The sequence below is a fragment of the Semicossyphus pulcher genome, unplaced genomic scaffold (assembly GCF_022749685.1).
Source record: "Semicossyphus pulcher isolate SPU_LCO1_2020_fin unplaced genomic scaffold, fSemPul1.0.p SCAF_18, whole genome shotgun sequence".
Lineage (NCBI taxonomy): Eukaryota > Metazoa > Chordata > Actinopteri > Labriformes > Labridae > Semicossyphus > Semicossyphus pulcher.
This window is the reverse complement of record NW_027211691.1, coordinates 20,714,610-20,945,089: the sequence shown is the minus strand read 5'-3', so window position 1 is coordinate 20,945,089 and position 230,480 is coordinate 20,714,610. Positions and strand designations below refer to the sequence as shown.

Genomic DNA, 230,480 nt, shown 5'->3' with positions numbered 1-230,480 from the left:
GGTCAGCAGCATCTCTTATAAAGTTAACTGAAAATTTAAATAAATAAATAAATAACTTCCTGAAGTTTTATAAAGTAAATAAAATAAAGTTGAATAAAATTTGCAAATAAAAAAACTTTTTCTCCTCTCCGCCGTGTGTGTGAGCACTCTGCATGCACAGCTTTCACTGCTGATTGGCTGTTACCCGTGCCATGGCTCTGCGTGTAGCCAATCAGTGCTGTGGGTGGGACAATGCTGGAGACAGAGTAGTGACTGCAGACAGAGAGGCGCGGCTGCATCAGAGCCAAAATAACCCAGTTTTAAATTGATCTCTTATCGGCTGTCGGATACAATTTTTTTTAAAAAGGCCGATGCCGATATGCGTCAAAATGCCGATAATCGGTCTATCCCTAATATGTATCTCAATTAAAAATTTAAGAGACCACTCCAAATGTTCCTTAAATCAGCATCTCTCTCTTCATGTCATGGTCAGCCCATTCAAAACCTCCTGAATGTGATCAAGAGGAAGATGGATGATCACAAGCCTTGGAACAAAGAGTGACCTCACGTCACCCAACAGCGCTGTGACAGACTGGAGGAGAGCATGCAGAGATGCATGAAGGCTGTAATTAAAAACCTGGTTATTCCACCAAATATTGATGTGTGAACTCTTCCTCAGTTAAAATATTTGTATTCTGTTGTTTAAACATGAACATGAACTTGTTTTCTTTGCATTATCGGAGGCCTGAAAAACAAAAAAGTGTCTTTCATCGTCATTTTCTGCCAATTAAAGACCTACATGAGAATATTTGATTTGAAAGTAGGCGAAATGTTGTAAACAGTAAAACAAAAGCTCATTTTACACAAACGCAAACCTATAAATAAACATATTTTTGCAGTGGTCTTCTTTTTTCTAACAGAGCTGTTTATGCTTCATGTGCACCACCACTGGTAGGTTACCGACGTCTCTCTAGATGGCACTGCTACCCCACATTCTGGACATAAAGGAGCAACAGGAAGTGTGTTTTTACCTTTCCTCAAAATAGACGTGCTGAAAATGTGGCTGGAATTTTTGGCAAACTTTTTTTTTTCCATTATCGTCTCAATTACATGTCATTTTTACTTTTTAATCTCTGATTACACCATCCTTTTATGTACAAATGAAAGATTTTTTAAAAAAGCCATCTGAAATGATGTGAAAGGTTCCCAGATGGTTGACCTCATCTCTCCTCTCATTGGAGCTGAAAGTTGTTAAAGAGATTTGCTGTATTTGTATATTAAGTGTCATAAGAAGACATGAAATATGTGCATGTTTAAATAAAACATCTGGGGAGCAAACTCTCAGCTGGCTCCGGCCCAGAGGAAGTGGATGGTTTCAACATTACGAACATGACTTTCAGTTAGTTTCACTGTTTGCACACCATTGATCGGCTTCCAACATCTGATCGATGAACAGGAGAGCGTTCAATAAAAGGAAACTCCCAGTTGCTGTTGTGTGTAATCTGGTTGACAACTGTATCTGTGTTGCTGGAGGTTGTGGCTTCCATGTTACAGTGTGTTATTGTGTACCCCCACCAGCAAAATGGAATAATTACACGTGTGGGAGTACAAGTCCTCTTTGTATGCGAGTTAAAGGGAAAGGAAACTTTCAGGCAATACTGTGTGTAAAGTTTATCCAGATGTCTGCACAACTTTATCCTCTTGGAACAATGAGCCTGAAAGATTGGAAGATATCTTCAACTAATGCAGTCTAATAAAACAGTCCTCCAGTGAATCACACATTCATGAAGGTGGTGCTGATCATGGTGCCCAACTTGAAATGGATCATCCTCTGGAGACGACGATCTGCCCGTTAGATTCTGATACTTACTGCCTACATACATTCGTACATATAGATGAATGGATGGTGAAACATACAGAATGTGTGAGTAGAAATGTTGGCGTAAGGACACATACGGATTCTCTCTCTGGGGAACATGAATTTTCTCTACATATTAACTGTTTTCACACGGAGACAGATTAGGTTAGGTTGCTTTATTTGTAGCTGTATGTAGATTTGTTTTACAGTGAGTGAGTCGGCCATCTTTTATACAGACAGACTTGTTAAACATGATACACAAAGTGACGACAGAGCTCGAGATTATGGCGTATCCAAAATGGATGAGGTTCATCCTCTGCATGAACGTGTTCCACATCTTTTAATAATTACATATTTCTTATAAAGCTGCAGAAATCATGACCTGATGTGAGTGTAGATAAAACAGACTTAAAAAGAAGAAGGAAAAAAAGAGAAAAATAATCTCCAATCTCTCTAGAGGATCTTGACACAAGTTTCACGATTCAGTAGTTAGTTTTAAAGATCACTCGGATTGACCAATGGGAAATTTTCGCTTCATATGTGGTCGTAAATATAGACAAAATATTATTTGCAGATATTTTCAAACCCAAATGTAACATCATTATTACCAAATCAAATTTAAAACCAGATCAAATGGACATCTGTGAATATCAACAGTTTCCTGGAGGAATTAAACTAGCAAACTAGCTAACAAGCCTCTGCTAGCATGGCAAAAAATACAGTTAAATATTTACAAATAGACTGTAACTTATATTGTTTTTCTTCTGGGTTAAATGGGTGTTACGTGCCGTAGTTTTGTGTTGTGTTTTCTGTGTGTGTGTCTCCTGTGCTCCTCAGGTGCTGATCACCCCTTGCTGCAGCAGGTGATCAGGCTCACCTGTTACCACTTCAGCAATCAGGCAGGAGTATAAAGAGCAGCAGAGAGGAGACAGCCAGAGCCAGTGGGCCATTCGGCGTCTTCGTGTTCAGGTTTACTCCTTCAGTGGAAAGAGGGCGTTTCTTCGAGGCCTTAGTGTTTATTGTTATTAGCAGTTTTTGGTTTATAGTGTTTTGTCTTATAGAACAGCTTCTCTTTTGTTTCGAAGAAGCTCGCTTTGTGTTTCCTTTTTGCTTTAGTTTGTTAATAAATTCCTTCAACTTTGCCTATACTTTGTTCTTCCCTTCTTTGCCCTGGGTTTTAATTAATTGTTACTCCCCTCATCCCCTAGCCCATTCAGGGGAACGTAACAATGGGTTTTAAATAAAATATCTTGGGTTGGAAATGTAACAGGCAAGAAGGCACCGTTGTTCATGGCATGTAGCGCTGCCTGCTACTCCTTCCTGGAGAGAGATACACGCAGGTTTGTTTCTTTTTAACGTGTTTTAAACGTGGTAGTTTGTGTTAATTTTCCTTCAAAACTCATAAAAATGTGATTAACAATCTGTTTTTTTGTTGAATTGAGCGTGAATTTGTGATTAGGATGAACAACAGTTTTTGGAGGGAAACAAGTGTTAGCTTAAGAAGCTAACGTTAACTCGCAAACGCAAAAGAGAAATTGGTCAAACTCTGGTCAAAACAAAGATAAAATGACAATATTTTCAGATAAACAGCAAGTTAGCTAAAGTGGTTTAACCTCACTTTAGTCTGTAATATGACTATGAGCATTACATAAGACACATTAGAGGACGTACAAAGCCGTGGAAATACAGCATGCACACATAAAGTCATTATGTGAGATATCCTTCCTAACAGCCCACATGGGAAGTTTCACAATCCGCTCTCCTCCTCCGCAGAGCCGCACGGATACAAAATGACTTGTCAGCTCATCCTCCATTAATTATCATCAAGGAGTTACCTCTGTGTACACTTGACATCACATTTTGGATCCCGGCGTCCTGAGACCAAATTAATTTCAATCAACCTTGACACGCCGCTGCTGCAGACCGGGGATGACAGAGTCGGCTGTCAGGAAGAAAACGGCAGCGGAGTGTAAATATTTTCATCAGGTTGAAAATTAACTAAAAGAATAATAAGGATAATGACTAAATAAAGAGGTCTGACATTTCCCTGAGATTCACCCCGCGAGGTTGATCACAGATGTTCCCACATGAGCCGTTTATCACCTGGAGGATCTGCTCAGCGTAAGCTGCCACCTCCACCATGTGGAGCACATCACGGCCTTGTAAAACCCTGACACTCTAATCCCACATGTGATTAGACTAAGAGGAGAAGAGCTGCTCTGTTTAAACAGAGAGGAAAAATGTTGCAAACATGTCATAAAGTTTAAGACGAAGAAGTTGCTCTCCTCTGAAAGTTGGCGGAGATTTACGGGCAAAGCAACAGATGGTAAAATCAGGGTGGCTGGCTTGAGAGAGGCTTACCAAAGCATTCTGACAGAAAGGCCAAAAGGATTCTCATGCTTCTATAAACGACTGAAGTCTTTCCTGAAAACAAAGCATGTGCGTATGTGTTTGTGTGTGTGTGTAGGGCGACTAAGCCAAGCCAGATGTTGGTGTCTTTTGGAATCGGTGGCGTTCACCTCACTGTCTCCGTTGCCTGAACTCTGCCTCTGCCCTAGTGTCAACCCAGGAGCTGCCGGGTCATCCGTTAGTGTTTGGTTTCACTCTGACACCGCTCGGCTAACACATGAAAGCCCGCTCACCTCAGGGGAGAGGCCGCATGCCTGGTTGACAGCAGAAGAAGTTGCAAAGACACATTTTTTTCTCGCCATGTGTTGTGTTATTTATCAGCTGTCCGGCCAGCATGCATGGCTTTGTAGGTTTGTAGGTCAAAGGCCCTTTAAGGCGTCTAAATTTAAAGCTCTAATTCATAAGAATTTTGTAATTAACAATGGATCCAAAGACTATTTGCCATATGAAACAGTTTCACAGAGAATTCTTTGTACCCGACCCTGCAGTTTAAATGTGTTTAAGCTCATTGTTGTGGTTTTTACGGCCCGCAATGTTCCTTTGATTCACTCTTATCGTGTCAATTTCAACCCACTCTAGGCTACCTGCCCAGCATTTAACAGCAGAGTAATAAAGTTAGACACTAGCGTTTGAAGCTAGAGCTGAATTTAACTGCTTAAGAGTCAGATATTTTCTTCTGGAGGGTGCGGAGACAAGCAGAGTTAAGACAAGAATGAATGTTGGACTTGCATTAGACAGACAAAGTCGACAGAAATACAACTTTATGTCAATGTTGCTCCGTATCTGCAGGAGGTGTAAAAGGCAAATGTTTAACAGCACATTTGAGAGGCGACATTGTTAGCAGAGCCGTCTTAGGGGGAGTGTGAGGCCCTGTGCAAACCTAAAGTGCATGGCCCTGCTCATTAACATGCATGCCTGCTAGCTTCGCACACCTGACAAATTTATCCAGCGATCCTCTCAGTGACTTATTAAATTCTTCCTTATTAAATTATTTTCTTTTCTCAGCACCCGAATAGTGTTTACAAAATCTGTCGCGCTCTCGTGCGTCAGACATTGTTTCCCCTTCTCCTTCGTGCTTGCAGTGAGAAGCGAGATGGAGCGCGCACCACGTAACGACGCAATATCGGAAATGAAAAAAACAGGAATAATTTGTTAGGTTAGATTTTATTATAGAATATTATATTATATTATTAGTAAAAAATAAAAAAAATTCAGGATGTGAAGCCAGGGTTGCCAGGTCCAGCGGTTTTTCCTTGGAATTGCCTCGGGCCCCGTGCAAGCTCCTTTAGAAGCGTGAGGGCCTGTGTGGTTGCACACTTCGCACAAAAATGAAAACTTCCAGGTTACAGACTTTGACATCCTGCACATTTACAACAACAAATTGGATGTGCTTGTTTTTGCTTTTTGATCCACAAACAGACTGAAAACATTTTGGCTAAAGCTTCGGCTTGTTTCCTTCCTGTCTGTCGTCCTGCTGCTCATGCTTTTTGTGAACCCAAAGCCAGACAAGATTATGGATACTGGATAATTCTGCAAAACCCTGGAGCTGCTTATCATAACTTAAAGGAGATGAGGGCCAAATCTACAAAAAAAAAACATCCATCCATCCATCATCTTCCGCTTATCCGGGACCAGGTTGCGGTGGCAGCAGACTAAGCAAGGTGACCAAGGCGTTCCTCTCCCCAGCAACGTTTTCCAGTTCCTCCTGGGGGATTCCAAGGCGTTCCCAGGCCAGACAGGATATATAATCCCCCAGACTGGGTTATATAATCCCAAATCTACAAAAAAGACAAGACTAAATTGTTATAAATTGGAGTTTTCCTGGGCGTACAAATGTTCACTTTATAACTGAATATACTTTACGTTTAGATGTAAGACATATAGATCTTTTCGCCTGTAAATAAACACATTTACACTCATATAATGTTGCATCTGCTTTAACTATATAAATACAGAACTACAACACTTAATGTTGCCAACTACGTGAGCTAAAGATACTCTGTTTAGCCCACTTTGTTAGTCAAAGTCAGTCATACTCATTAGCTTCTCTGACCTCTGCGCTCCATGCCTGCAACCTATGCGTACAATATGTTCTGTTGCAAGTCAGTTACACACACACACACACACACACACACACTCCTCTAAACTTATTGTGGTATATGCAGAGTCATTTGTATGGATGCATTCAGTGAGATAGTTAATCTGTAAGCGCCTGCCGGAGAAAGCAATTAACCTCACGGACCACCGGGGAGTTCGTGTGAGCGAAGGAGCGTCTCTCCGCCGTTTAAATATACACCAGAGGGACTCACTCGCTCACATTCACCCAATATATTATTCATCATCAGCACTTTAAACGGCCTCTTCATGAAGACAGCAGGACAGGACTGACTCCCTTTTACATACACAGATGCACACACAGGTATTTATTTCCATACCCAGACTGGCTGATCCCCGTGGCTCTGGAGTTTCGGATCGCCCTTGACGCAGAAATGATTAAGGTCATGCTACAGAACAAGAAAATTAAAAGCTGCATTCCTGGTGATCAGGGAATATCAGACACAGGAGGGAACTATGCAGAGTCCTTGCCAAGTCTGGGAAAGGGAGATACAGCGTGTCCAGCTTGATTATTTTCACTGCCAGTTAAGATTTCGGCCAAAAATATCCTATAGAAAGAAAGTTTTCTTACAGAAGCAATTTTCTTTAACAGACTTTTCTTCATCATTAACATAGAAAATCTCAGGACTGCAGAGCTTGGTGGTTAACTTTATTTTTGTTCGTCAGACGGACACAACTTTCCACAAGCTGTTCAATATGAATCCCACTTTGTGTTTGTGGCCACTGACCTGCCAGCCCATTCCCTCATGCATCAGTAATCTCTCTAATGAGGAGAAAAACACCGGCACAGATGGACGAGGGAGGGGAGGAGATTGCGACAGATGAGCGGATGCGCGAGAAAGGGAGTAGAGGAGATGGAGAGTTCATGGTGAGAAAATGAGACTTGAACAACCAGGTTCTATGAACCCAAAGAGTCAAATGCAGCAGTTTTGGCAAGAAACTTCTGAGTATGCTGGATTTTTTGTCTCACTAACTTCTCTCAGAAGAGAAAGAAGAGGACAATCTCAAAATTTAAAAGTAATTTGAAACAATTAACCAAATTTTTAGCCATGCTACCTGCTTGGCTCTATTAGCCCTGTTCACACAACTGCCATTATCTTCTGACATCACGCTCAAGGTATGAAGTTCAAATGCTGTTATCAAAAGGGTATTGTACCCTGTGTTTCAGTTTGCAAATCATAAATGTAGTGAATCTAAAAAAAAGAGATTATTTAACTTTGATGAACAACTGAGAATACTATGGATGGTGACATTTCTGAGTCATATTTCAAGTTAAAACAACACATTTATTAACCTATAAGATCCCGTAAGACATCAGCTAACGTTAGCATTCAACAACTTCCTGGCTAACGTTGCAGTTTGATAGTGTTCATCAATACATTAAGAAAGGCATTCCTTGCTTACTGTAATGTTAACTAGGAAGTGGTTGAATGCTGATGTTAGCTGTTGTCTAATGGTGGCTAATGTAAGCTGCTGTATATCGGTGGCTAATGTTAGCTGTTGTATGATAGTGGCTAATGTTAGCTGTTGTCTAATGGTGGCTGATGTTAGCTGTTGTCTAATGGTGGCTAATGTTAGCTGTTGTATAACAGTAGCTAATGATAGCTGTTTTCTAACAGTGGCTGATGTTAGCTGTTGTATAACAGTAGCTAATGTTAGCTGTTTTCTAACAGTGGCTGATGTTAGCTGTTGTCTAACAGTAGCTAATGTTAGCTGTTTTCTAACGGTGGCTGATGTTAGCTGTTGTCTAACGGTGGCTGATGTAAGCTGTTGTCTAACGGTGGCTAATGTAAGCTGTTGTCTAACGGTGGCTAATGTAAGATGTTGTATAACGGTGGCTAATGTAAGCTGTTGTCTAACGGTGGCTAATGTAAGATGTTGTATAACGGTGGCTAATGTTAGCTGTTGTCTAACAGTGGCTGATGTTAGCTGTTGTATAACAGTCGCTAATGTTAGCTGTTGTATGGTAGTGGCTAATGTTAGCTGTTGTCTAACGGTGGCTAATGTTAGCTGTTGTCAATGGGTAGCCATCTTAACAGATATCTAAAGAATAGCCGTACAGTTTTGGACAGAAAAGCATGGCTCCATGAGGATGAATCACAATGACCTGTTGATTTCCTGACACTTTCTACACTGCAACCTTGAGGTTGACTTGTCTGGACAACTTTGGACGGATAACTTTTGGACTTTGAAATTGGGTACACAGGGTTCCCCTAAAGCTGAATCATAACCTCCATCCCTTGACTGTTCATCAAGTGCCATCTTAAGGTTAAAAAAAAATACATTTTCTCTTATTACTTACTTATTCTTACTTATACCCCTATAACAGCAGCATGTTAGCATTGTTAATGTGTGCATGATAGCACACCGATGTAAGCCTTTCACCTCAACGAGCTGTTAGCATGGCTGTAGACTCTAGTCTGATTTGAGAGCCAACTATCCATTTTAAAATTATTTATGACCGTAAACTTCATGATCGTAGTGGCTCATTTGTTAAACCTATAGCTTACAGGCTCCTGTGAGTTGACTGGGTTTTGAACATTGAACGCAACTACAAATGTGGAACATTTCAAAATATTTAGATTTTTTAAGAGGAATGGAGGCACGGGGTAGAGTTACACGTCTCTTTCATCTCCAAAGGGACATTTTAAAAGCAAACGTCATCTTGAATCTCACCAGCTGAATGATGTAGCCCCACACTTTTAACTTGAAAACAGGCACCAAAGAGACCATTCAGTTTCCTGTCACTTGATGTCATCCAATAGTTCATGCCCGTGGTTAAAAGTTTTTGGCATAAAAGGAAACAGACGGATTTAAACTGTCTTTTAAATATGGCCAGACCAATAAAAATGACTTAGCAAATGTTGTAGAAAACCAAACTTTAATATAACTTTGATCTTTTAAGTTTCAGTGGTAGAGTGTAACTTGTCTTAGACAAAAACATCTAGACTGAAGTCATTTTGCATGCACAATGAATTTAATTTCCATATTTAGACTATTTAACGTGATTTATTACCAGAAGAAACCCACAACCTGCATTAAAAAAAATCAAACTTTCTTCACAGTCCATAAATCCGCTGTCGAGTACCACTGTAAGACAAAAAGTGGAGGACTGCAGCATCAAACCTGACCACATGGTCTAAACATTTCCCTGTAGACAAGAGGCCTTGGCTCTTACAGTAACATCCGCTTCTGATTAAAGCGAGCCTGTCTCCGGCTTTGTCCTTTTTAAGTCAACATCGGAGCAGACTGGGGCCAGGTTTGGGTTAGGAGGGTGTTCACCTCGACCACATATCACTGCGACTGATGTGTCTGTTAACATTACGCCATGTTGCTTTTTTTTCAGCTCGCAAAAACAGATGATGAAGACACATTTAGAGAATTAAGTTGAATACTTTCTAGGAGTAATATTAGACATATTGGTTTGTTTGTTTTAACAGTTGTTCTTTTGGAATCATCGGACATTTCTGTTGGGTTGAAGAAACTTCCTGGCAGGCCAGTGATTGTTTGAGTGACCTCCAAACAGAAAAAACCTCAGAAAGCAAATAAACTCACAACAGATGCCAGTGGTGGTGGATGATGGCTTTCTGTTTTGCCACATACACTGGCATCCAAGTCTTGCAGTCAATCTAACTACATGGCACCTTTTGTGTTCATCTTTTCAACATATTATCTGAATTCTGAAATTCTTCGGTTAATTAATTTATGTTGACTTAGGTATCCAATTTCTGCCAAACTTCAATAAATTGGATTTTTGTGTATACATGAAGGATTAATGTGTAGTATTTGTTAACCTGCAGATACCATAAGATACACAGTGAAGCTTTTAGCATCTTAGAAGTTGGTGGGAACCCAAAACAGAGCTTAATCAACAGACCAAATGCGACTCCAAACTAAGGCTAACTTTTCTCATTGTTGGTTTGGTGGGTAAATAGGTAGCATTTTGCCAACAAGTTCGCTAAACCATCTTTGATAATTTGTGACAAGTGTGCTCAGAGCTTGTTGTCCCCCCCAAGAGACAAAACAATTCAATTATTGTAGGGTTAAATGTTTAAATGATCGGTAAGAACTGCCAAGGCTTTTCACTGAAATTGGTTAAAACTGCATTAAATGAAAAACACACGGCCACCGCACCTAAATTGCCTATTTGCAACCTGAACAAACAAAGCAACATTAGCATTCAAGTGTGTTTTTTGAGTGTCTTTTCATTACAGGTAAGTCAAGTTTATTACTGATAACTGATCTTGACTTCTGCAGATTGCTTGACTCTTTCGATGATGTCTTTTTTTTCTTAGTTGGATTTGACTAGTCTTGCCGGAGAGTAAGGCTAGTACTTTCTAATTTGTGCTGTTGATCTTAGTGATAAATGTGTGTTGATTGTGGTTTGTGGACTTGTGTGTTGTTAGTGAACTGTGGGTGGTTAGAAAAAAACTCTGGTAGCCTAAATGTGGCTAAACTTCATCTTTTAGTGACTGAGCCCACTCAAGAAGAACTTAGCAAGCTCTCAACAATAACTGCTAAACCTAGCTTAAACAGCTAACTTTCTTTGTCTGCCATTGGTACTTGCAAGTAGCATAAATGACATTATCAAAGAAAAAGCTGCCAGATGTTGGAAGTTGGGTTTTAGAGAGAGAAATTTGCCAGCTGTACAACCAAAACAAAACTAAGTGAAGCTAGCTAAAGGCTTAGATGCTAACTTAAAGGAGCATTGCTGAGCTAAGGGGAACTTAGAACTCTACGTGGCTTTGTCGAGTCACACAATTCCTTTCACATTACATGCTGTGGTTTGTCTTTTAAGCTCCTTTAATCAATATTTTCTGTATTAACAGTGGTTTAAAGTTTTCAACACACTCACACACAAACCCCTGAGCTCAGTTTTTTTCCCCCGTTTCCTGCTCTGGTTCTCTGTCCCAATTTCTCTCTCTGATGTCTCTGAAACTCTTCAAATGCTGTGGGTCTTTTTTGATCTACAGCGTCAGACATCTGGAGCACTGCTCCGCTGAAACACCTGTTTTCAATTCAGGCAACCGACAGAAACATTCACAACCAGGCTATTTTTTTTCTCTCCCTCTCATTGACTCACTTTGTTATGTTTAATCCAGAGAGCGGCTCTTCTATAGGTAATAGATGGAAGAATAATTTCAACTTGATTAAGACCAATTGAGAGGAAAATACAGTGAAAGATTTTCTAGGTATTTTGTCTGTGATTTTGGCACCTTTGCTGCTGCTTTCAAATCGGTTCAGTATGTTTGAGATTAAATAGGATGAGTAACGTCTGAATGTTCAACTTTTACCCTTTTGCTTAACGGGAAATAATAGCTGTTCACTTGATTGTCATGAAAGGTAGGTCCACCGATGTCAAGAAATTAATGTAACATGAGAGGTCAAATGATGTGGCTGGACGGGAATGCTTTACCTGCACATTAGGCCGAATTAAATACATATACTGTACAAAATTGTAAAGCTGTTTATATGGTAATATTCTCTGATTGTTGTAGATTCACAATGTAAATATTTGGTCTTATTTTCTGCCCTTAAAGTTGACGTTTTTTGGAAGGAAACCAACAAAGCAACAGCTTTTACAAACTACAGTGTAAACTTTCTTATGGCAAAATAAATGTACATTTTATTTGGTGTTGAACAATAATGCATGCATTGAAGTTCCACTAGACATGTGCTGGGAGTCCAGCCACAGGAAAAACAAAAAATCACTAAACATAATGAAGTGAAAATAAAGCTGAAGAATTTCAATGGCGGCTTCGCTGCCAAGTCCCTGAAACACTTAATTGTGCCTAATTGTTTAGAGGACAGAGCCCACACAGAGGCAATTAGGCCTGATATGCATGAGCAACTCTTCGCAGGGAGACCGAGTTAAAGAAAAGCAATGTTTGATGTTTGCACATCGCAGAATACTACGTTAAACTACACGTGTGCAAATAAACAGATAATAGAGGCTATGACTGCATGTATTTAAATATCTACTGGGTGCTTTATACTTTGAAATATTGACATATTTTCCTCATGTCTCACAGATGTATGCATTATATAGCGGAAATATAAAAGTTTATAAAAGCAAATAAATATAATCATGAAATACTAACTCCTGCTTATTGAAAGTTTACTACAAGACATTTGTGTATAGCATCTTCAGAGCATGACAGAAATAGTTTGACATTTTGGAAAATGTGATTTACTTTAAGGTGTTGGAGTGTAGCTCGGCACAAAGACTGCCTGGCTCTGTCCACAGGTTATAAAACCCGCCCAACAAGCATCTCATTTTATGTACCACTTTGTTTAATCTCGGTGGGTGGGTTTATTTCTTGCCTCTGAGAGGTTGGCGAGGCAACCAGCTCCAGTGGACTACAGGAAGTCTAGCCCAAGAAATATCCTGGAAAAGAACCCCCCAATAAAATTGTAAAAGTTCTTAAACTGCAGATGTTTGTACGGCTTAAACAAACAAGACGTAATGTGTGGATTAGGGAGATTAAAAAATGGCTGGTAGGTGATTTTGTTACCTTTAAACAGAGCCAGGCAAACTGTTTCCCCCTGCTTCCAGTCTTTATGCTAAGCTAAGCTAACCTCCGATTGAAAGTTATTAATTCTGCCAGAAAAGTGTATCACGCAAAATATCAAACTATTTTTTAAAATGCCTTATCATATAATACAAAAAGGTTTACATACAGTACGGTATTAAACATATTTAACATATACGACTGCTACTTGTATGCAAAAGTAGGCATGCCGATGTTTGTGTATACATTTATATAAGCACCACTGCACATGTACACACACACACTCATACATAATGTACAGACTCACACACACACACACACACACACACACACACACACACACACACATTCCATTTAGAATTGGTCACTGCTCAACCAGCCGAAGTACTTCAAGCAAAAGCAGTACTTACAGTATATATCATACTAAAAGAAATTTCACAATAAAAGTCTAACAATAATATGACAAAATAAATGTAACAGATGAATAACATTGTTGTTCATCGACCAGTATCCTTCCTTCATTTGGTACATTTCTTGAATCTGCTCTGCAATTCAATATTGTGCAAAACTGTATTTTTTTCACAAAGTGTATTAATGACGTTGTCGCCGTCCCGTCTCGGATCACACGGCAACCCAGAGGATTGAAATGTTAGTGCCGCCCTCGTGTGTTATCTGGTTAACTCGTCCGCGGATGCAGTCCAGAGTCACAAAGACAGCTGTACCGTTCTGGACTTGAAATGAGGCCCTCAGCCCGATACTGGCCCACTGGCTTCCTTCAGGCATATGTCCAGACACCTGCTGAGCCACAGGACCTGCCTGCCCGCCCTGACCCCCCGCCTGCTGCAAAGTAAGTTTCACTATATTGCAAGAGTGGATCAGCTTCAGGTTAAGGGCAATGTTCACCGTCCCTTTCTCGTGGAATATAAAGTTCTTCCGGCTGTTTGGTTCTCCTGTGCGGGCCAAATGAACCTGCGGCGTGTCCGAGCTGATCTGCTGGAAAAACAGCGGTTTATTCCTGACTGCTCCAGAGGGCAGACCAGTCCTGGACACAGTAGCAGTGAGAGCTGACGAAACTGCTGAAGGAATCCAGATAAGGCTCAGCATACTGATCCCAGTGTTGTCCCCAAAGTAGCGGATGTTGCACTGGGACGGAGATTGGATCTCAAAGCTAAGCGTGTCCTCGCTGTTCACACTCACAGCACCTGAAAGAGTGATGGAGGTGTCCCTGTAGTGGACGCCTGTCTTAAAGGCTTGCATCGCCTCCTGGCCTGTGCCGTTGTGGTTAGTGTACGCAATCAGGGAGAAACCCTCTCGAATGCAGGTTTGGCCCATAGAGTACAACGCCTGTTGGAAGACAAACTTTACAACCCCGCTTTCTGTGAAGCGTACACCGCGGTTGTCATGGGTCAGAATGATCATGTACGGGTCGGACACCGAGGTCATGCGGAAAGTTGGACGGTAGCTCGTCTGGTAGTGCGCCAACAGGGACATCTGAGCAGTCATGGCTACGGCACCGGTGTCATGCGACAACCAAAGCAGGCTGAAAGAGGGAGTGGTGATATCGTAGATGTGAAGATCCTTGCTCTGGTTGCAGTGTTGATTAGGACTCTTCAGCAGCAGCGTGAAGGTGTGGTTCGGCTCCACCTCGACTCCACTGCTGACGCTGACGCCCTGGAAGTACTTCCCATCCGGCTGTTCGATGCGGACACCACTGAGGTCCTGCCCCTCCTCCTCCTGACTACCATTGAGCCTCATCCCCACCTGAAGGAAGTTCCTGCAGCTGTGCTTTAACGCAAAGTTATGATCCAACCACACCAGACCGTGCTGCAGGAACCTCACCTGCCCCGCCTCGTTGGACAACAGCTCAGTGGTCTCTTTGCCTCGGATGTTTAGTTGAAGCCCAGGATAGATGTGGGTGCCAGGAGTCCGGGCTGAGGGAACTGCCACATTGGCGACCCAGGATTGGGAGAGCCGACTCTCTGAGGGCTGGCCGCAGACAGCGTCGCTGATAGGAGTGCAGGAAACAGCGACAGGCTCTCCGTCACAATCAGAACAAGCCTGACACTCCTGCAGCTCCTGGTTGTAGAAGTAGTCGTGACCACACAGACCCATCACTGCTGCTCTCTCGGAAACTCCCAGACATCTGAACCCCCCTGTGTGGAAAAGAAGAAACCAAGGAGTAAAAACAGGGTAGACATAATGATAGTTTTGTCTTCCTGTGTTTCTGCAATAAGTTGAACTCACCTGGAGTATTAAGGCACTTCACCTGCTCTCCACAAATGTTTGGTAATTCAAGGCATTCGTCTCTGTCCTGCAATTCAAACAAATGTATATTATTTTCATGAAGCATCACATTTTGGTTTGCAATGGGTTGGTTTCTTGCCTGTCTGGTTCTTGCCTAACAGATGATAAATATATAGGACATATATCCATCATATGCAAACAGATGAAAATTTAAAATACAGACATATAAAACAATAGGAATAATTTGAAAGACAATACCTGGCACATCCTGTCTGCAGTCGGAGAACACTGTGAGATCAGAAAGAAGCCTGGTGGACACATGGCGCACTTCTCACACTGAGGCGGGTCCTTTTGAAAATCACAGTACTCCTCCTGCCCACAGGGTGAAGGGCATCCCAGCAGGGGTTGAGGAAAATGGGCCTCTCCGACTACATCCATCGCCTTTTCGTTCATGTCCATTTTGTGCACGGTGTGAGACTTCTGCAGGTGGCTGCGGGCCTGGCTCTGCAGACCCGCCATGTGGCTCTCGAAGTAGCTCTGCAGCTCGCCCTGCAGGCCCTGGAAGGAGACCTGTTTGACGGTGTCTGAGAGGAGGCCGTACTGCGCCTTCACCACATCCATCTGCTCGTACATGCGGCGCTGCTGCTCCAGGATCTCCCTCTGCTGGGACAGAAGCGCCTCCTGTTGGTCCGCGAGCTTCTGCTGCAGGTCTCGAATGACCACTTGCTGGGCTCGCATGGCCTCCACCAGCTTCTCCTGACCCTTGGCCAACTGGAGGTGCAAGATGAGGGCGTCTTCTGAGGGAACTTCATTCTCCCCTAAGAGGTAAATAGTGCAGAATTACAAACGGGATCAGACAGCCAATGCTTACTTTTTACTTAAAGCTTCTGTGAGTTTTTCGCTGGTTATGAAACAGAATGAAATTAATTCTGAAGACTCTATATGACCTACAAAAGCAAACCAGACCATCAGCGCAAACATTTATTATTTCTATATAGTTATTTTTTATGCCTGAAACCGCTGAGGGGGGGTCGGTGTCAGACGAAGCGATTAACTGCTTTTTTTTACATTTTCCAGGGCAAAAAAATTAAAGTGAGCGATACATCTGAGTGTTAAAGAAAACAGGATGAGTTGAGCACTTAAGCATGTACAGGACAAAATCTGCGACGAGATAACTTGCTGCTGTATCGCCCCAATTTCCCAGTTTGGGATCAATAAAGTCCATCCATCTATCTAGATAAGAGGTAAGTCTTTGTCCACAGGGGGCGCCAAAATCAACACAAACCGAAAGTTCCTCACAGGAGCTTTAAGTTTTTCTATACCAATACCAATCTAAGAAATGCCTCTAATACTGCTTTAAATGTGGTATTAGGTATTAGCAAGGACACCAGTCAATGCACTGATGCGTTACCATAATCATAACCATAACTTTCTTCTATGAAACAATGGCCTACACAGCAAAAATATGGCCGCCAATACCAAATCTTTTTGTAGAGCTGCAAAGAAGAACAGCAAACGACAACATGCGGCTGCTAGCTTAGAGCGTAACGTTAGCAAAATGTCAGCAATCAGTGTTTTCCAACCACACATTTTAAGGTTGTGTTTTTATCTGAATTCAAAGTTAAGATTATTAACTTTAACTGATAACCAAAAAACCCGAACTCTATCAAAGAAAAACAGGGTTTTTTTTGCGCTAACAAGCTGCAGCTAAAGTTAGCTGTGCTTGTGTTTAGGTTACGATTCGTTGGGTGAGCTGAATCAGACCAAACAAACATGATAGCAGTGATATCAGATCTGTACAGGTTTAGTCTTATTGCTGCTGTTCGACGATAACACATGATTTTTTATCTGACTAGTACCAGAGAGGTATTCAGCATACACCAATGTCAATATCTGAATTGCTATAGGGATGGAAAAAATCTGCACGTCTCTTTTAATACCAGCATCGGATGAAGCGATTAAATGAGATGAAAGCTGGTTCAGAAGCCTGAAATTCAGCAACAATGTGTGAACACTCAGTGAACCCTTCCAACCGGTCTAGCCATGGCAATGAACGTTTCCTATATGGACCAACATCAAAGCATTTTCTGCACAATTGAATCCGAGACATTTTTCCAGTTCAGCTGCTCTGGTTGCTCTGCAGATATCATTTTGGGCTGAAGGTCAACAAAGTCTTATTTTGCTTTTTTAGACCATAATCGCCTTTGAGGTCATGACTGATGGCAAAAGATGGTTTAAGTCAATGATTAAAGAGTATTATTCTATTGGTCAGACATGCTGCTTTAAGAGAATAAAGTCATTCATTAACTTCCTTTGAAGATTACTCAACTGGAACGTCTACAGTGGTTTGACTGGTGCAGGAAGGACATTTCGCAGAAGTTAATCATGTTCATGTAATCATCCTAACACAATTTTTTACAACATGATGATGATAGCAGACCTGGCTTGATGTCACATGTGAGCTGGACACCCAAAGGCGCGCTGCCAAGTTCCGGCGGCGGATATCCCAGCTCCGGAAAATCTCCCAGAAACTGCGCGGCTCTGTCGGACAGATGGAGAGGAGGCTGGCTGGCGGAGGATGAGGAGACGCTCTCCTCTGAACCAGTCAGACATCCTTCTCCCACACAGGACTTTAGTCGAGCTTTTGGCCGTATCCTGAGCGGCAGTCTGCACTCGATCCCTCTACACTCTCGGGTGTCATTTGTGGGCTGAAATTGTTTCACAAGAGCGGCGCATTCCCCATCCGTGCACCCTGCAGGGTAAACTTCAGACGCTCGTATCCGTGTGCCGCTGCTGCTGTCACCGTGCCGCCCGCGCAGAGGCTGCACAGCCGGATAGGTCTCTGCTCTTGGAAAGCTCTGGTACGCATGATGCTGGCTGGCGACAATGTGCGCAGCTCTTCCCTGTGTGTTCGGGTTAAACTGCCGCGGAGGTCTGGAGGATCTGCTCCCCGGACAGTGCGCTCCGGTGCACGGTCTTGGATCGCCGGTTTCCGCGCCGAAGCAGTGCGTCCCCCGGCAGATCTCTGCGACAGCTTGCAGTGATACCAGAGACAGGAGAAGCAACAGAGCTGGTGATACCAAAACCATTTTGCGTCAGTTGGGCTATCTCTCTCCCTGCAAAAGAAGAAAAATGCGCGTTAATCTTCTGATTCCCAAAAGATAAATCCGGAAAAATCTCAGAAAATGTCCAAAACTGGAAAAACCAACAAGTCCATCACTGATCTTCTCCTCTCTGTCACAACTCAAACTTTATAACACTTGACACAGAGGCTCCTGATCTGCATTTACCGTCAGCTCCAGGCTTTGGTGAGACTGGCTTTCCAGACTGTCAGTATAAGGAATAAAAACATCAGACACATGCATTACTGCTGGCTCTCCCCATGCCTGAGCCACTCTGAGGGCTCCTGCACTACAATGTCAGTATGTGGCATTCCTAAGACTTAATTAGCATCAGGTTTCCCCGGCCACACATTAACCCTTCACCTACCCTGCTCTGCATACACAGGAATCCCCCAGTTAGGAGAAAGAAGGCAGAAAGAAACATTTTGTAGATAAAAACAAAGAAATACTTGCATTTATTTTCATGTTCAAAGAGAAAACAATGGGGCCATTTGTGTTAAAGTCCCTCCATCTTTCTCCTCATGAATGTCACTTGTCAATTTCCTCTCTGTTGACTTTCCTCTGACCTTATGGCCATCCAAGTCGCAAGAAATGTGCCACTGCTTTTTGTTTAACACATCCTGACTGTTGAGACAGCTGCAGTGTCCTCCACCTTATACCGGCCCTGTCAACACCGAGCGCCCCTCTTTATAGACAGAGCCAACAGAGGTCAGACTTTTGTTGAAGGGACCTGTGGCACAAGGCAGGAATGTGAGACCCACAGCTGGTTTTTGGACGCTCTCCTGCTCTCTCATTTTAGTGATTCAGAAAAGACCACATGTCTGGTGGGAGGTGATGTGTGGTCAGATGTTTGTATACTTTAATCTTCTGTTTGTTTGGTGGGCTGGTATGGAAGGCAAATTTGGATTGGAAAAAGATTCTAAGTAGACACAATTACATTTTTAAAAGATGAAATATTATAACTATAAAATAGAATCATGTAATTTAAACTCAGTAACTCCATATTTTAACTTTTAATTTAAAAAGTTAAAATATCTGCCTGAAAAAATCTGCCTGTTGTTTTTTACTAAAGCTTTGACTAACTCTCGTGCAATTTTGACTTATTATTTTTTATTAAATTTACCAATTATCTTATATTTAGGACAACTTTTCCTCAGTTTGTGCTGATTTTTACTCATAACATCGTAATTTTTGATTGAATCTCTTTTTGCTTGTTCTCTTACGTTTTTTGACTTACTCTTAAAATTTTTTAGATAATTATATCATATTTTTACTTATTTTATCATCATTTGTCTTAAAATTGTTAATTAATGTCTGAAAATTTTGCCTTACTTAAAAAGTATGACTTTAGATTTCAGCTGAGGCCTGTAGTTTCTCACAATGTTTAATTAATCTCTTAAGTTTCTTACTTACTCTCACTACATGTAATTATTATCTCATATTTAGACTCATTTGTGCTCAGTATCGCATAATCTTCATTTAATATCTTATATCTATATGTATCTATATTAAGGATCGACCGATTATCGACCGGGCCGATTATCGGCGCCGATATTCGGCATTTTGACGCATATCAGCATCGGCCTTTTTTTGTTTTTTTTTGTTTTTTTCTTGACGGCCGATAAGAGTGCAGAGTGCTCACACACACGGCAGAGAGGAGAAAAAGTTCATTTCTTTCCAAATTTTATTTAACTTTGTTTTATTTACTTAATAAAACTTCAGGAAGTTATTATTATTATTTTTTTAAATTTTCAGTTAACTTTATAAGAGATGCTGCTGACCCTGGGAACTCCCTGTGCTTTTTGTTTGTTTGTTTAATAAACATATGCTTAAAGGCATTTAAACAAAGTTAAGTGTTGGAGTTTGTATTATTCAAAATTTTGACGCCAATATTTTAACTTTTACTGCAAATGAATATCGGTTCCAAATATCGGTTATCGGCCTCCTTGACTACTAATAATCAGTATCGGCCCTGAAAAAATCATATCGGTCTATCTCTAATCTATATATATATATATATATATATGTCATGTAATACTTTTATTGTATTTTTTTTAATAACTTTAAATTATTCATTAAATAACATTACAACATTATCATTTACTCTCCCTAACTTTTGGCTCATAAATGTAACTGATTATCTTGTAATTTTAGTTTATTTGTATTTTAATCATCTAAATCTTTTTTTTTAAACATGGCAGAATTGGGCCTCCATATAAAAGCAACTTTGACTCATATTAAGAGGAAAAAAAACACAATTGCTGTTTTGTTTCTTTCTGTTGGCAAACAAATCCAGCCCAGCAAACCTAAATGAGTTGCATACATACACAAAGATCCCGCTAACTGTTGGTTGTTCTCTTGTCTAAACACTCAGAGTGGATCGGGGCTCCACAAAGAATAAAAGGCACTCGGGTTGGTAGCTTGAACCGCTCTCCACCACCCACTGAGTTCAGACGTGTTTGGCATGTACAGTACAGCAGAGTACAAACAGAGGGCACCACAACACTCCTGTACGCGTCGCTCCTCACATCATCATGGTGACAAATTGTCCTCGGCTGTACTGCGTTTGACAAATGCTTTATGGTTTTGCAAGGTGCCCACTGGTTTTGTCATTATCACCTCATTTTCATTTATTGAGGAGAAGCCCGGGAAAGGTATTCAGAGGTGTGCTGGAGCGCTCAGATTTAACATGACGGAGACTAATGGCTTTAAGGCATGCCCTCACACCTTACCATCTGGGGTCCTGGAGTACTTTAAATCCAAAACACAGCTCTTTGTCAAGTCAGACTCTGTTTTGCAACCTGTAACTGATTCAAATCGCAGCTAATACTTTGAAAGGAAGTGCTTGGTTATTCGTGGAATCACGTTGGGTCTCTGGTACCTGGTATCCACAAAAAAGCAAATAAGATCCTCCCTCTCTCTGCTGCCTTTCTCCTCAGCCATTAATCAGTGTCGCTATTTGAGAAATGTTCTCCAAGGCACCGTCGGGCTCGTGTTTAGGAGACGCTTGGAGCAAATGGGAACGCTGCCTTTGGGTGTCCATCTGTTTGTCAACCCCTCAGAGAGGGAGGAAATGAGCAGCGGTTGGGACACATGCCTGTACCCCGACTGTTTGTTTAATACATCACCACTCACGAAAGAATCTTGGACGCATTCAAGGTTATTTGGTTTTCCCCCGTGGTGCTCGGCTTCTCCGTTTGATGACAGGATTTTGCCACAAAGAGGGTGGTCTGGCTTCCCCTATGGAGCTGAGGCTGCTCTTGTGGGAGAAAATAGGAGACAGAAGGGCTAATTATAGCAAAATATTGCACAAAGGAAGTAATACTTTCCTTTTTAAAACAGATTAAGGAGCTGAAAATGAATTTTCGCAATAGGGGAAAGTTAATATACGCAGAAAAATGGAGTCTCTGCAGGCTGTAAAAAATAGATGTGAAATCTTGTTTTTCGGCCTCCCAGGTTGACTCAAGGAGAAATGCAAATAAATAGAGCTATCTGTGTCTGCACGGTCAGATAAGAGCCAGAGGCTATTCATAGCCTGACAGCTCGGCTCTCCTTGGTTCCCCCCTGAAGATAACTGACCTTGTTGCACCACACCAGGGTCTTGAGATATTCTTCCTGATTTTGAGCGAAGAGAAGAGAGTAAGTGAAAGCAGATTCTGTTTGTCTCAGCACGAGATGTGAGGTACAAATACTTTGTTACTGTACTTCATGTTTCCTGTTTTAATCATTTAACCAAAATATTTTTTATACAGGGCAAAATCACACCAGCCATGTGCACGGTATCTGTTTTCTACCCTCTAAATCTGTTCTCTTTACTCCTTTTAAAAGAGGCATTTGAGGGGTATTAGCATTTTTTATTTTGGTTCAAGTAATAATCTTGAAGATTTTCATTTAAATAAATGTCTGTTAAGTCTCTATCTATCGCCGAATGAGGTAACACAATGGTGATTGAGCCGATGGCCCACTGATGAAAGCTTTTGCATTTGCAGTGTTACAGACTGGCTGTCTGTGGCGACAGACAGAATAAAATCACAAGTGGAGCCCAGTTAGTGACGCGTTTTCCATCAGCCAGCAGTGGTTGGTCTGCCAGAGAGGGTAGGCGGAGATAAGCTTCTGTTCTCTGCAAGTGTTGCGAGTAAACAGTAATCTACTATGGCTGAACAAACAAAGAAAAGATGGATGACTACAGATACAACTTCAACAAGAAGTGAAAATCCAAAGAAAAAGAAACAAACTCGACGCTCAGATGAAGCAAACAGTCTGAAAAGGAAAGCGACTGAGTTACAACCGGAGCCAACCGTGGACGTCACACATGCAGCACTGTCTGGATATCTGGGAAGTGTGCTCCTGCGATTACCGTTTATCACCATAGGTGTCGCCAAAGAGAACGAAACTGAGATCTTCGAGATTACAACTTTAGAGGTGTATCAAGACTTAAGAAACTAGAGGGAAACTCGACCACGGTGAAGAGTCGTTTAATGAAAGCGTAATGACATGGATGTAATTGAACCAATCAACCTTCTCCTACTGATTTGACCAATATCCAATATTTTCAGTGGATCTATTTTTTTTGTTGAAGATTTTTCTCCCATTATACAGTGAGGTTCAGTTAGCTTTGCACAGAAACAGTTGCTAAAAGTTGTTTTTAGTTGTATACTGAGCGCATGTCAGAGTCTTTTTTACACTTACATCTGTACTCCTTCTTGAGGAAAGAATTAATGTACTTTTGCCACCTCTTTCTTAATCGCCTACAGGAGATGTATTTTAACTTAATCTTACATTTCTACAGTTTTAATGCAACTGTATTTTCAGATGTTTTTAGATGACTGGAGCTCAGCTGGAGTCTGGTACACTTCACCTAAGCTGTGACGTGCCACATTAGCTCTCCCGCCTAAAGGCCTGCTGTAAATCAGTTTCAGCGAGGTGAATTATTAACTGAGCGCGTCTTTTTCTTCCTGCTGATTCAGCCGTTCTCTCCACCCAACCGAGACTTTGCTTTTTCCTTCTTTCTTCCAAAAACTTCATCAACTGCTCAAACGGTTGTCAGTCAGTCCCCTAAATTAAAGTCACACCTAACTTGACTGTCGTTTTCTCCTCGTGTCGGTCCAACGTTTAAGCCCCTTTGAAGCAGTACAGTGCAGATAAGGTGGCTGTTAAAGGGGACGGCCCTGCGCTGCCTCGACAGGACTATTGTGAAAGTGTCGAGGTCTTTGCAGGAATGCAGTGACAGGTCTGGACCTGAACTTCCGCATTTAGCAGGAAGAAGTCAAGAGTCAGAGAGTCAGATGCAATCCGCATCAACACACCCAAATGTGCCTGCATGTGACTGTTTTCTGTTGCTGAGCTTAGTTAAAGAGTAATATTCTGAGGAGGAGCTGGTGTCCATGAAGCGGTTGTATCGAAACTAACCGGTGAAAAAAGGATTTAAACATTTGACAAGGTGAGTTACGTGTCTGTTAAGGTGGATGGTGAACACACCGAGGCTGACTTTGACCATATGAAGCTTTGGTGTTTTCAGTTGATGTGCTGTTAAATTATAGTTCCCTTATATAAACAGGATGAACTTTACATGTATTTTTCCTGATACTGAAAATCTTGAACATTTTGTCAAATTTAGTGATGTGTTTTTATAACGGTACAAAAAAGACAAAACAGCCATTGTCACCTAGATAGTTTTATACGCAAAGGTAAGGGGGGGTAAGCAGTCATTGGGGATACTTCAATATCATGAAAAGGGTGTTAGCTCAATTGTGTTCTTGTTTCCTTTTACTGGGTGGACCGGGCTCTAGTTTCAGGCCGCTGTATGACTCAATAGCCACATAAAACTGATAACATTGTCCTCTGATTTTAAAGCTACAACACTACTCTCAGTTTGTCCTCAAAGTAAGGAGCAGTTTTCACCTTTTTATACGAGATAAAATCACAGAGAAATTGACTATACAAGAGTCCATTAGGAACAGTTGAGAAGGGGTGTTTTCTTTTCTTGGCTGCTGTCGAGGCAGAAAACTTAATGCAAAGTATGTTTAGACGGACCGTCCAGTGAGTCATCTGCAGCGGGGATTCGGTGCATGAAAAGAAAAGGTTGAGGGAGTTTTTCCCTTCATGCAAATATAACCTGTTAATGGAAATGTGACTGTCCATGTTTGACTTCTAAAAAAGCACAAACTTTCTGGTATTGTTTAACGTCAGTCATGAGTCCCTTTTTATGCCTCGCAGTCATATATTTCTGCTGCCGAGGCCTTAATTCGCCTACTTTACACTTGGGTACATCCAGTTCTGTAAACACATCTGCCTCAGAGTAAAAGAAGTAAAGATATTTGATCTGAGTAAGAGAGGGAGTTTCTGTACATCATGGTAAACATGCTGTGCTTCGATTCGACTACTTACAGTCTGGTTTTAATTTTTCCCCCTGAAACTGAAGCATGTGCAGACTGAAACATGTATTAGAGATTTTTCAGGGGGGAACTGTTCTGAAGGAATGCAGAAGCTGCTTGCATGCTATATTTTTGTCTTTTTTGTTCTTTGGATACCAGAAGCACTGTGGTGTGTTTTCTCAATGCATTGTGCGGGTTTGGAAAGGCGCCATAATTCATGCCCGAGTGTTTCCAGTAATATTTTATTATTGCTGACAAATCACATATTTTCAGAGCGGTTTCCGGAAAGAAAATAGAATCGGTGCAAAGAGGCAGAGACATGATGATTGTGTTCCTTCGTGCAGCAGCATCGTCCAAAGTTATGTAAATATGAAACATAAGTGCATCTTTGTTGTAGAGTAAATGCAGTTATTGAAGAGAAATTAAATTATCTCATCACCAGCTCTATCTCACCTCACAGAGGACAATATAGTTGAAATCAGTTTATCCTCCTTGTAGAAAACTGAGCTCACTTTGTGCATCACCATGTTTCTTTCGAATGCCGTTAAGTCAGGCCAAACTGTCTCTTCCAGCTTTCTCCAGTACTTCTGATCAAACTCTTGTTTTTCTTATTTATGAATCTTTGTTTTGGGAATAGCTGGACATGTGGGGAAATCTTTCTGAGGGTTTAATGAGAATATTGACACCACTCGCATGTCTGTCCATTAAATACGAACCAAAAGGTTAGCTTGTTAGCTTAGCAACTAGAAACAGGATAGAAGAAGAAGATATGCTTCGTTAATCCCCAAGGGGAAATTAAATTTTTTCACTCTGTTACTAGAAACATGCTACTTGATAGGAGGGAAATACAGACATGCACAAACAGGACCCTGTGGACACACATTAATGGAGAGTTGTGTGAAGGGACTGCACATAGACGAGCGCCTCGAGCAGTTCAGGATTCAGTGCCTTGCTTAAGGGTTAGAAAATTAGCTGGCACCTCTCCAGACAGCTACCTGTACGAATTTCCATACTTGGTCCGTGGCAAGACTTGAACCGGCAAATCAGTACTTCTGAAGCTCCCTAATTAACAAATTATACCCTATAATTTTATTCTGCTCAAGAACTGAAGGTGGATTTTGTTGCTTTAAACAGATGAGCTGTTTCTCCCTGTTTTCAGTCTGTATGCTAGGCCAAGCTAATCAACTGCTAGCTGTAGCTTCATAGCTGGTAAATCTTCTAATCTAACTCTTGACAAGAAAGCAAATAAGTGTAACTATTCCTTTAAATAAAAATAAATAAATAAAGGCTAACCATAGGCTGGTGATATGTTCATCTGCAAAGAGAAAAGACGGCAAAGACAGCCCTGGAAGCGGTGTCTATGAGGCAGGAGTTAGCTAGGCTATCTTTAGGCTAATGTCGACCATTGAGGTTAGCAAGCTAACTGCCTGTTTTAAAAATAATGTTAGCGAAAGCTGAAAAAGAGACAGTATGATTTTGTAATCAGTGAAAATTATTAATTTTATTATCAGTAAGTTAAAGCAGTTGTTGTTGGTGATACTTGAGGATTGAAGATTGTGTTTAAGCTAGCTAGATGACCTTGAAGGGTGCATTAGGTTTAAAATGTTAGCAAAGCAACACAGTAGGCTACATTAAATTAGCAGCAGAACTATACTTTATGTCGGACGACTGCGTTCCACTGTCAATTATAGACATTACAGTTTAGACGGAAAGAAATAAACAAGTTTCACATCGCGTTATCTCCCATGTATGTCTACTGTAGTCTCTGCTAGCTGTCTTACTGGAAGTGACTGTTGTTAGCGTGATGTTTCGGCCTATACTAACAATAATTCTTATATGGTAGTAATGAAACCAGCACAAGTTTAACACTTTTTTTGTGTTCTTTGTTTTTCATTATACAAAGTCACACCCACAAATAACGTGAAAACAATACTTCCATTTGTTCAATGTTGATGGAGCAACTTCATTTCATCGTTTGACTCCAATCATGTGTTTATCTGTGGAGGAAGTGACTTTAAATTTAGCTTTCTCTTCTGCAAAAGTTTGTTTTTAAGGCCTGGCCAGTTCCCTCACTCTCTGTGACTTGTTGTTTTTGCCCCATTCAGTTAATTAAGTAACACTACATTTTTTCTTGTGTGCCTATAAAAATAAACATCAACCTTTTACAGTGTTTTTTCATTCTGCTTGGTTTGTTAGCGTGCAAAGAGCTGACGTACAGACTGAAATCAGACTGCGGTTTCAGTGAGATGTGTTTTTATAATGTGGTTGTCATAGCAAAATATAAAATGTGACACCACAGGAAGAAGAGAGTCATTAAAATAATTAAGCAGTCGCAATAGTGGAGATATTTTTCAATAACGAGAGCATGTGCTGTTTTTGAGACTGCAATCTATTAACCATCTGTTTTGTTGAGATGTCACATAAGCAAACTATAAACTATCCATGCAAATGATGTTTTCATGTCATTGAAATGTGAATATAGTGTGAGTGAAGAGCGAACAGTAAAGGGTTCAATTTGCAGGTGGCTGTTCGTGTCACCATTTCCGACACCATTTCAACATTGCAAGTTGCAGGGAGTTTACCCGTTACCACTTCCTCCAAGGGGCAAACCATTCGTGCAAAAGGGCGGGGGGTGGGGGGGCCTGCATGCTTCAACTGCTAGAAAGACACATACGTAAACGTCACATGGAAATTATTGCCTGACGCTTTTAGAAAATGTAGTCATTGTTGGAAAAACTTTGCGCAATACCTTCTCAATCAGAGAGGTTTTGCACGTCTTTATGTGTAATTGGAACAAAAGCATCAATGGAATCACAGCTTCTAACACCATGTGTTAGATGTTGGAACAATATTGATCTTTTTTCACATTGAAATTAGAAACACCATGTCACAGTGCTGCATGAACTTTTGCCTGGAACACCATCAGTCACACTTGTCTCCTCCACAGTGTAACAGAGGGCTTTTTTTTGTCTCCTGTGTCCTAGTTTGGTTTTGATTAAATCCAAATGCAAATGTTTTCTTTTGTCTTACTGGATCTAAAAGTTTACTGAACAGACTCCAAACTGTGGTGAATGAAAGCAGAGAGTTACACTGTGTTGGAGATAGTATTTTCATATCTAACGTAGCGCCACAGCTGGAAAGAAAAAAAAGGGAAGTTCAAAGATTTAGTTATGCAAGCAACTCTCCGAGGGCAAGAAAACCAATGAGATGAAGGGGCGGAGCTTTAAGACAGTTTTGGTACACTAAAAGGGAGGCCTATAAAAAACAATGGGTATAAAAGTATGTAGCCACAGTCATAGCCTTATTATTGTTACCATAACTTTAACCACAACAACTTTTTACATTACCTCAGCTATTTCTGATTTCATATATACCCATCTCAAGTCCTACAGAAAAAACGTAACCTTCTATATAACAGCTCGGACTTCTAGTGTTGTTGACCACAGCGCTTCAGTGTACACGGAGGGTTACAGCATTATTAAAGCCACACCAAAGAATCTGGTTGAGGCTAACTATTCTTAGAATTTCAAGATAGCCTAGCTAGCTAGCCCTGCTACTTGGCAAAGTCATTAATGCTAATGCCCAGCATGGACACCATTTATGTGATCCACGTTTTGTTTCAAACTTTATATAAAACATTAAATTATTAATTATAATACAGCAACAAAAACTGGGTTTACCCTTGCTGAAATGGTGAGTCTTAATCTCTATAAAATGTTGACTGGTTTTGACATAACAAGACTCTATAGCCATGCTAGCGGCTCTGTGAGGCACAGTCGTACTTTGAGCTAAATGCTAACATCAGTAGTCACAACAACAATGCTAACATGCTGTTTAGCAGATAGTGTTTACCATGGTCATCTCAGTTTGGCCTGTTAGCATGCTAACATTTGGTAATTGGTAAAAAATGCTACATAAGGTTAATCCTTATTGTTTCAGGTATTTTGTCACAAACCAAATAATTGGACAAATTGGCGCTAAAAGGAAGTCATCAGGATACATCATGGCAGCAAAGTAAAAAATTAAAAAGTATTTTGTAGTTTAAAAATAATATAATATTCACAATAGCCCTTTAGCTGCTAGTGTAGCCTATATACCAGACTTTGCAGTCTCTTGTAGGTCTCGTACCTGTCAGTGTACAAGACTTTCAAGCCAGGGATTGTGGGTTGCCGTCTCTTGAGAGTTCAAGTTCTTTCTGGGGTGAAACTTTTTCTGTAGCAGTCACTGGTATATTGCCGGGGTGCCAGTCAGAGGGTCAGACTGACAAGAATTTAAAAATGTCATTTACCACCAGCCACCCTACAAAGGAGTTGGCAGAACCCCCAACCCCTTTCCCAAATAGAAGTACACAGCAAAATCAACAGCAAGCCAATAAGACGCACAAACACAAAGCAAAAAGCTAGAAGTAGGCCAGTGACACACATTAACAGCCACACAACCACAGGCAGAAGGTGTAACTTTTTCTATTCGCTAATGAGGTCTCTTACATGGTTATGGGGCAAGGCTAACTCAGACTAAGAATATTCTAATCTTACTTTCCACCCGCAGTAGAGCAGCCGAGATCATTAACATGCAGTGTAGCCTCACAGTAGCTGACACTAGTACTGTGGCTGTGTGAACTCCCGCTGACACCTCCTTGCTCTTGGTCAAGTTCCACTGTAAGAAAACATGGACTCTGTTTTGACTGCGCACTCTAGCCCATCATAACATTTACTCGGAGAAATGGGGATTCAAATGATACATATGTGAGCGACAGCATTTGGACATAATTACAGATGGTCTTTCACTGCTATTTTTATACTTTTAAATATTAACCGTTCCATGATGTTAATGTTTCACTCGACGCATCTTTGTCTCGTCTTGCCACAGATAAGGGTTGAAACAAACTTTGAACACGGTCATTACGTAATAGAAGTGCACGATTTCAACACATAATGGTGTGTATTGACAAAGAACTGGTTGCAGAAGTGAGTTGCAGGTCATGGCTTAAAGAAAATGGAAAAAGAAATGGTGTTAGACTTTGTTTGATCAGCGGCAGTGCAGCGCACTAAAACAGGATGTTAGCCGATGCATTCAAAAACAGGTCAGAATATTATCAGATTAGTTATTAGATTGAAACACCTGCAGATGTGACAAAGACTAGTCTACAAAAAAAGTAGATTTGACTTCAGAGAATGCAAACATGAAATAATATTGCACTCTCCAGTTCAACAAGTGCAACAAGGCACAACAAGTTCTGGCGAGAAATGAATGCCTGGAAGTTATGCATACATACTTGTCCTCCTTCAGCCTGAGTTGTTTTGCAAGATTTCATGTGGCCTTGGGGCACGCATTACAGCTGCACGCTGCACTACAGAGTCGAGTAGCAGTGCTGTGTGTTCACCACAAGCTGTGTAACATGCATGTGTATTTAACATGTGCTTTACCGTGATGCATTCACCTCTTCATTCCACACATTCCCACACTGTCATTCATCATGAAGACCATGTCAAATCAATGAAAATTCTTTGTGTCTTTGCAGCACTAATCAATACTAGTCATTGATACAATCAGTTTTACTCACATGGTGAAGCAGTCTACAGTATGGTCTTTGTGTATTTCTCTGTGTCTGACATTTCCGTTGTGGCTTCAACAGATGGACGACATAGACGCCATGTTCAGCGACCTGCTGGGGGAGATGGACCTCCTCACTCAGGTGAGCTCGATCACAACAACGAGAAGAAGAAATATATAATTGATCATATAGTTTATTCTATCACTTCTTCTTCTATCACTTTTGCTTATTATACTTTTTTTGTATGTTATTGTTCTATGTTAAATTTATTACAACTTATTGTTTTGAAGGGAGTATTGCATCTGATTTGTTTGCTACAAAGTCATAAATGAATACCTTACATTAGCTTTAATACTATAATATACAAGCTAATGAAGCTATTTTGCTAAGGATTGAATACATTGTGTTATTCTTGTTAATACTGCCATCATTTTTCAAGCTACTGTATATTTTGTATTACAGCACATTTTGCAGACAGATCTTTTAAAATTTAGTTGCAGGAATAAAAAGAAAAATGCAAACAAAATCAGAAAGAAAGAAAATGTATATTTAAAAAAGGCAAATATAAAGTTAGAAATTGCCAAAAATTTCACTTTCATCAATATATTACATAATTAAATTAAAGTGGTAATCTTAAAGATCTCAGTTTCGTTCTCTCTAGCGGCACCTATGGTGATAAACGGTAATTGTGGGAGCACACTTCCCAGATATCCAGACAGTGTTGCATGTGTGACGTCCACGGTCGGCTCCGGTTGTAACTCTTGATTCTCCTCGCTGACGGTCGCTTTCCTTTTTAGACTGTTTGCCTTCATCTTAGCGTCGAATTTGTTTCTTTTTCTTTGGATTTTCACTTATTTTTGAAGTTGTATCTGTAGACATCGATATTTTCTTTGTTTGTTCAGCCATAGTAGATTACTGTTTACTTGTAACACTTGCGGAGACCGGAAAAGCAGCCGCTTAGCTCCGCCTACCCTCTCTGGCAGACCAACCACTGCTGGCTGATGGAAAACGTGTCGCTAACTGGGCGCCGCTTGTGAAAGCTCCATGTCGCACCAGATACAGATAGTGACTTAACAGACATTTATTTAAATGAAAATCTTTTAGATTATTACTTTTATATATAACTATATTAATTACTTTGCTGACGATATATGCTTTTTGAAAATTCCAGTGTAAAGAACTGTAAAAATATACCTTTTTTAAATGCCATTTTATAGTGTATACATTTCTCTTTGTTTTTGCAGTAACATATCATTTTCTGATTAAAAAACATGATACACATCTATGCAATAGCTCCTGAACACAACCACACATTTTCTCCAGACTGTCCATGGTTTAATCCTCTTACTTTATACCTTAAATAGACTTCTCTTCTTTAGAGACAGATGACAAACTCTCTAAAGCCCACCATCGATCAACCAGACACTCCAGACTGCTCAGCACAACAGACGCAGTGGGGGGAATCACTCTCTGTGGTCATCTAACCACCATAAATTACACTCGCTTCTGGAGGGGAGGTCAAATGGCAAACTCATAAGGCAGCTAGAGATTACACTTTTTTTTCTGAGTGAAAATCCCTGCTGATCACTTTGATGTTGTTTTCAAACCCCCAAGGCATTTTAAATCACTGACATATCGCCTGAGGGGCTTAACATTACACATAGAAGCTGTTAGGTAAAAACAGATTTAAGATTGGACGTGTTAACATTATACTTTCTTACATAATGTTCACGCACTCTCAAGATATTGCATTGATGCTCATATAAACACACTGCATTATTTATTCTTCCCTGCAGAGTCTCGATCAGGAAACAACCCCTCCTGAACCCTTCCCCATCACCAACCAAGAAGTCAACTACTCCATCGGCTTCACAGACCTGAATGGTGACTTAACATTTTCTCTATCATGTGTGCAGAAATATTTAAACGAGCTGGGTGTTGCCTTACTACAACACTGCAGTTGTGCAAGGGCAGGACATGAGGCATGTTTCATCTAGAATATTATCAAGATTACCTGCAGAGTCGCTGATGCAGGAAGGTTGAAAAACAGCATTCAGTTGCTCTGCTGGCTCCTGTTCAAGAGGTGATTTCAGATGAAGATTGAGGGCGCTGTATGTGCTAATTACTCCGGCTGTAATGAGCTGTAAAACAAGCAGGCTAATGTTAAAGCAAGGTTACAGCATCTGTTGTTATTAGCACTCTAAGTGTCCCCTTCCCTGTTGTCTTTTTATACGTTGTGTCATTAAGTACCTCAGGCTTGTCAAATTGGGTTAATGATATACATAGCGTATGTAGCTAGCTCTCTGCTCTGATTTGAGCTGAACCTCAGCATGCTGGTAGGATCACAATGACAAAACTAACATGCTAATATTAAATAGGTACTCCTCACCATCTTAGTTTAGCTAGTTGGCATGCTAACTTGATGTAAATGAACAACCATTTTCTAGTAATTTCTACAACCAAGCTAGCTCTCAGCTCTGCTTTGCGCTAAACATCAGCATGATGGTAGGTAATGTTAAATAGATACTCCTAGTTGGCATGCAAACTAGATGTAACTGAATGACCATTTTCTAGCAAGACAAAGTCTAACACCACGCTAGTAGCTCTTAGCTTTTAGTGAAACATTAGCATACTGATACTCACACACTAAAAATTCTCAGCTCTGCTTTGAGCTAAGCCTCAGCATGCTGGTAGGTTCACAATGACAAAGCTAACATGCTCATGTTCAGTAGGTAGCCTACTCTTCACCATCTTAGTTTAGAATGTTGGCATGCTAACTAGTTGTAACCGAATGACCATTTTCTAGCAAGACTTAAAGTCTAAGACCATGCTATTAGCTCTTAGCAAGGTTTGAGGCTAACATCAGCATGTTAATATGTTTTACAATGACATTGCCAACATGCTACTATTTAGCTGGTAGTGTTCACCATCTTAATTAAGCATGTTAGAAGACTTACGTTTGATAATTAGCACTAAACACAAAGTACAGCTGAGGCTGATGGGGGTGTACTTTGTTTTGGAGTATTGGGCAAATAAATATTTTCATTTGTTTATGTGTTAAAAATGAAGGAATCACTGAAGTTGTTATGATTCATTTGGGGTTAAATCACATTTCACTTGTACTATAAACTGTCAACACCAGGGTAGCGGTAGAGAAAGAGTACCACAGTCAGGACAATTTATCTTATAAGATAAACCATTTTAAAGGGTTTATAAGTTGCAAATAATGGCTCAATAATGGTTATTTAACTGTATACCAATGCTAATGCTAGTGCTAATGCCCAGCCTTACTGACACCACAGCAGGTATTTCTGCAAGAACGTTAATGAGAAATACAGTTAAATAAATAATTTAATTTGGTTATTTCATAATGTAATAAGAACATAAAGACAGGAACTTGTTAAAAATTAAATTGATTAATTTTTAGAGGGAAAGAACAAGCTGTTTTAAAATAGGAAGAAAAGAATGCTCTACGTGACAATGTGGAAAAATGCTGAGAGGTCAACATTTTGAAGGATGACACCTGAAATTGTTAACAGTTTGTAAATACTGGCTTTTATCTACATGCTGTAGCCTGGTCAGTTATTCACAGATATACTTTCTTCTAACACCAGCGTCCCTCCATGAACTGGAAGACAATGACTTGGATGCTCTCATGGCTGACCTGGTGGCCGACATCAGCGCGACGGAAGAGAAACTTGCAGCTCAGATACAAGATCTGAAGGTGCCATCACCGCCCCCATCAGACCTGCCGGCACCACCTAAGGGCCTGAGCACCCAACCTGTCTACTCTCTCGCTTCCCCGACATCACCCGCGAGCAGCACCAGCAGCAATGTTAGCACCCCCGCCTCCTCCTCCGCCTCCCCTTTACCACCTCCTCAGTCTGCAAAGCCTACAATGGTGAGTCAGCCAGTATGTAAGATAAGAGAAGCATTCATGCAAGAACCTTTTAACCTCTCTACTGGGAACTGGTCCAAAATTTAAGAAGTGAAAGTTTTAATTAAGGCTTTCCAAGAAAGAGAGTTGATTTTGGTTGGAGCAGTTTCAAGGAAAATGCTTGATAACACTGAAGAAGTTTACGGGCAGTTTTCAGCTCTTAATATACAATATGCAAAAGCAGGAACATGAGGCAAAAAGAGGCAATAATGTCACAATCTCCATTTCATTGCTGGTTTGTCTCGGTTTACCACGAGACAGAGCTTTCAGAGCCATGCGTGACAAGAGAGTATTACAACAAAAACATCACCAGTTCCCAGCATATGAATTTCTGTTGAGTCCTTTTTGTCTTTCTGGAACTGGGAAGAGTCGTATTGCTCTTACGACAGTTGGAAGTGAGATCATGGCGAAGTAGTTGCCGGATGGAGGCATCTGTTACAGTTACAGAGAAGCAGCCGAGTGTCTGTCTGGAACAGATCAAACACATACAGCCATGAGGCAGGAAAAGAGCAACAGGATCAATACCAAAGGTTGGAGTAGGGGAGGCGAGATGTGGCAGCGGTGGGGGGGCAAAGCCAGACGGGAGCTTATTGCTTTAGCAGGACTTGTTACCTCATCCCTCTGAGGTAAAAACACCAGCTGTGCTGAGGCAGAGAATGTGTCATTGTTAGAGGTGTACAAGTTCTTTAAAGCTGCACCATAGCATTTACAAGCCAAAGAAAAGGTTATCTTATCCAGGCTAATTGAGACTACACTCTCAGAAACAGACATGGACTCACCACAGAAAGCTATTTTCTTCTTCTTCTTTACATTTGGCCTTAAACAATAGTTCAGTATTTGGGGAAACATGCAATGTAGCTATTTTGTTGAGAGTTAGATGAGAAGACTGATACCACTCTTATGTATATACAGTAAGTATGCAGATTAGCATGGCTTAGCATAAAGATTGGAGACACACAGGAAACAGCTAACTTAGCTCTGTCCAAAAGGAACACATCTACTAGCACCTCTTATAAATAGTTTTTAGCCTGCTTCCTGATATGTACAAAAATGACAGGTTGTTTTTTTTTTGAGCAGTGATGTTCCAGACTATTTCTGGTAGCTGAGGCGTCCTGCTGTCTAAGCTAGTCAGCCGCTTAGCAATGCCTCAGTGATGACAAGACTCCATAAGCCTTGGCCAAAAAATTGTCTGGTAGATAACTACCAATTGTTTTTTCCTTGTTACGTTATGAATTAGTGAGTGATAGGCATTTAGGCTGTTTTTTTGTTACCTTTGAACAGAGCCAGGCTAGTTGTTTTCCCTGTTCAGCCTTTCAGCTTAGCTAGGCTAACCCGTTGCTAGCTGTAGAGTCATGTTTAAAGTACAGACCTGAGAATGCTACTGAAATTCTCATGTAGTGCTAGGTAATACACTAACAAATATATTGCCTGAAAAGTTATGATACTATTGTGCAGTGGACTTACATCAAAGAGCAATTTATGGTTAACATTCTCTTAACAGGGGCTGCACAGTGGTTAGCGCTGGTGCCTCCCGGTTTGGACGAAGTGGACCTTTCTTTGTGGAGCGTGCATGCATGGGTTCACTCCGGGTACTCCAGCTTCCTCCCACAGTCCAAATACATGCTTGTTAGACTAATTGGTGACTCTAAATTGCCCATAGGTGTGAGTGTGAGCGTGAAAGGTTGTCTGTCTCTATGTGTCGCTCCAGCGCCCCAGAACAGGATCAGCTGCATAGATAATGGATGGATGGATTCTCCTAACAAAGTATTTAGTTGTTGCTTAAACAAAATGTCAATATGAAAGCATATGTTGGTCCTATACTAGGTCATAACTAATGTCAGATGAACATCTGTTTGTGGTTATATTTCAAATGTCTCACAGCACATTATTATCTGTCCTATTTAGGAGGAAATCGAGGCGCAGATGAAAGCAGACAAAATCAAGCTGGCTCTCGAGAAGCTCAAGGAAGCTAAAGTGAAAAAGGTAAGACGGCCAAACATTTAAGTGTACTCCTCTGATCTTACATCCTCTGGCAACGGTAAACTTTAAAGACATTGTGAATTACAACTGTATGGACATCACGGTAAAAGACGTAATGTTGAAACATAGTATGGCTCCTTCTTTTCTTTTGGAAGAGCCATCAATCACAGTAATGGATGGCTACTTTCATCCTGCCAGCATCCTGCAGGACGGTATGGTTTCCTCTCTGGGCGATGTGTGGACACTATCTCATCTTCAAAGCAGTCAAGGAAAGCACTGACATGTGGTCTTGCATGCAAAGATTCACATCAGGATTTGCAATTGTTCCACAAAACCACACTAGATTATGCCAATTACAAAACGTACATGGGTGTGACTGCACTAATAGGCTGATTCCTGGTTAAGATAGTGGTTTGAAATCATTTAAAATGTGTAGGGTAGCAGTGAAAAACAGAGGAAACAAAGACCACTGGCCACTTTCACAGGAACATCTGTCTCTTGGTTGTTAGAGGCAGGAAAGCAAGGTGTAATCTCCGTGGTTTCAGCCGATCCATCTGTGGTCAGAGGCCCTCAGGTTTCAGATAAACCCACTGGTTCCGGATCATGCGTTCGACATGGATCATGTATTTTGTAGAAGTGCTGCAAGAGGAAACATAATTTGATATCCAGTGACATTTCATTCAACCACACACCGAACCCATATTGTTTTCAAGGGACGGCGGAGACATGTGATCTAACACTTTAAATCCCCTCGATAACATCTCTGAAACCCACATTTTTATGACACAAGGCGAGCGTCTGGCTGACCTCGGCTCTGTGAATCTCCTCAGCGAACCCAAAGTTGGATTTGTTTCAGATGAGAGGAAGTGTGAAGCCATATGAGCCTGCGAGGAAAGCACTGCTCTGCTCCGGAGCAAAATTAATCTCAGCCATCTTGGGAGAAACGGAGGTGCTAAGACTGCAAAAAGAGTCAAATACAACAAGGAAGGAGTTATTAAAAAGCCAAAGATGTTCAACAGAACGGAGAGGCAGAGTCGCTGATGCTTCAACTTTTCTAACTAGCATCAGGAAACAGAAACAACCATTAACTTTGGAAAGCCTGTAATTAAACTGGCAAATAAACAAGCTGCATGTGCTGCGAGGCTGGATTTGATGTCTCACTTCAGAGACACCTGCTGCTGTCAGCAACATGTTCTGACTACAATCTGCCGGGCAGATGACACAGGAAGCCACATGTTAGAACCACAAACACTACAATAAATATTTTGACGTTACAGACATACCATATGTATTACATTGAAGGTTTATGTCCACTAAATATGAAGCTACAGCCCGGAGACTGTTAGCGTCTAACGTGGGAAATAGCTAGTCTGACTTTGAAGCTCACTAAATTACATGTTATATCAGATTTGTAGTTTTAAGGTGGTTATGTTTTAGTCTTTATTTTGCAAAGCTAGGCTAACTGGCTCCTAGCTTGAATCTTATTTACTGTACAGACATGAGGATGGTATCCATCTAACTAATATTTGTCTCATTGGTTGAAATCAGATTTTTTTTTGGTCTTCTATTAGTAGAATAAATCCAGAGAAGTAAAACAAAGTTGAATTTTTCTCGCAGTTGGTGGTGAAGGTGCTGCTGAACGACGGCAGCTCAAAGACCCTGATGGTGGACGAGAGGCAGAATGTCAGGGAGGTTCTGGACAACCTGTTTGAGAAGACTCACTGTGACTGCAACGTGGACTGGAGCCTGTGTGAGACCAACTTTGAACTGCAACTTGGTGAGTTGCTGCAATATAGCAATTTATATGTTGTAGCCAAGCATGTTTGCCTTCATCAGAGCGTTTCTTTGGATTTTCACTTATTTTTGAAGTTGTATCTGCAGTCATCGATCTTTTCTTTGTTTGTTCAGCCATAGTAGATTACTGTTTACTCGCTACGCCCACCCTCTCTGGCAGACCAACCACTGCTGGGTGATGGAAAACGCATCACTAACTGGGCGCCGCTTCCTTTCAATCAAAACATCTAAACACAACAACAGAAAAGACAGAGCCACATAAAGTTGTGCGTCATCTGCATAGCTATGAATAGTAATGCAATTCCCCCTGATGACACCACCATGGAGATTATAAACAACTGAACCCTTAATGTCCGTACACACCCTGATTGCTTAACTGTGTGTGTTGTCACTTGTTGAGATAGCATCGTACTTGTTCAGTCTGAGGTAATTTCATGAGTAATTTGCTCTTTCAACACCTTGTGACAGGATAAGTATTTACAGGGGAATATTAAATATGATTAAGGGCATTTGCAGCAGGAGTTTGGAATATTTGGAATAATTGGAAAGGTACTGGAAACAGCAACAACACTTCAGTGCAGACAGACCACCAGCTATAGGTGCGAGCTAGGCTGCAAATACATCAACACAAACAGAGAAACACAGCAGTGGTAATGAACACTGCCACTTTAATAACATAAGCCTTTAGTAATAAAAAGTGTCCACTAAACACACACACACACACACGCACACACACTGTCCAGGGTGGGATATTTCATTCAGGTCCAGATGATGGACGGTGTTTTTATTGGCACGATGGCGGCCACACTGCAGCGAGCTCACAATGAAACACTGATCATACTCCTATCAATCTCTCTCTATCCCTCTCTCTCTCTCTGTCTCACCCACACACACACACGCTCACACATACAGTGTAGACAGGTGGGTTTAATTTACTGTATCGGACACTGTCAGTCATCCTCCCTGTCATGTGAAATAGAAGCCTTATGATCTCAATCCTCCGTCTGAGCCGCCCGTGCTATATTTACTTCAGCTGCAGGACTTCTCCATTCGCTGCTCGTTACCACCTGTTTTCTCTCTTTTTTAACAACTTCATCAGATTGTTATCGAGATCAGTCATATTTCTACAGAACCGATCTCATGCACACGGAGTCATTTCACTCCCCTGACACTGTTTCGATGAGGTGCTGGTGGTAAAGTCATTAACCTCTGCAGGCAAGTCAATATTATTTTGCTTGAAAAATTATATTCAAGTAATTTTATATGCAGCAAAGAAGCCGCTAAACTCTAAATTAAAGGATAAGCCTGGAATTATTCCAGGTTTTTCTTATTTTCAACAAACTTAAATGGCCAACCTAAGAATGTAAATCTCATAAAGATAATGTTTTTTATTATAAAGTAATTTCCTTCAACAGCTGCGCACTGTAGTTTACAAGAACCATAACTCAAACAGGAGTAAGTAGTGCATTTTGATGGGGACTATTTTCAGCAGCGGGATAATACACATTAGACTTAGCAGCAGAGAGAACTCACAATTATCTACAGAGCCCAGCGTCACTGTAATTAAGGAACATGTCGGTCTGTGCAATGATGTGTTATTTATAGTTTTTGCACAACAATAGAGCTCTGCCTCTCTAAAGGAATAACAGGTTACACAGATACACTGAAACAATATAGGGTTTACATGAAGGTAATTGTAATAACAAGTACTTCATAGGTAATGAGGCCCTTATAATTATTATAGGATGCTTATAAAGTGTTAATAACAGTTTATTGTTAGATTATATGACATTTATAAGCACTTATAAAATGTTTAAGAACAGTTTTTAGCCTAAAAATGTTAATAAAAGCCTCATGAGTTTCTTATAGTTGTTAATAATAGTATTACACAGTAATTTATTGAGATTAAGTCACTTTTTTCAGATTCATATGTAACTTATTATGCATTCATTAGCCCTTAAATATCACAATTTTCAAAAGGCATCTATGCCTTAAATTCTTGTAACAAAATCCTAAGAATTAAGTGTTATAAAATATAGAGGATTATCACTCTCATCCTTTAATTATATCCTGCAAATACCGTACTTTGTGAGAGAAAACATTCAGCGTTACTTTTGTGGATAATAGAGGTGGGAATCGCAGGGTTACTCACGATACGATACGATATGATACGGGGCCCATGGCAACAATAAATCACGAGTCAGCGATTCTACATTAATTGACATATTGTAAGACAGTCATGTAATGATACATAACTTCTTCTTGGGCCGATTCATTTCCGTTGACAACCACAAGGAGTCATGAAGTAGTGATGCGGTGTTCTGTTCTGTTTAGAGCACCATATATTTGTAAATTAAAATATTGATATTAAGTGCCAGCCTATCGATTATTGTATTGCACGAGTCAGGACGACGATATATTGCTGTATGTATATTTTGTCCCACCCTTAGTGGATAAGTAGCAATGCTAAGAAATGCAACAAACTTAATCCAGTAACTCAAAGACACAACAGTTATACGTAGAGGCCTGACTTTGTGATAGGTACCTTTTATGCTAACTGTAGATAGACTTTGCAAGAGGAATCCTCTGGAGTTAAAATATGCTGCTTGCTTAAAACAAATGAGGAAATGAGTGTTTCCTTGGTCAACAGTTTATTTTTAACCAAATGATTGCCCGCATTTAAAATAGCTGTCAGACACGACTATTTAAAGAAGGTAATCTTCTGATGTTCAGGTCATGTGACTCAGGAGTTGACAAGTTCTGGTGTCATCAATGACTAAGTGGACAATGTGACACTTTAACAATGGAAACTGTTGGAGTGGGTTTATTTTTAAATGCCAGTAAAACCCCCTCAAACCAGCTACTTTACGTTTTTTTCTCGACCTTAAGTCTTTATCAACAAAAAGTCGAGGCCTTGAAAATGCCCACAGAGCTTTAACAGCAACACCGTGTTCAAACAAACCCTCACTGTTTAATGCACCCATGTGCTCACCATGCGCACCGCTGAAACGCACCATGTGGTTAATGCACTTCAAAGGGGTTCTTACTCCTAATAGCTCGCTCCAGCAGCAAAGTCACACCATCCGTTTAATGACGGTAAGAGTCAAACTATTGACTGGAACCCCGGCTGCAATTTATTTAATGCCTACCTCTGAATCGCCTGCTGTCCTGTAATAGGGGAGCAGGGCTAAACTACAGTCTGATGCCTGGTGAATGATGGAGATCTGTTGCTCTGGGGCGGGGAAGAGGAGGAGGTGGAGAAGTGGCCTGAATGTGTTTTAGAGGTAAATGGGGAAGCTGTATTTTTTTGAGCCCTTCCTCAATTTTATCCGAAATAGACAACCGTACGGCTAGACACATGTTTGTGACAGATGAAACTACTGCACATGTGCAAAGCATTTGTTCTGACGTGGTATGTAAAGAGTAAAGACTGGTGTAGGTTCTGGTTTAAATTATAATGTTGATTTTGAATCTAAAGCCAGCGTATTGTCGTTAGTGCGTTTGGTAGGACAGTAAGTATATTTATTAAACTTCAATAGTGGTTTCTGTTGTTAATGATCAGATTAAATGGGAAAAAAAATCACATGACTAAGGCCAAAGTTTGGAAATGTTGTGATCATCAAAACTATAGTGGCATGGAGCAAGTGTGCAGGCTTGTTTTCCATTGATGCTGCTGTTTTGATTGCCCAGCACCAACATGATGTGTGATAACTGCCCTCCTTCAAGGTAAAAGTTTAACACAATTTCTTAAGACTGTCCTCCCCAGGAAAAGGAAACCATTGGATGTTTTTTACAGCTTGAAATGTGCTGTGTTATCATTGTTTGAACAAGTAACTGCTTGTCATCGCTCAGAAGCAAAAGCAGAACTAAAGTGTGACGTGGACCGGAGACTTGAGTTCCCTACAATGAACCAAACTGTGTTAGTTGTCTAAACTTGCAGGGATTTTGGCACAACTTCACCTACTTTAATGGTACATGGAGAAAGCAGAAAAAGACACCTGGACTCACAAAAACACACCTAGATAGTCGTTATGTTCACCGGGATTGCCTCACTTCTCAACATGAGAAAACAATGCCATTGTTGGCGTTGTTTTAGTCAGTCCACCGCTCTGGTTCAGACGGACATACTTCAAAAACTATTAGACGTAATGTCTTAAAATCGGGTTCAGACGTTAATAGTCCTGAGACGATAACGCCCTATACCTTTGGTGATCACATGATTTGTAATCTGGGGCCACCAATACCTACAAGATACTCCTAAAACAAATGGCCAAATATGCTAGCAATAGCATCTTAAGTTAAGTAGCTTAAATGACCATGTATAACAAACTGAGCCATCCTGCTGATACATGCTAGCATAACAGCTCAGTATCTTTTGGTGTCTGAAGGGGACGGTACACCCTAATCGATGTTGACACAACCTACATGTTATTGTAAAGTTTTAGTATCTACTTAATAATAATAAAGATTGTATTAACATTTATTCATTACTTAAACAGAGTTTAGGAAGGGCTTTGATCGAGTAAAAACAGGATATTCAGAGGGCAATTTAACAACATAAACCCGACAAATAAGGCTCACCATAAGGTAGATAAAATGACACAAAAAGATGAAGGAAAGCTACTTAAAAAAAAGATGCTATAACCACATAATATTAAGCTAATTTTGGCTTAAAGTAGATGCTCTGAATACTAACAGTGTGCCTACGTCTTGGTTTGCTCTTCCTTTAACAGAACGGACGTTTGAAGACCACGAGAACCTCGTGGAGCCTCTGTTAGCGTGGATGAGGGACAGCGAGAACAAAGTCCACTTTCAGGAGCGGAGAGAAAAGAACGAGGTGTTCAAAAACCCACAGGTTGGTCCCCGTATTGCACACGCACCTGTAAATCTCTATATATCTTAAATCAGAGGTGATGTGCGTGTGACGCCTCAGAAGTCCAACACTGGCCGGTTCATTATTCTTGGCTTTAGTTTGTGTGATCCAGCTCCACAGCTGAGCGACATCTGGCTGTTTTCACTGTTGAATTGTTGTGTGACTTATGGGATGTCTTTCCTCCATGCAGGATGACCTCTTACATTTATGTCCTCACTGTAATATATCAGACAAAACAGCTTCAGGCGAAAGACATCAAGATCTTGGCATGTTTGTTGATATAATGGGAGCCCTTTATAATCTCACAGTGTTTAATGGATTCGGTCTGTTGGCAGAGACAAACAGCCAGGTTGGAAAAACCGGTGACATATTCTCCTTTTTAAAGTTTTCCGTCATGTCTTCCAAATCCCCCGACAAACAACAGATCTGTTTTACACAGTACGTCCACATCAATTTACAGTTTTTACTTTGACAAGCGCTACCAATATAAAACTCCCCTTCAGGCTTTCACTCAACACAGTGACAACAAAGCACGGGACGCTGATATGAAAGCAAACTAGCCCAGACATAAAGGGACGAAGAGTAAAGTTTGAGGCTATTTGAAAACTGATTATGAATAATGTATTCCTTCTTGTAGCAAGCCAATGTTTTATCCTAAAATTCAGTTTGTTGAAATTGGACATGAAAAAAAAGGACAAATTTATTCTTTATCGTTGCTTCTGAGGCTGCGAGACTTTTAATATACATAAACTATGAGTCAGCAGCTATGCAGCCGCTCTGGGACTTCCTGTACTTATCAGACATAGCGCCACTTTGAGAAAAATGCCAGAGTGAGCATGATGACATGTTCAAAACAAATGTGACGTTAGGTATGACTAATCTTTACCATGTTAACAGTATTAGTTTGGTAGTTAGCATGCTAACATTTGCTACTTAGCGCTAATGGTGATGTCATAAGTTCTGCTGTTTTTGTTAGAGCACTTTGCCTCTGGGAGAAGCCACTGTCAGTCAAAGCTGGTGTTCTCTGTAATCGATAGAAGCAATAATACTGAAATTGGCGGCATAACTGTGGAGAAAGTTGTACAAACAGTTTGTGGTTTCCCCCATTCTATATTCCTACAACACCCAGGGTGCATTGCACCCCTCCCTCTGAAAGGACGGGCCAGTGAGAGACGCTGGAGTGAAATACTTCCGTTTTCGCTGCAGGCAACGGCTCAGAGCGGTATAGAAGACGAGAATAGGCGGGTGTCCTAGATTGAGGAAATGTAGCAAGCTCCCTGGCCTCCGCCAGATGACACGTTTTGCGTATTCTGGAGTAGGTTTTTACAGGGCCCATTGGAGAACCATTTTATTCTAGTTCTGTGTTAATTGTTCTGCACCAAAATCACCAAAACAAATATCTTGTAGTTACCATAGTAGAACGATAGGACAGAGGTTGAACATTGGTGAACTGGCCCTTTAAGGTCAATTTCAAAGTCAAAGGATTGATCCCCTGGGAACCATTAATGTCAAGCTAACATTAGCATCCCCGGAGCTACAATGCTAGCATGACTAAAAACACCAAGATGTCTGCAGTCTGTTGTACTGTTTTCATTAATGCAACTTCCTTTTTCTTGCAGAACTTCTATCTATGGAAGAAGGATAAAAAAGCTCTCAGTGAAATAAAAGACAAAGACAAGGAGTTACTAGTACAGGTAAATAAAGTCATATTCACACAGCCCATAAGTGAAGTTCACCCAGTGGGAGCTCGTCTCAGTGACCCCCCCTCTCTTTCATCCCCGCCTCACCTCTGCAGGAGAACTTCTGCGGGACTTCTACCATCGTGCCTGATCTCGAGGCCGTGCTGCACCTCAAAGAAGACGGCAAGAAGTCCTGGAAGCAGCGGCTCTTCCAGCTGAGAGCCTCAGGAATTTATTACGTGCCCAAAGGGAAGACAAAGGTCAGAGGTCAAAAGGGGGGACTATAAACACACATCCAACAGTTAATACTCAAGTCTGGGACACAATCAGTGTCTAATCAAGCATTTATAAAGATAGTTTTGCAATATCAACAGAGACATTACGAACTACAAAGTCCTAGCTTTTAGTCTTGGTGCTTTATGAAACTCATTCTTGTTTCATGCAACGCTAAAGCGCTCCTTTTCTGCTGGATATCTACAGTATATTCACTTAATGTATATTTTAGATCTCTTGGAAGCTCCTACTTCCTTACATACAATTCATACAGGACATTATTGCCCTACAATTAAACTGGCAAAAGAAGCAACAAAACACAACCTCAAAAAGACACTACCGATCATCTTGTAATATATTCCCTTTTTTTCTTTACAGTCATCCCGTGACCTCGTCTGCTTCGTCCAGTTTGACAATGTAAATGTCTACTATGGCAAAGACTTCAAGAGCAAATACAAAGCCCCTACTGACTTCTGCTTTGTTCTGAAGGTAAGCTATCCTTAGACGCGTTAGCCTTAAAGCTGCACACCCTTTTACTTCGAAATAGACCAACAGAGTAGCTGCAACTTCCCCAAACATTCACACCAACACTTACAAAGCACATATCACACAATATCATGCACAATAAGAGAGATATCAGGGCACATTGTGTGGGGGTTTCTGAGTATACGGTTAGCTCAACAGCTGCTCGTTGTTCTGGAAATGTGAAATGCAATAAATAGTTTAATTTAAAGAAGTGAGAGAAGACTGTTTTATCAAATTTAGCTGAAAGTGGTGAGAAATAAAGGACTTAATAAGCAGTTCCTCATATTTATTTTACTGTAAAAGCATTTATTGAAAGAGAACTTTCAAACTGAGAATATTAACATTGATAGGAAGTTCCTACAGAACTCATTTAAGATCAAGAAATGCTGACGGGTGCGGAAAAAGGCGAGGATTTTATGGGTTGGTGGTCACTCTCAAAGGGATGTGAAAGTCTGCGTTGTGTCTTTCTTTTCCCCTATCTGGTCTGGGAAATTCAAGAATCAGCACATACCTTTAGACTAGCTGTGAAAGATGAAAACAAAAAGAGCTTATAGCGGCAGAGAAAGTGAATTACCCACCTGGGAAAGTCCTCAAGGTTTACGCTGAAGGAAAGACTATGGCGGCCCGAGGGGGAGAAAAATGCAAGCTTTTACATGGTCTCTGTTGTGTGCTTTGTTCTTCTTAAATGCTGATTCAATTGTGGGAGATAGTATAAAGAATATATGATAATAACAGGAACTGTTTTTAGCTGCCTCGGTGTTCCATCAGGGCGTGTTTGACACATTAGCGCTGTGGTGTTTGCAGGCGGCCAAAAACTGCAGCTATTTAAGGACGAGAGCGAATCTGTTTAGCTTCATTTGTAGCTGTTTCATATTCAGAGGAGCTGCCTGAGGTGATCGCTAATAACATCCTCATTATGTACAACTGATGTCATGATATTATGTGGAAATAAACTTCTCTTCAGGGGGAACTATTTACTGTGTTTAGGCAATGCTTTCACGCAGCAAACAGTTTTCAAACCAGCACAACAGACGCTTATTGGCACACAGACCAGTATCAGAAATATTTCTAAATTACACTCATTACAGGACATACTCAACTGTACACACGAGTCTCCTGCTTCCTAATATACTTGTTCCTGTTCAGAAATGCTTACTGGACAACTCCAAACAACAGGAATTGAGAATAGAACATCGTTATAACTCGTGTTGCTCATTAACGCTTTGATTCTGGACTCACTGCGCCCCCTTGTGGTGGCTTGTGACACCTTTAAAGGTGAACTGATTTACCTCATCAAAGTCTGTTACTGGTTGTTATTGAATGCACTTCGGCAAAGAGGTTGTGTAAAAAGATCTGTAGGGACGTTACTTGGGTCAGAAGAATACATATTTAAAAATTTAAAAAAAGAAAGGGTTTGTGCCATAAATTAGTGAGGTTGCCACGGTGAAGTTACTCACTTTCACAGGCTTTCTCGCTCAGCTTCCCCTCAGAGTTGGTAGAGGGAGATGAGATAAGATGAGATAGATTTACTTTATTAATCCCGAAGGAAATTATAGTGCCAGATTGCTCCAAAAATACAGTACAAAATTAAACTATTACAAAAAACAACTCAAATATAAGTGAAAAAATAAAGTGCATGGCGCCTGAAAGAAAAATAATATTACAATAATTATCTACGAAAGAAGACAGGAAGTAATGGTGGCAGTTAAAATGACAGTAGTATTGACAGTTATTATGTAGTAAGAACTTCTGTTGCACAAGATTAGTGAGTCAGTTAGTAGAACTCAAAGCCCTCGCACTTAACAGGCAGGGCCTGACTTAGGGAGCGTCAGTAAATTATCCTTAAATGGACCTAAAACTTATGTTTTTATTTTACCTCCATGACTTGGCTCAAAAAAATGAGGATTAAAAAATACAACTTAATTGGGTACATGTTGACCACTATTTTTAAATGCTTAAGTGTTTTTCATTTATTTTCTATACATTTTTCTATAAAGAATAAGGGCTTGTTTTGCTAATAGCTTCAAGGTCATGTGACCTAATGGCTTAAAGTTAATAAGAGAAATTAATACTAAAGTGGACAAATAGGACACACCTCTTTATGTTAGATTTTTTTGCTTTTTCTATTTTATATAAATTTCTAATGAAAACAAAAAAATGTCTCTTAAAAAATATAAATATAAAATATTAGCAGCAATAAAATCCAATATAATGAGGTGTTTCCTATTCATCAAAGTGAGTATTTACATAAATAGCAAAACAAATATATATGACCTAATTTTTTTTCTCTTTTTTGGGGGGGAAATTCAGTGAAAGTTACTCTGCAATTCATGTCATCGACTGCATTCGTAAACAGGAAGCTGTTAAAGAAAACATGTTAAAGTTGTTCAACATAAGCCTGTGGACAGGGATCTTAAAGAACTACTTTATGAGGGGGGAAAGACCTTAAGTATTATTTTACTAACCTGCTCTGTTCACACTGTGGATTTGTCTCTTCAGCATCCTCAGATCCAAAAAGAGTCTCAGTACATCAAGTACATGTGCTGTGATGATGCTCGGACCATGCACCTTTGGGTCACAGGAATACGGATCGCAAAGGTAAATTTAATCTGCCCTGCATTTCATAACAACAAAACCATTTGAAATAAAACTCACGCTCTGTTGTGTGTTTCTCGCACTTGCAGTACGGTGCAACGCTGTATGAAAACTTTAAAACAGCAGAGAAGAAGGCAGCCGTCAGCGCCGTGTGGACGAACCGCAGCACTCCATCCAGCTCCAATTCATCAACGCCCTCACCCACCATCAGAGGTAGCACGACACCTGTGACTTTTTCCTCGACATTAAACAGTCCAAGTGTGATTATATTGGCACAAATCTTTTCTCGTTCAGTATGTTCACTCAGCTTTCTCTTTCTCTACTAGCTAAATCACCAAGCCAGGCCAACGGTCACGCTCCCAAGCCCCAACCTGGACCTGTTTCTCAGGTACAAAACTCACTTATTGTTAAAGTTACTCAAAAGGTTCATACTGCAATTTCATAAAGTTGAGGGACTAACGAGCAACAGATTAACAAAAGAATGGGCAAAATAAAGGAAGAGGCTTGATCCTACATTTCCCACAATGCCACAAATAGCATCATTTCAGTATAGGCAAGTATGTAGAAAAGAAATGTCAATATATCTGTATAATCATGTGATATTCTGTCGTCTCAGGACTTTGGAAATGTCCCGCCTCCTCCTTCTCCACCTCTGCCCCCACCAATGGCCGAGATCCTCCCGCCACCACCTCCAGACCCCGTCCTCCCTCCTCCACCTCCGCCTTTGGCTGCCAAAGGTTCCCTGAAAAAACCCAAACTTCCCCAGCGTCACCTGCCGACCAACTTCCCTCCACCTCCGTCCGCAATGGACGACCTCCCTCCTCCCCCGCTGCTCCCGCCTAACGAAGACTCCTCAGAGGCCCCGCCGGACTTCCTCCCGCCTCCTCCTCCTGCCGCAGGCTTTGGTTCACTGCCACCTCCTCCACTGCCTTTTAACTCCCTACCACCACCTCCTCCTGCAGCTTGTTTCGGAGGTATGAACCAGGCTCTGCCTCCTCCACCTCCTGATCCAGGGTTTTTACCTCCGCCTCCACCCCAGCCAGTGTTCACAGGAGCCGGAGCACCTCCACCACCTCCTCCTCCTCCGCCGCCTCCGCCTGCTGCTGCTGCCCTTAGAGCACCTGTGCGGCCGGCCGGCTCGGTGAGGAAGATACCTCCTGCTCCGCCAAAGAGGACTACACCAACGCAAGGAGGCGGAGGAGGCGGAGGGGGTGGGGACCTCATGTCAGAACTCATGATGGCCATGAACAAGAAGCGAGGTGGTACTTAACCTGAGCGAGGAATTTGTGGATCTATATATTTCAAACTGCGCCCGCACAAACTAACTCCATCAGCTGTGACTTGATCTCAGAGAAAAGTCTCCAACATGAAGTCAGTGGAGATCAATTCAGACGTCATCTCCTGATCCATCATTTTGTAACTGCTTTTCCCCAAGACAAAACTGCACGAATCAAGTGAAAGGTGTTTATTTGAAAAAGAGTTAAAGTAAAAATGTACAGTGTTTAACACATGAGACTGTTATAATTTGCCCTAAGAATAAGGATTTATCTGTTTATGCATCAAAACTTTTGTGAATAAGACTTTTAATACATTTTCTTTCATCTAAAAAGTGGGCTGCATCTTTTATACCGGTGCAGCCAATATACCAGTTTAAAATGCAGAGAGAGGTATTTTACTGTGTTACGGTATGTTACTCAGACGATGGTGCAATAAGCTAGCTAAAGTTTAAAGGTCGTTAAGTGGTGACGTCACACCTCCGCATTAAACTCTTTCCGGGTCCAAGCCGCTACAACGTCTCGTATTTACAATACGACGCAGGCGAGGAAAACACAAAACAGTGCGATAACTTGATTGTTGATTGATCATTGCAGCCGCCACCCTCACAACAATCGACATTACCGTAGGCTGCCAGCTACCGCTGATTGCTACAGCACCGGTAGCTAGCAGGATTGCAAACTCGACATGGCGAAAACAGATGGTAGGCTGTAATTTGTGTGTGTTTTAAATGTGTTGTAAATGGAAATAACCTTTTCCCCTCTGGGATACCCCCGAAAACAGACCCCCAAAAATGCGCCTTACATTCCGGATTTTATTCTTTTTTATGACATGAAAACTAAAATGTTGTCGTCGTTCTTCAAAGAGAAAGTTTAACAGGATTGTACATATTGTGAAATGTCTGCTTGGAGGGCTGTAAATACTAAAACACTCAACAGTTACTCACAGTTTAAGAAAGGTATTGTCGATTTCAAATTGTCTCTGAAATAAAAATTCTTAAATAAATCTGTGAAATTCTTTGTGGCATACATAATGCATGAACTGAAAGTATCTTCTTACTTGACTGAGTTACTGGGTTTTCGTCCTGTCACAACCTGCTGTTTAAAAACACGACACGTCTGTCTGAAATCAACAGTCTCCCTAGAAAACATCTCATAGTCAGTGAAAAAATCACTGAACCTACTTTCAATTTCTTTGCTTTGATGTTGGCATAAGACAATATGAACCATAGACTGTATAAAAAGATGGACGACATGACACCTCCCTTAAAGTGAAGCCAAACCCTCTCTAGCGCACCCTGCTGACTGGCTGCAGTCTAGGTCATAAAGCCCGCCTCCTCCATGTTAACAGATGGGACATGAGTCAAACTATAAAATCTAAATACACAGCAGATACATTTTTCTCAAACATTATAGTTAGTTCTTATCATGCTGATTTACGTCCATTTTTTTGACAAGTTTATTTTTCAATTAGTTATTTGATGCTGTAAAAATGATGATTGACAGCTCTCTGGACCAATACGGCTCCTGCAGCCGATCTGTTCCGGATTAGCAGAGTAGAGGACGAACGGAGAGAGGAGACGTAACTTAAACAATCACTACAGTCATTGAAGTTTCCATACCTGTGAACGTTAACCTCAGACCAACACAAGAAGCTGTTCTGCTGTAAAATATGCCGCCGTGCAGGATCCTTGCTGATTTTTTCCGGTAAGTTAAGTGTGTGTTCTGATTAGTGAAAGCGGCTACGGCGGCTGCAAATGCCGTCACCATCGCAAGATGGCAGCGCCTGTCATGGAAGGTATTTTGGCTTCAATTTTGTTCAATGAGAGCAGATGGAGACGCAGCGTCCATTTATATATACAGTCATTGGTACGAACCTTCATCTTTAGATAAGCCGCAGGAAAGCTTCCACAGCAGCTTAGTTTTGTTCTTCTCTTGCACTAAGAACTGTATCTGTTTTCATTTGTGTGCTGTATCCACACAGAATATTTTTTCCACCCATGACCTTGACTTTTTCTGACCAAATATGTTCCACCATCATGAGAAAATATAACACAAAAGCTCAAATAGGAAATATTTCTTATAAACCATTTTAATGTTTTTGTACATTCAGGTGTCACTCAAGAAGAACAGCTGACCTTTAACCTCTTCGCCCACTGTGGAGGTCTTGCTGCATAGCCCGCCTCCTCTGCAGTCTCTTGTGTAACAAAGGGAGAGGACAGGACGTGGTGCAGCAACTCCACCTGGTGGGAGACAAGTAAATTACAGCAGGTTAATGTCTGAGATTGTTGGTCTTAAAATGAACTCGTTTAATATCAGTAATGTGAATTCTACACACCTCTGAAAAATCATTCTCCTCAGCTTTCCTTATAGCAGACTCTGCCATCCAGTTCCTCAGCACATATCTGGGATTCACGTCTGTAAACAAGACCAAGATCATCACATCACATTAGGGATGAACGATATTATCGCCACGTTATCGGTATCGGCCGATATTGGCTTAAAAATGAACCATCGAATATCGGCCAACACGCCGATATCCGCCGATATAATTAACCGATAGAATACTGGGCTGCTGCATATTTGATTAAATGCCCGACCTCGGCGCAATGTCCCCGGCGCGAAGAAGACCTGCGCGGCGCAGCGTGATGACGTCACGTGTGTCTACCTGCAGCATGAGAGAGTTAGAAGCCAAAATGTCCGTGGTGTGGAAGTTTTTCAAAGTGTCCGAAATAGAAAGCAAAGCTGCTATTTGCAATGACTGCTCAGCTTCGGTGATGTGAGGAGGAGCCAAGGCAAAGTCTTTCAACACTACGAACTTGATTAACCATCTCAAGACCCGTCACCCCGACCGTTGTGACAAATGTGATAAGAGTATCACCATTATACTGTACGCTAATTCCAATACAGAAGAGAGTTGATGATCTCTGCAATTAGGTGTGCGGGAAAAAAATATCGGTAATCGGCTAAATGAGTTGTAAAATATCTGCATATCGGATATCGGCAAAAAATCCAATACCGTGCATCCCGACATCACATCACATATTTCATGATTGAATCAACGCTCTAATAAAGACTTAGCGGCTTACTTCTCATCCTGCGCTGATGATCTGCATCACTGTCATTTTGTTGTCTGAACAAAAGGAATAAAGATTTAGATTCAAGTTCAACTTTAATTTTAGTCCAAAAACTACAAAGAAATAAAAGAGAATAGAAAGTGTCTTCAAGCATCATTTAAGACAAACTAGTGTTACCATGCTGACTTTAAAAAGGTCTGGCATTTTGTCTTACCTGCTGAGGCGCAGCAGGTACAAGCTGAGCCAATCAGAGAAGAGCTTGTGGGAGGACAAATCTGCAAGAGCCCACATCTGTTACAGAACAAAAAAAGAGTCAAATCATTAAAACGATGCCTTAAATCAAACTCAAACTTTGGCATATTTAAGAACACAATGCCACACAACCAGATGAGTCATGCAGTGCAAACACACCACAGCAATAAACGTATAGAAAAGATGTTTAAGGTGTCACCAACTTCATAACACAATACAGAAATAGATGTGTGACATATCACCACACCAGCTCCACCTGTGTGAAGTTCCTGTCATGAAGCTGCTGCGCTGAAGCTTCGCTGAGCTGCCTGAACGTCATCGTGAAGTCTGACTGAGCGTCCTCCATCATCTGAAGAGAATAACACAAATTAGATTGGGAGTAAACACTGCTAGTAAAAAGGTGAAATTGATACATAATACTGGAATTAACTATTTATCACTGTAAGCATGTGACACATTGTGATTGACTTGCCTTCAGGAGGAAAGCAGTGAGGTAGTCATCATCCTCTTCTTCACCTAGAAGCCCCAGTTTAGCTTTAAAGAGCTGATGTATCCTGAAATAAATGCACGAAGAAGGCCACAAAATTATATATTTTTTCTAGAGTATTACAACTTGGATACAGCATGAGGAAAAACATGGAACTCACCTCATCTGGTAAATATCAGCATATCCTTTTAAAATAATGTTAGCCCTGGAAAAATAAGAAAAGAAGGAATTATGCAAATCTAAAAGTCAACACAACACATATAACGTTGAGTACCTCTAACTCTCTGAGCTGCCTTATCACTAATCTGAATAATATCTTCAACTGGTCTAAATTTCTTTCTAAAAATATATTTAATGCTACATTTCAGCACATGAGACATGAGCTTTTTTTCTATATATTTCATTATATTAAAAACAAACACGTGTCCAAAGACTTATTTTAATATAAACCTTTATCTTTAGAAACTTCTAGAAGAATAATCAAGTGTTTGGTATCTATGATCGCACAAAAAAGAGGTGCACATAAAAGTGTACAAACATTTTATATAGAAGCCATTTAATTCGATCTTAAAATTTTAAGTTGTCTTTCAAATATTTGTCCAAAGTACCTTTGTACCAGATTTCATGACTTCAGACTAATCAGAACAAATATTGTGGGATTGTTCCTCTTCATACTTAAAGTTATAATCTCGACGATTTCAGTTTCGATCTCTTTGGCGGCACCTTTGCCGATGAACAGTAACTGCGGGAGGACACTTCCCACTCTAGCCAGACGTCCACGGTTGGCTCCCTTTGTTATGGGTTGTAACTCTTGATTTTCCTCGCTGACGGTCGCTTTCCTTTTTAGACTGTTTGCTTCATCTGAGCGTCCAATTTGTTTCTTTTTCTTTGGATTTTCACTTCTTGTTGAAGTTGTATCTGTAGTCATCCATCTTTTCTTTGTTTGTTCAGCCATAGTAGATTACTGTTTACTCGCAGTACTTGCAGAGACCGGAAAAGCAGCCGCTTAGCTCCGCCTACCCTCTCTGGCAGACCAACCACTGCTGGCTGATGGAAAACGCGTCACTAACTGGGCGCCGCTTGTGATTTTTTCCACTAAAGTCGCACCAGACACCCAGTCTGTAATACTGCAAATGCAAAGGCTTTCATCAGTGGGCCATAGGCTCAATCACCATTGTGTTACCTCATTCGGCGATAGATAGTGACTTAACAGACATTTATTTAAATGAAAATCTTTGAGATTATGACTTGAGTTTTTATGGTGCTCTTACTCTTTCTGCTGTTTTTCAGAAAGCACAGCACTCAGAGTCATCAGGAGCTTCTCCAGGTTGAACAGTCCCACGTTGGCCTGAGCTCCTATTCTGTATCTGCCCTCATCGTCAGACGTGTTGGGGACAAAATCTGCAACATTACAGCTTGTTTATGAAGAGCAGGACATACAGGAAGTTATTGTAATGAAACTCAGTCACACATCATTGTACACACTGGGGTCATACGCCTCCATGAAGCCAAATGGTCCGTAGTCGATGGTGATGGAGAGGAGGCTGAAGTTATCAGTGTTGCAAACACCTGTTGTGATAACACAATGCAGTTGTCAGTAGATTGACTGTATGATAAAGTGTTCTAGTAGAAGATGTTCTCACCATGAGCAAATCCAACCGACATCCACTGAGCAATGAGGTGAGCCGTGTCATTTACAACTGTGGAATAAAACACCTGCAACATAGAGAATATAAAGCGTGACACAAATATTTTAAGTACTTTACTTATCAGCTAACAGTGTGCCATAACTCTTACTCTAACTAACTTACCAAATATTTATCAGGGTCCTCTGAACTGATTGAAGAAAAATGTTCATTTATCACAAAGTTCAACAGCTTTCTAAAAACAACACAACAATAGAATCATGTTAAAAGCTGTGTTATATTAACATAATTGCAATTGGACGTCATAGAATGACAAGAGGCATAAAAGCAGCGACTCACCTCAGGAGGTCTACCTCTCCACTTTGGGCTAAAATCTCTAAAGAGCCGATGCGAAACCAAGACGGGGCTAACCGGAGAACAACAGCTCCTGGTGAACATTAAAACACCCTTATAAAACATATTAGGAAAATGATTGTTATTGTCTGTGAATTGTTTTTGCATGACAACTGTACCTCTCTCTGTCTTCACATTGCCGTTGTAGAATTGATCCCTGATCACCGGCTGGTCGCTTACAATCAGACTAAAACAAAGAAAAACATTAGTAGATCATGAACAGAAAACCTTTTTAAAAAATAATCAATGTTCAGGAAACGACATCACAAACGACGGCATGGATTTCAAATTCTAACGCACCTGTCTTTAGGTAGTTTATCTTGGTTTATTAATCTCGATTCCAAATAATGTTGTACACCAGAGGTACAAAGGTTATTACAAATACTCGCCTTCAACAGGATTTTTACAGGTCATGGGACATAGTCAGTTTAAGACATAAACACTTAATATTTCGTTTTTACCTCAACTTCCATTTACAATTTTTTGATGTAAGCTGTAGGCCTAACTCAAAGTCATATTGGACAGTTATCCATTGCTCTCACCTGGCAGCCCTGCTGGTTGGAACACCGAGCGAATGCATGGCTTCACTGCACAGGAACTCTCTCACAGAAGAGCGGATCACAGCTCGACCATCTCCAGACCTGCATTCATATATCAAACTCATCACCATTCAATGTTGGCATACATAGCAAAGGGAAGCAAGTAAAAAATGTGGAAGAATATGCCAGCAGAAACACCAACATACCTCGAATACGGCGTTTTCCCAGAGCCTTTCAGCTGCAGTTCCCATGCATCTCCTTTCCTAGGGGTCATTTTATAAGGATAGGTTAAAGCTTTAACTTTTGACGCACAAACAATGTACAGCACTTTCAATATACAATATAAGGAACCTAGTCATAAAACAAACTCACCTGTTTGTATACTGACCGAGGGAATGTGCGCGGCCATCGCCCAGCTGACCTGCCCAGTACCCAAACTGTTAGAGAAGATATTCATCAGTACCTTTTCTGTCACCAACTGTAATCAGGTCTAGACACGGTGTTACACTTGTTTTCATACACTTGTTTTGCCCCAGATAAAAACAGAAAACCATAAATGTAAAATTCACCTGGTGACCTCCATATCTGTGTGCAAGAGGATCAGATCCCAGCAGCAGTCGCCCCCCACTGGCATAATGCAGGAACTCCTCAGCCTGAGTAACAGCCATGTCTAAATCTAAGATCCCTTCAATGACATCCTGTTAAGACAAGTTGAAATATAAATATATTCCTCAGTTATTAATTAAACATTATACGACGGTGATGCTCATATTAACACACCACCTTGGAGACTGCTGCCAGTCGTAAAGGGCCTTTCAGTGGGGTTGGAATGGATCTGGAGAATATGCAGTTCTTTACGGTGCGAACAAAGTTGCCATCAACCTCGTCAATTGGGAATGCTTCTGGAATAAAGACAGACATTTAGGTATGCATCTTCCCTGTATTAACCTCTTTTTAAATAAACTAATCTACAATGACAAACAAATCAGTTTTACCTATGAGCTTCTCGCAGGACACACTGAATTGGTCCAGGTCCTGTATGAGGTTTGAAACAGTCCTGTTCCACCTGGATTTGATGGTGTCTGATGAGGTTTTGTCATGACTGTGGCAGTCACGGTCAGTACTTTGGCAGAACTCCAGGACATGTACAGGTGTGAAGCTGGCTGCTAAAACTACAGCAAAGACTAACACTGTATGGATATTGCACATTTTCATAGACAGTGAGCAGACCCCTTAAATATAGCTGCTCTGTAAGCAATCATATGATTTATATCTTCAAATTGAGCATACAGAGTAACTAATTATTATCACCGTGACTAGCGCAGTAGAACATTATTTTTTAAATTTTGAATGTAACATTTTTATGCAAGTGTAGTCTTGTAGGCAGAAGTTCAAAAACTAAGGCTCAAGAAAGTACAAGCACCTAAAATTTGTATTTGTACAAATGTACCTGACTAGTTAGTTAACAGACTACCAGTGGCAAACAGCCAACATTTTAACGAATTATCAAAAGCTACAATTTAATTACATTTTAGTAAGTTTTTCCAAGTTATACCTCAATAAACACACGTAAAGCACACTTTAAAAATTATGCTGTAAACCGAAACATAAAACTGTCTTAACTAGGTTTTTTAGGGTGGGTTTATTCCTCAAAGAATCCCATTCAGCCTCAGTAGCGTTAACTGTTTTGATAAACATGTGTAACTCTTAGCTAACGTTCCAGTTAGCTAGCCAACAGGCTGTTAGCTACCCAGCTAGCAGACTCGTCCGAAATACGCCGGTATATTTTCTAAACACCTCTGCAAGCACATATTTACTCTAAAGACAAAACGACTGTAGTGTACATCTGACACTGCACTCTCGAATAAGCAATTCTCCTCATGGTCCTCTATGCTCTCTACCCTCTAAGGTTAACTTTTTCATGCATTCACTTCCTGTCGGAATAATCTGAAAAACCAGTTTCCGACTGGGAAAGTTCACGTGAAGGCTCTTTCAAGCCGACAATTCGAATATTTTTTTGGCACCCGACTTGGCTTGACAGACTGGGTTGACAGATATTTTATGCAAAAAATGTTTGGCTCATTTGTTAGATTTCATGGGGTATTATCCACTTTATTTATATAGCACGATTTTAACAAACACAAGGTATTATGTTGTAATCGTTACTTTGAGACAGCGTAGAGTAACCTAGTTTACTTCTGGATGATAAAACACAACATATTACCTTTGTATCGTACATTTACTTTCCATATGACAACGTTAAAGCACATGAACACATCGAATTCGGAAGAACAACTTCCCAATCAGCGAACTCCGAGCATCCAAGGAGCACTTGAACGCAATTTAAATTCCTCGTTATGAGACGTCATCAACTGACGCCTGGTTACTGTTTTCCGGTTCCGTTTCCAATATATAACCTGTCCCAATGCATGCTGCTGGGGAACATGGCGGGTCCGTGGTGGAGACAGTGCAGGAGGTGGACTAAAAACTGTACGAGCACGAGTTTATTTGAAACACTTTGGCAATGTAATGCCAGGTCTATGTCCGTCTCCGCGTCCTCTCTGGGCCGGACAACCTTGAGCTCCGGGCCCGGGAACGAGGTGAGTCTTGCGGCGGTTTTGCAGCAGGACACCGGCAGGGGAGTCCTGTCAAATCCAGGAAGGTCATACACACCCGAGAGCTGTCAGCAGCCCCTTCTGTAGGGTTGTCGTTTCCTGCTAAGGGGAAATATTTCTTAACATTTCCTGGCAATGTAACTGCCGTGTCTATTTTGCAAGAGTTTCTCGCATTTTGTAAGAATTTCTCAAATGAATGGCGACTTGTTGCAGGGGGTGTTGGCTTGTTTAGAGTTATCAGTCATAAAGGTCAAGACCTGCTCCTGACCTTACAGGGGCAATTACACTAAGCTCAGTGCTTTACTCGGCAGGCTGTCCACCTAAGTCTAACCAATGTCCCCATTCATTTAGATATATTTACACCTACTACATTCATTCATTCATTCATTCATTTACTATTACTTAGCTCGCGGCTGTTACTCTGGATTTCCATAACCAAAAAGTTAAACTCACAAATTCTACAATTGTTTTTTTTAAACTTCAACATTTCATCATCACATGACGACTGTAGCCTTAATGTAAAAATAATGAGGTCCCTTAAACACCCTCACCACCCTATAATAGTTTAATGTAGTAACCAAAATCAGGATATATTTGTATTAGTTATATATAACTAGATAACTGTGCAGTTATTCTGTCTGTACATTATTTTGACCAACATGATGTTCTATATGTTGTTGGAGGTCATTTTCAAAGTTTTTAATTATGGAGAGACATGGCCTTAAAGTAGTCTAAATTCTTTCTTTTTTTTCTTACTTTTTAGGGGCGACCATTAAATCTACCAACACAAACAAACCTGAAATCTTTAAACTTTACCTCAGCTATCATCAGGTGAGTCTTCTGTACTGTTCACTAATCATCCGTATTTAAATTATGTATTAATTTGCTTCTTATTTTCATGAGTAACTGTTTAGTGTATTGAAAATGACATAAAATTGAAATATACTTATCCCAGATATTGTCTTTAGGTGCTTCTTTTGTCCAACCAACAGAACACAACCCCAAAGCTCTTCATTTACCAGCATGCATCACTACTTTTGCTAATATTTTCCAACCCTTTTTGCCAATTTTGATACCGATATATGCGGCATGTTTTTTTCCGCCTCATTGCGGAGAACATCAAGTCTCTGTAGTGGAATTGATATCATGCCTTCTGTTATTGTTGTGGCTCACTGGCAGATTCTTGAGATGGGTCATTACATTTGTAGTGTTGAATGAATGAGATTTGGCCCCTTTTGTGTGATTGATGCTGAGCACAACCTTGCTGTCCGTTTCGGAAACTTCAAAAAACTGCCATACCGCAGACATCTTGCACCCTTCTTCACGCTTGATGTCAATCTTTTTTAGAGAATTATCGAGCATTTAGGCATAATTATAGCGTTGTTTTATTGGCGGAAAATATCGGCAGACATATCTGGAGATACCGATAACGTTCCAATAATATCGTGCATCCCTACTTATAATTAAGAAGCTCAAACAAACATTTTATTTTCACATGTCAGCTTGAATGACTACTTTACTACGCAAATAACTGTAGCTCTACTTTGCACTGTTATTCTTGTACCACCAGACACCTTTTTAGCACACCTTTAATATAGCAGTTTTGTTTAAATGCCAAGCCATGCAATTTTGACATAATAACATTACATTTATGTAGTATTATTTTTCGATGGACCCCAGGAGGACTAACTGTAAATAACTAAACAAGAAATAATATTAACCTTTTGAATATGTTTTGACCTGACTCTGGTTTTAGCAAAACAATGGGTGCCATTTTTTTTTTACATTTAACTTGTAATTTAATTGTATTTCACAGCTTCTGTTTTTCTTTCTGTACAGACACAAATCACGGCTGCTGGATCCCAAACTACAATCCTGCTGCTGCAGACAAATACACAGTGATGCAAAGCTGAAAGACCCTTTCACATTAGCACAGAAGGATTTAAAAAGTTTATACGATGACATCAGAAAGGTAAAAATACAACGCAGAGAGTGTGTACTTGCTATGTTTAAATGCATAAGAAATATTTGTTATTTCAGTCAATACTGGAAAAGCGATCGATCCAGACGGCATAGAGTCTATTGGGAGCCTTTTTCTTATTGCTTGGATTTGACCTTGAAGCTGCAGGGATCAGTCAGTAACATACAGCGGGGGAGCAATCAAAAACAATATAAGTTAAACTGAACAGAGAAATATTACTGTCACATGTTGTCTGGTAGATGTTTCTCGATGATGACTGAAATAAAAGATGCACATTGTATAACTCTTCCTCACAGGAGCTGTTTGTATCCAAAGACGAGCTGAAGTATCTATGCGACTACTACTTCGATGGCAAAGGCAAAGCAATCCGACCAATGATAGTCGTCCTGATGGCTCGGGCGCTCAACATCCACAGCAACAGAGCCGGGTAAATCACGATCACTCCGGAGCGACCTTCATATTCCAACAAAATATTGTTTGCTGGTACTGCTCACACGACGTGACCTTTGATAGGGATGAAAGTGCACCACACCCTGTGATAACTCTTAAATAGTTTTATGAAGCATTACACCGGCTCACTTCCTGTTCACTGTGGTTCATCCCTGTCCTCTGTAGAGATTTGCTCCCGGGGCAGAGGGCCATAGCTATGATCTCAGAAATGATCCACACTGCCAGCCTGGTGCACGATGACGTCATCGACGGGTCGGATAAGCGACGAGGGAAGAGAACCATCAATGAAATGTGGGGTGAAAGGAAGGTGAGGGAAACAGAAGTTGTCCTTTTCTCCTAACCTGTATTAAGGATATACATTTAACTTGTTTCTCTCCTTCAGGCTATCTTAGTCGGAGATTTCATCCTCTCGGCTGCCTCCATGGCCTTGGCTCGTATTGGTAACATCACAGTGGTAAAGGTGTTGTCCCAGGTGATAGAGGACCTGGTGCGAGGTACAGTACTCAAGTTGTTTGTCATTTTGCCATGCCCATAATAAGTCGCAAAATTCACACTTTTTGCTCACCCCACGAGTTACTAGCTTCAGATTTTCATTTATTTCCTTTATCTGTTGATTGTGCTTCCAGGTGAGTTCATGCAGCTCGGTTCCAAAGAGAACGAGAACGAGAGATTCAAACACTACCTCGAGAAAACGTTCAAGAAGACGGCGAGTCTTATTGCAAACAGTTGTAAAGCAGTATGTACGTTCTGTCTCCACACAAATATCGCAGAGTTGGAGGAAAGCCTCGGTTTTCACAGCCAATGTTTTTTTGTTGACTGTTTCCTCTCTTTCATTGAAGGTTTCCATTCTAGTAAACTCTGATCCTGAAGTCCACGAAATAGCGTACCAGTACGGGAAGAACGTTGGCATCGCGTTTCAGGTAACTGGTGACACTTTTGACCTTAAGTTACACTCACAGCTGTTCTGAAATGCAGGGATTTGTCAGTTAACTTTAAATGTGTGTATTCTTCTGTCCGGCAGCTGGTGGACGATGTCTTAGACTTCACATCAGGAGCCAATCAGCTGGGGAAGCCCTCGGCAGCAGATCTCAAACTGGGCTTGGCCACTGGGCCGGTCCTGTTTGCTTGTCAACAGGTGAGAACAAAACACAAACTGGGGCGCTGGTTAAAGGGCCAGTTTGCCTATTTTCAGCCTCAGTCCTATCGTGCTATTATGGGGAGCTAATGCCATTATGGTAGGAAAAAAAATGCAGTTTCGCTCTGTGACATTGGAGGACGCTGTCCGTTTCTGCGTTGGGCCCTGGAAAACCTCCGCCAGACTACGTAAAACTTGTCATCTGACGGAGGCCAGGGAGCTCGCTAAACTACACTTCCTCAATCTAGGACGCCGCCTCCGATGTCATGTATTGTTCAAAATCGTCAGGTTTGAAATGTAGACTGCAGACCTGAAGATGTTTTAGACGATCCACCGGTATATTCTCGTCGTTTTTCAGATTCTGTACCGCTCTGAGCCGTTGCCTGCAGTGAAACGGTAGTATTTCACTCCAGCGTCTCTCGCTGGATCGTTCCTTTCAGAGGGAGGGGCGCAATGCACGCTGGGTGTTGTAGGAATGTAGAATGGGCGAAACCATGAGCTCTTTGTACAACTTTCTCCGCAACTATGGCGCCAATTTCAAATATCATTGCTTCTATTGATTACAGAGGACACCAGCTTTGACTGACAGTGGCTTTTTCCAGGGGCGATTTGCTCCTTTAAGCTCAGTTGGTAGAGCAGGTGACCCATTTACAGAAGCTACAGTCCTTGACGCACTGATCACAGGTTCGACTCCCAAATTGTGATCATTTGGTGCATGTCATCCCCCACTCTCTCCTCCACAAACAACAACATGCACACTGCATTACTGTTTCTTTCTGTGTCCTGTCGGTCTTAACCTCAGTGTCTTTGTTTTTAGTTCCCTGAGCTCCATTCGATGATCATGAGACGCTTCAGCTCTAAAGGAGATGTAGATCGAGCCTGGCAGTACGTCCTTCAGGTACGAGAATATACACATTGTAAACTAGATTAAAAAGAAACAAAGGGACATTGTTAATATCCTTTCATTAGTTGTTCCTGTTTATCAATGAATTTTATCTCATCGGTGAAAAGAAACAAGAAGGAAAACAGGGTTTATTAAGATTAGATTCTGTTTCTTTTGTTTCCTTCTTTGGTAATAACGTGCATAAGGTTAGACTACATTTTTTTTGTTGTAAGACAAAATCTCCTTAAACAGTCTGACAACTAAATTCTTCTTCTTCCGTTTTAGAGCGACGGCGTGCAGCAGACCAACTACCTGGCCCAGCGCTACTGCCAAGAAGCCATCCGGCAGATCAGCATGCTGAGGCCGTCGGCAGAGAGGGACGCCCTCATCAGGCTCACTGAGATGGTGCTCACCAGAGACAAGTGAACCTCCGTCGCCGAGCTTCACGTCAGGCAGCTACCTACCTGTGGGGGGGGGGAAAGCAACTCACTCTGAACTCACCCCCTCCCCTCCTCTCTCCCCCACGTCAGTGCAGGCCAGGCTCGGACACAAACAGAGAGAGCAGTGATAGGCGGTTGGTTCGGGTGGACTCCTGTAGCTGGTTTTAGTGCCAAGCAATCCGATTAATTAAAATCAAGGGATCAAAACAGCACGCAGGGTTCTTTCTGAACAGGTATCTGCTCTCTCAACCACTCCAAAACATACACAAGAGGCTGAGTTGCTCAGTAATGATATTATATATGAACACATGCGGTTTTTAATGCAAATCCACTGGATGCAGACTTGAATATCTGACTGGTATCAACAGTTATTTGCTAAAGGAAATATATAAATGTATTACATTAACGGTTAAGGTTGAAAACTGCACCCCAACTCTTCGGTGCATACAGCACTGTACCTGCAACAGCCTCCGAAGACTCTAAACCAGCCGACTGTGACTGAAACGTTTGTTACCGCTGGTGCTGAGCTGCGGAGATGTCGCAAAAATAATCAGATGCAGTAAAGGTGGAAAGAGTCATAGGGGTGTTTGTTTGGATCCGTGTCATCCGTCCACACCTCCGAGGCCAAACAGTCACCTGTCTTTATGACTCGTGGAGTGAGGTTGCTTCTGTAATGCAAAGTGTCCTGTAACAACCACGGCCTTAACATCTGCAAAGACTGTGTGCTCAATAAATCTATTGTTTTTTTTATTTAACCCAAGTGTTTGCACCTCTTTGAATTCTCTCCAAGTGACCACACATGCTTTCATGTTGTACATAGAATTGTTTATTATAAAAAGACTGTACATTAATCTTTCAATCAACATATTATATGTACAAATGAAGGGCAGACAGGGATAGATTTCAGTATTTCTACCCGTGAAATAGAGCTGGAACACGTCTTTTTTGAAATTGGAAATATGGGCAAAATATCAAGGCATTAGCTGCAGAGTCCTGAAATGGAAGTAAAAATTAGGTCATGTTAGATGTAGGGCCAACAGAAAAATACAATGCTATACAGATGATTCCCAGACCTGAGTGAGACCTAGTGCTGATTTAACTCGAGTTAAAATATGTACACCTGTGCAGCCCAGAGGATTTCACGATCAGAGCGTTCGACATTGTGATCGTCACTGACGCTCGCTGAAGACTGAGGAGGTATTAGAGTTGTTTGTTGGTCTGCATTACATCTGAATTGTAACAACGTGGCAGTGTCAGGCACGACAACTTCCAGGCTTGATCGATGCACACCACCAGCTGTTTACCGGCGCCCGATACTGCCAATAGATCCTACAGGTTTAACGTGGATTAGAATAAAGTTAATAACAGTGATGTGACATGTTTTCAAACGCTGGATAATAAGCTAAAATGGAATGTGTTCTCGTGCTTCAAACAGATCGTAAAGTGGTAATCTCGAAGATCTCAGTTTCGTTCTCTTTGGCGGCACCTAAGCTGTAATGTCCAGACAGTGTTGCATGTGTGACGTCCACGGGTGGCTCCGGTTGGCTGACGGTTTCCCCTTTTGACTGTTCTTTTTCTTTGGATTTTCACTTATTTTCAAAGTTGTATCTGTAGTCATCCATCTTTTCTTGAGCCCTTTATACACTGCAGTTCCGCCTCAGCGCTGTAACGAAGCTCTGGCGTCATGCAGCCTTTGCCATTTTACATCGGACCAAACAACGCCGACGTAAAGCCGCCCCAGTGCGCGTGTTGTTACATAGTGTTCTGGTGTTGAGGAAGCAAAACGTGCGTGAGGTGTAAACAAACAGCGCATGCTTCAAATACACACACGGCGCTTTTCTGCCATGCCGGCTCGGCAGGTTACACAGACGCTGTTTTTCCTCTGTTACTACCTCCGATGCCGGCTCAGAGGCGGAACGACTTCGCCCCACCACTCTGCCTCCGTGCGTTTTACATAGAAGACAGAGGCGTAATGATCCTGCCTCGAACTGACAGTGTAAAAGGGGCTTCTGTTTGTTCAGCTATAGTGGATTACCGTTTACCGGAAAAGCAGCCGCTTAGCTCCGCCTACTCTCTCTGGCAGACCAACCACTGCTGGCTGATGGAAAACGCGTCACTAACTGGGCGCCGCTTGTGATTTTTTCCGCTGAAGTCGCCACAGACACCCAGTCTGTAATACTGCAAATACAAAGGCTTTCATCAGTGGGCCATAGGCTCAATCACCATTGTGTTACCTCATTCAACAGACATTTATTGAAATGAAAATCTTCGAGATTATCACTTTAACAAAGTAAACTCCATTTCATTTTCAAAGATGCAAAACAAATGCATTCAGAGGGTGAGATCATGGGAAAGCTGGAAATTCACTTCAGAGTCTAAAAAGTTCAGTGATTTCAACAGAGTAACAAAAATTAAAAAATAATACATTTACAACATAATGGAAGCATAATGGCAATAAACTTAAGATTACATTATCTCTTAATAAATTGCATGCTTTTGACGCCAAGATTTTCAGGAGTAATTATTCGTCTTTGAAATACAATTTACAGACTTAAATTTCACCGACCGGCCACCTGCGTTTCTCTTTTAGAACGCCCGATGGAGTCGAGGAGGGCACCACTAATAAACTATCATAATCGACATTCACTGAATTCACATTACATAAACCCGAGAGGCTGCAGCTCACGTTATTTACAACTGACGGTACAAACACTTCGACTGAAGGTGCTCACATGATGTTGTATTTGTTCCATCAAACCTAAAATCTTCGTCCAGGCGAGATGAAGTCCTTCAGCTGTTTGACCGTCGTCTTTGAGTTCGACCGCCGTGAGCACGTGCAGACGATTCCTTAGAAACTTTATTTTTTTTTTTTACATATTCCATAAATGTCCCCCACCCGCCCATATAACACCAAAATAAACTAAATAGATATTACTTTTCATTTTATTTGCAATCAGTAAGGGAGAGAACATTCTGTCATATCAAAAGGGGGATCATACAGTTATGTCTATGCGTCTCAGATGAGTGGAGATTGCTGCGGTCAGTCTGTCACTGGATTATGATACGACTGAATAAATAGACCGTACTGTTACTGCCAGGTCGCTTCAGTCGGCGTAGTGCATGATGGACTCCACGTAGTTGCCCGGGAAGAGGCCGGTGGTGCCGTTGCAGACGCCCTCGAACCAGCCGTCGTCGTTCTTCTTGATGACGTAAATGATGGCGCCCTCCATGAAGCTCAGCTCGTCGTCCTTGTCTTTGCTGTAGTCGTAGATGGCCACCACTGAAAACAGGGAGGGAGAGGTTAGATTTAAAGATGAGAAGCGAACGATATGTAGCTTTTTTTTTTGCTTTTATTTGTTGCTATAAAGTAAAAGTAGGTTCCACAGTGTAATAACTAAAGGATAAAGACAATGTCTGCGTTTCGTTTGGTTCCTGTAAAGCCTCACTTCTGTCTGCAACTGGGAAAAGGAAGGCTCAAATTATGGCTCAACATCAACAAGAATGACAAGGCGTCACAGAAGTTACCGATGGAGCATAGCATCATGCCGGAAAGGGGCGGGGATTAGCCTGTCGACCCGGTTTCAGATCTAATCTGTTCTTTGCAGAGGTAGGTGTAAGGCTTTGGGTGAAACAGAAGGCGATCTGTAGTGTAGTAAAATAGTACAGTTGACCTAACCCAAGATCAAGTCATGTCAGAGTGTGCAGAGACAAGACCAAGGCTTTGATGGATGTGGACGACTCAAGACCAATGACTGTATAAAAAGATGGACGATGCGTCTCCATCTGCTCTCATTGTATTAAATTGATGCCAAAACAGCCCCTGTGACAGGCGCTGCCATCTTGCGATGGTGACGTCATTTGGAGCCAGAGTTGCGCAGTAGAGATTGGAGGCCGCTGTAGGCACTTCCGCTAACCAAAACACACACTTAACTTACTGAAAAAAACCCAGCAAGGATCCCGCACGTCAGAGTGTTTAACAGCAGAACAGCTTCTTGTGTTGGTCTGAGGTTAATGTTCACAGATATGTAAACTTCAATGACTGATTGTTTTAGCTACGTCTCCTCTCGCCGTTCCTTCTCTATTCTGCTAATCTGGAACAGATCGGCTGCAGGAGCCGGATTTGTCAACAGAGCTGTCAATCATCCTTTTGACAGCAACAAATAACTAATTAAAACTAAACTTGTCAGAAAAATGAACACTTGGACGTAAATCAGCATGATAAGAACTAACTATAATGACAGAAACCATGTTTGAGAAACATTTATTTGGCGTATATATAGTTTGACTCATGTCCCATCTGTTAACATGGAGGAGGCGGGCGTTATGACCTACACAGCAGCCAGTCAGCAGGGGGCGATAGAGAGGGTTTGGCTTCACTTTAAGGGAGCTGTCATGTCGTCCATCTTTTTATACAGTCTGTGGTATAGACCAAAACCAAAGATCCATGTTTTCATTCCTCTCACATCTCTTTGATCACCATATTTAGTGGGCTATAGATTACCTCTTTACAAGTGCACAATGAAATAAGAAAGGAGCCAAGGAATTGCTTCCATTTGAGCAGGATTCTGTCTCAATGCTGGTTTTAAAAAGAAGACTGAACACACAGTCGTGCCAACAATAACACCACCTGGAAACCGCTTTAAACGCATCCCAAATCTGCTGAGCTTTGAGCAAACCTTTCTCCACGTAGTTCTTGGGCGCCCACTGCGGGTCTCCGTCAGCGTAGGGGTCGTTGTACTGCACAACGGCAGCGTCCTCCTCCTCGTAATCAACCGGAGGGGGCGGCGGTGGGGGAGGAGAGTCGTCGAACATTGGCAAGTCATCCGGAGGCGGCGGGGGAGGAGGAGTGGGAGTATCTGCAACTGTTGAGCAGACACATGAAGTTATTTTAAGATAATTCTTGTCGGGTTTAAAAGGTCAACGTGAGCCTGGTGCTGGAGAGGACGGCGGCTGATTCATGCAGAAGTATGATAGGACATGCAGAAGGGTGTGTATGGAACGTATCTGAATAGTAAGCGGGCTGCATTACTGTTAGAATTTGTCATGCATCACTTAATAGGATGATATACTGAACGTTTAAGCCTCTTAGGTGGTTTGTGCTCCTGCTGTGACTCTGAAACTACTCAGACATGCACATATAGAGAAAAGGGAACTGCACAGGATCTGTGAACACTTCAACGGCCCTCCTGTTACATGCTGAATCATGCTAATTAAATCGGTTTGTACAACACAGACTATAGTAAAGGGAGGGAGACTGATTGCTTTAATTAACATATTTTTTCAACACTATAATTACCGTAAAGTATGTTTTAAATGTCCACCACAAACAACTTAAGTTCTTTCTGTCAGGAAATAAACTTCTTTTATTGTAAAGTTTGACCGTAGTGCAGCTTCAAGAACAGCAGGGGGCAGCAAAGAGTCCAGTCCCACCTTCAGCAGGGCGGTTTTGCAGAGACATTTGGCACCTACATATCATCTCACAACTCAGCTTATCAGTGGCTGAGCTTCTGATAAAATCACCTGTGTGAGAACTTATCATGGCTCATAACTAACACGAAAGAAAGAAACAGTAAAAGCTTCTTTATCTCGTCCAATACTCTGTTGATTAATCTTTTGATTAATCAATTAGTTTATGGTCCTAAAAATGTCAGAAAATAGGGGAAAATGTTGTTTCCCAAAGCCATAGATGCCTCATGTATTGCTGTTTAAAAACACTGGACACAATGTGTGTTGTTTGTCCCAGAGATATTCAGTTTACTGCAAGAGAAGAGAAAAGACACCTGGAAATCGTCCCATTAAGAAGATTTGATTGGTTTTAAAGTGATAATCTCAAAGATTTTCATTTAAGTCACTGTCTGTCATCGAATGAGGTAACACAATGGTGATTGAGCCTATGGCCCACTGATGAAAGCCTTTACATTTGCAGTATTACAGACTGGGTGTATCATGTGGCGCCCAGTTAGTGACGTGTTTTCCATCAGCCAGCAGTGGTTGGTCTGCCAGAGAGGGTAGGCGGAGCTAAGCGGCTGCTTTTCCCAGTCTCTGCAAGTGTTGCAAGTAAACAGTAATCTACTATGGCTGAATGAACAAAGAAAAGATGGATGACTACAGATACAGCTTCAACAATAAGTGAAAATCGGGCACCGGTTTAGCTCAGTGGTTAAATCGGCAGCCATATACAGAGGCTACAGTCCTCGATGCGGTGGCCCCAGGTTCAACTCCTGCCCTCGGCCCTTTGCTCAATAAAGGCATGAAAGGCCAAAAAAATTATCTTAAAAAAAAAATATATATATATAAGTGAAAATCCAAAGAAAAAGAAACAAACTCGACGCTCAGATGAAGCAAACAGTCTGAAAAGAAAAGCGACCGTCAGCGAGGAAAATCAAGAGTTACAACTGGAGCCAACCGTGGACGTCACACAGGCAACACTGTCTGGATATCTGGGAAGTGTGCTCCTGCAATTACCGTTTATCACCACAGTTGGCGCCCAAGAGAACAAAACTGAGATTACCACTTTAAAAAGAAAGTAATTAGCAGCTCTGTTTAAAGGCTTAAGGCTTATTTATCTCTTCCAATACTCAGTTTATGAATCCTTTGATCAATCAGTTAGCTGATTGATTGAAAATGTTGTTTCTCAAAGCCATTGATGAAATTTGAATGTGTATTGTTTTGTCCAAAAGACATTCAGGTTACTGATATTCACCATAATTAGTTTTTTTTCTACTCAACCCAAAATAATCCATGATCAAAGTAGTTAGGGATCAATTCTTTGCGGCTCTTCTTTGCATCGTAACCTTATTTCTTCAAAGAATCAGTCACAAAACTCTGTTGAAAGTAGTTTGAAAGCTTAAGGACTAAATGTGCCTCTAAACAGCACATAAAGCTACTTAAAAAGTTACATAAACTGTGACTACTGAGACACATTATGGGATGGTTCAGCCAGTGTTGCAAGAGCTTGGTATAAAATGTTCTCAACAGACAGGGGAGAACAGGATGAACAAGCACAATGCATGCTGGGTGTTCTGGAAATAGGGAATAGTACGTCTTAGCCTCTTCACTTACTGCTCTCCTGCATCCTGGCCACAAAGCCAGTCAGAGGTATCTGTGGAGTCAGCTGGGGCATGGGGGGAGGAGGAGGAGCGATAGACACTGAAAGCCGGCAGAGAGGAGACAAGAAAGGGAAGAGAGGAGGAAGAGAGTGACAGGGAAACAAACAAAAAAAACAGAAAGCCCATCAGTCACCAAGAATGAACAGAAGACATCTCAAGCAAACACCACACTGACAGAGAGTGCACACTGCAAGAACTGTGAGCGTCTACACGTCTTTGAGAGCAGGACAGAGAGAAACGCTGAGTCAAATCAATTCATCTGTTGACTATAAATAAACTATAGAAATCTCCGATTGCATTTTTAAGCAAATATGATCAATAATCAACAGATTAATTCATCCGACTGTGTGCAGCAGCAGGGTCTCCACAGATCCGACACAAAGCTGAAAAGTTGAGTGACGTCCGTGAGTGTGATGAGATTTCACATCGAATCAGGGGATCACCGAGGCCAAAGGGATAAACGGGCGGATTATGTCTGATTTCTGTCAATCGGACGGTTCCCACTCTCTGCTCTGATAGAAGCGAGGACTTCTGGCGGCCACAGGGGGGCACTGTTTGCCCTAAATGTCAACCCCAACAAGCCCGAGGGACTCCCTTCAGTCCTGTTTCAGTTTGCACAGAGCACTTTGAATTCCAACTTCACCCTGATGATTTGAGCACTTTTACTGATCATGTTACGGCTGTATGTTTGTCCCTTTCTCCCTTCTGTTGTGTCTCCCCAGCTCTTCCTCTGTGACTGCTCAGCAGGCTGCACCTGGTCTTAAACGCTTTAAAAACCCCAGTCATGACATCTGAAGAGAGAGGCTTCTGGAGTGCTGTGGTTCTGCCTCTCAGCCGGGATTTTGTGTTGTTTTGGTTGATTTGCAGTTGATGTTCTGGTTGTTTGATTGTCCTTAAATTAATCCCATGTATTTGAGTGTTTTAAGGTGTTTCACATGGTTATTTTTGCTCAGATTGTGGATAGTTGTAGCCCCACAGGGCCACCTCAGTGTGGGGCGCAACAATCACTATGGGAAAACTTGTTTAGCGTCATGTTTAAGTAACCGCACATAATAATCGTCTTATGCAGACGAGGCGCGGAGTAATGGAACCACATTTACACCTGGTATCAATATGCATCTGTGTGTCGACGATGTTTTTGCCAGGCGTTAAATGCACCCCAGACACATCGTGATCGGAATGTGATGTTCCACATCTGGAGGCGGTCTTGCTCACAATGTGATCTGATCTCGGCCAGGTGTAAATGCGATCCACATTGTGAGCACATTCTTGGTGTGAGAATATCCTCTAAGTGAGTTTAAAGATGAACAAAGTCTGGTTCTATCTGCTAGCTCAAGCAGAAGCTTCCCGTGAAAATGTCACCCGTGCATGGCATTGCTAATGTTGGCTTGGATGTGTCATGTTTGTGGACAAGTCAAGTAGCCCAGCCCAACCCATTTGCATAATGAGATCCAAACACTTGGATAACAGCTGTGTGCCAATCCAGGGGCTGCAGCCGTCGAAAGAGGCGGTCTACGGAGACTGAGTCATTCGTGGCCTGCGCAGACCGTTAAAGCCGAACTAAAATGAGATGGTCTGGTCTATGGTGGATTTCCAGTTTGCGTCACCAAACGCTGCTCCTGTTGCCTAGCAACAGGTAGCAAGCAGACTAACTAGCGAGCATAACTAACATTACCTATTATTATTTTAATGATAATTTGTTTTAAGCGCCCTTTAGTTTTTTTAAAACATGTGCAATGCTAGCTATTCATTGAAGTTGAAACCAAAAACTTTTACATTTAACTTTATTCTTCGGCTGCAGTTAATATCTTGGGCCTCGAAGGATGCACCTGATGGACCCTTCGAGGCCCGGGAAAAGGAGGACGCAGTTGTCGGCCGCATCTGAAGGAGCCTTCGAAATGGGACAGCCTTCAATGCGCCGCTGTGACACAATCTGCTTTCAAAGGCTGCAGCCCCTGGATCGGATGGATTGACACAGATAACGTTTGTTTATATTAGCTGTAAATGAAATGGTAACTGGATTGGATGTCCCGACTATTTATGCAGGTAGTTATCACGTGTAAAAGCAGGTGGAAATGGGAAGTAGATTTTAGTCTTTTAAAGCCCGTAGAGACGTTGCTTATTTAACTAGAAGTTTTATTTTTAAGGCTCATTTAACTATTTGATATAATTTTTTTTCCAACATTGTGTTGATATTTATCTCCTTTCAAATCCTGATGATTTTATGACTATCTGTTCTGTTTCTGCCTTTGTGAAGCAATTTGTAACTTGGAGTTTCATTATAATAGGATATTAAATTGATTCATTAGACAGTGATACACAGTATTTGCTGAAGTCTGTAACAATATAATTTAGTTATTATTATTCAAATACTTTGAGACAAAACCAAACGGTCATGTAACAAAATCGGATCATAACAGAATTTCTAAATGAAGTTGTTTGATGAAGATGAGGATATGGATCAATGTTTTTGACTCTGCATCGATAATATCGGATTGTTTGTCCCTGAATAGAAACACTGATTAAGATCATGGATCGTTAAACCCCTAATCACACACCTGATGAACAGTGAAATACATTTTGTTTTTAGCTTCTGACCACCTTTTAAGTGAAGTCCAAAACTTTGACCATGCACTGCTAGCAGATATCGATTGTCCGTATTGTTTCGGCTGTATAACACACGAATGAGACATTCTGCATCGATACTAAAGACGTCCTATAGTTCAATAAAAAGCCTCAACCTGCACTTTCAGACTCAGGGAAAGTCAATAACTCTGACAAGAAGCCAAACTTGACCTTCAGGAAGGAGTGACTCACTCATGGCTACAAAGGTTAGCTGGCTTTAGTTTGTGACAGTGCAGGAAAAAAGTGAAGTTTTGTGCCCTCAGTGACAATTCAGGATCATTAAAAACGGGCTGCGACTGGAGACAGAAGGGCCTTACTTGAGTTCTGGCCGTAGCCAGGAGTGCCTCCATTAATATGAGGCTGCTGTTGCTGCTGTTGTTGTTGCTGCTGCTGCTGCTGCTGCTGCTGCTGTTGTTGCTGTTGCTGCTGCTGCTGCTGCTGTAGTTGTTGCTGCTGCTGCAAGGAGAACTGGGAAGTGACCGAAGGCGCCCGGCGGTAGGTGCCCGTGGCCGAAATCATAGAGACAGAGGAGTTGGAGGGGTTGTGCCGCGAAATCTGCCGCGAGATGGTTCCAAACTGGGACATTGGAGCGGGGCCCAGCCCAGGCCCAGGGGCCACCACTAGAAGCACCGAAAGACAGGGGAGGAAGAGAGGAAGGATAGGCAGAACCAGATAGGGAAGGGGGGGTTAGGAAAGGGAAAGAAGGGGGAAAAAAATGAATCATCAAGATTGTAAAAGATGATGAGAGCTTTTAAATACAGATTAGCGCCCCACACCTTATGAAGAGACAATTAATAACAAATCAGAGGAAGCAGGTGAGCTAGGGAAGCAATGTGGATTGTTAATGGATGATTTCATGAGGGTAAAATGAAACACAAGTGTCCCAAAAGGTTGTCTGAATAAATCCTGCACCTAAGGGTTCTTTAGAAACGTAGCAAAGACAAACTGAAGGAAAGGATTTAGAGAGCAAAGAGAGGACAGCAGCAACAGAACAGACTGATCCTTCTTGTTTCAACAGAACTGGCAGTGAAATATCTTCTTCACACATCTTTCGAAGATTGGATTAGAGGTGTCTTTTTGAGCAATCTCACGGAGATATCTTTGAATGACAGCATCAAACGACATCAAATACGCTTAATTCCCAAGGTTGTAAATGCAACATGTGTGTGTGAAAGACAAAAACGGGAGGTAGAGAAGGGTTAAAAAGAGTATTTCCTGTTCCAATTTCTCGATAACACCCTGTCTCTGAGGAGAGGCCCTGCTCTCAGATAGGGATGGGTGGAACCAGAGGAAGTTGAGCTTCAGAGGAACACAGGAGCAAACAAACTTCTCTGTATTTTCACCGGCAGAAGTAATTATAGCTGAAAGTGTGCATTGATGTTCACAGGATGAAATGTGCATGGTTAAAGGGTTGATAATTGCAGTCAATCAGATATACAAACATACACACATAGTACTTGATGGGAATCATACAGCTGGGTGCTTCTAAGCCTCAATCAAAGCCTGTATCAATCAGAGAGTCAGAGTCAATACCCCCTGTTAATTAAAGCTACATGAGGCCAAATTGAATGTGTGCAGCACTGAAATGGCTGTTCAAATGTGTTGGGACTTCAGCTGTGAGTTTTAGATGTCCCACTGAGTGTTGGCTCACTACCAGCGACATTAACTGGGACCTGGAGAATTCATAAAACCACAAGCTCTTAATTTCATAGTCAGAACTAGATTCAGAGTAAAGATTTGCCTCATTAAAACTTTTATTTAGCCTTTTTATTCTAGTTAGACTTTAGTTATGTTTAAACTTGTTAGGACACACACGTAGCGCACCCCATCAGAAGAAATCAACCACGATAACAGGAAGTTCTGATGCCCTATTAGCTGTAACATTATACTTCCAATATCACAGTTTTAAGAGGGCAAAATAAAAAGAAATTAAACTGAAGTGAAAATGCTTTGAATCACGTCTATTTTTGCATATAAACCTAAATATAACAAGGCTGTATTTACAAAGTTAGTAGCAGGCCTATTAAGTTAGAAAGAGAGGGAAATATTCGAACAGGCTAACGCTAACGCTAATGCTAACCTAACCTATGTTATTTGGTCATTTAGCTCATTTAATTTCACTAGCATGTACTGTATATTTGTCTAATGGGATATAAAAAGTTTATATTGCTTTAACAAAGTGTTTTGATAATAACAGGTCACATACGTCGACAATATTCTATCAATTATTTTACTCCTAAATCTGAACACGTCATGTATTAGACTTAGACTTAGACTCAACTTTATTGATCCCTTTGGGATGACTCCCTCTGGGAAATTCAGTCTCCAGCAGCTTATACAGTACAATACAATAGGAAAGAATCAGCACACAGAGGGTAAAAAATAAAGATCAAAATATATATATCTATCGATATATATATATATATATAAAAAAAGTACAAAATTAGATAACACACTGGAGAGGCAGCCGTCTCCCACAGCGCTCAACTACTACTCTGAGCTAGCAAGCTAACGATAGCTTTGTCACTGTTAAGTTAGCTAAGCAGTACTTTTTAATGTTGTATGTTCATTTAATGAGTATGATTTCTACCTATAGTACAAAATATTAAAGAAAATAGGGATAATCAAACCTTTTGTGGTCTAAGGAGCCTTAAATATAAACTCTTTAGATAACTAAAACGAAGAAAGCAGCTGCATCCATTACTGAAGTTTTAGGAAAGCTCTGTCAGATTCAGAACTTACTAACGCTAACCTTACCTATGTTATTTTGTCATTTAGCTCATTTAATTTCACTAGCATGTGCTGTATATTTGTGTCATATGATATAAAAAGTTTATATTGCTTTAACAAAGTTTTTTGATAATAACAGGTCACATATGTCGACAATATTCTATTAATTATTTTACTCCTAAATCTGAACATGTCATGTATTAGCAAGCTAACGGTAGCTTTGTCACTGTTAAGTTAGCTAAGCAGTACTTGGATACAGACGTTACTACATGTAAATAATTTGTAGTAACTAATTTTTAATGGTGAAAAAATGAAAATAACTGTATTAAAATAGTGGTTCATTTCCACTTAGCAAACACTAAGCTAACACGAACTACTACTACAACTTGGCTAAGCTAAACATAAGCTAAATTGGATCCTCTGTGTCACAGTCCCAGTTATGATTTAAGCTAGATTTAAGGAACATTTTGCCTCATGCTGCTTTAACCACAATAACCTTTCTGGTAAAAAGTAACTCCATCAACTTACCTGTGTACAAGAAGTCTCACTGTCCTAGAGTTTAATTAATGTTCCATTCATGTATAAAAAATTCTCCCCATATTCTGTAGGGCTTTACTTTTATTCATGATAGCACATGAGATTGGATATGTTTCTGGTTACGCAGCCGCTAGAGGCTGAATTTAAATCAACAAATTTGGAGATTCTGCAGGCAGTTATTAACTTCAGCCAGGCCTCAGGAGATATGAGACTTCTTTTATATCCTGTCATAATAAATCAGTGAAGATAGAAGAACCACCACCACCACCACCACCACATCTGGAGATTGAGAGTAATGTTACTGAACTAAATAGAAAGCCAGACACCGTCTCTGTCCCAAGCAGAGTCAAATATACAGTCTGTTCACACTGCAAGCAAGACGATAAGTAATTTACTGCAGAGCTGAACAACCAGGAAATCTGGCTGATGTGTCGAAGGTTAAAAATAAAAAATTCCTCCATTCGTATAATGTTGTATGTTCATTTAATGAGTATGATTTCTACCTATAGTGCAAAATATTAAAGAAAATATGGATAATCAAGCCTTTTGTGGTCTAAGGAGCCTTAAATATAAACTCTATAGATAACTAAAACGAAGGAAGCAGCTGCATCCATTACTGAAGTTTTAGGAAAGCTCTGTCAGATTCAGAACTTACGATGAGTTTTTTAATCAAGCTTTTTTTACACAGCAATTTAGAGCAATTTATAAAACAAAATGTATTTATAATGTGACAAAATTTGCATGATTAAACAGAAATAAGACTCCTACTTGCAGTGTGCACAAACAGACAGACACCCATCCAACACACACACAACACCCTGGTTTAATGAATCTCCACCATTAGAAAATCACGGCCGATTTTCCTGATTATCCAGCGTCCCAGCAGGAGCGGCCTCAGAAGTCGAGGAGTCTCACCTATGGGTGGCGGTGGTGGTGCTGGGGGTGCAAACCCAGCCATGGGAGGAGGTGGTGGTGGTGCTGGGGGGGCAAACCCAGCCATGGGAGGAGGTGGTGGTGGTGCTGGCGGGGCAAACCCGGCCATGGGAGGAGGTGGTGGAGGAGGGGGTGGGGGAGGCGGAGGGGCTCCCGGGGGAGCAGACATGGGCGGGACTGAAAGGAGTATTTACATTAGTGACCGAGTCCGTCTCCTGCACCTCTTCCCTGTTACATAACATCACATCTCTTTACTCAAGAACCCTTCAGGCCCGGAGGAGCACTTCGACTTTGTCAAGGCGGTGCACGGCTCCGCACACACTTGGACACACTTCTTTGTGGTACGAATTGAGTGTTTCCATGGCGACCGGCTCGCACGGAGAGAGCTGTGGTTAGTTCTGTGCTGCCTCGCTTGATCCTGGCGCTGAGGTAAAAAAGCTGCTACATGAACCTAAAATATCTCATTCAGCTCGAATCGTTTGCAAAAGTTAAAACCCAGAATTATGTAAGGCTTGTGTACGGCGTGATGCAGCGCTATGTGCAGCATGTGTGTGGTGTTATGTGGGCCTTACTGTGGCACTATAAAGCAGCGGGCCTTTGCACAGCTTGGCCTATTTACACAGTTGGATAGAGAATCAGCTGTGCTTAGAACACAATGGGCCGCCATAATCCCTGTCTGGTAAACATAGGCTTTGTGTAGCGAAGTCTCACTATGTGCAAAAAGCATGTTACATTTACATCTTGCATATAATGCCTGTTTTTGTGATACACGTGTGTATTATATTGTTGCTTTGCAGCTTTCTTTTAGGTCACTTTATGCACATAGACACAGATGTGCACTTTGGACTTAAAGGCAAGTAGCACTGTAGTGCGTCTTAGTTTGTACAGTAGTGTTATGCAGCAGTTAATCTAGATAATGTTTGCATTGCCTGTAAATGTTTGAAGAGTGAAAGCTTATGTCATACAGGTCAAACAGACCAAACTTCTGCGTGTAAAATCAGATTTTTCAGAATATTAAAAGCAGAGATTTGAGCTTTTTTTGATATTCAAGTGTTCACATCAGGACGATAACATCTTTAACCAGTGTTTGAAGCATGGGAAAGGGAAAAAAACTCTCCAAAACCATCCCTAATGAAATTCTTAGGTGGGTCAGCAGCTCTTTGAGGAAGGTTATTATTGCCGGCTTAACAAAACGCCTGAAGCCGGCTGAAAACAATCCTTCCCTTATTTATTATGAGCAAGAAGAAACGGGCCTGTGGTAACCGTCGCTGCATGATGTGCAAGCTACAAAAGCTCACCTGGTCCAGAGTTGGGGATGGAGGGTGTAGGCACGGCGATGGGAATGCCAATACCGCTGCTGCCGCTGTTCTCCCTGCTGCTGCTCCCCCCGCTGCTTCCACTGAGGGAGGAGAGAAAGAGGACAACGTTTTATTCAGGGCAACCTGCTCAGAGTGCACAGCAGGTAATACTGCAGATACACTGACTCTGCAGCTAATGTTCTATTTAGAATAATAAGACTGCAAAACCTCATATGGCCTTTGAGAGTTACTCAATGTTACTGTTCATATTCTCTCATGCTGATTCTTCCGACTATTGTCTGGTGGAGCTGCAGAGAGACACACCCAGGTGAGCAAGACATGAGTCACTCCGTCAGGCTCGGTGTAACGGATTGAGACAGAGTTGAATGGGATAGTTGTGATTTAGTTTTATGCAAACCACCTTAAAGTATCTTCCTTTGTAGCCTCTGCTTGCACCAAAACAGAGATTAGTTGATATTAGAATGGGGCTGAAGCTCGTGATTCACATGCTGTTAATGTAGTCGGTCAATGTTAACACTGCTGATACGATTAGTAGATTGGTCAATCAACAGAAAAAAGGCTGAAATGAACATGTTCATATACAACTCCTGAAAAAATTAAGAGACCACTCTAAATGTTCCTTCAGTCAGCATCTCTCGTTACATGTCATGGTCAGCATGAAAACCTCCTGAATGTGATCAAGAGGAAGATGCCACCAAACAGCAATGTGAAAGACTTCCAAGATGCATGACAGCTGTAACTAAACACCAGGTTATTCCACCAAATACTGATTTTGATTTAAAATGTTAGTATAATGTTTAAAAATGAACATGAACTTGTTTTCTTTGCATTATTCGAGGTCTGAAAAACATCTTTTTTGCATCTTGCATCTGGTTTTCTTAACTAGTCATCATCTCCTGCAAATAAAAGCTGTAAATGAGAATATTTGATTAAAGTAGTGAGAAATGTAACAATAAAATAAAAGTTAATTTTAAACAAACACAAACCTATAAATTGAAGAATCAGAGAAAAACTTTTTTTGCAGTGGTCTCTTAATGTTTTCCACAGCTGTATGTTAATCAATTTAATTTGTAATGCTGTTAAACATATATAACTCTAAGCAAATGTTAAACCTATTCCAAGATGCAAAGTTCATACATTTCAAATGTTACATATCTGAAAATCAAATGTTTGTACACCGTTTTAATTAAAAAAACAAAAAAACAACCATTAAACTTTGTATTTTTATTCCTTGAATGTGTTTTTCCAACATGAGATAGAGAGATTTTTGATTGGTCAATTCATCAGTAAAATGTTTTATCAAGAGTCAAATATTTACTAATCAATAAAATATTGAATATCTTTGGGATTATTGCAAAAACTAGTAACATTTATGCTCTCAAAACAACCTAAAATAAAAGCTGAACTAAAAAGGAAATCAAGTGTTAGCTAAATCTCTGATCAACATAAACACCAAGTTAACGAGATGAATGTTTAAAAACATAACTGTCATCACGTGATACAGTTATTTATATATATTATTTGACAGTTCTAGTTAAGTGACATAATAAACTATAATAAATACTTTAAACTTGGCCATTATTTCTACTCATAACTATTACATGATATTGCACTTCTGAGAACGAACCCACCCCTCTCATTCTATCACCACAGCCGAGCCCGGCCTCTGAGCATGTAGGACATGTGAATGCAGTATGTATGTCAGCTCTGCAGTGGCCTGTATAAGCGCTGTTTCACCCTGTGTTCGACCCCGGGGCTTGTCGCTCACTCAATGCCCTGACCGACTAAATCCCCCTCCTCCCTTTCACTCTCGCTCTCTCAGCCCCCTCTCGCCCCACCTCTCCCCTCTCTGCCTCTTTCATCCAACTGATCCTTCTCCCACCTCTCACCCTTAACCATCCCTCGACCTCTTCCTCTCATCCCCTCATCGCCCGGGAAGTGATTCGACTCCCCTCACCCCTCACCCACAGCCTCCTCTGATTCCTTCCATCCCTCTGAACCTCTGCTCGCTCCCACCTCCCCCCACATCTCTTTATCCCCTCTCCCCCCCTCTCTGATCCATGTCAGTCGAGCCCTGGGGCATCCAGCAGGGGTTACCCCTCTGACGGATGTTGGTGGCGGTGGGAGCTGAGTGTCTGTGGGGATAAAGACTAAACAATATCATGTCATCTTTCTTTTGAAGTGAACGCTTTCTTCACTCCCCCATTTGCATCTTCTGGATTGATCCATCCTAATCCCTCTATAACTTACCCCTTCCTCCTCTAACCCACTTATCTCTTTCTCTTTTGTTTCCGAACGCTCACTGTGAAATAAAAGCTCCATCTCCCCACCTCGCTCTTTCAGCCTCTACTCGACACAGCGAGGTGTTTTTAAATCAACTGTGTGTGAAGCACAAAGCTAAGAAAAGTTCCAGCTCACTTGCTCACAGCTGACAAAAATCCCCTGAGCTGATAAAAAAAAAAAAGAAGAGGACTCTGTTCTCAGTGAAAGGAGCGAACACTAAAAACAATATGTAAAAAGTATTTGCTCAGGCACTGTGACACGATTCTGCGGGAAAAATAGACTAACAAAGTCGCCGTGAGCGAATCCAAGATGAGAAAGATTGAGCCTCTTGCTTACAAAGACTGGAAACTGTTATTGAGGTTTGAGATGTGCATAAATAACCTGAAGGGCGCGAACAGCAGGGGGTGAATAAAAGGAGCTGCTGTAATCTGGCATAATAATCTACTGCAGCCTGGTTTCAGCTCAGGGCTCCGCTTTGAGTCAATCTTAGAGACGCTCGACTAAAACTACATTATCAGACCTCCCCATATTATTACTAAACAGATTTCCCTGCACTCATCGTGTCACTACTTCATGACTCCTCGCTGTGGCGCTTATGGGTAACGTTATCGGAAATTAATTAATTAAAAGGTGACTGACAGGCAGGTAAACAGGAAGCTACTTTACATCTTACTGCTGCTAAATAGCTACTTACTCGAATATAAAACCCAATATTTATCGGGTAAATACAGTATATATTTAATATCTACAGCTCTGCTTCACTGCTGCATATTTAAAACCCTCATTTAAGTCTTAAAGGTCAAAAACATGCAGCAGTCTGATGTGCAAAGTTCCTCAAAATAATAGAGGAAATAAAACTAAGTATAAATAGTTATTTCCTGTTGATTTCTCGCTGAACAACACAGGACTATAAAAAGATGCAGCTGTGATTAAAATATGTTTTCACTTTCAGACGGGACATAATGATTAAAAAAAGAATGTTTCACGTAAACAGTCTAATTTTTAAACAGCTTATGTTACGTTTATTTGTGTGGTGCTTGGTTCAGACTAAGCTTGAGAGCATGAATTGTTCCTACATGGTTTCGGACGTTAGTGTTGCATTTATTCTTTGTGTTTGGAGAGCTTTGTGAGGGAGACTGTATACGATGGATGTTAGAATATTATGGGAGAAAGACGGGGAACAACAAAGTCCTTGGTGGGATAAAAACTGTGGTGATGTTGTTGATGATTTAAATGAATAAGGAATAAAGGAGTGAAGAGAAGACAGTGAAGGCGGGAGGTTTCTGGGTGTTGTAAATGCACGTCAAATAATCTAATATGACAGAAGGTGAAGTTACACACAGTAAACTACTTATTTTCTAAATAATTTATTGGATTGTGATGCATGATTCATCCCACGGGTCGCTACCTTAAATGCATGCTGTTAAGTTTGGATTGGAACCTGGTAAGTAAATGTGATTATAAGGGTGCTAAACATTTAGTTTCCTTCAAATTTCACTGTGATACCTGTGGAGTAGCTTAGCATCATTTACTGTTAGAAAAACTCATAATTTTTCATCAGTGCAGGAACCTCATACAGCCTCTGCCTGAAACGACTCAGTCAGCTCTGTCCCTTTAAGAAACCCCGCCCCTACAAGCCCGCCTTCTTCTGATTTGAAACTTCAGCCACGTTTAGTCTGGACATCCAACATTGTAACATTATATATATGTCTTAAAATGAGAAGCAGCATAACACCCCCTCTTTAAAGCAATTCCTGCCTGTGACGTGTAATCTCTCCATCATAAAGACATAAGGTAATAAAGGGGACCAAACAGCAGCAGCTGATATTGAATTTGACTTTAGTTGAGGTTGGCAGAGACGGACGAGCTGAATAAGCACGGCCGGCTTCAGGCCTGTGTAATCAGATAGTGATGCCACAGCATTATTAGCTGTAGCAGGGAGGGTACAGCTCCACTGCGAGGACAGCAGCAGTCTGTAAAAGGGACATCAGGGCGGCTTCAGACCACAGATCAGTGACATTTGTTGTCTTGTTTCTCTGCAGCCTGTTAGCATGAAGAGCTCATTAGAAGAAGACCTGGAGTTTGGTTTTAACTGATAAAGTTAAAGAAGCACAACATACATGAGACGTCAGGCGAGGGTCGGGAAAATAAAATGATGTGATATTTATGAGCATCACAGTCAGCATAACGGGCTTTTTAGCTAATGAGGCGACTTCACACAACTCGTAACTCAAATTTGATGAAAGCGCCGCCCCCCTCCCCGAGTTCTCTGGGTAACAAACCTTGAGAGCCACGTTCAAGGGTTCACATGGACTTGTTTTTTTTTTATATCAAAGGCTTTTAAAGATATTAATATCAGAGCGATTCTGGCCGTGGTAAGAAACACTCGGAGCCTTGTCAGACAAACGCTGGATTTAGCGCGGCGCAGAGGAGGAGGAGTGTGAAAGTGCTTTAAGCTGCTGAACTAAATGAACAGATTAGAAGTATCTGACACGGAGGGGACTGTGGTGTTTTTTAAGAGATGCTTTTCTCACATTACTGAAACACTGAGAGCACATTTAGTGCTCACTTTAGAGCTGTAGCTGCAACATTTATTCCTCTCATACCGAGCCAGAAAAAGGACTTCTCTCGCTCTGCATGAAAAGCTTCGCACAGTTGATTAACATTTTGAAAGGCAGATTTTATGCATGAAGTTTGTTGAGTAAGTTTTTATCTCAAGCTTAATTATATCAGCAGGGGGCCACGGTGTCTGCCTGGCATCAGATATTATAAGGCCAATACTGACTCCATATTATCTGCTATAGTCTATAATCTACTGTAATCTATTTAGTCGATGTAACTTTGCTTATAAGCTACATTTTTTCTCAAACCTGAAGCCCTCATCTGTGTTTGTTGTCCTGCTACTAGCTTGGTCGTACACTGTTGAGTCATTCTGTTTCTGTGTATTCATTCAGTATGTTGTAGCGATGCTGCTTTGTAGTTCATGGAGATGTACCACTTCCTCTGTCCTCTCTGTCCTTGCTACACCTGCTGCATGTCTGTTTTTGAAAAAGAAATAGATCCTTTGTTTCTCTTCCAGCAGGTTTTTTTTAATATGTTAACTTTTTTGGAGAGTTTTGGGTTATATAAATAAACCTAAATTTGACTTTAAGTAGTGTGTCAGTGTGTTGGTCCGTTGCGTGTCAACATATGAGAGCAAATAAAGAAATGTGAACACTTACTGTGTCTCTTTGGACACAAGAAGTAATGTCTCTGTCGCTTTAAAACGGTCTCACAAGCAATTATATCCATTTCAGATTCATTAAATTACTTAAATGCAGATTTTTTAAAATGTATTAATTATTTCTTCGTCTATTAAAAGTTTGAAAATGACATCAGGTTACATGAAAGTCCAGAAAGGTGATGTTTACAACCGTGTGTTTGTTCATTAGTCTGAAGTAACAGTTAAAGTGATAATGTCAAAGAAATAAATGTCTGTTAAGTCACTATCCATCGCTGAATGAGGTAACAGAATGGTGATTGAGCCTATGGCCCACTGATGAAAGCCTTTGCATTTGCAGTATTACAGACTGGGTGTCTCAAGCAGCGCCCAGTTAGTGACGCGTTTTCTATCAGCCAGCTGTGATTGGTCTGCCAGAGAGGGTAGGCGGAGCTAAGCGGCTGCTTTTCCGCTCTCTGCAAGTGTTGCGAGTAAACAGTAATCCACTATGGCTGAACAAACAAAGAAAAGATGGATGACTACAGATACAACTTCAAAAAGAAGTGAAAATCCGACGAAATAGAAACAAACTCGACGCTCAGATGAAGCAAACAGTCTGAAAAGGAAAGCGACCGTCAGCGAGGAAAATCAAGAGTTACAACCGGAGCCGACCGTGGACGTCACACATGCAGCACTGTCTGGATATCTGGGAAGTGTGCTCCTGCAATTACCGTTTATCACCACAGGTGCCGCTAGAGAGATCGGAGATGTTGGAGATTACAGCTTTAAAGAACCCAAAGATATTCAGTTCATTGTGATATAAACCACAGAATATTAGTATATCCTCACATTTGCTGAGCTGAAACCAGTGAATATTTCGCATTTAAGCCTGATACATACAAAACAATCAATCATAACCTTTATCTCTGCACTGATTTATGTGTGGCAGTAACACAGTGCGTCCCCTCTTCATCATCTACCTGTGTGTGCGTTGCCTCTGGTTGAGCGACGCCGTGCGTCCCGGGCTGTTCTGCTGGCCGTGCTGGCTGCCCAGGCGGGCGGGGCTGGTCATGTAGTCGTTGGGCACCGTGGGCGGCTTCACCGGCTCCAGGGTCTTGTAGGACGTGTTGCGTCTGCAGCGTCCGAGGATGGAAAACACAGTCAGCTTTAATAGTAGGATTTATAATTCTTGGTGTTCACTAGAGGGATGTTAAGTCTCTCCTGGCTGGATGTGAGTTCATATCAGTTTACTCTCTGCATTAATATCTGATTAGCACGGCCGACTGCTGCTGTGCATCAGACAACATCGGGTTCATCAGGGTGTGAGACCTGTCAGATTAAAGTTCACAGACTTTTTCGACTCAGTCCCTTTCCTTTGGCTTCACTTAAATCAGTTTTGTCATTCCAAATGTTTATATGAGCCAAAACCACGAATCACAGCCATCACGGCCACACTTAAATAAAATTATAAGTCCTGGAGCATCTCGTTAGCTCGGTGGGTGGTGTCGGTTCACTGTGTTACTTTTCATCTCACATTTATTCATCTAAAAACAGCACAAATACTACAAGAGCATCCAATAAATAAAGAAAACAACATATTTTTTAGCTGCATGTTCTTGAATTCCCTCCATAAGCGTTCTGTTTTTTTCATTCAGCGTTTCATAATTAAAGGATTAGTCGTCTATTCTTGGTGAAGAAGTGGAAATCTTACCCGAGCGTGCCGCGCCCTGACATGGGAGGGCTCGGCGGTTTCTGCGTCGGCGGATTGGTCCTCGATAGTGTTCCTCCTCTGATCGCCTGATTGTTTCCATGTTGCTGTGGTTAGAAGAGAGACGCTTGTTTAACACAGAGAAATTGTGGGTGATTACTAGTTGTATGACAAAAAATTAATAGTTATAGGCTGCCCAGATGAAAACAAGTCAACAGCAGTGATGGATATGATTCAGTCGGGTTGTGTAATGCCGACACAACTTGTGTTTAACTCTGGGTGTTTGCTGCTGATTGCAGGTTGGAAACCCGGCTTCTTGCAAAACTTTAAAAACATGCAACTACTAATGAACTACAGCAATTTAGCAACATCCTGATTTGTAATGTTGCAAATTACAAACAATAATTTGCTCACACTTTGTCTGGGAAGCCTATAAACATTTGAAATGAGCTACACAACATTTAAGGACAACTATAAGACGTAAAGAAAAAGACATAAGTTGGTAAATGGACAAGGGGGACGTTATAGAGCTTGTGTGTTCTGGTCTAAGAGGACTACAGTACAAGTTGGTTAATGGGAATAACATGGGAATGACAAAGATAACCACATGTATAAGGGTCTGCTGTTAAAGGGAGTTATCAATAATACAATGTGGTACAACGGGTCATGTGACAAACCACACTTACCTTGGCTTTTAGCCACTTATGGAGGCAAAGGAAGGAAAGACAGAGAGGAGAGAGACAGAAAGAGGGCATGTCAAAACGGCCATGTCTCAACACATCAGAGGAGTCAAAGTACAAGCGAGCGGGGAGAAAGATGACTCCTCGTCGTATTTACACTGAGTAAACATTTTGTAAGACCTGGGCAGGTCAGCAGTTACTACCAGAGGAAAACACCGTGACTGTTGCTCCCCTTAGAGTTACAGCACCACACCCAGTACAACAGTCAGGCTGCAGGAAATCACAGGGATCTGATGGCAGAGCTATTGTGAACAAGTGAAACAAGTTTGAGCTTAAAGGAGCAATTCTGGAAAAAGCCACTGTGAGTCAACGTTGGTGTTCTCTGTAATCAATAGGAGCAATAATATTTGAAATTGGCGCCATAGCTGCGGAGAAAGTTGTACAAACAGCTTGTGGTTTCGCCCATTCTACATTCCTACAACAACCAGAGTGCATTGCGGCCCTCCCTCTGAAAGGAACGGCCCAGCGAGAGACGCTGGAGTGAAATACTAACGTTTTTGCTGCAGGCAACAGTTCAGAGCAGTACAGAATCTGAAATACGACGAGAATATACCGGAAGATCGTCTAAAAAATCTGCACTTGTGTGTGACAATTTTGAACGAGACATGACATCGGAGGGGGGCGTCCTAGATTGAAGAAGTGTAGTTTAGCGGAGGGCTATTGGAGAAGCGGATCGTGTCCTCCTAAGGCACAGAGCGAGACTGCATTTTTTTCCTACCATAATGGCATTAGCTCCCCATGGTAACATGATAGGACTGAGGTTGAAAATCGGTGAACTGGCCCTTTAAGACGTTGTGTACAGTACGTAGTGGCATACGAAGGTCCGTATTTAACACGACACACAAGAAGTCCTCTCTCTTTCTGTATGTGCGTTTCTCAAGCATACGTGGAGACGCTACATATGCCTACAGCAGCTGCACAGCGCAAGTGGAGGATTTTATAGTAATCAGCTAACCGTGGATGAAGATCTTGATGAAGAAACATGATAGAATTAGTCGCCGATATATTTGGGCGGCCGCCCAGGTGTAGCCTATACGTGGGAAACAGTGGGGGAAGTAAATCTCCCTGAGTGCGCACTTAAAACAAAACGTGTGTGTTCATCCCAGTAATGACGGAATCCATGTCGTTGGCAGAACATGACAACGGTGGCGGTATTGAAACCGGCGCACCGCCCACCCCTTATTTGGACGCATCATATTGTAAGATTATTATATGACTGGAAACAATAAAAACATTGTACTCGTGTGTGCAGATGTCAAACAGAATATAGAGGCAACATAGCAGCTGGGTTTATCTGCGTTTGACAACTGCAGAGTCAAGTGGCTCATCTATAATGCAGCTTCCCCAGTGGCCTCTGCAGAGAGCATTGTAGCATCAAAGCACCACAAGAGCAGGAGAGAAAAAAAACTAAGGGCGAATTCAAGGCAAAGGTCAGAATGAAAACAGTAAAACACCTTCAATCCAGCTCTTTAACATTCAAATTTCATTCTCCCCGGGTTATCGCAGCTAGGCGGGACTCTATTTACAATGTAGGTCAGGATAGAAAATGCCAAGGCCTGCCACTGCTTTCCCTTATCTTTCTGGGAAATGCAGCAACTCTGTTTGGCTGCACAAACCAGACAGTCGGTGTGAAAAAAGCTTTAGTCACGTCCAAGTTGAATCGTGGACAGACAGGTTCAGATTAAGGTCATTATCAAGTCCAGAAGGCTTAATGTGTCGAGCCGGGGTGGAAATGTAGAGCGATGCAGCCTGTCAGAGCTGGGCGAGGCTGTCGGGTCAATGTCCAGAATATGAGACAAACTACTTCATGGTTAGAGAGCGCAGTAAAGATACATCATCAATCAACAGTAGCAACTAGCTCTTTTTATATATAACTTTTTGATATTAGCCCAACAGCTGACCGTTAATGACCTATCAGAGATGTCTTACGTCCGTCCTGCTGCTGCTGCTTTACATCAAAAGATCGGAACTGCACAATCATTGCTTTTGTAATTATGCAGTTCTAATAAAAGCGATGATTGCAAATAGGCATGTGCAGTTAGTGCTAGAAATCATCTATGAATAGCGACAGCATCATTTTTAACAGTGGTTTGTTGTAAATTTAGCAGGAAGTAATGCGACGAGGAGAAGCAGCTTAATTGAGTGGGAGAGGCTGCACACCTACAACGCCTAAGCGATGTAACAAACTCAGTTACAGTGATATCTGCTACTATGTGAAACGTTTCTTGCACTTTGTGCAGAATAATATCCGGCTGCTGTTTCAATAATTTTTGATGCTTTCTTTATTAAAGCAGCTTCAGTTAGTTTGTCTGCACTGTAAACAGATAAACTAGTCGGTAGGGGTGGGAATCGCGTAACGATACGACACGTTATCCACGATAATTCGCGACTCTGCGATAATTGATATATTGCAAGACAATCATATAATGATAAATCACGATATCTAATTAACTATTTTATGTTCACGTTACCCTCATGCATGTCATAAGCGCCACCGCATGGAGTCATGAAGTAGTGACGCAGTGAGTCAACCTCACAGGGAAATCGGTTTAGAGCGCCGAATAGTTGTCAATTAAATTAAAGATATTTGGCGCCAGCCTATCGATAATTGTATCGCACGAGTCAGGACGACAATATATTGTTGTATCAATATTTTTTTCCCACCCCTACTAGTTTGCACTTTGCTGTATTGTGTCACTAAATCAACCAGAGTATGAAAATCCTGACATCTGTGCATGCATAAACAGAACAGAGAGATACAGTTAGAACCCCGAGCTACCCCTTTAAGCTAATCTTCTCACCTGAAAGCTGACACGACACTAAATATCCAAGGATTGCAATCTAACTTCACCTGACATCGTTGTCTCTGCGTTCCCGAAAGCCCCACTGACTAGATTACACATCAGCTGACTGGACGAGTAAATTTAATCTTTCATATTAAAGCTAAAAAGCATCGTGTCACTGTCGGAGCACCTCGAGATGCAGGAACCGCCCGATCTGTCAGATTTCACATATTATTAATATGATGCTGCTGCGTTCAGAGGAGACTCTCTTCAGATGACTTTCACCTTCTCTTTTCTCTCACTTCCTCTCTTTTCCTTACAGCCTCTTTGGATCCGAGAACAGCGTCTATTAAATAATGCACGCGAGCGCTGCGTGATGTCTCTGTTGTGTGTTACAGCTCAGGCTTTGGTGTTAAAAACCGATTCAACATTTAGGCCAGTGCAAACACTCAGGCAGCTGCAGCGCGGTTCCCAGTTCACCGGAGGCAACACACATGATTTAAACTCCCATTAAAGTATCGATCCTGGTCGGTAAGTAAACCACGGCTATAGATATTCTATACAAGCCCGGCATCTGACAGCAGCCGTCACAGGGCTCTGTATGAATTAATATGGAGTATTGATGGGCTGTATTGATTGGCTCTTTGGGCTGTGACATGCATAGATGAGAGGAGGTGAGTGATGTAGGAGTGCTGCCAGAGCGTGTGTGTGCGTGTTCCTCATCACATTCAATAACTAAAATGCAGCATTGGTGAAGACATTCAAAAGAGTAAATCCAGTAAGATTAGGCCCAGACTGATACATGATGTTCTTAAAATAGACGCATCAAACACTCTTTAAGTAGCCGCGAAGCACGACGGTTCAATTTGACACAATTGTGCAATGACGTAGTGCTTACTTCGTTTCCAGCAACTATTTATTCTTACACTGTAGAGTCAGAAATGTGGATGATTATCAAAAAGCTCACTGTGATTTTGTCTAATTTTTGGCCCGAGGTTATATTAAATGCATTCATCATTTTAAAGCTAAAGAAAATGATTAAATTCTCCCTCGTTTCTGAAAACAGTAGATAACACAATCTCACCTCGAAGAGCACTTGGTAATTATTCTGCAGCTTTTTATCATATCGCAAGATCTTCATCAGCAAATGGAGTTGGCCCTGATGATACCTCTTTCTTTCTTTAATAATGAAAGTTAAAAAAAACATTTACAAATCCACCATATTGTGACAAAAGGGTAAACTCCATCTGCCAGTGAAGAACATACACGATAAAGAAAACTCCCAGATCATTATTATGCTACATGGAAATACAGGTGAGATTGTTTTGTCAACAATAGAATGAAAAAATATAATCAACCACTTTAAGATGTGTCATTAAATTAACCTCCTGAGACCCGAGCTTTTGTTTGCTATGCATTTTTAATTTCTCCTACCTTTTGGGGATTAATAGGACCTAATAAGTATAAAACCTAAGAATTGTCTTTGTGTTACATTGAAAAAGTCCTCATGTGAGTACCTTGTGTATAACGGTGTTGTAGCTTGTTGCTGTTGATAAAATAAGTCAAATGTGTCTGCCATATCAAGCTACAGCTGTTAATACGCATTAAATAAACAAGTTTCAATCATAAAATCTGAAGAGGTTTTGTACCTGGTTGAGTTTTCTGTAGAGACCGACTGTAACACATTTTGGGATCACGGCCATCTTGAATGTACACTGATGCTTTTGTGACCACAGGGTGGTGGACAAAGTGTCCATGAATGAGACCAACGGGTCTAAGTTTCGCAGAATTAAATATTATAGTGCTGTGAAGCTAAAATGTAATGTCCCCGTATGAGGACGCAGGGTCTCAGGAGGTTAAAATATAATTTTAACTGTTTCCTGTCAGTGTATGTTTTTTTACAAAGCACAACAGTTTTTAGCACTTAATACCGATAAGAAGAGGGAACCGCAGGGTCACTTACAATAGGATATGTGATACGTGGCCTGCGATAACGATAATGTCACAATACAGCGATTATGAAGTAGTAGCGCCAAATATTTGTACATTTTTCGCCAGCATATAGCACGAGTCAGGACGGCGATAAATTGCCGTAGAGGCAGGACTCGGTTAGCTTAGCTTCGCATAAAGACTTCACACAGTGGTGAATGGCTCTGTCGAAAGTTTCTGTATCTGTCTCACGCGTCCTAATTTACATGTTAGGTTTTTTTAGTTACCCCAGCACACAAACTGAGACCTGCTGTAAATATAAAGTAGCAAACGTTCTGCTTTTATGTGCAAGTATATGCTATTAACAGGCCTTTCTCTGTTGTCACGTCACAGCGCTAAGCTTCTGGTCCGCACAAATAGTAACAGCAAATGTACGAGACGCAATGGGTTGATAATGGGTTGTGTGAAGGCAGATTTAGGACACAGCCAGGCTAGCTATTTCCCCCTACTTCTACTTTTCATGCTAAGCTACCCTAGCAGCCTCCTGCCTCTAGCTTCATATTTAGCATACAGACATGACAGTTGAATTTGTCTCTTTTAAGCTGAGAAATACACCCAGATAAAATGCTTCTCTCCCCATTAGCCATCACACCCTTCCAGCATGACGGAAGCGTCCGACCTAATTCGCTACGCAGTAAATTGCGACTGACACAGTGGCTTTTATCCTGCCTTATCAATGCCTGTAATGCGACGGGACGATAATGTCGGGCCTCTAATCCAATCTGTGTGAAAGCTGCGATTGATTGGCTGATTGATGGGGCAGAGGACTGTCAGGAGGGAGGATGGAGATCGCAAAAACGCCTGGGGCCATCAGGAAATGATGTCATTACCACCACTTTCAGGACGACCCAGTGACCCCTAAAGCCAGCCCTGATGGCAGAGAGGCGGGATCAGAGATTCTACTTGAGTTTATCACATCAAAATCAGCTCTGCTGTCTTTCAGATCGAACTGATGTGGATATAAACTACAAATCTAATTGTAACGACATCATCTTTCACAAAGGTTTAGAGAGTAACTAGAGTACGAGATTACGAGGGAGGTCCGAGCCTAAGTGCCTTTAAAAAGGTCCCACAAATTTGCCATTTTAACAGCACTCCAAGAATAGAGCTGTTTTCTGAAAGCTGCATGATGTAATCTCTTTTTCAGTTCCTCTCCACCCCCAACCCGTTCCCACCAACCCACACTGAAACATATTCCTGTAGGGTCAGAAGGGGTGCTTTCTGAAGATGAAAGAGAAAGCACAAGAGATGGAGCGAGAGCCAGAAAACGAGTCAAAGCGGGAGCGAGAAAGAGAAGGAGAGAGATAGGAGTACCTCTGGCAAGAAGGAGAGGAGGGGGGAGGGAAGAAATTAGATATAGTAGAAGAAGAAGAGAAGCAGAGATAAACTAATGGAGAGAGAATTGAGAAATCTGATGGAGAGCAGATCTAAAGCAAAGACATATAAGTGAACCTTTTCTCACCTTTACGCCATGGCCAACATCGTCCAGTACATTGTAGTCAATGGGCTTCCTGATGTACCTCACCGGTCGCTCCATATTAGCTGGCGCTATGATCTTATGGGTCCTCGCCGTGTTCTTGTTGGTTGTCAGGATCCCGATCTCCCGCCTGGCCACCTTCTCTTTATGGATGTCCACCGTCTGTAAACGACACAGAGAGGAGGATGCGATCGATGGAAACACATAGACACACCGTCCAACATGGTCCTCTGGGACTGAATGGACTCGTCATAGAGCAGATTAAGGAGGTTTAATGAAATCATGAGGCTGCGCTTTTCATCACCATGGTTGTAATCTTTTTAGAACATCCAACGCACACTCATACGATCGATAATGACCACAGCATGAGGATCTTCTTTGTACTGAACCTTTCATTCAGCAAATTACTGAAGAATAACTACGTGGAAAAATTCATAAAGCAGTGAATCAGAAGTAACATTCGTCTGATGATCCAACAATACGTTAAATCATATTCTCACTAATTTCTATTGGCAGTTAAAATGTACTCTTTCAACTGGCTTTTGCTAAATGCTAGAGCCAAATTGTTGTGCATTATTAATGCTCCCAGAGACCGAGAGTGTGTTCCTACTGAAATTGCACCAATGTTCGATTAATAACCCAGAAGTACTTTAAAGATTGCTTTAGGAGACCTGGCACACGGCTGGCTCTAAATGACAAAATTAATGTTTTGTAAAACAGAACGTTGATGTCATTGTACCGGTGTTGATAACATGCAGGGTGCAAGTTGGCGGATATTAAGAACACTGTGTTGTGTCCTGAAGAAGAAGAAGAAGACTTTATTAATCCCTGAGGGCAAATTAAATTTTCACTCTGTTAGTAGCAAACACGCTACACACACTTCCCAAGCACTAATGGAGAGATCTCAGATGTGCCATGAGCAGGTGGGACATTCGGTGCCTTGCTCAAGTACACCTCAACAATGCCCAGGAAAGGAACTGGCACTTCTGCAGCTACCGGTCCCAATTCCACGGTTGGTCTGTACCGGGACTTGAACCGGCCACCTTCTGGTTCCCAAGCCCTGCAGAAGGAGCTACCGTCTACCTCCAATGAATGAGGCGATGGAGCTTCAGTTTCTGGATTTGGAACCTACTTTTGACCCCTGGTACTTCGGAAAGTTCCTACAATATACAATATATGTAACCTAATGCAAACCTAAAGCTTCAATCAATAGACTCTAGGGAAAGAGAGCTTGCCTAGCCTTAGCAAATCATCTCCCGACCAATACCGAGCTATAAGGAGAAACACTGATTGATACTTGTGATTTATAAACCACGTTTATGTTTTCCCACTGTATTAATCGTTGAGAATTCCAATCAGAATTTCCAAAGGCCAAGGTGACATCTTTGAATCGCTTGTTTTGTCGGAAAAATAATCCAAGACCCACAGATGCTCAACTCTCTCAAACCTGAAATTTTTGCTTGGTCAACAATAATTGATTATTGAAATACCTGAAAATTAACTTTCCGCCTTTAGAGGGGAGTACTGACTATCTTGTTCCAGTCGAGGGAAATCTCTATCCACCTATGGGTCCGCTACTGCTGAAGGTTTCTGCCTGTTGAAAGAAAGTTCTTCCTTGTTGCTGCTGCCAAGTGCTTTTTCTAGTAGATGTAGTTGGGTTTCTGTGAATGCTATTAAAAACATGACGGTCTACAGCTTCTACATATGTGAAGTGTAGAGAGAGATAACTCTCGTTGTGTTCAGATGCGTTATGAATTCATTGATGCTCCAACACCCCTGTAACATCTTCTGCAGATCTCAACACAATTTCCATTCCCTGCTTTGCATTCAAACACCCAACGAGTCGAGGGGAGTCCCGGAGCAGCTGGCCTTCCTCTAAGAGATGAAAGGCTGTAATGTCTGCTGAGGGCAGACCAGTAAAGCCATGGTCTCTCACAGGGGGGGAAGGAGTCAGCGACCAGCCCCAACAGAGGATTCCATTCATGCCAAAGGGATCTGGAGCTGGACTGAGCTCTGTCTCTTTATGCTGCCGTTCCACTGTATGGCCGACTTAGAGTTTAAGTATCACTCATCCCAGAGTTGAAAGGATCAGCAACACTGGTGGACTCGTATGTAGTCCAGTAGCGTGCATTCAGTGCCGACATCTCTGGACAATTTCTATCTGATCTTAAACTTTGAGCTGACAAGCTGAAGCATCGTATAAAAAAGCAGATCTTACTTCTTCTAGGAAACGCAAGAGCACAAGAAAGTGGATTGTTCCAAATTACAGGAAAAGAAGAATCAATATTGTGTAAGAGGCAAAGTTGCTCATACCAAAGAGACTTCTCACAGAAAGGGGAAACTTTCATTGTGTTCCAATGCCTGTTGTGCCTGTTTGAATAAAGAGGGACGACAAAGCGCTGACTGCAGTCATGTTTTTAACCCGAACCGGGCCGCTCAGAACATGAGAGGCTCTTTAAATAAATCAAGAACTGCCGTGACAAAGTCTTGCACAAATATTCCATTTTGGCGATACTTATAATACCAGTGTGAAGGGACCCAACTACGATTGGATTTGAGCTAACAGCTTAGCCACAGATCAGAGATAATGCCCAAATCTCAAAGTGTCATAAATCATGACTGTCTGGAAACAAGTGGGCCAAAATCTAATCAGTCTTTTTGGCTTCTATTTGCAGGAGAACGATGGGGTTCAGCGACTGGACATCATGGACCAAAATGGAAGAAGGAGAAGGGAAAAGCTCGGCCATTCTTGGTATGGATTTACTTCCAAAACTTTAACCTCAATTTATCTCGCTATGAACCAAAAAAATTATGTCTACAGGAGACTTTTAAGGTCATGGGGCACAGGGAACAAGCCGAAACTCAAAAAGAGGAAAGACCCATAACAAACCACTAAAATAAACTCTGAAACAAGACAACTGTTGTTGAAGTATCTATGCTAAATTTGGAAAGCATCTGGGCACGGCTGATTATACTCTCCCTTATCGGGGAGCAAAGTGCGGACAAACTTCATCGCAGCTGGCAGAGGAGGGAAGTGAGAAGGCAACGTGGTGTGAGGTCATGTCCTTCCTGTATGCCGAGGAAATGGCCCTGCTGTAACAGCGTGAGCCACAAGCGTTTCTAAAGGCGTTATTACAAAACCACAACTTTGCACCCTGTCAAGAACTCTTCTCTTATCTGCTGACTGATGCCCAAAGAATGGTAAAAGGATTGGACAAAATGCAAACGTCAAAGTAGGCTTGAGCCCTTTCAACTGACCCATTGGGGAGCTTCAATCTAAGCAGTAGCTACATAACAGCCCAGTTCTTCCGTGACTTCCTGATTGGCTCTAAAGGCTCGATCCCATTGGCCCATCTGTTGGGCGGAAAGAGAAAGAACTCTGAATACATCTTGCCAAACTGAAAGGTGGATGATTCAAGTGTGTTTTCAACCACTGTCACCCATCTGTTTGAGGCCTGCGGGTGTTTTCCCAGAACGCTGAGCAGTTTTTGGCGCTGGCGTTTGTTTGGTTTTTCCATCAGCTACAGGCCGTTAAGGATTTAAGGGCCCCCACTTTTCTTTTTTGAACTACCCATCGGCTCCATCATCTCCAGGCTCCTCACTTCCTTCCAACCCAATTTTTCTTTTGCATCCTTTTAGTCTGGTCTTTTTTTCCGATTCCCAACAGTTCTTCCAACACCCAGAGAAGAGTCTCCCACCTATGTGACTAGTTGGAGGATCTGGGTCATACATCAAAACTGCTGCCAACAACATCATCGTCATCCACACATACAAGCCAGTCGAGATCATTTTGGCCTGGAAAAGTTCTTCCCATTTTAGGATACAAATGATTCAGTGCAATGGGTTCCCAACATGACTCTCTTGTTGTGTTGTTAGTAGCAACAAGTGCCTAAATAGCTCCGAGTTATTATTCATTTCTTCTTTAATCCAGATTGTTGCCATTCTGGTTGCAGCTGCTCTTAAGAAGCTCACAGCTCCATAGAGGAAACTGGGTGAGCTATCGGAAAGGTTTTGACCTCAACGACCAGGAATCTAATGTGTCATTCAAGGAAACATTTACCACCCTGGACACGCTTGGATTGCTTTTTGGATACCAAAGAGATGCTGGCAAAGATCGAGTGTTGGTCAACACAAACCCCCAGGAAGACAGCCTGTGTTTGATCTCATGTTTAGCCTGAATTTCATCTAGACAACAATGGTGATTCCACCCAACTATTGGGGGGCATGTTCCTCTGATAACAGCCCCTATTTATTACATAGTTTGTTGCTGTTTGCCAAACGTTTTGGCCAAGTATCCGGTGATTTGTCCACTCTGACTGACTGGAGGAAGCATTTCAGAAGGAAGAATCTGGAGTTTTCTTTCACAGCAGTTGTGTTAATGAATAATGACTCTGACTCCATTGTGTATTGTTCTCTGTATGTTTGGTATGTTAGATTTAAAGCTTAGGCTTTATATAAGGCGTTTGCTATTGATTTAAGAGTACAGGTGCCTCATAATTTTTGTATCAAGCATCTTTTAAATGATGTAATGACACTAGATTCTTCCCACAGTGAGATTCTTTGACCTAACCTCTCTTCCTCACACTGATTTAAACTGCTCAGACTAAAAGGAGAGTCAGGGAGGGTTGGAGTATTTGGTCACACATTGACAGTATGATCCACACAAAATTGGCAAAAAGGGGGCATAAATCTCTCGGCCCACTGGCACAACCAATCAAAAGACCGGGCCTGGAATTTCGAAGCCTTTTGCAAGCGTAACTTGACAACATCCCGCCAGATAAACACTCAATTTTTTTGAGGATGAGGTAAGAGGAGCCCGGAGAGGAAGAAAAAAGACAACACAGTCTTTGATATAGAATTGAGACAGCCAGTTTCACTTCAGCACATGTTGGAGAGAAAAAAAAAAGATAACAGCCTTCTCAGCGCTTTAGCAGACTGGCCACGGGAAGATATCCTCAATAAAACGCCAGCTATGCACAAACGCAGGGATAAAAACAAAAAATGCTGCACAGCGTGTACTGTAGGCATAATGTGGAGCTTACACACGACATGAGAAAGAGACGGCAACTACGCAAACACACCCAACATACCAAAGTGTCTGTGTGCATGTGTGGTCGGACCAGACAAATGTGCCAATGGGTAATGATAGCGTTCAAGTCTAAGGGCGGATACCATATATACAGGATGAGGGAAAAGTGGAGGGATGTATGGATACACAGATTTCTTTATTTTTAATGTATGTGTTGATTTATATACAGCATATTGAAAATCAGTCTTTTCATTTTCATGTTTTCTTAAAGCTCCCCTCTAGTGAAAGTCAATTGTGTAACCTTGTAAACATCTCCATGTGGTGTTCTTCATGTGCTACAAGACATATCAGGGACAACATCAGCAGTCATCTCCATGGCTGGGCCTGTCTGCTTTTAAACTGCAGTGTACCAAGGACAGGCTGAACAACACGTTTTCAGATTGGCAGGGTTTATGATGTCACAAACCTAAGGAGCCGTTAATGGACGGGGCGACGCTGTGCATATCATTATGTGTAACCTATGGCAACCACTTCGCCAACTGTAACCGTCATCGTCATTTTTGCAAACTCACTACTGCCGCTAAACGATGGCAGAGACGTGTTTTGTTTTCACGACAGAGGGGGCGGTTGGAAATTTGGATAGTGGGCGGGGCCTATGCAGAATCAGGAATTTTTAATGAGGGAGAAGGAGGAGACGCCTTTAAAACAAGGTAATTAAACATATTTTGCAGAAAAAACTGACACCATTTCTTATTTCAAATCAGAGCATTTTATGTGTCTTAAAACATGACTGGAGCTGCTCTTTAAAAAAGGGAACAGAACGAGGCACAAGAGAAAATGTCGAACATTTTGACTTAATAAAAAGAGAATAAAAATTTTTTTCAGCAAACTGGCAGTAAGGCATCTTCTTCCTGCTCGTCTGTGATATCACACACACACACACAACACTGAGAAGTATTCAGTTAACAGGGTTTGCTGTCCAAGAACATTGGGACACATTTTTACTGGCGTGTAATATCATAAACCCGAGCTACACATGATTATGAAATAAGACGTGGCACAGGGTCTTATTAAAGGCCACTGCTGGCTGAGAGCTACGATAAGCTTGTCTTTACAGCCGTCCAGGAATTGGAAATCCTTGTTCTGCGGGATTACGAGGAGATAATAACTAAGAAGCGCACGTCTGTTAAACGCATCCGAAACCCTCAATTTCAGGCTTACTGTACGAGATGATTTATCAGGACGGCCGGAGCAGCGAGCAGGTGACGACAGCGTGATGAGGACGCGAACATCGCCACGTCTGAATGTTTTCTCTTCCCTGGAATAGGATGACTGAGTGCTCTTTCTGCTCGCATCATTACACACGTTCACCCCTGAGAGTGGATTTAAACAATTTGTGATGCTCAGTTTGTTCCACCAGTTATTCTATGATTAAGTGCTGCAAGTGCTGAAGTGTGCTTTTCTTCGCTGCGCCCACTTACTCTCAACCTGCCTGCTTTCCTTCTACTACAGTTATTTCCTGAAATAACTTGCTCAGTGTAAAAACCTCAAACGTGTTGCTTTTGTGGAATCTGGAAACAGACTTATATGGAGCGTAGTAATGGGATCATTTAGCTGTGTCATTGAGGCATCTTGTGGTTTGGTTGCGTCATGGTGCATTGACTATTGACAGGGAAATGTTTTACAATTCAAGAATCAAATGAAACCTTAGATTTGTCAATGAGCTGTGACTACAGACTGATTCTTTGATACTATCTCAGATTGCTTTTTATGAATAGTGTTTAACCTTCACCTTCATGGTACCAATGACGATGTGTTTTTCACTCTAAGGTTCAAAAACTACAATTAAGACAAAAATGTGCCTGGTATAATTCAAAGTCTCGAATACTTTTGCTCTGATAAATTACTTCCTGGTTCGTATTTTGTCATTAAAACAAAGGAAATGGTAGTGGACCCGAGGTCACGGGATGTTGGCGTGGTACGCTGGTCCGTCTAAATCAAAATCTAGGTTGTCTCACCTGGTACGGACTGCCGTGAAGGTTGTGGGGAGGACTGAAAACCCCTCCCTGCAGTCAATATATGAGCAGCCTGTTCTCAGGCGAGCCCAGAGAGTTCTGTCTGACCCGTCTCACATGCTTCGCTTAGAATAAGAACTTTTACCATCTGGCAGACGATACAGAGTCCCCAAATGCAAACTAAACCGTTTGTGCCCACGTCGATCAAAATTCTAAATGCTTCCGGAGGTTACATGGATTGTGGATTGTGCAATAGCATCATGGTGTTTTTTTATTTCTTTATTTTCCCCTCTGACTTCATGCTTTCCTTTATATGGATCTGTGCAATATGGGTTACGTGCAATACATGGTCTGTCACTGGCATGTACTCTTGTTTACATGTGGATTGTGTTGGTTTCTATTGTCTTTAATTTACTGGTCCTGCTGTACTGGGAGCAAAGTGTGTGCAGCATTGGAGTCCAAGACAAATTTCCTTAAGGGGACAATAAAGAATATCGTATATTTCCCAAATTAACAACACTGTCATTCATTTTTTTGTACATCAAATTGTATTTTTTTTCCACTTAGCAGAGCTAGCTAAGCTAACCAGCCGCATCTTTATATTTAAACAAAAGAAAGACAAGAAAACGGCTCGGGGCGCCGGTTTCGCTCAGTGTGTCCCATCTACAGAGGCTCGGATCTCAACGGAGCAGCCCCGCGTTCGACTCCAACACACGGCCCTTTGCTGCACGCCATCCCCACTCTCTCTTTCCACGTTGCTGACTCTGTCCACAAGCCAATAAAGACAAAGGCCAAAGTATGTGTCAAGTAATGGAGTGTGTTTGGCTGGTGTACCAATTGTCTAATCAAATACATGTTTTTGTGGTGAACCAAGCTCATTGCTTCCTCTAATGCTTATGCTATAGACACGGCTGCAGCTTCATATTTAACAGACATATACGATAGAGGCATCGATCACAGCTATCCATCTGCAAGAAAGTGAATGAGCATATTACACAAAACTATGACTTCAAAATGTGCTCATTTTCTAAGATGGCTTTGGTTGGAGTTGTACCGATAGCATTACTAGCACTGGTGTTGGCCTCTGTTACAGGCTATATTGCCTGATTGGGTATTAGTTAGTACGCCAGGTGATGCAATCACCCAATCATCATCTGGTTTCAGGTAAACTATCACTGAAGATTATAAAGAAGTACAGTGCGCTGATGTAATTTTAGTCAAAGCTAAGAACATTTCAGCAGCGAGAGTGGATTTCTGCCAGTAATATGTTGATTTTTGTCACACATGTATCAGAGGCATCAAGTCTAACGTAGCTTTCGTATCAGTACTGAAACCACCTCTCTGCTGTCATGTTTGCAATTGTATCGAAAAGTTTCAAGCTGCACCCAGCCAGACATCATATGTCCAGTAAAACGATACAGTATTTGAGATAATAGAATAGAAGTCTTTGTTGTCAATCCTCATCTTGTGACCCATTTAGGACTTAACCCTGAGAGACCACAGCTCCAGGGCACCTCGTCCAGAGTTTGTGTTGGTAAACTTCCTGTCACATGCCTGCCTCTCCAAACACTAGCCTGCTGTAGCTCCCCTCATCTGCAGGAGCAGCGCTATCCAACACTCCCCACCACACCTCTGCACGGAGCCAAAACTGCTGTTGAAGCAGAGTGAACGCCTCTTTCTCAGCTCCGTTTCTCAGCGTGATTACAGCCAGAACATCTGAAGCTCGTCATCTGTGGAGTCGGATGGTTTGTCCAAAAGCCCTTCGGTGGGGCTGCTTTTCTGAGCAGTTAGTGCAAAACAGAGAAATGCCGGAGCGTCGGTCTGCACTCAGAGCCAAAATGGGAGGTCAGTTGCCCCACGGGGAGTTCTCCGTTTGGCAGCTTCTTGTTAAACATCCCTCGAAAAGCCGGATTCCTCTGGTGGATCTAACAACCCATGTGTGGTGTGATGGAGCCAGAAGCGGAGGTTGAGAGGGCTGGAAGTGTGAAACCTTGGAGGGATTGTTTCTCCCCACAGAGAGCAAAGAAATCCTCTATTAAAAAGAGTCAGCACAGCATGCCAAGGTTGACGCTTTGTTGCTAACACAGCACATATGGAAACACCTCGGCTGACATCAGCCAGTCTAACTTTTTGGGCCGAGGCCAAGCGGCTTTCTGACTGAGCTGCGAGGTTCACATACAAGCTGAGGGCGAGACGATATGATGCCCAGACAACAAAGGAGATAACAAACACCGAGCGTTGAACCCCAGCTGCAGAGCGTGGCTTCTGTAAGAGGAACTAAGTATTTTCTAATCAGGCTTGTTTACATGGAGCTGTCAAATAATTGCCTCACACCGGGAGGAGCTGCTGAACAGAGGTGTAGTGATTAGATTTAATTGCGGAGGGCTGTGGAGTGGGAAAAGACTCCACTGGAAATGATGACGCTCTGCGGAGAGAAGAGAAGGAAGAGGAAGTAGCCACAGAGAGCAGAGAGGAGATGATGATTCACAGAACATCAGTCACCAGTCTTTTCCCATCATCACTTAGTCACATTTAACCTCGGTGAATGTTGGACACACTAATGGGCGCACGCCACAAAACTTCACACTCAAGGCGCTGTGACTCGTGCGGAGACACACAGCTTCCAGGCGGTCCTAAAGGGTATCAGTCCTGAATTGATTCAGTGATTGATCAAACAGAGATCGACAGATGGATTAAGAGGCAGGCACTCGGCGGTCACGGCATCTGGCGCACGAGGCCTCGACGCAGCCACCATGAGTTCAACTCAGACCCTCGGCCCTGTGCTGCATATCATCCAAACTCTCTCTTCCTCTATCCACTGTCCGGTCCATAAAGGCAACAGCAAAAAAAAAAAGAGGAAGACTCCAAAACTTTCAGTCGGTCTGTTAATAATAGAAAGTTGGCTATTCAGCTTTGATTTAAAGACATTTAAAGACAGAACAATTTATGGTTCAATAAAAAAATACTGTTTGGTTGCAGCTGTAAAGGGTAGAGTGTGAGATTGTGGCCGCTCTGTACCAATAACAGGACCATAATACTGATACTGTTGGTGACCAACTGGAGTGACAACATATTTCTTTAAGTAAATGATTCTTGGAGTGTTCAGGTCTACAAAGCTAATTATCCAGCAGGAGATTAAAACCGTTTCTCATTACAATATTTACCATTTTCAATCTGCCTCCTACTGACTCCCATCAGCTGCACAGAGAGGAGGACGGTGCCTTAAAGGTAACACCAGTATCACAAGATGTTTCAGCTCCAAAAAACAGCCAAAGGAGAAAAATACAAAATAGACTCAATATCATATTTTTTGGATAATCACTTTTTTATCCTCACTGCAAGTTCTCAGAGCTGAAGCTGTCATCTTTAAATTCCTTATTATCTCTGGATAAGTAGTCGGGGGCTTCGGTCTGTGATATTACCTGATAGAGGACGCAGTGAAGCCTTAGGGCTCGATCAGACAGGATGCGTTTTAGCAGCTGGGTGCGGCTTTTTTGTCATTGTTTTCAATGAGAGGCTTTTTGCGCGCTGCTTTTGTTTTGCAGAGCGCCTCGCTTTTTTCCGCTCTGTGCGCCTCGCGTTTTTGAGGAAACGCTCCGAGCGCCTCGAGCTGAAAAAACTTCAACTCAAAGCAGAAAAGCGCCCGACGTCATGGGCGTTTTTTCTCATTGTCCAATCGGATGAAAGGAGAGGCGAGCCTTCTGTCAGTTTACAATGTAACGGTTAGGTTAATGACAGCTAATGATTCCGTGGTTGCCTTAACAACAGGGGGGGGGGGGGGGGGAAGCCGACCCCAGCTGCTAAAACGCGCTCTGTCTGATCGGGCCCTGACTCTGGAGAGGCTTTGACCGATGAATATTACACATTTTTGTTAAACAATTATAATTAATCTAGATTAAAATCGTGAACCAACTGATGTCTGAACACTACATATGACACAGAAGTATTTCAAGTACAGTCAGATATTTCTCATGGGTATTTATTTTCAGTTAGGGCTGCAAAATATGCGGTAAAAAATAATTATAATAATTTGTCAGATATTATAATTTCAATATGATTTAAAATTTGGGGGAATTTTGCCTCACAATTTTTCTTTTCACCTAAAAAATGAACAAAATCTTGACAATGTGACATTTTGCTGTGTAACGAACTAAAGACGCTCTTTTCTTACATCTTAAAACCGTGAATTTGCCGACCAGGACCGCATCACTCTGTTTCATCACACATTGTAACTTTATAATCGGGATGCAGCTTCTGCGATCTCCATATTCCACTGATTTTTATACTATTTGGATGAATTATGCAGCACTGATGAACGTTTAGATAATCACCACAGCTGTTTAATCATGCAGAAATGGCAAACGCTCTCTGGTTTCAGCCTCACAAATCTTGCAATTTCATAAATGTTTTAGATGTTTTATAGAATATAAATATGTTTGGATAAAACAAGACAACTGAAATGTAATATTGTGTCCTCACAGCTTGGTATTGACTTTTTAATTAGTTTTTTACACGTCATAAAACCTCTACTTTGAGTGCAAGTCGGAGAATACTGGATTTCCAATAAATCCATCGACACTCTTTGAATTCCAACTTGACACTTTACAATATCAGAGCCCTGTCTTTAACCTTTAAATAATCCCTGCAGAGAGGCGATGGACCACACAGACACTCTGCCACACACACACACACGTTGCTATAATCCAGTGAAAACAGAAAGAGGCATGTCGAGTGTAAATATCCAACAGTGAGGGGGAAAAGGGAATACAGCAACACGGCGCTGCTTGGATCGAGCCGGGCAAGTGGGAGAGACCACCAGGAGGGAGAGCAAAACACACAGGCAAGCAAGTCGGATCAGCAGGAAACACAAGAGGCACACACACACACACACACACACACACAAGGGGAGACATATACGGCTTCATTTCCTGTTTGGATCAGTGCCATTCTTCCTCGACGGGAGGTCAGAAAGCCAGCGCTGCAGCTCACAGACACAACCCTTCAGTCTTTGCATGTGTGCGTTCTTATCTCGACACACACGCATACACAAGTAAAGCAGCAGAGTGTAACAGTATGCTGCACATCCGAGGAATGAGGACTGGAATGAAAAATAAGCGCGGATCATTAAGACAAACGGAGGGATGCCTCGAGTGATTAGATAAGAAGAATAATACAGCATCTCAGTGAGCCTCACAGCTGTGGGAACAAACTGGGTGTGTACACTACAGTACTGTGTGTGTGTGTGTGTGTGTGTCAGCTGCTCTCTGCATCCAGACTGTTTTAATGCTGCTTCATCACTGTGGTCACTGGGTTCAGTCGGCGCACTAGCCAGCTCCAAATGTAAGTGGAAGCCATTTACATCATTACAAACACAGCTGCAGTCGCAAAGAAGTGAGGTATAAATGTACGATTTTCTGTGGTCACATTCCATCAGCTGTTTTATCACCACATCGTCAACCAGGGATGTAAGAAAATATTTATTTAAATATGTTTTTTAACCATCTCATCTGTCATTGGGTGAGAGGCGGGGCAAACCAGGACGGATCGCCAGTCAATCACAGGGCTGACACCATTCAAAACTCACACCTCGGGGCAATTTTTGAGTCGCCAATGAAGCTAGCGAGCATGTCTTTGGACTGTGGGAGGAAGCCGGAGTACTCGGAGAGAACCCACGCATGCACGGGGAGAACTCCACACAGAAAGGCCCACTTTGTCCGAACCGGGATTCGAACTAGGAACCTTCTAGCTGTGAGGCTACTTCGGGATCTCTTGCATGGGTGAAAAAAATTGTTCATCAAAAAGGTTAAATTGTCCTTCAAAAACAATTCAAGACATGCTGCACACTGTAGGATTTATGTATTTATTTCACATGGCAAAATAGCCAGGGCTTTGATGAAGACCTAAGTTGATTACAATGCATAGGCTGCTTTAAATTTAAAACTAGCTTAAGTTGCAACGCTTAGCATTTTTTCCCCCAACGACTGACCCCTTCACAGATGCAATAGGCAGACTCCCTAGTTTGGTATGTTCTTTATACTGTGACACTTTCTATAACTTTAGTATATGTAACCGTATTGTAATACATGGCAATATATGAAATAGTAACCGCTGTGTCGTGATTTTCTATGTTGTTTAACTTTTAGAGATGTATCGTATCTCCAGATTTCTGCAGAGTCCTATTTTAAACTGCCCCTTTAGACTTTAAGTTTCCACTTTGTTTACAAACACAAAGTTGTCAAAGTCTAATTCACAATTTCATACATTAAATACAGCTTTGTTCAAAAACAAAATGTTTCCAGAAGTTAAAAAAAGATCATTTTTTCTGGTATTTAAATGATGCTGATTGTCTTGCAAAATCTCCCACTTAAGGTTTTGCTGACCAGAGTTTCCCACAATTGTTGCCCGAGCCTGACTCATCGCTTCCTCCCCGACCGACACGCTGTCAGAGACAGATGTGGAAAAACTGGACATTTGTTCTCACTAATAATGTCCAAAAGAACAACTTCGACAAAAAGAAAGAGATGAGGGGATTTTCTCAGAGCGGCGGCACTAATGAAATGTTTAGACAACATGCAAACAACACATCAAAAAGCTCTTTATTTATAGCTCAGCGTGTGTGTGGGTGTTAGCGAGTGTGAATGTTTTTCACGCTTGAATTATCAGCAATGATTCTATCTTTGGGTTGTGTGTAAGTACTTATAAAGATGTGCGCATGAAGGATGTAGCAGTTTATAACAGCACAATATACCGCAAAAAAACTTAAACGAATCTACAATTACACCCTGCAGGTGCATCAATAAGTGATCCCTGTAACGTGTATTTTACTAACGCTGAGGTAAAAGTAACTTCAGATCTGTGTGTGTATGTCCTGATTATGGTTTATTTTCCTCCCTCGCAGACACACAAACACTAATCTCCCTCTCTATTCGGGGTGTCACACAGAGGTTCCCAATGTGAGGCACTTTCTTCCGCCCGGACAGACAAAGCGCTCCCTGTTCGCAGCCTCTTAGCAGCCACTTCACACGCAGCACAAGGTGGAAGCCCCGCGAGCTGCTCTGTTCTCCCATCAGCCCTTCCGCCTCGGCGCAGCAGAGAGAGCCTGGTTTGTGAATGGAAACCACAGCAGGGGAGGTGACACAAACAATTACCTGTCAACACAAACATTTGTGCACGCTAATCCAATGAGCACATGCAATATATTAGATAAGATGAGCTGTGTTATTGCAAATAACAGCACAATATGCTTGGGATTAGGTCTGCACAATATACTGTTTAACAATCGCAACTGCGAGTCGATCTGATATCACATCAGTGCAGCTCATCATCAAAGCACACGGAGAACTGAACGCTGTGCAGCAGAGTCTGAGTGTCACCTGCCTGTGAACTGTAAACAAGCACGCAACGCTGCCGCCGTCACAGGTCGTGTCGGTCGGACGATCGAGGCAGACGCTCCGTTGCGCGAGGTGGCTTATAAATGTGTGTATTCCTGTCATCAGCCGCACCATGACCTGGTGGCTACTTAACGCTGTGGCCACATAAAGGGACCGTTTACGGGGCAGACCGTTTCACCTGCAGCACACACACGCGGCGTGAGGTTGTGTGTCTATTTGTATGTATTTTAAGAAACGTGTCGCTCCACCTGAACTCTCTCTACTTTTTCATGGGGGTGATGAAAGCAGGAAGGGGGGGATTTTGTTATGATAGAAGAAAATAGACTTAAAACTCACAAATAGTAAAATGTCTGATTTTTAAATGTATATACGGACATGAAAGCACACTGCGTTCATCTGGTATACTTTCCTGTATTCCCTGTAATCGTGCAGCCCTCCTTGGAATCTCACTCAAAAAGGATGCATCGGTTCCAGTCAGAGATGCCACCACTAAGCAGACACACCCTGACCAGAGACCAGAGCGAGCTTCCTGTAACTGTAGGCAGACCAGAGGAAACTTCTCTGACGCCAGGCAGCGTCTCACCGCACGCTAACTGACAAGTTATTAAGACAGAGCCACTAGCTTCAAGCACTGATGGCTTCAGGCAGGTTAACAGTTGATTTCATACAGCCTGTGAACTCTGAAGTGTGTTTTTTATTGAGGATAAATGAGCCTCTCGTTTTAGTGGTAACCACCTGCGAAAACTTCTTTCCACTGTTATAACAACATACAGGCTTTCCTCTCCATTACACATCCATCAGACTGCACCACCGACCTCAGGGGCTCATGTCATTTCCACGAGGAGCGAGAGCACCGCGATAATGATCCACCTCTGAACGGGACGGTGGAGAGCGATGAAACACACCCACAGCCTGCAGAGCTCACAGCGCGCCCTCTTTGTTATTAAAACAGAGACACGCTTCGTTACACCGAGACCTCTCCTCTTTCTAATCCATTAAAAAAACAACAAGAAGGAGATGAAGACGGTTTCCGTGCGAGGAACATTAGACATTCTGGGATTTCTAGCTTTCCAGTTATCAAGGCAAAGCTGCTAAATCATTCATATTTCTCAGGGACAAGTAGGGAAAGATGAAAGAGTGATTCTTGATTATCAGCTGGAAGCGAATTAGTTTGAATGTTTGCTCCACTTCTGCGTTTCTTGCGACAAGAATTAGAAACTAAAAAAGAAGGGGGAGGGGGGAGACATTTCTTTACTTAGCATTAGCTGACCTCGCATGACACAATCTTGTGTATCATCAACACAAAGTACACAAGCGTTAGCATGAATATAGCACAGGAAGGAAGGAAGGAAGGAATCCCCCCGTGCACAAGAGGCAGTTATGAGAACTTGCAAAAGTATGCTGCACCTGGAGTTTAGATCTAAAGTAATATATCTGACTGTCTTTCGTATGCTTTCCCAACATGGCCCACATGGTTGTCATGGCGACCGAGGCAGGCAGCGGCGTCAGTGTGACCTTGGTGTTGGCTGAACGCTGTTTGTCAGGATATTGACTCAAAACCTGAAGGAGTGTAAATACGCCGTTTTAAGTCTCTTTTGCCTTTCTTCGCCTGTCACCATCCGTCCTCCATTTCCGTCTGACTCCCCTCTGATTTGCCGGACCTGTCTCTCTCTCTCTCTCTCTGTCTGTCAGTCTCTCTCTCTTTCAAGCCCTGGAGTCTCACAAGTCCTCCTTTCCTCCATTAGACTGAGAATCTGACCTTCAGTGCATCCTGGAAGAATTTCTGGCACTCTGAGCGCATCTCCGTCTGAGGACAAACACAGATAGCAGAGCTGGGAAAGAGAAGGAACTACTTCTTCCTCTCCACATTGATCCCTCCTGTTTTCAACTAGAAACGACCAACGTCTCATTTCCATTCTTCCCGGTTTGGTGAATGCCTCCTACCTCTTCTCAATGGGGTTCCACATGGCTTGTTTGATTCGTCTGAGCTCTTAATGCCTTCATTGGATGAGCGGCTGGATTTACCTGCACATGGCAGAAGCCTCATGGTATAAAAAGGGAAAAAAGCTTTGATGGAGTCTATACAGCAACAGTTGGCGGCCAAGCAGATAAATAAAACAGTAACAACTAGAATATACTGCAGTTTCTTTAAAAATAAATGTTAAAGTGGTAATCTTGAAGATCTCAGTTTCGTTCTCTTTAGCGGCACCTATGGCGATAAACGGTAATTGCGTGCACGGTTGGCTCCGGTTGTAACTCTTGATTTTCCTCGCTGACGGTCGCTTTCCTTTTCAGACTGTTTGCCTTCATCTGAGCGTCGAATTTGTTTTTTTTTCTTTGGATTTTCACTTATTTTTGAAGTTGTATCTGTAGTCATCCATCTTTTCTTTGTTTGTTCAGACATAGTAGATTACTGTTTACTCGCAACACTTGCAGAGGCCGGAAAAGCAGCCGCCTAGATTCGCCTTCCCTCTCTGGCAGACCAACCACTGCTGGGTGTTGTGATTTTTTCTGTAAAAGTCGCCACAGACACCCAGTCTGTAATACTGCAAATGCAAAGGCTTTCATCAGCGGGCCATAGGCTCAATCAGCATTGTGTTACCTCATTCAGCGATAGAGACTTACAGGCATTTTTTAACATGAAAATCTTCGAGATTATCACTTTAAGGATACAAAGAGTTGGCGGTAATATCCGTTTTTGGTTCACTAAATATATGACAATCAAAATATATGACATTAAATTGAATATTGGCATTAAACAGCCCTGCTTTTTGTCTTGATACTTCACCCTTAAGTGCCTGATGTAACCAGATACTGGAGGGATGGAGTGTACGGCAAAATCTCTGACTTTGACGCTGACGTTGACACTAAAATCAAAGTAAAATGTCTTCGAAAAGTCAACCTTGTTTGTACTTGCACGGTATATACGTGACAAAATTTAAGATATTACTAACGGCTTCAAGACAAACGCACAAGTAGGTATCGTCGTGATTGCAGGCATTAAGAGAGAGACTGATTGTGGTAAATACTTTCCTGTGTTTGTGAACCTCTAAAAAACGACAAGGGCACAAAGAAGGACAAACAGAGCACCAGTCATTAAGCTGAACACACAGCCAGTCAGACACTCCAATAAGACCGAAAGCAAAAAGAGGGAACCATGGTTTCCACAGAAAGCCTCGTACTGTGTTCGAAAATAACCAAGTCAGTGTGAAAGTAAGAAGAGAAGTGGGAAATGTGGGGAATCATTCTTCACAGCTGTGGGTGTGTGTGTGCGTTTCTGACCTGGGAGATGTGGTTGATGGAGGACTCCATGCGCCGCAGCTGCGAGGCCTGGATGTCCAGCAGCTGGAGTACATTGTTGGCTAAGGCATTGATCTGGTAGGCCACGCTGGCCAGGGACTGGGTGGTGTAGGCTTTGGTCTCCTCCAGAGCTTTCCTCTTGTCCTGGGCCTGCGCATGAAAAAGGGATTACAGAGAGTAAGAGGAAAAAAAAAGATGGAAGAGGAACCCAGTTAGTGTTAATATTGCATAACATTTAGAGTATCCAGGTCAGGTTTGTGGTGGATACGGGCCAATAGAGTAGCCAAAACAACCTTCCCCCCCTAACTCTCATTCCCAGGATACCACACTCTCTCAGGAGGGATTTGAGATGATGTAATATATCCTGTGGCAGCCATATTGGAAGCTCTAAGCAGTGTTAATTTTTAGCAGCTATTTTAGATTTAGTCTTAATCTTAAGACGCTTATTAGTCATTATTACCCTTACAGGTTCAATCTGCTGTAAAGTCCTTTCATCCGTCCTTACATGAATTGTTTCCTGACAACGTTCTGCACAGGTAATATATCCTCAGCTGAGGTTATAGGTGTATATGTTAACTTCTGGAACGTTACACATGTAAAGCCACAGAACGAGGTTGTGCAGTTACAGTAGCACATGCTACACATTCTCTCTTGCCTTATGTACAGCAGCAGTGTTGGTATTTACTGTTCAAACTTTTTATATATTCCTCATCGATTCTTATTTAAAAACAGTCAGACAGCCGGTGATCGCTCCATTTTGTGTGGAAGAAGCGCCAAATGACGCATAAAACGCCCTTTTTCTCTGAGCACATTTTAGTTCCGTCTCGTCAATGAAAACAAAACATTTGTTTTATTATCAAAGATCTATTTTTAGCTCGTCAACGTCTCGTCTTCTTCATGGGAAAAAAAAGGTCATTTACAAAAATATTTTGCGTCATATTTTTCGTTAACAAAATTAACACTGGCTCTGAAAACCAGATGTGACGGTTTATTACTGAACAAACTTGGCATATTAATGAAAACATCCACAAATATGCTTTAACATTTCTGCTTATTGTAGCATTTAACTGTATTTGCTTGGTCACAAATAGTAAACACTAACAGCTCTTTACACTAGCGACAAAACAGAAGCTATGTATCTATTTAGCAATATTTCAGCAAGAATACGTGCGTTTAGAACATATTGAGCACATAAACAGACAGAGAGGATGTAGATTATAGTACAGACATGGCTGGACAAGTTTATAAAAATGTTCTGAAGCTAGGTCACTGCTAGAATCTGCTGTCCTGGTTGTTAAAAGTGCAGCTAATGTGCTAGCTATGACGCAAGCTAACGTAGCTACAAACTTTAAAGAGGGCACATTTTTAAGCCTGATAAAAACAGTTTGATACTCAAAACATGAGCTTTGGTGGAGTACTTCTCTGATGTGTTTAGCAGAAGCTAACATTAACATCAAAGGCACCAAGTAGTTTCTTCAACTAGTTAGCTTGCTGGCTAGTTAGCTGCCAAAACAAGAAGTTAAGTTTGGTTTTACTAGGCAGCTAACTACACAGCAAGTTACTTTCTAAAGCAACTACAAGGAGCTTCTATTGATAAATTTGAGCTTTTACAAGGGCTACCCACAGGCAATATAGCTAATTAGCTTTAGCGTAAAAAAACATCTAGTGGTTGGTTTAATTAAGCAAGCTTGCCGGCTAGTTTTTAAGCTAACAAGGCCAAACACAAGCTTCACCTTTTAATGTAGGGCTACAAAATAATGCTAAGGCTTTTCAATAGACTTAAATGGGAACACACACACACACACACACACACACACACACACACACACACAACAAGCAACTAGGAGCTAACTCAACATAAGTAAAATGTAGGACATGTTTTAAGGCCAACACACTGTGAGTAACAAATATGCTTCCACCCTACGACTTTGAAATAACGACACGCTGTCAGTTACAAACGTTATAAAAAAGTGGCTAAACCAGACAAACTGTAGTAATGACATGTCACACATCAAACAGGCTGAGGCAAAGAGCCGAGCCCCAAACTGAGCAGTCATGTTTGATCTCTGTGGGCTCTTCCCAACACTGCTCACTCATAAAGTCCAAAGAGCACGGCCCGGAGGGACGACACAGGGCTTTAAAAACAGGGGAGGAGGTGATTATTGGTAGCAGTGGTTCGGGGGAAAACAGAAAAAAGGGAAGAGGACGGACCAAGAGAAAACAATCATGTCACCGCGTGTAACATTACTGATTCCCCATGTAACTGCGCGTAACTAATCCAGCAGCAATCCGTACGGCTACAAGCTCCTGACCTGGAGAGCTGCCGTGCTGCCGAGCCTCCGCGCGGGTGAGGAGGTGACAGCGTTAGTCGGGGTTTCTTTTAGGGAGAATCAGAGCAGCAGATGTGTGGTGAGATAACAGCCTCAGGAAGGAGGAGAGATTCCTCCAGAGGGCTCAGAGCAAAAGGCCATCTGTTGAAAGCACATAAGTCATTCATGTGCACACACAGACACCGACTACTGACACTGCAATATGCAATGTAGTGGATGAAGGAGCAGCTGCGGGAAAATACACAAACAAGGAATAACAAACAAACAAACACTTTTATCCATGTCGGCAATTTCTAAATTGCAAGAGGATGCAGATCTTGCTGTATAGGGACGAGATTTTAAACAGATTACTGAGCAGAATATGCTTGCCTGTCCAGAACTGCTGGCCTACATATAACACTTTAAGTCAGAGATTGCGTGTGTGAGAATTTCTCAGCGTTAGAATTCAATTTCTGCTGCTTAATCTAAGAAAATATTTTGTGCAGACACTGCATATAAATAAACTGCAAAAATGTACTATAATATAAAGAAAGCACCTAATAAAAACGACCTTCCCACCTATTTTACAAAGTTATGTTTACTAATGACTTCCTCGTCTTCTCATAATCTCTTCTATCATCTTTTATTGTTTTTATTCTTTCATTTATCTCTTTGTATTGCTTTGCTTTAATTGCCTTCTCAAGATCTGCCTGTTTTATCACTTTTATTTGCATTTATTCTTGTTGACCTTTTGTGTTGAGTTTGTTAGACTACTTCTGTTTGGCCTGACTATTGACTGATTATTCTGTTAACTTTCTGAGTTCCTGCTTTTGTTTTATATGTCAAAGCACTTTGTAAACATGTGTTTTTAAAGGTTATTATTATTATTATTAGGGATGCACGATATGAATGTTTTTGAGGCGATAACCGATAATCAGTTGCCCCTGATGGCCGATACCGATAAGATTAGCTATTATTTTCTTTTTTCCCCCACGTTTTTGTGTTTTAAAACGATAATAATGTGTAGTTTATGCACACTAGATGACACAAGATGAAGTGAGCAAAGCTGGATATATATTCATATTCTAATTTATTATTATATTATAGGTTAATCTCAAATTTTCATTTGCAATGCAATGCAATTTCAAAGATGTGGGTATTAATCATCATGCGTGGAGGTTTTCCTCAAGTTGTTGCATTCTGGGAAATGTAGTATGCAAGGATTTTGATGCATGACTCATACTAGGGACTATGTCTGAGTAATTTGGCATCTGCTACTTCATTTTAAACTATTCAGGTTTTTTTTTATCTATTTCTTAGAAGCCCCGGAACTAACCAAAGGAGCACAGTAAACTGTTGGTATACCCCTTTAACTTGGTTGCGTCAACAACTTGCAGCTGCAGTGATTATAAAATTAGCACCATTGATGGTGAAGCATTGCAAACCACAGTGAATACTAGCAGCATGTTTACTTTCAAATTGCAGGTGTGATAATAACAAACTGCACAATGAACTTCTAGCTGCGAGGTTACAGACAAACATTAATACTTCCGTGCACAAATACTTAAAGGAGTAACCTGGACTGTCAGTCAAAGCTGGTGTAATCCATAGAAGCAATAATATTTTAAATTGGCACCATAGCTGTGGAGAAAGTTGTACAAACAGCTTGTGGTTTCACCTATTCTACATTCCTACAACACCCAGCATGCATTGCGTCCCTCCCCACCATAATGGCATTAGCTCCCCATAATATCATGATAGGACTGAGGTTGAAAATGAGCGAACTGGCCCTTTAACTGTAAAGAGATAAAATTGTACGTCCTGCATGAAGCCCATACTTCCAACCAAACAACATGTGATGTTGACTGAGCCTTGTTTTTCAATGGCTGCAATTGATAACGTTTGAAAATGTGTCAAATGCTCTTTCATACTTGTTGAGTTCATCATACATGCTACATAAATTGTTCAGTGACTTCACACTGATATGACCTGAAGAAACAATGACTACAAGAACAAACGTCTTGTTTCAAACAGCTACAAGATCAAACAGAGCAAGTTGTCTATATCAGTATCACATCTGAAGCTGTAAAGGTAGGCCTTATAATTAGTGTACTTAAGACTATTAACAGTCGTCCCCTCTGCTGCAGTTTCAGTTTTATTCTGTGACACAGTGACAGAGGCTATTCTTTCCCTCCCTGGTTAACATGAGGTTAAATCTTCAGCTTGTTATCATACAACTTTAATTCTTTCAATCCAGAGCTCAGCTTCACGATCAGTTAACCAGATTGTTTGTTTCTTAAACAAAAATAAAGTGATTGAGAGTAAACAAGTCAATGTAAAATGCTGAATACCTTTAGCCATTTTTCTTTATACTTCTTGATGGCATAAGCTGCTGTAGCTGTGATGTGAGGTCAGTGGTGGGCGTTGGGAGGACAGATGTGACACTTGATTGCATCGCCACTGGCAGCAGCTCACTCAGCACCGTCTGCTCTCGCTAAAGCCCCCTCATCCTTTCACTTTTTCACGCATCAGAGGCTGCCCGTTCGCAAATCCTCAAACTAACCAGATTTGTTGTTAAATTACCCAAGAATCATTCCTCCCTATGACATCAGCAAAGAAAACAGCAGGGACAAAAAAGCAGGACAGTGGCAAGGAAAGGAGCGAAGTGAGTGCCCGCTCGGTATAAAAGGTAAATAACAGCAGTGGGGAGCTGAGTGTACAAAACACCAGCAGGAGAAGCAGAGAATGAGGTGAGCTCCCAGAGAGCTTTAGCGCTCCTGGGGCACTTTATCTCATATTTCTGAGCTGAGTAATGCCTGAAAGAGACTGCAGAGGATCCCGGCAGTAGTAGACAGGCTGTCAGCACCTCAGCTGGGCTTAAAAAGGGAGTACAGAGGAATGCAGAGCCCGTGTAAGCACAATGAAATTATAGCTGGGAGCTGCAGCAAGCTAAATAATCAAACAACCACTTGAATATAGCAAAAATAAAAGGCTGGAGGAAAGATCGTCATATAAAAGCTAAAAATTCTCTAAGACTGTAAATGCTGAATGTAAGCATGTATATGTAGGAGGGAGGAAGAAGGGAGTGGCAGCCATGAGAATGGATGCATCTCCTGGGAAGTTTCTGAAGCTCCCAACGGGTTGAAATACTTTCATTTCATCCGTCACCCATCCAGTCTAGCAAGATAACGGCTGATAAAGTAAAATGTGTTTACACAGGGTGAGGGGTTGGTTCAGTGCCAGGTGCAAGTGGCAACTCTGAATTATGAGAGTTCAATTCAACACAGAAGAGCCAAAAAGTGCAGTTCCTTGAATGACCACTTGAGGCTGGCTCCGACAGTGAGTCAACCTCCATAGAGCCCCATATTGAAATGATCAACAGGAATAAACCTGTTTAAAGCACGGTACAGAAAGTGTTTTGGTCCACTGTAAAACAGTCTATCTTAATAAAACTCAACTCTTAAAGAAATTTAATGTTACAGGTCCCAATGGATTAGCATTAACTCAAAAATGATTATTGTGGTATTTACTCATCTTGTTTTGTTTAATATGTAGAGCAAGCGTTTTCTTTTTAAATTTAAATTAGTTAATGCAGCATTTTAATAATAATAAAGAAAAGGTATTTTAAGTAATTAAATATTTAAACAGATTTTTGTTATAGATTGCTCTGATGTAATGAGGTGTCATATTTGCATTTTACAGAAAAATATTAATATAAAATATTAGCATCAATTAAATGCAATGTAATGATGTGCGTCTTATTTGTCCAGGTGAGTTTTAAAGATAAACTACTTAACTAAGTTCATCTTACTTAATTGATAAGTTCAATATACTCACTCACTTTAAGTTCAGTACACTGAATGGAATGGGTACTGTTTACTTAACTTTACTGATCCCCAAAGGGAAAATAATAAGTTACCTTAACAATAAATAAAAGAGTTAGGTTTCGTCAAATGGTTTGAGTTGAACTAACTTGTACCAACAGACCGTCCGAGAAGTCTGTGCTCCAGGTGGAGTGGGTAAAAATAAAGTACCATTTCATGTTATTTACATGTTTTTGTACCGGGCCATGTCAGGATTGTTGTTGGATTTTCTCCACATAAAGAGGTGGGCTATTAGTGATGAAAAGTCCTATTGGTTACCCGGTTTGTGTTGGTCTCCTGCCGCTGGAATTCTCACCTTTTTGTCCAAGATTTGTCAGAGGGAAGCAGAACACTTCCTCATCTCCTTTAGTCTAATAAATCAGGTAGCACCACAAAAACAATGTCATCCTGTGGGAAACAGTCATTATCTATCTACTTAGCCAGCTAACGAGTTAGCCACGGGTACAGACTGTATAGCTTTGAAAACTTACAGCCCCTCCCTCCTTTCCAGCTTCACCATCTCGTCCAAATATTGGAACTTCTGGTACCAAAAAACCAACATGGTGACGGCCATAATGACAAACTGCAGCTCACAAACCAGCTGGTGACTTCATCGTGGCTGCGTCCACATTTTGTACAGTGTATGTTCAGGGGCCCGCTGGCTAAGCGGAGACAGTGGGAAGGAAAAAGTCCAGACTTCCTCTCTGAGGATGAGAAATTGTTCACCCTCCACCCAGAAGCCTGGGCAGGAAATGGACAAAATGAATATCCCTTTCTGACTAAGAGAAGATCAGGAGAAGTGAGTACCTAAATCAAAACTCCTGAGTAGATGGCACCGAATGTTTGGAACATGACAAACATCCACCGTCTTTACACAGGGTTTAAAATAAATATTCATCATCTATCTACACGTGTTTGTATTGCACTGAGTGTTCAAACATGTTGGTACATTTGACAACAAAACAGTGTTTCCACTGTGCAATCTGATCCTGGATTTGCACAGCTGACAACCGCATTTATCTGCTCCCACTTGTCCGGAGGGGAAATGCTAGAGGAACAAAAAAAACCCTTCAGGAATGTTTGGAATCCTGCAACATGTCAAACATCTTCAAACTTTCAAGTGTTGTCTGAGAGCTCAGGGAGCGACGGGGACGCACGGGCGAAAACAAAACAAACACTGCAGAGGATTTATTTTTTGTTCTAGGAAACAGACACAATCTTGATACAATCCCAACTCTTCTGACGCTGGAGCTGATCGTCCCCTCTGTGTCTCTAGGGAAAGCAGTGCGCAAAGAGTGTAAATAAATCTGGAAGGTCGTAGAGCTCACATGGCACTGTGCTGCGTGTGATGTATCGACCGCTGATCACTGCAGAGTGGACAGGGTGAGATAAGTGAGACGGCTGAGAGCCATCGCTCTGTGGGTTGTTGTAACGATGTGGCGGTCTGACATCCAGCAGCGGATTCAGAGAGAAGATGGAGTCAGTGAATGTGAGACTACAAGAAAGACACGTTTGAGTGTTATTTCCATTAGAAAATGATATATGACAGAGCAGGTGGACGGTACAACCCAGTATTGACTCTGCTAGCTGAGACGGAGTGGTTTAAATTAAGACTGATGAAAAAAGAACCTGTCATTTCCTACAACTGCTATTTGAGGATGTGCAGTAAATTTGAGGCGACATGACCACATGAAACTAATCCAGTATTTTTCAGCCTGAGTCTTATTCCCTTTTTTGTTTCCATTATGTAACGTTAACATTTTACTCTCTACCTCCATCAGAAGAAGAAGAAGAAGAAGAAGAAGAAGAAGAAGAAGAAGAGGTAACACCTAACTTGCCTGAATTACATCAAACACAATATATTGAATCATTCAGCGTGTGTCCGCTTCCTCCATTGAGTGTCAAGCTAACTAGTAGACTTCAGACTTTAGCCCCCTGTTTGAAGTTTGGATTCCAACATATGACATTACAAACAAAAATTAAATGTTTTACCGCGCTCAAATAGCGCCCTGAACTTTGAAGAAAAAGCAACTGCCCAGGGGCGCTGGTTTAGCTTAGTAGGTAGAGCAGGAGCCCCATGTACTGAGGCTACAGTCATCATCGTTTGGTGCATGTCATCCCCACTGTCTCCTCCCCGTATTCCGTGTCTATCTTCAGCTATCCTATCTAATAAAGGCAAAAAGCCAAAAAAAAGCAACAGCCCAAATGTAGTTTGGGTATTTCAAGGTGGGTACACTCTGATTGCTTTATGTTACACTCAAAGACAAGTGTTTGAATATCTGTTGATTGAGGTTTGTGCCTGTAAGATGGCACAAACCTCAATCAACAGATTTCCCAAATTGCTACAATGCAGTAGGTGGCTAGAAATTGTTACATAGAACAACTACAAGGGCCCTCTAGAGAGTTTGGCCTGTTTGGCGCCTTTATTGAGAGAGAGGACAGTGAATGGCGTCAGAAACAAGGGAAGAGAGAGTGGGGATGACACGCAGCAAAGGGAGTCAAACCCAGGGCCGCTGCATCGAAGACTGTAGCCTCTGTACATGGGACGCGCAATTTAACCGGCCCCCCATCTCTGCCAAATTCTAATTAGTCCAATCCCGATCCACTTCAACATGCAATGGGTTCCTTCCTGTTCCACGCTAAACCCTTTTTTCACGAAAATCGGTAGGGTAGTTTTTACGTATAGTCCTGCTAACAAACTTACACTGGAAACACCACCTCCTTGGCGGATACATAGGCAGATGTTAGCCTGTCACAGATGTCTTTTTAGGCTATATCTAGGTGACTAAGTATATTAGAGGGATCTTTATCTTAAATACTGATATCACTACATCCAACATTCAGCATCAGCTGGTTCCTCCTGACCAAGACTGAAGATGTGCTAAAATACAAGAACAACATCATCTAACATAACATGTCTTTTAACTTAACTGATTCTGGCACTGATGCTGGTAAACTGTGTTTTAAGCAGAATGAGTAATTAATAGAGATCAATGGATTTAATGGTTTAGAATGCACCTATTGATCTTTCCCTGGATACACTGTCCACAATCTCATCAACAAACTATTGATCTTATGAGGGATTGAACAGATTTGAATATGGAACTGTGAGAAACATAGAACCACCAGAGCCACCTGAGGAGACGGAAGAGGTAGTGGAAAGAGTTAACAAAAATCCAACCCTTCCTTCGGTGGTAAAAAAACACTGAGCAGTACGGTAGGTGAATTCATAATTCCTCTTCCTCCACGGGGCAGATGGAGGCTGACAGAGAGGCCATAAGGTCCACCTGACCTTGAAGAACTGCCAACGCACAATTAAAAATTCCTTCAGTACGTCAGGGAAGAGTCACAAAGGGGAAGCGTGCACACGGAGGAAACTCATTAACCTTTCCTGAGCGACTCGTTAATTGGTTCGCCCAGGCAGAGAGTCACTTTAATATACCTGAAACGCAATTACCTGATCAAGGAGTAAACACAAACTTTAAACACTCCTGTCTGCAGGGTCAGACCGACACAAGAGGCGGATTATTCATACTAAACAATGCATAAAAATAGCAGCTAAATCCAAATACTAGCAGACAATGAGTCAGTACACTCTAAACTCTCTGAAACTCCTACATACTTTCTAACCAGACTGTAACGGCTCACTCCAACAGTCTGGACCAAACCAACTCCGAGTCAGCTGAGGGGGAGGAGCGGCAGGTGGTCAAAGGGATGAATGGGCCGAGCTGGTAGGCTGAGAGCTGCCAGGCCTCCCTCCGTGCTGCGAGGAAAACCAGGCCACTCCGCAGAGAGAGGGAAAGTAGGCGAAAGAAGGACAGGAAACGAGGACTCGGAGTAACCCGGAGAGACAGAACTGTGTTAGGAAAATGTAATATGTGCCACCTGCTCTCGACCAGGAGAGGAACTCGCATGAATCCTCCTGGACAGGTACGGCAAGGTTATATGAGCAGGACACAACAAGGACATCACTTCTCTCCTCTGATACATGATGTCGCCTGCATTGATTACAAAATAAAAGCCCGCATGTCCAGCCTGCTCATTTAGAAGAACTAAAAGCACAAGCGGGCATCACGTCGGCTCGGCGGTCACGAGCTCGGAGATTACAACACTGGATCAGATCTGACCGTGTGACCTCCTTATTTGCCACACAACATCCTACTTCCCTTTCCTCGTTCCTTCGTACTGTATGCTGTTATTAGAGCATTCTGCGGGAACTCTGGGGATACCAAAGCAAAAAGGAGTTGTTGATAATATTTGCATGCTAAACTCTGAGAGCTCAGACCTCGCTCAAGGCCAACAGTCAAGTCTTCTATGACATGAGAATCTGCGAGTGCAACTGCTATAAATGTCTGACTGTAATTCCAAAACTATTATGTGAATAGTTTTTATAATTGTGTTTTGCTGAAACTGTGCATTTATTTATATGTGTAATTGCTTTTAAACTGGACACACTGCACATGAATATTTCACATACAACATCATGAACGTTCTCAAACTAAAGGTCATAAAAACTGAATGTTTATAAGGAAGACATGTTTGCTTGTTCCTGTAGGATTCACTATTATATACACACTAGTGTTGAAGGTTGTCAAAATGTTTGATACCATGTATTTAAAACAATACAATCTGCTGCAAGCAAGAAAGAGACAAAGAGTTGGTCGAGTGACACAGCCAGGATGAGCACAGTTAATGACAACAATAAATAAGACACATTTCTGATTGTTTCACGGCGGTTACGCTCTTTAACAACACACTAATTCGCTCACACCTCTGTACGATCCTGCAGGAAGCTACAGGACTTTGATTGTCTGCAGCTGAAGTTGCGCTTCACCCTGCTGACCGCGCGTCTGTCTGCTCCGCCCTGCATCACCTGCAGCTCACACGCTCACACACACAGCTCGGCAAATACCGACGTTTTGTAAAGTCCTTTTGGCGTTTGCAGACAGACAGAGAGCGGAGCAGAGAGACAGCGCTGTCATCTGGTCTCACGGCTATATTTTAATATGGCTCTTAACAATAGCCTATCAAATAATATTAATAATAAACATTTTAAACATTATAAATCCTGCTCTTTAAGCCTTTCTTTACTGCAAACAGGATGTCAAATGAGCTGGTTTAATGTTCAGTAACTTTTTCTGTACCAGCACTGTGTGCAGAAAAACGTTAGCCACAAGAAGATTACACAATTTAGTTTGTACGTAACTGTTCTTGTTTTGTTGCCATGGTAACAAAATATCGTATCGAAGTTTAACATTCTGGTATCTTGACAACCCTGGTGTCATAGGTAGGGCATTTTTAATTTTACATTTTATAAACTGAACAATGTATTGATTCATCTGGGAAATAACAGGCAGATTAATAGATAGTGACAATAATTGTTGCAGCTCGACTTTAAGGTAACTTTCATACAACAAAGAAATGCAAATTTAAACTGTTAATAAATGATAAAAGATATCGGCCGATCTTTTCAGTGCTACACATAACAAATGTAGCCTGAGCTCAACTACCGCAGCCTGCATTGTGGTCGTACAGTATCAAACAAAGCAGCATGGAGAGAGGCCTGGCAGCTCTCAACCTTTCAGTCACTGTGTGCTGCCAACATGGCCAGGTGGCCCACTTTGCATACAGTGACTGTGTCCTTGTCACAAAGGTTAAACACACTGCTGCTCACTCATATCCATAAAGAAAAAACATGCAAGGAAAATTTATCTCAAGGTTGCAGCAAGGCTTGTTGTTAAAAGATAAAACCCGGCGTTTTCCAGAATGATCTTTTAGCAAGTGTCTTAATGTGTTTTCTGGCTCTGGTTGTGCAGCCACTTCCTGAGACAAAGAGAAGGCATTTCCAGGGAGCGAGTCCTCGGAGTCAGCAGGGCAAACAGGAAACATAACTCTGACCTGTCAGTGTGTCATATGCGCTACACACACACACACACACACACACACACACACACACACACACACACACACACACACACACACACACACACACACACACACACACACACACACACACACACACACACACACACACACACACACACACACACACACACACACACACACACACACACACACAGGCTGCTGGAAACGCTCCCTGGGACGAACAAAAGTCAGCATCAAGTTGAGAAAGTGGGGCAGTGATGTGTCCTTGTTTAAACGCAGCTTCACCATCTGCTTCAGCCTGCTGAGCTGCAAACAGTCCTCAGCGAACGACAGCAAAGCCTCCATGACAGAAACACGGAGAGGGAGAGAGGGAGAGGGAGAGAGATGTGAGGGAGGAGTGGTGAAAGGACGAGCTGATTCAAGCTGAGGCATGTTGATGTGTGCACGCTTTAGCTCGGAGTGTGTGTGTGTGTGTGTGTATCTCCAGCAGACAGAGAGGGCTTATGAAAAGTGCGCTGTTAGTCTGACACTCGCTTCACACAGAGCGAGCAACGTGTGCTGAAAAGCTTAAAATCCTGATTTTTTTTTTTTTTTTTTTTTTAAACGTCAGCACTTTAACGAAGGTGTTTGCTAAAATATGAGGACAGAATTTAAATGAGCCAGACGCGTGAACTTTTCTAAGGGTTTATTTAAAGAAAGAAGATAAAGAAAATGTGAAAATAGAGGAAAAGAGGAAAAAGCTGTGATTTCTTATCACTGTTTTTAATCGTTAACTTTTAAGCTTTAATGCAGGTTTCCTCTTTTGTACGATAACTTTAAATCAAATGGAAATATAGGGATGTCGATTTCTCTATGTATAGTTTAAAGTCGAGCTGAAACGGCATTTCGAGAGTATCTAGCTTCCGTATCGTGACGTATTTCCGAGTGAAGCAGGACGTGCAGGCGGGACATATCAATAGAGGGATTTGATTTGATCGTTGAGAAGTGGGCGTAGACAGACGTTCTCCACAGCGCAGTAGCTAGCTAACTGACCGAGCGTTCTTGGTGCTCTGCGGCTAAATGTTGCAGATTGATTGGTTGAAATTGTTTGGTGCTAACTTACGTAAGCACACGTGAAATTTAGTTTTACCGGAAGAAAAAATGATCGGATTTTGATATTAGAATACGAAGAAATTGATTTTCTGTATTTTTTTTTGGCTATATTGTCAAATAGATGCACAATATTACCGGGGATGTGATCTAAAAGGATTAAAATTACATTTTTCATTGTATTTCTTTGTATTTTGTCAACATATTGCAATTGAATTTTGAATAACACCTGCCATCACTGAGCTTCAGATTCTATTGGTGTGTAAAATGTAAACAAATATGGGAGTGGCTTCCATCTAATCAAACGTTCACCTGAAGAAAATACAAGCAGTGTTGAAACTTTGTGATCATTAAACACGTTTTTATTTTTTAAATTGATGTTTAAACTAACGTGAGAACAAATTTATAACATCAAAAACTCGGTTTACTGGTTTGTCAACATCGTCCATGCTCACAGCAGCTGGATGATTTTTTTCATATTCTACATCTCATTAATATTTTGTTGTGATGTCATCTTTGGAGACTTCTTTATTTAACAATAGCAGACTTCTAGCCTTTTTAGGTTTCGATTTTCAGGTTTGAAGATGATAAACTGACTTCTTTGTAAAACATCTGAATACCTGATGCTAGTATCGTATTTCTTAAGGGGAGCAAAATCTACTTGATACACTTTTTTTGTCATTATTTATGTCACTTTTTATGTATTTACTTCATTGAGTTCAAATGCACTTAGTGTGGGACGCTTTGGACAATATGTATGTGTTGTGTTTTGTGCTGACATGGACCTACGTGTCTGAAATAAAGATATGGGCATGAAAATGGTATCTATATTTGCCTTTAAAATTCAGCAGAGTGTTGTTATAAAACTTGAGCTGAACAATTGATCAAAATATTATTGATTTCAATTGTAATATCTGTCAAAATAATCACATTTTGCAACTGCAAACTAACTGATCTGTGATACCTTCAGGCTTTCCTCTTTGCAGTTCTCTTTAGTTAAATGTTGTTGACAAGGAAACATGGTACAGGTTGTTTTCCTTAATGCATGTGTACAAAGACGGCTCTTTCGTTACTAAAATCAGGAAGTTTCAGAATAAAAAAGTAAGTTAACAAGTCAAAACTCAAAATCAGACCAGAGTGTTTTTGCAGCTCTTTGCTAAAAACAAATTATGGTTGGTATAAGATTCAACAACCAGCCCTATAAAAGAGTAAATCTTTTAAATTTATCAATTAATAATTAATTAGTGCAACTAACAGTACTAAACATGGGCAACTATTGGCAACTTCATGTCAGCATTAGCCTTCAAAATAAGAGCATTATTTTGAAATTAAAATCTTGTATCACGGTATTGATCAGAACCCAGCCTTACTGTGAGTAACATGAACATGCTCTTCTATTCTTTAATCTTATTTGAAAGAGAACGTCTGCACATCTTCCAGAAAAACCTCAAATCTGACCAGACAGATAACGCCAACTCAGTACTGGAAAAGACGCACTTATGTCATTATGTAGGGTTAACAGTGAGCAACAGATCAGGGATATCTTCACAAGGGAAGTGCTCACATTAAAGGACACGAAATTTCAGCATAATGAGGGCTACTGGCCCCTGTCTAAATAAAAAGATGTGTTCCCATTTCCCCCTTTTATAAGTTAAGATACATAGTTTCTTCTTTCATATATAAAAAACAAAACAAGGAACTTCCCACACTCAGGTCCACAGTGTGTTATCTCACTGTAACTGAACTAAAGGCGTATATGGGGCAAAGATGACAACCTTCCTGTCCTGTTGTTTTCGCTACAAGTGGCACGAAGCTTCAGAGCCGAGCCTCGCGAAGCCAAATCATCCGAGGACGAGGAAGAAAACAAAATTACAGGGAGTCCTCGGGGAGTACAGCTGGAACGGACACACCCTCTGTCTGTAGCTGATATGCTGGGTAGTCTTTCCTGCTGAGAATATTTTCTCACCACCGCTGCTGCTGTTTGTCTGTCACTCAATTTCTTCTAAAAGGAAGCTCTTTCTTTTTTAAGATGTGGCTTACCGCATTTATCATTGCACTAAAATTAAAAAGACAAAGCTATCTGTGGTCATTGTGACACCATATTAAAAGGAGACAACTGAAACATATCTACTCCGAAACACTGCTTAATAAAGTAGCTTTCATAACATTCAACACAAAAAATAGCTACTTTATGAAGAGGAAAGGGCACTAGTGAGGTCTGTGGAGATTAAACCAAGCCCTTTTCCCATGAATAAGTTCAGGGAGAGAAAAATCAATACCTCCAACCTTTATTGACCAACTAACAATCGCTTTACATTCCTTTCAGTGTCTCAGCTGCACGCCTGCAGATGAATTACCTTAAATAATCCTGACTCCCCCTTAAGCCTTAACGTAGCCAAAACAAGCTGCCTTCTGCACATTTCCATGCATATATTAGGCTTTAATGTTGCATAATAAATGTATAAAGGCTAAGAAAATTGTGCAGCAACAATAAAAGCCATGCATTGACATTATAGCACTTGCACTGAGTGCTTACAAGCCCGTAATGTATACCTCCTATAATGTAATATTGCTGTAGTATCCCAATGGGGACTTAAACTGTTTTTGCGGTATTAAATGGTGCGTTTAATGACCTTATAGAATGTAATGGACAGCCATGTTACTTTAATATTAATGTTATGGTTTTAGCGTGACGTTTATTTCCCCACTCATATAGCTATGTGTTTAAAGCAGTGTCAGCATCCATTAAAGCGAACAAACTGCAGTAACTTTGCTGTGTAAATTATATCAAATCATTTCTGGCTGCTAAAACTTGTTCAGGAAGCTGCTGTAAAACACACAGGCCTGCTTATCAGCAGTGAGAGTGGGAAGCAGTTTTGACCCAGTGTAATAAAAAGAAAAAAGTAGACACACCCTCAGTGTAAACGGAATAAATGTTCATAAATAGTATAATAAGATACCTAACGCAAATGTCCCATAGTAAGTAAAAGCATCAAAGTGGTAATACAAAGCTTTTGGGAGGAAAGGTTTATTTCATAACCGACCCAAGCAGTTTCTTTATCCACATTTCCTGTCCCAACAACCATTCAAATCCCGAGCTTTTGGCGACAAAAGGAGCTTGAATGTAGCGCGGAAGCTAACTCACTTACCTGGACATAATTGTTCTCGCAGTAGTCTGCTACTCTGGTGAGGTTTTGGTAACTCTCCACGAGCGCTCTTTTGCCGGCCGGAATCTCTTCCTCTAACAACATTTGTAGCTCTGCCATCTTACATCTCACCCCGCAGAGCCTCCCTTCCCTCTCTGCCTTCCCTTTGATTGAAACAGCCACCAGCCTAGCTCTGCCTCGAAAAAAAAAAATCCTCTGCCTGCTATTGTGGGATTCCTGCCCTCGCTTTGGCGTAACCTCCAACCAAAGATCGTTTGTACTGGGGAGGAGTGGTCACTCATAGCTAAAAGGGAGGGCCTGTGTTTGCTCCGTAAGTAAAGTTGTCAGTTATCTCAAGAAGTTGGTATAATCGCTAACCCAGTAAAACATTGCCATAGTAACATGACTTGATTACGTTATGTTAGCAAACCCATACCGAATCAAGGTTTATATTCTTGTAATAATTATTATTTTCTAGCTTTTGTTATACATTGTTATAATTCATTAAAATGAATAGTATTTAACAATTAAATACTTAATTAAATAAGTATTAATAAATAAATAAATGTATGAACTCAAATTAATAAATTAAGTTTAGAATAGTTGTAGTAACTATCCACATTTGAATGTTCTTTGTGAAGAATAACTATGGCAATTCATTTTTATTTTGGGGGGATTTTCACTATAATTCCATCGATAAGTTACACTATGTCATAATGTCAGGCCTCTTTAGATGGGTTTCATAAACTTTTTGTAATAACTTATCTAATATCAAAACTCCTAGCAAATGGGAGACCATTGGACCAAATATTAGGCTATAAGTTAATGTGTAAGTTAATAGAGATATAGAACCACTGACCTACAATTTGCAAAATATTTTTAGTAATAGTTGTAGTTTTAGTTAGCATTCATATCTATTTACACCATTGTCTTTACAATGGTTAAACAATGCCTACATATGGAAGTTTTCTTTTTGTATCAGATCAGTTATGCCGAACATGTGCAATGTATCTCATGCAGAGTAAATATGACTCGTAAATGAAGACAGAGTGAGAGCTCTTTCTTTTCTTCCCGTTGTGCCTATCACCATTCCAACAGAAGAAAAAAATCCTGACTGGATCCTGACAAGAGCATGATGGTACCTGTAGTTTTTACTCTGGACTGTATCTATAGGGGTTTCATGTTGTGAATCCGCTTCGAAATCGACATATTATAATATTTATTTTTATATTTTACCTTTTGACTTTTTTTTGTTCACTCACTTCGTATTTTAATTTCTCTAGCAAAACCGCTTTTGTGTGTTGAAACTACATTTCCACTAAAGCGTTTTAGCGGACGCGGAGGATTGTGGAACTTGTAGGAAATTTAAGTATCCGCTAGAAAACTACAATTCCCATAGTACAGTTCTGCCTAGCTTATCATATTGTTCATGGCGTCTGGTCGAGGGCTAAAGACAGGTCGCTTTCTGACTAGCAGATAAGCCGTTGTCTTTAACGGTAAGTAACGTCGTTTTTGACCTCTTCCGTCGCGAATAGCTTATATATAACACAAATATCGGTTAATGTAGACATGTGTCGCATATTAGATAGTGTGTCCTAGATACAAAACCGACTCAACCTCCTCCTACTGGTGGTCATAACATACTGTAGATACAGTAACTTGGCGTGTGTCATATTGCATTGTTGTGTTTGTTTACTGTTCGTCTGCAGGTTTTGTGTGGACTGTCTCAGTTTGACACAATGGAGGTGCAGAGTGTGTCGGTGGATGAAGAGAGGCGTTTGATCCAGCTGAGGTTTGATGCCGCCGTCAAAGTGATCAAGAGTTTACCCCCGGATGGTGAGTGGAGACACCGGTGCAGCCTGTCATTCAGGCCGGTTTAACAGATTCACTACAGGGTTCACAGTTTACCCCCGGATGGTGAGTGGAGACACCGGTGCAGCCTGTCATTCAGGCCGGTTTAACAGATTCACTACAGGGTTCACACAGAACTGTGTCAGACAGGTGCAGCGGAACAGCTTGGTCAGCCCTGGATCTTGTGCGATTTAAAAGGCTTAATCCACTTTACCTGCAGTGTACACAGACCTGCCTGTCTGTTAGCAGTCTCCAACTTAATACACAATTCCACAACTGTTATTTACGAAAGTTTGTCTTGTCTCAGAGCCTTCACAGATACGTAAAGCTGAAAAAAAAGTTGTTTTGCACATTTATTGTACAAAAGTTATTTTTAAAAATGTATTTATTCCTTGCAGGTCCCTTTCAGCCTTCTAATGACATGATGCTCAAGTTCTACAGTTACTACAAACAAGCCACTGTGGGAGTGTGCAACATACCACGACCTGGATTCTGGGATGCAGTCGGCAAAGCAAAATGGTAACAATAAGATTAAATTTACAGCCACTCAATATGTTTTTACTTAAGCCCAAGTGCATACAAAATCTGGCAAAGAAGTGTCCTTTCTAAATTAAATTAAATGAAGAATAATGTTCCCTTAAGGGTGAGCTGACTAGCTCATGTCATTCAAGCAAATCATGAGATTTATTCCTGCTTTAAACCATGACTGTACACATTGCACAACATGTTGCTTTTTGCCTACTTTGACCTTATTGTGCAAAACCAGACAGAGTAAAACTCTCCCCTGCGTTTTACTGATAGGACGTACTGCTGCTCTGTCTGTTGGGTCTTACGTTGTGTTAGTTGATCTCTGGACTCTACTTGGAATGTAACCTCTTACCCACTAAGCTGGACAGCTTCTTCAACAGTCCCACACAAAGAAAACAATCCAGCAATTATGAAAGAAGTAGTTTAGGAAGCACTCTAGTTTCCTAAACTAGCTGACCCACAGCTTCCAAAGATTACGTTGACCTTAAATAAAATGGTTTGTTGACACAGTTGAAAATTGGCATGTATGTGGTCAAAAGCCATCTTCAAACATAGACTTTGATTTTTGATATGGTGTTATAAAAGTGCTGTTTTTGTTTGATGCTGTTATTCAGGGATGCATGGAACTCTCTTGGAGAAATGTCAAAAGAGGAAGCAATGAAGGCCTACGTTGATGAAATGAAGCTGGTATGTTTTTTTCTAACAAGGTTACTCATAAAGAAGATAAACAGGTTTATTAGATTCTGATAGAAGCATTGAGGACAAACATTAATGTAATTTAGCTTAACATCACTATTGTTAATGCGTAGATCCTGGAGGGAATGCCCATGACAGATGAGGTGGAGGAGCTCCTGCGTGTCCTCGGCCCGTTCTATGAGCTCATCGAGGAGAAGAAAAAGATCTCGCAGATATCAGACCTGAGCGCAGGTGGGTTTTATTCACCGCATGTAACTCTTCCGACTTTGATTTTGATGTCATAGCTTAACCTTTTTTATGATTTGCCTCCTGTCTGACGCTCAGCCCGTTTGACAATGTTTGCTAGGCAACTGGAAGGCAAGTACATCACTGTGTAAATATTTGGTTCTTGTGATTGTAGTTTAGTTTTGTCTAGTGTTGTAGCTTAGATGCTTTTAGTGCTTATTAGCAGTCATATCACAAATGCTGATAAAGCTTAGCACATATAAGGTTTGTTTTGCTATCAGAAAATTAATTATGATAGCGACAAACTTTAACTAGAAAAAAGCTGACAATGAGTCTTTGTCTCACTCTCATGTAAACAGGTTCCTTGTGATATAGTTATCAGGTAGAGAAAGTGTTATTTACCTTTCCTCTCACACAAGCAATGTCTTTGTGGGTTTTTTGAAATGAAGTCTTTCTTGTTTGCAGGGTTTGGTACGATGATGAATTCAATGCCATCAAAGAGCGTCACAAAGAGCATCATCAGAACCATGGAAATGAACGGCACCCTGCAGACCCGTCCTGCCAGGCTCAAGTCAAAGGAAGTTAGGGAAAGGTCAGAGGATGAGGCACAAGAGGAGGAGGAGGAGGATGATGAAGAAGAAGAAGATGAAGAAGAAGAAGAAGAAGTAATAAGGGAAGTCAGAAAAGGTAAGGAAAAGTAAGGCATTAAAATATTGAAAAAGTCAAAGTAAAAGACGTTTAGTTGACATGATTTTCTTTGCTATGATTTTATTTTAGCAGCAGCGTTGCAGCCAAAGAAGAAGGGAGCACCCAGGAGACACAAAGCGCCTCTGACGAATGGTAAGGTGGCTAACGGGGGAACCCATCTGACCAACGGGAATCACTCCAGGACCACCCTGAACACTGAGGATTCCCAGGAGGGTGAACTTGTACTCAACGGTCACCACGCAGGTAAGAAATGCTGTTTGTCATGTTATTTTACAGCCCAAAGCAAAAGCGGGTGCTAGTGTTTGTAATCAGATAATCTGCTAAGCTGCATTCCAAGAGCTGTGGCAACTCGGCAGACACCGAATCTTCACACTTAAGCTGCTTCTGGAGGAGTTTTTCACAGACTTTATATATGGGGCTGTTAGAACAAAGCCCCCAAATTAAAGGGCCAGTTCAACCTTAGTTTTATTGTGGTATCATAGGGAGCGAATGCCATTATGGTAGAAAAAAATGTGTCTTTGGAGGACGCTATCCGCTTCTCCAATGGGCCCTGGAAAACCTCCACCAGACTACGTAAAACGCTCCAGCGTCTCTCGCTGGCCCGTTCCTTTCAGAGGCAATGCACGCTGGGTGTTGTAGGAATATAGAATGGGCGAAACCACAAGCTGTTTGTACAACTTTCTCCACAGCTATGGCGCCAATTTCAAATTTTATTGCTTCTATCGATTACAGAGAACACCAGCTTTGACTCACAGTGGATTTTTCCAGGGTGAATTGCTCCTTTAATTTGTTTATTGCAGTGCAGTTTCCTCCTCATTACAATGCATCGCTGTACTTTTTGTTCTGATCCCAGATCCCAGTGTAGATGTGTCCAGCCCCGGTCACCTGGCCAGTGACTCCGACAGCGAGGTCTACTGTGACTCTGTGGACCAGTTCGGCCAAGAAGAGGCAAGACACAACATAAAACCGCTTGTTTACTTGACTTGATTGTAGCCCTTTGTTCTCTATTGATTTCATATTAACGTGCATCTTCTGCAGAACTCGGAGCATAACCGCTCTTTGGACGAGCTCGATGAAGACGAGAACCACGTCCTGCCTTCTCTAGAGGAGCCAGAGGGGACGCAGGATCTCCAGGAAGAGGATGTTCACGGTCCCCCGCAGGTCATCAGGTGTGGAGGAGAAGATGGAGACGACGGTGGAACAGTTTCACAGAGACAGAGGCTGAACGCAGGCATGCTAGACAGCTCTTTGGTCAGAAGAGGAAGGGGTAAGGTTGTCCTCACAGGGCGTTTGGACTCCAAGGTCTTTGTGATCTGGATTTATAGCTTAGTAAAGAACGGATCTATTTTATTAAACATGTTCTTTGATTTGCAAATGTGTCATATTTATAAACAGAATTCGATGTTTTTAGGCTCCAGGTCTCCAGGCCTCGGCTCTGGCTCTCTGGTGCCCATGTACAGTGGTGACGACGGGGACGGGGGCCGTAGGGGAGGAGCGGGGACACCTGTGGGGAGCCTGAATGAGCAGATAGTCGTGGCGTTGGCTCGACTGCAGGAGGACATGCAGAGCGTTCTGGAGAGGCTGCACACCCTGGAGGCTCTGACTGCCAGCCAGGTCAGACCAGTTTAATATACATAATGAAAATGTGAAGGTCATAACAGCCTACAGACTAAAAGTTAACACAATGGTTAGACAGTGTGTATATGAGGCTCTGTAAGTAGAGAAGATAAGAGGTTTGTACTTTGGCACTGTAAACATCACTGTGAGGACAGGTCGTAGCTAATACTCAGGGTGATGGGTTTTTTTTATCCTCTAACAAAAGTTTATTTACTTTTCTGTTTTTAATATCTGACTCTCTGCAGGCTCGATCAATGTCTCTGTCCCCAACTTACGCACCTCCCCCAGTGAATAAGAAGAGACAGGTAAACTGCTGAAATATGTTTACTTTTCTTTTAACACTTAAATAAAATATCTACCTTTTTTCATGCACCCAAATCGTGGTTTAGCTTAATTCAAAAAGCTTAAAGTGGCAGCAAGCAACATGAACACTCCAATGTGAAAATATTGCCTCTCTGTGTTACTCCGCTACACCAAACATGCACGTGCAGTTTGCAACTGGTGTGCGGTGCGTCTCTCTGCAGCACCGAGGCACGGAGAGAGAGAGAGAGATGCTGTTTATTCCAAAAAGTACACTTTATTCAAATACTACTGAAGTTATCTTTACAGTTATGATTCTTGGTGTGGACCACCTTTTTACCTCTAGGTGTTGGAGCTTAGTGCTACCATTAGCTGTTACTGTAAGAGCTACCTTTACCATGTTCAAGAAGGAACATGGCAACCTCTGCATGGCTTCGCCTTTCAGCCCCTTACACTCGTCTGATCCCTCTTTTTATTTGGGGCTCTCTATTCCCCCTTTACCACCCAAATAAGTGTGTTGACGCAGGTTTTTCAGACCGAGGAAGACCCGCTAATAAATGCCGATTGTCTCTTTTCTCATGGCTGGTGGAGTGTACTCCCTTTTCTGCTGCGTCACTGTCTGACGTCACAAACACGCCTGAAACAGGGTTAGTAAACAGTAAAGATGTTATGGTGGTTAGGTCTTTTTTGTATCTATGACTCATTCAGTCTGTGTATCAAACTAGGCGGTGACAAATATGGAACGATGTTCGAGCGCTGCTCAGACAAAGAATTTAATTTGTAGCTGAGATGACAAGAAGTCACCGAAGTTACTGACGGAACATAGCATCGCGCCAGAAAGGGGGCGGAGATTAACGTGTTGACACAGGTTTTGTGTTCCCATCATTGCCGATCGGAGAAGAGGTGATAATTACCCGGGTCTACTGCAGAGTCATTTGACCCGGGTCTGAATGCCGATGTAGCCTTTCCCACTTAGCCAAAAAGCCGTGTGTTGGCGGAGTTTTTGACCTGTGGGAAAGGGGCTTTTGTAGCTTTTTTCTCCTCCAAGGTCCTCCTTCTTTTTGCTTCTTTAGCAGTATATGCCGTTGTCGGCAAAGGAGATACAGGAAATTTACCGCAAGTTGCCATAGCTCCTGACTGGCACAACTTCTGCGTGTGCGCTGCTGACATGAGTCACGTAGAAACTGGATGACGCCAGTTTGTACAGAGTCGCTGTGATTGGCTAGTTAGGTGGGAAGCTAGCCCTGATTGGTTGTTTAATTCAAACCGGACGATTTTTTAAACAAACTAAATTCAAAATGTGTTATTTTAACTAAATTCTTATGAAATAATGTTCCTTCTGTAGCTTTAATCACTGTAGGAAGGAACTGCACTGATTTAAATAGACATGACAACTGTAATGAGCCAGTTTCATTTTAGAAAATCCTGATTGTATGAATGTCTTTACTTTCCCAATTTCCTAGAAACCATCCTGGTGGCCTTTCGACATTTCTCCAACCAGTTTGGCCTTTGCTATCGTTTGGCCATTTGTGGTTCAGTGGCTTATTCGCCTATACCTGCAGAGGAGGAGAAGGTACATTTTTACAAACTTAGAGAACTATTTGAAAATGCAATATCCACTTTAATTACTTGTGTTTCTAATTCTTCCACAGACGAATCAACTGAACCTGCTCATGGGCGAAGATAATAAAGAAGAGTCCTCTAAATGTCTTTGGTTGGGTTGCTAATGGCTGTAACTCCCCCCTGCTTCGACCCACAGCCCAGTAATTTGCTTTTGCACTATGAAGAAGGCGTCTAGAGTAATGAGCGAGAGGAGGATATCTCTCGAGTGTGTTGTACTGTGGATGTGGAATCAAATAGAAACATGAATGTAAAAGGCACACAGCCTGTGATTACACCACTGTACTGGAAATCTTTTTCTCTGTAGGAAACGGTTTGTGTAGGAGGAGGAATTTGCAGTTGGGATGTTGTCAGCGAGTTTAGAAAACGACTACAGTAGCTTCTCAATTATTCCCATAACTAAGGCTTTGTTGCACAGAAAAGGGCCCCGTAACGTGCTGTTTTTGAGCTTAATGTGGTTATACATGTTCACAATTCACTGTCATTAGTTGCCCAGGTGATGCTGCTATAATAAAACGTTGTAATAACTGTAGTTTAGAAGGGAGGATTGAATGTAATATATTGATGTGGTGCGATTCTTTTAAATTCAGAGAATAAGTTAATATTTATTGCTTTTAGCAACAGTTTGATGAAGGCGTAGCTGGCCAGATTACAGCTGTTCAAATGAGGTTTATGTTTAAAGTGACCGCTAAATGTTGTGTATAGGTTAGATCAGGTTCTCATCACCTGTCCTTCTGCATATCTGTCTGTGCTTTATGTCGAAGTGGTCCAAGTCTCCACTTTTTATTTTCCAGATAGAAGAAGTGCCTCAACATCATAAGGTACATTCATACTGTAGTGGCATTATGATTTTGTACATTCAAATACTGTAGCATTAACTGTTCCAGTGCTGGACCAAATTAACATTAATCATACTATGTAGTGAGCCATGAGGTGGTGAGTCTCCATCTGATTCTCCACTCAGCTATGTGATCAATAATGCATAACTCCCATCATTGTCTGTGTTGTTTACGCTGTTGTTTTTCTATATTGCATAATTTTAATGTGTGATGTAATAAGTTTGTAAGAATATTGTTTTTTTGTGTGAGTAATCATGACTTGTTTGCAAAGCAGTGATATCTATACAAATTGTAACTATAGATGTACAGTTCAGATTAAAATGCAGTATTTTAATTGCATTCCCATTAATTATTAATATAGAATACTATATCATATTTACAAAGGTTTGCATCTGCGATAGCACTAATCATGCCAGAGCCATTATGTTTTAATAAAAATAATAAGTTTAACTTTCTACTGAAATGTACTAAGGCTTTCTCACCCTCTCTGCCTGTGGTAGAGTGGTGTTTGCATGTGATTATCTAAGCCTCAAATAAAATTTTCATAAAGCATACTACTTTGTCCAGATTTTTACACTACAATACATTGTTTGACATCTTGGGAAATGTAGAGTTACCAGTAAGTCTCTCTTCGTTGGTAGAACAGCCATGAGAGGTTGAGGTTTTCAAACAAGTTGTTCAACATTTTTGGAAATATGTCTACAGAGAGGTGTAGTGAAGGTGCTTGGTTTCAGTTGTGCCTGGATAACTTGTTTGTCAATTAAAAAAAAAATATTTTGTAAGTCACAAGGAGGTCAAAGTAAAAAAAAAAATGCTGTGCAGTATAAGACTGAAAATATGTCATAAGAGATTACAAATCAAAAGTCATGCAAGAGATTCAAGTTTTAACACCCACTGAAGCTTTGCAAAAACGCCTGTATGCTAGCTCTCACGGAAACTACTAATTCTCATTTCCAATATTCACAGCTCTCAAAATTCCTCTACTATTGGTGATTTTCATCTCTTGTACTGTTTCCAGAATGAGGTGAAATATTCACTCGCTATTAGCGCCTTTTTTGGTAGTTAGGAGGATCAATAACATCAATTTCATGTCTGTAGCCTACAGTTAATATGTGCTACAGCTAACGAACTGTTAGTTAGCTTAACGCAGCTCTAAGAGAAACAGAGAAACAGCTAGCCACGTAGCTTAGAAATAGTCTTGCATATAACCCCTGAAAAAACACACATTGTTTTAAATTGGTTGATGTTTGCAAGGATTTTAAAATACAACAAGGCCCATAGAGCTATGCTAGCGGTTTCCAGTCTGTTTGCTCTGCTAGCTAGCTAACTGGCTGCTGGTTGTTGCTTCTAAAATACATACATTTAAGGTAATAATCTTCTTTCCTGCAGGATTATTAACAAGTTATATTCTATTATATAACCTTTGACAAGAAATTAATTATTCCCTTCAACCTTAAACTTTTCCTTAAACATGTACAATGATTTCAAAAACATAATGCAAGGAGCGTTTCCTAGACTCAAATTGATCGAGGTTCTCTTTGGGACACGTAGCCAAAAAACTCTATTTAAACAATTAAAATGCCTTAATTGTATTGGCATGGTCATGTTAAACCTAAAAACAAACTCTGATGCATTTCAGCAATATGCCTTTGTTTTAAGGTTTAACATGGCCATGACAATACAATAAATGTACAATGATTTGTTTCATCTCTATTTTATCAATGTGGAGTTTATTAATTTACCGGAAAAGGGGAAACTGTACATCAGGTTACAAACAGATTTTATTTGTATTTTTTCTTAGAGTGAACAAGATAAAACATCACAAGTAACGGACACGTCATGAAAATGTATCTAAAAAACTAGTAGTGTGGAAAAAGAAGAAAATTACAAATACAAATGACATAAAAGCAGCAAAAAACAGACCTGCTAGAATAGAGTACCTTCTAATGTCTTAAAATAATGACGCTAAACGTTATTAACAGGATTTACATATAAAATACAGTCATGAATATATTAGCATGTTTTTTCTTTAGCAGTATTGTACCCCTTCAGGGAGCCCGCCCACCCAGTCAACTAACAGCAGGGGAACATTTCAATGATGGACAGTGCAGCTAAGAATGGAGTGTGGTCATGGAAAGTTAAGCAGTAAGTGCCCCATTAACATGAACTTACATACACAGTTATAACACCATAACAACACTGAAATCAAACCTAATAGGGACATAACTTTATAGTATGATAATAGGTTTAAAAAAATTACTACAGTAACCCAGCAGTCACAAGATTCAGCTTTTATCTGGCTCTTATGACCAATGATTGCACAAAGGTAAAACACTTAAAAATGTTACAACTTTTATCAGAGAAATAATAAGAACCCACATCATTACTGCGCATTCATTTCTATAATAGATCTCACATTTGTAAAATGACTCATCCATCAACACACTCAACATTCTCACTTCACAAATACTTAAACTGTGGTGCCTGCTGCTTTAATAAAACTCATCTGTTAGTGTTTGAAACTCTAAAGGCTGAAGCCCGACACGGCGATGTGCTGAGCGTTGTTTCTGGCATCAAAGTACGACGTGTCGGTCTCGTCCTCCGGCTGAGGTATGAAAGGCATCGTCAGGTTCTGCAGGTTGTCCCAGTCCAAGCTCTCAAACAGTGGGTGACACTTTAGCTCTGAGGGTTTTTCAGACAAAATGTTCAGAATGCACTTCCTTTTAATTTTCACAAGACACTCAGATTTACCTAAATAGATGTTTAAAGTAAGGCAAATACTAGTATTTTATAGGATAATAGCTGCTCAAGAAAGAAAGCCCCCTCACCCTTAAGTCCAGCTCGTTTTGTCATGTCCATGGTCAGGAGGATTTCAATCGCATTTCTTGCATTTACAGACAGTTCCTCCTCTTCCCCAGGCCAGGGAATATCTAAAGAAGTAGACAGTGAGGTGGTAAAAGACTAAATCTGTTAACCTTTTGATAACAATCTTTAATACAAGCTTTGTGTTAATTCAGAGATATTTAAGGGGCACGATTGAAAGCTCCTGTAAAGTAAAGCTAAACCCACCTCTGTTGAGAATATTCTGGAAGACCAGCTGAGGTGTCTCGTCGTTGAAAGGTGGCACACCTGTGAGGAACTCGAAAAGACACACACCTAGTGCCCACCAATCCACCATGTAGTCTGGACAGGGGCGAAGGAAAAAGAGTCACATTTGATACAGCTGCTGGAATCGTACACAGTTTTCCCTGTTATTCCTGTTAGAGTGTGCACTAAGTATACTGCGGTGGCAAAAGCAGGGACTGAGTTAGGGATTCAACTTATACACAGCCCATTCTTCCATTCACACATGGAAAACTCGAGAACTGAAACTACTTTTTATGAGTTTCATTTTAAGAAATGGCTTGAAATGTCATTATCAATCGTGCTGTGAAAATCAAATCAAATACCGCACATTAAACCTGATGTTTGTTTCGAGCTTTGTACTTTCAGAGAAGCGATTTTGCCTCTAAATAACTGTTTAATTTAAAATTGCAATTTTCAAAACAATCAGTTAAGAAAACTACTTGACAGCTGATGAATACAATTTGCCACACATATTCACATTGATGTCACAGACTGACTGTTAATGAATCAAACAGCAGTGATCATGCTAATGAATAGCATTGTGCAACTGACAGGAAATATTGTCCTCAGCTTGTCAACATTTGAATGGATGTCAGATCAATATGTTATTATAAGATGACATTTTGCATGTCAGTTGCTAAATGTCAAAAGTAAAGCCAGGATTGCCCAAAATGAGATTTTGTCCAGTTAAAAGCACATCAGCCTTAACAAGTCTAATTTCCCAACTTTTAACAACAGTGTTAGTTTAAAGTAATAATCTCGAAGATTTCCATTTAAATAAATGTCTGTTAAGTCTCTATCTATCGCCGAATGAGGTAACGCAATGGTGATTGAGCCTATGGCCGACTGATGAAAGCCTTTGCATTTGCAGTTTTACAGACTGGGTGTCTGTGGCGACTTTCATGAAACAAATCACGAGCAGCGCCCAGTTAGTGACTAGCAGTGGTTGGTCTGCCAGAGAGGGTAGGCGGAGCTAAGTGGCTGCTTTTATGATCTCTGCAAGTGCTGCGAGTAAACAGTAATCTACTATGGCTGAACAAACAAAGAAAAGATGGATGACTACAGATACAACTTCAAAAATAAGTGAAAATCCAAAGAAAAAGAAACAAACTCGACGCTCAGATGAAGCAAACAGTCTGAAAAGGAAAGCGACTGTCAGCGAGGAAAATCAAGAGTTACAACCGGAGCCAACCGTGGACGTCACACATGAGACACTGCATGCCCTCTTTGGTGCCGCCGAAGAGACTGAAACTAAGAACTTCGAGATGAGCACTTTAATGTTAAGACTTAATACATGATCCCATTTTTTCAGCTGTTGTAATCACACATTTTTAAAATGCTCCCCCATTCCCTCTGATCAGGCCCACAGTTTATTCACCAATCCAAGGGGCAGAACCAGAACCAGCAGGGAAAGGAAAATGGGGAAAGGATCAGCTCATGTCCTCTAGCGTATTAGCAAGCTGGGTGAACATGCAAGCTTGCTTGCCAAAACAGCAATGTCAATATAAACTTACCACAATGACAACTTCCTGAAACTCAAAGAGAATGCCTGTCACAAGGACTACAAAGTCTACCAATGTCAAGTTCAATACGGTAAAAATAAATAGGAGACATTAATGTTTTGTATTTCTAATTTTTTCTGTCTTACCGTGAGGTTTCCCTAAAAGAAGCTCTGGAGCCAAATAGTCAGGAGTTCCTAAGATGGGTGCACCCTCAACAGGCAGCGCACCCCTTCTGACACTCTTAGGAGTCCTGAAAGGGGTGTGAGAGGTCGACATCGGCTGTGGAGTCTGATTGGAGGAGGAAACAAAGGAAATGTAAAAATATCACATGACGAACATCAAAAAGGTTATTTATTGAAGGGCAATTTTCAATAATAAGTTGTATGTAAATTGCTGTCGGTTTTACAGCGTAAGCTATGCCCTAAAAGATTATATGGTATGTTGAATTAAACAAATCTACAACCAGGTTCTCTTTTTTAAGAGGCTGTATATGGGCACAGTTATAACAAATTCACAATGACAAAGCTAACATGCTGTTTAGTCGGTATAATGTTAATCATTTTAGTTTAGTGTTAGCATGCTATTTTTTGCTAGTTAGCACAAACATAAAGTACAGCTGAGGCTAATAGGAATGTCATTCTTTTTGCAGGTATAAGGTTGAAACTCAAGTGTCAGACATACAAATTTTAACCCATTGTTGGCCTTCAGTAAAAAAGTCAAGATATTAACAAAGTGATTACAATTCATCATCAGCAGATCATTAATGTTTCTACCAAACTTCATTCCAATCCATCCCAAAAATAAAAAGTTATGCGTCCTTCTATTCTCACCTGATAGAGAGAGCTGTTGGACCTGGATCTTTTCTGCACAGGTGTTGCTGTACCAGATGCAGAATAATAAGAAGCTGTTGTGGACACATCCATCGCATCAAAAGACCCGATGCTGAGTCGGGACATGTTGGAGCGGTTAATGGAGCTACAGTAGCTCCGGAAAGCTACAACATTTTGTGGCCTGAGGAACGAGGGGGACCGCGCAACGCCGCAGGGCAGATCAGGGAGCCGGTTGAGAAAGGAACACTGAGATTCACCTCTACGGCCAAGAGTACCAAGTTTGGGTGTTTCAGTAGTGACAGCAGATGCAGTTTGTGGGAGTGACTCAGTGATGGATGAGTCTTTATTTTCATCATGCTCCTCAAATGATGCCAAATCCCTGTTTTTGGAACCCCTGCCTTGCTTGTGAGATGCATGGCTGTCAATAGTAAGAGACGTTTCATGCATGGACCCCTCAGAGTCGAGGCTCAGGCTCCTGCAGACGTCGCTATCCCCAGCAAGTGGTGAAGTGAAACTTGAGTGTGACAAGTCTTTGGCCAAGTCTTCAAACACTTCCTCTGGCGGCTCTTCCAGTTCACAAAACAGACTCTTGGCCACAGCAATGGGACTGGAGCGCTTTGGGACCCGGTCTTCAGCTGAGTCGACGCCCTCGGCGGAAGCCATGAAGTCACCTATTTGTATGGTGGAAAACGTCCCGGTCAGGCCAGTGTGAAACCTCGCAGTCTCCTCTGGAATCTCAAAGCATCGTTTATAGCGGGAGTTACTCTTCTTGGCTTGGAACTGCAATTGCTCGGGGCTTCTCTCAACTTCGGAAAATGTTCTCTTTACAGATGAGGCTGGCGGACAAAGCTCATCCTGAACTGTGGCGTGGGGCTTCTTTTCTGAAAGATGTCCTGGATTTGACTCATTGCCGTTGGCCTTAGCAGAGGAGCCAAATGTGCCCGGTTGTGGGGACACACTCTCCTGTTCTGACCCCTTGGACTCAGAATGCCCTCTGCCCTTATGTTCATTTTCTTTCTGAAGAGGAAAGATAAAAGGCAATGCCAATAAACACCAATATCTCTGTTAGGTTTATCCCTATATTTACACCAGCTGTTATAAAGAAGCTAAATGTCTGCGATGAAGAACTATGTTAAACTAGATTAAAAAGCATTACTTTGTATCAACATTTATAAAATACGAACAAAATACTTGGTCAGGACTGCTCTAATAAAAACAACATTTGTGACAAAATACATCCAGTTTAAGGTTTACAATCACTGACCTCCTCACACTCCCACAGTGGACTGATGCCACCTTCAGTGTCCGTGGTGCTGCCTGCACTCATAGTCTCGAACCTCTTCCTCGTCTTCATCAGCGTGGGAGTCAGGTTTTTAGCCAGGCTATGTGGACTAAACACGTTGCTTTTAAGTCCTATGGAGAGATCAACCAAAACAGTTCACATTAACAAGAAATCACATGGATGCTACACTATGCACCAGCTTTTTCTAAACGATTAAACAGGTCATTTTACAAGCTAATAAATGAAAACAAAAGAGCCTAAAGGACATCTTGACATCTGCCACGACTTACCCTTTTTCCAAGGGTAGCGAGTTGGAGAGGACAGCTGATCTTTTTTCTTCATCATGGGAGAACCATAAGAGTTATTCTTTGGCTTTATTTTGCCACAGGACATGGGACTCGACACAGCAGATGCGCTGCAGTGACGCTTGCCTTCTGCTGCAGGTGTGTTCTGTGTTGAAGAGAGAGTCCAAATGCAAAATAAACTATGTATGAAGCATTGAAATGTCTACAATTAAGATTGTATAAATTCACTTACAAATCCAAGGGAGCTGATTAAGGAGAGGACTTGGCCCGGGGTGCGAAAGTAATCTTTCTTAGGTTTAGCCAAGGATGGAGTTGTTAGGATATCCATAAGACTCAGCTCTGATGGAGAGCACAGAGGGGAAATAAAGGAAATATTACAAACAACACTACTTGTGGTGATTGTCACAAAAGTGTGAAGCTGATAAGACTTCATACCTCTGTCAAGCTTGACTTTAGAAAGGCCAAAGTCTGTCAGTTTGATGTGTCCTTCGTTGGATATGAGCATGTTGTCAGGCTTTAAGTCCCTAAAAGTCAATAATTAAAGTAAATTTCAGGTCAATATATCTCAACCACAATCAGTATAACACACATTTAAGGACATGAGAAAAAAAGGTAGTAAAGTACCTGTGGATTATACCATGACGATGGAGATAGTCCAAAGCCAGGGCAACTTCTGAGATGTATCTTACAGACATATCCTGGTCAAAATACCCAAAGATGTGAAGCAGAGATTTCACATCACCACCAATGAGATATTCCATTACCTGTAAGCAATAGATCAGAATTGGGATTTATTGCCAAATAGGTTTACACATACAAGAAATTTGTTTTGATGTTTTGGTGCAGAACAATTATAACAGAACTAGAATAAAAATAACTAAAAGACTTACATAGAACAAGATTTAAAAAAAAAATAGGCAATAAGAATAAAAAAAAATATATTACATATATATGTGTGTGTGTGTGTGTGTGTGTGTGTGTGTGTGTGTGTGTGTACACGACAGGTGTAATTAAAAACTGTACAGGATGTTGGTGAGATTAGAGATTAGTAGATTTAACAACAGCCAGTTCAGAAAGTTCACAAAACAAAAAGTTACCAGATAGATCTTGGTGGCTGTCTGAAGGGAGTAAAACAGGTGAACCACGAAAGGGCTTTTACTCAAAGCAAGTGCATCCCTCTCTGCCTTCATCTGGCCCGTCATATTTTTATCAACCATGGCCGCTTTCTTCATCATCTAAATAAACAAAAAAAGAGGGCATTTTCAACTTAAATTGGTATCATTCAAAATTCAATTTTATTCAAAGTTACCAAGAACAGTACCAACTCACCTTAATGGCATATAATCGGGCATTGCACTTCTTCCGCGCAAGGTACACCTTGCCAAAAGCGCCACGGCTGATGGGCTTCAAAACGATAAAATCCTCGATTGAAGGCGCTTTAGGAACTTCCACCGGTGTGGAGTTGTGCTTTTCATCTGCATCCATGTTTCAGCTTTCAAATGAGGAACTGGGCTGTGTCCTTAACAGCCAGCTAGCCCGGTAAAAACACTTGCATGATAAAACAACAATCCTAGGTTTGTTTTGAAATTTTGAATTCCGCTGCGCTTTCGCGAGGTCCTATTGACCGTTTGGTTAGGTATACCAAGTAACTGCCTGTGTAAAAAGTACAAAATTTTCCTGAGGACGCGTGTTGCAATCAAGAATACGTTTTTGAATTATAGCCGTAATGTTTTAACGCATATCAGCCTTTATCAAAATAATTTGGCCAATAGAACGATATTTGCATTTCTGTTATTTTAATTTTGATCAGGCAGGATAGAGCAAACGTGATGGTTAAATATAGAAATTGTGTACAAAGAGCCAAGCTATGTTTTCCTTTAATGTAAACACTGGGAAAATACAATTATATTTATATTGTTTACAAATATTATCAAGCATTTTTAATTTGATTTTAATAGACTGGCGATTGGAGTTCGACAAGTGATGTAATGACGCAACCTGCACCCGGTAGTAATTCAGTATGACGTAATTTTGTAGTCCACTTGACCTCAGAAGAAGCCGGAGAATCCATTTGCTGTTAGCTAAGCTGCTAAAAGTTGTGTAACAGGGAAAACAAGAGGACACTGCTCCCGGGAGGTCTTCGTCCAGTTAGGTTACACAGAGGGTCTCTCCTCATTCATCACCCTCCGTGTCCTTATTTTTTTGATGCATCATTCGGCAAAAATGTTCTCACTGTCAACGTTTCAGCCACAGCAGGTAAGCCGACTGGGTAGCATTTTTTAATTAAGCTAGCTTATATGTGCTCTTCTGACAACGTCTGCAACCTTTAGTTATGAAGTCAGCGTTACCAGAGAAGGACAAGTACGGGAATAACAGCAAAAAGTGTCTCTATTGCCATTGTTTATGTCACGTCTTCTCTGTCGGTCAATGACAGCTAAACTCAGCTAATGTTAGCATTAACAAGAACGGCTATCCATAATCAGCCCATGCTTACGTCACGTTGTCTTAGTAAGCTATTTCCAAAGCCAAAGCGTAGTACGTGCGGTTTCGGTCACGACCTTATTGTCTTATATGTTTGGGAAGAACAAGGCTTAAAGTAAATTGAAGGTTGCTAACTTTGACTTATTTTGAAAGAGCTGAGGTTATATAACTCGCATACGTCTGACGTGTGAGGGACATACTGCTCTCTGTTTGGTGTCAGCTTGAATAACACATAACAGTCCTGCCCCTTTGTCCTGAATGAGAGATTTACGTTAGATCCAGAAAAACTGTAATAGTTTTTGAACATTATCTTATCAAAGTGTTATACTCAGCAGGTAATGATATATATGTCACTAAGTATTGAGAGACTGTTAATTACCTTCCTCTGTTTGTTTGTTTGTAAGATGATACTGCCCCTCAGCCAGCTCATCAATGCCCTCCACTCTCTGAAGAACTCAGCCACAGCTTCAATCCAGACCCTGCACAAAGACTTCAATACAGAGCACAGTTCATTGCTAAAAGAGGTGAGGTGGACACCACAGATGCATTACATGTTGCCAAAGACACAGAACATAGCCATCAATGACTTTGACATGATGATAAAAAGGACATTGCAAAAAGATACCGCATGCACGTCTTTACACTTGTACGAAAGCCCATAGCGTACATGTATCCATACATTTTATTTACGCCGTTTTCCCGTGATAAGTTATTTCAGTTTTTTTCCTCGAGATCACGACTGATTTTTCTCGTTATTGGGATAACAAAGCTGGTTTTCCCATTGTCACAGATTAATTTGGCCCATTATCTTGAGATAACAAGGCTGTTTTTCTCGTGATAATGGGATAATTTCCCAGCAATATAGAAAACAACAGGCTGTGATATTACAGATCACCACATGCCATGCTGCCATTGCCCACACTAAGAAAGGGGTGAGGTAAGTTAAGCCTGTTTCTATGTTTGTTTTGTGCCTTTGCAACTCTGGGGATACGAGTTATGACCATCTCACGTGACAGTGGTGCTGCGTCGTTATCTCGTGATAACGCAATAGATAAGTCGAGATCTAGAGAAAATGGAGTAAATAAAATGTATGGATGCATGTCCGCTAAGGGCGTACACTAGACAAATCTAATCTTAAATACAATTGTATTTTTTGTAACTTGTCTGTATATTTACTGAAGCAAATCTACTTTGCGTAATAGGTTATAGGCCTCTATCTGCCAACTTCATAATTTCTATATTTGTCTGAAAAAACGCTTAACAGTGTTCTTGTAATTGCTATATGAAGCAATGCACACACTCAAGGGGTAATTAAAAATTGATTTCCAAAGGTGTAGATAACCTACTTTTGCTACCCATTCTTTATAGCCCAGCGTAAGCCTGAGGGACCTTGGCCTGTCAGAAGTCAGGGCGAGTCAGCTGGATGAGCTGATCAGCAGGTTGCTGCCCTCACCGGGACCAGAAGAACCTCTCACTGTTCCTTCCGCATGGAGGACGAGTCACGCTTCTGCAGACAGCTTCTTTCACAACAAGCATGGTGAGATACAGGCGGCCCAGTTTTTTGTTATCTAGAAAAGTGGCCTAAAGATGACATTAATAAAAGCCATCTGATCCAATTTTGTCTTGGAGGAAAAGTAATTTTAAAAATGTTTTGATCTCATACTCTTTTTCACTTTTTCTGACAGGGTTTTCACACAGAAGGTCGGGGGTTTTCGGCTCTTCAATATTCCACAGACAATACCACAGTCCTTTAAAAGATGTCTGCTCAGAGCTACAATTCTTGCCCAGTAAGTAAGGGTCCAAGAATACTTAACATGCTGTGTCTCAGTTATGAATATATATGCATATGTATAGATCTTGTCACTTAGGTTAGTTTTCAACGTTTGTGTTTTTTTCTATTTAGTTTTGGTCCAAAGTCGGGGGTTCAAGACACTTAGAAAGTCCAAACGAGTGGAGCCTGGTTACGACGGTCCGGTGGAGTCTGAACCCTACACGCCAGCCTTCATGAAGGTCAGCATGTTACTGTCTCATTGAAAAAGTAGTCGGACCTATTACGAACATACGGGTGGATAAAGAAGTCAAAAGGGCTGAAATTTGAAGCTTACTGACCAACTGTTCCTTCGTGTCCCTCGCAGGGGTTACTTCAGAGGGAAAAGGGACCAGAGGCGCAGTCGCTAGATCAAGTGATAAAACAAAAGAACCTTCCAGAGAACCAACAGGAGGCTTTCAAGACGGGTTTCACTGAGGGGTTCATGAGGTCTCAGGCTTTCACTCAGAGAACACAAGGCATGTGGTCGTCAGTGTAACTGTACTTTCTTTAGATGCTAGTTCTGAGTTAAAACACATGATTGTCATAAAGGAATTGTTTCTGCTCTGTTTTGACAGACTCGCTGAGGAGAACCAGGCTGATCCTGCTGGTCCTCCTACTACTTGGTATTTATGGCTTGTCAAGAACCCCGTTTCTCTCCGGTAAAGGCTCCTTTTCTGATGCTGGTTTGTTTCAAATTTATTCTCTCCTATGCTTGCAAATCATCTCACAACCCTTCATGCACACTGCAAATAGAACTAACTGCTAGTATTTCTAAAACAACAGCAAGCGTCTGCCTTTAAGTTAATATCTTAGAGCACTGGTTTGCCCCTTTTTGGGATTTTTTTTTTCCAGCTCAGTACTTTCTGACTTGTGCAAAATCTTTTTAAGTTCAACTAGAAGTGTTTAAAGTATTGACAGTTAACAAAAGCTTTGGAAATGGGAATATTAATTTTCAAGTTTGAGTACTGTTGGCCCCAGTTAAGAAACAGTGGCCCCTTTTACACAGCCAGTTCAAGGCGGGATAACTACGCCTCTACGTTACGTTTCGTCTTCTATGTAAAACACACAGGCAGAATGGTGGGGTGAAGTCATTCCGCCTCTGAGCCGGCATCGGAGGTAGTAACAGAGGTGAAACGATGTCTGTAAATAGCAGAGCCAGCAGAGGAACAGCGACTTGTGTTTATTTTTTTTACATCCGCGCACGTTTTGCTTCTGCAACGCCTGAATGCTTTGTAAAAACACGCACTGGGTTGCTTGGTCCAATGTAAAATGGCGCAGGCTGCATGGCCGCGGAGCTTCGTTACGGTGCTGTGGCGGAACTGCAGTGTAGAAAGGGCTGTTGACTTATAGTACAGCTACATTATATTTCTCCTGTGGTGTGCATGTAGAGTTTAATTGATTGTTCTGCTGCATAACAATGTGTAATAATACTTAAATATCTATCATCTAAGTCTGCCAGTTAGAGGTGATATGTAAAGGTAGCACATTTAGATCTTTCCATCTGTGCTTGCTGTAACCAGCACAAACAGTAAATATATGCCATGTTTTTCTGGTGTTGCTCTACTGATCCAGTTATTCTGCATTTTCACAGTGAGGTTTCGCACCACATCTGGTCTCGACTCAGCAGTCGACCCCATCCAGATGAAGAATGTGACATTTGAGCACGTCAAAGGAGTGGAGGAGGCGAAGAATGAATTGCAAGATGTTGTCGAGTTTCTCAAGAACCCACAGAAGTTCACTGTACTGGGTGGAAAGCTGCCGAAAGGTATTTTAATGAACATTTTCTCTACATGCGCCACATTGTCTGTTTTAATCATTCAGGAATATAGCCTAATCCACAAATCTGTTTCTTTCCTCTGTTATCCTCTCAGGTATCCTCCTTGTTGGTCCTCCAGGCACAGGAAAGACTCTGTTAGCGCGCGCTGTGGCCGGCGAGGCCGATGTGCCTTTCTACTACGCCTCAGGATCCGAGTTTGATGAGATGTTTGTGGGTGTTGGTGCGAGCCGAATCAGGAACCTTTTCAGTAAGTTCGCTGGATGTGAGAAAAGTTGAGTAACCAGTTGAAGATGTATCCAAACGACTACAATCTCTGTTTTTGTGCTTTGCAGAAGAGGCAAAAGCTAACGCTCCCTGTGTGATCTTCATTGATGAGTTGGACAGCGTCGGCGGAAAGAGGATTGAGTCCCCTATGCATCCTTATTCCAGACAAACCATCAACCAGCTGCTGGCTGAAATGGATGGGTCAGTGTTCTGGCTTTAACAGTTTTAAAGCTGCAGATGGTTAATTTGATGTATAAACATTCATTCTCAATGTTTTGGTATTTTACAGGTTTAAACCAAACGAAGGGGTCATTGTTGTCGGTGCTACAAACTTCGCTGAGGCTTTGGATAAGTACGTTTACATTTTTTCTCCCAAGACTTTACGTAGTAGGAGAGCAACCTATTGTAAAATCTAACCAGTTTGAGTTAATCCATACAGTATGTACATTAGATTTAGTTCATGTAAACAAATCAGTTCCAGTGTTTTACTTTCTACTCTGCAAACTTTGTCCTCTGTCAGATGCCTCAGGCTGTTTGAGGCTTATGGCCCCTGTCCCAGTTTCTGTGTTACGCTGTCTGAATTGGACCTTCCCATGTACACAAATAACAAAACAAACACTCGCTAAGTAAACAAACCACTGACCTGTTCTATGTCAGCTACACTAAGACAACAGCTTTAGGTTATACAGAGATTTTTTGATTACATATTTTGATGGCAAGTGAATTAAAATGCGCTATCCAAGATTTATGTTTTTAGACATATATTAGACACAATTTATTATTTCAAGCAGAACATTTTATGCTTTTTCAGCAAAAGAATGTGTAATTTTCTTGTAAAAATCCTCCCAGGGCATCTCCTCCCTCTCCCTCATTAGAAATTCCTGAATCTGCATAGTCCCCACCCACTATGCAAATTTCCAACCGCCCCTCTGTCCGAAAAAATAAAACACGTCTCTGCCTTCGTTTAGTGGCAACCTGTTGAAACTTAGCTAGCTTGAAATGTAGTAGTTAGTGGTAGCAACGTTAACGTTAGTAGTAAGTTTGCAGAAATGAGGATGATGGTTACAGCTGGTTCACACAGTGGTTGCCATAGGTTACACATAATGATATGCATTGCGTCACCCCGTCCATTAACGGGATTGGCTCCTTAGGTTTGTGACGTCTCAAACCTGCCAATCTGAAAACGTGTTGTTCAGCCTGTCCTTGGTACACTGCAGTTTAAAAGCAGACAGGCCCAGCCATTGAGATGACTGCTGATGTTGTCCCTGATATGTCTTGTAGCACATGAAAAACACCACATGGAGATGTTCACAAGGTTACACACTGGATTTACACTGGAGGGGGGCTTTAAGTCTTTGAGTGTCCTTTTCAAACTAATTGTGGGACACGACAAGCACAGAAACAAGTAGTCTTTTTTTCTATGTGAGTGTTAAGCTGTAAATATAAATAACAAACAAAAATGATATGAATCTTAATTAAAACTACTTTGCTGCTACTTTTCAGCGCTCTCATAAGGCCAGGAAGGTTTGACATGCAGGTGACGGTCCCTCGCCCAGATGTGAAAGGACGCACTGAAATCCTCAACTGGTACCTCTCCAAGATCAAAGTGGACCCTGGTAATCTTTGTCATTATTATTTATTTGTTAGCATTTTAGAACTTGAGTGAGAAAATCAGAAACATTAGCTCTCTTTTTCAATTGAAACCATTTTCAAGCACTCAAAGCTTCAAGCCTGTGATAGCATACTTTGTTTGCCATCTCAGAAAAGGGCTCCATTGACTCTCGAACACTGACCATCTTTCTAAAGAAGCAATTTTCTATTGTTTGTTCTTCCACAGCTGTTGAAGCGGAGATTATTGCCCGGGGCACAGTGGGCTTTTCCGGAGCAGAGCTTGAGAACCTGGTCAACCAGGCAGCCCTGAAGGCGGCCGTGGACGAGAAAGAGATGGTCACAATGAAGGATCTCGAGTTTGCTAAGGACAAGATCCTCATGGGTGAATACACGCAGTTTTTAAATGTGCTCTGCGTCGAATGAATCAGATAACCCGGACACACTTGAGGAATTAGAACTGAAATGTTACCTTAAAGTTTGATTTTGTCTTTTTCCAACAGGCCCTGAGAGGAAGAGTGTACAAATTGACAAGAAGAATAAGACCATCACAGCGTACCATGAGTCCGGCCACGCTATTGTTGCCTACTTCACCAAAGATGCAATGCCCATCAATAAGGCCACTATCATGCCCAGAGGCCCAACTCTTGGCCATGTGAGCGCACAATATCTATCTCTGTACCTACATTTTTGTCACTTCTTGTTAAATTTAAAGCTAATCATATTGTTGTTGTCTCTTTTTAGGTGTCCATGCTGCCAGAGAACGACCGTTGGAGTGAGACCAGAGCCCAGCTGCTGGCTCAGATGGACGTCAGTATGGGCGGACGAGTAGCAGAGGAGCTCATCTTTGGAGATGACTACATCACCACTGGTGAGGGAATAAGATTGATTTACTTGATGCATAGGTGTTGTGTCTTTCCGAAACAAGAAATGCTGTTAAAGATAAAATACTTCACCCATATTGTACAACCGTAACTTGAAGAAGGTGCCTCAGAGCAGAGTTTACAGAGTGGTCACTTAACGATAAATGCTTACTTATCATATTAATCAAGTAAAATATGACTGTATGTTTTAAATACAATGTTGGTTTCAATCTTCTCCTGCTGTTGTGTGTTTTAGGAGCATCCAGTGACTTTGATGGAGCGACCAAAATAGCAAAAATGATGGTGACCAGGTTCGGCATGAGTGACAAGGTGAATTTTATTGTTTTTCCCTTAAAGGAGCAGTTCTCCCCTGGAAAAAGCCACTGTTAGTGAAAGCTGGCGTTCTCTGTAATCAATAGATGCAATAATATTTAAAATGGGCACCATAGCTGTGGAAAAAGTTGTACAAACAGCTCGTGGTTTCGCCCATTCTACATTCCTAAAACACCCAGCATGCATTGCACCCCTCTCTCTGAAAGGAATGGCCCAGAAATACTACCGTTTTCGCTGCAGGCAATGGTTCAGAGTGGTATAGACTCCGAAATACGACGAGAATATACCGGTGGATCGTCTAAAAATAGCGCCCTCCAAAGGCACAGAGCCAAATAGTATTTTTTATTTTTTTTAGCATAATGGCATTAGCTCCTCATAACAGCATAACAGCATGACAGGACTGAGGTTGAAAATTGGCGAACTGGCCCTTTAACAATGTTGTACTGTGGCATTTACTGTGAATATACAATACAATGCTGCAGTTTGGGGCTGTATAACTAAGTGTTGGCGCTCTATTGTGGCATATTATCATCCAGATTCTAACTATGAACCACTTAAAGTTGTTCACAATAGAAGCAAATTGTACAAAGGCTGATTTCATCAAGTGTCCAATCAAACACTGGAACACTGATTTATTGTGAAGTGAGCATTACAGTAATATATAATTAAACCTAAGACACATGATATCTGTGTCTCTCTCATGGTTTGTAATGATCAGTAACTATGAGTAACTGATCCATGTAAAGGTCTGTTGTTTACTCAACCGAAGGTTGTAATTTGTGTTTTTGTTGCAGCTCGGTGTCATGACCTACGGTGATGTAACCAAGCAGAGCCCCGAGACACAAGCTGCCATAGAACAGGAAGTCAGAGTTTTACTGAAGGTGAGATTTTCCCACAGTACTCACACTCACTTTTTAATGTAATTTAATTACACTGTAATGCTAGAGATAATTTCTATAATTTCTATATTAACCTGTAATTCAACAATCTTCATCTTCCTTCCAGGACTCATACGAGCGTGCTAAAAACCTTCTGAAGACCTACAGTAAGGAGCACAAGACGCTGGCTGATGCCCTGCTCAGATACGAAACTCTGGATGCCAAAGAGATCCAGCTGGTGCTAGAGGGCAAATCACTGGACCACTAGATACCTCAGTAGACATTTTAGACTCTTGTAAATATGAAACTGTGCAATTGTGCACAGGCCTTTTGGAGGCCTTGTATTTCATTTCATTGTATCCCTCTTATTATCAATGAGAAGATGACATTGAACTTGTTAAGTTTCACCCCTTCTTTACATTTTTATAATCTTCCTTTGTTCTTTCTGGTAGAGGAGACTTTTGGTTTCACAGCTATTTTAAAGCACTTCATAGTTTAATCGGATGAAAATAAATCTTTGTTCTCAACAGGTTTCTCTACAGTTCACAAAGATCTTTGAGGTTTCAATGAAGCCTAGTCGAGGGAGCACACAATAGGTTTTTACATTACAGTCAGTATTTGTTAATATAACAAGGCCAGAAGGTAAATGAATTTAACAAAGATCATGGTCAATTAAGGAGAGATGATTTCATTTATATGTCAGGGTCTCATTTTAATTTTGTACAGACTTGTGAACACCGTAGGACCTTAAAGTACCTCAATCCTGAATGTACCATTTTGCTGTAGCAAGGTACAGGTGATACAGCTGTTCAGTGTTCAGTTCTCTTCTCTAAATGATGTCTACATATACCATATGCTTTCTATTTTGTGTGTTCTTATTTATTTAAGTGCCCAAAGACGTGTTCTTTTTTTTCTGACGTTAGTGATAGGCTGCCATGCCCTATTGTAAGCTCATCTGTAACAGATAAATGAGGGTAAATGTATATATACTGTAAGCGTGTAAAATGACTTGTGCTTTCGTTTGTTCCTTTAGACAAAAGCCTTTGAAGCTTAAATAAAGGTTACTCTTACTCATGAATGTGTTGTACTGAACATGAAAGTTATTATTATTTTGGCCACATGGGGGCAGTGCAGAAAGCTGATGCCTGTCGCGCATTGGTACTTTATTCTCTCATGAACGATAATATATGATATTGCTAATGTGTTAGCAAAATTAGCCGTTTTTACACGTCTCAGCAGATACAGATAAATATAAGCATTCATTTCGATTTTTGTTTTTAGCCACATCATCAATGTGAGTGAAATATTCATTTAACTTCTAGCTCCCTTTTGGTGTTTGCTTACTCTGCCTCTTAAAATTAGCTAGTTGCTGCGTTTTATAGCTAGTTGTTAGCTTAGTCATTACGCTGTTGGGTGTCGTACGGTGTAATTCTCTACTTTTTTTGTGCTTGAAACAACTGTCTGCAAATGTTAGAAACAGTTGATGATAAGGGAAAAACTTAAATTAAAATCGGAAAGTTTTACAATTAGCTCTGTAATGTTGAGGAGAGCTGTGTTTTATGACATTGCTCTATAGTCTTTTCTTTCTATTAACTTCAAGTAGACCAGCTCTAACAGAGTGAAAATTGTTACTACTGTCTAGAAACATTGATTTATTCATTAAGTTTGCATCCATTTGCAGATTATGTATCCATCAAATAAGTATGTCCTTATTTTGCAGGATGTCTTATGACAAGCATATTTTTTTAAATCTTAAATTGGAGTAGAAGTAGCTTTGTATGTTTGTGTTCTTTTTTTAAACACCTGATTAATTCAGCCATATCCACTGTAAGGCTGCTGTTTTTAAGAAAATCTTTGCAGTAAAAGGCAGGTTACATTCGAAAGGATCAGTCAGAGGGCTGTGAAAGGAGCTAATCAGATTCTTACAATACACTGTCCTTTGTCGAACTTCAAACAAGAATAGAAGCTCATTTACTCCTGCCTCTCCTGCCTTTGAATGCTCTTTACTAACAATTAGTGGAGTGTATTTAGTTCCAGATGAAGCCAACTGCGACATAACAAGCCAGGGCATTGTTGTGTCCTCATGCTCCTTTTCATTGATGGCTGGCCCAGTGTTTATAAAGGCTTGGAGGTACATGAGCACTAGTTCTGACCAAAAGACAGCAACCAAAGGTAAAGCTTCACAATGGAGAGGCTTGAAATTCAACCTTGGCTTTTAGAATAAAGTAAATAGAGCAATTTAATTGCCATTTCAAAGGAAAAATGGAGGACGCAGAGGATGACATAGCTGTTATTGGCATTGGATGCAACTTCCCTGGAGGTATGACTAAATTATTACGCTCTGGTTAAAATTTTTCTAAGTTACTATTTTATTTTATTTTTATTCTCTTGAGGTAAATTATAGATGTTGCTTTCTATTTAACTTAAGGTGAGGGGCTGGACAGTTTCTGGAGAGTTCTGTTGGAGGGAAAGAACTGCGCTGTGGATATTCCTAAAGAGAGGTTTGACACCACTTTTTGGTATGATGCTGATGATTGCACACCTGGAAAGACACAGACAACCAAAGCTGCACTTGTAGAAGGGTAAGCATTATCGCTCTATTCTGACATGATTTATTGAGGGATGTTTGAATTGTGATTAATTAGCTACTTTTATGTTTTAGGTTTAATGAGTTTGACCACAAGTTTTTTGGCATTACTGAAGCAGAGGCTGAATTCATGGACCCGCAGCAGAAACTCCTTCTGCAGTGCACATACAGGGCATTAGAAGATGCAGGAATAGCCATGGAAAGCATCAGTGGAAGCAGAACTGGAGTCTACATAGGTGACCTCCGATGTTCTATGATGCATTTTAAACTCCATGCATAATTGCAAGTTATCCCAAATGTAACATGCACTGCTTTTTAATGCTGTTGCAGGTATAATGAACAGGGATTATGAGATGCTCCGAAGTAACAATTCTACTACAATAAACCACTACAATGGCACTGGGACAGCAATGAGCATGGCTGCCAATAGAATTTCCTTCACATTTAATCTCACCGGCCCTTCTATTTCCATTGACACTGCCTGTTCCTCGTCTTTGGTGGCTGTGCATTTAGCCTGCCAGGCGATAAAGCAAGGTATTTGGTTCTGTTTTCAATAAAATTATATGCCTAAAAGAAAGCTAAAAGGCATACAATTTTAATGTTCCATTTTGCATTCCACTTTCTTTTTCAACTAGGAGACTGTGAAATGGCTCTGTGTGGAGGAGTCAGCTGTATAATAGAGCCAAGAGTGTTTATAGCTCTTAGCAAGGCCAAGATGATCTCACCTGAGGGGACTAGCAAACCTTTCTCCAGAAGTGCGGATGGCTATGGTAGGGGAGAGGGCTGTGGTGTTGTTCTTCTGAAACCTCTGAAAAATGTAAGTATTTGAAGTACAGTCATTTCATCTTGTTTATAAATTGCATAAATTAGTGAGCCTTCTAACAATGTGACTGTCCTTACAAAGGCCATCAAAGACCGCAACAAAATATGGGGTATCATCAGCAAAACAGCGGTCAACCAAGATGCTCACTCTGTCTCTCCAATCACCAAACCCTCCATGATTCAACAACAGGATCTGCTGCAAAGAATCTACTCAGAGTCTGACATCGCAAATGTCCAGTACATAGAGGCACATGGGACTGGAACACCCGTTGGGGATCCAACAGAGGCAGACAGCATCTCAAACATCATTGCTAAAGGCAAACCCACAGGTTCAGAGGCACTGAGGGTTGGCTCTGTGAAGGGCAACATTGGACACACAGAATCAGCAGCTGGAGTGGCCGGACTCATCAAGGTACTCTTAATGTTAAAGCATGAGACCATCGTTCCTACAGTTTTCTACTCAGAAGACAGTGCAAGTGTAGATGTAAAGGCTCTGAGTATAAGTATTCCAACTAAAGCTCAAAGATGGGAGACAAACGGGTCGTTAGAAAGGCTAGCCGGAATCAACAACTTTGGGTTTGGAGGCACAAATGCACATGTGATTGTACAAGAGTACAGACAAACCATCTGTCCCCCAAAGATCCCAAAAGGCTGTCCAAAAGTCTTTGTAATATCTGCAGCCTCTGAGGAATCATTTATCCGGACTCTCGCTGACACCCAACAAAGAGTTTCAAGTGATCAAACAGTTGATTTACAGGCACTGTCTTACACCTCAGCATGTGGAAGGAGTCATTCTAGACACAAATACAGGAAGGCCTTCCCAATTACCTCCCGTTCGGATTTAGAACATCAGTTGAATACTGCACTGAAAACAAAGGTTGAGTCAACAGGGTATGACGTCCAATTGGTCTTTGTGTTTTGTGGAAGCGGGGTTGCCTACAGGGGTATGTGCAAGCAGCTCCTGAGAGAGTTTCCTGTGTTCAGAGATAAAGTCAGAGAAGTTGATCATCTCTTTCAGAGTTATAAAAGCATCAGCATCTGTCAATGGCTTTCTGGTGACTATGATCACGATGATTTCAGCAAACCAAACTTTGTCCAGCCTCTTCTTTTTGCGATTCAGGTTGGCATTGCAACTCTGCTCAAGCAATGGGGTATCAAACCTGATGCTGTGCTTGGACACTCTGTTGGTGAGGTTGCTGCTGCTCACTGTTCTGGTCTCTTGTCTCTTGAGGATGCTGTGAAAGTGTTGTACCACCGTAGTTCTCTTCAGACCAAAGTCACAGGCGGGAAAATGCTTGTTGTTAGTAATGTGACTGTAGGACAGGTATTAGAAATCCTTCCGACCTTTTCTGGGAAGGTTTGTGTTGCTGCGTTCAACAGCCCTCAGTCCTGCACTCTGTCAGGGGATGCAGATGCTATAAACATCCTGCATCAGAGGCTGAAGACTGTGTTTGCGGAGGAGAATATCTTCCTCCATGAGTTAGATGTGCCAGCAGCATACCATAGCCATATGATGGATCCTATACTAGATGACATTGAGATAAGTATTGATCCCTTGGATCCCAACAATAAGAAATGTGGACTCTATTCGACTGTGACTGGAAGTAGTGACTCAGATGGTGACTTTAAAACAGGCAGGTACTGGGCAAAGAACATCAGAGAGCCTGTGTTATTTGAACAAACACTGCATGCTGTTACAGATAACAAGCCATCAAGGAGAAATGTCTTTGTGGAGATTGGGCCACGTAGGGCTCTCCAAAGGAACATACACGAGACTTTGGGAAATAACACCATAGTTCTTTCTTCTGTCCAGCCAGAGAGAGATTATGAGACAATCTTGTCTACCGTTGCTAGACTATTTCAACTTGGCATCAGTGTGGACTGGCATCAGCTCTACAGAGGGTGTGAGACATTGCCCACAGCTCTTCCAGTCTATCAGTTTGACAACACGAAAAAAGACATGAATTTTGAAGCTATGAGAAAAGGTGAGGAATCATGTGATTTTTCTCACCATAAGCTCATATCCCCAATGAAGCAAGGTATCAAAGAGTACAGGTGCAATCTATCAATTGAGACTGCACCGTATCTTTGGGAGCATAAAAACAATGCGGTTCCAATTGTTCCAGGCGCGTTTCATGTCGAACTAGCTTATGCCTCAGTGATGGCAAGTTTAATGCCAAAGAAACCTGTTTCTCTGCTCCAGCTCAGTGTAAGATTTGAGAGTCTGTTAACACTAAGCTCAAATTTACATCAGTTGAAAGTGAAACTGGAACATTCAGAGAATGAGGCTTCATTTAAAATACAGTCTTCAGTTGCAACACATGCCTCAGGCACATACAGGTGTACAGACGGCCAAGCACTGTTAGAAGAACCAACCTTTTGTCTCGACGTAATCTCCCAAAGGTGCAAAATAGTTATGAAGAGAAAAGAGATTTATTCAATTCTCTCTCAAGCAGGATTTGAATATGGCTCTCTCTTCAAGCAGCTTGATGATGTGCGTTTTGGTGAAGAGTTCAAGGAAGCTGTGACAGCAATTAAAGTCCCCAGTGAACTTCTGAAACATCTTCATGAGTATTTCATTCACCCTGTGATATTGGACTATTTCTTGCAAATGACTGCTGTGGTGGCTATTGGACGATTAACAGCCAATAAAGGATTCCCCTCAGCTATCGGTAGCGTCGCCATATCAGGACCACTACAAGAGGAAATGGTCATGTACTTACGAGTCACTCAAGAGACTCCAGATTTTCTTGAGGTATGTGGCAGCTTTTCCACCCCAGAAGGTCATGCACTGGTTGAACTGAGGCAGGTAAGGATTTCATTTTTGGGCAACTGCTCAAATGTCGTTCAGTCATGGTTCTTTTGCAACGAAATTACTGCAGTGCCTGACAAGACGGACTTGCAAACTTGCCAAATAAAAGCAATAGTTTTTGAAGACAAACTCGGCATTGCTAAAGGACTTAGGCCTTATCTTCTCTCAGAGTCTATGCTAGTTGAGAGCAGAGGGCATTGGACAGCAGAGCAAGTTCGAAATTTTGTGTTCTGCTCACTAAACAACAATCAGGATTTGGATAATGTTCTCTTCATTTGGGGTGTAGAGGACCTGAGTCACTTGTCATCTGACGAGATGCTGGACTGCTTGGTGACTTGCTGTGAGCTGTTGCGGCAGATCGTCTTAGCCTTGAAAGAGAGCAAACGCTCTTGCACTGTTCGTGTCATAACCTATAGATCAACAGAAACGATTGTGGACCATTGCAGTGCTGGTTTTGTGCTGTCTGGAATGATGAGAGCTTGTGCAGCAGAGATTGCTAGTCTTTCATTTCAACTGATTGACCTTGCTTCTGTGAGCAGTGAAGACATTCAAATGCTGGTTCATGTTATAAACACCTGCAAACAGCAAGAGGTCATGATCAGCAAAGGTCAAGTGTCAACAACAAGAATAGCAAGGACGTCTGTGATGGATCAGTCTTTATGTGCAGGTGATATGCACTCAGTAGATCTGAGTGGCTTTGCTATACAGACAACTGAGCCATACAGATTTAGTCAATTGTCTGCCATCCCCATCAACACAAATGTTAATCTTATCCAAGAGAAGTCAGTTGAGATTCAGCTAACCAATGTATGTGTGCATTCGTCTGATTACTTTCCTGTCACCACCTCACATTTGAACTACGGCAAGACAATGTATTGGACCGAGCATACATCACAAAATCACAAGCTTCTTGCTTTAGATTTTAGTGGCATTGTCACAAGTGTTGGGAAGCATGTTCACAATCTGAGAGTGGGGGATCATATTGCCGCATGTTATCCAGTTGAAGCCGCTGCGAAGATTATGATTCCTGAAGCCGTGTGCTACAGCACAAAGAGACTCCCATTTCTGAGAGAGAATCCATGTGTGTCCTACTTCATACTGGCGTGGGAGATCCTTCAGAGAATGCTGTCAGAGGTCAAACAACAGCACAAAAAGCTGGTAATTATCTCCCCCACACCAGCCTCTTCTCTGACAAAAGTTTTGGCTCTGACAGCAAACAGGTCAGGATGGAATGTTTCCTCTGGGCCACATTTCAGAGAAGACCCTCAACATTTTCATCAGTCTCATGCATTTGTTTTTCTGCCCCCGTTCAATCACTCTTGGCAGGAGATGAATGCCATTTGTGGTCATGATAGGCACGTTATTTTTGTTTGTTGCAATCCCATGTCATCCTTACTTCAAGCAAACATGTTTGCATTGAAGAGTGAACACATGCATGTACATAAACTTGATGTGACTAATGTCCTCCAGAGAGCCAATCTGCAAATACAAACCAAGAACATCTCCAATTGGCTCATGTCATTAGGATTTGATTCAGTATCTCTCCCTTTGAAAAGGCAAACTTTTCAATTATCTTGCACAAAAGAGCCTCAGACTGATGCAGACTCCTACTTCACAACAAAGACAGTGCAGCAAGTTGTTCTAGATAAAAGAGAATGTGATTGTCCAGTGTCTGATATCCCTTTACAAACAATGCCTGGACAGCTCTTTAAGCAAAGCTGTGTGTATATTGTAACTGGAGGGCTCTCTGGGTTAGGACTTGAGACAGTAAAGTTCATTGCCAATATTGGTGGAGGTTGTATAGCAACACTGTCCAGAAGGATTCTGACTGATCAAATGCAGATTCAAATGGAACTCCTTCAGAGAAGACATGGGGTGACAATCATGAATGTCCAATGTGACGTTTCGGTGTCATCTCAGGTTGAAGATGCAATCTCAAAGATTGAGCAAAGATTTCCCTCTTGTCCAATCAAAGGAGTATTTCACAGTGCTGCAGTATTACATGATGGTTTGATTGAAACCCTTGATCAGTCCCTCTTCCGGAAGGTGCTGCGGCCCAAAGTGAGTGGTGCTCTAAACCTTCATTATGCAACACTTCACAACAAACTGGATTTCTTTGTTTGCTACTCCTCCATTTCTTCATTCATTGGCAATGCCTCACAATGTAACTATGCAGCGGCCAATTCCTTTCTCGACACATTCTGTCATTATCGCAGAAACCTCGGCCTTGCTGGACAGTCCATCAACTGGGGTCCTTTGAATCTCGGTCTCTTGCTGAACAAAAACCATTTTCAAAGGTTTCTGGAGACCAAAGGGATGATGATAATGGATGTGAGTGACATTCAAGAGGCACTCGAAAAGTGTCTTCTTATGAACAGACCACAACAGGTAATTTGCAAGTTCAACTTCAAGAATCTTAAAATTCATGTTCTTTCACAAAATGTATCTCTCAAAGAGCGCCTGTCAGCTTTAGTGGAAATTGAGTCTAAAGATGATGTAAGTAATGATCCTGGGGTTCAGTGTTTATCTTCCACACATGTAAGTGTGAGGACAATTGTCAGAGACATCAGCAATCTTAGTATAGATGAGCTTGATGATGACTCCGCTCTGTGTGCACTGGGTATTGACTCAATGTTGGCCATGACTCTGCAGAATAAGATTTTTCAAGAGACAGGCGTGAATGTTCCCTTGGTCCGAATATTGGACCCCAACAGTACACTGGCCACTTTGGAAACTTTTGTAATGAATAGTAGATCAGGCATCAAAGAATGCTTTGAATGAAGAGTAAGAGAAGGTTTTGTGAATGCATGACAATGGTTGACATAACTTTTACTTTCAGCACAGGGACTGCACTGTGCCACTGCTGGGATTGTTCTCAAAGTAGTTGGTTAAAATTCTTAGCAGTAGGTCGGTTCATGCAATCCTACAATACTCTTTTCTAGTTAGTGGGTATTTGTTTAGTTGTTTTTCCACTTTTAGCAGTCACATATGTATGCAGTGCTGTACTACTTTCTAATTTTGACTAAGGTATATTTATGTTGCTGACAAGTTCTTTGTAGAAGATCTGTAAAATTGATGGAGGTAGTCTACAACAAAATATATGTATCCTACTAGCAAGTATTTTTGTGAACATTTTCATTGTTTGTATGTTGCACTTACACCTTATGTTAATCATTTGTCTTATGAAATATATATTTTTGAATCTTCACATATTTTTGTTTTTGTAATATCTTTTATCATTTAGCACGGCAGATTTGTGGGAACAAGTGGGAACAAACACACATGACACTAAAATGGCCGCACTGTCTAAGAGCCACTCCTGATACTCATGTGTAAATTGGAATTGAGTAAACAGCTTGAAGTACATTTGTTAATAAACCAACCTCAGGAAGCGCATTAAGGAATTGGAAGTTTGTTTTATTGTGTCACAAAAGAGGCAAAAATACAATGAATTGAAGTAAACAATCTACATCTACAAGTACTAACACCAACTATCAGTATCTTCAAGTCTCAGAAGCCCAAAAATATCTTGATTGACAGCAGGAATTGTGTAATTGTGGTTTGAAAACTAGCTTTTTGAAAAATAACATAATAAGAAGTATTTCCCGTTATTTAGATGGATAGCAAATGTTCGCTAATAAAATAATCATTTATCAAGAAAATTTTGTATTTTATTGTTATGCTGACTTTTCATATTTTCATCATGAGCATTTATTAAGAGACTGAGTGATACTGTGATACAAAAAAAAATACATTAAAATAGAGCATGTTTTTTTTTTTCAAAAGTGAGAAAAATGCATGCTATAACATGGTGCATGGTTATAACAATGCAAAACAATGTAAAACTTCAACAAAATAAACAAAGACATTTATAAAAGATACGCTATGCAAATTTGGCAAAACACAGTATGAACATGTGGCATTAACACTAGAATGCTTTTATATTATAATGACCATACTACGCATTGAAACCAATTAGATATAACTGATGTTTCTGTTTCTGCATTTGTCCTTTCTACAATCTGGTAGAAACATCATCCAGATCTTTGACTGGAAGAGACTCTGCATCATCACTGAGATTTGTACTTTCTTCACTCAGTATAGCTACTACAGTTGATAGGGTGGCATTGGGATCTAACAGTTTCACCAAAGGCACATTCACACCTCGCCCCTGAAAGATTAGATTCTGCAGAGTCATGGCCTGCATGGAGTCAATGCCTAAAAAAGAAAGAAGTGATTCATCTTTCAGTTCGCTTTCATCCATGCCAATGGCCTCACAAAGCAGAGAGACAACGTACTCTTTTGGTGAGACGGATTCATTGGGTTTGGAAAGAGAATCAGTCTCCTTGGATTTATGGGAAGCCTCCTCTACCAATGCAGACATGCGCATGGTCAAGGCTGCATTTTGAGATAGAATGTTGTGCCTGATATTTGTGAAGTGAAACTTACAAACAGCCTGTTGGGGTCGATTGAGAACAAGACATTGCTCTAGACTTCTATGAATCTCTGTCACATCCAACACCATCATTCCCTTTGCCTCAAGAAACTGCTGTAAATGTTCCTTGTTCAAAAGGAGACCCAGGTTTAGAGCCCCCCAATTTATCGACTGTCCAGGCAACCTGAGTTTGCGCCGGTAATGACAGAACATGTCTAAAAATGTGTTGGCTGCTGCATAGTTTGTTTGTGATGCATTTCCCAGAAAAGCTGATATGGAGGAGTAACAAACAAAGTAATCTAACTTACAGTGCAGGGTTGCATGGTGCAAATTCAATACACCGCTAACTTTAGGTTTGAGAACTTTCTCGTAGAGAGATCTATCCAGGGTTTCAATCAGCCCATCATGCAAGACAACTGCACTGTGAAACACTCCTTTGATTGGACAACCAGGGAATTTCTGGCTGATGACACGGATAACTTTGCGAACACACTTGGAGACAGATATGTCACACTCCATGGCAGTGATGCAGTTCCCACACTGTCTTTCCACAAGGTGTATGTCTTGCTCTACATCTGGTGTGGGCTTGCTCCTGGAGAGTATGACTATGTATTCACCGCCTCTTTGCGAGATAAACTTGACAGTTTCAAAACCCAGACCAGAAAGACCTCCTGCCACTATGTACACGGCTCTTTTTTGGAAAAGCTGTTTCTTTGTTGGAAGCAATGGAATGTCAGACAGCCTATTGCCTATTATATCTTCTTCCAGAGCCACAACCGCCAGCTTCTTTGAGTTGAAGTACGACTGTGGTTTCTCTGAATTAAGGCACATGATGCTATCACATTTCAAACTTTGAAAGGTATAGCTCTCAAGAGCAAATGTTCTGCTTAAATTCAAGGACTTCAGCCACTGATAAATGTGTGGCCTTTGTGCACTCAAAGATCCCTTTTGCAAAATGACTGGCATCTGAATTGTCTTCATATGAACGCTTTCATTTACACTTTGGAATATCTCCTGAGAAAGCAAACAGTGCATTTGAGAGTCACAGATGAAGACAGCATTTTGGACACCTGGAGAGTTGCAAATTTTAGGAATCAGAGAATAATCAAATGGAGGTAGAAAGACAAATGCATCTATTTGATTGACATCTACAAAAGAGCCATTGCACTGTGGGCCAACGATCTCATTCCAACCGGACTTGTAAGAGGTGAGTGCCAAGACTTTAATCAGAGCTGAATCAGGCACACGGGATATGATTCCGAGAATATGTTTGGCTTTAGGCAGGGCTTTATGCAAAATCTCCCATGCTAGCACAAAGTAGGAAACACAGGGTAGTTTTTGAAGGAAGGGGAACCGCTTGGTGTTGTAGCAAACATCCTCTGGTACCCTGACCTTGCTGGCTGCCACCACGGGATAACAGGATGCAACTTGATCTCCCACTTTTAATTTCCTGACATCTTTTCCGACTGCTGTAATGGTACCACTGAAATCAAGAGCCAGTAGCTTGTGGTTCTGTGATGAGTGTTTGTTCCAGTAAAGTGTCTGGCCAAATTTTAGATGTGAAGCACTGACCGGAAAGTAATCAGATGAATGAACACATATTTTTGTGGGCCGAATTTCAACTGATGTATCTCTGATTGGATGGGAGTCCTCCTCAAAGTGAATGGCACTCAGTTCAATCATCTTATGTGCATTAGCTGTGTAAAGGATGCAGGGCTCAGACATTTTTGAGGTAAAACTGCCCTTTGAACTGTCAATGATTTGTAGTGGTGTTCGAACAATGGAAGGTTTCAAAATCAGCCCATCTTTTACCACCAACTCTGGGTATGTGCTGCAAGGACAAGACCTTAGGACTTCAGCCAGTGCTGCAATGTCCTTGACAGAGGTAGTATGTATATCAATCAGCTGAAATAAAAGATCTGGTAACTCTGCAGCAAATGATCTTGTCATACCAGCAAGAGCAAAACCTGGACTAAGGTGATCTACTGTGATGTCAGATGAACAGTAGGTGATTGCTCTGATGGAGTTTGGGAAGTGAATTCGCTTAAGCTCAAGGACAATTTGGCGGAATATCTCACAGCAGCTCGCCAAATTCTGCAGGACAACATCTGCTGCCATTGAAGTGAGGTCTTCTTTACCCCACATAAATAAGACCTCATCAAAGTTTATCACAATATCTGTTATATTGAGATTTGCCAAGAGAGAGGGAAACCCATGGCTCAAGATATCTTTTGCCAGTGTGAAAGAAATGTATCGAGAGTTCAAGTCCAAATACTGTTGCAGGCCTTTAGAGATCCCTAAATGTTCACTGAAGACCAAGGCCTTAGGAGGAGGCGCAGATGTGATGGCTTCAGGGATGATGCTAAATGCATTATGATAGAAATACTCCTCAACCACATGAGAGCGACTTCCAAGGTACTTGAATATCACATGCTTAACCTCAACCAACGCTCTACCTTCTTTATCTGCAAAGCACCCACAAATCTCAAAGTGATCAACGCCTACATCTGTTGCTCTCAGGTAGATAATCATCTCCTCTTGCAAGGGCTCACACACAGTCAGACTTCCAATTTTGGCAGGAAATCCTGGTCTACCTGCAAAAATATGCTCAACTGTGAAAGGAAGAAGCTGCATCAGAAAATCGAGTACAACTGGATGAATGTAGTAGTCATGCAACTGTGGTCGCAGTTCTTCTGGAACCTTAATAATGGCAAAAACCTCCTTGAGATCTTCCCCATAGTGAACATCCCCCTTATTCTGGAAGACATTTCCATACTGAAAGCCTCCTTCAGAGAGATACCCATAGAGCTTCTGAGCACTCACTACAGATTTGCATCTTTTAAAGATGGAGATTAGTGAAATGGACTGCTCCTCTATCAGCCTCTCTTTCTTTGAAACAAGTGTGCCTGATGCATACATTGCAGATGGGGAGTGTACCATGAACTTAGTTTCTGTTTTTGTTTGTTGTATTTTGATTTTCATTTCAGGTGAATTCTGAGTTAAAAGAAAAGGACTGTGAAAATTGACACTGAGCTGCAGTGAACTGAGTGGTACTTTTGGTTTGGCAATGGCCATGAATGCGGCTAAACCCAACTCAACATAGAAGGCACCAGGGATGATGGGAATACCGTTGTGCATGTGCTCTTTCAGGTAGAAGGAAGAGTCAGATGTCAGATCACAGGTGAAAATGTTGCTTTCACTTCCTGTCTGACAAAGCACAGGATGATTACTTGTCGTGTACTTCTGTGCTGCTCCAATAATAACATCTCTGTCAGAGCAATCAAACTGGTATTTCGGAATGGGCAGCGGTACTGTCTCAGATCCTCTGTAGAAGATGTTCCAATTTACATGGACACCCAGTTCAAAGAGCTTGGAAACTACAGACGTTATTGTTTCATGATCTTTCTCTGGCTGCACCGATGCAAGAACAACCGTGTCATTACCTAGACATTCCATAATGTTTCTCTGCAGCGCCCTTTTTGGCCCTATCTCCACAAACACTGTGTTCTTCTTTCCTTTAGTTGCTGATTTCACTGCCTGCTCAAAAGCTACTGGCTCACGAATGTTTCTAGCCCAGTATTCCCCCGTGCAGAAATCACCCTGTTGGACTTCATTGCCTGTCACTGTTGAGAGCAACTCTGTGTCAAGACCATGCACCTGTAGGGAGTTAATTGTCTCCTTAACTTCTGTCAGAATTTGGTCCATCATGTGGCTGTGATAAGCAGCAGGAACATCCAGTGTACAAAGGAATAGATTGTGACTGTCAGCCGAGGTGCTTAGCTCCTTATAGAGTTTCTCAATTGCATCTGCATCACCTGAGACTGTGCAGGACTGCGGGCTGTTGAAAGCAGCAAGGCTAATTCTACCAGAGTATTGAGGGAGAATAGCAGTTACCTCTGATACAGCCATATTGCTGATCACAAGCATCTTCCCCCCAGTAACTTTGCTCTGGAGAGTACTGCGGACAAAGATAACTTTCACTGCATCCTCAAGAGACAAGAGGCCAGAACAGTGAGCAGCTGCAACTTCACCAATGGAGTGACCAAGTATCACATCTGGCTTGACACCCCAGTGTCTGAGTAAGGTGGTAATTCCAACTTGGATAGCAAAGAGGAGTGGTTGGACAACATCTGGATTTCTAAAGTCACTATCCTCAAACTCACTTTCAAGTCTGTCCAAGACATTCAGCTTACTCTTTCTTTGGAAAAGTTGTGAAATCTCTTTGACCTTGTCCCTAAAAACAGGCTCGTGCTTTAGTAGCTGTTTGCACATACCATGGTAAGTGACACCATTTCCACAGAAGACAAACACTAACCTTGGATCTGTGTAGGACTGGCTAACATTTTTGCCTACAGTGACATTTAATCTCTCTTTAAGATCTAATATGGACGAAACCTTGATGGCCTTTCTGTATTTATGTTTTAGATGACTCCTCCTACAAGCTGATGTGTACAAGAGAGAATCTAGATCTACGTTGCTATCTGCTTCTAGATGTTTAATGGTGTCTTCCATCATCAGAGTAAGAGATTTTGGTGAATTTGCCGACAGGACAAAATACTTTACTAGTTTCCTATCATTCTCTAGCTTAACGAGTGTTTGTTTGTGCTGTTTGACAATCGAGTGTGCATTTGTGCCCCCAAAGCCAAAGTTGTTAACTCCTGCAATTCTTGCATTAGAAGAGGCTTCCCACTTTTCTGCTTCCTTAGGAACCTTAATGTTCAAGGCTTTGGCATCTATACTGGCAGTCTCTTCAGAGTAGAAAACCGAGGGAACAATGGTCTCATGCTTCATCATCAGGAGAACTTTAATGAGTCCGGCCACTCCAGCAGCAGATTCTGTGTGTCCGATGTTGCCCTTCACAGAGCCAACCCTCAGTGCGTCTGAACCAGGAGGTCGGCCTTTAGCAATGACATTTGAGATGCTTCCTGCCTCTGTTGGGTCTCCAGCTGGGGTTCCAGTCCCATGTGCCTCTATGTACTGGACATTTGCAAGGTCAGACTCTGAGTAGATTCTGCACAGGAGTTCCTCTTGTTGGGACATGGAGGGTTTGGTGATTGGAGTGGCGGAGTGACCATCTTGGTTGACAGCTGTTTTGCTGATGATACCCCAGATATGGTCACGGTCTTGTATGGCCTATAAAGCAACAACACTTGAATTAAACAACAATTAGAGTATACTGTTCTTACCATTGTAAAAAAAAATAGTTGATAAAATAGTTGCATTTTTATTACTTCTTATTCTGACCTTTTTAAGTGGTTTGAGGAGAACAACCCCGCAGCCCTCCCCTCTGCCATAACCGTCTGCTCTGTTGGAGAAAGGTTTGCTGGTCCCTTCAGGTGAGATCATCTTGGCCTTGCTTAGAGCAACAAACACTCTTGGCTCTATGATACAGTTGACTCCTCCACAGACAGCCATGTCACAGTCACCTGGTAAGACAAAACATACCTTGAAATGTGACAAAAAAAGTTCAAATTTTAACATGTATCCTTGAAATTAAAACCATGGTCGATGGCCTTTCATCGTGGCTACTGTATAGGTTGCTTTAAAAAGAGTCATTGACTTGAGTTAGACGTACTGTACGGACCTTGTTTAATGGATTGACAGGCAAGATGAAGAGCCACGAGAGATGATGAGCAGGCGCAGTCTATAGACAGGGACGGTCCAGTGAAGTTGAAGATGTATGAAACTCTGTTTGCTGCAATACTCATTGCAAGCCCTGTGCCAGTCCAGTGGTTGATCACACTAGGGTGCACATGTGCAGCGTTTGTCTCATAATCTCTGTTCATTAGGCCTAAAATCAAATCAAAATGACCTGGTGATTATTGTGTGAAGATAATTCAGACGCACAGATAGTTGAACAGTTATACAAATCAGATAGAAATTGAAATTGTACAAAAGAAAGTCACTGACAACACATTTGACTGAATTACCAATAAACACTCCTGTCCTTGTCCCACTGGCCTCCTCCATAGGAATTCCAGCATTTTCTAAAGCCCTGTACACACACTGTAGGAGCAGTTTCTGTTGAGGGTCCATTTGTTCCACTTCACTGTCACTGATGCCGAAAAACTTGTGGTCAAATTCATTGAACCTGTAAAGATTCAAAGTTACATGTATTTTCCTGTATTTACTTTTCTAATTTGTTCCTAATAAATAATCATGTTAGTTCTCACGACTATGCACAAAGATAGGTTGTTAAACAAAACACATTAGTGGGCCTTTTGAAACAGATGAATTAATGAAATTTAGAGGCCATACCCGTCGATGAGAGCAGCCTTGGCCGTGCGGGATTTACCCGCTTTGTTGTCATCAGGGTCATACCAGCTGGCTAAGTCAAATCTCTCTTTGGGAATTGGCACAGAACAGTTTCTCCCTTCCACCAGAACCTTCCAGAAATTTGTAAGCCCTTCCCCTGTTTGAAATGATATTTTGGATTTACATTTTAAATTGTAGAAGGTAGATTAGCAAAGCTAGCAAGCTTTTTTTGTGTGTATTTTAATGTCTGGATTTCCCTGGTTTGCAAACAGGAAGGTATTTTTTTATGTCACATTTGTCAAAATAAATACAATAAATACAAACAGCGACAAAAGAAACCAAAACCGTCCCCAAATTGAAATGACTTACCCCCTGGAAAATTGCATCCAATGCCGACCACAGCAATACTGTCTTCAGCTTCTTCCATTCTGACTCGGAAAGAAAAAATCAAATACTTTTACTGCACCTCCATGTCAGCATCACATCCAGAGAGAGATGTGTTTAGCATCATTTTAAAATTGTGTAATTACTCCAGTTAGTCATGCACCAGTGTATCCTTGCATCCAAACCGTTCGCCTTTTCCTTCACTGATGGTATCACTGCCCCACCTCTGCTGATTCTTATAGCCAGCTTCTTAATGTTTATTAAACTTTAATGATTTATTGTATACGTGGCCATGGAGATGAAGGACTTCAGTGCACACATTTGTGGGGGCTTGCAAATGATTAGGCCAAGTTTAATAAGTAAATCAATACTTTATCAAACAAAGGGGTGACTTAAGGTCTTGTTTCATCCAAATTATTCCATAATTAACAATCCATGAAGGAGAGGGGGGTTAAAATGTTTTCATGGGTTAAACCTGAGCTTTAGTGGCATTATAAACAACACACGTTAAGTAAGATTGTGGCCTAAATTGGTGCTTACATTAAAGCTACTGTGAGGAACTTTCGGTTTTGATCTTAGAGGCCTCTGGAGGATCAGAGGATTTCCTCAGAGATCCTTTAACGACAGTCGCCCGGTAATAACCCAGCCAAAAACACATTTTCATAGTAAAGATGAGGAACTACATTGTAAGTGTTGTCGGCATAAAAAATGTTGATAGTCAATTCTTGTATCAATAATTGAAATGAATGAAATGTCAGCCATATGCAAGTCAGGACTGAAACAAAGGATGGAGTGGAGCACCAAGTTTAATGTCAGAAAATAGAGGTACAGAAAACAAGAAACATTAAACAAGTGAACAACTTTGTATTCTCACTCATTAGAAAAGGTTTCTCTCTGAGTGAATTCACATATTTATTCAAAAAAACACCACAAAAGCTGTTAGAAACATGGATAGAAAAGTATTTAAGATTGTGACCATATCTGTAAATCAGAACCGTAAAGACATAAAATACACATATATAATATACTTTCTGTTTTCTTAGTTAGATATAGTTCACATTATTTCTTGCAAAATAACATATTCTGCATGAATTATAAAAGAAGCACAACAGGCTGTGAGGCGAGGCATTGTATATTTAATCCAGGTTGCCTCATTCCCACGTTATCGACCACATCTGACAGCTCAAGTCCCACAACTTCTGCGCCAGGACGTCGTCTTTGCCGGCCGCCGCGCAGTTGGCGGGAGCACAGTCGCTGCAATCAAACAAATATGAGTTTAGCTCCATGTTTGAGGTCAGTTTTAAATTCTTCTGATACGAGGTAGAAAAATAACTCATTTTTACCCCTTAAAGGGCCAGTTCGCCGACTTTTTACCTCAGTCCTATCATGCTATTAGTTTAGTTTGTTTAGTTTAGTTTATTGTTAAGTTTGTCAGGGACCATGTACAACATACATTCATCTCAGTTAAGAGAGGAGATGCATTGCACCAGATTTAGCTGATTAGCTAATTTCCATCTACAGTCCCTGGGCAGGTAGAAACACAAGCGATACAGAATACAATAAACAATTAGGAGATACAGAATATAATTAAGAGATAATAAGAAATGGAAGCATCATACCAACCTTCCCTAACTGCAGACCTACCACCCTCCCAATCTTCCCTCCACTCCCACAAATAGCATACTACCATATGTATCATATGTACCCACGCCCACCCACTCTCTCACACACACCAAATAATTGTGTACTGTGTACAGTACGAAATTAAGGGGAGCTAATGCCATTATGGTAAAAAAAAATTCTAGAAACATCTAGAAAAAGATGGTAGCTCATTCTGTAGGGACTTGACTTAAGAACTGGTGGGTGAAAATTGTGTGAAAAGGGGTCAATATTGGGGCATTTTGTGTGTAAGGTTGCAAGTTCCTTCCATGTTGTCTTCATGTATACATTTCACAAGATATGAGGCTTACCACACTGGCCAACTACGCATGCATAGACCTGTATTAAGCAACAACTCCCTGGTATTTCAGTTACTGTGTGGAAAACAGCAATAACTATATAGTTAATGTTTACATAAGGCCACAATTAATTTTAATTGTTTTGTTCGCTGTATTGCATATAAGGCCAGTGATTGCAACAAATTAATTTCAAATATAAATCCATGACTTGATTGCCTGCTGTTGATGGTTGATGTGCTGCTGTATAACATCTACTTTAGTGTTAAGTGTACCTGTAGTATCCACCGCTCTCTTCCGCCAGTGACGGCTCCACCGCACAGTAAATGGACGTCTGAGCTCCCTGGGAAGAGTTTTTGGTGAAAGGACTGACCATCTTCATGATAACCCGCTGAGGGCCACTCAGGTGACGCCATAAATCTGTCTGGACGACCCCGGGGTGAAGGGAATATGCCGTCACACCAGTGTCTGAAAGACAAGTCAATCCTTTAGAACTGTGCATAGACAATTGGACAAAAAATGTTTTGCCGTAGATGAAAGGTAAAAATAATGTCACCTTCTAGTCTTTTTGCCAGTGAGCGGGTGAAGAGGATGTTAGCCAGCTTGCTCTGAGAGTAGGCTGCCCTCTTCTCGTAATTCTTCTCGCTGTTGATGTCGTCCAGTTTGATGGTGCCCCAGCTGTGAGCCATGGAGGACACAGTGACGATCCTGGCTGGAGCTGATTTTTTGATCAGGTCTATCAACAGATGTGTCAACAGGAAGTGACCTGGAGAACAAGGAAATTATTTTAATATTCAAATTCAGAGTGTAGAAGTAGAAAGAGGATTTCGAATGCACGGAATTTAATGGACATAAAATCAAAAAACATATAAGAAACTACATAATCTTATTTACCCATGTGATTGACACCGATCTGCATCTCAAACCCATCTGCTGTCTTCCCATAAGGACAAACCATCACACCAGCATTGTTGATGAGGATGTTCAGTTTGGGCTCGTCTGTTGAAACCAACATTAAAAAAGTGAAATAGTGTTGCTTTCAAGTTCCTTCATGTGAATTGCTTTTTTAAAATTACCTTTGTTTATGGCCTCAGCGAACTCTCTGATCGACTTGCTGTCTGCCAAGTCGAGTTTCATGTAAACAATGTTTTCATTCGCTGAGGTCTCGATGACTTCTTTCACAGCGGCCTGTCCTCTCTCGGGGTCCCGGCACGCCATGATGATCTTTGCCCCTAGACGCAAAATTATAAAAAGCAGTTAGTCAAAACAGCGTGAGTAACGTCTAAACACACATGCTGGTTTTGTGTATGCATTCATTCACAGACACACACCAGGCATGGATGTGGTAAAGAGCGCCCCCAAGTGACAAAGTTACTGAACTGTAGAGGGGGATTTAAAGAGAAATATGCACTCTGGAAAAGGAAAGGAGGCTAATATTTGTCTTAAAAAATGGCAAGATGGCTCACTAAAGGTAAATTCTACTCAATTTACTGAGGTTACAGTTTTTAAAAACACAGGTTTGTATCTTACAGAAAGATTAAGAATAACAGAATTGAAAACCGGTAAACAAAGAAATAACGGGAAGTCCATAGTTACATAGTGTAATTTGTATTTCTGGTTTATGAATGCTCTCATAAATAACTAAACAAATAGTTCAAATGTCCGGCAGAGTGTCTGTCAGTAAGGCAGGATTGCCTTAAAGGATGTTTATATTCCTCAATATGCAGCGCTGAAAATAAGTGTTGTTGTGTTATCAGTACCAAAACTAAAACTAATCCCTAAACTAAACTCATTGCCCCACCCACTTTGGAAATGGTCAAAATACTAAACAGTAATAATATGCCAGTAACCGTGACACAGCAAAAAAAATATATTTTGTAAAAAATTATGTAAACAAACAATTTTTCCCCCTCAAAATGAATGTGAGGATTTGTAGAGCTGCAACAGTTAGTTGATCAAAAATGTTTTGCCAACTATTTTGATAATTAACGAATCCTTTAAGCCATTTTTAAAGTAACAATATCCATCATTTGCTCGTTCTAGCTTCTTAAGTTTCTTGAGTTGCTGCTTTTTCTTTGAATTTTATGATTGAAGTCTTCAGTTTAAGCTCAGGGAAATTGTGATGAGCATTTTCTAATTCAAACATTCAATTAAAGCTCCTGACGAACTTTCGGTTTGTGTTGATTTTGGCGCCCCCTGTGGACAAAGCCGTACCTCTTATCTCTTTGCTGATTTTGTCCTGTACATGTTTAAGTAGTGCGTCTTTACAAAAAATCTCATCCATCCTTCTTTTAACAGTCATATGTATCACTCACTGTGAATCTTTGTCATTGAAAGTGTAAACAAAGGCAGCGTGCAGTTAACCGCCTCGTCTGACACCTACCCACCTCCAGCTGTTTCAGGCATTCAAAAATAACTATGTAGAAAGAACCAATCTTGTTGCTGATGGTCTGGTTTGTTTGTATTGGTCATAGAGAGTAATCACAAGTAATCTCAGTCTGTTTCATAACCAGCAAAAAACTCCTCAAAGGAGCTTTACGTCATTTTTTAAAGCAACAAGGTCCGTCATTTGCTCATTCTAGCTTCTTTAGTTTCAGGATTTGCTCATTTTCTTTAAATTGTATGATATTAAATTGAAGAGTCTGATGGTTTTATACAAAAAAAGACATATTTAAGTCTTCAGTTTTGGCTCTGGGAAATTGTGAGGACATTGTTCTAATTCAAACATTAGATTTAGACCTAAATTTAAGTCAGACCAACCTCTCTTTGCCAGGTCTATGGCTGTCTCTTTGCCAATCCCAGTGTTGGCACCAGTGATGACCACAGTTTTGCCATCCAGCCTCTCAGCAGAGGACCAGGAACCCCGGAACAAATTTCTGGGATATTGAGAAATAAGTGAGTCAACCAGCAAAAAGGGTGTGTTAAGAGCAATGACAAAGCAAACACACAAACAGAAAACATATATATTAATACTATTTAGCACTCAACTATAAGAGAGGAAACTTTTATTAACTTTAACTGTAGCTATAAAGTTACCTAACATTAGGCTATTTTATAACTTGAGCCCAACTACCTTAAAACTAGATTTTTTTTTAGACAGCTAGAGTATTTTCATGAATGTCAAGAGTTCTCACCTCATAGCCTGCATCTCTCTTCACCACAGCGTTCACTTTATTGGCTGAATTAAACCTCAACACCTGGAAACAAATCTTTAATCCCTGTTTCTGGCCACAGTCTTGATATAAAGAAGAGCGTCAGTGGGTTGAATAGCCGTTGCGGAAGTGCAAGTAAACACTAATGTTTGATAGGCTCGGATTCTAGCCAATGGGCTGCGACGCTCTCGAATTCGAAGAGCACTGATTGGCTGAGCTCAGTGTTTAGGTCCATCCTTCGTGGTGTGTGTTCGATTAGGAATACGGGCTGCGCCGGATGGGTATGGAGTTCGCACTTGTCACAAGGAGGACAAAGTTTATGATAACCAGGGAAGACGGGAGTAGTATTATCTGTGTGAGATAAGCCGAGGTAGAGATATTGGAGTGTATGTCACACCTAGTTAATAGGTTAATAGTTAAGAGATCAGCTATGTTGTGATAAAAGATTTAAAAGTATGATCATATATCAGCTGGGTTGTTTATGCACGTGCCTAGTATAGGCATTTAATAAGATGATGTTGAGGTATTTTGAGAGATTAATTTTTTTTTTTAAAACAATGGAAAAAATAATTAGACAATCTATTGGTGATTTCCTTAAAATATTATTTATATTATTTATTATAATTGATGTTTGTGGTTCTTATTTATATTCAACATTGTAATTGCTTCTATTGGTGGTTTAATTTTTGGTTACAACATAATTTAAACAATGATAGCCTACATCTTATCTACTGTTACGTGTGTTTGTGTGTTGTGTTATCTCTCTAGTGTGCTATTCCACTTACTGCAGCAGGTGACTGAGCTTCAGCGGTGTCATCTTCCCAATCAAGGCGAGAGTATAAAGAGCAGCAGAGAGGAGGCAGCCAGTGCCACTGGGCAATTCGCCTGCGTGTGTGTCTGACGTTGATTTGCACTGGTGCATGCTCCTCTGGAAGGAGGGTGTCTTTTTCTTGACTTTATACTTTAATTGTTGTTGTTTGTACATAAACATGTTTTCTTTTAAACTTTATTTAACAATATGTCAATAAACAGATATTAGGCTACAGACCTGTGCTCAACAAAAAATATAGAAAGTGAATGAGTATATGACTTTACTCTAAATAAAAGTAAAAATAAATACACCAACATTGGGACAAACAAACTACAACAATATGCTGTTGGAAAATCATAACAACAGCCTCTGTTACTAAGAGACAACTTCTCCTCGTTGACGTCATCATTTAAAAGTTCCACGAAGTTATTTTTCTTGTTTTTAGCCTATAAATGGGACAACATACGTTACTTTAACAGTTTGTAAGCGAGGAGCTACTACAATTGTGAAGATGTCGCCAAACATGGAGTAATGAGGAGGATGAAGAAGAGGACTGTCTGAAGGAGCGGCATTAATATGGTAAGTCATATTCGTCAGTTGAAAGCTACTTCTGTCATGTGCTGTGTCTCGTGCTAACGTTAGCGTCAGCTGACGGACAGCTGCTAGCTAAGAGGAGGTGTGTCTTATTGTTTCAAGTTATGTGCTTTACGTAGTCTACCATTTTTTTTCAATTCTAATTCACATACTCAGTTATGCTTGCGTTGTACATTAAGCAGTGCGCATCTCAGTTACATTGGCTGAGTAATTGAATTTCGTTTTTATAATTGCTGCTGCATCATAAATCATTAGCATCTGCTACACAATTAAACCAAACAATCTATCAGATCTCACCTCTCTTAAAAACTGCTCTCCATTCACTCAGGTCACCTGTCAATTTACATTAAACCCCAAGCTAAAAACCTTGGGATTATTTTCGACGCTGCTTTTACATTTGACTCCCATGTTAAAGCAGTTGTGTAATCCAGTTTCTTTCCACTCAGAACCATTTTAAAGTTAAAACCCATTCTCTCCTTCAGTGACTTAGAAAAAGCATTCCATGCTTTCATCTCTTCCCGACTAATTTATTGTAACCTCCTGTATACTCAGCCAGTCGTCCCTGTCCCACCTGCAACTGGTCCACTGGCTGCTGACTGGTTCCAGGAAGAGGGGGCATATTAGTCCCATTTTAGCCTCTCTTCACTGGCTTCCTATCCACTTCAGGATGATTTTAAGGTTGCACTGTTTGAACGACTTGGCCCCCTCCTATATAACTGACCTCCAGGCCCCTCAGATCTTCTGACACAGGTCTCCTGGCGGTCCCCCGCTCTAATGTTAAACTTAGAGGTGGCAGCGCTTTCTCAGTCAGGCCCCTCGACTGTGTAATAGGCTTCCATACTCAGTCATGTCTGCCCCCTCTGTTGAGTCTTTCAAGGCTCACCTTAAAACATACCCGTTCATGCTAAAACTTGAGTCCCCTGGTCCTGAAGAGGCCACCTGTTGTGTCTCGTTTTGTTCTGTCTCATTGCTTTGGTTTCCATGTATTGCTTCTTTTAAGCACTGTACAACACTTTGGTCAGATGGTGCTGTTTGTAAATGTGATTTATAAATAAAATTGACTTGACTTGACAGTAAGGCCCCCTTACAGCTCCCCCAATCACAATTCCCTGCTACTGGTGCATAGCATCTTTTAAAACACACTATTTAATTTACAGTAAATTAAAATTCTAATAAGATAATTTACCATCTAAAAAACAAAGCAAATAAAAAAAACCTTGTTAAACTAAAATTACATTCCCATCATTTGTCAGTGCTTCATGCTCTCTCCAGCAGGTGGCAGCAATCGACCATCTACCACCATGATTCAGCTGAGGTAACCTGCTATACAGTAACAGCAGCCCTGTGTGACTGTGTTGTGTCTGTACACAGATTAACATGGTGGTATTTGGGTTGATCTTGTCCTTGGCTGCAGAACTTTCTCTCTGCTTGCAAATAATTTGCTGCCAACAAACAGAAAAAGTCCTAATCACCTGCTCTGCCTCCCCAAAGTTCACCATGAATGGTTCATTCATACCTTACAGACATTATTACAGCATACAGTGGGATTACACGGTGGACAGAAGGTCATTAGAACAGGAAACAGTGTGCTGGTCATCAGCTGATTGTGCGTAAGCAAACATTTCCTTCCCTTTTTCTCTGGAGTCAGCAAAGGAGTGTGTGGATGTGTGTGCATTTTTTCTTTAAAGAACAAAGTAGAGCGTTTATGTGGTTGTTATTGGATACAAGCTGATTACACCCCAAGCATGTGTGCACTTATCCTGATTGTCTCCCCTCCTGACCCGTTCTTTAACTTCCTTTACATATTTATTTAAGCAACAAGTATAACAGGAAGTGCTTGTAAGTGGCTGTAGATTCATTTCTCATACATTCAGTAGAACAATGACTTATCCTGTTACAGGTGCTCTCTGATTTAACAGGCATCCAAACAAAACTATACATCCAGCTATATCATCCAAGTGATTATTTGTCCGTCCATTAGTGGTCTAAAACATCAGACACAACAGTTTACCTAAGCTATTACTGGCGCCGCATAAGCAGCTTCCCAGATGCCAAAGACAATGGGCAGGCAGGAGGATGCACTGAATAAACTATGAGAACAATCCATTAGCTATTATAAGACTATTAACTTTACTTTGGCAGATGCCGAGCAGGAGGATGCAGGCTTTTGTTTTTATACAGAGGGAAAACACAAATAAACAAGTGCGAGCAAAAGGAGTTAAACTTATGTTGGTATGAATGTGCAGGATGAGCAACAGCTGATTGTCGCTAGCTTGATGATGTGAAGTAAAGTGGGATCATGGGAGTTGTTGTCTTCAGTGTAATATAAAAAACACAAACAAAAAAACAGCAGAAATCATGTCCACTGACGAGGCACTGAATTTAAGTTTCAATTCACGTTATGTTTATACCCGTGAACTCACATTAGCCGATCTTAACAGGTTAACGGACAAAGTTTCCCACGTCTTCCCTGAATATAGGCGATAAAATCAAAAGTACATTTACTTAGAATAAAATACAGCTTTCCTGGGTTTGAGGATTGGTGGAAACATTTGTGATAGCGTAACTCAACAATATATTTAAAGTTGTAATCTCAAAGATCTCAGTTTCGTTCTCTTTGGCGGCACCTATGGCGATGAACGGTAATTGCGGAAGCACACTTCCCAGATATCCAGAGATATCCTTGCAGATGGTCGCTTTCCTTTTTAGACTGTTTGCTTCATCTGAGCGTCAAATTTGTTTCTTTTTCTTTGGATTTTCACTTATTTTTGAAGTTGTATCTGTAGTCATCCATCTTTTCTTTGTTTGTTCAGCCATAGTAGATTACTGTTTACTCGCAACACTTGCAGAGAGCGGAAAAGCAGCCGCTTAGCTCCGCCTACCCTCTCTGGCAGACCAACCACTGCTGGCTGATGGAAAACGCGTCACTAACTGGGCGCTACTTGGGATTTTTTTTGTGAAATTATTTATTCCCTAACATTCACATTCAGTTCCTTTACATGCAGTCTATCCATGCTATATCTACACTGTTTATCCTGTTCAGGGTCGTAGGGGGGCTGGAGCCTATCCAAAATGGCATTGGTTGAGAGGCGGGGTACAACCTGGACTTATCGACAGTCAACCACAAGGCTGACACACGGAGACAGAGAACAATTTACGCTCACACTCACACCTACGGGCAATTTAGAGTCACCAGGTAACCTAACGAGCATGTCTTTGGACTGTGGGAGGAAGCCGGCGTACCAAGAGGGAAACCACATGTAGTCTATGTATTGATAAACTGCAAAACAACACGCTGTAAAGTGAGGCGCTTTAATCACTCTAAGAAAAGCCTTTTCATAAATAGTTCTCAAACAGTGACTTTGCAAGACATAAATACTTGACCTGAAACTCCCGAATTAACTTTTCGAAACGTAGTAATTTTCAGAACAGCTATGTTTTAAAAAACCCACATCTTGCCCTCAGAAGCAGGTCAGTAGCTGAGCTGGCAGAACGAGCAGCCCGGCTGTTTACATTACAACAATATCTCTGCAAGGTCACGTCCCTCGCTGCCTCCTCTGACACACACACGCAGGCGACCAGCAGTCTGGCGTGTTCAGTGAGCCCTCGTCTGCACAAACCTCAAGTTATCTGAAGCTGTGGGAGACGATAAACATCTTAAAGTGTATCCACTTCCTTGCTTCACCTTTACTGTACACACAAACAGTTACTGCTTCACTCAACACTCATATTCTGTTTAGTGTTTCTGCACCCCCCTGTCATGCTCATCGCCCTCTTGGCCTCCCCTCACCTCTTTGAGGGGTTACATAACATAAACGGTGCCATTCATCTGCTCACATCGTCCCTTCTCACCGATCCAATCTCAGCCGTAATTGTTCTCTCAACTGCTGCACCATTTCCCTGAGATACACATCTATGCTTTCATAATTACGGCCTGCCTTTAAACAGTGATCCTGTTTTACTGCAGTTGACAAGCTTTCATCTCTCCAGCGCTCTGTTCACTGACACACGCTGTAGCGTTTTGTTCTGCCACATCACGTCCCTCAATAATTGGGCTAAAACATTTTTCTCTCACAGGTTTTTGTTTTCTCAGGAGAAATCAGGACGGCCGTGGTACAAAGTGAAGGTCATGTGAAGTTCAAAGTATCTGATGAAGTCCAGAGGAGATTTTAGAGGATTGGAAAGTGTTTCCTGACCCACCTATCTCACTCATTGATCATGATTTAGAAGAAAAAACATGCTTATGTTACATAAAACCTCCCCTTCATCGGCTTAAATTGGCTTTCAATGCACAGGTTGTGTTTGACTCTCCCGTGTCTAATAATGAATGATAAGTTTAACAGATTATATGGTTTGATTGATCTTTATTTTTGGCGCCAGGGTCAGCCCTACACACGGGTCTGTATGTGACTGACTGACTGAGTGAGTGACGGTACTTCAGAGCTGTAGAGAGAAAGAGTTGCAACATCGCAATGGCAGATCATGGCGCATATTGGACCTCCACTGACGCGACTCTCTGTCTATACGGCTCTGGATACTTTGTTCGGGGAGTAGGCGGGGCTACTCGTCCGCTGCACGTCCGCTGTCCTAACCTACGTCTGCATCGCGCACCTGCTTTTGAACACGTTGTCATCGGCCTCATGAGGACAGTCCTTGTAACACACAAAAGCGCACATTGACCTGATGCGGTCAGCCGCATACTAGGTTTTGATCTAGTCTTGTAATGTATAAATAAATAACAGCAGCAAGAACATCTTTAATCATCAAGCTACTTTTACAAGCTGCATCTTTTATTGTGAAATATTTCAGATAGCAAACATTCACTTTAGAGCAGAAAACATTTATTTCTATCATAAACAAATAACATCTAACAAAACTGTTAACAATGGAGACATTTTTACTTGTTTGAGAGTCTGACTCAGGCGGAGTCCAAAGCTACTTGTTTGTGGGTTGGATGCAGATCAAGTCCGACATTTAATGAGCAGTGCCTCTGCTCATGCAGGAAGTGTCCTGAAATGCAGTGGAGGATGTTGTTTCTGTAATCCTGCTATAAATAAACGGACAGACGAATGACATCGAAAACATAACTGGCAGAGCTAACTAGAGTCACGAGAGGTCACAGCTACATTTGTAGAATAAAGAGCAATTTTATCGTCAGAGTAAAGCAAAGAACGTTGGAATGAGATGAGTTAAATCCTAAAACAAACATGCATATGAGATAACTCATGCATGGATTAATAAAAAGATAAATTGGCCCTTTAAACAGACAGCTGCTAGCTAACCAATAAGTGGAGCATACGGGAAATGAAAAGGTTTTAGATGTGGTCTAAAGATGAAGTGTCCAGTACGGAAGCCCGTTGCAGACATGCATCCATACATTTACTGGTAATGTCTGGTTGAGATCTTCACTTATTTATCACGGTATCACAAGGTAATATTGCGGCACCTCCATAACGTCAGATGATCATAACTTGTATCCCCAGAGTTGTAAAACCTCCGACCTTCCGACTAAAAGACGACCGACTCTACCACTGAGCCACAAGAACACAAGCAAAATAAAATAAAGTCGAGATCTCGAGAAAACGACCATTAATGACTCGTTATCACGGGAAAACGGAGTAAATGAAATGTATGGATGCATGTCTGCTAAGGGCTTCCGTAGTTCAGACGTGTAAATCCTTCAAATTAAAAGCCCCTGATAATGTGGGTTAAATTTTCTGTAATATCAAATATAAAACGTGTATGTAAACATGTATATTGAGACTCAGACGCATTGGAATACACAACACACGATGCAGTTAAAAATAGGCTTGCTCTTTACTGACATATATGCATTCATAACCTTCAGGGCAATCCGAAATAGCCCACAAAATCTGTGAGGGACAAATATCTAAATCCAGGCAGAGAGAGGAGAAATATATGAAGTAGCAGGAAAGCAATGCACTCACAAGCATGAACAAAGACAATCTGGCAAATGAGGCGGGAAAACAAAGGAGAAGATGAACCAGGTGGCTAATGACATAATCAGGGGCAGGTGTGTAACGAGCGCAGGTGCTGGTGATCAAGGGAGCAGGAGACACATGAGGAGAGGAACTGACAGGAGGCTTCAAAATAAAACAGGAAAAGTAATGTGTAAAGATTAACTGATTGTTAGTCCAGGCATGGATAAACATATAATTTACAACAACCCCCAAACTGTCATCAGACACATGTGACATCACTAAGTCCCGCCCACTTCAAACCAGCACGCTTGGCACAAAATAATCATAAATGACAGAAAATCTCTCGTGTGAAATCACTAAAGCTGTTGCAGAATATTGCGTGCTCATATAAAAACGAATCGCTCATAATAAGGAGCTGATTGAGAAAATAGGTTAATAGGGCCTTTGATTTCTCACCATGCCTTCCTGTAACACGCCAGAGATGCAACAGAAGCATGAATCAGTTCTCATCTCTGCAGCAGCTTCATCATCACCGCCTGTGTGTCAGAACAAAGGACAGCAGCCGCGTCGGGCGTGCGTTTCGACACCAACATGAAGCTGTTAATGTGTTCTGCTCCGTCCAGCAAAGAGATAATTTAAGACTGCTGCGAGATGGCACTGTGGTGAATTTAGGTTATGTTGCCCTTTGAGGGGGAGCAGACAGTCATTAGGGCCCTGCAAGGAGCCCCGGGAAACAGGCATCAGTGCTATTTATAGAGCTGTCTCAAGGAGTCAATACTGTAGTTCTGTGTGGCTGTGTGACGTGCTCCTTTGGGGGACAGCGGCCTGTTTTATTGCTGCTTTCTGAGATTGTTGCAGGAAATACAGTTTCTTAAAGTGGGCGAGTATAATGGAAAATTATTGATTTGTGATAAAAAAGGAAGCCTTTAATTTGTATAATGGACCGTACCAGGATGTTTTCAAAATCATGTCAGAGATTAGGTTCAGTTCTGATGACTACTTACTGTATGTGAATGAGGAATTGCCACCAAAGTCTCTGCTTATAAAGCCCTGCACATAATTAACACACTTTAATATTTGTAAAACTCTATTGCCTCTTGTTTTGGCTTCATAACAAATGCTCATCTGGTTGCCAACCATCTTTGAGCTGCTGTAACCGCATGTAGGTCAGGGAGGAAGCATTTCAAATGGCAAAGGGTTTGACATACTTTTGTTTCTTTACGGGGTGATGAGGGCACCGAAAACATCCAGAAATCAAACTCTTTTGTCCAAAGCGACGTACATCTGAGAGTTAATACAACACAAGCAACGATCAAGTCAGGAGGGAACGAAGTCAGTAAGTGCCAACAAACAGCTTCAAGTGTGATTGGACACTGGTGCCAACAGGCAGTGTATAGGGCGTTTGTTTTGTTTATTGGTTTGTTTAAATAATAATAATCACCATCAGCAACATCAACAAGATCAGTGTAGTCATCATCATCATCATGAAAATCCAATGGCAGAGCGTGGTCGGCGGGACGGAGTGTAGACCTGGATGAGGGCGTTCAGGTCAGTAGGAGCCTTAACCCTCGTGCCCTCCTCGGGCATTATTGTACATTTTTCTCAACTTTTTTTTTTGATTCGGTGATCATTTTGGCTGTTACAGCGTTTGGCATGAATTTTTCTTTTTAGTCAAATTTTTGAAATCCAATGTCTTTTACTCTTACATGTCTTTCATACTCTCTTGATGCACTTTGCACCCTCTGGACGCCTTCGTGGCAAAAATGTACACGTACAAAATACTGCTATTAAATCATCATACAATTTTGCAGCGTGTGACCTCTTTACAAATGCACCTGTTACGCTTGATGCAGGTGGTAGAAGACCTCTTTTTTATCCCTGTGCACAACCAGCACACACCTCTCCTCCCGGTCGAGCTGGGGGCAGCAGTGGCAATGGCGGCGTCGGTGGTTTCTGTGAGGGCAGCAACAGTGGTCTGTAACTCCGCCACCATGGCAGCAGCAGCTGCTGTTAGGTGCCATTCTTCGTCGGCACCCTTTGATGACGGCTCTTAAATAGAAAATAAACTGGTATTGTCATGCAACAGCTTTTAAACATAATAATCCTAATATTTCTTTAAAGACTGATGAACTCATATTACCCAAGCAGTTCTTAGATCACTGCAAACTACCTGCTTTAAATCAAGACGAGTAAATTAAACTTCTGCAGAAATTACAGCGAGAAAAGTCCTTCAAACATCTTCATCCTTGTATCTTAAATGCCTCCTTTAATCATTAATAGTTTATGATCTTTTTACTGTGGGGAAAAACATTCTTCTCGTCCCCTCTCACTAGTATGCGTGGTAACCGAGCCTGTACTATCTTTTCATGGCCTTTCTCATGACACATTTATTTCCCTCGTCATGTCAGACGTCAACTTTGCCAAATACTCTGCATGGGAGCGGCACGCTCATTAAGTCCTCTGCCATCAGAGTCTAATATATTACTTTACACAAGCAAATAGAGTATAAACCATCATGCATATCAGCTTTATCAATATTCTGGATTTTTATTGCTAAAATATTAAGGTTAAAGTGTAACCTTCCTACTGCTCTGAGCTGGATCTGGTGTCAGCTTCCTGCAGATCATGCACAGCTCCTCTGAGTTTGAACTTTTTCCAGTGATCTGAACTCATCCAGCACACTCGCCTGTCAGCAGTTGAGCAACTGGTGCCTGCCACTGAAGCCACAGTAAGATTATCAGGCTGCATCATCTGATCCCTTTGATGGCCCGATGACCTTGACAGGATTTCCCTGCTGGGACCCTGTGACCAGACGTATTCATATGTGGGTGTGAACAATATATTCCTGGATGAAGGATGAGACAGTGATCGCCCTGTTGCTCATGTTGGGGCTGTGAAGGCTGTGATGAAATACCTTCAAAACCCCGATAAGAGGTGTTTTCAAAGATTGCCTTTTGGATAAACGGATGCTTTGCTCTTTGACACTAGAAGTTTAGCTGTTGATGCCATTATTTGTAAATGTGTGAGAATGGATTCAGAAGGGTCCGCTCTGATTGCTTATGCACACAGGCCCAGATTTGTACATGTTACTCCCCTGTTTGTGATATACTTTTAAAGCCTATAATTTTGGTTATTGGAAGGGTCCATATGTGAAAAACACACAAAAAAATGTTCCTCTAAGTACAAGCCAAACTTAAATCGTCTGTTGCCCTGGCTATTATGCAGATCTTCAGCCAGCTGGACTAACTAAATAAAAATGCATGAAAAGGAAAATCTGACTGAACCGTATTTGCTTTCATCTAAAAATAGGTGATGCTTTTGGAAACCAGTGAAGGTCCACATAAATTCATGACTTCACTCTCTCCTTAAATCAGCCTGAATATCTCAACAAAAATGTCTGATAATTGATGCTACTGACGCTAATATTTCCCCCTTTACTTCTGCAGGCCATGACCTTGTGTGCTTACATTATAGTGTAACAGTAGATGTGTTCTCTGCCTGTCACAGGAGGATTTTATAATCCTAAATGTGAGAATATTCATACTAGAGAATTATTAACACCCTTGTTGTTTGTTGTGTTCAGTACAGTATATCTCATCATCTGAAGTTGGAACAGAGCATCTCTTGTGACAGCAACAATCTACTTTTACTGTCTACTATTTACATACACATCTCATACACCTCCTGGCTGGATATCTGATAAATCGCACCACTGTGTGCCTGCCTGCGATTCATGACTAATGAAAAGGCATTGAAATGCTGGCCAGGATATCTTACTAAACAAATGACTATCTCTTGGTTTGGGTGATTTTGCATGGCCTGGAAGTACTGAGGCTATCGGTGGTATGCTAATGAATAAAACCATAGCTCATCCTTGATCTATTAATATCTAAACCCTCAGTGTGTCTGTACATACGTGTTCATTAACTCAGCACTGCAATTCCCAAATGTGTCTTTTTGCTGATGATTCCATCCTCTATGTTAACATGCCTCCTATGATTTGTTTTTAATTCACCAAAGATCATTTACTGGTGTTCAGGAAAAGCATTGCATATGCTTATTATGTCACTCATACGCACATTTTATGTAGTGTGGAAGAAACATATGTATTATGTAAGAACACAAAATCCAGCACGACTAAAATCTTAGGGCCCGATCAGACAGAATGCGTTTTAGCAGCTGGGGGCTTTTTTGTCATTGTTTTTTCAATGACAGGGACGCTTTTTGTGCACTGCTTTTGCGTTGCAGATTGCCTCACGTTTTTCCGCTCTGTGCTCCTCGCGCTGAAAAAACTTCAACTCAAAGCAGAAAAAACGCCTGACGTCATTGGCGTTTTTTCTGATTGTCCAATTGTATGAAAGGAGAGGCGGGCCTTCTGTCAGTTTAGAATGTAGCAGTTAGGTTAATGACAGCTAATGATTCTGTGGTTGCCTTAACAACAGTAGAAAAAAATGCGCAGCGAGCTGCTCTTTTTTTAACCATAGGCTTCAACAAAAAAGGCAGTGCGGTGCAGCTCGTGTTTTACAGCCTGCAAAAAGCGCTCTGTCTGATCGGGCCCTTTTGTGCCCAGTTCAACAAGCTGTAAAGGCAACACAAACAACACAAAATAGTTGCCTATTCACACATGCAGCAGACAAAACATTATCCTGAATTTGGAGTGGTAGTTCTTGCAACCCGGCCACTTCTTTGAACTCCTTTTTGGTCTCCACCACCTGCTGATGAAAAATATGACTGTTCTGCGGCTTGATTCTACATTATGTTCACTAGCTGGTCACTAACTTTATTGGCCATTGGGTGATCGGCAAGAAGTGTTTGGTTGTCTGCTGGGGCTGGACATGAGGATAATGAGAGCAGTGACAGTGACTAGTGGAGCTGCAGGCCAGAGAACCAAAACAATGAGCTGAAAGATCACTCCATAGAGCTGGGGGGAAATGCAGGGTTGGTTGACAAATCTCTTCTGGTTTATCACGTCTAAATGGGACCCCTAGATTTGGATGAAATTTGAGATTTGTGTGTAAAAAATAATTTGTTAAGATATAGGACTTTTACTTTGGAGACTATGGTTGGAGTCCCATGTGGGAAGAGAACTTAACGTTCTTGATATTTCATCCAAAACAACAAAACTGCGAATGGTTCAAACTGTTACGGGAAGCAGTTCTGTAATGTTAAGGCACCAAAATTACTTTTGATAAGATCTAAATTTATTGGGCCAAAATGGGCTTAAATACCCAACATAGATTGGTTCCACATGGACAAGAGCAGCAGTCTGCTAGATGAAAAAGAGACTGCAGATTTGTGGATTATTTTCGGATCTAGGGCTACCATCTAGACACGACGATAGATTACTTTGACCTGCCCCTTTCACATCTGTTTGTTAATGAGAGATAATTAAATGTATGCACTGCAGCTTTAAGTACATTTTGTTTAAGTTCCAAGATCACAAGTTAGAAATGTATAGCTGCTAATAAAAAACCAAGGGTGGAGAGTTGTCCAGGGCCATCATGTCTAATTAAGGCTATTGGCTAGTTTGCTTCAGCTTACGCAGTTCCCAAAGGTGGTCACTAAATATCGATTTATTTTTCCTTAAAGTACCATAATTTGCTTTATCAAGTCACTGCATCTTCTTATCTGTAACTGCACAACATCATTTAGCAAAATTCATGCATACCATGATAAGGCTGCTACTACAGTACACTAGAGTTTGATATTAGGACATTTGGAACTGCTCAGTCGTGTGAGTTGTGAAGATTTCGTCATAATGTTTGCAGTGTGTTCATATGATTAATTAATGTTTGCTGACTATCCTGTGACATTTTAGACCGAACAAAGTAATTACGAGCTAACAATAATTATGTTGTTAAACAGAAACGAGCCCAACCAGTTCCTTTGGTGGAAAAGGTAATTTTGCAGTCACGCAATAAGAGGCATACAGGCCCCAGAATGCACTGAGCACCGTTGGTCTAAAGAAAAGAAATGGGGTTGAATGAGTGGCACAAAAAACATTTGCAAAGGGAGTAAAAACAGCGTTTACAAACAGCGCAAGACTCGGTCCTCCCTCTCCCCAAGCGGAGTCCAGATGATTCATTAGGAGCAACTGGATTGGGGACAGGATGCCTTATATAATCTGAGTGGGTTACAGTAGAGGCACGAATGATGACAGAGTACAAATCTGTGTTATTTAACTTCTTCATTCATTCAGGAGTGCCTCTCAAACTCAAACCCATGACATGCGTATGATAAGGGGTGTTATTCCTGGTAACTCAGACAGTTTGCAGGGAAACTTAAGACTCTCACGACATCTCAAGAGGCACCATGGAAGAACGGTGGGAACGATCTGGTTCATGTTTGAGTCGAGAGATTAGTTTTCCTTCAGACTCTCTTGTGTATGCTCGCAGGACATGTGGGGGAAACATATGAAGGTAGAGGCTTTACACATCTGGTCGCTGTTTGTTTGCTGACAGCTGGTTAATTGCATGAATAATGACGGTGGTACGTTTGAGACCTTTCTCAGGAAGCTCACTGCTGTTTGTGAGACTGTCGGTTGAATTCCAATGAACTCCAGTAGGACCCAGATTTGATTGAATCTGTTTTCCCTACAGGGATTACATTATGTAAGACATGTAATCCCAATTTTATTTCTGCGCTGATCTAATGGATTAAAAGCGCTCGCAGGCTGAACGGAGCCACAAAACTGCAGTGGGTCACCAAGTTTATGTATTTTATTAGTTTTAAAGCCTCTGAAAATTTGGCTTAAAACTATAGAGATGGACACATGATTTTAAAGTTGTGATTTGCATTAAGCATCCACTAGAATCTGAGTCAACATAAAACTTAAAGCTCCTGTGAAGAACTTTCGGTTTGTGTTGATTTTGGCGTCCCCTGTGGACAAAGCCGTACCTCTTATCTCTTTGCTGATTTTGTCCTGTACATGTTTAAGTGGTGTTTTTTAGCACTGCCTTTTTTAACAGTCATATGTATCACTCACTTTAAATATTTGCGGAAAAATGTAAACAAAGGCAGCATGCAGTTAATCATTTTGTCTGACACCTACCCCCCCGCCAGCAGTTTCAGGCATTAAAATAACTATGTAGAAACAATCAATCTTGTTGCTGATGGTCTGGCTTGCTTTTGTAGGTCATACAGAGTCATCAGAATTAATTTCAGTCTGTTTCATAACCAGTGAAAAACTCCTCACAGGAGCTTTAATTACTCATTCAAAAACCTTATTTTGCTGGTTCACCATTTCTCAGGACTAGTCAAACAAGTCAGGCCTGTCAAATTCTGATTGACATCTGCCTGGCTTGTGACAATCAGCACAGTGCACCCCCTCGACAGAACGTTCGAGTCGCCTGATTCCAAATCAAATGAGGAACCAGAAGTCCTGCCAATGGGAGATATCCATTTTAATTGGTTACTAAATGCTTTGGAATCAGAATCAGCTTTATTGGCCAAGTGTCTGTGCACATGCAAGGAAGTTGACTCCGGTTTCACATTACTTTAAATGTGCAGACACACAAATAGACACATGATTAAAACAAGGTAAAGAGGTCAAACACTTTAACACTAACCTCTTCTATCTACATCATAGTTAGCAGGTAGAAACACATGCAACCCTCACTGAGATGCCCCCACTTGTTGTCAAAGCAATGAATGCAATGCTAAAGGAAGGCTCTGTAGTGTGAGCTAATGCTAAACTGTTACATAAGAGACTCACATAGCCAAAAATAGACAACCATGGTCAACAAGTTGGTTTGTTTGTGGAACTTGTTGCGTTATTTTTCTCCCAAGCACAAACATGCCCATTCAAAACCAATGTTAGGGAGGTTTACAGAAACTTCAGTGATATTTTGACTTTGGGTTGAAGTCTATTTCTCATACTTTTTAGATGTTTACAATTATAGACACAAGACCTAAATGACAAAGTCAGAAGGCTATTGTGGATTTGGGTTTCTAGTGACTTTACAGGTGGATGACACCGAGTATCTCTTATTTAGTAATGCATATAAATAAAGTTGAACGCAGCTCTGTCCGTGTTCTTTCTGCAGCGTCACTTTAAAAAACAACCTGGATATTTGCCATATTTCTCCACCGCAGTGAATCCACTAGTATGTGTTATGTTAAACACTGCACCCTACTGTATGCCAGACAAGTATGTCCAACTGCTCCTGCGTGTAAAGAAGAGATAAACCAACACACACTGTATATGAAGACAGATGTACTGTATGTCCTTTCCCCTCAGCTGCTCTGTGGTCGTCAACATCTCTGAGACAAACACTCACCATTAGAATATGAAGAATGACCACTATGAATAGACTCATATGCATTTTGTTCGCCAGTGTTACCATGCAAAGCACGTCTCCTCTGCAGAAGGGAGAAGTGGTCAGCTGCAAAAGGAGCACAAGGAGCACTTTGCTATTCACCGGACACATTCAGAGACAACAAACCGCAGAGCCGGAGGGAAACACAAAACTGGACTTTGAAAAGAAAACTGAGCCGGAGCACCGGGCCGAGAGGGAGGAACTCGCCGGGTTCATATGCATCTGAATGAGCGTGTAACCAACGGGATTTAAGCTGTGATCCTTGGCACTTTCTTTCATTCCGGTAGAAGAAAAAAAAACGTCAAGCCATTGACTATTGATATTCCATTCATGTCCTTGAATGCTTGTCGCTGAGAGAAGTTCAGGCCTGAGCAGATGCTTCACACACGCCATCACCAAGGAAGCTTTTGTATAACACAGCATCACCAGCAACGAGACAGGACCCTAACGCTGATTTAACTCTGGCTTCTTCTTATTCCCTTTACTTCAGATTTGCCAAATACAAATAAGATTTCCCCTTTTTCTCATCCAAGATAAAAGACATTTGGTTTTTAAATTTCTAAAGCAGCAATCCAGACTTATTCATACCCCCTCTCCCCTTTTCCTCCTTAAAAATATACAACAATACTCTGTTGGAGATTAAAACACCACAAATGAACAAAAGAAATCGAGGGGAAGACAATCGCTTTTCAAAATCAATCATAAAATATTGACTATTCATGGAAGACTAGGAGTTTTCGCCACAGTGAAACATAGCAGGAGACACCCTGCACAATCTTGCCCACCATGTAGTAGACTGGTTGAGCAGTCTGCAGGGGCAAAGAGTGAACGATCTGAAATACATAATCATAGCATCCATATTTTAATAATATGTGCATATGTTCTTTTCATGCAGAGTTGCTAAGCATCTCTGTTAAAAACCCTGCTTACAGTGAGCAAGTTCTATCTGCAGTGGAAAAGAAAGCAAGGAAAGCCCTTCAAGTGAGTAGAGCTGAGTAGAGCCAGTACCTGACTGTGTGGAAATACTGCTTAAAACCAAAAAATAAGTTTACAGACTCGGTGTCTGTGGCGACTTTCGTGGAAAAAATCACAAGCGGCGCCCAGTAAGCGAAAATCCAAAGAAAAAGAAACAAACTCGACGCTCAGATGAAGACAAACTGTCTGAAAAGGAAAGTGACCGTCAGCCAGGAAAATCAAGAGTTACAACCGGAGCCAACCGTGGACGTCACACATGCAGCACTGTCTGGATATCTGGGAAGTGTGCTCCTGCAATTACCGTTTATCACCATAGGTGCCGCCAAAGAGCACGAAACTGAGCTTGCACGAAGATTACAACTTTTAACTAACTAAGCCCCTAAAACTCAAACAACGTATGCTGGGAAGTATGCTAATATGCTAATCACTAAACTTTATGATTCAGTTCTTTCAGTCAACTATTCAGAACTGAGGGCAGAACAACTCACGCTTATACATTTAGAAATAAAGTAATAATAAAAAACATTTAGACTGCATTAACTTGAAGGCACAAAACTGTAGTCAGTTGATTCTACTAAGATTATCCCAGTATGATGTTTTACAGTGTAAGGGGAGCGTGTTGAGGGGAGGGTGGCAGGTGGCGATGAAACACAATAAAGAAATGGTGCCTATATCATTCCGCTCTCGACATGCACAGACTGTAGATTGCTGGTTGCCATACTCACTTCTCTTTATCATACAAACTGAGGGGAATTAAGGGAATTGTGTGTCCCTGCAGGCGTCTCAGGCTTCAGTAGGGAAGGACACAATAGGGAGCTGGTCTTGTTTCTGTGCCTCCCAGTTAGAGGGCGCACAACAGTGTTATTTGATGGGAGACTTGGCGCATGCAGTGTGTACACTGAATCCCCTACGACCGTTACATCTGGCTTCCAGCTCCCCATCTCCCCCTGGTTTACTGGCAAGAAACCATTCGTCCTTTATGAGCCAAACCAGAGGAAAATAGCGCTCTCTTGTTATGTTATTTCGTGTGGATTGAGTGTGTGACATTGTAGTGTGCATGATTGACAATGTTTCCAACAGATGCCCCCTCTTAGGTAAGGAGGGAGACCTTCCATCTGTCACAAGGACCATCTGTTAAAAATCCTTTCCAACACGGGCCTTGTTGCGTGATCAAATCTTTGCTATCCGTTTATTTTTTTCCTCTTCATGAAACGACTACATTTTGGGGATTGAATATATAAATGCACCCTTGTTTTCTATATGACAGCCCAATAGGAGGTTTGGTATAATCACTGGGACCTGTACAGTATTGAGAGTCACTAAATAGCGACCCGACCATACTGTACATGCATTTTTAAAGCGCTGCAGATGAATTATGTCTTGGATTAATGAATAAAAAGGGGAGAACACTGATAACTGCAGGGCATCAGATTCCTGGAAACCCTGTTATAATATGCAGAATGTAAAATGATGGATTATCCGCTCATTCAATCCCTTTATTAAAATGGGGACCACTTACATAATCATGTGTGATGCTTCTGGTACAGCGACTGTAGGAATCTAAGGCATACAAATCAGAAATGAATCCAACTTTACTTCAGGAAATCCATCAGTTTGAACAGTGATAATGTTCCCTGCCTCTTGCTGTGTTGTCTCCTCCAAACATAACATGCTATTTTTAGCCCCCATACTCCCTTTATTGCCCTTTTTCCCCGGCTTTCTGTACTCTAGTTTGCTCACAGCTGAATCCCTGAAACTTTACAGCTGCAACGACCTCATTTCCTGACAGAGATCGATCGTGTTTCACCATATCTTATCTTCACAGGGCTTTGTACTGTACCAGCTAACCACCGCTACAAGTTACTCATTTAAGTGTGTGGTAGTAGTAGCTGCTGTTTGTATTAGCATGATGTGGCAAAAGACGCATTCAGGTCAAAGGTCACAGCCTGATTTAAGGTTTAACAGCAGAGGTAATCCTTGGTAAAAGCTGCTAACAACTACACAACCCAGGCTGTTTAAGGTGCGTAGAGTCATGACTGATTGTCGCCTCTTGTGAACCTGCAATACTTTTATTCTAATCCTCTTGAGCCTCGATCACCATTTTAAGACCATTAGACAGAGAAAGATCTAATGCATTACAGTGATACCACGCCTGTCATTAAGGTTTAATTAAAAAGAGTACTCAACCGTTTTCTTTCAGGTCATTCAACATTGTCAGATTGAAGGTAGACACAACCAGAGATTGTCTTTGTTCCTGCAACACACTTGTATTGGTTGGGAAAACTTGGGGCCTACATTACCCATAATGCAACGTAACTCCTCAAAGTTTTGTCTAAAAGTTGGGTGTGTTATAATCTGGCATTATCATACCAGTTCGCAAATGCTGATTAGTCTGGAACCTCTACATTTATTTTCAGTTTCTAAGCGGCATGATTAATGACCGGCAACCCAAATACTTCTGGACGATACAACCAACCAGAGCCATGGAAGTTGTAACTTTGGGGTTAGCTACTATGCTACTAAGCTAGCTCAACTGTCCGAAAGCTAGCCAAAAGCTGAATTTGTATCAAGATATGAATTTGTATCATTCATTATAACTCATGTAGCCTTTTGTATGTAGACCAGTAGGTGTAATAATGGCGGGATAGTGCAGTGAGAATTGTTCAGTATCAACGGCAGCCATCTTGGTTGTTTACGAAAATGCCTGAACTGCGCTCCTCTGCACAGACTGAAAAGTAAACCCAGGGTATATTCAAAAAAACGAATGTGATTGGAGTCAGTTTGAACAGTAGGATAAATGTAACATGAGCTCAAAGATTCATTATTTGTTTCAAGGCTAGCTATTTTATGCTAGTAGCATCAGACTGCTACATTAACCTAAAACAGAGGAGAGGCGCGATCTACAGAGTTCTGGTAACCTTACCTCTTACGAACTCGATACCCGGAGATATTTGCACCTTGCAGTCTTCAGCCCAAACTGACGCTGACTCAAATGATGTCACTTGAGGCATGTCGGATCAACAAAAGCCTTAAGAGCATTTTCTTTCACATTTACAGTACTGACTGGTAAAACTGCTTCGATGGAGCAACCCTTTTGACTTCATGTATGAACTTAGTATGTATTTTTTGAACATGTTCCTCATGGAAACCTGCTATGCAAAGCTTTAAATACAAATTTGTTTATCAAATTGTGCCATGTTTTCCCCTCTGATTAAGCAATGTGTCAGTCTGATTTGCATGCTTGCTGAAAGCCTTGAACGAAGGTCTTTGTGAAACCCATACAAGCTGTTTGACCAACAGAAATCAGCTTTACGGTCTGAGGTGAAAATTGGAATCTTATTAACACAGTCTGCCTCACATATTTAATGGTCATTGAGCATACAGTCTCACAGACCCACAGCCAGCGACTGTGACTGAATGTTTGCGGTCTGGCTTTGGATTAAAGCTGTTGCGTGCTATATAAAGATAATGAGATCTACTTTCGAAGGACGGATCTTAAGGACGACCTTGACACACAAGTGAGAATGAGACATTCATCGGTTCGGCGTGTTTTCTACAAAGGTTTTTATTGTTTCTTGCAGAAATGTTCACCAGTGTTGTGAAATCAGGTGAAAGAAGCCAAACTAATCCTCAGGTGCAAACCGCCGCTGAATTACCACAATTACAGCTCTCATAAATGCAGACCTTTGTTTGTTCATAATCATCTTAAGGGAAATGCCGCTGGTTTCAGTAGAAGAAGGAAATAGGCTGATGTAATCCCTGTAAACCTGACAACAGACTTTTGTTGTGACCAATAATAATAGAAACAACAACATATTAGCTCGCTAGGTGCAAGAACAAGTTTCCCTTATTTACGCATGTTTTATTGATATGCTGAGGGAAACAATGCTGCTCACTGTAAACTTTACAAAGAAAATACTTATCGGTCTGACAAATAAAGGCCAGTTCAGATCAATGATTCACAACGAGCCAAAAGAATCCCCTGTCATCTGATCGTAAACATTCTAAAACTGGGCCGTTCACATCAAAGCAACGCGCACAGACGAAGCTGACCGTCTCCATAGCAACGACGCACTGACGTACCCCACTACTTCTGCATTAATACTATAACGTTAGTTAATACTATATAACGTTAGTATTAGGTGTAGATTACATTAATTATCTAGCTGGATTTCTGTTATCGTTGTAAAAAGAAGTGGAAGACATGGAGAGGATCTGGAGCCGTCTTTGGTTCGTGCAGCACCAGAGACAGGGTGCCTACGCCAACTTATGCCGTTTCCTGATTGGCTTAAGTGAAATAGCTACATCATTCAGTTCTTAACCTGCATTTGGAGATTTGACAAGTCAAATCTTTTGCAACTCCACGCAACGGCTTCAGGCGCTCTGCAGCTAACCAGTTCACACCGCTGCAACTTTCTCTGCAACATTCAAAAGCTGTTTTGTTGTGTTGTGAATCATTGATCTTAACTGGGCTTAACATGACTATATACTTTAATATAGTGTGACGTTCGTATGACAAAGTCCAATTTGTCATTTGAAATAAGAAAATCAGCAGCCCACCTATTTTAAGTATGCACCAAAACTATGGAAGTCCCTACCTGAGGCTTTAAGAGATACAAGCTCTGAGGCCCTTTTTAATGACAATTAATTTAACGTTGCCTAAACTAACTCTAACCCTTTGTTGTATTCATATATCTATTGTTTTAATGCTTTCCTTTGTTTCCAGATTTTATTGTTACTATTCAATCTGGTCTTGCTTTTGGATCCCTTTTATTCTACTGTTTCTTTACATTAATGTAAAGATCTTTGAAGCACTACCCCTGAAGGAGGGACGCAACTGTATAAATATAGTTATTTATTTTTTTAGTTATTTATTTTTTAAGATTGTACTTTTGCATTCCCACTGCATGCAGTTATAAACGTGTAAAGTTGTGTTATTCAGGGGGGGGTGTGCCCCTGAGACCAAACGGCCCCGAGTTGGGGGTGGTTGTTATCATCTTTTGATGGCCCAAGGTTTAGTCTAACACAAAATAATGGTGAGAAAAAGGTAGCAAAAAACATCCTGAGGGCTGCACCTGGCTCCCGGCCTCTAACAGTCTGTAATTTTCTGTTTTTTTTTAAGTGACAAAATGCAAGACACAGAAAAAGTTTCATGCAATAACAGACCTTTTTATATTACATACAAAAAAATAAATAAAAGTCGTGACCTGCTAAGCCTCACTCCCTAACAGCTTCAGCCATCCTTATCGGGCTTGTCAGATATAAATAAAGTTCAAACTGTTTATCATGTTTCTCTGCGCCACTCCTTAATAATACATCTTCCTCTGCTTCCAGTGAACTTATAAACTCTGATGGCCACTCGATGCGCTGTGTGATATACAAACAGATACTGTGTGATGATTATCCTTGAAAGTCTCGGTCTTTTTCAGACAAACCAGTTCCCCTGTCTCTCTCTGTGTTTGTACATCAGTTCGCGTTGATATGTGGGTGCCACACAGATCCTGTCTGGTTGCATAAGGAGTCTGGTCTACGGCCGTCCTCATGCTCGGCCCAGAGCTCACTGGGGAGGAAATGCGATGGCAATCAGCCGGCCTTTTACTCTCGGTCTGTTTTTACTTCAAATGAAGAAGGAATTTGTGTTTGCTTTGCCAACATTGAGACACGGTCGTATCTGGGTTTTGAGCTGGGTTGATAAGGTGGTTGTTCGGATGTGTAGGTCAAAGAAATGTCACAGGAAATCAGATTGTTTTTCATTAAAGAATCCGTCCGAGTGAACGCTTAATACATCCTACAAAACATGCTCTTAAAACCAGGCACTATTTTGAGCTGAAAGATGAGCTTTTGTTGCAGATGGGAACCCCGGAGCTAAATACGCTAAATTCAGGTCAGCAGGCTTATGCGGAAAATTTAGGAACAGCATCAAACATGAGGCAACAGCGATAGAAAACAACAGCCATCCTGATGCCTCTGTGTTTCAGCTCGACAATTAACGGCAATCATCGTTATCTGCAACGAGATCAGAGCAGCTCATCAGGGCAGCAGAGGGGAAACACACTTCTGCTGTTATGTAATTTCTGATGAACCCTTTTTCAAGCCTCCCCGTTTTCCATTTTGTCCGAGTAAGGTCTGGGTCATCACATGAGCAGGGCAGCAACCTCGTGAAATCTTGAAATACAAATAAGATGCCATGTAGGAGATGAAAAGGTGAAACGGACAGTCTGAGAAAGGTTAAGTAAGCAAGTAAACTTTATTTATGCAGCACACACAGCACAGAGAGTCAACCAACAACAACAAACAACAAGGGATTAATACAGAGTTATAGACATCACAAGATTAAAGGATTAGTGGGCCAAAAAAGCCATTGAAGTCTTCGGTAAACCATTACAAAAAAAACCCCCACAAAAAAACCCTCAAAGTCATTTCACAACAAAAGTAAAAATAACACCTCTTGTCACCTCGCCTGTTTGGAAAATTTTTGACAGTACCCTTTGAAGTTTTCAGATGACATCAACACTCAGTGTTTCCCACGTATCCTAGAACAGTGGTTCTCTCGCCTCAGGAGCCACCACCACCTCCTTATCCACAAATCACGACCCAAATTTCTAAAAATTCAGGCCCTTAAATATATATTTTATTGTTACCTATTCATAACTTCCTGTTCGGCTTGAACGCAGCAAAGCAGGACCAGTCCTTAAAAAAGCAATAGTTTATCAGCAGCTTTATTTTGAAATTCTAAACAGTTGTTGCAGTTCTATCATTACTAACTTGACCCCGACATGGCGCCAAAGTGTGTCACAATTTGCTTTGCTCAAGTTGAAAGAGTACACATGGGACCAGCGGGTCTATTACACGCTTTGGTGCGAGACCACTCACTATTGGTGCAACAATTTGACCACAACTTACACGGTCCAATCCAGCCAAATATTAAAGTCGAGGTGAAATGAAAAATGTAATTTTAATCCTTTTAGATCACAACCCCAGTAATATTGTGCATCTATTTGACAATATAGGCCAAAAAAACGTCTTATTCTTATATCAAAATCCAATCATTTTTTCTTCCGGTAAAACTAAATTTCACGCGTGCTTACGTAAATTAGCACCAAACAATTTCAACCACTCAATCTGCAACATTTAGCCGCAGAGCACCAAGAACGCTCGGTCAGTTAGCTAGCTACTGCGCTGTGGAGAACGTCTGTCTACGCCCACTTCTCAACGATCAAATCAGATCCCTCTAATGATATGTCCCGCCTGCACCTCCTGTTTCACTCGGAAATACGTCACGATACGGAAGCTAGATACTCTCGAAATGCCGTTTCAGCTCGACTTTAAGTTTCATGTAGTAAAGCTAGCATGTACCACACGTGCTAAACTACTATCTTCTGCTGTCCCTTCTGCAGGAATGGACACATGCACACAAACAAAACGAGTTCCCCCTCATTGCTCCATAGCACCGCTAGTGGTCACAGGTTCACTCCACGGGTCACCTTGGTAAACCTCTTCTTACATGGCTGAAACGTGTCCATTTATTGCTCCCATCACAGAGGTAGAAATGGAAGTTAAATAGTAGCAATATAAGCATTTAGCACACTGCATCAGGCTGCATTGCAGAATCTCAGAGAGTAAATTAAACAACACACCTGCTCAGGACAGGAAGAGAGGTTATGTGTTTATTTTTGTTTATATCTCTCTGTGTCCGCCTCTCTCTCTGTCGCCCTTCCACACACACATCAAATCTACACACACATACAAGCTTGCACCAACATCCCACAGATTTGCAGGCGTGACCCTCGAGGTCTTCGTGCCTCAGTATTTGTCAGATTTACAATGAGGCTGTCATTTCGTGTTCTCTTGTACAGACTCGGGGCCTGGAGGCAAGACGCTGCGCTGCGCCGGATGACACTTCAGCGGCGTTCAGCTTTTGCTAGACTGCACAGACAGGCTGCAGCCTCTCATGTAGTGTGAGACACCATTTTGTAAGCAAAGCCAGGGCAATGTTTTATGCATGGGAGAGTGCAAATACTTGCTTTATTTTTACGGTTACACACCAAAAAAAATACTGAACAGTTGCCTAAAAATGACAGATTTAAGGGTGTTTGTTCTTGAGCATTGAAACAGTATTTACCAAATGATTTAGTAGCTGTATCAGAGCTTCTAATTCAACCCTTGTCAAGAAATTGAGTCTGGCATGTTGTCATGATAGATGTCTCCATTGCCTTTTATGTGTACTTTTAGGACTGTCCATGATGGCTTAAAGTGGTAATCTTGAAGATCTCAGTTTCGTTCTCTTTGGCAGCACCTATGGTGATAAACGGTAATTGCGGGAGCACACTTCCCAGATATCCAGACAGTGTTGCATGTGTGACGTCCACGGTTGGCTCCGGTTGTAACTCTTGATTTTCCTGGCTTTTCAGACTGTTTGCTTCATCTGAGCGTCAAATTTGTTTCTTTTTCTTTGGATTTTCACTTCTTTTTGAAGTTGTATCTGTAGTTCTTCATCTTTTCTTTGTTTCTTCAGCCATAGTAGATTACTGTTTACTCGCAACACTTGCAGAGAGCGGAAAAGCAGCCGCTTAGCTCCGCCTACCCTCTCTGGCAGACCAACCACTGCTGGCTGATGGAAAACGCGTCACTAACTGGGCGCCGCTTGTGATTTTTTTCCACGAAAGTCGCACCAGACACTCAGTCTGTAATACTGCAAATGCAAAGGCTTTAATCAGTGGGCCGTAGGCTCAATCACTATTGTGTTACCTCATTCGGAGATAGATAGTGACTTAACAGACATTTATTTAAATGAAAATCACGAGATTATTACTTTGAAGTTGAAATTCAAATATGAAGTTCAATTACAACTTGGAAAAATCGATCGACTGAGGTGGATGCTTCAGAAACTAAATGAACCTTCTGATGAGGTTGTTTGTCGCCTTTTTTGTAGGAATGATTTTTATATGTATGTCGTTTAAAATACCCAAAAATGAAAAAATAAATTAGACATGGAACAGAGCAAAATAATCAATAAATGTCAAATAAAGTAATAAATTCTTTACTTATTTACCCCAGTCTTAAACCGTGTTTCTGTAGCCCACCGTTGATCCGAGTGGTCTCTTTCCCACCCTCGGTCTCCTCAGAGAGAACATAGAGTATGTTATCGGAGTAACTGTACGTTATCAGACAACAAACATATGGTGCCAGTAGTCTGCAGCAGACAAAAGACAACCACACCCTGTATCTGATGCATCAGATACGAGGCATCTTTTAACTGTGTGTACACAGCTCTGAAAACACATGACAACAAATATTTCATGTAAAATTTGACCCGGCGGTCACCATTTTCACTTTTACATATTAACTTTCTGTTAGTGGTCTGAACAAGGTTAACACTAGTAAACTATTAACTGTTATGTAACCACACAGAAGCAGTGTGTCGCTGGTGGTCTGTGTTGTATAATAACAGTCCTTCTTCTAAGTTATCTGACGTTTATTTATCTTTGTCAATTACTTATATTAATCGGCAATAAGGTAAAAATTCCTGCCTCTTTTTCAGTATGTGCCTACCCTTTAAAAGCCTTTGATTTTTTGTCCTCCATCCATCAGCATGACATTTACACAGCTGCTCCCATTCTGTCTCATGACAAGAGATAGTAGAGGCGTGCTGCAGGACAGTCTGTAGGTAAACATTCAGACAGAAAAGCAGTATTTCACACGTCCCTTTCCCCTCAGTCGACTACATCTTCCTCCTCATGATCATCTGTGGGAATCTGTCACTGTCAGTTTCATTGAATTTTTGAAGAACCTTATCTCTGCTGATGCTATGATGGATGTGAAACCCACTGTGCCCACATGCATGAGAACAAATACCCAACTTCCTCAAAGGTTTCTGTCTGAGTGATTGGTGCACACCACGTGTCTGAGCAAGAGCTTACTGTAATGATGCTGCAGATAAACAGAAGTGGTGGCAGATTAAGTCCAGGCTGATGATGGGACTAACCCAAACGGCTATATAAGGACATGACAAGGTCACCTATTGCCCTTTGTCTTTGGAAACGTCTCAGAGAAGCTGAGCCGGTGCTCATTTAAAAAAATAAACCCTCAAATTCACTTGTTTTTTGGGGCCTTTTCTTAGTGCATCATAAAACTTTCAGGTCGTGAACTTGCAAGATCACCAATACTTGCGTAATGTTGCTTTAAATGTTGAGTCACTTCCATGTGGGGGGGTCTGCACCCAACAACAGTCAGATAACAAACTTCTCCTTCTCCAAGACTGATGAGGTTGTGTCCGTCTCTCTTCAGAAGCCATGAAACTGTGCGATGGGCCTCGTATTGATCCCTCATCTCTGTGCATTGTGTATTTGCTATGTCGTCTTTATGTATCCACAAGGTACAGTGCACAATGCCGGGACAGCATGGCAGAATTGCTTTCATTTACTTGTGCGTCAGCTAGCTTGTTACAAAATCAAACTAGGTTTTTATACAGGGCCCATTAACATTTAAAGACCCCCTCCAGTGAAAATCAAGTGTTTAACCTTGTAAGCATCTCCATGTGGTGTTCTTCATGTGCTACAAGACATATCAGGGACGACATCAGCAGTCATCTCCATGGCTGGGCCTGTCTGCTTTTAAACTGCAGTGTACCAAGGACAGGCTGAACAACACGTTTTCAGATTGGCAGGTTTGAGACGTCACAAACCTAAAGAGCCAATCCCGTTAATGGACGGGATGACGCTTTGCATATCATTATGTGTAACCTATGGCAACCACTTCGCCAGCTGTAACCGTCATCGTCATTTTTGCAAACTCACTACTGACTCCTACTAATTACTAAATTTCAAGAAAGCTAAGTTTCAACAAGTTGCCACTTAATGATGTCAGAGACGTGTTTTGTTTTCGTGACGGAGGGGGTGGCTGGAAATTCGCATAGTGGGCGGGGCCTATGCAGAATCAGGAATTTTTAATGAGGGAAAAGGAGGAGATTCCTTGGGAGTATTTTTACAAGGTAATTAAACATATTTTGCAGAATAAAACATATCAGACACAATTTATTATTTCAAGCAGAGCATTTTTTCTTAAAACATTATTTAATTTTAGGCTAATTAGTGCTTTAGTGGTGGATTATAAAGGGAAAATTGCAATCAATGAAATTACCAAAATACCACAGTAATCTATTGGCCTTCGTAGCAGTTAAACTCTGCTAACTTTGCCTGGGGTAATCCAGCCTTAACTGTAAGTTACATTTATAACAAGGTTATCAAGCATGAGATGGGACACAGAAACACATTTAGTACTCAACCAAAACCTCAATCTTTGCAGAGACTTAGCCCTCCAACTCACAACACATAGGGCGCAGGTCTTCAGTGTCAAAGTCCTTGGCTTTCATGTGCGACCTTATCTCGACTTCTGTGCAGTAAAAAAGGAGGGAAGCTTCCTGGATTGGAAACAAAGAATTATGGGTAGTGAAAATAATCTATGCAATCATTAGAGTATTTGGGATTTGTTGGTCATCTGTAAACATAACATTTAAATCCTCCAAACTTAGCACCTCGACAACAGCAGTAGCATCCTCTTGAGTGCATGCTAATTATCTAGCATGTGGTGGCTAAGTTTTTATGGAGTCCTGGCTTCACACCCTGTTATTGGCTGGAGTGACAAATCTGACGCCCAAAAGTAAAAGAACACCAAAAAGGCCTAAATGCTACTCACTGTACCTTTGATTTTACAAAAGAGTGTAGAAACACACCTGACTAATTGTAGCAGATTAGGATCCTCAGAATAAACTATATATAACACCCACATTGTCAATTTGTATTATCTCTGCTTATCATGGCTAAAGGTGCATCATTAATCACGTCTGAATTTTGAGATTTCCATCCAGGCCTTGAACAGATAGATAATGCCACATGCACCTCATGTGATTGATGTCTATCACCTGTCGTGTGGCCTCCAGAATCTCGGCCATCTCTGAACCTGTCTGAAAGCTGATGAGGGCCCCTGCTGCTGCCCTTTATCACCTCATCACCGCATGTTGTCGCACACGTTTCCTTCAGCGTTAGAGGCTCCCATTGAAGCTATTTAGGCTACCTCGGTCTATCAAGGGCGTGATCTTTCTGTACATTGATGTTTACACTGAAGGTGCTTCCTTCCCTACATACACGGCGCCAGACAAATGCTCCTTTGAAATGAAAGAGACTCTTTAGAAACGTTCATGGATTTTGTAATGTTTTGTTAAGTGGTTGTGTGGTGAGAGACGTCTGAGTTTTATTGTACGTGCTCTGTGTTTTCTCCTCTTTATCTTTGTGCGTTTCCCAGGACAACAATGTGCACTGTTTCACCACAGAATGGGTTTGATGTGTTTACAGTCTTTTCACTGCATAACTGTGGACAAAAGTCCTTCAGGTAGCAATGGAATGGAGAGAATCATCTTCTATGTGATTTTTAAAGCATTAGATTGAGCCTCTTATGTAACAGGGCATGTAACACAGCACAGCGTCTCAGGGCAGTCAGTTTGCTTTTTATCCGTCTTTCAATGAGGATAAAAGACTTTAAAGGAGCAATTCGCCCCTGGTCAGTCAAAGCTGGTGTAATCCATAGAAGCAATCATATTTGAAATTGGCGCCATAGCTGTGGAGAAAGTTGGACTAACAGCTCGTGGTTTCGCCCATTCTACATTCCTACAACACCCAGCATGCATTGCGCCCCTCCCTCTGAAAGGAACGGCCCAGCAAGAGACGCTGGAGTGAAATACTACCGTTTCACTGCAGGCAACGGCTCAGAGCGGTACAGAATCTGAAATAAGACGAGAATATACCGGTGGATCGTCTAAAAAATCTTCAGGTCTGCAGTCTACACTTCAAACCTGGCGATTTTGAACGAGACATGACATCGGAGGCGACGTCCTAGATTGAGGAAGTGTAGTTTTGCGAGCTCCCTGGCCTCCGCCAGATGACGCATTTTACATATTTTACCATAATGGCATTAGCTCCCCTTAATAGCATGATATGACTGAGGTTGAAAATCGGCGAACTGGCCCTTTAATTGGGAGACTCTGAATTTTGCTTCTTATATAGTTAAGTACACTGCTTATAATCAGAATCTACATTCAGTTGTACAATATAAAACCACCATGTATGTATTATGAGTTGAGATGTTATAATAACAAACTGGACAAAATGTTCTTTTTCAAGGATTAAGGATCTTTTCTTCGTAACCTTTGATTAGATGAACTAAACTTGCTTCAAATACTTTTAATTTGAGCAGAACTGCATAAAGTCCTTTATAATTTTAATAAAAAACTAAATAAACAGATAATTCTCTCATCCAACTGTCAGAGTTTGATAAATAGCAAATGGACTGCAACCCCTTTTACACTACATGTCACACTCACCCTTTCACGCTCACATTCACACACTAATGACAAAGGAATCGAAGTTACACATAATCTTTAAATCAAGTGCTGCCAGACAAGGGGAAGTCATATCAGGAGGACTGATGCCCATAAACCTGATAGTAGGTGCAATTACCCAGGACGACAAACCAACATTACATACTTAATAAGTAATCTAAAACACTTACCCACCTTTAAATACAAATGGAGGTCATGGTACGATCAGTTAAGTTAAATTGCTATTATGTAACAAGCTGAATTTTTAAAAACCAACAGCTGACCAGCAAATGTTGCCGTCACGTTGCTTCACTCCTCCACCTTCACAAGCACCAGCCAACAGGTGGTAATGTGAGAGAGAGAGAGGACCTCCTGTAGCTCTACAGGAAACCCTACTCCCCATGGGTAATGCTAGCCAGCATACCAGCGACAGAAGCACGGGAGCATGAACAGAAATCCGGCCCGATGGCTGCATTCATTTCACTTTGGTCGGGAGCAGTGAAAGGGGGAAATCGGGGGATGACAACGGTGACACGAAGGAGAACAAGAAGAAGATTTCTTTGGGGTGAGCGGCTGTGAAAAGCACGAACAAAGGGAGGGCGGACTGAGAAAGTGAATGAGTGACTGTTGTTGTCTATTCAGGCAGAACATCTCCCCACCTCAGAAAGTTTGTCTGCTTGTGTGTGTGAGAAAAAGTGAGGGACAAAGAGGGAAAGAAAGAGAGTCAAAAATGGACGATCAAGTGGACAAAGAAATGGCTGGGCCTGGTGCAGGTTTGGCACAGTCTCGCTGAGCAGACCGGCGGCCTGATAGCCTCGGTGAATGGACTCATTCTTCTTATCAGTGTGGCCAGCAGAGCATGAGGAGGAGGAGGAGGTGGTAGGGTTCTGTGTAGGTGACCTAGATAAGGTTAGTCCTGCACGGTACCAGGCATGTGGAGCGGCCTCCGAAGGCGACACTCCCCTCCGCTATCAACCCCCCTTCTCCCTTTTATCAGTAAAAAATACTGACATGTTAGTCATGAGATACGAGCAGGAAGGGCCTCACGCAAAACAGCACATTATCAATACTTCATGTTATGTCACACGGCTTTCACACGGCTGTGTCTGCTGCAGGATGTCACACTCAAACTCAGCTGTGACGCTCTCCAATTAGGGGGTTAAATTTGTGTGTTTTTCAATGCCTGCATTCACAATGAAACCTCCAGGAAAAACAGAGAATGTGACACTGAGAGTTTTAAGAGCTCACATTTCCCCAAAGTCTGATACAGTATCTTAATATCTCACATCTAAAAGGAACCCCTATTGTGTCACAAACAGGATTGTCCACACTAAACCGGACAATCCTGTTTGGAATGTCTCGGGATCAAGTTTGGTATTTACTTTATATCTCATGGAAACAAAGAGGGACACAGATACATGTACTGTGTGATTGTGGTGAACAGGAAGTAAAGAGTTTTACATTTACTGCTAGAGATATACCATGCCAATGAGGTTATAACGTCCAGTGGTGTAGGTTTAACTTGTTTGAAAGCTGCGTTGAAACACAGTTCAAGTCCAAATCCAAGTCTGGACACGGTACAGCCAAGTGAATTGGAAGAGATACAGCTGCTCCTTTTTACTTTGAGTGACTGTGAAGTGCACAAGAGTTCAGGGTAATCCCCCTGATGATACCCTCGTCCCTGCAGGTGCCCCAGTAGGCCAGTATGAGCTACAATTGCAGGGACAAGTGCATGATCCCTCACTGGCTTCCCACTCTGCTTAGTGAGTTCAGTGTAATGTGCAACCAGTGTCCACGCCATGTCATGTACTCATTGTCACTTACCAACGTAAATACTTTAACCCAATATTTCCCTCAATATCGGAACCCATCGTGATCATCTGACAATGCTGTAGCTTTTTATTAATCTCTCTAAACAGCCTTCAGCTGCAGCTTACAACCCGTTCTTAGACGCATCTCAACTCCTACTCAATTCTCGACTCTCAATTTACTAGTCGGACTGTAAACAATGCAGCACATGCAAAAGGAGGTCTTGGCCTGAAGTCCTTTATTGCTAACAGCTAGCTACACCGGAAGCCCTGAAAAGTTGGCGTCACTCCCAGAGGTCGTCAGATGACCACAGATGGGAGCTGGGATAGCTTACGACAGATTACGTCAGACCTCTTCTGCTCTCTGTTTTTCTACACCAAAGCTTGCTTATATGTGATTGGTCAGCGCTACTTTAAACGAAAACAAGAACACTTCCGAGACCAAAATCTGGTCCCACACCCAAAAGAGTCTGCATTTTCATACAGCATGTGTGAATAAAGGTTACCTTTTTCTTACCCTTACCAAGAAGTTTTGTGTCATATTTGAAATATAACCAAATTTTAACAGTTTTCCTTTTTTCAAGTGCGTGATTGTTTTTACTCTACCTGTTGAGTAGGTATGAAAATGTGTAGTCTGCCACCGGTTGGAGCAAAAGTCCAAGAAATGCTCAGGATAGGAACAAACAACCTATGTTTTCATATAAGTTAGAGGACTTGATGGAACTTTATAGGATTTTTTCAGATAATTTATGGATATTTCAGTTAAATTGACTCCGTGGGAGAACTACAGTAGCTGAAGAAGATGACCTGGATTAGTTTGTGGATGCGGATTTGCTTTGGGGAAAAAAAACATGAAAAACAAAAGCACTCAAAATCGTTTAAAGTAAAGAACAGATTTAACACTCAAAGAAAGCGTGTGTATCTTCTACAGACAAAAGAGGAGCCAGACTTTAACAGTTAAAACAGTAAGATGGATTAAGTGGGCCAACTTGCAATGCTCTTTGACTAAGCTGTTAAAATGCGGTGCCCAATGATGTCATCTAAACGACTGAGCACGTCGTGGATTATGGGTTTAAAACGGAAAAAATCAGCAGCAGCAAGGCCACACACAGAATGCACTGTCATTACCATCCAGCCTGACCACCACAGGGATGATTGATCTCTGTAACATAAACAGATTCTGAACACAGTGAATGCTCAGTCTGTAATGAACCACACATAGGTAGATAGAGCTCTTAACCTGGATTATCCCATGATCTGATTAAAGTTACAGCTACAGTATGAATACCTGTAATGCAGAAGGATACTAACAGTCACAGGGGAACAAATTTGTCATGATTTGGTTGTTTTTTTTCCCCACTCTGAAATGTGTCTACAGTGGGATGAGAGAAAATGAGGCCACAGTGGGAGGTGACTCATTTTGAGGTTAAGTCTGGATTTTGGTAAATGGACGAGATTAAACAAACACTTCTGTTTATTTGCTTTCCCCTGTGAGAAGCTAAATAGACCCCATGAATATTTGCATTTTACCTTCTGTTTATTGGCAGAGAAAGAGGGCATGTTTTCTGGCCACCAGCTTCATCTCAAAGGATTAACATGCGAAAACACTCTTGTTGATGTTTGAGGCAAATATCCTGCTGTCCCAGAGGCTCCTGGCTGCAACCAAAACAATTAAAGTTTGTATTTATAGAATTTATTTTTGCCGAACATTTTTCAAGAAAAAACAGAATAAACAATGCGATGTTAAACCCAATATTTTTAGCCGAAAAGAAAGCATAAAAGGTCATTTTGTGTCTGTAATCTATACACACTAGCATGTGCTTTCAGCAAAGTATTAGACCGTGAGATGTAATACATTTGTTTAAATTACATCTATCTCCTGCGTCATATTTCCAGGATAAAGGGAGGCATGTGTCGAAACATTTATTTCCAAATCAAACAATAAGGGAGAATTTAATGAGTCACGCTTTTATCACAATGCACTTCAGATGTCAGACCTTGAGAAGTGGATGTTTACGTGAAAGGTTAATGAAGACTAAATAGCGAATTTCCTCTGTCATTTCCTGCGTTCAAATGTTTACGTGAGGCGATTCTCGTTCACAAATTAACTCGAGGGCTTCCTGAATTATCTTTGAACTGATGACTTATAGATTCTGCACATGCGGGCCGTGAGGAGCCTTGCTTCAGGGGCAGATATGAAATGAATATGCCATTCATACTGCTTTCTTGCTTTATCATTTAAAAAATTACAGCATTGAAAAGCAGGAAAAAACATCGATTCAAGTAAAGGAACAAAACTGCAACTGGTATTTTTCCACCTAACAATCTTCCTTCCCTTCCCCCGCATCTCTTTTTCCTACAATTATCTTCCCTCTGTGACTCTTTGCCTTCATCTAAGGTGAAACGTGAGTCACAGGACCAAACGAAGCACCACAAATGACCTTTAAGTGACATTTCAAACACACTGAGGTGCATCAAGCCTGTTAACAACACACAAAGACTTCCTATAGCAACAGATGTTTTGCCACATGGCCTAATTAACATCATTGATTAGCACCATGTGACTCTTAAACAGATGAGGAATACACTTTTAATTGTAAAAGTTTTTGGTCTCAACTCAATCGAATAGCTAGCATTACACATGGTTTATGTATTTATTTATTTATAAGACAGCTGAAGATAGACACGACATGTTGGGGGGGAAAGAGTGGGGGACGACATGCACCAAATGATCGGCAGACCGGGAGTCAAGCCTGCGATCAGTTTAACGAGGACAGTAGCCTCTGTATACGGGGCGCCTGCTCTACCAACTGAGCTAAACCAGTGCCTCAGCATTACACATGGTTAAAAAAACAATAGGGCCCTTGAAACAAATTATCTTTAAAAGATTAGGTTAAGTTACATGACATTAGTTATGCTAGCTAGTTAGCCCGCTAGCTATCTGTTGCTAGGCGGCAGTAGCGGCGTTTGGTGACGCAAGGGTAAGGGCAGGAACAGCTGGTGATGCAAACAGGAAACTCTCCGTACACCATGCCTCATTTCAGTTCGGCTTTAACAATCTACACAGGCTACAGCCTGCGTAGATTGCCTCCTTCGAAGGCTGCAGCCCCTGGATTGGGACACAGCTTAAGAGGGGTGTAAACTCCCAGCTGTTTGTATTAAAAGCTAGGTTAGCTAAGTGGTCGAATGCTAACGTTTGCTAGCTTTTTCTCGAATGGTAGCTATTGGGTTATGAAATGACAATGTGGCACAATGTTCCTATGGATTTTCACCATCCAAATCTTTTCTTTAGCAAATCAATCCATTACAGCTTTCCAAAGTATTATATCACTAGCAACCTGGAACACAGCAGTACCATATTATAACAGACTGCACCCCCATAAGTGTGATGTAAAGGAAAATTGTGAAATTGAAGAATTTCCCCACCTTGACTCACAGATTCACAGATCAACCAATAGTGTAACTAAGTTTTAAAGTTTTAAAGTGACCAGTTTGTATCTGTTTCTGCTTTATATGGCTAAGAATTAGCTACAAATCCATTAAAAGTGGCAATCTGCATATGCTAAAGAAGATGAAGGGATAAACTCAGGAAAAGCTACTACTACAGCTGAAAATATACTGTAGGTCACACAACCTGTAACATCGTATAAACGATGAAAGTGTTACATTAAGTAACACTGAATTGTTATAGCTGCATCAGTGGGAACGGACGTCACTGTCCTTGACTTGAGGTCAGATTCCGCCTGGCTGTTAATCACACAGAAGCGCAGCGTCAGATCTGTTGAGTGCATACTGCAGTGGTGTGCATTAAAACAGCCTTCTCCCTGGACTCCCTCACTGTCTCTTCTCTAAGGTTATGGATGGGTGCGCAGTTCCTGTCTCCTTAATATATGTCACCCGCCTGCCACGCTTGATTATGCAACAAGCTGCGCCACTGGTGAGAAGCCTGGGGGGAAAAAATGTGTGATATACTAACCCTGGTGTGTGTCAAATCTCCTCTAATGCACTGACCATGAAGAATTAGCCCAGCTTTTGTTTGCCCTCACCTTACATGGTCAATAAAATCAATTTTACTAATGCACCATCAATATCTGTGTGTCATGTGAGGCTCCAACCAGTGTAGCAAATATAACAGTGTTATGACATTGAAGTTTGTGACCTTGCCGCAGACCAGGCCTGCGTTATATTCTGTCAGTTTATGAAGGCATGTAAGCATGCAAATAAGCATGGCCACATCTGTGTTACATGATGACACCCAGCAGGATCTTTCCTCTCGGCCAGCTGTCACAACACCGCGTGAGATAAAAAAGATGCATCACAAAGGCAGCACTGGTGAAATAACAAGACAGTGGGAATAGGAAGCTCCAGGAAACAGCAATAAGGTATTATAGATCAATGCGAGTGTCTTTGAAACAATTCAGGACAGATGATGATTAAAGGACAAATTTGGTTTAATTCATACCTTCACTGCTGTTACTTTCAGCAGAGATTGTCATGCAAAACAACTCAATCAATTTCTCAGTACAGTCAGTCCAGCAATTGCTGCTAGTGTTACCTGAGGTAGCTTTAGCCCACAACTGCTAAACACCTTGGCTAGCCCTCATCCTAAAACTTTAACCAGAATGGTAAAGGGTAGTCTGTTTAAGCTGATCAACAAAACATCGTTATGTAAGAAGGATTAAAAATCTCTTCATCGCAAATAATACTAGGCCTTACAGCTAGCTTTAGCTCTAGCCTGCTAGCATGATATCATAGCCCTCAAAGGCATTGTATGTAAGTAACCTTGACACTCTGTTACTACTTCATGGAACTAAAATAAGTTTGATTAGCTAGCTAGCTAATAGTGTTAAAATTGGCTGGCAGCTAGCTGTCATTTCAGGAGGTAAAAACAATTTCCAGCTAGTAATCAGAAGCCTGCTTTTGTCTACTTCATTTTAGTATCAAAGTACAGTTTTGTTTAAATAACAGTATGGATTTTGAATGATGAATCTGCCGCTGTAATCACTATAAACTGCCCAGACAGACGTAGCATCACTGGCAGGGTTTAGAAAATGGTTCATGCAGGAAATGACCTCAAACACCAAAGTTTTCGTAAAAGAGGAAATGCGGTATCTGATAGGCAACATTTCCTCATACTTCACGAGGCTGACAAAGCAAGATGGATTGATTCTCATTGTTTAAACATGGGGTTGTAACTTGTTTAACCACAGTGGGGAGACACGACTGGTTTCATCTCCTGCTGTCTCCTGCTGCCACCAAAATAGCTGACCTTTTGGGCCGACTGGTTATAAAACATTTGCAAATGTCGCCACTAGCAATCACAAGGGAACATAAACGAACTTTTCCACCCTGGCTTACAGTATTTTTAATTACATAGTTTGTTATTGATTCTGACTGGGTTAGCCAGACAGCCATTAGGAGTCAATAGCTCTTGATGTTATTGATACTTGGTAGGACACATGCTACAGAGAGATGACTGCAGGCACACTGGGGACAGAGGATGTACTGGGGACATGTCCAGCTCTATTCCCAGCTCTGTGTGCTCAAGCCAACTTCTGCTGTACATGAGACTCACATATTTCTCCAGGGAGCCTCAAGACCAGCTGCAAAAATAGGTAACACCCACACTCGAGCAGAGGAGTTGGAGAAGCTCTTGATTAAAATGTCTCATCTTCCTGTTGAGCTTTTATAAGAGAGGTGTGAAGCCAAGTGATGCTTACATTTCACACAGGGAAAAACCTGGCTGATTAAAATCTTGCCCACACATTATGATAGGAGATCATCACCAATCGCCCACCTGATGTCTTAATTTTCGCTGGAAGTAAAAAATAAAATGAGAAAAGAAAGGAGCAGTCTGTTGAGGATTTTTTGGAGGATTTATTCCACTAAACTCCGTCTCAATCTTCAGTTGAAAGACTGTTGACAAGCTAAAATGAGCTTAATTATAAACACCCGTAAGATTAGGGTGCAGCTCCGCTTCAATTCATGTACTTCACTCCTCACAACACTGAGGTTGCAGACTTTGGACTTTGGGCAGTTAACTTATTCTTGCCAAATATTTTCACAAGTACTTAGAAACTCTCAACAACTGGAGCTACGGTTTGGAAAATAGCTACACATAATGCAAGTGGTTAAAAGTAAGAAGCAGGCCTACAATTTAGTGGTATAATGAGTATTTGATATTTGATATTTCTATTTCACTGTTAAGCTGTTTAAATTTATCTACATTTATTTGACAGCTATTTAAGGAAGTACTGAAAGAAAAGATTGCAAAAAACATTCAGCTAGAACATTGTCAGAGAGACGGAAACACGCAGGTCTTTTATTTGTAATGGAGTATTTTTGAACCGTGGTGTTTTGGTAAAACACACCCAAACACACACCCAAAAGGCCTACAGCACTTTTCAATTTTTTTGCCTGGAGTTAGACGAGAAGATTGATACTACTCTCAAGTCTGTACACTGAATTTGAAGCTACAGCTAGCCACCAGTTAGCTTAGCTTAGCATAAAGGAAAACAGGAAGAAACCCTGGTTTTGTTCAAAGGTAAGAAAATCTACTGACCAACACCTCTAAAGCCTGCCAATTAAAATGTTATAATTCACATATCTGTCCATAAAACTATATATATCACCACATAGCTTAGCATTAGGTCTGGAAGCAGTTAAACCACAATTTGTTATTTTTTCCACTTAGGCTGCATCTTAAACAAACAAAATTAAGCAATTCTAATAGTGAGCTTTAGAGGTGTTAGGGAATTGTGTTGCCTTTGGAAGGAACCAGGTTGCTGTTTCCTCCTCTTTCTAGTCTTCGTGCTAAGCTAAGCTAACCTTCTCCTTGTGCAACAGGCAAAAAAATCTGCAAAACAATTTCCAAACCATCAAAAAAAAAGAGATGGGTTTGGGTTTCAAGTGTTGACAGCTGCAACCCGAAGACTTACATAACACACAGATCTCGAAAAGGTGACTTTCAATATACAGAATCTGATTTGCTTTGTTTTATGGAAAGAAGGAAAACAGATGACACTTGATAGTCATAAAATATATTTATTCAACTAGTAAAACGTCCACTTCCAAAATAGAATGACAACAACGCATACTCATGGGACGGCCCTAACAATGATCGGCATAAGGCGATTTGCTTTAATTAATAACAATCTTTCTGGAAATACATTGCTTTAACAATAACTCAATGCATATAGGGTCTTTGTTAATTATTCCCCTATACATAGCCTGACACCCGGCTGACACTATAATCTGGTCTGTTGGCAGGTTCAGTCCTTCCTTGGTTTCCTTGGCAGAGAAATTTCGTCCTTGGCTTTGTGCATTAGCCACTATGGCCTCGCCCACAAGGCGACTGTGCGTTTTAAGCTTTAGCACTTGACACACTGTTTTTCAAAACAACACATTAAGGGACTTTCCTTACACGTCACATTTCATTTTGAAGACAGGGATCATTCCTCTCTATTGCTGTTTGTTTTCTCAGGAAAATGCAGATGACCTTTTGGTTACAAAACACAATTTAGGAATCACTTAAGACTAATTTTGCATAAGCGGTCAGGCTAAAAAAAATCCATAATAATAATAAAAACACAACATGGGATGACAACATGAAAGATTTGAAGATTACACTGTAAAAACAGAGAAATAAGCCATTGTCATAATGCTCAGTACAAGCAAAACCCTGTCCTCATGTCCTTGGTTGCTCTACAATGAATTCAAATCAATATGCAGGTCAGTGCCTATAGGCATCACGTCTGCATGAGGCTGTGCGTGTGACGTTGTGTGTGTGTGTGTGCCAGAGGGGGATTTTCTGAGCCAATCGGTTGTGATGGAGGCGGATGCAGCGTTTCATTAAGCTGCTGTGATGCAGAGGCTGGCAGTCGCTCAGAGATTAGAAACAGACTGGCAGCGGGAGTGTGTGCATCTTTTTATCTGCACCTTACCCTCCTCACAGATGGTTATATCCTCCCCCTGCCCACTAGGCCAGCCTCTGCTTCCTGCTGGCTCAGGAGCACCATTTTGACTATAAGTCATCTTCATTTTCCATGTGGGGTTGTTGTAGCACACACTGTTGTAATGCCTCTTAAAAAAGCTGGCACCAGATGCCAAATCTGAGTTAATGTATCACAGCCACCGTGAAGTGTTTGTCTAATAAAATAAATTATGACAGGGCTTATTTACTGGCTTACAACACACATACAAACAGAAATGCAAATCCTGCAAAGCTGCGTCTCACAGTTATACTGCCCAGCGTAAAAAGCAACGGGCCGCAGGAATTTAATTTCTTTTCAAGATTGGACGGAGAGAGATATGTGTGCTTTGTGGCTCACTGCTACAGAGGTAACTCCAGGCGTTTGACTATAGGTTGGGGGAAGGGAGAGGGCAACAGGGCAGAAAGGGCAAAAGAGGGGGAGGGGGTTTTACTTAAAGGAAGCACGGACAGGGCGACCCTTGAGCGGCTGGGGAGGGCGGTAGTTGTCCACCATGCAGCACTCGGGCTCGCCCTCAGCGGAGAAGAGCAGGCCGCGGAATTTGGCCATCTGTGAAAAGAGAGAAGACGGTCGTGTTAGTCTCTCTCCGGCTGACCTGCTGCGACTGTCACTCACAAAACACATCAAGTTTGGCCAATGAGTCACTGACTTAAGTTTAGCTGATGTATTGTTGATACCTAAAAGATTAGATAAGCACTTTTGCAGATAATCAGATGAGAAAATCAATACCACTCTCTCTGTCTGTGCACCAAATATGAAGCTAATGCCAGCAGCTGGTTAGCTTAGCTTAGGTTGTATGGTTTACAGCCTAAGCCCCTAAAACAAACAAGATATAACATTTTAATTTGTGAGCTTCAGAGTTGCTAGTAGCCAGATTTGTTACCATTGGACAAGCTATGCTAGCTGCTTCCTAACATTTCAAACAGTTTACAGCCTCAGCTACGCAAACTGGCTGTAAACGGTAGGAAGCAGCTAGCATAGCCTGTCCAACTGAAACAAAATCGGCCTGCAACTCCTGAACTCCTGATCCTAATTTTAATTTGTAGCTTGCTAGTTTAATCTGTACAAAAGCAAAAGTTTTAGGCTAAGTTTAAGCTAACTGGCTGCTGGGGTGTAGCATAAAATTTAGCATGCAGACTTGAGAGTGCTATCTAGCTTCTTATCTAACTTTCGGGCATGAAGGCAATTGTGTCAATTCTATCAAAAATGTTGAATCCATTTTTTAAGTAAAAGTAGCAAACCAGAGTCTATTACCCATAAAAGTCTGCCATTTTAAAATTGACTATATTGACGATAATGCGTCAAATTTTATAAGCTAAATGTGTTTAGTACAAAAAGTTTCTCGGCTGGGTCTTTGTGGTGAGGTAAAACAGTTTGTTTGTTTTTTGTACAAATTAATAGAGATATAAATGTTTATAATTGAGCTTTCAAGGTGTCGGTAGGTGGATTTTGCTAGAGCTAGATGTTTCCCCCTGTTTAAAGTCTCTATGCTATAGTAAGCTAACCGTCTGCTGGTGTTAGCTTTATATTAACCGTACAGGCATGAGAGAGTATTTCACAAACTATTTCTTTAAGTCAGGCAGAGCAGGTCGGCGGCTACAGGATGGTCACAGATGATTTGTTATTAACTCTAGCTCTTGACTTAGTCCCTGGTGGTTACTATTTACTACTGGGACAAAATAATCCAGCCTGTTTGTTTGTCCTCTTACACTTAGCTGATCCCTAAACATTAACTGATGGCACTTATTACTTGGTGGTTTCCTTTTCATGAATCGCTTCCATGTCATTATCTCCCTGACTGGCCTTATATGGCACAAAGTCTAAAGGTTATGTCAACACCTCTCACATGTTTACCCCTGAGAGACCTACACGCTGCCATGACATAAACATTTGACCACGCTGTGTTCATTTTCACATGGCCTAAAGACTCCAACCGCGAGGACAAACCTGCCTGACGAGGCTGTTTGTTAGAAGTCAAATATCCATTTCAGTGGCAGGATTATCTGTAATTTTAGAGGTAAACACTCAACAAATGCAGGTATGTCTACTGTGGTCACACTGTTATCACACACTGAAGCTATCTCTTCATACAGTGAAAGTAACGCATGCGTGGGACGAACATTTCCTGTTACCTCCGCACATACTGACACTGAAACGCTGTGGTGAGGCAACCTCCCCAGCATCTATGTGAATTCCTGTTTGCTCTCGATCTCTCGTGTCTTTTTTTAACATTTTGAAGTGAACAGGCTCTTGTATTGCCTTTCCTCTCATCACAGAGGCTTCTTCTTCTCCTTGCAGCCCCACAGCTAATCTGAACAATTAAGCCCTTGATTTAGATCGTAGTATAAGAGAGGATTTGCAGACAGGGCTATTCTAGACTTTGGGCACGCAGCCAATCCCTCTGCTATTACTGAATGGGCTCTGTGAGTTGCCATACCTGCTCAGGGCTGACAGTGATTGCCTCCTTGCAGACGATCCAGGTGACACTCTCCAGCAGAGGGGGCGTGGTCAGAGAGCCGTCATAGGTCCAGTAGTCGAGGCAGCCAGGGAGCAAGGTCGCAGGGTCGAAGCCGGCGAAGGTGGTCTGCTTGCCCTGAAAACAATTGAGTAAGTTTAGAGCAGATCTGTCACATATATCATCATAAATAATTAAATAGAATTATAAGAATGTGTTTTATATAGACATACTTTGGCCTTGATGGCATCAAATGCGTCAAGAACCTTCTGGAGACTGGCATTTTTTGCACCACACTGTAATACAATAAACACATGTTTCACATAAGTGACATCATCATCTGCAAACGGTATCACCCATTACTGTAACTTAACTACCATAAAATTCAGTGTGTAAGACGTACTTTTAATACTTTTTTTTAATCTAAAAAGTGGGCTGCGTCCTATAGCGGTGCGACCAATATAACGGTATAAAATGCAGAGAGAGGTATGTTATTGTGTTACGGTATTTTACCCAGACGATGGCGCTATCCGGTTGTTACGAGGTGACGTCACATCTCCGCGTTAAACTGTTGCCGGGTCTGAGCAGCTACAGCGTCTCCTATTTACAATATGCCGCAGTGCTGTTTTGTGTTTTCCTCGCTGTGTTAAGCTAACTTGATTGTTGCTGACGCTTCGTCAAGGACATGCACCGTCATGATCGCCATTGCAGCCGCCACTCGCACGACAATCGACTTTACCATAGGCTGCCAGTTACCGCTAGCTACAGCACAGGTAGCTAGCAGGATTGCAAACTCGACATAGTGCAAAGAGATGGTAGGCTGTAATTTGTGTACAGAAAACCTTTTCCTCTCCGGGATACACCCAAAAACAAATTGTATTCAGGTGCGACTTATATTCTGGATTTTACCATATGTATGAGTCTGGTTTAATGCTTTAATCTTCACTACTGACCTTCAGGAACACTCCAACAACAGCGAGCCCATCAGGCTGGCTGGCAGCCTCACCAAAACTTGGGTATTTGGTATTCCAGTGGACCAGATGCAGCTGGGAATAAAAGACACAAGTATTAAAAGCTCAGGATGCTGTAAGACAACAACTTCTCCAAACATTAAGGGAACTTTTATTTCTTTTTTTTTATGCTTGTATTTAATGGGAAGTGAGACATACATTTTCTCACAGACAGGAGAAACCTTCTCTGACCTTAAATGGTCTGAAGCCAGTATCTGCTCCAACAGTTACAAACATTAGTTTAGTAGATAGTCTTTATGATATAGTTATAAGAGTTGGCCTCTTCCTAGAAGAACATACCAACATTTTTTGATGATTCATCCTGCACACGGGCGTTAGCTTACTTTGCTTCCAAAGAAACGCATCACATGTTTGAGCCCCTCCCCTGTGACCCTCATGACCTGTGGGCTAGTTAGCAGTTATTGGTTTTTAATTTGCTAGGCTCAGGAATGAAGGTGTTTGAGTACAACCGGGTGTTTGTTTACTGTTTATTTATTTGGTTTGTTATTTGCTTTTATATCGATAGTGAGTTCATATTTTTGGTTACAATAAATAATTATGTAAATAATGACTGCATATATTCGATATGAATATATTAGTAATACATTTTGTATTAAAACTATATATAGGTAAGTTTAAGTAAATGGTTATTGAGGTTTATATATAAGGAAGCATGAAAATAATTGAGAAATGACTTATGGAGAGGGGGTGGGATTAAATAAGTTTGTACTTCTTCCCACTCCGGACGTGTATACAGAGTCATCAAGTGTTTGACAATCTGAGCGTTATGCTTACTGTTTGTGTTATTATTGTTTTCTGTGTGACCTTCTTTTTTACATGTTCGAAATAAATTTAATCCAATCCAGCATCCGTACCTCAGCAGGATACTTGGTCCCGGCCACGGTGTGCTCAGAGCCCCTGTCGTCGGAAGCTCCCCAGTGGAAATGAAACTGCTTGAGCCTGTAGGTCCCTGAGATTGGTCCGTCTTTCAGAGCTGCACAACAGACACACACACACACACACACATCAGTTCATCACAGACAGAGCGTGGGCAGTGCTGTGGTCAGCCACTGTGAGTTTTAACTTGCCTCAGCTGTGCAACATTGTTAAAAATGAAGTATAAAACACAAGGGACAGGTTCACAAGGGTGAGTAAGATGGGAGTGTTTACACGCAGACACTCGTGTCACTAGGACAGACTTCCTTTTTCATGGAAGCAGGCTAAGTTCCTGTTATGTAAGACAGCAAAGTTGAGTGTCAATCAGTCTGAAGCGATGTCCAGGTATTGTTAACATCAACCCTCCTTTCAATGTTACATAACGGATCTATTTGCAGGACAGAAAGTTGTTGAAACAGTAGCAGATAATCCTGTATATTGTTCTATTTCTGGTGCGGTGTTACGAAATGCTGACACACACACACACACACACACACTCTCCTTACAGCATATTTGTTTCTACACAGTCGGCTTTAAAAGATAAGAAGGTGCAGAACTGGTCTCAAGTAATCTAAGGATATGTGGGTCTTAAAGGGATTACTTAATAAATTGAAATACAGAGGATGTGATATTAATCTTTTCCATTGTGCTCACATGGTGCATGACATGATGTATGACTATGACACGCAGACTTAGCCTGTCCTTTATTTAGAAGGGCAGGGTGGAAAATATGTACAGTAAAATATGAAGGAAGAATAAAGAGGCTCTAAATCATCGAGTTCACATTGTTAGAAAAAGTGATTTTGTTTTTCTGTTTATCACGATGTGTGTCCACGAGAAATAATCCTTAGTCGATTATGTAATCTTCATGATCTCTTTTCGGATCAGTGAGATGATGGCCGATCCGAAATCCTCAAAACACAAAAGAAGCACGAGCGGCTCTCTCTCTTTCTGAAATTGCAAAATGCAATGAAACAAAAATGCAGCCTCCATCTTTGTTATGGGGGGGGGGACATCTTGTGCTTTACATGTTAACTTGTTCCCAGGCTCAATTAACACACTAATAATCAACTCCGCCAGGGTTTGTTTGCAGAATGAGCTTCGGTTTTTTGCGCTCTTGACCTCCCTGGCAGCAGAAAAGAGCTGGCGTGGGAAAGGTTTAACAGGGGTTACATTACCAATTCAATTAGTATGTGCATTCTTTGTGCTGCTCTTCTGAATGGAGCCCCTGCAGCCTACGCACCAAAATGTGTCTCATGATAAAAATGGAAGTAAAAACACCCAAATATCATAGAGAAATACATTTTATTATATCATTTGGGTGTTTTCTAGTTTAATTTCCAAATTAAAATAAACTCTTTGTTCATCTATTTGATCTCAGAAGCCTGAAACTGGGGCACATGATTAATGCATCTATAAATATTAACATAATATTATCTATAGGCTTGTCAAGGCTGATTCAACACAAAGCTGCATGCATTAAACCTTAATGCACATCTTGGAGGTTACTGCATCCTGCAGCTTCAGGACCCTGATCTCTTTGTCTGCAAGCCTATGAGCCATATAATCTTACAGCGCATCTATCATCCACACACATTTCAGAATTGTAAATAAAGGAAAACAGTATTTTCTCCAGGTCAAGCTGCAGATATTACGGTTTATATTTCATCATGTTGATATCAAGCCGTGTTGGCTCCCCTGAGCGTCTGCATTCATACAATATTAATGTCACACTAACTTGAGCTGTCGCAGTCATCTGCGAAGGTCACTTGGAAGGAATGTCCGTTGTTGAGAATATCGAGGCAGTTGGAGGGGTCGTACTTCAGGTTGAGCGGCTTCAGCCCGGCGTCGAAGGATGCTGCGCCAGGGACGATGTCAATGGGAGACTGGCGGGGTCCATTGGCAATAGGGAAGTCCCCGGCCCATTTGTCGGGTCCTAGAAATAATATAATAATAAAATGTGATTATTAGAAAATAAGTCATTGGATCTGTTTTTAATGAAGCAAAATGCTAATTTGGGGGTGATGTGATTTAAACGCGCGTAAAAAGCCCCAAAATGCGCATAATTAAAAAATCTCTGCAGTGACCCGTGCTCCCATTCATTCTGCACATTCACTGCTGGTATGACTGGTTTCAACATTCCTCTCTGAAATGTCACCCCTACATATAAGCATGTGTACGTGCAATTAGCGCCTCACCGTTGTCTGCTGCGTATCCCCAAGCGTGAGACATTCTTACAGTGTGGATCTATGAGTGTCTGTAATTCCCTCTAAAGCGAGTCGTCCCCCAGTGCAAAAGCAGCCAGTGCCCTCCACCTGACAGCTGCAGAGCTTATATAGGGTCCCCTGTGAGCGGTGTGTCTGTCAGGCTGTTGTTGGCCACATGATGTCCGCGCAATGACCGGGAGGAGTTTAGATGCGCCGCAGCGCTGCAACACTGTGGATCAATGAGTCTCTCCCTCTCCTTCTCTCTCGCTCGCTCACTCTCTCTCTCTCTCTCTCTCTCTCTCTCTCTCTCTCTAATTCTCTCTCTGCTGCGGTAAAGTCTTTATTTACAAGCGTCCGTTTGATGAGCTGAGTGGTTCCATGATCAACGCGCCGAGCGCTTCTCTACCTTTCAGTTAACGGGTTCAACTCGCCTGACATGTCAGGAAGTAACGGAATTACGCGACAGCATGCAGCCTAGTGTCACCTTCAAACCGAAAGCTGTGACACAGAAAGAATCGCCAAGGACATATAGAGTAGAACCACCATATAAAAACTGAAATTTATCGTGTTGGCCTTGAGAAATAAAGTTAAAATCAAATCTCAACTGTTAGCCTACTTTTTTGGATAACAGGTGTTTGAAAGAAAAGCAGATCAGTGTGAAATGAACAAAAATATGAGCAACAATTGAAATAATGTAACAATAAATACCCTGATAAAAGATCAAATATTAAAGAGGTTTAAGGAACACTGGACAGGACCTCAAGTTTGATCCTCCAAACTATTAGAGCCTGCAAGTTTGATTATTACATGTTTAATTTCTAACACATATATTTGGAACAAGAACGTTTGGGTAGGACAGGAGAGTTTTATCTGACTAGTGCTTGCACAGTTCAACAAGAGAGATAACCACCAACTGAAGGCCTGCTGTACATGATTTGTCTATCAGTGACGGGGCTGCAGCAGGCATGCATGTCTGAGGTGCTTGTAAGGTGTGAGTGTCCTGTGACACAATGAAGCACCAAATTACTGAAAGGAAAAAAAGCAATCTAAATATTATTAAAATGCCACATTTTCTATAAAAAGTATATGAAATATTCATGATTTGAAGAGGTGTTTGCAAATGGAAGTAATTCCAATGGAAACGGCGGTTTGTGCTTCTAAAATTCAACATGAGAAAAAATAGACCTAAATATCCATGTCTCTTCCCAGTGGTTTAATTGCATCCTAGTGAAAGAAAGAAAGCTCAGTTTTGAGAAAATCAGACACCTGTAAAGAACTCAGCTTTTGTGGTGTTACGTCGCCACCTGCTGTTGATGAAGGAAACTACAAGACTTGCGTTTAAAGACCATTGCAGTTAAGTGCGTCTGTTGTTTGTTTTCATTCAAAAAATGAAAGGCAAACAAACATAACAAATAGGGAATGGGGGATTTTGATTCCATCTTTTTTCAATAAAGTGAATATAACATAAAGAGTATTTTAGTATTGTCAATACAATGTCGTTAGGAGTTTAAAATCTATAATAAAATGTACCTACCGTGAATTTCAACAGAAGAGTCACGGGGTCATCCAGCACAAATTGTTTGCCAATAAAAGTCTGTGGCACTCCTCGCCATTATTAGATTTGATTAAAAAAAAAATATAGACGTTTTTAGAAAATTATTTGCATAAGATTGTTGGTGCTTTTATTTGGATGGATGAAACGGAAGTACTGTTTTTACCATATCCGGTTAGTTTAGCGCTACTCCCCTCACTAAAAATGAAATATTAACGGTATAGTTTGGCCTTGTGACATTGAATTGAACACCACCACGTTTACGGTTGTATTTATGTAGAATGAGGCAACCAAGCAACGACCAGCCAACGTCTACAAGCTGTATCTGGACATTTTAAAAGAACCTAAACCATTTACTTTCGTCCTCTTTCAAAATAATGGCGTTTTATGTGGATGAATTCCAGCAGTGGACGCAACAACGAGAAATTATTCGCTTAACAAAGTAAAACGCCTATTATTTAGCCTGCGTTTTAATTTCCGCGGTTTGTTGCTTCTTGTTACAGCGCAGAACTTTAATTAGCCGCTAAAAACGTAATTCTCAAATGACACACTTCACTACTGGTGGGAGTCAACAGCTGTCGCGCACTGATGACGTAGTTGAAAACGCACATTTGTAGTAGCACATGAGGATATCAACACCAACTTATCGCTCCTCTACTACGGTAAATCTTTGTGGTTTATTTGTTGAATCCTTTCTGAAATAATACCAAGTTATATAATTAATAAAGTATATTAGAAAATAAAATAACTGACGAACGTAGCCTCACGTGTATAATAACACACTGGCAGACAGCTAGCTGACAACGACATTTGGGACTTCTTTTAGTTGATTTATTGTTTACCTAGAGATATGGATAAAGTTTAAGAGTCATGTTTAGGTTTCTCCAACAGGCAGGCTAGGTGCTTGACGTATGTTAACATGTAGTGAGTAGTAGGACTCATATATCCCCTATGAACAGCAACATTTCACGTCTCAGACCAAAACAAACTGAATGCAAAGATAAACAGAAGACACACAGTTATTGAGTTATTAGTTAGCGGTGTAAGTTCTCTATATTTGTGTTATATTTTATTAGTGGTATGCAGGTGTTGTATTTCTTTGAAGCATAGCCTATATCACTAAGCATTAACATTTCATGTAGAAGCTCTCAGAACCAAACAGTCACGGAATTTAAATGAGAGATGCTCAGGTAAACTGCAGGTAGAGGACAAAATAACAGCAATATCCAACAGTATAGTGCAATATAATATTCCTGCACACCATGGTATATGTGTAGTGTTTAATGGTAATTGTTTTGTGTCAGTAGTTTGTGTTGCTGTACTGGATTGAACATATAGTTTCAGGAGGTTAGTGCTGTAAGTCCTCTGTATTTGTCATATTTTATTTGCGGCATGCAGATGTTGTATTTCTTTAAAGCGTATAACTTTATTTTATTTTGGAGGCGCTTTTCATTTTTGGGGTTTTCCACCCACCCTCTAAATAGCTGCAAGACAAAAACTGAAACAATGTGAGGAGGTTTGTTTTTGTTAATGGTGCAACCATTAAGAAGTAAAAGCCTTGACACTGTGTTGCAAGGAGGTCTACTGCAAAATTGTAAAATGATTGATTGGTATGTGGCTTCAATTTCGTCGCATTTAGAATCAGTTTGATTGTGGTTATGAACACGATATGCGTGAATACTGGTGTGCTGAAGCTTGATATCCCTGTCCTCTGATGGTGAATAATCGACTGTCCATTATCAAGGAAACTTTCTGGACTTTATTCCTCCAGCAGAGCAAATACAGTGAACATGGGGAATGTATTAGGTAGTATGGTATCTGAAAGATAAAATAAGAAACAATAAATTAACATCAAAAGTACAAATATTGCATAGAGAAGGGCTAGGGGGTTATGTGGAACAGTCCAAGTCGCAGCAGGAGCGTGGAGGGGGTTTACACAATTCTGTTTGTTTATAGATCTACTGAACCTGTTCAGGTTTAATGACTTGTGTTCTCAAAGAGTGAGCTTTTTGGTGTTAACAAAGGTGAAACTAATCAAATTTAGAGAGCAGTGAGCCTGGACAATCAATGCAGAAACTACCACTTTAAAGCAGGCAAACAGCAGTTTTAAGTATCCAGTGAAAAGGATAAAACAGAACCTGTGGAATAGAAATTATATTTCTCCAGGCAGCCTTTCCTTTCTGATTTTTTTTCCTCTCCCTAGGTATCATGGGGAAGAATAAACAAAAAGGGAAAAAACAGAAGAATGTCTTTCAAGTTGCAAACAAGCACTTGAAAAACAAGAACAAAGCGAAACCCGTCACAACAACACTCAAACACGTAAGATCTCTTTTCTGTTGTTGTTGTTGTTGTTTTCGTACACAACGTTTTTATTCTCCTATGTTTGAAGTTCTGTTGCACCTGTTCTTGTATAATTTGTGGCTGTACAGATCAATGCATTGAAAAACGAGAAGGTGGAGAACCTCAATCAAATCTTCACAGAAGTCCAGAGGGATGTTACGAGCGTTTCAAAGTCTGTTGCTCCTGAACCAAAGAAACAAACACAGGTAGAGGGGTCGACTCTGGACATTCAAGACTCTTGTTTATAATACAACACTTTGTGTCTTTCAAAATACTGAATATAGATTTTTCTTTCTTCTCAGGTTGTCAGAGATCCTCCAAAGGAATCTGTTAACATGGACAATGCTGCTCAACTCTTCTCTCAGCTATAATGGACGGTGACTGTTAGGACAAACACAGTGATGTACTGTATGTCTCTCCATAATGGACTCAAGAAAGTTGGTTTACCTACAATTCATTCTGACATTTCTTTCCAAAATGAGGAGTGCAGCTGAGTAAACATTTGGAAGAAGTAATTATTATTGCATGATGGTAAAAACCAATTTTGTGTGCTGTCAGTTTGAATGTAGTTTCAGGAACTAAGGATATTTTCTATTGTTATATATGAATATTTTGTGTAGCAATATTGGCTTTCTCTTATGCTGTAACTAATGTTCATTTTGAATTTATCTACTGGTTATATTCTTCATGAATTAATTAAATCGTGAAAAGTGGACATTATAATTTCTAAGAACCCAAGGTGACATCTTTGAGTTGTCCTAGCAACCGTATAAAACCCCCAAAATATTCTGTTAACTGTCACATGACAAAGACCATCTGCAAAACCTTTGAGCAAATGGAAATAAGTAGATCAAATTGTCTTAAAAAACTGTTTTAAATTGATAATCTTGAAGATTTTCATTTAAATAAATGTCTGTTAAGTCTCTATCTATCACTGAATGAGGTAACACGATGGTGATTGAGCCTATGGCCCACTGATGAAAGCCTTTGCATTTGCAGTATTACACACTGGGTGTCTGGTGCGACTTTTGCAGAAGAAATCACAAGCGGCGCCCAGTTAGTGACACGTTTTCCATCAGCCAGCAGTGGTTGGTCGCTCAGAGAGGGTAGGCGGAGCTAAGCGGCTGCTTTTCGGGTCTCTGCAAGTGTTGCGAGTAAACAGTAATCTACTATGGCTGAACAAAAAAGAAAAGATGGATGACTACAGATACAACTTCAAATATAAGTGAAAATCCAAAGAAATTTGACACTCAAATGAAGGCAAACAGTCTAAAAAGGAAAGCGACCGTCAGCGAGGAAAATCAAGAGTTACAACGTCACACATGCAACACTGTCAGGATACCTGGGAAGTGTGCTCCTGCAATTACCGTTTATCTCCATAGGTGCCGCCAAAGAGAACAAAACTCTCTTGAAGACTACAACTTTACCTAAACAGTGTTTGTGTGGAGGTCCCTTTGGGGTTCTTTATCTTGAATCTGTGTGCAATTAAAGGCAAATCTTCAAAAAGATTATACAACCATGTGCACTTTATCACCCTCTGTGAGTCTTGTTTTGGCAGTTCAAAGTTTTCCCACCTTTTTACACTTTCATGCCTCAGATTTACTGGAAATGAAGTCACAAAGGAGATCACTGCTTCTGCTGTGTGAACGGATGAAAGTGTTTCCTTCACAGAGTTTTGGATCTTGTGTAAATCATTAAAATTTCATGTAGAAGTCGTCAGAACAAAACAATCACCCAATTTAAATGAGAGATGCTCAGGCATGCTCCTGCATAACGTGGTAGGCCTTTATCTGTAGTATTTAGTGTTAATCTGTAGTTTGTGTTGCTGTACTGGACTGAACATACTGTCAGGTGTTTCTGGTGTTGAGTCCCTGTATGAAAGAGCTCTATTTGACCACTTCACACCATCATTCCTGTTAGGAGTGCACCTGAAGATGAAGTATAGATTTTCTGGCTCCATCTCTAAGCAGTGGGCTGTTATCAGTATGCTGTGGCTTCCTCATCCTCCTGTAGCAGCTTGACATCAGAGGTCATAGGTGTACCGGAGCCCGGCTGATTGCTTGTCTCCACCGCGACCTCTGGCTGAGTTAGTTGGTCAATAAATCCAGAGCAAGGTGAAAGCAGGTCTGAGGCAGGTAAACAAGCCGACACAGAGCTGTGTGGACATAAATAAGCTATGTATGGGATTTTAAAGGTTCAGTAGAGATCGTCGTACCCTGCTGAAGAACTGAAAAGCTAGAATGATTTTTTAAGGCCACTTGGGGACAAACAAGATAAACAAGCTTCAAACTCATATTAGCATCTTTATGTTGATATTATGATGAGTTGAGTTATGATTCATTTTGAGTGATGTTTATGTCAACTTGGTACTTTCAGAGCTAAATAAAGTTAAAAAAAAAATAACAACGGCCTGGGAAACACTTAAAAAGTTTTGACCTAGTGTTGTTGGTCTCTTCCATCTACTGATGTAAAGTATTTGTCTCTTTAGTTGCCAAATGCCTCGCTATGGTAACCAGCTATAGGCTATATTTTTTATAAACCTTGTTAAGACTTTTACTTCCTCCAAAAAATGACTGTATAGATGGACGACGCGTCTCCATCTGCTCTCATTCTACAAAATTGATGCCAAAATAACCCCCGTGATGGGCGCTGCCATCTTGCGATGGTGATATCATTTGGACGCCAGAGCTGCGCAGTAGAGATCGACGTACCCGCCGTAGCCACTTCCGCTAACCAAAACACACGCTTAAATTACCAGGGGGAAAAAACCAACAAAGCTCGCGCACACCGGCATGTTTAACAGCAGAACAGCTTCTCTGTGTTGGTCTGAGGTTAACGTTCACAGGTATGGAAACTTCAATGACTGTAGTGATTGTTTTAGTTACGTCTCCTCTCGCCATTCGTCCTCTACTCTGCTAATCTGGAACTGATCGGCTGCAGGAGCCGGATTTGTCAACAGAGCTGTCAATCATCCTTTTTACAGCATCAAATAACTAATAAAACTAAACTTGTCAGAAAAATTAACACTTGGACTTAAATCAGCATGATAAGAACTAACTATAATGACAGAAACCATGTTTGAGAAATTTTTTTTTGCTGTGTATTTTGATTTTATAGTTTGACTCATGTCCCATCTGTTAACATGGAGGAGGCGGGCTTTATCACCTATACTGATGCCAGTCAGCAGGGGGCGATAGAGAGGTTTCGGCTTCACTGTAATGGTCTATGCTCTGGTCAAAGTTTGATCGTCTTCTTGCCAAAAAACCCCCACCAACTATCCCTATAATGTCACATCTGGTCTGGTTAGTTTAAGGCACAAAAAACTCCATCACCGATCACCACCCAGTATAGACGTTTTAGTCTTTCTGCCACGTCAATAACAGCATCCAATATTGCTGCGGAATGAGAGTTAGTTGAAAACCCTGTGCATGTAATACAGATGCTAAAGGTTAATTTGTGTGATTGTACGAGACGCCAAGGGTGTTGTTATTTCAAGAAATGAGAACAGGCCGTCCTGTAAGTGATGATTGTAAGCCACAAAACCAAAACAATGAGCAGAAAGATGCTTAAAAGCTGCGGCTTTAAACATGTACATTTGCAACTGTGAAACCAGATGCTGCTTAAAAAGGGCAGCAAACCCCTTTTGGCACCAATAAAAGCAGAATCACAGGAAGTCTCAACAAATAGGACAGATCTGCTCTTAAATGCATTCGATCAACAGCTTCAGGGCAGAAACAGTTATTCCTCATGCAGAGGAAAAAGGTTTTCAGTGTGGAACGACCGGCGAGGAAAGTGTAGCAGATGCAGCGTTAAGGTGTCAGGTGCTCCCCGCTGCGATCCAGATGGCTGCACCACCGCGCAGGCGGTGGGGTTGCACCCGTACACACCCCGGGGAGACAAATATCATGCCAGAACACACACGCATTAAATTTCCAATGTAATCTACATGGGCTGGTAGGGGGTGGTTAGAAGTGTGGGTAAATAGCGAGGGCGTCTTTGTGTGTTTTTGGTCATTTCTTTGTTGCTTCCAGAGTTCAGCTCGCTGCTTTTAAACATATTCTCAAAATGTAGAAACATCGATTATAGAAGCAGACAGACCGCGCTAATGAAGCTGCATTTTTAAACAGAGAATTTATTTAGATTCATAATTAAAAGTCGAGAGAAATCAACTCCCACATTCTTGTGATTGAACCTGCGTTGTCATTTGCTTAATTGAACGCAATCAAAAGTGACATTTTAGACAACCAGCGCTGGAAACGTCCACAAGATGGTGCTCTGGATGGGCTTATCAATATGCACAGTGACAGGCGAGGAAGTGGATCTCTCTGCATGTGTGTGTGTGTGTGTGTGAGTGAGCGGCACACAGAAAGAGAGGAGTGTTAGGCCGCCTGAATGCCAATAGGAAGCTGAAGGCCTATTTGCAGCATGTCATTCCCGCCGCACAGCTGGGTTTTTCACTCCGACAGGACAAGCGGCGAAAGGTTACAGCACCTGCACTCCCGCTCCCTGTGACAGAAATAAGAATCAGTGTGTTTGTCTGTGCAACAAAAGACGCACAAACAAATGCAGATTTGCATTTTTTTTACGCTCTGCAGTGGTCACAAGCGAGAATTAAATGTTTTCAAAGCCTTTATGGTGATGTATTCCTCTCTTAACGTCTTCATTTCCAGCCTTTTGAATTAAAAATGAATGCCGCCGGTGTCAAGGGCGGACCTTATCGGCTTAAATGTCCAAATGAAATATGCTTTTAAATGATTAATGCTTTTACTGACAGCGTATTCCTATTTTCTCTGTCGAAAGGGAACATGAACTATTCAAATCAAAGCACACTTTACTTTGAAAAGAAGCTATGTGATTCAACGGATGCAATTATGATATTTTAAAGGTCAAAATGTCATTGAAATTGAATTATTAGTCATGATGAAATGTGAAAAGGTAGATGAACGTAACTATCATCCATCCATTATCTATACCACTTATCCTGTTCAGGGTCGGGGGTGGAGCCTATCCCAGCTGTCATTGGGCGAGAGGCCAGTCAATCACAGGGACAACCTTTCATGCGCACATTCACACCGACGGGCAATTTGGAGTCACCAATTAACCTAACGAGCATGGCTTTGGACTGTTGGAGGAAGCCGGGCGCCTGGAGGGAACCCACGCATCCACGGGGAGAACATGCAAACTCCACACGGACAGGCCCCCTACGTCCAAACCAGGAACCTTCCAGCTGTGAGGCGACAGCTCGAACCACTGCACCACAGTGCAGCCCACATAACTATCAAACAACTCAAACGTCTCACTGCAGCAAAGATGAAAACATCTGATACATTTGCCTAAAAAGGAAATTTGTTGTTGTGTGAGTTCTCATTTTCTACTAACACACTTTGTCTTTGACTTGTCATTGGAAAAGAAAACTTTCCCCCCCTTCGACTATGCAGCTCTTATCCTGGCCGTTTAAATCTCCCTTTAATGTCTTTAAAGGCATTTTGCCAACATGTAAGACAGCCAAGATTCAAATTATGATTAAAATGTGCTCTTCAGACCAGACCTGCGTCTTCACAGTTAGCAAATATTCTCGTCACGCTCTCACGCCTGCAGACTCACCTCATGTGAATCTGAAGATTTGGCTTCAATCTTCAGCGTTGGAGTCTTGGATTTCTCCTGCTGCTGCGAGTCCGTCCCTCCAAAAGGTCAGAGTAAACCTTTGATACAAGGTGCGGATGGGAATTATTTGAGATTTCTTATCAAATTCTGATCCTGATCCTGATCTTAAACCCAGATTTAAAACCATTACCATTTTGGAAAGAAATCTACTTAAAGAGGAGCTCCAGTCGTGTTTTAAGACACATAAAATGCTCTGCTTGAAACG

At 41.3% G+C, this 230,480-nt stretch overlaps 13 protein-coding genes across 25 annotated transcripts; 6 read left to right on the top strand and 7 right to left on the bottom strand.

Moving 5' to 3' along the window:
- Nucleotides 1-11,974: 11,974 nt before the first annotated feature.
- On the bottom strand, nucleotides 11,975-18,206 carry nell3 (NELL (neural EGFL like) family member 3). Its single transcript, XM_069667063.1, has 4 exons — nucleotides 17,558-18,206; nucleotides 15,376-15,935; nucleotides 15,118-15,184; nucleotides 11,975-15,026 (listed from the first exon to the last, which is right to left on the bottom strand). The coding sequence occupies exons 1-4, from the start codon at nucleotides 18,204-18,206 to the stop codon at nucleotides 13,495-13,497; spliced, it is 2,808 nt and encodes a 935-aa protein (XP_069523164.1). The 3' UTR covers nucleotides 11,975-13,494.
- A 5,304-nt stretch (nucleotides 18,207-23,510) lies between these two features.
- apbb1ip (amyloid beta (A4) precursor protein-binding, family B, member 1 interacting protein) lies at nucleotides 23,511-50,109 on the top strand. The gene is made up of 14 exons (XM_069667921.1): nucleotides 23,511-23,679; nucleotides 30,249-30,308; nucleotides 31,964-32,051; nucleotides 33,782-34,068; nucleotides 36,010-36,087; nucleotides 37,702-37,861; nucleotides 42,612-42,733; nucleotides 44,371-44,445; nucleotides 44,547-44,690; nucleotides 45,082-45,192; nucleotides 47,728-47,826; nucleotides 47,913-48,036; nucleotides 48,150-48,211; nucleotides 48,440-50,109. Exons 2-14 carry the CDS (start codon nucleotides 30,249-30,251, stop codon nucleotides 49,091-49,093), a joined length of 2,064 nt encoding a protein of 687 aa, XP_069524022.1. The 5' UTR covers nucleotides 23,511-23,679; the 3' UTR covers nucleotides 49,094-50,109.
- Nucleotides 50,110-51,194: 1,085 nt separating this feature from the next.
- Nucleotides 51,195-57,400, bottom strand: LOC138595694 (protein adenylyltransferase SelO-like). The gene is made up of 19 exons (XM_069667062.1): nucleotides 56,487-57,400; nucleotides 56,275-56,393; nucleotides 56,061-56,189; nucleotides 55,864-55,928; nucleotides 55,698-55,754; nucleotides 55,495-55,593; nucleotides 55,072-55,139; nucleotides 54,899-54,986; nucleotides 54,725-54,794; nucleotides 54,557-54,629; nucleotides 54,399-54,482; nucleotides 54,185-54,314; nucleotides 53,074-53,118; nucleotides 52,899-52,980; nucleotides 52,683-52,775; nucleotides 52,389-52,465; nucleotides 52,187-52,230; nucleotides 51,436-51,515; nucleotides 51,195-51,340 (listed from the first exon to the last, which is right to left on the bottom strand). The coding sequence occupies exons 1-19, from the start codon at nucleotides 56,704-56,706 to the stop codon at nucleotides 51,218-51,220; spliced, it is 1,746 nt and encodes a 581-aa protein (XP_069523163.1). The 5' UTR covers nucleotides 56,707-57,400; the 3' UTR covers nucleotides 51,195-51,217.
- A 535-nt stretch (nucleotides 57,401-57,935) lies between these two features.
- On the top strand, nucleotides 57,936-63,750 carry pdss1 (prenyl (decaprenyl) diphosphate synthase, subunit 1). Its single transcript, XM_069667564.1, has 11 exons — nucleotides 57,936-58,091; nucleotides 58,870-58,937; nucleotides 59,946-60,078; nucleotides 60,384-60,514; nucleotides 60,703-60,844; nucleotides 60,920-61,031; nucleotides 61,164-61,273; nucleotides 61,377-61,457; nucleotides 61,559-61,672; nucleotides 62,490-62,570; nucleotides 62,841-63,750. The coding sequence occupies exons 1-11, from the start codon at nucleotides 57,936-57,938 to the stop codon at nucleotides 62,979-62,981; spliced, it is 1,269 nt and encodes a 422-aa protein (XP_069523665.1). The 3' UTR covers nucleotides 62,982-63,750.
- A 76-nt stretch (nucleotides 63,751-63,826) lies between these two features.
- On the bottom strand, nucleotides 63,827-126,643 carry abi1a (abl-interactor 1a). 8 transcript variants are annotated; one of them, XM_069667285.1, is made up of 12 exons: nucleotides 126,459-126,636; nucleotides 110,145-110,312; nucleotides 92,413-92,589; nucleotides 86,125-86,139; nucleotides 85,442-85,545; nucleotides 84,711-84,863; nucleotides 78,228-78,328; nucleotides 76,912-77,106; nucleotides 73,047-73,349; nucleotides 70,058-70,144; nucleotides 67,672-67,857; nucleotides 63,827-66,275 (listed from the first exon to the last, which is right to left on the bottom strand). In XM_069667285.1, the coding sequence occupies exons 1-12, from the start codon at nucleotides 126,573-126,575 to the stop codon at nucleotides 66,100-66,102; spliced, it is 1,782 nt and encodes a 593-aa protein (XP_069523386.1). In that variant the 5' UTR covers nucleotides 126,576-126,636; the 3' UTR covers nucleotides 63,827-66,099. The 8 variants fall into 8 exon arrangements, with proteins under 8 accessions (XP_069523386.1, XP_069523387.1, XP_069523384.1 ...); XM_069667286.1 differs by having other exon boundaries at nucleotides 73,047-73,376; nucleotides 76,966-77,016; XM_069667283.1 differs by lacking the exon at nucleotides 76,912-77,106 and having other exon boundaries at nucleotides 63,828-66,275; nucleotides 126,459-126,643.
- Nucleotides 126,644-127,869: 1,226 nt separating this feature from the next.
- On the top strand, nucleotides 127,870-135,384 carry acbd5a (acyl-CoA binding domain containing 5a). 4 transcript variants are annotated; one of them, XM_069667674.1, is made up of 14 exons: nucleotides 127,870-127,951; nucleotides 128,165-128,291; nucleotides 128,705-128,825; nucleotides 129,449-129,521; nucleotides 129,644-129,761; nucleotides 129,855-129,887; nucleotides 130,221-130,442; nucleotides 130,536-130,706; nucleotides 131,317-131,411; nucleotides 131,502-131,730; nucleotides 131,875-132,077; nucleotides 132,326-132,385; nucleotides 133,844-133,953; nucleotides 134,033-135,384. In XM_069667674.1, the coding sequence occupies exons 2-14, from the start codon at nucleotides 128,195-128,197 to the stop codon at nucleotides 134,043-134,045; spliced, it is 1,545 nt and encodes a 514-aa protein (XP_069523775.1). In that variant the 5' UTR covers nucleotides 127,870-127,951; nucleotides 128,165-128,194; the 3' UTR covers nucleotides 134,046-135,384. The 4 variants fall into 4 exon arrangements, with proteins under 4 accessions (XP_069523775.1, XP_069523774.1, XP_069523776.1 ...); XM_069667673.1 differs by having other exon boundaries at nucleotides 130,533-130,706; XM_069667675.1 differs by lacking the exon at nucleotides 129,855-129,887 and having other exon boundaries at nucleotides 130,533-130,706.
- Nucleotides 135,385-136,682: 1,298 nt separating this feature from the next.
- Nucleotides 136,683-143,369, bottom strand: mastl (microtubule associated serine/threonine kinase-like). 2 transcript variants are annotated; one of them, XM_069667597.1, is made up of 13 exons: nucleotides 143,214-143,369; nucleotides 142,982-143,119; nucleotides 142,509-142,648; nucleotides 142,320-142,408; nucleotides 142,117-142,223; nucleotides 141,870-142,029; nucleotides 141,562-141,710; nucleotides 140,298-141,314; nucleotides 139,614-139,755; nucleotides 139,480-139,494; nucleotides 137,909-138,022; nucleotides 137,668-137,769; nucleotides 136,683-137,521 (listed from the first exon to the last, which is right to left on the bottom strand). In XM_069667597.1, exons 1-13 carry the CDS (start codon nucleotides 143,367-143,369, stop codon nucleotides 137,364-137,366), a joined length of 2,487 nt encoding a protein of 828 aa, XP_069523698.1. In that variant the 3' UTR covers nucleotides 136,683-137,363. The 2 variants fall into 2 exon arrangements, with proteins under 2 accessions (XP_069523698.1, XP_069523699.1); XM_069667598.1 differs by lacking the exon at nucleotides 139,480-139,494.
- Nucleotides 143,370-143,939: 570 nt separating this feature from the next.
- LOC138595841 (ATP-dependent zinc metalloprotease YME1L1-like) lies at nucleotides 143,940-152,964 on the top strand. 2 transcript variants are annotated; one of them, XM_069667311.1, is made up of 18 exons: nucleotides 143,940-144,140; nucleotides 144,770-144,889; nucleotides 145,734-145,902; nucleotides 146,051-146,152; nucleotides 146,269-146,375; nucleotides 146,501-146,651; nucleotides 146,751-146,834; nucleotides 147,767-147,940; nucleotides 148,047-148,199; nucleotides 148,285-148,417; nucleotides 148,506-148,568; nucleotides 149,720-149,832; nucleotides 150,054-150,209; nucleotides 150,328-150,479; nucleotides 150,569-150,695; nucleotides 150,944-151,017; nucleotides 151,815-151,901; nucleotides 152,026-152,964. In XM_069667311.1, the coding sequence occupies exons 1-18, from the start codon at nucleotides 144,090-144,092 to the stop codon at nucleotides 152,164-152,166; spliced, it is 2,157 nt and encodes a 718-aa protein (XP_069523412.1). In that variant the 5' UTR covers nucleotides 143,940-144,089; the 3' UTR covers nucleotides 152,167-152,964. The 2 variants fall into 2 exon arrangements, with proteins under 2 accessions (XP_069523412.1, XP_069523411.1); XM_069667310.1 differs by having other exon boundaries at nucleotides 146,751-146,858.
- A 1,196-nt stretch (nucleotides 152,965-154,160) lies between these two features.
- pks1 (polyketide synthase 1) lies at nucleotides 154,161-160,900 on the top strand. The gene is made up of 6 exons (XM_069667061.1): nucleotides 154,161-154,218; nucleotides 154,327-154,480; nucleotides 154,561-154,721; nucleotides 154,816-155,019; nucleotides 155,121-155,302; nucleotides 155,390-160,900. Exons 1-6 carry the CDS (start codon nucleotides 154,161-154,163, stop codon nucleotides 160,898-160,900), a joined length of 6,270 nt encoding a protein of 2,089 aa, XP_069523162.1.
- Nucleotides 160,901-162,134: 1,234 nt separating this feature from the next.
- fasn2 (fatty acid synthase 2) lies at nucleotides 162,135-169,236 on the bottom strand. The gene is made up of 6 exons (XM_069667912.1): nucleotides 169,179-169,236; nucleotides 168,813-168,966; nucleotides 168,485-168,645; nucleotides 168,139-168,345; nucleotides 167,799-167,980; nucleotides 162,135-167,687 (listed from the first exon to the last, which is right to left on the bottom strand). The coding sequence occupies exons 1-6, from the start codon at nucleotides 169,234-169,236 to the stop codon at nucleotides 162,135-162,137; spliced, it is 6,315 nt and encodes a 2,104-aa protein (XP_069524013.1).
- A 753-nt stretch (nucleotides 169,237-169,989) lies between these two features.
- LOC138595671 (retinol dehydrogenase 12-like) lies at nucleotides 169,990-174,410 on the bottom strand. The gene is made up of 7 exons (XM_069667016.1): nucleotides 174,283-174,410; nucleotides 173,909-174,024; nucleotides 172,225-172,380; nucleotides 172,043-172,147; nucleotides 171,705-171,914; nucleotides 171,424-171,616; nucleotides 169,990-170,447 (listed from the first exon to the last, which is right to left on the bottom strand). Exons 1-7 carry the CDS (start codon nucleotides 174,294-174,296, stop codon nucleotides 170,345-170,347), a joined length of 897 nt encoding a protein of 298 aa, XP_069523117.1. The 5' UTR covers nucleotides 174,297-174,410; the 3' UTR covers nucleotides 169,990-170,344.
- Nucleotides 174,411-213,148: 38,738 nt separating this feature from the next.
- Nucleotides 213,149-220,910, bottom strand: LOC138595595 (carbonic anhydrase 1). The gene is made up of 7 exons (XM_069666909.1): nucleotides 220,711-220,910; nucleotides 220,251-220,448; nucleotides 218,452-218,570; nucleotides 217,520-217,612; nucleotides 216,800-216,862; nucleotides 216,549-216,704; nucleotides 213,149-214,660 (listed from the first exon to the last, which is right to left on the bottom strand). The coding sequence occupies exons 1-7, from the start codon at nucleotides 220,742-220,744 to the stop codon at nucleotides 214,541-214,543; spliced, it is 783 nt and encodes a 260-aa protein (XP_069523010.1). The 5' UTR covers nucleotides 220,745-220,910; the 3' UTR covers nucleotides 213,149-214,540.
- A 1,971-nt stretch (nucleotides 220,911-222,881) lies between these two features.
- Nucleotides 222,882-226,096, top strand: LOC138596097 (ribosomal biogenesis factor-like). The gene is made up of 4 exons (XM_069667696.1): nucleotides 222,882-222,933; nucleotides 224,475-224,590; nucleotides 224,701-224,817; nucleotides 224,914-226,096. The coding sequence occupies exons 2-4, from the start codon at nucleotides 224,480-224,482 to the stop codon at nucleotides 224,980-224,982; spliced, it is 297 nt and encodes a 98-aa protein (XP_069523797.1). The 5' UTR covers nucleotides 222,882-222,933; nucleotides 224,475-224,479; the 3' UTR covers nucleotides 224,983-226,096.
- The last annotated feature ends 4,384 nt before the right edge of the window (nucleotides 226,097-230,480 follow it).

Bases quoted from the DNA above. Each gene is read 5' to 3' on its own strand.
- acbd5a (XM_069667673.1), top strand. From the start codon at position 128,195: ATGGAGGTGCAGAGTGTGTCGGTGGATGAAGAGAGGCGTTTGATCCAG. The intron at 128,826-129,448 runs GTAACAATAAGA...GCTGTTATTCAG, and splicing joins GCAGTCGGCAAAGCAAAATG to GGATGCATGGAACTCTCTTG. The intron at 131,731-131,874 runs GTAAGGTTGTCC...CGATGTTTTTAG, and splicing joins TTTGGTCAGAAGAGGAAGGG to GCTCCAGGTCTCCAGGCCTC.
- LOC138595841 (XM_069667310.1), top strand. From the start codon at position 144,090: ATGCATCATTCGGCAAAAATGTTCTCACTGTCAACGTTTCAGCCACAG. The intron at 144,890-145,733 runs GTGAGGTGGACA...CATTCTTTATAG, and splicing joins ACAGTTCATTGCTAAAAGAG to CCCAGCGTAAGCCTGAGGGA. The intron at 148,569-149,719 runs GTACGTTTACAT...GCTACTTTTCAG, and splicing joins TTCGCTGAGGCTTTGGATAA to CGCTCTCATAAGGCCAGGAA.
- LOC138596097 (XM_069667696.1), top strand. From the start codon at position 224,480: ATGGGGAAGAATAAACAAAAAGGGAAAAAACAGAAGAATGTCTTTCAA. The intron at 224,591-224,700 runs GTAAGATCTCTT...GTGGCTGTACAG, and splicing joins TCACAACAACACTCAAACAC to ATCAATGCATTGAAAAACGA. The intron at 224,818-224,913 runs GTAGAGGGGTCG...CTTTCTTCTCAG, and splicing joins AACCAAAGAAACAAACACAG to GTTGTCAGAGATCCTCCAAA.
- LOC138595694 (XM_069667062.1), bottom strand. From the start codon at position 56,706: ATGAAAATGTGCAATATCCATACAGTGTTAGTCTTTGCTGTAGTTTTA. The intron at 54,987-55,071 runs GTACAGTTGTCA...AATGTTCACCAG, and splicing joins CAATGTGAAGACAGAGAGAG to GAGCTGTTGTTCTCCGGTTA. The intron at 54,483-54,556 runs GTGAGAACATCT...TTATCACAACAG, and splicing joins GTCGGTTGGATTTGCTCATG to GTGTTTGCAACACTGATAAC.
- pdss1 (XM_069667564.1), top strand. From the start codon at position 57,936: ATGGCGGGTCCGTGGTGGAGACAGTGCAGGAGGTGGACTAAAAACTGT. The intron at 58,092-58,869 runs GTGAGTCTTGCG...CTTACTTTTTAG, and splicing joins GCTCCGGGCCCGGGAACGAG to GGGCGACCATTAAATCTACC. The intron at 61,274-61,376 runs GTATGTACGTTC...CTTTCATTGAAG, and splicing joins TTGCAAACAGTTGTAAAGCA to GTTTCCATTCTAGTAAACTC.
- abi1a (XM_069667285.1), bottom strand. From the start codon at position 126,575: ATGGCAGAGCTACAAATGTTGTTAGAGGAAGAGATTCCGGCCGGCAAA. The intron at 77,107-78,227 runs GTGAGCTTTTGT...TACTCCTTTCAG, and splicing joins CATCCCCAACTCTGGACCAG to TCCCGCCCATGTCTGCTCCC. The intron at 70,145-73,046 runs GTAAGGCCCTTC...GCCGGCTTTCAG, and splicing joins TGGCTACGGCCAGAACTCAA to TGTCTATCGCTCCTCCTCCT.
- mastl (XM_069667597.1), bottom strand. From the start codon at position 143,369: ATGGATGCAGATGAAAAGCACAACTCCACACCGGTGGAAGTTCCTAAA. The intron at 142,409-142,508 runs GTACTTTACTAC...ATTGACTTTTAG, and splicing joins CGTCATGGTATAATCCACAG to GGACTTAAAGCCTGACAACA. The intron at 142,030-142,116 runs GTAAGTGAATTT...TCTTCAACACAG, and splicing joins TAATCAGCTCCCTTGGATTT to AACACACCTGCAGCAGAAGG.
- pks1 (XM_069667061.1), top strand. From the start codon at position 154,161: ATGGAGGACGCAGAGGATGACATAGCTGTTATTGGCATTGGATGCAAC. The intron at 154,481-154,560 runs GTAAGCATTATC...TTTATGTTTTAG, and splicing joins AAAGCTGCACTTGTAGAAGG to GTTTAATGAGTTTGACCACA. The intron at 154,722-154,815 runs GTGACCTCCGAT...ATGCTGTTGCAG, and splicing joins CAGAACTGGAGTCTACATAG to GTATAATGAACAGGGATTAT.
- LOC138595595 (XM_069666909.1), bottom strand. From the start codon at position 220,744: ATGTCTCACGCTTGGGGATACGCAGCAGACAACG. The intron at 220,449-220,710 runs GTGAGGCGCTAA...TATTATTTCTAG, and splicing joins GGGATACGCAGCAGACAACG to GACCCGACAAATGGGCCGGG. The intron at 217,613-218,451 runs GTACGGATGCTG...TTTTATTCCCAG, and splicing joins GGACCAAGTATCCTGCTGAG to CTGCATCTGGTCCACTGGAA.
- fasn2 (XM_069667912.1), bottom strand. From the start codon at position 169,236: ATGGAAGAAGCTGAAGACAGTATTGCTGTGGTCGGCATTGGATGCAAT. The intron at 168,646-168,812 runs GTATGGCCTCTA...GAATCTTTACAG, and splicing joins AAGGCTGCTCTCATCGACGG to GTTCAATGAATTTGACCACA. The intron at 167,688-167,798 runs GTCAGAATAAGA...GTTGCTTTATAG, and splicing joins TCCTCAAACCACTTAAAAAG to GCCATACAAGACCGTGACCA.
- apbb1ip (XM_069667921.1), top strand. From the start codon at position 30,249: ATGGACGACATAGACGCCATGTTCAGCGACCTGCTGGGGGAGATGGAC. The intron at 37,862-42,611 runs GTGAGTTGCTGC...TTCCTTTAACAG, and splicing joins CAACTTTGAACTGCAACTTG to AACGGACGTTTGAAGACCAC. The intron at 45,193-47,727 runs GTAAGCTATCCT...TTGTCTCTTCAG, and splicing joins ACTTCTGCTTTGTTCTGAAG to CATCCTCAGATCCAAAAAGA.
- LOC138595671 (XM_069667016.1), bottom strand. The intron at 172,381-173,908 runs GTTGGTCTGACT...TTTTGCGTCTAG, and splicing joins CATAGACCTGGCAAAGAGAG to GGGCAAAGATCATCATGGCG. The intron at 172,148-172,224 runs GTAATTTTAAAA...TGGTTTCAACAG, and splicing joins CGCTGAGGCCATAAACAAAG to ACGAGCCCAAACTGAACATC.
- nell3 (XM_069667063.1), bottom strand. From the start codon at position 18,206: ATGGTTTTGGTATCACCAGCTCTGTTGCTTCTCCTGTCTCTGGTATCA. The intron at 15,185-15,375 runs GTATTGTCTTTC...TTTGAATTGCAG, and splicing joins CTGCAGACAGGATGTGCCAG to GACAGAGACGAATGCCTTGA. The intron at 15,027-15,117 runs GTGAGTTCAACT...TTTTCCACACAG, and splicing joins GAAGTGCCTTAATACTCCAG to GGGGGTTCAGATGTCTGGGA.